Source organism: Paroedura picta, chromosome 12, assembly GCF_049243985.1.
Source record: "Paroedura picta isolate Pp20150507F chromosome 12, Ppicta_v3.0, whole genome shotgun sequence".
NCBI lineage: Eukaryota > Metazoa > Chordata > Lepidosauria > Squamata > Gekkonidae > Paroedura > Paroedura picta.
In genome coordinates, this window is record NC_135380.1 from 6,234,783 (window position 1) to 6,516,721 (window position 281,939).

General features: G+C 50.0%; 7 protein-coding genes and 1 long non-coding RNA gene across 17 annotated transcripts; 4 read left to right on the forward strand and 4 right to left on the reverse strand.

Moving 5' to 3' along the window:
* The first annotated feature begins 11,378 nt into the window (after nt 1-11,378).
* B3GAT1 (beta-1,3-glucuronyltransferase 1) lies at nt 11,379-59,236 on the forward strand. 5 transcript variants are annotated; one of them, XM_077306842.1, is made up of 7 exons: nt 11,379-11,986; nt 43,116-43,242; nt 43,376-43,522; nt 45,222-45,730; nt 49,845-50,141; nt 53,045-53,160; nt 54,080-59,236. In XM_077306842.1, the coding sequence occupies exons 2-6, from the start codon at nt 43,239-43,241 to the stop codon at nt 53,129-53,131; spliced, it is 1,044 nt and encodes a 347-aa protein (XP_077162957.1). In that variant the 5' UTR covers nt 11,379-11,986; nt 43,116-43,238; the 3' UTR covers nt 53,132-53,160; nt 54,080-59,236. The 5 variants fall into 5 exon arrangements, with proteins under 5 accessions (XP_077162957.1, XP_077162956.1, XP_077162958.1 ...); XM_077306839.1 differs by lacking the exon at nt 11,379-11,986 and adding an exon at nt 21,118-23,337 and having other exon boundaries at nt 43,116-43,259; XM_077306841.1 differs by having other exon boundaries at nt 43,116-43,522.
* Nucleotides 59,237-59,313: 77 nt separating this feature from the next.
* Nucleotides 59,314-110,118, reverse strand: LOC143822124 (beta-galactosidase-1-like protein 2). Of its 2 annotated transcripts, XM_077306837.1 has the most exons (20): nt 109,933-110,114; nt 101,917-101,973; nt 97,859-98,056; nt 97,427-97,495; nt 96,586-96,681; nt 93,595-93,703; nt 91,563-91,655; nt 84,526-84,607; nt 78,355-78,419; nt 77,965-78,049; nt 77,071-77,208; nt 74,487-74,567; nt 73,277-73,383; nt 72,797-72,943; nt 71,467-71,538; nt 70,380-70,458; nt 66,655-66,742; nt 63,553-63,667; nt 62,345-62,461; nt 59,314-61,752 (listed from the first exon to the last, which is right to left on the reverse strand). In XM_077306837.1, exons 1-20 carry the CDS (start codon nt 110,076-110,078, stop codon nt 61,666-61,668), a joined length of 2,031 nt encoding a protein of 676 aa, XP_077162952.1. In that variant the 5' UTR covers nt 110,079-110,114; the 3' UTR covers nt 59,314-61,665. The 2 variants fall into 2 exon arrangements, with proteins under 2 accessions (XP_077162952.1, XP_077162953.1); XM_077306838.1 differs by lacking the exon at nt 101,917-101,973 and having other exon boundaries at nt 59,317-61,752; nt 109,933-110,118.
* Nucleotides 110,119-113,223: 3,105 nt separating this feature from the next.
* Nucleotides 113,224-121,041, reverse strand: ACAD8 (acyl-CoA dehydrogenase family member 8). 2 transcript variants are annotated; one of them, XM_077305962.1, is made up of 11 exons: nt 120,893-121,041; nt 120,509-120,609; nt 119,747-119,916; nt 119,514-119,623; nt 118,615-118,691; nt 117,532-117,669; nt 116,724-116,859; nt 116,532-116,629; nt 115,874-116,026; nt 114,611-114,713; nt 113,224-113,979 (listed from the first exon to the last, which is right to left on the reverse strand). In XM_077305962.1, the coding sequence occupies exons 1-11, from the start codon at nt 120,990-120,992 to the stop codon at nt 113,927-113,929; spliced, it is 1,239 nt and encodes a 412-aa protein (XP_077162077.1). In that variant the 5' UTR covers nt 120,993-121,041; the 3' UTR covers nt 113,224-113,926. The 2 variants fall into 2 exon arrangements, with proteins under 2 accessions (XP_077162077.1, XP_077162078.1); XM_077305963.1 differs by having other exon boundaries at nt 120,949-121,014.
* A 211-nt stretch (nt 121,042-121,252) lies between these two features.
* THYN1 (thymocyte nuclear protein 1) lies at nt 121,253-128,227 on the forward strand. Of its 3 annotated transcripts, none has more exons than XM_077306156.1 (8): nt 121,253-121,428; nt 121,654-121,781; nt 123,276-123,481; nt 125,332-125,400; nt 125,895-125,987; nt 127,012-127,107; nt 127,355-127,505; nt 128,013-128,227. In XM_077306156.1, the coding sequence occupies exons 2-8, from the start codon at nt 121,733-121,735 to the stop codon at nt 128,057-128,059; spliced, it is 711 nt and encodes a 236-aa protein (XP_077162271.1). In that variant the 5' UTR covers nt 121,253-121,428; nt 121,654-121,732; the 3' UTR covers nt 128,060-128,227. The 3 variants fall into 3 exon arrangements, with proteins under 3 accessions (XP_077162271.1, XP_077162272.1, XP_077162273.1); XM_077306157.1 differs by having other exon boundaries at nt 121,261-121,428; nt 121,691-121,781; XM_077306158.1 differs by lacking the exon at nt 121,253-121,428 and adding an exon at nt 121,541-121,559 and having other exon boundaries at nt 121,691-121,781.
* A 3,169-nt stretch (nt 128,228-131,396) lies between these two features.
* Nucleotides 131,397-146,060, reverse strand: VPS26B (VPS26 retromer complex component B). Its single transcript, XM_077306594.1, has 6 exons — nt 145,102-146,060; nt 139,529-139,685; nt 138,584-138,748; nt 136,003-136,178; nt 134,956-135,098; nt 131,397-134,403 (listed from the first exon to the last, which is right to left on the reverse strand). The coding sequence occupies exons 1-6, from the start codon at nt 145,322-145,324 to the stop codon at nt 134,257-134,259; spliced, it is 1,011 nt and encodes a 336-aa protein (XP_077162709.1). The 5' UTR covers nt 145,325-146,060; the 3' UTR covers nt 131,397-134,256.
* A 155-nt stretch (nt 146,061-146,215) lies between these two features.
* Nucleotides 146,216-190,147, forward strand: NCAPD3 (non-SMC condensin II complex subunit D3). 2 transcript variants are annotated; one of them, XM_077306590.1, is made up of 35 exons: nt 146,216-146,354; nt 148,370-148,524; nt 149,650-149,812; nt 150,592-150,767; nt 151,548-151,718; nt 151,917-151,978; nt 153,140-153,227; nt 156,627-156,760; nt 158,293-158,365; nt 159,520-159,645; nt 159,750-160,002; nt 160,350-160,412; nt 161,200-161,280; nt 162,497-162,570; nt 165,009-165,143; nt 165,674-165,885; nt 168,089-168,280; nt 169,684-169,781; nt 169,915-170,030; nt 170,623-170,730; nt 171,025-171,139; nt 172,019-172,135; nt 172,857-173,095; nt 174,242-174,321; nt 179,023-179,160; nt 179,778-179,911; nt 180,404-180,603; nt 181,382-181,492; nt 182,102-182,278; nt 182,577-182,734; nt 183,741-183,871; nt 183,973-184,047; nt 186,240-186,314; nt 186,434-186,491; nt 187,402-190,147. In XM_077306590.1, the coding sequence occupies exons 1-35, from the start codon at nt 146,297-146,299 to the stop codon at nt 187,511-187,513; spliced, it is 4,458 nt and encodes a 1,485-aa protein (XP_077162705.1). In that variant the 5' UTR covers nt 146,216-146,296; the 3' UTR covers nt 187,514-190,147. The 2 variants fall into 2 exon arrangements, with proteins under 2 accessions (XP_077162705.1, XP_077162706.1); XM_077306591.1 differs by having other exon boundaries at nt 182,580-182,734.
* A 1,735-nt stretch (nt 190,148-191,882) lies between these two features.
* On the reverse strand, nt 191,883-225,454 carry JAM3 (junctional adhesion molecule 3). Its single transcript, XM_077306592.1, has 9 exons — nt 225,166-225,454; nt 202,616-202,681; nt 201,553-201,666; nt 200,034-200,186; nt 198,594-198,796; nt 197,291-197,390; nt 197,059-197,188; nt 195,496-195,550; nt 191,883-194,527 (listed from the first exon to the last, which is right to left on the reverse strand). The coding sequence occupies exons 1-9, from the start codon at nt 225,437-225,439 to the stop codon at nt 194,492-194,494; spliced, it is 1,131 nt and encodes a 376-aa protein (XP_077162707.1). The 5' UTR covers nt 225,440-225,454; the 3' UTR covers nt 191,883-194,491.
* Nucleotides 225,455-260,005: 34,551 nt separating this feature from the next.
* Nucleotides 260,006-264,063, forward strand: LOC143821682 (uncharacterized). Its single transcript, XR_013225866.1, has 3 exons — nt 260,006-260,057; nt 262,217-262,403; nt 263,853-264,063. It is a non-coding gene; the product is annotated as an uncharacterized LOC143821682 (long non-coding RNA).
* The last annotated feature ends 17,876 nt before the right edge of the window (nt 264,064-281,939 follow it).

Below are 281,939 nucleotides of genomic sequence, written 5' to 3' on the forward strand. Positions count from 1 at the left end.
TCATAATGCTGAGGCAGGCAGTGGCGAACCCCCTCTGACCATCTCTTGCCTTGAACACCCTGCAGGGTTGCCATAAACCTGCTGTGTCTCAACCGCACTTCCCACCACCAGTTCCCACCACTGTGTGGCCTGGCAAGGTGGAATCATTTGCATTTCTGGGTTATCAAAAGCTCATTGTTCGCACCTGATACCGCTCTGTGGATCTGCCGTAGAAGAGCTAGAGAGCATTTTAGTGGTGGGATAATTCGCACACAAAAGCCTAGGGCGCTTTCACATACCCTTTCAGCTTGGCGTAGGGGTTAAGAGCAGCGGCTTCTAATCTGGCGAGCCTGGTTCGATTCCCTGCTCCTCCACATGCAGCCAGCTGGGTGACCTTGGACTAGTCGCAGTCCTGATAGTACTGTTCTCACAGAGCAGTTCTCTCCAAGCTCTCTCAGCCCCCCCTAAAGGAAAGCTGATTGTAAGCTGCTTTGAGACTCCTTTGGGGAGTGAAAAGCAGGGAATAAACACCAACCTTCTTCTTCTAGACATTGTGCTTTCAATGCACTTTGTAATGGGATTTTACTGTGTGGAATGGTAACAGCCACTTGGAAAATATGTATTCGCCACCTGTCTTCCTTACAGAGCTCAAGGGGGCTTACTACATTAATAAAATGTCTAAAAGAGATGACATGGGAAAAAAAACCCCATGGATCTAGGGTATAAAATGCACAATTTAGGACCTCTTTAATCCAATGCAGTCCTCAATAAAAACCATCTTCACCGTACAGCTTCCACAAGCACGCCTCTGTAGTACAAAAACCTAGAGCAGAGTTATAGCAGGAAAAAGGGGAGGGAGGACCTATTTTTGCTGGTTACTGCAAGCGGTTGACTGCACTGCAGTGATGTCATAGAATATTAACAAACATTCTCTTGTTGGGATATAGTAAGAAACAATGACAGGTTGTTCAACTGCGCTGCTTCTGCGGTGGAAGCGGCACGTTATTGAGAGGAAATGCGCTTTGGGAAGAGGAGGGGGGAAAGAAGAGAAAAGAAATCTGAGAAAGACATCAGAGAGTCAGTGAGATTGAAGGAAGCAGAAGAAGAGGCAGCAAGCTGAACATCAGGAAGGGAACAGGCCTGGTGTCATGGAGTTGAAAAACACTCCGGGGTTACAAAGAAAGCAGGTTTTGGAGGGGGGGGGTCACATTGGGCCAAAATGTAGGAGGCCGACAGGGAGAACATTTGCTTGTTTGCTTGCAGCCCACACTTTCTCCCCAACTAGTTACAACATTTTCCCCTTCTTCATTTTATGACAACAGCCCTGTGAGGTAGGTTGGGCTACAAGGATGTGACACACACAGGCATGAGAGATGGTGAGATGGGAAGGTCGAGAAGCAGGGGTGAAGGGGAATCCAGACTAAGAGACACAGAGACATGAAAGGCTGATTGATGCTGAATCAGATATCCAGCTCAGTCTTGTCTGTTCAGCTGTCCAGGATCTGAGGTCTTTGGCATCACCTGCTGCCTGCTCCTTTACCTGGGGATACCTGTGGGCATGCCAAGCAGGTGCCCTGACACTGAGTCATAGGCATTCTACTGAGAAGGCATTTGCAGGTGGAAGCTACATTTTAGGAAGATAGATTTATCAATGCAAACCTCTTCAAGTGGCAAGATGTGTATGCAACTGTTGGTTGGTAAACGTCCCTATCACTTACATATCTGCTAAGTCACTCTTTCCTCATCTTTCTTCTTGCTTCCCATCTTGACAAATGGGAAGTGAGATCCCAGAAGAGTGGCTAGATCTGAATGTGACACAGCCTTCAGAAGAGTTCTGGAACCTATAATACAAAGCACTGTTTTGGATTGTTGTGAACTGCCCTGCTGTGAACTGCTTACATAAGAACGCACTCTTAGTTTCAGGGTAATGCACTGAAAACCAAAACTATTGTATTGGGAGCGTAGCCATGGGGGAGGGAAGGGCGAAAGTAATCCCTTCTAGTGCAAAGACTTTTCAGTAGGTGCTCAAGACCATTCCGAACAGCTCTCCAAGATCCCAGCGAAACCTGTCCCTGGGGCAATAATAGCTTTTTTTGCAGCATCATACAATATAGCAACTCAGCTCCTGGGGAAACGCCGTATCCCCAGAACAGAAATACTTCTTTGTGAAATGACATCTGGATCCCATGCAAAGAAACGGCACATCTGGTGCACTGTAACCTGGGGGGAGGAGGGGGGATACCTCGGTGCATTGTGTGTGCACATATAGGCATGCATGCAAGCGTGCTCTGCGGTTATTAACAGACTGCTTCATCTTCCAAGAGATTCTAAATCACTGCCTTCCGTCCTTTTATAGTAGCTTCAGAGAGCCATAAAAATTAATATTTACAAATTGTGTATTAAAGAACCTCTGGAACTAGGGCACAATGTAAATGTTATGCTTATCAGCTTCGCTGCGAGAATGTCTTGTTCTTCTTGCGCATCATTCTTCCTTGCAGCTTGGGGAGGGATAGAATGGACAGTCCAGGAAGGTACTTGCTCCCTCCCTCCCTCCCTCCCTCCCTCTCTCCCTCCCTCCCTCTCTCTCTCTCTCTCTCTCTCTCTCTCTCTCTCTCTCTCTCATTCTTTCGATGGTGAATTTGTTGCGCTTATGCAGAGATATGGATGTGCGGGTATACAGATAACTGTTTGAGCTATCGCCCATCAGTTCCCCAAATCACTGGGAGACTATTCAGCAGGGGCCATCACAGTCTCTAAAATTAAGCAGACTGACTCCTCTGTGGATTTCAAAAGCGGCAAAACTGGGACCCCACCAGTGGGTAGTAAAATCTGACTGTCAATTGCCAGAAAGAAACAACCCTTCAAAACTGGCCTGATGAGGACTCAATGTGGACAGGTGGGATGTTGAGGATTACTGAAAATCAGGAGAACGGTACAAAACAGGGAGGAAGGGTGAGCTGGGGCTTCCAAAATGTTCCTCTTGCCTGTGTTTGGGTCCCCATCTCTTTTACGTCTGTTTGTCGCTGTCGGTTTCCCCACTGGAAAGGTTCCGATATGAACCTGCCCAACCACAGTCATTTTCAGAGGCCCGAATTTGGGTGCCCTTCACCATCGGAGGCAAGAAGGGCAGCAACCCAGGAAAGGGGCTTCTCCATCATGACATTGAAATGTTGGAACTCCTGTCTCAGGAATATTTGTCTGCCTCCCTGTGTTGTTGCCTTTTGCCAGCTGGGGAAGACTGATTTTTGTTGTTTGCCGTACCCCCCAGTAACCCCCATATTGGCCCTCTTGTGTGACTGCGTATGCTTAGTCCACTTGGTGTAGTAGTTAAGAGTGGCGGCCTCTAATCTGGAGAAACAGGTTCGATTCCCCACTTCTCCTCCACAGTCAGACAGCTGGGTCACCTTGGGTCAGTCACAGTTCTCTCAGAGCTCTCTCAGCCTCACCTCCCTCACAGGGTGTCTGTTGTGGGGAAGGGAAGGTGATTGTAAGCCATTTTGAGACTCCTTTGGGTGGTAAAAAGTGGGATACAAATAAACAGCTTCTCTTCCTATGGGTCTTTTCCTGTGTTTATCTGTTCTATTTGATGGTAGTTTTTTAAAATATATATTTAGATTCGAGTCCAGGAGACCCTTAGAGACCAAGAAGATTTTGGGAGTAGAAGCTTTCAAGATCCGAAGCTCCCTTTGTCAGATCCGGTGATGGGAACTTTGACCTGCAAAAACGTACACCCTCAAAACCTTCCTGGGTCTCTCAGGTGCTCCGGGGCTCTGATCTAACTTTTCACTGCAGCTCAACAAAAACGACCTTCTGAAATGGTATCGATTTGCATTTTAAACATTATTTTCATGTCTTCAATGTTTAATGCTGGGAATGCTTTAATGGTTTTAATGTCCACAGCCTTGGGGACTCTGAATTGGGTGGGAAGGAGCATGCAAGTGTTTTAAATGCATAAATATGTAAATTCCAAAGCAAAGGAAGGCCTGGCCATTAGCTTAATTGGACAAGGACTTACAGAAGAATGGGCACACTTCCTGCTTTTGGCATGACTCCAATACCGCTGGTGCAAAGTTTCTCTTAAGACATTGGCTCGCAATCCTATGGGCAGATTTTTTTGGAAAGTGAAAACTTGCATATACTCACTCCACGTCTTGTGAATGCTAGAAGAACAGGAGGAAGAAGACAGATGGGGGTTTTGTACTTCACTTTTTACTATCTGAAGCAGCCTCAAAGCAACTTACAATCGCCTACACCTCCTCTCCCCACAGCAGGCAGCCTGTGAGGTGGGTGGGGCTGAGTGAGCTCTGAGAGAACTAGAACTGGCCCAAGGTTAAAGTAAATGGTGCAAGGACACTTCACTGACAGAAGCAGACCAGGATGGGCTCCAGGACAACGAAAGCTGGAAAAGCCAGATGGGTTAAATGCCATCCTCCAATGTGCAGTTACTTCCTGACCAAGTGTGGGGTTTATGGTTAAGAGAGGCGGACTTGAATCTGGAGAACCAGGGTTGATGCCCCATTTTTCCTCCACAATCGGCAAGCTAGGTGACGTTGGGCCAGTCACAATTCTCTTAGGGCTCTTCTCACAGAGTAGTTCTCTTAGAGCTCTCTCAGTCCCACCTATCTCACGGGGTGTCTGTCGTGAGGAGAGGAAGGTGTTTGTAAGACGCTTTGGGACTCATTCGGGTAGTGAAAAGTGGGATATAAAAACAAAGCTCTTCTGCTGTCACCTGTGGTGGTGGGGCAGGGAAGGCTGCCCCTTTTTCCAGAGCAAAGGTTGCCAACTCTGGGTTACAAAAGAACCTTCTGGCAATGCCATCTTGGGATTCTAAGGCAAGAAACTAACAGAGGTTGTTTTCCATTGGCTGCCTCTGCCTAGTAATCTATCTATCTATCTATCTATCTATCTATCTATCTATCTATCTATCTATCTATCTATCTATCTATCTATCTATCTATCTATCTATCTATCTATCTATCTATCTATCTATCTATCTATCTATCTATCTATCATCGTATTTATATGCTGCCCCTCCCCAAAGGCTCAGGGCGGTTTACAAGAAACAAGAAACAATATAGGTAATTCCATTTGTAGTAATAACGAGGTGATAACAACAATAACATTAAAGAATGGTGGAAGCATCAGTTCAACTCATCCTGAGGCCCAGTGGGTTGGGCAGATTTGTAGTGGCTTGGGGGCCAATGGGAAGCAGTGGTTCAGGTCGGCCTCAACCAAACGCCTGGTGGAAGAGCTCCCTTTTGCTGGCCCTGTGGAACTGTTTGAGTTCTGTCAGGGCCCTGATCTCCTCTGGGAGCTCGTTCCACCAGGTGTGGGCCAGGATGGAAAAAGCTCTTCACTTCCAAGCTCTGAGATTGGGCTAGGTGGGGTTTTCAAGGCTCTGAGCCCTGAGTTCTGCTTGTTACAGACTGGAAGCAAGAATCACATCCCTCCTCCTAGGGTGAGCGTGCTGTTGCTTCTGGGGCTAGGTCAGAGGAATATCTGCAAGCAGGCACTCTAGCGAGTCATGGAGAGCTGGCAGGAGTGATTCAGTAACCCCTGAGTTCTCTGACCACAGCTACGGCTGTTCTCTGATCATTACTTTGGCGAAAGGCCAAGGGAGAGATGGTTTAACAGCCAGCATTGCCTGGCCGGCACTGAATCGCAGGTCTTTCTGAAGCATCCTCGGCTGGATTTTAATTCTGCAGAAAGCATTCCTCAAAAAAGCAAGCAGAGAGCCTCGACTTAGCTCCATGGCCTTTATTCTGCATTGAGGTTCATGCAATCGGCAGAATTAAGCGGCAAAGCTTTCCCTAGCATGGACCACTTCTGACGGCAGGATGGAGACTCATAGTATGTGTAAAGGCAGGGCAGGTGGGATGTCCTGGGTCCATGAACCCCTGCTTGGGATACCCTGGTGTAGTGAAATAATCCATCGCTAGCACCAGTCTCTGAACAATTGTACAGGGACTGAAATCCAAAGACTATAGTGTGTGTGGGGGGGGTGGGGTGGGGGGGCTCCTCCATCTTCAGCACAACAGGGACAACACTGTTCCCAAGACATAATGGTTGGGTGTGACTTCCTAGCACGTCAGGCCAATTTCACTCGCTACAAAACTCCCGTTTGTTTGATAAACAGCATCTTCCTCCCTAATAGAAACCACCAGGCTGGCTTTTGCAAACATCTACGTTTTACAACGAAACAGGACATTTCGGCCAGCTGTAAAACCAGCCTTTAAGATAGCAGAGGGCCCTCACCACAGGTAAAGGTAAAGACACCTTGAGCTGGAGCCTAAATGAAGCCAAAGTAGGCCCCTGATCAGTGAGTCTGGGGAGGCTATGCCGAAATCGGGGTGCCACCACGGAAAAGGCCCTGTTTCCAGGATGTGAGGACGTCCATTGGCAGGGGTGGGCAGGTTCATAGGAGGGCAGGGGGCGCTTTCGGTACCCTCCGTCACTAAATCATTTCAAGTGCTAAAGGTAAGAAGAAGCTTCTTGCATTGTGCTGGGAGGCAAAACATAATTTTTTTCTGCTTCCCTTCTCTGGCTTCACAGCATGTGGTGCTGTTGAAATGTCAACTCGATGCGCCGTGAATAGAAAGTGCCTGATCAAGGGGAAACAATGCCCAGTGGTCTCTTTCCCGTCTGGACCGGTCGAAAGCCAGAAAGCGGGGGACGCTTTGCAACTGAGCGGGAGACTCATTTCCGCTCCGGCCCAACCTTTCTCCCCCGGGGATTCAGCCTTTCGGCTCCACCTCTGCGGACGGACGAGGCTATCGCTTAGAAGCCAAAAGATGCCTCGGTTGCTCTCTGCGCTGGGCTCTAGCCAGCTTGTGAGGGGAGATCCTCCGGAGAGCACCAGATGGCAGGCTGCGTGTGCTGGGGAAGTGGAGAGGGCAGGGAGAGGAACGGCAGCAGCCCCAAGCGTTCCTGGGAGAGGCCGGCCGAGGAGGAGTGTCGTGCAGCTCACGGCAAACTGGCTAGTTAGCCCAAGAGGAGAAAAGGGTGATTGTCTTAGGTCAGGCTGGGAAATGGCCTGTTTTGAAGGAAGAGCCCTGACCTGGATAGCCCTGTCAGATGGCAGAACCTACAAACGAACAAAAACCAGGGTATACAGTAAATGGGAAATATCAGGGGGGAAACAGGCTATGTAAGAATCGCTCTGAAACTGCAGTCATTTATGCCTCCAAAAGTGCTTTGAGACTCCTTCAGGGAGTGAAAAGTGGGGTATGAAAACCAGCTCTTCTTCTTATGTTCTAGTTCCCCTTTCATCTCTGCTGAATTCCTCCAGCTCTGTCATCTCCCCCAGCTAGATTAGAATTTGGCCAGTTCTGGCCTCGATTTGTATATTTCGAACACAGGACATCAGCATCACCTTCTCTCTCTTCATGCACCTTTTGACTGCCCTCTTCAACACTGACTCCTCAACGAAACACCATTTTCACAAGCCATTTCAGACTCTGCGTAGCCGGATACTCCACATACACACAGAGGCACAAAATAAATATTCTCTGCATATAGAAAAGTAGCAGATCAAGGAGAATCATCTTGACCAACAACTAGACTGCTTTAGATTTTGGCTGGGAAGCACCTTAAGGGCTTGGATCCAAAGAATAGGTGGACTCTAATCTGGAGAACCAGGTTTGAACTACCCGCTCCTCCACATGCAACCAGCTGGATGACCTTGGGCTCATTACAGTTCTCTTACAGCTGTTCTCACAGGGCAGTTCTCTCAGAGCTCACTCAGCCCCACCTTCCTCACTGAGCATCTGTTGTGGAGAGGAAGGGAAAGGTGTTTATAAGCCATATTGGGACTCTTTCAGGTAGTGAAAAGCGGAGTATAAAAATCCAGCTATTCTTCTTCTCTATATGGGAAACAAAACAGGCCATGCTTCAATCAAGCCGCCCCCCATTATGAAGCAGCCCATCCCCACCAGATTTTAACTATTTACTCTCTGTGTAAACCTTCAAACAAAACTCATCAGAACATACCAACTGCACAAATTCTTCACTTCGTGTTCCTCTTCTCCTTCCTTCCTGGCTCCTTGCATCACCTTCTCCAAAATTTAGATTGGAAACTCCCTGGGGCAGAGACTTGTCTTTTTCCATAGGTACATAGATAATGTGCCACATTCATTAATACCCCCCTATGAAGTCTAATGCTTAATAATAATTGTCGGTTGTTGTGCTCCCTTGAGCGGGAGTTCTTAAAAGGAAGATAATGAGGCCATACCGGGTTGCTTTAAACAAATTATTAGGGCATTTCTATGCTGCTTGGCTCCCCAAGGGAATCCAAAGCAGTTTGCGTGAGAGTAAAGTACCACCCGCTCACAGCCAACTGAATGGCATCCCCAGCAAGGGGATTTGAGGGCAAGCGAGAAGCAGAGGTGGTTGGCCATTGCCTTCTTTTGTAGAGTCTTCCTTGGTGGGCTCTCGTCCAAGGTTTGCCCTGACCTGGATAGTCCAGGTAAGGCCGACCCTATTGGATCACGGAAGCTTAGCAAGGCCAGCCCTGACTAGTATCTGGATGGGAGACCTCCAGGGGGTTGGCTGGTAGTTCCTCTTCGCTCAGAGCCAGAAATGGCAGGCATAGGGTAGAAGAGTTCTGCCCAGCCACCATTTTGAACCCCCCCCATGTCGTGGTACCTCGCTCCCTATGGTACCACAGTACTGTGATCCATCCATCCATCCATCCATCCATCCATCCATCCATCCATCCATCCATTCATTCATTCATTCATTCATTCATTCATTCATTCATTTCCTCTATTTTTATACTGCACCCTCTCCGCACAGCTGTCTTAGGGCGGTTTACACCAGGGGTAGTCAACCTGTGGTCCTCCAGATGTCCATGGACTACATTTCCCATGAGCCCCTGCCAGTGTTTGCTGGCAGGGGATCATGGGAATTGTAGTCCATGGACATCTGGAGGACCACAGGTTGACTACCCCTGGTTTAAACTATATATGATAATCCTAGAACAATTAATAGCAGTTAAAAACCACTAAAACGAACCAAGACCCTGCCTGCCATCTGAACAGCTCTGGTCCCTTCAAAGTCTGGGTGGGAGAGAGTTATGGAGGAGGGTCCTTGGCGGTATCCTAACTTAGTGGCCTCAACCAAACACCTGGCAGAAGAGCTTCATTTTGCAGGCCCTTCCGAATGGGGACAGTTCCTGTAAGGCCTGCAGCTCTTCTGTGAGCTCGGTCCACCAGGCCGGGGCCTGGTTGAGGCCCAACCATAGAAGTTCAATAAACACAAAACAAACTAGTAAAATAAATGCATTGTGGGTGGACCTTGATGCAAGGGGCTGGTCCACACCAGTTGTGAGTCACAAACCAAGGGCCAAGGGCCCTTTGCTATGCCTGTGACCCCCCACCCTAGCTAAGCACCTACAAGCATAGGGGAGCACGACTCAAGCCAGGTGGCCTTCACCCTACAGACACCTGCCGGAAATGCCTCTGACATTCTGCACCATCCCAGAATCTCTGCGGAGTTTGAGTGTCGGACTGAATATCAGCTTAGGAAGGGAATCTCCTCCCTCGGCCCCCTAACCTTCCCTCTCTTCTGCTTAGCTCAATGACCCACAGCAGTCCCTCCCAGCCCAAAAGCTCGGCTCCGTCCTAGAGATATAATTGGACGCTATTAATTTTTCATGCGCTCTGAGCGCCACGAAGCCCTGATGAGGAGCTGAGGGGGCAGAATGTTCTGAGGAGACTGTGAATATTTTTGGGCCGGTCGTTCCCCGGCTGTGAATAAATCCAGGTCTGCACCCAGGGACTCTGGGCTTCATTTGTCCTTTTCGGCAGGGGACTGGTTCTCACCCTGTGGGCGGAGGGGCTGTGTCTCAGTCCGCAAGCCCAGGCAAAAGAGATCTGACCGGGTCAATGGAAGATCAGTTCTTCAACAGCTATTAGAATAATAGAATCATAGAATAGAGTTGGAAGGGACCTCTTGGGTCATCTAGTCCAACCCCCTGCACTGTGCAGGACATTCACATCCCAATCACTCATCCACTGTAACCTGCCACCCCCTTGAGTTTTCACAGAATCAGCCTCTCCATCAGATGGCTCTCCAGCCTCTGTTTAAACAGTTCCAAAGATGGAGAACCCACCACCTCCTGAGGAAGCCTGTTCCACTGAGAAACCGATGGAATTTCTTGTTGTAATTCATTTCATCCCATTGGTTCTGGTCCGTCCCTGTGGGGCAATTAGCTGTCCGGGCTAAGATGAGCTTCCATTTTCAGAAACAGCACACCCCTGCGTGTGACATAACAAGAGAGTAAAAACAACTCTCTGCTTGTGGGCCTTCCAGGGAATTTGTCTAGTCATTGTGGGAAGCTGGAATAGACAGATTTTTGGTCTGTCCCAGTGGGGCTCCTCTTAAAATCCCAGGGCCAGCTCCTGGTATCTCTAGTTAAGGGGATTTACATAGGAGGAGCTGAGAAAGTCCTTCCTCTACTTGATATCTTGGAGCGTCACATAAATTTGGGGACCTGTTTCCTATCCAGAGATGGGTCTGCCTTGGGAGGAAACACAGTCAGTTGTATCTACTCGGCAATGAAGACCCTGGGTGAAGGCCCCCTCCCCACCCCCCCACCCCCAAACCATAACCAAAGACCCTCCTCGCTTGTGAAACAGTTGACAGAAGTGGAAGAGAGACTGCAAGAGAATTCCCCAGCAGGCCCTCTGTCCGCATCAGGATTGGAACTCAGTTCTCCGAGGACCAACCCCAACCGCCAGGCCCTCCGGAAGGTCTCGCCTAAGCCATGCCCCGGCTGGAGAGCTCCAAAGGCTCTGTCCATGGTCCTGCAGCAGCCCAGACTCCCTTCCCTTCCCTCCTGTCCCAGGCCCGGTTCAATCCGAAAGCTACCCTCCAGCTCCACCTTCTGGTCTCTCGAATCTCATCAGGCAGGGAAAACGGGGAGAACGGCGGCGTCGAGGGAGAACTGGGGCACGACGAGGGGTCACGTCTTGCTTTCGAGGAGGAGACCGAGTCGGGAGTGGGGAAGGGGCTCCTGCTTGGGCCGGGGAAGGCGGGGGAGCCGAGTGGGGGCAAAGAGAACAAATTACCCCCATTCCACGAGGGTGGGTCGCACAGGGGACCCAAAGCACAGCTGGAGCGACGCTGCTGGGCGCTTCCCAACACCCGGTGCTGACTCCTAGCCCCACATTCAGCCCATAGCCCCCTCCGCCCCCCCCCCACGCTTAAACACCGCGACCCCCTAGAATACAGCCCCCTCCCCTCGCCAAAACCCCACCCTTGCATCTTCCATCATACCCGTCCTTATTTCTTCCTGTCTCATCCGCACCGAGGTCTGGGAAGGGCATCAGTCCGCGCCCCCCCCCCCGCGCCCCCCCTGCCCCCAGCCGGTCGCTGAGCCTCAAGTCCGCCAGAGAGCCTGATGCACATCTCCCGGGCAGCTTGGGCGGCCGGCTGGCCTTTCCTTCCCAGGGCCCCCTGCTTAAGTGGCACCCATGGGGACAAGCCATTAACCGAGGTCCTCCTCTCCCTTTGGGGAGGGGGAGCAGCGGCGCGGGGAGAGGCAGAAACTCGCCTGCCACAGCTGCCTCCTCCCTCCTCCTCCTCCTCCTCTCCCCCTCCCCCTGCCTTTCCCCCCTCCCCATTTCCCTTTCTCTCTCTCTCTCTCTCTCTCTCTCTCTCTCTCTCTCTCTCTCTCTTCCGAGGCTGCCTTGCTGGGCAGAGGCCAGGCGGAGGTCTTTTGGGAAGGCAGAGGAGGAAGAGGCTGAGGGATGTCTTGCGTGCTTCTTTTCCCTTTTTCACGGGGAGGAAGGAAGAGGAAAAGAGCCTCGGCTGGCTGTCTTTAATGTTGCTGGGGAGGGCTTGGATTCTTCTTCTTCTTCTTCTTTTTCTAAGCGCAAAGGGAAAGGAGGTTTGGGAAGAGCCGCCTGCCGAGCGGGTCTTTGAATCGTGCCTCTGTTTTCCGAGGATTAGAGGATGAATAGAGGCTGTGATGGAGAGAGCGGGGGACCCGAGCCGCCCAAATAAGGTACCTTCTTCTCTTGTTTCCTCCCTGGGTTGCTTTTGCTGAGCTGGACAAGAGAGCTTTTCTGTCTGGGGAAGGGAGGGGGGAAATGGACAGACTTTTCAACACAGGAGGTGAAGGGTCTTCCCCCGGGGAAGAGGACATCTTTTGGAGTGGGGCTGAAGGGGCTAATGCAGGATTTGATGGAGGGGGGGGGTCTAGAAGAACCTTGGAGCATCTGCCGATAGGAATCTTCCCTCCGCTGGCATCCTGGTTTTCCTTGGCCGGCGTGCCACCCAATTTCCCCCAAGCCCCCCCCCCAAATGCCATGCCTCATTGGTAATGCTCTGCTGGAGATGTGCAACAGAGAAATCGCCGCAGCTTCCCGCCCCCCTCCCGCCCCCCGCAGCCAAACACACATCTGCGGACCAATAAATATATGCAAGTGAACCTTGACAGCCAAGGGGACAAGAAACCCGGAGTTGGAAAGCTCTTTCCTTTGGTTCGCCTCCTTTCCAAAGAAGATGTCTTTATGCTTGCCAACTTCTGGGCAGACTTCATGTTTGTATAGTGGGGGGGGGGGGGTGAGTGGGAAAGAGGAAATGTCTGTGCACGATGGGAGGAAAGGGAGAGAAAGAGACGGAAAGCTTTTCTGGCACACAATGCCTCCTTTGTGTGTTGGGAGCACCTTTCTCTGGGACTCCTCTCCTACCAGGATTCCGATTGGAGGGAAAGGTCTCTTGGAAACTTAAGAGCAAAACATGGGGGTCCTAAAGGGCTGGACCAGGTTGTGGGGGGCGCACCGCCTTGCCCTGCATTGATTCTCTTCCCCACAGCCGACATGTCTATCGGTGTCACTGTGTGTGACAAGCCGCCTTGTCCAAGCAAATTAGCAAGGATTTGGATGTCTTCTGAACCAATGGGATCAGTCAAGTTGCCATGTGCGTGTGTGTTGTGAAGACTGAGGCCCCGGCCTATGGAGAAAGGCTTCCTTCTTGTACCATGACCCGGCAACCACTGAACATGTGGCCCTTGAGTGCCCACCACTTGCATGCAGCAACATTGCTTTCTCGTTCCATGGCCCGGGGAAAGCCGTTGGTGCAAAGGACCTGTTTGCTTAGATATGTTCGCTTGTGTCTCTTTTACCATTGACGGATGTCCTGACGGTAGAGACAGGAGAAGGGACTGCAACTTTGTTGGACTTTTCCTCGGAGGCTTAGAGAGGACGCTGTTGGGTAGGTGCAATAAGATCCGGAGATGCGGGCTGCATGCGTGGTCCCTCGTATGGAAAGGCTTCAGTGAGGGTGAGAGGCGAATCTGGAATTGGGCTCTGGAATCTGAGATGTTCTTAGCACAAAGATACACTGCTTGGCAGGAGGTGTTGCTGCATTGCTTTCAATGACAGGAAACCCCAAACGGGTACATCTTTCTGACTTTTACTGGGCCCGCTTGCTTTGGTGCAGAGGAATATGCAAGCTTTCGAGTCACACAGGGTTCTTGATCAAGCACAGCCTGTCTTACAGCAAGGTGGTTTTGGTGAACGCTATTACCTAGGCGGGCTAGAATTGAATGCAAGGTTTTGTGATTAAGGGCCCACAGCTCAGCGAAAGAGTATCAGCTGGGCATGCTCCCAGGTTCAATTCCTGCCGCCTCCAATTAAAAAGGATTGGGCAGAAGGGCTTGTAAAACAGGGGTAGTCAACCTGTGGCAAGGGCCTATGGGAAATGTAGTCCATGAACATCTGGAGGACCACAGGTTGACTACCCCTGTTGTAAAAGACCTCTGCCTGAGACCCTGGAGAGCTGCTGCCAGCCCGAATAGACAATACCGACCCTGATGAACCAAAGGTCTGATTTAATTTAAGGCAGGTTTGTGTGTTCTTGCATTTTAGGGGAGGGTGGCATGGTTCAGTGGTAGAGCATCCACTTGGCATGCAGAAGGTCCCAGGTTCAATCCCTGGCATCTCTAGTTTAAAAGATCAGGGAGCAGATGATGGGGAAGACGTGAGCCCAAGAACCTCGAGAGCCACTGACAGTCTGAGCAGATGATTCCGAGCCGGATGGACTCATGATTAGTAGAACGCAGGAATTCAGTAGAATGCAGCTCCATATGTTTGCATTTTCAGTTATCAGAAGAACTACATGCAAACCCAGGGGCAGTCAAACTGCGGCCCGCCAGATGTCCATGGACTACAATTCCCATGAGCCCCTGCCAGCGAATGCTGGCAGGGGCTCATGGGAATTGTAGTCCATGGGCATCTTGAGGGCCACAGTTGGACTACCCCTGTGCAAACCCCTGGTCTCCCTGGAATTGGGAGTTTTGCCCTTTCACAGCTTCGGTGTGTCTGAAAGCCAAAAGTTGCCTTTCAAATGCATGCGTACATGTTGTATCTAGAGCATCTACCCCAGGTGTTCTCAACCAGGGTTTCACGAAACCCTGGGGTATCTTGACAGCCCTGGAAGGGTTTCCTGAATGAGTGGGAGTTTATCAAGTGATAGGACCATATATCGTCAGGTTGACCCACCCACCCCCTCTCATAAGGGCCAATGATGGGACTGGAGAGTGGGAAGGGGAGGGACCCCGGGTGGGCCTCTGTACACAGCTCTGCTTCCCAACCACATTCTGCACCATTGCATCTCTTCTGGGGTTTTGAGAAGCTTGAAGAATGTTCCTCAATGGTTAAAGAAGTTGAGAAAGGCTGGTCTACCTCCAAGCTCAAAGCGGCTTGTAAGTGGCATCCCAGTAGGTGTCTTGGCTTCATTGAACAAATGTCCACTGCTGTAACTATTCCAACAGTGTGTGTGTGTGTGTGTGAGAGTGTGTGATGTCCCTTTTCCTGTGCAATACTTCTTAGGGGGTGGGGGAGTTGTGTCTGTTGAGAAAAAAAGAGCAGGAGACAGAGAGAAAGATGGTGTTAAGTAAGGATGTCTTTCTCTCTCCTACGGCTGAATTATGGCTTCTCCTAAAAATAGGAAGTCCCTAATGAAATGCTGTCAGACTCCCCAGCAGAGCCCAGTAAGCTGATGAGCTGAGAGGCAGCTGGGTGGTTAGGAGCAGCATCTGGAGAACCGGGTTCAATTCCGCACTCCTCTTCCACATGCAGACAGTTGGGTGACCTTGGGTCAGTCACAGTTCTCTCAGAGCTCTCTCAGCCCCACCTGCTTCATAGGGTGTCTGTTGTGGGGAGAGGCAGGGAAGATGACTGGAAGCTGCTTTGAGACACATGAGGCCTGCTGGGTGACCTGGGGCCAGTCACAGTTCTCTCAGTGCTCTCCCAGTCCCACCTACCTCACAGGGTGTCTGTTGTGGAGAGAGGCAAGGAATTTGATTGTCAGCCGCTCTGAGACACCTGAGGCCTACTGGGTCACCTTGGATAAGTCACAGTTCCCTCAGGGCTCTCTGAGACCCACCTACCACACAGGGTGTCTGTTGCAGGGAGAGGAACAAGAAGTGACTGGAAGCTGCTTTGAGACTCCTTTGGGTAGTGAAAAGGGGGGAGGGAGGGTTATAAGGACCAACTCTTCTTATTCTTCTAAAACAGAATAATAGTAAAATTTTACAGCCCGCCCTTTCCCTAGGGCTCAAGGCAGGTAACAGCATTTTTAAAAAACCAATAGAACCAGAATGGATCCCTTAAAATAATTCTAACCACTTCTGTTCTTCTAGCGGGAGCACTGATATAGATCAGATATTCTGGCTCAGATATAATTTGGCCAGTGTTTTGAACAGGGAGGCCAGGATTCCAGCACCGTTTTGAGGCCTCTGCCGTAGGCCTGGCTGAACAGTTCTGTCTTGCAGGCCCTGCGGAGAGGGCCAAGCCAAGGTCCTGCAGGGCCCTGATCTCGCTGAAAAGTCCTGGGCCTGGTTAAGGGGCCAGGGATCTTGAGCAGGTTTTGGTCTCTGGCGTTTAAGTTCTTTGGCGGAACAGATGGGAAGAAATATGAGGGTCCCATCCCATTTAGGGTTTTAAATGTACGAACCGTCACCTTGAGTTTGATCCTGTTTTCAATCTGGAACCAGTGCAGCTGGGAGAGCATGAGTCGAATACAAGCTCTCCACTGGCTCCCTTTGCAGCAGGGGCTATTTTGCAAACCTGGGAACGCTGTGCTGGGGAGACCAGAAAATCCTGTGCGAGGAAGAATAATTGTTTTTTTATACCCCACTTTTCACTACCCCAGAGTTCCAAAGCAGCTTACAAACCCCTTTCCTTTCCTCTCCCCACAACAGATACCCTGTGAGGTAGGTGGGGCTGAGAGAGCTCTAAGGGAACTGCTCTGTGAGAACAAGCTCAAACAGGACAGTGAATGGCCCCCTGGAAGAGTATATGGCATGTAGAATATCCCAGGTTCAGTCCTCAGTATCTCTAGCTAAAAAGGACCAGGTGACTGGTGAAGTGAAAGACCCTGGCCTGAGACCCGGGAGAGCTGCCAGTCAGAGCAGAGAATACTGACCTTGGTGGTCAGGTCTGACTCAGTAGACTGACTCAGTAGAAAGCAGCTTCGCATATTCAATGGTGCAAAGGTATTTTTCAGAAGGGAAAACTGCTTTGATTCAGGGATGTTCTTACCCACATACTAGTTTTCCTTATTAAACCCAGCCCGTATAGAATGCAAATCCTTTAACGTCACCCGTCAAACAAAACATGGATGTAGGTCTAACCAGCAAAAAAGATTTTCAGAACTGGAGCCCACTCACCAGATTCTATGTGCTGCTTCTGAGTGATGCTCCAAACCAATGTATTGGTTTTATTGAATTTTGTATTGTGTAAAACCACCCTGAGATGGTATTACGCAGAGGAGTAGTATATAAATCTCCAAATTGATTTATTTATTTGTATTTATATACCACCCTCCCTCTCCGAAGGTGGTCTCATTCTACCTTAGTTCTGCTTTGAGACTCAGAAGTCCATTTGCAGGTGGGTGAAAGTCTAGGGACCCTGCGATATAGTTGCCAACCTCCAGGCCTGGTGAACTCCTTTGAGCTTGGGGTAGTGGTTAAGAGGGGCTGATCTGGATTATTGGATTTGATTCTCCACTCCTCCTCTACATGCAGTCACCTGGGTGACCTTGGGATAGCCTCAGTTCTCCAGAGCTCTCTTAGGCCCACCTACCTCACCGGGTGCCTGTTGTGGAGAGAGGAAGGGTAGGCAATTGTAAACTCCTTTGAGACACATGAGGCCTGCTATGTGAGCTTGGCCCAGTCCCTGTTCTCATTGCTCTCTCAGGCCCACCTACCTCACAGGGTGTCTGTTGTGATGAAGGAAAGGTGCTTGTAAGCCACTTTGAGACACATGAAGAAGAAGAAGAAGAAGAAGAAGAAGAAGAAGAAGAAGAAGAAGAGTTGGTTCTTATATGCCGCTTTTCCCTACCCGAAGGAGGCTCAAAGCGGCTTCCAATCGCCTTCCCTTTCCTCTCCTGTTGGGTCACCCTGGGCCAGTCACAGTTCTCTCAGAGGGCAAAGAACTGTGGGTGATTGTAAGCCATTTTGCGACTCCTTCAGGTAGTAAAAAGCAGAAGACAAAAAAAATCTCTTCTCCTCCTGCAATGATCAGACTGATCTCCAGACTGCAGGGATCTGTTCCCCCAGAGAAAAGGGCTCTTTAGGAGGGTGGTCACTATGGCATGATACCCAGCTGAAGTCCTTCCCTTCACAAACACCATCCTCCCCACCCTGCACTTCCAAATCTCCAGGACCGTTCCTCGCCTGGAGTTGGCAACCCTGCCCTGGGGGCTGGTTTCAGTACACCCTTGAGGGAACAGATGCTCGCTGCCAGAACTGCCGGAAAGCGGCTAAAATGCTGAGTTTAATCTAGCATTTCAAGGCTTTCAGAAGAGCAATGGGCATTTTAACTGGTGGGAGTCGGAAGTGATTGCGGATCCGGCCGTGCGGAATGCAAGGGCATGATCCTGCAAGCCTGGCTTACTCCACTTCCTCCCACTCACTCTATCCTTTCTCTCCAGCTTTTCCTCCTCAACCCCCACCCTTACCTAGCAAGCCGCTATATGCCAATTCGTGCCCCCTCCCGAGGTTCACACAATGGCCTGTGAACTGCGAGGGTGGGCGGTGGGGAGTGTATTAGCAATTATGCGTTAGGACAGTTCATTGTGAGAACAGGCAAAGGCTCCCTTTGGCACGACCCGACCAATGAAAACGCGCCAAAAAGGGAGTGTGTGTAATTACACGCTTAGAGATCAGCAGGCATTGGTTTGCTGGGAAGGCGGGGTTATTTTTTTTTTTTCAACCCCGCTGAATTTGGGGAGGGGGGGAAGCTTGATGTCAAACGGGTGAGCTTTAAGGAATAGTGTCTACCTTCCCCCACCCATCCATTCTTAAATTCCTCTGTAATGCCATGGAAGAAACACTGAGAAGAGAGGAAGAAGGACTTGGGAGGCACCATGGCTCTGCCAGAATTAAAGGGTCGTGGCTCAGAGCAGCTGTTGTCCTGCGGAAGATCCCCAGTTCAAGCCCAGGCATCTCCAGTTAAAAGGGCCAGGCAGGAAGTGATGGGAAAAACCTCCATTCTGGAGAGCCGCTGCCAATATGAATAGATGATCCTGAACTTGAAGACGGAGATTCTGATTCAGTAGAAAGTAGCTTCACATATCCATGTGTTCCTGGTATCTCCATTCATAAAAGTCTAGAAGAAGAGATGGGTTTATCCCGTTTGTCACTGCCCTGAGGAGTCTCAAAGCGACTTACAATCGCCTTCCCTTCCTCTCTCCACAACAGGCACCCCAGGAGGGAGGTGAGGCCAAGAGAACTCTGACAGAACTGCTCAGTGAGAACAGAACTGTGACGAACCCAAGGTCACCCAGTTGGCTGCATATGGAGGAGCGGGGAATCAACCCTGGCTCGCCATATTAGAAACTACTGCTTTTAACCACGTAACAAACTGCAGAAGAATAATTTTGTTGGAGAGGATTAGCTTTCTGTTGCTGGCAGAGGCCGTCTGCCTCCAGCCCCTGGTATTCGGAGGTATACTGCCTCTGCACTTGGATGCTCCTTTTATTTGTTTATTATGTTTTATTCCTGCCTTGCCTTCCAAGAGTTCAACGTGGCACCCATGTTCCACTCTGACATTTATCCTCACAACAATCCAGCAAGGTGATGGAGTAGGCAAGATCTCTAGTGTGCATGATGTAGCGGCATGAGAAGAATGTCCTGCAGGGGGCATCAGAAGAGAGGTGAATTTAGCATAGATTAGGAACCTCCTGCTATTTTTCAAATATTCTCTTCCGGCGCCTGATTGGCTCAACAGGAGACATTAACCTTTCGTGCACACGTTAATCTTTCATGCACATCAGACTGTCCTTAGTTACCCTTTTCCTTGACATCCTAGGTTTCTGCTTGCAGGGTGCTTCCATAATGTGCGCCCCACAGCCTGCAGTACAGCAGCCCAGTGAGAGCCGAGCTGGTTTTTTCAGCCTGTTACGTGGCTCTGCTTTGGGGAGATGCAGCATCTCTGTTTGATGCCTTTGTTCTCCTGCGGCTTCTCACATCTTGTGCCATGAAGCATGCTCCTCTCCCTCTCTTTGTGCGCGGTGTCTTCTCCTCGCCCCAGTCTCCCCTGTGCAAGGCACTGCGGTTAGCACTACAAATGAGCTCGCAGGGCTTGGCGACTGAGCAGGGCGCCTTTGCTCCCGTCTGCGAGATGAGCCTCTTTTGTCTTCCTCCTTGACGGATCGGGAAGAATAAGTATTAAGCACACACACACCCCCCCAAAATACATCACCCCAAAGCTGGGTGCCAGAAGCATGTCACATGTGCAGATCCAAGCACTTGGGAGACTAGGATTTGATTTTTAAAGGGTCTGGCTTTTTAAAGAAACAACAACAACAAATATTTGTAGCATAATGGAGAGGATTCAAAAGGGGAGTTGTGACAGATGTTTGCTCAAAACTGGCGAGGATCCCAAATCTTCCCCCAGCGTTGGAGTCCAACAGCACAATTTGTACTTGTGGCTAAAATCAGCTGCCCATCCTGGAAAAACAGAGGAGGGGGATCAGGGGTGTTCAGGTTATCAAGAGAAGGAAGGAACCCCTGCAGAGTCCTGGATCTGTTACGGAAGAGAAAAGAACCTTACTTCCACCTTTAGCCTTCAAGAGCCAGCTTGGTATCATGCTTAGGAGCAGCTACTTTTGATTCCCCACTCCTCCACATGCAGCCAGCTGGGTGACCTTGAGCTAATCACAGTCCTGTTAGAGCTGTTCTCACAGAGCAGTTCTGTCATAGCTCTCTCAGCCCCACCCACCACTCAGAGTGTCTGCTGTGGGGAGAGGAAAGGGAAGGCGAATGTAAGCCGCTGTGAGACTCCTTCGGGCAGAGAAGAGCAGGGTATAAAAACCAACTCTTCTTCTCCAACACCCACAGTCAATGCAAATGAGGAGCTGTGCAAAAGCTACCGCTCCCCAATTTGGAACAGATTGAGATATTTAGAAGGGGGGGCCTAGCTGGCCCACCAATGCTGCCCCAAACAAGATGAACCTCTGGGTTGCAGAAGGAGTTGCAGTCCAGGGGTGTTTTTGCTGCAGGCTGCTGAATTATCTGCTAAGACCTCTCACTCTCTCTCTCTCTCTCTCTCTCTGCCTGCATATTACCAGATGTGTGTGCCTCCCCCTCCAGCAGTTCAAATATATAAACAGGGATCCGCTAGTCCCTGGAGAGGTATGAAGATGCCTCTTCCATTGTGTATGTTTCCAGTTTTGCATGTTGCTGATTCTCATGGATATCAGTTCCTGATCCTCAAGAACCTAAGAACAGCCCTGCTGGATCAGACCAGTGCTCCATCCTGTTCACATAGTAGCCAAGAAATTATTCCTGAATCCCATTCTTTTCATTGCACTGTTCCCTGTTACACCACCAGGAGACTTTTAGAGAGTTTCTAAAATATTAGTGGTTGCTATGATGTTTTTGTGCTTTGAGTTTCTCAGGATCTATTGCCATGTTCTCTGAACTTCCAACTTCTAGGTGTTTTTTTTTTTTAAGGAACATCTCTAGCTCTTTTTCTTGTGATAAGTGAAACTGCAAGAAGCACATTTCTCTTTATTACTTTACAAGGAAAAGGGCTACAGACCGACCTTTTTTAAAAAAAGAAACACTGAAAGGAAAATGATAACTCTTTTTTCATAGAATCCTAGAGTTGGAGAGGAACCCCCAAGGCCATCTAGTCCAATCCAATGCAGAATACAGGGAATTCACAACTACCTGCCCATCCACGGTGACTCCAATTCCATGCCCAGATGATGCCCCCCCCCAAAAAATAACAGAATAACTGGCCTGAGAGAAATGTGTCTGTGTGGTCATTGGCATTTCCATGGACATATAAGAAAGGGCCACAAGAGCCAAGCATGGACACAGTCCCTCCTGCCCACACACTCACAATCTACCTAAGTTCACAGAATAAGCCTCTCCATCAGATGGCTCTCTAGCTTCTGCTTAAAAACTTCCAGAAGAGGACAACCCACTTCCTGAGGAAGCCTTTTCCACTGAGAAACCATTCTAGCTTTCAGGAACGACTTCCGGATGTTTAGCAAAAGTTCTTTTGAATTAATTTCATCCTATTGGTTCTGGTCCAAGCCTCTGGTAGCAACACACTTTTATTTGTGACTGATTTCATCATCTATGGCTGCATCTCTGATCTCCTGGCTTTTTTTGGTTGGGGGGCTTAAAGGTAAGCACCTAGCCCCTTTCCTTGTGGAGTTATGAGTGGGATGGTCCACTCAACACAGTCCTGGTGAACTGAAGCTATACAATCAAAAGAATTGCACCATTCACTTAGAAGCAGCTTGGTGCAGTGGATCGTATAGCGTTATACCCCACCGAAGTCCCTCCCCTCACCAACCATGCCCTCAAGGTTTTCCCCCAACCAGAATTGGCAGCCATTTTCTGCTCTGTGTTTTGGGGACTAGTAATCCCCGATCTCCAGCCACCACCTGGAGGTTGGCAACTCTTCAGACCTATGAAACCCACCATCATCTTCTTTGCCCCATGGGGCTAGATGGCCAACTGGGGGGAAAATCTTTCTTGGGCTTTTCTGTCAAGCTAGAAATTTCTCTCTCCTCCTCGCAGTTCTTTAGCAATACAGGCAGCTATTTCCAGAAGCCATTAATAAAGTGTCTTACAAGCGGCCAGATTAATTTAATAATTCATTTAGTATGTCTGCAAAAGAGTTAGCAATTCCGACAGGCTGTCTTTGCTGGCCTGGCCCACAACCTTGCAGAGTTCAGTCTTCCTTCATTTCCTCCATCAGGTACAATGACTGGGTTTTAGGAGACACCTTTTGGCTGCAGTTACCCACCCAATGATCCATGAAATACACACAAGGAAACATGAGACTCTCGCTTGTAATTGCATGCGTGGCAACGCGCATCTTGCATGTATAGGTTACTCTTGTAATCCAAGGCTAGTCTGTGCCAATCAGCCCAAACAGACAGGGAATCTGCTCTTGAAACTAAGACACAACTGAATGAGGGCATGAAGTTCCACCCTCAGGAAGTTCTACCTTATGTGGGGGGGTTAAGAAAGAGTGGGGGGGAGCGGTTGGCATCACCTTCCTCTGCATAGAAGCCCCTGTCTCCTCTGATGGTCCCCCATCCAAGTATTAGTTTAGGATCACAGAACCATAGAGTTGGAAGGTTGCTAGACAGGTCACCTAGAAAGGTGATGGTACGGCTTTACTCGGCTCTGGTTTGGCTTCCATTGGAGTCCTGTGTTCAGTTTTGGGCACCGCAATTGAAGAGGGATGTAGACTAACTGGAGCATGGAATTGTAGTCCATGGACATCTGGAGGGCCGCAGTTTGACTACCCCTGCGGAGATGCTGGAGGGTGAACCTGGGACCTTCTGCAGGCCAAGCAGAGGCTGTTTCACCAGCCACATGCAAAAATGAGATTCCCTCTACCTGCTGCCTGAAGCTTTCCCATCATGTGATTGGGATGTTTTTGCCTCCTTGCCCTCCACTATAAATGCATTCAGCTCAACGCACGTAGAAGATTCAGCCCATGTGTCTAAACTAACCCTCGTTTCCCATACGGAATCCTCCAAGGTGGATGTACAAATGGTTGCTGGGGCCATCCATGCTTGGTGGCAGAGGGATCTGAGATGTGCTTGTGGATTTGTCCCCTTATAGCTAATTGGAACGTGTGTCCGATGACTCCAGACTGTGACCCGAGCAGGAAAGGGACCTATTTAACCATCCTGTGGTTGTTTTCCCTCTGCCAAATATGCTGCGTAGAATCTGGGCACTGAGAAGGATGGAAGCTTCATGCATGTTTAATAGGTCTGGCCTTTGGAACGTCTTTAAATGGAATTCACTGCTCCGGATTATTAATTGGGGGGATGTTCTCAATTATAGGCCAGGCACCCTTGCAGAGAAACGTGAGTCTGCAGAGAAATCTGTTTCTCTTATCAAATGCCTTCCTGCGCGCTCGCTCTCTCTCTCTTTCTCAGGAGCTTGACCCTCTCCTCTTGGGAAATAACAGCTGGCAGCTAACCCTTTGGGGAGGGTCCTTGGCTCCGGGACAGACCATCTGTTTGCTGCATGGAAGGTCCCCGGTTTTAAAAGGATCAGGTCATAGGTGATGGGAAAGATCTCCACCTGGGATCCCGGAGAGTCACTGTAAGCCAAGTAGACAATACTGACCTTGACAGGCCAATGGTCTGATTTGTTTGAAGGCAGCCTCATGTCCTATGCATGCATTAATCTTCTGTTTTCTGGACTGGAGGAACTGGGGGAGGGGGAGTCCCGCCCTTTCCGTATCTTTCTCTGCAGGGTCCTACATGGAGCTAGGGTTGCCAGCTCTGGGTCAGAAACACCTGGAGATTTTGAGGGTGGAGCTGAAAGTGGGTGGGATTTGGGGCAGGGAGGGACCTTAGAGGAGTATAAGGCTATAGTGTCCATTCTCCACAGCAGGCATTTTATCCAGGAGGACTGATCTCTTTGGCCTGGAGATGAGCTGAAATTCCAAAGGATCCCCAGGTATCCGTAGCTGTAGTTGAGCTGAGCACATCTCTCTTATCTGTTCTAGAGCCAAGCAGAGGGAAAGGTGCTCCAAGGACCAGTGGAACAAAGTATTTGAAAAATACCAGGAAGTTCCTATTCTAACTATGCTAAATACACATCTCCTCTATTGCCCCCTGTAGGATAGTCTTCATATGCTCTTGAATCATGCACACTACGGATTGTGCATATTCGAACAGCTCCTGGTTGGGAGAGTTCTGGAGATTTGGAGCAGGGCCCAGGGAGGACACGGACTTCTATAGGGTACAATGCCATTGAATCTACCCTCCAAGGCATCCATTTCCACTAGGGGAATTGGTCTCAGTAGTCTGGAGATGAGCTATAATTCCAGGGGACCCCCCAGGCCCCACTTGGAGGCTGGTGTCCCTACAACAACCTTGTGAGGTAGGGTCAGCCTCAAAAAGAGTCCCTGGCTCAAAGTCACCCATAAGTGGGAATCAGAACTGGAATCTCCTAGTGCCTAGTCCAGGCCTGTAACCATCACATCACACAGGTGTAGAAGAACTGCTACATAGGATTGTACCGGCAGTACAGAGCCACTGATTTGGCTGGGCTGTTGTAGAAACCGCTGTCCCCTTCTGCCTTTGCCATTTCCTGCCCTTCTTTTGCATTAATTTCATCCCATTGACGGACCAGAACCCATGGGATTAAATTAATGCAAAAGAAATTCCGTCTAAACATCCGGAAGAAGTTCCTGACAGTGAGAGCGGTTCCTCAGTGGAACAGGCTTCCTCGGGAGGTGGTGGGTTCTCCATCTTTGGAGATTTTTAAACAGAGGCTGGAGAGCCATCTGACGGAGAGGCTGATTCTGTGAAGGTTCAAGGGGGAGGCAGGTGACAGGGGATGAGTGAGAGGGTTGGGAGTGTCCTTAATAGTGCAGGGGGTTGGACTAGATGACCCAGGAGGTCCCTTCCAACTCTATGATTCTATGATTCTACCTCCAGCTGGGAGCTTGGTTGCCGGCCCTCCAGATTTGCCTTGAGTTTCCCCCTTGGCAAAGTCCCACAGCAGTTCTACCCGCTTGGCAACATGCTGACGGCCCGCTCATTCAGCAGCCTGGCAAATGTCTCGGGCATGCTGGATGGGAACTAGGGCAGCCCTTCCCCCCACGCCCCCATTTAAAAAATCTACTTTCTTACTTGGACGTTGGTTGATTGTTCGGCTGATGACATCTGCCTGGATTTGCATACATAATAGGACTTTAGCCAGAAGCACTTCCTTTGTCTTTAGACCATGCGCACGGTAGGTGCCATGGCAACCCCATGAATCAATGGCTTCTAAAGCGTCCTCTCCTTTGCAGCCTCGCTCGGGCCTTGCAAGCCGAGAGCCCTGGTGGCTTCCGGGATTGCGTCCTCCCATCTCAGGTTGGGTCATCCTCTTTTCAACTTCTCCTGACCTGATTGCCTTTTCTGGTGGGTGACTCTTGTCTTCCCAGGATGTGACCCAATGCCATTGCCTGAGCACGGATGCTTGCTGGGTTTCCAGCACCGGAGTGCCGAAGATGCTGAGGTTTGCTGAGCGAGCTGGCTTAAAGAAGCACTTGGCGGCCTCTGGCTTGAGAAACCCAAAGTGACATCTTGGAGGGCCTGGGTTCAATCGCCCAGGGCTGGCCTAGAAATACCAGCCCGGTGCCCCAGCCGCCCGGCTCTAGCCTCAAGACTTCTTCCTTTGCCTTCTCCCCTTTCCCCCACCCTGTTTTGCTTTTCCTTTTTGGCCTGGAAACATCCAGAGCTGAAAAACAGCCTGATTGAAGTGTCACTTATGCAAAAGGCAGGTGACCCCATTGGAACCGGGGCTAAAAATACAAGAGATGACTCAGCTCGTGTGGAGGAAGACGGAGTGTGGCTGCTTGAGGAACTGGAGGGCCAGCAGAGCCCTTAAGGAGAAGACGCCAGAGAGCAGCGGAGGGCAAGGAACAGCAACAGAAAGCGCAAGACACCAAGGGCCGGCAGGGGAGAAGGGCCAAGATTATGCTCAATACAATGGAGAGGACGTACAGCAGGGGTGGGCAAACTGTGGCCCTCCAGATGTCCATGGACTACAATTCCCATGAGCCCCTGCCAGCATTCGCTGGCAGGGGCTCATGGCAATTGTAGTCCATGGACATCTGGAGGGCTACAGTTTGGCCACCCCTGAAGTCCAGTCGGCTGCAAGAGACCGCTGAACTATGGGGATTTTCAAGATCTGTAGCTGGACATCTGCAATTGTTCCGACATACAAACAGGGGAGAAAGTCGAAGCGGCTGATTGTACCCTTTCTCAATCAGGGTTTTCCCGACCGGGTAGGAGTGGATTAATTTGTCAAGCATTTATTCGGTGATAACGGAACATATCTGCATCTGGTTCCTTAGCAGGCTGCTCCTCTCTCTTCTTTTCCTTCCTGTTGTTGGATGAAGGAGAGAAGCTGTGAGTGGAAGAGCCCAGGAGAGAGGCCGGAGTTTGTGGCGCATGCGAAACAGCAGGCTGGGGTTTGCTGTGGTTGTTATTCATTGATTAGGGAGAGGTTTGCAGGGGTTATTAACTCTCATCTCTCACCCAAACGCAGCCATAAAACCAGCCAGGAGGATCAAAAACGAAGTGAAGGAAATTCTGGGAAGTGACCAAGAGGGAGGGAAAAGAACCAGGGATTCTGTTTCTCATGAGCGGGACGGAGGTAGCGTACACCTCAGCACAGTTCCCTCCTTCTAAGTCAACCTTTTTTCAACCCCTTGACTGTGCTTTTGCCTCATCCGGTCAAAACAATTCTCTTGACTTGTGGTTTAACTTGGGGGCAGGGGCTGAAATCAGATTTGGAATTGGTGCATGTGAAATTTTGCCATGCATTACAGGGCTGTCTGTTCATTTTACATGTTTGTGTGTGTGTCCCGCCCATAAGAGCCAGCATGTGTAGTGGTTAGGAGTGCGGATTTCTAATCTGCCGAGCCGGGTTTGAATCTGCATTCCCCCACATGCAGCCAGCTGGGTGACCTTGGCCTCCCTACAGCATTGATAGAGCTGTTCTGAGCAAGCAGGAATATCAGGGCTCTCTCAACCTCACCCACCTCACAGGGTGTCTGTTGTGGGGAGAGGAAAGGGAAGGCGACTGTAAGCTGCTTTGAGACTCCTTCGGTTAGAGAAAAGTGGAATATAAGAACCAACTCTTCTTCTTCTGTTTTGCCCAAAACAGAACATCACCTGGCATGCCTGAGTAATGGAGGCACTTCACGTTTATTTTCGGCTTCTTCATTCCCTGGTAGGAACACCCCCACTTCCCACTGGCTGTCCCAACAGAACAGAGGACCCTATTTGTAGGCTCTGCCTCCACAGAGTCCGCCCTCTCAAGCAGCCATTGTCTTCAGGGAATCAGGAGCTCGGTGGTAATTCCGGAAGATCTGCAGCCCCACCTGGAGGCTGGCCACTCCATTGTCAGGCCTGCAGACTTGCCTGCTTCTTTCCAGCAGTGTCCCGGTGCAACGTGGCCAGCCGTGCCCCATCCTGTCCTTTCTCCAAGGGTGGACCATAGTGTGGACCAAGGGAAGAGCTTCTTCCTTTCCTATTGGAGACGCCTTCCCGGATTCCCGCAACTGGCCGAGCCAGGGCTTTGGGTGTCGCCAACAAGCTCGTTTTTCTCCTGCAGACGGGAACGGTATATTTTGTGGAGCCATTCCTTGCTGTGCCATCGCCTCAGCCTCTGCACGCCCCATGCCAGCCGACACAGCGCCCGAGGTGGCCGCAGATTTTTTGCAACATTCCCGACTCCCCCGGCTCGTCTTCCCCCCGCCAATTTGTCTCTTAATAACGCTGCCAACTTTATTTTTCGTCCCGGCTCCCTGCCGTGCTCTCGGCACGCACTGGGCCCTGGCCTCCCCAGCTCCGTCCTGCAACGGCTCTCTAATGGGAAGAGACACCGTCTGCTGCAGTTAATAACGGATGGTACAGGCGGCATCATCTCCGGCTCCATGGCTCTTCACAAAGCATTGGGCAAGTCAGGCCCGCTCCAGATGCGGATCTAGGGACGGCTGGAACCCTGCAGAGAAATTGCTCCACTCTGGTCGGAGCTAGGTTTGGGTTTTCCTTCACAGGCTTCATGTTTCTCCTAAGTGGGACCTTCCTACCTGTTCTCACCATGTTGCATTAGGGGGACTTTGGTAGCATTGAGAGACCAAATAAATAGCAATAGGAGGTGGGGTGGGGGTCCCACACCAGGGTTGCTTACCTCCTGGCATTACAACTGATCCCCAGATTAAGCCTTTGGGTGAAACCAGGGTGGGGGACATCGCAGCCCCCCCTATCATCATGCCTGGGGTCTGGGGCCCTGAGGGAGGGGCGGTCATGGGGGTTTTATGTTTCTCCTCACCTGAGTAGGTTATGCTTTTATGAATTGGGGTTTTTATTTTTTCTTGTATTCCGCTGCGAGTCGACTCTGACAGCAGTGGGTAAAAAATCAAAATAATAAAGATGATGATGATGAAGAAGAAGATGATGATGCATGTTTCTTCATTTATCTATTTAAAACATTTAATTCTGGCAAAAATGAAAATTGCGTCTTTACAGCCCTGGATAAGAATCTCAGATGTGGTGATAGGTTTCCAGACGGTTATCAGGAGACAAAAGAAGGGGGACTATGATGTTGCGAGTTGTCCAATTGTCAGAAAGATTTGTGGATTGCTATTAAGCGCCGCTCTTCATGCTCGCCTGCTGCAGAAAATGGTTAGGAGAGCGAGGAGTGTCATGGCTCCCTCAATGCTCCGATGCACATGAGCAAGAAGCCCTGCGCTCCTGCTGGGAGGGGTCTGTCTTCCGTGCCACTTAGCCCCCTGCCCTCTCCGGGCTGTGCCCCCTGCTTCTCCTTGCCGAGAGAACAGCCTGTCTCTCGCCTGTGCCAGAATGGCAGTGACAGCTGTAATAATAGCGATATAATTTGCCGGGTTGATTTGAGATCTGCCATAATTACTGCATGATTACACTATTCTTACAGCAGCCCGTATATTTTTTCCAAAAAAAAAACCCCACCCTCTACAGTCATTTGCAGCTCTCCACATGGGCTCATCTAGCCAGCGTCCGCTTGAGATGACCGGTGCGGGTTCATCTGCTCCAGTGCTGTCAGTCAATCGGCTGCTGTGCCGGTCGGTCTGTGCGTCTGACTCACGCAGGGGATTTTGCTTTACCCCACGCAATTCACAATCCTTACAAACAGGACAAATGCCCGCCTTTCTTGACTAGAACTCTGCAATGGTCAACCGAGCAGCTTTGTCCCCTGTGATCTCAGTTTCTTATAGGTCCAAAATCTCTCTAGTTTCTTTCTGTCTTTGTCACACAGAGGCATCCTTTTGGGGGGGACGTGTATCTACAAAGGTACTTTGGGAATGTGGCAGTGTTGCTGCACATCCTGTGTGTGCGTGGTTATGCAAAAGCGGGTGAATTGCGCACGGTGCTCAGCATCCCAAAACACAAGGATCTCTTTCTGAGCATTACAAGGCAGTTTTGAACGGTTGGCCTACAGTGTCCCAGCCTGTGTTTCTATCGATATTCGGTGATTCTGTGGCAGGTGACAGTGGATGAGCGAGAGGGTTGTGAGTGTCCTGCATAGGGCATGGGGTTGGACTAGATGACCCAGGAGGTCCCTTCCAACTCTAGGATTCTATGATTCTAAATTCCGTCTAAACCTCCGGAAGAAGTTCCTAACAGTCAGAGTGGTTCCTCAGTGGAACAGGCTTCCTCGGGAGGTGGTGGGTTCTCCATCCTTGGAGATTTTTAAGCAGAGGCTGGAGAGCCATCTGACGGAGAGGCTGATTCTGTGAAGGTTCAAGGGGGTGGCAGGTGACGGTGGATGAGCGATGGGGTTGTGTAGGGGGTATAGTGTAGGGGGTTGGACTAGATGACCCAGGTCCCTTCCAACTCTATTATTCTATGATTCTATGATTCTGTGAAGGTTCAAGGGGGTGGCAGGTGACAGTGGATGAGCAAGAGGGTTGTGAGTGTCCTGCATAGTGCAGGGGGTTGGACTAGATGACCCAGGAGGTCCCTTCGAAGACTATTATTCTATGATTCTATGATCCTGTGATCCTGTCCCCCCCCCCCATAGCTTTAGTGGCAGCACCTGCTAACCATCTGTGTGTTCACTCAGGAGGTCCATCTGGATATTCATGATTTAAAACCTCTGTTCATTTGTATAGCTATTATAACAAATCAAAATAGGAAAACTAATGGACAATAATAGGAAAGCCTTGGGTTTGGCTTTTATGCCGGTGCCTGGCTGCCTGGCTTGGAGTTCACCACGGTCAGAGGAAGAGGTGGGTGCAAATCAGGTGTGCAGGAGAACTCACGGTAGACAGGCCTCCTGGAATTGGCCCCCATTAATGCTTCTAAGGCCAGCAGGGGCAATCTGGAAGGGGTGGATTTCCAGTGCTGGTGCAACATGCCATGTCATGTCCTGCACAAAACCGGAAGTGATGCCGCTGCCCTACGTGTTGCCTTGTACTTTATGGTTCTGCATGCCACGCGTAAGAGTTCTGGGCAAATCCTAGAAACTTGATATAAGACAATGGCATCACTTTGGGTGATGTGGTGCACTGTGCCTGCTCGGCTGTCCCCTCTCCCAGGATCTCACAGTAAGCCCTGGAGACTTCACAGCAGCTGGCCAATTGCCCCTGGCAGCCCAAGCCAGCAGCACAATATTCTAGGTGCCTGGGGGAGACTGACCAGCTGCCACTGGGGAGCAATGTGCCTTTTGAAACAGCTAGTGTGTTTTTCGCCTGAATGTGAGAGGGGAACCCAGAGGGAAGTTTTGTTTGGGGGGTTTCTCAGCACCCCTGCTTTGGGGCAAATTATTAGGCATCTGAAACCCAACTTTAGCCCTGGTTTGGAAGATACCTGGAGACTTTGGGGCCGGAGCTGGGAGTGGGCAGGATTTGGGGCAAGGAGGGACCTCAGCTATGGGACCTTCAATGGGGAGGGACCTCAGCTATGGGATCCACCCTCCAAAATATCCCTTTTCTCCAGAGGAACTGGTCTCTGCAGGCTGGAGATGAGCTATAATTCCAGGTTGGCATCCTGACATTTAACCAAAACTGACCTGTCTGCTAGGCAGATTGAAGTAACCAGTGGGAAGCTCCAAAAGTTCTTCAGTTTGGAAAATACACTGAGACTTTGGGGGTAGAGCCAGGAATGGGTTGGATGTGGGGCGGCGAGAGACCTCCGTTTTGTATAATGCTTTGGAAGGTAGACCCCATAAGCGGCCATGAATTCTTTAGACCGGTGATGAGTGATAATTCCAGGGGACCCCCAGGTCCCATCTGGGGACTGGCATCCCTAGAAGAAGGCCGTGTTATTTTCCCACCAACCGCACTGCCTGACGAGGGACGCACAGTTCCAAGCACACACCACAATAGCCTGCTGTGCCAAGTGTGTAGCCCAGGGGGTTGCGGTAATGGACTTGAGGATCTCGTGCTGTGATTGATTGCAGTGAAAGCAGAGCAGCGATTGCCCAGCTGTTTCCTTCCTGCCTTCCCCTTTCCTTCTGTGGCAGGGAAGAATCGATCTCCATCCCTCGTGGCCCCATTAGTGACTTCTGCAAGAGTTCACCCCTCATGGGCCTTCTCTCCACTTCTTCCCTGGCAATTAAGCAAGGCCAGCAAGGAGTCCCTGGGAGGGAGAGGGAGAGGGAGGGAGAGGGAGAGGCTGGGACAAGGCCCCTGATCCAGCCAGGAATGCCTCCTCGATCGAAACAGTTTCTTTCCTCTGGGATGTGACAGCCTCCGTGGTGGTCCTTCTCTCCTGTTTGGAGGACGCAGAACCCTGGAAAACTTGCCTTCCAGGTGCAAACAGGCAGGGCAGGATGCTGGTCAGTCGATACCAAACTGCTGTCATGGCTGAGCACTGCAGTGGTGATCCGGTAGTGAAGCGCCTCAGCCAACCTTATTGTGCAGGAGCAGCCAGGGGCATGAGTTATTGCCAGCTGCAGTAGCCAACTTCTGCAGACGTTTGGATGTATTGAGTTGCTGTGCTCGGCAATCAGTGGGACGGAAATGACGTAAAGGCGAGATAAACCAGAGTATAAATGAAAGGTTTGATGGAGGAGAAGAATACTTTTCTAACTTTTGTAGTTACGACTGAGACGGGATCTGATAGCCATCTTCAAGTACTTAAAAGGCTGCCAGATAGAGGATGGAGCAGAGTTGTTCTCTCTTGCCCCAGAAGGACGGATCAGAACCAATGGGATGAAATTAATACAAAAGGAATTCCATCTGAACATCCGGAAGAAGTTCCTGACAGTCAGAGCAGTTCCTCAGTAGAACAGGCTTCCTCGGGAGGTGGTGGGTTCTCCATCTTTGGAGATTTTTAAACAGAGGCTGGAGAGCCATCTGACGGAGAGGCTGATTCTGTGAAGGCTTAAGGGGTGGCAGGTGACAGTGGATGAGCGAGAGGGTTGTGAGTGTCCTGCATAGGGCATGGGGTTGGACTAGATGACCCAGGAGGTCCCTTCCAACTCTATGATTCTTTGATTCTATGAAAGGATTCTTTGGCCATGGCACAGTGAAGTTCTCTTCAAAATTTTCCACCACCTCAGTTTGATTAAGAACCCCTCATTCAGGACCCAAATATTTCGCCATCACATGGCAGTTTCATATGTTTGCCTTGCCCTGTAGTGACCTGGGATTGGGACTCATTATTCTGGAAGGCGTATTATTCTGGACAGCAGGCAGAAATCCATCAGGTGCCGTTCCTTTGCTCACAGCAGTGAGGAAATGCTTTACCCGTTGGTCAGACGTGCCACTTTGGAAGGTACCGCTTCCCTCCTAAAAACTGCCAGCCTTTCAGCTTTCAATCCAATGAAATCCATGCTGCTTGTTTCCCCAGAAGCGCTACAAAACATAAAATATCCAGCGCTCTTTCAGCTTGACACTGTTTGCAAATTTGCAGAGACATAAAATTTGCTGCCAATTTATTATCGTGCCGGCAAAGTTCCTGGTGGGAAGTTTTCGGTTTGAGAATGAGCCATCATTCGTTATGCAGGCACACAATTGAGAGTCCTGGCTTCTCGGTGTCGCCTGACACCTGACTATCAATATTAACAGTTGTGGGTTTTGAACTCCTCCAGTAAGCATGGTGCATTGCAGGTGAGGGAGTGCTCAGCAATGGCCATTTAGGGGAAAGTTTCACATCACCAGCCAAAGCGGACCAGAGATGGGGGAATCAGCGCCTGAGTGATGTCGGACAATTTGAATTTGGCTGAATTTGGGGGGGAGGGGGAACCCTCGTTCCAATCATGGTGGGCTTGCTAGCTCTGAGTTGGGAAATTCTTGGAGATATTGAGTTTGGGCAGGGTGGGCTTGCAGAGGGGATGGGGCTCAGTAGAGTTTGCCTTCCAAACAGCTATTTTTCTCCAGGGAAACTGATCTCTCTGGTCTAGAATTTAGTTGTAATTCCAGGAGATCTCCAGATCTAGATCTCAGTGGGTTCTACCACAAGGCTAACCTCAGAGCTAGTAGCAACTTCCCATCCTGCCCACCCACTCCTCCTCCCTTCCCCGTGCCTTTGATGCCAGTTGATTTTTATACCTCATTTTTCACTACCCAAAGGAATCTCAAAGCAGCTTACAAACACCATTCTCTTTTTCTCCCCACAACAGACACCCTGCAGGGTAGGTGAGGCTGAGAGAGCTCTAAGAGAACTGCTCTGTGAGAACAGCTCTAACACGACTGTGACTAGCCCAAGGTCGCCCAGCTGGCTGAATTTGGAGGAGTGGGGAATCAAGGCCAGTTCTCCAGATTAGAGTCCACAGCTCTTTAACTACTAAACCACACTGGCTGTCTTGAGATTCTGGGAGGTTCTCTAGGACAGGGGTAGTCAACCTGTGGTCCTCCAGATGTTCGTGGACTGCAATTCCCATAAGCCCCTGCCAGCAAATGCTGGCAGGGGCTCATGGGACTTGTAGTCCATGAACATCTGGAGGACCACAGGTTGACTATCCCTGCTCTAGGACATCCGTGGCTTGCTAAGCTATATCTGCAGAGAGCTGCGAAGGGGAGAGGGGTAAAGAGAATTAGTTGATCCCTATCCCAAACAGGGCCGGCTTTGGTGATGCTGGGGGTGATTGTCCTCAGGCCGAAGGGCCTGGCTTCAACGTGACGCATCACTTCAGTGATCCCGGAAGTGAAGACCTGGTGTTTCATCTCAGAGCTGACATTTAAAAAATCACAGTATTCAGTAGCATCAAGGGAGAACAGCTCAGTCTGCCTGAACCCCCTGTTTCTAAACTGAAAGACATGATTCTCCAACAAAAAGGCTTCAAAGGGAGACTCCAGTGGGAAGGTGGCTGAACTGGGATTCATTAAGAGGCTTCACGCTAATTTTCCCCTGGCTGGAACACAGACTTGGGATTTCTGGCTCAGTATTTTAGCCGGACCTGGGACTCTCCGCCTACTGCAGATGTTAATTAGGTTAGTATAACCAGTGAATAGTCTCCGGGCTTTTCTGGATTAGCACAGGATATTGCATAATTCATTTCACTAGGCACTTCTTACATTTCTGGATCCTGTTTTTTTTTTTTTTTTCTTATCCTCCTACATAAAATGCATTTGTAGCGAGCCTCTCCTCTTTGTACCTGAAGAAGGGAGACCTGTTCCTTGAAAAACGTATGCTGGAATAAGATGTTTTTTAATGCTTCAACTCGTGGCTAAACTCCTATTGATTTCTTCCTCTGCAGCAAACTAGATTATTTCCTCTCAAAGGTGATCTTTATAGAAGGGAGCTGTCTCACACAGCGAAAGCAACACGCAAAAGGAAGCCCCAATTGAGGCTCCTTGACCTCCCTCACGTGGGCTGTTGGGGTTGCCAAGGCAAGAGATGTTCACAGGGGGTTTGCCTTGGCTCCCTCTGCACAGCAACCCTGTTTTTTCTTGGTGGTCTCCCATCCAAGCACTAATCCTGGGCCGGTCCTACTTCGCTTCCGAGATGTGATGAGAACTGGCATGCCTGATCCATTTGGGTTAGGGCTGGCAGCTCTGGCTTAAGAAATACCTGAAGATTTTGGGGGTGGATTCTGGGGCAGGTGGGGTTTGGGCAGGGGACTGATTTCATCAGGATAGAGTGTCAGAGCCAGCTTGGTGTAGAGGTTGAGAACAGTGGTTTCTGATCTGGTGAGCCGGGTTCAATTCCCCGCTCCTGCATATTCAGCCTGCTGGGTGATCTTGGGCCAGACACAGTCCTGCTAGAGCTGTTCTCACAGAGCAGTTCTATCAGAGCTCTCTCAGCTTCACCTACCTCCCAGGGTACCTGTTGTGGGGGAGAGGAAGGGAAGGTGATTGTAAGCTGCTTTGGCAAGAGGGATATAAAAACCAACTCTTCTTCTTCTTCTTCTTCTTCTTCTTCTTCTTCTTCTTCTTCTTCTTCTTCTTCTTCTTCTTCTTGTCTTTTTATAAATGGAGATACCAGGAACACACAAATATGTGACGCTTCGGGGGAGGATGGAAAGACGATTGTAAGCTGCTTTGAGACACCTTCAGGCAGTGAAAAGTGGGGTATAAAACCCAACACTTTTTCTTCTTCTAAGAAGGTAGTCCCATTTAGGGTTGCCAACTCTGGTTCAGGAAATTCCTAGAGATTCGGGGGGGGGGGAATCTGTGAAGAAAGGGGTTTGGGTAGAGAAGAGACCTCACTGTAGAATCCACCCTCCCCAAAAGCCCTTTTCTCCAGGGCCCTGATCCCTGTTATCTGGATTTCTGTTGTAAGAGTAGATCTCCAGGTCCCTGCAGGAGACTGGCAACAGCACTGCTACGGTATGTACTTATTTATTTTGAAACCATGCAAGCTGACAGCTTATGGCAGAACACCCTGCACCACTGCGCAACCTTATGCTGCACTCTGCTCGATTCCACTGCGCATCTTGCCCATGGCTGATGCCAGAAAGGCTGAGCTCGTTGGAGCCTGGGAATCAGGAGCCATCCCATTCTGAAAGGTCACTGCCCGTTATTCAGAAGGCAGAGCTTTGCCAGCGTGGCTGGCACTGAGGCCGGCTGAAATGTTTTTAGAATGCCACGTTGATGAGTGAGCCCATCTGCTCTGCCTCCCCCGAGGGATGCTCCTAAAATAGCCCGTGTCCAATTCCTCTGCAGATTTTGAAGCTCAGATTTGGCGGGTGGTGTTCGTGAAGCACAACTGGAGTACGGGACGCTATTATGTCTGCGGCAGTAATGCGCTGTCTTCTTGGTACTTCGGGGGGGGGGGAGAAAGGGTAACAGTGGGAGGGTTTCTGGAATTCTGGCCCCGCTGGTGGACCTCTTGGTGGCATCTGAGTTTGGGACATTGGGTGACACAGAGTGATGGACTGGATGGGCCATTGGCCTGCTCCAACATGGCTTCAGTTATGTTCTTCTGTCTGGGGCAGTGATGCTCTGTATTCTTGGTGCTATGGGGGGGGCAACAGAGGCAGGATTTCCAGTGTTCTAGACCTGCTGGTGAACCTCCTGATGGTACTTGGGTTTTGGCCACTGTGTGATACAGATTGTGGGATTGGTTGGCCAATTGGCTTGATCCAACATGGTTTCTCTTATGTTCTTATGTCTAGGTCAGCGATGCTCTGTACTCTTGTCACTTGGGGGGGGGGGACAACAGCTTCTGACCCCACTGGTAGACCTCCTGATGATACCTGAGTTTCGGCCACTGTGTGATGCAGGGCGTTGGACTGGATGGGCCATTGGCCTGATGCAACGTGACTTCCCTTGTTTGTTTGTTTCTTTGTTTGTTCATTCGTTCCAATTTCTAACCCGCCACTCCCAGCAATGCTGGCTCGTGGTGGCATAAAACATTCTAAAACGCAATAGACAATATAAAACAAACTTTAAAACCAGTAAATTAACAACAGTGCTGTGTTCTGGTGCTCTGCCTTTTTGTTTATGAATGCTGTGTTTACAAAACTGGCTTTTACTGTATCAAATGTTGGTCCGTCGAGGTCAGCATTGCTTACGCAAACTGGCAACAGGTCTCCAGGGTCTCAGGTTTGCGCTTTGATATCAACCCTACAAGGCTATCACCTGCTCCCTTTCAACTGGAGATCCCAGGGATCGAACCAGGGACCATCTGCAAGCCAAGCAGAGGGTCTATCACTGAAAGACCACGGTGTGTGTGCTACCGTTTTCTGTTCCGTCTGTTTAAATCCATATTCCCCCATTGTTGATGTGAGTGTGGCTAAAACAGAGAGGGGAAAGCAGGCCATTGGACAGACTGTATTCCGGCATTCTTCCTGCACTTGGATAAAGCCACCCAAAAAAGGCAGGCTTTGGTGCTCTTGTACAGTTGCGCAAACATCATTTCTGCGTGGTATGTTATGCGTGCAAAAGAGCATATGCGTGCATCATTAAAATGGCACAAAGGGAATGCCAACCTACACACCATCAAAGCAAGCTTGCTCTTTTTTTTTTTAACCACGCTTTTATTTAAGAATCAGTAGTGTAGAGGAGCCATAAAGATCCCCGTGAACCAAATGAAGCGAAAACTAGTGCAAATGACACACAATCCAACACCAGATTCAAGTCTAGGGTTTGTTGCAGTAACAGTTTTTGAAGGTGAAGTGGTTAGGACTTCGATGGAAAGTCCCAGGTTACCTTCAATACCCTTCGGCAGGGGGGTCCAAACTGTGGCTCTCCAGATAGCCATGGACTACAATTCCCATGAGCCCCATGCTAGCATGGGCTCATGGGAATCACAGTCCATGGACATCTGGAAAGCCACAGTTTGGCCACCGCTGCCCTACCGGCGCCCCATAAGTCAGCTGCAATGTGACAATACTTCCTGCCACTACCATCACCAACAGGCTGCTGGGCTAGATGGGCCGCTGGTCTGATCTGGCAGTGCTCTTCTTCTGCTCAGGTGCTTCAAAGCCCAGGTTGGCCTTGCAAATCCACAACCCCATCTTCAGGCATTCTCGGTTTGAGTCACTAGGGCCTATTCTGCACACAATAGATAATGCACTTTCAATGCACTTTCAAAGTAGGTTTTCCTGTTCCGCACAGGAAAATCCAGCTGCCAAAGCACATTGAAAGTGTGCTACGTGTGCAGAATGGACCAAGCTGGAGAGAGCAGAAGTCCAGCAGATGGGCGTCAGCTCTCGGATAATGATAGCCGCTTCTTGTCGCACTAGCGTGCCTCCCTTTTCTTAAGCAGAACAAAACAGAAATTAGGCCGAGTTATTAATAAATGTTGGAAAAAACAGTCCAAGAGAGGGCATTGGAGGGGACTGACTGGAACTGGTCAGTCCCCATAATTCAAGACACAAGCTGGCCAGGCGGACCTCCAGGGAAACCAAGTCCATGGGGCAGCATTGCTTGCAGGACGAGGCTCCGGGAGCACCTGAGGTTATGCACGGACAGAGGCGGGTCTTTCCTGAGCCTCCAGCCTATCGGGATCCATCATCGACCTGGGGGCGGCAAGAGGCAAGGCGGAGTAGGAGGTTGTGGAACGGAGCACCAGATCTTTGCCTGGGAACAGAATGCAGAGCCATCTGGGAGATTGAATTAGGGAAAGGAGCCCTGGGGGGAGAAGGGGAGGCAGCTTCTGTCGGGTTGCTTGCACCAACTCCTTGCTATTCTGCTGAAACCTCCTTGGGAGATTTTTACATCCCTGTTTCAACAAATAGGGCTGCCAACCTCCCAGTGGTGGCCAGAGAGCTCCTGGGATGAGAAGGGAACTGCAGGCCAACAGAGATCAGTTCTCCCGGAGAAAATGGCTGCTTGGGAAGGTGGCATCCTGCCCTACCCAAGTCTTCCCTCCCCTCCAGAACCCAGGATTCTATGGACTGGTCCACCCCAGTCTCCACCCCCCTCCACAATCTCCAGGAATTTCCCAACCCAGTTGGCAACCCTGTGTGTGTGAGTTCCTGTAACTTCCTTCCTTGCCCTAACAGAGGACATCTGCAGGCGTGCTTCCTCCCCTCTGCTGCTCATTAGTGGCAGGACCCGTCTCTCCTTGGCTGGCCTTGCACAAGACAAATTTCACGGCAAAAGGGTCAGGGAGAAAACAAAAACGCTTCCTGGCTTGTTCTTCACAGCAGAGGACGCTAGCAATAGGCCTGTCGGCGTGATGGACCGGGAGCCCACGGACTGCGTATTGCAAGCCTTGGTTGAAGGTGAGCAGTGAGTCTGCCCTGGGATGCATCATTCCACTTTGCAGGATTCGGCAGTTGGATCTAGAAGACTGAAGCAGGCGGGTGGGGATTTCCACGGCTCCCAGCTCCCAGCAGTTCTGCTCCTGGCATTGAAGGGGTCCTTGGGAACAGTGTGGGTGCAAAAGAGAGGTTGGCAGCGTGGAGGGAGGAACGGGAGGAAATTACCCTCACCTCTTGCGCCAGTGACGTTTGTTCCATTGGTGTTCTCTTGGGCTTGTCACAGTCCTGTTCTCACAGAGCAGTTCTCTCAGTGCTCTCTCAGCTTCACCTACCCAACAGGATGCCTGTTGTGGGGAGAGAGAGGGAAGGTGATTGAGAACTGTTTTGGGCTTCCTTTGGGTTGTGAAAATTGGGGTATAAAAAGCAGGCCTTCTTCCTTTTCTAGTTTGGAGAGGAGCTGTAATTCCAGGGGATCTCCTGGGCCCACCTGGAGGCTGGCATCCCTAGGCTCTGGCAAGCAGTTCGTGCTGGGCTCTGTTATCCGGCTGAACTGGAAAAAAAGGGTGGGTGCCCCCCGGAAAGCTGGGAAGGGGGCTCAGATATTTGCCCCGGCGGAGACGTCGCTTCTGACGTCAAGGTTTGGCCAGGGTGGCTTCTGAAAGACAGGGAAGGGCTGCGGGGGCCATGATTGCCAGAAAGAAAGGTAGCAATAAAGCCTCATGCTCATTAATTACTCTGTAAGCCATTACTGCTTAAAAACCCCATAACTTTAATGGAGGCTATTATAAAGTATAGCAGCAAAATTGTGAAACTAATTACTGTGCGGTTATTATAGAGAAAGGAAGGAGCTGGCTGGCTTTTAAAGAGGAATTGAACCTAAGCGTACACTCCTGGCTTTTCTGCATGGATTAATTCCCCACCCCAAGTCTCAAGTCCAAGAGCACCTAAAAGACCTGCAAGATCTCCAGGGTATAATCAATGCTCTCTTGGGCTCTCAGAAGCTTGCACCAGGGGCTCCCAAGCCTTTTGAGCCCGCAGGCTCCTCTAGGATTCGGATACAGCATATTTCCAAATATCAAAGCAGCTGTCACCGCTCACGGTTGCCTAACGGGGGAAGCGCTGTCTGTTTCTTTCAGTCATTATTTGACTGCCAGAGCCGACGGCCGCTTTGATATTTGGAAATTCAGCAAAGCTTAAAATAAACGACATCCGAGAATCTTCTAGAAAATGAGAACAGTGGAATCTATGTCAAAAATTCATTTGTGAGCCACTGATGAAAATGTTGGTTTGAGAACGGCTTGTGTATCCAGGCTCCGTTCTGGCTCATCTTGAATGAAAGAAGGAAAAGTCCTTTCCCCGTGCTGGTTTCTTTCGAAGTTTAGCTGCACACAACTGGTGGGTCATTTGGTTCTTGGCAACCACCTGAAGGTTGGTCACCCTGGGTTTTGCCATTCGCTCCTCCAGGAGGCCCTGCTCAGGTGAGAGAAGCTGTCAGGGCAGGACATGGGAGAGGTGGCCCTGCAGATACACTAAACTCCAAGGCCGCTAAAGGGTTTTGTATGTGAAAGCCAATATCTCCTAGAATGATCACTGAACTCCACACTTCAGGGAGTGGGTCCCCTAGAAATGACAGCCAAAGAAGGTTGACCAGGTGGCATCATATCCCTGCTGAGCTCCCTTCACTTCCCAAATTCTGCCCTTCCTGGGCTCCATCCCCTAAATCTTCAGGAATTTCCCAAGAGGGGGTTCACATTTTCCTGCAAGCCTGGGGTTCTCCCAGGTCTGTTGAAGCACATCCCCCTCTAGGGTGGGAGGTCTCTTGTTAGCGTGGGAGATCTGGCTCCAGGACTGAGGATTGAGGTTTTTGAAGAGAGGTGTGCAAAGGAACAAGTAAGCAGCATCAGGGAGGGGAGTGGTTATCAGGCAGAAGAGCCTCTAGGAAGCAACCAGAAAGGCTCTCGTTCACTGGAGCCCTGTTAGCAAAGTATGTTTAATTCCAGGACAAAGATTCCTGCATCATTTACCAGCCTGAGAACACCAGGTGCCTGGCCGCTGGGCTTCATTTTGCTTGGAAAGTCCTGCGCTGTGCTCTTCTTGCATGAAATTAAACTCCAACTTCTGTATAATGTTGCCCACCCATCTCTAGGGATGCCAGCCTCCAGGTGGGACCTGGGCATCCCCTGGAATGACAGCTCATTTCCACACAACAGGGATCAGTTCCCCTGGAGAAATTGGCCAGCCGTTTAGAGGGCAGACTGAAGACTCTCCCTGCAGGCTCCACCCCTAAATCTCCAGGTTTCCCCCAACCTGGAGCTGGCAACCGGAACCCTGCTGCCTGCTTTGTATTCTTGGATTGGTCCTCTGGTTTCCCTTTCCCAGAGCCTGAACAGCTTCGTGGCAACCGCCCACCCCACGTCATCCCAGCTCAATGATGTACGCGTCTTGCCAAGATAACACCTAGATAAAATACGGCCTATTTAAATCCCACAGGGGTCACTGTTGGCATCAGACCTAAGCCTCTGTGGCAGCCTAAGAGATTCCGGGCTTTGATGCTTCAGGGAGAAGAATGGGGACAGGCAGAAGGAGAGAGACTGGAGCAGGAAGCTGAAGGACGTAGGCTCCGGTGCCCACGGAATAGCTTGCCTGCAGCACAAAGGTGGAAGGAATGTCAGGCTGTTTTGGGGGTTTTTTAAAGGGTATCACGAGCCTTACCCAGAATCCTCAGAGGGTGGTAGAAAAACACAACCATTTTAATTTTAGCTCTCTCTCTAATGTTGCGGTTAGTCTTCATCGGGTTCAGAAAGAGGGAGGTCCAAAATCTCTGCCGCTTAAAATTTCCTCCTTTGGGCTAGTTGTCAGAATTGTGAGAGTTTAATGCCAGGGTGGGGGGAATCGTGTGGGAGCCGTCTTTATTTTCTATTTCCTGTTTTTGCTTTCCTCTGTTCTCTCTATTAAAATGCATTTTAGATATGAAAAAGGCAGTGTGTCTCTCTGTCATTCTGGTGCGCGCTGTCTCTTGTGTTTTCCATCCAGTCGTAAAATGCACTCTGCACACGGTTAGAGGCAACATGCCGAAATTAATGCAAAAGAATTTTCGGTTCATCAGATGCACAATCGTGTGTGAATGAAGCCAGGCAGGTTTCATGAATGAGAGGCCGTAGTTACTCAGTGTAGAAGGCCCTTCACGCATGCTCAGAGTTACTGCAACCCCCACCTTCCCAAACCAGTCATTGGGTGGGGTAGGAACTCCAAGGCAAAATTTAGCTGGGACTTGTCTAACGTTGGTGGTAGTGGTGCAACTGACTTATGGCAATCCCTGGTGGACTTTTCAAGACAAGAGATCTTTGGAGGTGTTCATCATTGCCTCCTAGACATTCTTGAGCCAGCTTGGCATAGAGTTTAAGAGTGGCGGCCTCTAATCTGGTGAGCCGGGTTTGATTCCCTGCTCCTCCACATGCAGCCAGATGGATGGCCCTAGGCTAGTCACAATCCTGCTAGAGCTGTTCTCATAGCAGTTCTGTCAGAGCTCTCTCGGCCCCACCTCCCTCACAGGGTGTCTGTTGTGAGGAGAGGAAGGCGAGTGTAAGCTGCTTTGAGACTCCTTCAGGTAATGAAAAGAAGGGCATAAAAACCAACTCTTCTTGGTGGTCTCCAATTTTTTTTTCTCCAAATACCAACCGAGGCTGACGCAGCTTAGCTTCCAGGGTCAGATGAGATTGGACTAGCCTGGGTCATCCAGGACAGGGCAACCCCCCCCCCCTCCCCTGCAAAGAAACATTGCTTTATTTGATCCTGCTTTGAGCAGGGGGTCAGACTAGATGGCCTGCATGACCCCTTCCAACTCTGATTCTAGCATGATTCTATTCTATTTAATGACTCCCCATTTGTCTCCCCTGTGGGAACCCCAATCGGCTCACAACGCCCTCCAACTCCATGCCATCCTCACATGGGCACAACTGTGAATTCCGTCTCCAACGGCACACGCACCGCCGTGAACTCTGGGCCTGCCCCTTTGCACTTCTGTCTGCCTATCCTGTTCTGCTTTGCCTTCCAGGCTGCCTTCCCGACGGGACCCTGAAACCCACACCCGTGGCTCCTGCAACGCCTGGGGAAGCGCCACCCGCCGGCAGCCTGCCTCCTCGCCGCCTCCGGCTGCCCCTCCGACCCTGCTTGTGCAATGGGTGGGTTGTGAGCTCTGGTAAGACCTCGGAGGCTTCCGCCGCTGTCTTCTCTGCCGCCCCGGTTCCTTTCTTGCCCACTGATTTCTGTTCTCCATGTGCTCTGCTGTTCTCTCTCCGGGCTTCTCGCTGTCAGGTAATGAGGAGCTGTGGGCCCAGTCAGTCTTGGAGATGCCGAAGAGACGCGACATCCTGGCTATCGTCCTGATAGTTCTTCCCTGGACGCTGCTCATCACCGTCTGGCACCAGAGCACTATAGCTCCGCTGCTCACAGTGCACAAGGGTGAGGAGAACGCCATTGGCCAGCCCGGACTGTGCCCGCCTCTTCCTTCCACCAACCCCACCGCACCATGGCTCCTTCCCATCGCTTCCGTGGTCATCCTTCCCTTCCATTTTCACCGTTGGCCTTCCAAAGCCCCGGGGGAAGAGAACGTCCCGGAGTCATAAGGATACATTTTAGGGTCGCCAGTCTCCAGGTGGGGGGGAAACGGAGACCTGTCAGTCTCCAAAGCCAGAAAAGCGAAAATAAGGAGCGACGTGGATGGCTGAATATATAACAAATATGTAGGTGCAGATTGACACTTGTTTTCAGCCACTTTCCTCAGGCGCTCGCCCCAAATTTCCATTAAATATCTTGTCAATTCTCGTTTGAGTTTTTAACTTCAGTCGTTCCTAAATACTTCAAAATATCCATCAGACCATAGGTTCTATTTTATAACGGAGGCACCTCTGTAGCCAGGTGAGCATCTCATGTAAATCCAATCTAGCTCCTTAAATTTTCATCACTCTGCAATAAAGAAGGCATATTTGCTATATATTCAGCCATCCACGTCGGTTCTGATTTTCGGTTTGTTAACCTCCGAAAAAAAACCTCCTAGGACAGGGGTAGTCAACCTGTGGCCCTCCAAATGTTCATGGACTACAATTCCCATGAGCCCCTGCCAGCAAATGCTGGCAGGGGCTCATGGGAATTGTAGTCCATGAACATTTGGAGGGCCACAGGTTGACTACCCCTGTCCTAGGAGAAGGAAAAGGGTGAAATTATCTTCAGAGCTTCCATTTCACTGAACAAGCAAATTCTATCAATTTATTTTTGGTTTGTTTATTTGCATTTGTATACCTCCTCCCCTTGCGGCTCAGGGCAGTTTACAGAGAACATGAATTGTGCAACAGAGTGCAATAAAAGTTTGATAATTATCACCAAAGATGATGGGTCAAGGGTCCCCACTGTATTCACCATGAGCACCATTATGCCAACCCCCCACCTTTCTCTGTGCCCAGTTTTTAGAAAGTGGGAGGGGCATGGTAGGGCTTTTGCCCAGCAAGGCTTTTGATTGGCTACTGGAGATTTGATAGGCTGTGCATGTTTTAAAAAGAAAACATTGGTTTGTCAGCCGTTGCCACCACAGCACAAGAATCTTCCCTTTGAGAATGAGGATCAAGCAGGGCCAGACCTTTTGTGTCTGAATTTCAGGGTCAAAAAAGCTGGGTATCCCTGAAATAGGCTTTGGGAGGAAATCATCTGTTACTCCTTCATCAACAACCACTAAATACGGATCGGGGCCTCACTGCCTTGGGCGTTCCAGCAACAGGGGAGTTCTGATCTTCCTGAGAGTCCAAATCTGCTCTGGGCAGTTATTAATGATTATTATTAAGAATTCACAATGATTGCGAATCAGCCAAAGTGTGTAAGGTTTCTTTCATCAGAGTCTTGGAGGCAGACTCAAGAATTTCGGTTTTCTCAGTAGCGGATTCTGTATGCAGCCTGACCGAGAGGAATTCTGACGTGGTGTGTGCTCTTCCTATCATTTCCTGCTTCCCCCTTCTGCTCTGGAGCTTGTTCTCTTTTCCCGCACCCGACCCAGTCCGAAGAGAGACCCTCACCTTCGTGGTTGGCCCTCAGCTGATCCCTGGGAAGCTTTTGTGCTGACTGACCTTTTGTCCCTTCTTTCTCCTCTCTCCCCTCCTGCATCGCCCTACAGACGATGGTGGGGATTCTCGTCACGATTTCTCCCAAGGCTCCGACTCCAAGGAGTACTGCCTCTCCGACCGGGATATCGTGGAGGTGGTTAGGACAGAGTACGTCTACACACGCCCGCCTCCCTGGTCGGACGCCCTGCCCACCATCCATGTCGTCACCCCCACCTACAGCCGTCCCGTACAGAAGGCGGAGTTGACGCGCCTCGCCAACACCTTTTTGCATGTCCCTAACTTGCACTGGATCTTGGTGGAGGACTCCCAGCGGCGGACCCCTCTCGTCACCCGCCTCTTGAGGGACACGGGGCTCAACTACACGCACCTCAACGTGGAGACGCCTCGCAACTACAAGCTGCGGGGGGACATGAGGGACCCGCGCATCCCCCGCGGGACAATGCAAAGGAACCTGGCCCTGCGGTGGCTGAGAGAGACTTTTAACAGAAACAACAGCCAGCCTGGGATTGTTTATTTTGCAGATGACGATAACACCTACAGCCTGGAGCTCTTTGAGGAGGTAAGGGCTCACGGGTCTGGCTTGCTGCTCCTGATCTTCCAAAGATGTTTTGTATCTGGGGAAGGACTTAGTCGCTATGACCTGTTCTCTCGCTCTTCGGAGCAATCGGTCGGCCGCTAGGTGCAACAGGACGCTGGACTAGATGGACTCTTGGTCTAGTCCAGGGGTAGTCAAACTGCAGCCCTCCAGATGTCCATGGACTACAATTCCAATAAGCCCCTGCCAGCATTCGCTGGCAGGGGCTCATGGGAATTGTAGTCCATGGACATCTGGAGGGCCGCAGTTTGACTACCCCTGGTCTAATCCAAGGGTGGCCAAACTGTGTCTCTCCAGATATCCACGGACTACAATTCCATGCTGGTAGGGGCTCATGGTCATTGTAGTCCGCAGATCTGGAGAGCCACGGTTCAACCGCCCCTGATCGATTCGGTTAGGATTCTCCTTATGTTCTGTTTTGGTAGGCAAAATCTACTTCTAAAGCGCATTGAAAGTGCATTATCTATTGTGTGCGGACTGGGCCTTGGTAACTAACACAGATGTCGTCTTTGATGCCCACGGGCCAAAATAAATGGGAGATTTGCAGGCATGCTAACATTTCTTGCCTATTCAGAGGCATCAATCGGTTTCGGATTGAGAACCAGGAGGTTAAAGGGATCCGAATTGAAAGGCCGAGTACTGTTGTATCTCAATATATAACAAGCGTGTTATCAAATATAGGCAAGTACATGTATTTATTACAAAATAATTAAAAGCTTAGGCTCAAATAATAGCCTCAAATCAGAATAAAATCATACAATTATATTTGATTACACACTTATTATATGTTGAGATACAGCAGTACTGGGCCATTAAATTTGGATTTCTTTAACCTTCCGGTTTTAATTTTTGGGTTACGTTTCCACCCCCCTCTTTCTTTGTCTCTTGTTCATCCATTAGTTACTCTTTCTTCACCTGACCTACTCTGCAGGGTTGTTGTGAGGATGAAAGTGAGGTGGGGAGGATGGACGCTTCTTGGAGAAAGACGTGGGCTAAAAGGGGATAATTTTTAGGGCTTTTTTGAAAACCCATCAGGAAATAACCCACACCATAGATTTTGCAGGCACATAGCTTGGTGCATGTTACAATGCAGCTGAGCAAAGGAGAAAAAATATATAAAATAACCAGGAACAGTCTTTGCGATTCTGGAGCACTGGCAGACATCCAAGATCAAATGCTCCCACCCCCTACACACACACAAACACACACACACAAACACAGGGACCCTGTATGAGTTCCTCCTGCCAGGGCCAAGCAAGGGTCAGCCCTTGGTCCCTGTGAGGCTGGTACAAGCAGATACCAGAAGCTGGTTGGCTGAAGCTTGCATGGAATGGGGAGTTTATTTGTTTACTGTTGTCCAACTTTCACACACTATTTGCCGTTTGCTATGTACGGGTGTGCAGAAGTCGTACAATGAAGAAAGTGGACAGGAAAATTCATTTGAAATGTGGCATTGGTTATAGAAGAGCTTTATGAATCCTGCGGGCCAAGCACAAGACAAATCAGTGGGTTCTAGATTTAATCTAGAGAGCCAGCGTGGCATTGTGGTTAAAGACAGCGGCTTCTAATCTGGCGGTCCGGGTTTCATTTCCCCATTACTGCGCTTCCTCTCCACTGATACAGATTTTGTTTGAATTTAAAAGAATTAAAATTAATTAGCTTAGCTTCTGAGTTGCTCAGGCTCGCCTGGCCTACCCAGGTCAAGGCCCTGTGGAAATCACGGTTGTTAGTCAGGTTTCAGTCCCGGATGCAACTAAAATTTGTGTCCTCTAAATAGAGATGTGGGCTGTCATGGCTGGCTTCTGCTGGTTAGGGCAGGGGTAGTCAACCTGTGGTCCTCCAGATGTTCATGGACTACAATTCCCATGAGCCCCTGCCAGCACATGCTGGCAGGGGCTCATGGGAAATGTAGTCCATAGACATCTGGAGGGCCACAGGTTGACTCCCCCTGGGTTAGGGGACAATTGCAGATTTTCCATTTGCGATGCCTCCCCCTTCCTCCATCCCAGCAAGGATGGTTGGTGGTAGCCATGGAAAGAGCTACAGATATTGCTTACGATTAGAATTCTGGAAGTAGGAGAGACCGCCGTGACTTATAGGCCTGTGGAAATTTATGGGCATTTAATGTGGCTCTTAAATTAGCATTAAGGGTAGGATTTGGAAAAAAAAAAAATTTTCTGGGAGACGTCTTCCCTCCCCGCTGATGTTTGCTCTTTTGCACACTGCTGCAGTTACAGGGTATCAACAATGATTCATTTTCATGCGTGGGAGGTTTTTTTGTGGGGGGTGGGGGGGGGGGTGAAGACTGGCAGAACACAAAATGACATTCTCCTTTCCCGGAGGATTTATAAATGAAGTAATTTCAGACTACATTGTATTGTTAATTAATTTAAATGCAGGCAAATTAAAGAGTGCCTATTGCTTAAGTATTTGGTCCCAGCTAAATAAAGTTTGCAAAACCCGGCTAATAGACTTCGGGGAGGGGGAGAGATCAATCAGATGAGGTGTAAGCCAGCTAGAAGGCAAACCTAGAGGGGGTCCCCCCCCCCCATTCTTGTTGTGTTTTCCTGCTGTCAGGTTGCACCCAAATCATGATAACCCCATAGATCCTTTTCTCTAGGGGAACTGATCTCTGTTGCCTGGGGATGAGCTATAAAACTGGAGAATCCCCAGGCCTTACCTGGAGGCTGGCATCCCTACATGCTGCTATTAAATGCATTCAGCTGCTCTTAGACAGAGCCAGATCATTGGCCCACCAATTTCAGACTTCTCTCCTCTGATTGGCAGCTGCCAATAAATAGAGAAAGTAGTTGTGAGTTTCCTGCACTCCGCAGGGGGTCGGGCTAGGTGCCCCTGGAGGTCCCTCTATATTTCTATGGACAGCAGACTTAACAGTACTTCCAAAACTAGTTGACTGGGATACTTTAACTGGAGAGTTCCAGGGATTGGCTATACCTTCAGTGAAAGGTTATCATCCCAGAATCACCAGTGGTCTCCAGACCAAAGAGGTCAATTCCCCTGGAACTATTTTGGCAGGTGGACTTTACAGCACTCTGCTCTGCTGAAGTCCCTCCCCTCCCCAAACCCTGCCCTTCCCAGGCTCCGTCCCCAGACCTCCCGGAAATTCCCCACCAGGCACCCCTGCTCTTTGCCTCTGACCGTGACAGCAGGGCTTATGGCAGCTGCAACTGAACAACTTGCAGGCCGGAATCAGCCCTGATGGCTTTGTTACTAAGATTATTCCCCCCCGGCTGTAATTTTATGCAGATCTTGGATGGGGATTCAGCTGCCTCCCCCAGCCCTGATGGCTAATGACAGCCTGCTCGCATTGAGGTACGAAATGAGTCAATTACCCAGAGCCTTGTTACAATACATGTTTAGACTTGCCTCGGCCCTGCTCTTCTTGGCTCCGCACTCCCCGCCACCTACGCAGGGAAGGAGGACCTGAAAGGGGCCTTCTCCATATCAAAACAAGGAGCTCCCCCTTAGCAAACTGGAACCTGCATGTGCAAAGAATAGAGTGTGCCGTAGGGTTTTGTATGTCGGCCACGTCGGGCTGCCTTAGAGGACTGGGGTGATGCAGTGCTGCCCCTCTTTCAGTGTCATCTCCGGACCACCCCTAAAGTCTCCAGCCCAGGGGTCACTGGGTGCATACGTCTCACTTCAAGATTATAATAAACAAAGCCTAAATCATCCTAAATTCCTGGCGCCCATTTGTGCCAAGCTAATCAGACATTAATCTGTCAAGGACACCAAGTCACAGTGACCTGGAATCTTAATGAAAACATGATTTCTTAACATAACTGGAGGCTACTTCTTTCTTCCATCCACCATCCCCCCCGTGTTCTATTGTAGGGAAAAGGTGATATATATCAAACGGCATTTCTCAATACAGAAACAGAGATCAGGACAAAGCCAGTTTCCAGTAACTGTATGATCCATTAGAAGGTTGCCATCATTTCCTTAAACACCACGCTGTCAAAGAGGTGGCCTGGGAATATCCTGAATAAATAAATATTATTGATGGGCATTCGCATTCATGCGCGCACAATGGTCCCTCTCTTCTCCTGTCCTCTAGATGCGGAGCACCAGGAAAGTGTCGGTGTGGCCGGTGGCCTTTGTGGGGGGTTTGCGCTACGAGTCGCCCAAAGTCAACGCCGCTGGGAAGGTGTACGGCTGGAAGACCGTCTTCGACCCTCATCGGCCCTTTGCCATCGACATGGCGGGCTTCGCCGTGAATCTCAGGCTCATCCTCCAGCGACCTCAGGCCTACTTCAAGCTGCGAGGGGTGAAGGGCGGCTACCAGGAGAGCAGCCTTCTCCGGGAGCTGGTGACCCTGAACGACCTTGAGCCGAAAGCTGCCAATTGCACTAAGGTACCGGTATCCTTGACGTCCACTCGGCGAGACCTCAGGGAGGCTGCTGATGGGGGAATGATTGGGAGGTCCTTCATTCATAAATCTGGATGTGGCAAGGGCTGCCAGACTGGGGTTGAGAAATGCCTTTTGGGGGTGGAAGTGGGGAGAGGGTGGGATCTAGGGAAGGGACCTGAGTAGGGTTCAATGCCACAGAGTCCACCATCCGAAGCAACCCGTTTCTCCACGGGAACTGATTTCTATAGCCTGGAAGGGAGCTGTCAACGTGGGAAGGCGCCAAGACACACCTGAAGGTTGGCAACCCTGAAATAAAATTTCAAAAAATAAAAATAAAAATAAATAAATATAAGGAGGAGGAGGAGGAGGAGGAGGACGAGGACGAGGAGGACGAGGACGAGGACGAGGACGAGGACGAGGACGAGGACGAGGAGGAGGAGAGGAGGAGGAGAAGGAGAAGGAGAAGAAGCTGCAGTCATAATCTTATAGATCCCCTTCCCTGGTTGTGTCAGGGCAGGTGACAAACCATCAAACATTCAAGTACAATTTCAATAAATTAAAAATGAATGAAATAAATCCATGGCCATTGGACTCTGCTTGGGCCCCACAGATTCTTAAACTAGTTCTCGTGCTAGGGGCCCCGCGAATCCGTAAGCCGCTCCTGGGGACGACATCGCCCAGGGATTGAAAACTGAGACACAGCCGCTTTAAGAGCACCGTCCTGCCCAAAGGGCTGACTTTCTTCCTGGCCTAAACGGAGCAGATCTTTGTTTTCAGCCAAGCTCGTCTCAGGCAAAACCCCACGAGCGGCCGGGAGTCGGAAATGGGATCGATGAAACATGCAGTTCATTGCCATGGCAACGAGGCGAGAGCCCTGTCAAGGTGAGGAAGTGTTGAAGGGAGATGGCAGAGCGAGCGTCGCTCCGGAGGGACATGCCGTCTGCGGCGGCCAGGGGAGATGCTCAAGAGCAGGGCAGGAAAGGATGTTCGGCAGAGATGCGCACCATCCTGGCACGAGCAGGTTAAGGGCTGAGCTGCCCAGCTTGCGGACTTGACCCAGTTTGGGCAGAAATCAAAGAAGCCGCTGCTGTCAGCAGACCTGCAAGGGCCGTTGGAGGCCGTCCGGATCGGCAGCTGGCAGTCCAGGTGCTTCGTCTGGCCCCAAAGGACTTTCGGCTGTTTTGGCTGCCTGTTTTGCTCTGAAAAAATGGAGGGGAGATTGCCAAACACCTGGCAGGCCTCCGTTCGTAGCAGGTGAGCTACACGTTCTCTCAACTGGAGCTAGGGGTGACAACCTCTCGGTGGAGGCTGGAGAGATCTCTCAGAATGACACCTGATCTCCAGATAACAGGGATCAGTCACCCTGGAGAAAACAGCTGCTTCGAAGCATGGATGCTACAGCAGTGTACCCGTATGAGGTCTCTCCCTCCTCAAACTCTAACTTTTCCACACTTCGCTACCAGATCTCTAGGGATTTCCATGCTAAGAGCTGGTAGTCCTACAAAGAAAGGATCCCTGAGCCTTGGCCACAGACCTGGCTTCCAAACCAAAGGGCTGTCGACATCCTACCCGAAGGCAGTCTGCATCTGTTTATTTATTGAAAATCTCATTTATATGCTGCCCTTCCCTGAATGCTCAGGGCAGCTTACAACAGTTCCTAATAAAAGGAGGTTTTAAACATTTCACATTAACAGCAGTTATACTTTAAAATCTGGGAGCTTATGAATCCCTTTCCTTTTCTCAGTACCAATGGCGGGGGGAGATGGGGAGTAAAGTTTAACATTTAGAATCATAGAATGAGGGGTTCCGAATGAGGGGTCCTTAATCACAGTGAGGTGGTGGAAGATTCTGAAGACAACTTGACTGTGCCATGGCCAAAGAATCCTTTCACAGAATCATAGAGTTGGAAGGGGCCTCTTGGGTCATCTAGTCCAACCCCCTGCATATGCAGGACACTCCCAACCCTATCGCTCATCCACTATCACCTGCCACCCCCTTGAGCCTTCACAGAATCAGCCTCTCCGTCAGATGGCTACCCAGCCTCTGTTTAAAAATTCCCAAAGATGGAGAACCCACCACCTCCCGAGGAAGCCTGTTCCACTGAGAAACCTCTCTGACTATCAGGAACTTCTTCCGGATGTTTAGATGGAATTTCTTTTGAATTAATTTTATCTCATTCGTTCTGGTCTGTCCCTCTGGGGCAAGAGAGAACAATTCTGCTCCATTCTCCATATGGCACCCTTCTAAATACTTACTGTTACCTTTGGTGTCATGTAGGTAGAGTTTTCAGCGGCAGTTGTAGGGATGCCAGCTCTCGATGGAATTCTAGAGGTCTCAAACTGTAGTCCGGCGGAACTGCTCTGTCTTACAGGCCCTGCGGAATGGTATTTGGTCCCGCAGGGCCCTGATCTCATTTGGGAGAGCACCAGGAAGGCGCCAGGGCTGAGAAGGCTGTGGCTCCGGTTGAGGCCAATTTAACTTCTCTGAGTCCGGGGATTTCAAGCAGGTTTTGCATGCTCGGTCCTAAGCTTCTCCAGGGGACATAAGCGTGCCTCTCAAAGGCCGTCCCCCGTTACTGCCAGCAAAGACGGTGGAAAGATCGACAAGCCAAAGAAGGGTGGTGAATATTGTCGGGACGAGAGGTCATTAGGCAAGAGTGTGGTGAAAATTTGGGTTAATGCCCCAAGACACAGCGCCATAAAATGGGTCATTTATGCTCATGTTCCATTTCCCATCTCATTGGCTCTGGAGGGAGGGGGAGCCCCATGAGGTCTTTGACTAGCCTTCTTCAAGACTCGGAGATGGGTCATTAGCCTCCAGGGAATAGGTCTAGTCTTGCAATTGTTTTAATAAGAGAAGATTTTATGCAGACTTTTCTCTTCTCCCCCCCCCCTCCCCTAATTCAGATTCTCGTCTGGCACACGAGGACGGAGAAACCAGTACTGGTCAACGAGGGAAAGAAAGGTTTCACAGACCCCAATGTGGAAATCTGACATCCGGCAGCAAAGAGAGAGGTTAACAGGTATGACTCAGCCAGATTTTAAAATGAGGAGACAGAAAGCAGACTTGGCACATGCAAAAGACCAAGCAGACACCCAGATGCCTCCCTTGGGGTAAATAGGATTGTTTTAGGCTTCCAGTTTCCTTGGTTTCAAAAGCAGAAGACTTATTTTTGAAAGGGGCTTTTTAAAAAAGAGAGAGAGAGAAACACTTCTGTTAAGCTGAAAATAACCATAGTAGCAGTGTCGAGTGCCGTGTTTTGAAACCGAGCAGTGATATTGCCACCTGAGTGTCTCCAGATAGGTCCAGCTAAAATGTATTTCACACCTATGTAAAAGCTATTTGGGAGGTAAAGGGCCTTCTCCGTCTGGAGAAAGAAGGCTCTCACGCGAAATCCTGCCATAGCTGGGCCTGTTATGAAACCAGTTAAAGTTCCTCCCTTGCAAAACTAAAATAGAAAAAAACTGCTTGGACATACGTAGCCCTTTAGAGCAGGGGTAGTCAACCTGTGGTCCTCCAGATGTCCATGGACTACAATTCCCATGAGCCCCTGCCAGCGTTTGCTGGCAGGGGCTCATGGGAATTGTAGTCCATGGACATCTGGAGGACCACAGGTTGACTACCCCTGCTTTAGAGAGATAATGCATTGGAAGCCTGGGTTGGAACTAGTTCTGTCAGCCTCCAAGTTGGGCCAGGAGTTCTCCCAGAATTACAACTGACTTCCAGAGTACAGAGATCCGTTCTCCTGGAGCAAATGACTGCTGTAATGCTATGGCATTATTCTGCAGCGTGGTCCCTCCCCATTCCAAAGCCCACCCTTCCCAAATTCTGACCCCAAATCTCCTGGAATTTCCCAACCCAGAGAAGGTAAACCAAGCTAGAACCCAAAGAGCATAAACCCAGCCAATGCACCACACCAAAGTTGCCATTTTAATTTGCAGCATATTCCCTTCTGCGGAGTCCCAAGCCAGGTGCGTGGTCTCCAGGATTGGTCCAGATACTTTTGAACAGATCAAGAGCAACTGAGTTGACTAAGCAAACCAATCCAAACTCCTCAGACTCTTCTGAACTTCCACGCACACTCCGAACAAAGCCGGAAAACACCACAACCGACCTGCTGGAGACAACAAACCAGGGACACACAAAACAAAAAGCACAGAAGCCGTGGAGATGGCGTCACTTTTGGTTCGAGGTGAGGAGCCTCATGGGATGCAGTGAGTAGAAAGTGCACGGGTTGCACAACGGAAGGAAGCATGCCTGAAAAGCCCCCTTTGGAAGCCAAGTTTCAGACCAAAGGGATTCCGCAGAACATTGACAAGGACAATGGTTTCCATTTTGGTCCCCAACAATATCCTTCCGTCTCTCAAGGGACACACATTACTTGGGCATGACCAGCAAGAGCTGCTCTTTGGTTGCAGAGAAGAAGCTGGGTTCAGTAGTGGTACCGTTGCACTTAAATTATATTTGTTTCGCTGCAAAAAAAAAGAAAAAAAGAAAGGTAATTGGGCAGCCTAGCGAGGTCAGAGGGCAGGTAGAAAAGGACTGGCAGTTGCAAATTAGCAAATAACCACCTTTGTCCCTTTTTCTGCAGTCTGTACCTCTTTCATCAGCTCCAGAGAGATAAGGAAGGAGGCTGTGCCCTCCTGTGCCATGCAAAATATTTCCAGCACTCACGCAAGAATGTTTCTTGTTCCTCCCTTCGGTTTAAACCCTAGCTTTGATGGGCAAGATGGGCCTTTCCCAAGCTGCACGTGTTGCTTCAGAGAATGGGGATTTCCAGTGTGTGCCTACCTCAGCAAGGTTTGCAGGACTCTGAACTACTGCTCTTCCCCCCCCCCCCCAACATCTCCAAAAGGGATCTTTCTGGGAACTTGGCTGAAAAGAGAGTTTTGGCTCTGCCCCAATACTCTGGGATAAGGAAAAGCAAACCGGGAATGTGCTGGGGTTTCCTTGATTCATCCGTTTCCCTGCTGAGATGTTGTTGGGCAAGGGTGGGCAAACTGTGGGTCTCTAGATGTCCATGGACTACAATTACCATGAGCCCCTGCCAGTAGCATGCATGGTAATTCTAGTGCACTGGCAGGGGCTCATGGTGACTGTAGGCCTTGGACATCTGGTGAGGCACAGACTGGCCACCCCTGCAGCGGGGCGTAAAACATTGGTGTTGAATGCATGGCCTTTGGTCCCAGATGGTATTGCAACTTTCCCAGGACTGCTAAGCAATTGTTTGGGTTTTGCAGGCAGAGGCTGAAACCAGAGACACGGTTAGTGAATAATGAAACCAACTGTCTTCAGAGTCCTACTGAAAAGCAATCTGCCATAGGCAACAGGTTCCCTCAGGAATGTCCTTAAGCAGAGCTCGCCAAGCATTCTGAGCACCTTTGGAATTCTTGCCCCAAATGGCTGCCCCAGGAGGCGGAGCCAGCCACAAAATGGCTGCTGCAGCTAACCTTCAACCACACGGGGAAGAAAATTCTGCACAGCCAATCAAAAATCCAACGGCCAATCAGAAGCCTTGCTGGACAAAAGCTCCATCAGAACCTTTCAAAAAACACTTGGTGGGTGTCAGGAAAGGTGTCAGGAATATCTAGTCTTATGGAATGCTGCTGCAGTATATGGTTGGGGGGGGGGGGAGGAATGGTCACCCCCTGGTGCAGAGGCCTTTTAAAGCAAATGGCAATCAACACACAAGCAGGACTGCGTCTGTACCTTTTCAGACTGCAGGGGAGTGCCGGCCTTATGAATATTTTCCCTTACGCAGTCTCTCCATATGTAGTGGACTAGCACCTTATGGAGAAGTCTATGCCGAACCCTTCTCTACATTGTGCTTGCTATATTACATGGAAGAATGGGGGATTTTTTTTCGGGGGGGCATTCAACAATGTGAGAGTTAACTGCATGCCTTTAGAAGAGCAGCTGCAGAATTCTTCCAAGGCAAGATTTCTGCACGTGAAGAAGAGTTGGTTCTTGTATGCCGCTTTTCTCTACCAGAAGGAGTCTTGCAAAGGCAGCTTACAGTCGCCTTCCCTTTCCTCTCCCCACAACAGACCCCCTGTGAGGGAGATGAGGCTGAGAGAGCCCTGATATCACTGCTCGGTCAGAACAGCTTTATCAGAGCTGTGGTGAGCCCAAGGTCACCCAGCTGCCTGCATGTGGGGGAGTGCAGAATCGAACCTGGCTCACCAGATTAGATGTCCGTGCTCCTAACCACTACACCAAGCTGGCTCTTGCACCTAGCTAGCCTCCCCTTCTCCCCCTGCACACAGTTTTTAAAACTCTCTCCGGGAGAAGGAATGGTCACAGGCACATGAGCACTTCATGGCAACCCTGTCACGGTCCCTGCCATACCTTGGAGGAAGGCTGCGATAAGTCACTTGGGTGGAAAAAGACTGGGATTTTCCAGCACAGAGTTTACATGCTCTTGCTCAGAGAACATTGCCCCCGCATTCCAGACACGTCACAGCCTGGGCCGAAGCCTGGCAGAGATGGCCCTTGCTTTGCTCGTCCCCCCGGCAAGAAGATGAAGAAGAGGTGCTGGTTTTTATATACCCCACTTTTACTATCTGATGGAGTTCCAAAGTGGCTTACAAACACCTTTCCCTTCCTCTTGCCACAAGACACCCCATGACAGGGGTAGTCAAACTGCGGCCCTCCAGATGTCCATGGACTACAATTCCCAGGAGCCCCCTGCCAGCGAATGCTGGCAGGGGGCTCCTGGGAACTGTAAGTCCATGGACATCTGGAGGGCCGCAGTTTGACCACCCCTGCCCCATGATGTAGGTGGAGCTGAGAGAGCTCTTGCAAGAACTGCTCCAGAGGAATAGCTCTAAGAGATCTGTGACCGGCCCATGTTCTCCCTGCTGGCTGCACGTGGAGGAAAAGCGGGGAATCAAACCCAGCTCTCCAGATTAGAGGCCACTGCTCTTAACCGTGACACCACGCTGGCCCTCAAGGAGAGCCGAACAGAAAGACTGTCATCTGATTCAAGAGGGACTGACTTGGTCCCGGCGTCAGAACCTTGCCTTTGACCCGCTGCCCTTGCTCACCCAGTTCAGCTCTGCAGGTGTCCAAGAAAACGGTCCAGGACGCACCTGCTTTGCTTTCATCTCATATCTCTGCCTGCTGGAGGCGATGAATGACCAGGGCCAATTATGAGACAAGCTGGTGGGAAAGAGAGAAAGAGAACCAGGAGACCCCCAGACTCTCGCAGAGGAGACTCCGGTGCTAGAAGAGAGTGGGCTGACTTCTTGGTTAGCAGCCTTGTCGATTCCAGCTTCCCCGCAGCGATTTCCTTTGCAAACAGTACCTGCGCACGAATTTTAGCCCAGGGCCAAGCTCAGGAGGGCTGCGTCAACAAAGGGGAGTCTCTTTGCCACAGCAAAACCAATGGTGAGCTCCAGAGGCAATCAAGTAACCGCAAAGTCCTATGCAGAGTTAGTCCAATCTCCGCCAATTGACATGGTTCAGCTTAAAGAGGAGTAAACACATTTGGGACTGACTGAGGGCCGTGCTAACCCCATGGGACCAGATTAAAGCGGGGGTAAGAAATCTAATCCCCCCCCAGGAGTTTCAATGCTGGCCTGCACAAACAAGCAAGCAAGCCACGAGAGAAAAACAGCTGCTGGGAAGTTCTGATTCAGGCCATGTGTTGGGGCAAGGCCAAACCCTCCCCCTTTCCCCCAGCTCCAAATATTTTATTATTTGCATAGCATCGTCCATATTCATGGGGCATCACCAAATAAAAAGCGAAGCGAGAAGTCACACGAACGAACACTGAATCAGACCCTTGATCCGTCACTCGGTATCGTCTACTCAGGCTGGCAGCTGCTCTCCGGGGTCTCCGGCAGAGGTCTTCCATGTCACCCGCTGCCGGATCTTTTAGCAGGATATGCCAGGGATTGAACCTGGGACCTTCTGCAGGCCAAGGGGACGCTCTACCACTGGGCCACGGCCCCTGCCCCAAGGACCATATGTCTCTAAATACCTGCACAAAAAAAGATCTCGTGGTGGCTGGGATAGAACCCTTCTCTCTCCAATCCACCAGGAAGGGGGTGGGGTGGGGGAGAGCAGGGAATGACACTGCAGTTATTCGGAAAAGGATTCCTGGTAGGGGGGAAGCGTTCAGCAACAGCCTTGAGTTTATGATCTGTTGGCACCTGAGAGCTGCCCAAAGATGCTCTTTTCCCAGATTTTGGAGAAATACACCTAATGGTTTGCTGCCCTCTTCTGTGCAGGCACTTCCAGTTCAATCCCGCCAAGCAACCAGCAGCCGCTAAAGTTTTAAAAGTCTCACTTGCCTATAGAGCAGCAGCGGCCAGGCTGTGGCTCTCCAAGTGTCCCAGGACTACAATTCCCATTAGCCCCTGCCAGCATGTGCAGTCCTGGGAGACTTGGAGAGCCACAGTTTGGCCACCCCTGTTGGTGGGTCCTTTGGGGACCAGTTTAAGGTCTGATTTGCAGATTTTTCATGCAGTGTTTTTTCAGAGAGAGCTGGTGTCAATCTCTTGGGAAAATCAAAGACCAAAGACAGATTGACCCATCTCTCGACCCCCGCCCCCCCAGCCCCAAAAAGAGGAATTGGTTTTTATGCCCCACTTTTCACGACCAGGAGGCGTCTCAAAGCAGCTTACAATCGCCTTCCCTTTCTCTCCTCACAAGAGACACCCAAGTGAGGCAGGTGAGGCTGAGAGAGCTCTGAGAGAAACTGTGCTGTGAAAACAGCTCTAAAAGGACTGTGACTAGCCCAAGGTCACCCAGCTGGCTGCATGGGGAGGAGGGGGAGGAGTAGGGAATCAAACCTGGCTCCCCAGATTAGAAGCCGCAGCTGTCAACCATTCAAATCGGCACCGTAGGTCCTAGTTGGACTTTCAACAATCGGATGGACACCAATGATCCTGTGGCTCTCTTCTAACACACGAAGAAAGGGAGCCTAAAGCACAATTGCACCTGCCAGCTGTAGGAAAGCAACATAAATCCTGTACAGGAAAGGAAAATGCACTAATTTTTTTAACCCTTAACTTCTGTAGCTATGATGATGTGTAAGACAGCGTGGAAGCGAATCACTCTTTGGACTAACCACAGAGCTCTCTCCGTCTCCTGATATATTTAAAATAAATTGCCATCATAATAAGACCGTTTTGGGGGGTGGATGTTTTTTTTAATTATGACGCATTCGTCGAACTATCCATCGGGGAGACGTCCCCCCCCCCTCCTGTCCCCAAGAAACCCTGTTGTGATAAGGCCTTTTCTTCCCAACTCTGAAAAAAAACAACAACATATTCCCACTTGGGGGGGCAACGACATTAAAACTGAAGCATGAACTACAACAACATGTCAACACTGGACATCGGGAACCTCTTTAGGCACGTGGTCGGTCTTGGGCTCCAGAGCGGGAGGCTGCGATGTCCAAACACACGCCCTTCTCCCCCCGCCCTCCAATCCAGCTCTTAGCAGGGAACAGCAGAATTTTGAATAACAGAAAGACTCAAGTTCCTACGATGAGAAGGCTTCTTCCCCGCGGCCGCCCTCTTCCAGTTGCATGTCTGTTTTATCAGTGACAACAATCACCCGGGCCAGATCGCAGCCAATCAAGACCCAATCAAAAGGCTGCACCCTGAGATTCCTCCCCCACCTCCATTTCCCCCCCCCCCAAAAAAATTGTTTTTGCAAAACATGCTGATGAAAGGGGGCCTCGGGCACCCACCTGGTCTCTGCTCCCAAACACAGCGGGGCTCCAAGCCTCTGGGGGGGGGGGTGCGGCGGGCAGAAGTTACCCACTCCAGGGTGGGAGGACGGGGTGTATTCCCAGCTGCACTCTCTGTTCTCCGTTTTAATTCAACTGTATTTAATTTGTTAAATAAAATTAAATATGGTTTTTAACTAACGGTTGTGCGTCTACTCGTCCCCGGAGCCTCAGCATGGAAGGTTTGTTTGGCCAGCGTCCCTCCCTGCAGGGGGGGCTGCTGGAAGGTCAGGTGCTGAATTCCACAGAGGGGGTGGGCAGGTACTTGGGAGGAAGGGGGGAAACCCGTGAAATATGTTCAAGTTAAAAGCTTCCTATGGGAAGACTTGTGGGCGGGGAAGGGAGGAAGAGAAGAAACTCTTGTTTTAGCAAGAAGGGAACACGATAGTCTCCAAAGAGGGACTGAATTGTACTTCTGAAGTACTGGAGCCTTTGAGAATCGGCACTGTTTGCATTGAGACTAAACGTCAGGGGGAAAAGGGATGCTTGCTGTCAGAGGGTATTAAAGGGGGAGAAACAGAAGCCTCTGTGTGAATGTTGTGTGTGAGAGAGAACACACTGTCCCTTTTCCCTTATTCTGTTTCTTTCCTCTTCTAAAATGCCAACTTAAAAAGCATTAAAAAAATTAGCAACCTTAATGTCAAAAATTACATAGGATTCTGTCCTCCTTTTCCATAAGCGCCATTTCAGGCTAGGAATTCAGAGGGAGGGGGTGGAATGTGCCCTAAAAGAGCTCTCCCCTCTGTCACGGTGACTTATGACAGCTTCGATGCAGGCCCCCCCCCCCCGACACAGGATCCGTATCAAGCATTCCAGAATAGGTGAAAATACTGCCCCCACCTCCCCAAGGAACGCCAAATCGATAGCTTGCAAAAGCTGAAGTGAGGATTTTCTGGACAGGATCATGAAATGCCATAGGGATAAATCAGATTTTGAATGGTCCCCTACATTACAAAGTGGGAATGATGGGGGAAACCCTGCCCAAGATGTATTTAAGAGGGAAAGGTCCTCCCGGACAGACTGGGAACATGCTCGCCCCTGTAGGTTAAGAACATGCAAGAAATTGTTTTTTTTCCCCACAAGGAAAGCATTTAAAACTAGGGAAATGCTCCCCCTCCTTCGTGCCCCCGCATTTATATACAGAACATTAAACTGGCTCCTCGGGGGCTCTCTGAACAGTAAAAACCCCGCAGTGCAACTTGTTAGGATTAATGCAAAAACATGGAAGTTACATTTCAACCCACAGCCGGTACGCTTAACCAAACCAGGCACCTAAGAATGGAAGAAGAGATTTCCTTTCCTTCACAGTAAAAGTTGGCTCCGTTGCCCAGAAAGCACAGGACACCCCCGTGGGTTCACTGCACAAGATGGTTTTTTTCCCTCCTTCTTCCAGCTGCAAACAACTCGGTGTCCAGTGTCTGTCCAATTGGCTCGAGGCGAGCTTCTTAAAACCAGCGGATCTCTGGCCGCTCTTGCTGATTCGTTCCCTTACCAGATCCTCAGCGCCACTGAGACAGCTGACTTAAGCGAGCTGGCAGAAATGGTGAGCTCCGACAGAAAGGCTTTGGGCTTCTTTACCACTTGGAGTATTCGGAGTCAGCTGTCCAGATTCACTGGCATGGGGCATGTATTGCATGTCCATCTGGTTTGGGACGGCCAGACCCTACCAGCGTCCAGATCCTGTGACTCCAAATTCCTTTCCAAAGCATCTCTCTGCAAACAACATCGAACAGGAACCGAACGAGGGCTGGGGAGAAGGGCAGAACGGACCCGGAGGCCCCCTGCTCAGTCCACATAATGAGTCCTCCCTAAAAAAGGCAAATCCATGGACTGGACTATCCGACCTGCAAGACGTTCTTCAAAAATCACGATCTGGAGAAGAAGTGGGATGGAAAGGAAAATGGTAAGGTTAAAAAAAAAAAAAAAACAGAGACACAAAATGACAGGATGCAGTTTTTTTTTAAAGTGAACTAGCTTTCCAAATCCAAGGCCAAGCTACAAAGGCAGGTCACAAAAAGCATCAATCAGGTGGGGCATACAGGCCAAAGGTCAATCTAACAACTATGTATATTTTAGCCAGGCATCTAAAATCTAATCAGGCCTGGTGGGCCTTGAGGGGGAGGGCATTTCAAAGAAGGGGAACCCCCACCGAAAACGCCCTGTCTCTAGTTCCCATTCCCTTGTCCTCTGTGAGTGGAAGCACAGAAAAAGCAAGACTTGCGGTGAAAACATTAGCAGGCCAGGGATGGGGGGCCTTAGAACATCTGCTTTGGACGCAGAAGATCCCAGGTTCAATCCTTGGCATCTCCAGTGAGAGGGATCAAGTTGTAAATGATGCCACCGACCTCTGCCCAGAACCTTGGAGAAAAGTTCACGTAGACAAAACTGACCTTGCCAGATCTAAGGCCTGATAAGTTATATGGCCGCATCATGCGTCCAAGTGGTCAGGTATCGGCTAACTGACCTCATTGTCTCCTTGATGCAGCCACGTCTTTGGGAGGTAGAGTGTTTCTTGAGGGCCGACTTTCCAGTAGCGACCGAGGTTCTGCCCATTAACGAACACAACACCCTTTTCCCAACCCTGGAAAATTAACAAGGGGTAAACAATAAGTAGCCCCACTGCTACACCTCAGCACTCCAATATGGCTACCCTTTTAGTGTGGCTGACTGCTAGCCATCCTTGCCCTAACAATCCGAGGAGATGATGAAGAGTGAAGTTGCCACGTCTGTATCTCGATTACTCAAGCATGTCCCCCCCCCCTTTGGGTATCTACATCTGCAGATTGGGGCCACGGTGATGCTGAACAGAAAACCTGGGGGATCACGGTGGGGTTGCAGAAAAATGTGACATCTTAAAACAAAATACATGCATGGGTAAGCAAAAGGGAGGGGTGTTAGGTTGGCAAATAAGGGGAGAGGGAGAAAGAGGAGGATGAAGGAGAAGGGGAGAAAGAGAGGTGAGGAAGACTGACCAGATTGGAGGGGAAAAGAAAAGAGGAAAAATCTGTTACAGAAGGGAGGAAGCAAAGGGAGGGGGGAAGGGAGGCAACCTCCCTGCAAGATCCTTGAGGGTTCCACCCCCATTTGTACTTCTCCAATCTTGACCAGGCTCAATGAATTTGCCAAGTGCAACAAGAAGTTGTGCTGCTGTAGTGCCCGCTGACCAGGGATGCCCTTTTCCATGCCTGCTCTGCATGCCAGAAAAAAATATTCAGCACTGCTAGCTGCGTGCCCTGAGCAGGCAGCGGGCTTGAAATGCACATCAATAGATTTTCACCCACACCCCCTCAAAAACAACACACGGTTAGGGAAAAAAAAGAAAAGGGTTGCACAGCCTGTTGCAAATTATGAGAAGCATGCATGTAACTATAACAGCAAATACGAGCCGCTGCGTGATTTCACTGCCTGGTCTTTTATTTAAAAAGGATGGGTAATTAAGTCAACTTCAGGGCTCAAGAGTCAATTTAGATCCATATCACGTGGGTTACACTCTGGCAGGTATATTTCTGGACCGAGCAACAGCAGCATGGAGGAAAACAGCCACAGGCTAAAGGGAGCCAGTTTTTGTGCAGTAAGGTTTCCTTTTGGCTAAGGAGCTTGTAAGGGAAGAAAGGCTGTTCCTTCAGAAGGCCGGGATCACCTCGGATCTCTCCAAAATAACCAAACGCTCACCTCGAGCTTCAAGAAAGTGTCCTGAGGCATGTATTGCACTTTTAGGGTTCCTCGGAAGAAAGCAGGGCCCTCCACGCTGTCAGGGACTGAACCCCAAGAGGTGGTCTCTCGGAGGCTGCGTGAGGGAAAGAAACAGCTGAGAGAACAGGAGCGGCAGCTCACTCAGGGAATCTCCCAATCAATTTCACACAATACTCACACCTGCCCTTGGCCTCCACCCACCTATTTGGGTTACTCCAGTGCAGTCCTTGTGGCCACCAGTTAACTTGAACAGCATTTAGCTACAACTATCGGTAAAGATGCAGAAAATAAAACAACTATGCAGAAAATAAAACGGCCTCTGGGCAGTTTGTGCTTCCTTCAATAATCCCCCAGTCTGTGAAGAAGGGTATGGAGCAGGGGTAGTCAAACTGCGGCCCTCCAGATGTCCGTGGACTACAATTCCCAGGAGCCCCTGCCAGCATTTGCTGGCAGGGGTTCCTGGGAATTGTAGTCCACGGACATCTGGAGGGCCACAGTTTGACTACCCCTGGTATGGAGTATGGGAAGGGAGGGCAGGCCACACCCAGTCCCTTTAAAGTTTAAACACTACCTTCCAGCCTGCCAGGTGGCTGTCGTGATCAGCTGTAACATGCACAGGGGAGGGGAGGTCCCTTTAAAGGCCCCTTCTCCTGCTTCAGCGGCACGCCGAACGTTCCAAATCCACCTGGCGGGCAGGGTTCATTCTGGAGGCTTTGGAACCTTCAACACGTCGTCAGAAGTACTCGTGCTTAAATATACTGTCTAGACCAGAGGTAGTCAACCTGTGGTCCTCCAGATGTCCATGGACTACAATCCCCATGAGCCCCTGCCAGCATTCGCTGGCAGGGGCTCAGGGGAATTGTAGTCCATGGACATCTGGAGGACCACAGGTTATCACACCCCTGGCTCATCTCATTCCCCAACTGCTACCCCCATATCCTCAGGACGCCATCCAGGAAGAGTAACGCTCCTTAGAACCTCAGTGGTAGCCCACCTCTGCCATCCAGGTGACGGGGCCCACAGCCCTTAGAGGAGACGCTCCAACGAGCATGGCTGAATCTGAGAAGGCAGCGCAAGACGGCCACATCCCTTCAGAGGGCCGGGAAGCGTCACTTCACATTTAATCTAATCAGTCTCGGTTCTCTGGGGCTGTGTACAGTTCCTTAGTCAAAGGCTGCGCACACGCCCAGAGGCAACTGATGCGGAACTGACTCGGGGGCCCGAATCCAGTGAAGGGCTTCCTTCTTCATACACCGAGGATGTGCCGGGGAAACACTGCCGGGGGAAGGATCGCTGGCTCAGCGGAATGGCGGCTCCCTGGTGCGCTGGTAACGCAAACAAGGTTTAAATTGCAAATGCGTCACTGGGCGAAGCTTTGAAGACTGGAGAAGAACACAGCTGGGCCTTAGGCGCCAAAGCCAAGGCCTTTGCATGCCCCACGAAATCCTAGGAGGAACTCCAAACTGCTTTTAAGATGAGCTGTTTTCTAGGATTAATCGACTCCCTCTGCATAAAGGCCGGTATTATCCTATCGTTAACATCTTACTTAGGCAGTCCAAATGGGTAAGAAAGCCACCATGTTTGGGGCAAGCTAGCTTAGCAGAATTAGTGAAGAGTCGCCGTCTTTTCCTTGATGAAATTTTAATTCTACGTAATTACATTTTCACCCTGTGCTTCCTGTGCTTTGCAGCTCTCTAAAACCGCCGTGTTTTTTCATACCCCCCTACAAAAACGGCCTGCCCAGGAAGCAGTCATTCGCTGCACCAGGAGAATCGGTCCATTAAAGCTTACACTGGAAGACAATTTTCATTTTTCTACAACGTTCCCCTTGACTTCTGTTGCCCTGACCTGGCTGGCCCAAGGTTAGCCCGATCTTGTCAGATCTTGGAAGCTAAGCAGGGTTGAACCCAGTTAGTAATTCAATGGGAGACAACCAAGAAAGCTCACAGTCATAACGCAAAGGCGGGCAATGTCAAACAACCTCCAGTTGTCTCTTGCCCTGAAAACTCTACAGGGCGGGTGTAAGTTGGCTGTGACTATGTGGAGGTCCGGGGGGAACCCTTTCCTACGCTCACCCGTTACGGACAAACCTCGGGAAATGTACGGGGCTTTCCATTGGCCTGTGTTGCTTTTAAGGTTTGCCAGCAATAGGTTGGGAAATACTTGGGAGTTTTGCAGGGTGGAGCTTGAGGATGTGGCTTTCAGAGGGGAGGGGACTTCATCAATGGCTTATAAAGCCCTAGAGCAGGGGTAGTCAAACTGCGGCCCTTCAGATGTCCATGGACTACAATTCCCAGGAGCCCCCTGCCAGCGTTCGCTGGCAGGGGGCTCCTGGGAATTGTAGTCCATGGACATCTGGAGGGCCGCAGTTTGACTACCCCTGCCCTAGAGTCTGCTTTCCAAACTGGCTGTTTTTTCCAGGTGCGCTGATCTCTGTCATCCAGAGATCATTTGTAATATCCCAGGACAGCTCCAGGTGGTTGGGAACCCTAGTTGTCCTTTTGTGCATGAAGACAGAGTTGGTTTTCATACCCCTCTTCCACTACCAAAGCAGCTCACAAATACCTTTCCCTTCCTCTCCTGTGAGGTTGGTGGGGCTGAGGGAGCTCTGTGAGAGCTGCTCAGTGAGAGCAACTCTAAGAGAACTGGGACTAGCGCAAGATCACCCAGTTAGCTGCATGTGAAGGAGTGGGAAATCACACCCGGCTCTCCGGAGTCCGCTGCTCTTAACCCTGATGCCACGCTGGCTCTCGGGCTTCCCAGCATCGGATTCACAAACCCGTGGCCAAGCATGAGCGGGGGGAAATAAAACCAGGAGAGGAGACCTGAACTGCAGGCCAAGCGGACAGGGGCTGCGGCAGTGCTCTGCTGAGCTTTCTTGCCGCTCTCCAGTGGAGTTTTGTCAGCCTGATCCTTTGCCAGATGCCGGGCTTTCCGGCAGGTGGGCGCGCTAACTAGGACTTGCACTTCTGCCAAACCTGCTGGCTACAAATGAGGAGAAGTAAAGGAACAAGCAAGCAGTGGAGGAGGGGAAGAGAAAAGTGTGGACGCATACAGCTATCTGCCCCGCCCCCCGCAAACCTTTCCATGAAGCCAGGTTTCATCTCCAGGCTGTAAATCTTGAAATTCCTCAAGGAGGTCTGGTTGAGAAGGATGTCGCCAATTAAGCCTGAAAGAGAAAGGAGGGTAAACGCTGGCACGGAGATGCGGCACGGCTGATGGATTGCAGTTGGCAGCGGAGGGAACAGCCGGAAGATGAAACCGACCCCTCCTCCGCGGCGACAATGGGGCCCACGTGCCGCGCTGGGCTTGCGGATCGAAAGGGCGATCCCTTTGGCCCTGAACGCACGAAGCTGCTTTATACCAAACGGGGCCCTCGGTCCATGGAGGGCAGCATTGCCAGCTCAAGCAGGCAGCAGCCCTGCAGGGATCTCAGGCAGAGATCTTTCATGTCATCTGACCTTTTCAGCTGGAGACACCGGGGACTGCGCCTGGGATCTGCTGCATGCCGTGCAGACACTCTAACGACCCGCCACGGCCCCTCCAATTGTAGCACACAGACCTCTCACCTGCTTTTCCTCTTCCCCTCTCCCCAAGGTAGACTATCGCCTGTGCCCTATGTCAGATTTTCATTCACTGACTGATTCACAGGGCTGGGCTTTTCAGAAAGCAGCAGGTGAACTGGTTGCTAAAAGAAAACAGAACCATGGCCAGTCGGCCGTAGAGGTACTTCAGGCACCACGCAGCCCGTGGGGGAGTTTTGATTTTTCTCTTCTTGGAGCAGCAAGCTGAGCGGCTGCAGCCCAAATGGCTCTGGAGGAGCTGCTGGCTTCTCAAATGGCCAACTGCTGGAGAAGCAGCCGGAGTCAAAATACACCCCTTTGGCCAAGGCCTTTTCCAAACTCTGGGCCAGGAATCTCCGAGCCCCCTCGTGGTCTGAAAAAGGGGAGAGCTGGGTGTGACAGTTCCGGGAAACAGGGAAAGGGACATGCAAAATAACAACAGAGGCTGTGGCAGAGAAGAAAACAGGACCAAGATTTCCTCGTTTTCTGTTGATGTGCAATGAATGTGGGCAGATAGTGAGTGGGTCATGCTGATGGCCGTTTTGGGGCCAGGAAGGAGTTTTCCTGCAGGTCAGAGCAGCCCTGGAAGCCTGGAGAGCTTTTTGCCTTCTTCTCGGCATTGGATTTCCCCGCTCATCAGCTACTCACGCTCCAAACAAACTCACATCATCTCACACCAGGGTTGCCATGTCCCCCTTGGCTACCGGTGGAGGATGGGGTGAAAGGGCTGCCAAATAAAGGCTGGGAAACTCCTGGAAGTTTGGGGGTTTGGGGAGGACAGGGTCATCAATGAGGTCCAGTGCCCTAAACTCCACCCTCCAAATCATCCATTTTCTCCAGGGGAACTGATCTCAGTTGTCTGGAGAGGAGCAGTCATTCCGGGCATCCCCAGGCCCCACCTGGAGGGTGGGATCCCGATCTCACGCACACATGCACAAAGCCAGGAAAGCCAGGCAAAAAGGCCTCTTGCCGAAAGACGAGTCAAGCAAAGAACATTGCAGCCAGACACTCAGGAGCGGATTGCGGCGGTTAAGCACTACAACGCAAGCGGTACCCAAATCCCCGTGCGAGCATCTCCGTGCGGCTGGCCCGTCTCCAGGTGCCCATCCCGTCCGATTCCAGAGCCAACGGCAAAAGCTGCGGCGGCGACCGATGGTTAGGCAGCGAAAGCAAAGCCGTGAAAAGCGAATCTGTTATGCTCGCTAGAAACACACTGTCAAAATACGAACGGCGCTCTGGAAGCGGGCTGCATTCGTTATCCGAAAAGCAGAGCCGTTATTTGGATTGGACTTCTCCTTTACAAAGATGTATGAGGAGCCACGGGCTTCAGAAGCACTGCATGGCGTTCTGTTTTGCATAAAAGGAAAGCCCGGGTTCACGCCGCAGGTGATTCGGTAGGCCAGACCCCTGACATATGGGTTACAGCAGTGGTAGTCAACCTGTGGTCCTCCAGATGTTCATGGACTATAATTCCCACGAGCCCCTGCCAGCATTTGCTGGCAGGGGATCATGGGAATTGTAGTCCATGAACATCTGGAGGAACACAGGTTGACTACCCCTGGGTGACAGGATTGCCACCTCTGGGTTGAGAAATGCCTGGGGACTGGGGAGCATGGAACTTCATCAGAGGGGAGGGGAAGGACTTCAGTAGAGTATAATGCCAGAGTCCACCTTCCGAGGTGGCCATTTTCTCCAGGTGAACTGATCTCTGTTGTAATCCCAGGCGACCTCCAGCTACCACCTGGACGCTGACAGTTCTAATGGGTTCAGATCCCTGCTCTACAAAACTCTTCTCCGCTATTTTAATTTCCCATCAACAACGCTCCCCTCCTGAGCCTGGCTCAAGGGCAAACCCCACAAAGACTCTAAAAGCACTTCAGAGAACTGACAAGCTGAAGGAGCTGTTTTGCTATAGCGGCATTGACAAACGCATGCAAATAAATTAAAAAGCTACATTCAAAACGGATACATCTTTTAAAAAATGCAAGCAAAGAAACCCTGCTGGCCAAGCTGAGGCTTGAATTACAGAGGCTAAAGTTCTTATCACTTACTAATCTGAAATAAAAAGATCTAGTTTGGATGACAGGGCCCCAGGAAGTAAAATTGGCCTAAGCCAAGGCCAGGGCCTTTTCGGTCCTGGCCCCAAACGGGTGGGATACTCTGCCAAATGACAGTAGGGCCCTCCAGGATCTTAAACACTTCCGCAGGGCCTGCAAGACAGAGGGCCAAGGCCGAGAAACAACTTTGACGCTTGCTGGCCTGCCTGTCTACAACACACCCAACTAAAAGATTGTCTATTCCTGGAAACTGGTTTAGCTATTTTATATTTATTCATTTTTTAAATTTTAAAACCTAATATTTAATGTTTCATTTTTAAGTATATCTTTTTCTGTTGACCGAAGCCTCTGGGGGAGAATGGGGAATGAATGAATGAATGAATGAATGAATGAATGAATGAATGAATGCTGCCATGCAAGGCAATGGGGAAGAGGGGACCAGGACAGAGGGGGCTATTGTCAATAGTTTGTACTAGTGTGTGTTGGGGGGGGGGGTGTGAATTCCATCATAACCGATCGTGTCCAAATAAGAGTCAAGATGCAAACTGGCTCATTTTGCACAACAGTGCGCTGGTTGCAGGATTCAGATTTCTTGGCATGGAATACGGAAGTGGAATTTTTCACAGCCAGGCATATAAACGGCCCCTCTGTTTTGGATGGATATGACCAGCAATGAAGCAAAGACAAGTGGGCTGCCGATGGCTGAAGTTTATTCAGTTTTACAATATGCCAGGACGAGATCTGGTATGCCCCGTTTTCGAAAAATCTTCTTCAATGGCTATCCTAACAGGAGGGTTATTGAGTGGGCTGCAACCATGATTCCCTCTAGCACGTAATTGAAAACAGAAGACCTTTTAAGCAATGTGATATTATAAGAGGCAAGAAAGATACCAACTGATCGTGACCTTTGTTTATTACACATATGATAGCCACTGAAGAAGACTTGTGATTTACTGAAAACGAGTTGATACCGGATCTCTTTCTGCCATATTGTAAAACTGAACAAACTTCAGTTTTACAATTAGCCAGCCTGTCTTCACTTCATTTCTGCCGGGATCTTTGGCTGGCTGGTTCTCTCGAATTTGGATGAATACGAGGCAGAACAAGATGGGAAACCTGCATGCTGAGAAGAGCTAAAAAAACAAGGTATTTTAAGGAAAGGGTGGAAGGAAACAAGAGAGCCCACCTTTGCGCTGGCTGTTCAGATTCAATCCGTAATTGACTCGCCCGCAGTTCTCTACAAGGATCCGGAGCAGCCGGTATCCCTGCAAAGACAGTTAGGCCACAGCTGGATCCAGAAGCCGTGGGTAGCGAGACGTGTTCAGCGCACATCGCCTCTGGAGCTTAATCCCTGCCCTCCGTGCCCTCATGCCTGAGTCGGGCCCTTCCTCCTGTGCATTGCACACCTGGTACCCGACGAACACGCCACAGGCATAAGATGACAGCAAGGTTAGTCCGGCTTCCTTTTCACTCTGGCTCACTACAACAGCGTCCAAGTTCCAAATTGCCTCCCCCCAAAATCCCAGCCACAGGCCTGGAATAGAAGCAAGCGGAAGGAGGGACCGGCTCAGGACACTGTACTCTGCTGAGGACACAGGGACCTGTTCAAGAGTTTTGAAGGGATTTTGAAGGGATTCCGTGGAAGTACACCTATTTCTCTCCCACAGCCACCTCTTAAATTCGTCAGATCTGTATCAGATGTCTGCCCACGGCCCTGAACGGCATGGAATGTTCACAGGGGGCTTTTGGATATGTGGTTTTAAAAGGCTGCACGAAGCATGACTTGAGAGCCAAGACTGACAGGCTGACGGCCGCCTACACCTCACAGCTAGGCTCGCTCTGTGGCCCAGCAACCTGCCGAGGGCTTTGTTTTGATATCTCCGGATTCTTCGTCTTAGCTCCGGAAGGTTACTGAACGTGCTTTGCAGAGGCTCAAGGCCCCATAGAAGAGCCCAGGAGTCAGGACTGCAGACACCGTGAGGCTTGAAATGCTGGGTTTGCAAGGCTGATATCAATCTGACCTATCGATTATTGAGCTTTCAAATGGCAGGGGGTGAATTTAACTGTGGGTGGGAAATCTCAGCTGGTTTGCTGCTGCTGTTTTGGGGGGGGGCACCATTGTTGGAAGGCTTTGACACACCAGGTTATCTGCCTGGCGCTGACCCCGGCCCATCACACCATGAATCAAGATTCAAGGGCAGCGCAAACGTTTCGGACAATCTAACGGCCGGCGCTTCTGTATGCCACTCAGGCTGAGCTCTCTGACTGCTTACCTGTCCATTAGGAATAGGCAGGTCTTGCACGGTGTAATCCAGGTAGCCCATATACAGTGAATTAAGGAACACCTGCAGGACAGAAACCAGACGGAGGCTCATTTGCCAATCACAAAAAGCCAGAGGATTACAGGAGGATTTTGCAGGGGGGGGGGGGAGGAGGGAAGGAACAACAGCGCTGCCCCGAGGGAATTGGGGATTTCTGAGGTCTCTTCCCAGTTGGGACGGTAAGCTTATTACTATAATCGTTTAAACGGTACTCAAACAAAAACACGCAAACGTGTACAATTTAGAAATCCAGATTATCTGGTATCAGTGGCTGTACTGCGATGGCCAAAAAGCCATCTTTTTTGGGGGGAAGAACGTTCCTTCCAAAATGTTCTGCTGGAGTTAAGAGCAGTCTGCAGACTGTCACTAAAAGTTTAAGGACCTCGGAATATAGGAGTTCTCAATGGTGCAAGGTGAGGTTGGCAGAAGGGCTGCCTTATCCTCACACGAGGCTGCCCATTCCTTCACCTCTTTGGAAATGGTGGGGAGACTCCTCTGCGGTGGCCCCCCCAGATGAAAAACCCTGCAAGGGAAGCTGAATTTAATTGTTTTTTAGATGTCCATGGAACCTGAAACCTTCTTTTAACGGTGTTTTGTATAATATTTGGTCAATTTGATATTGCACAGACTGGCTTTGTTTTAAGGGTTCTAGGTTGCCTTGGAAGGCTTCCTTAAAGATAATTTTTTAAAAAATAAATTGTAGGCCTGTGCATTTCTGCCCACCACTGAGACCTAAAATCATAGCTGATTATTTAGCTCATAAAGCAGCCAAGGGCCAACAAACAGGGCGGAGGCCAAGGCATTCCCCTGATGCCGCCTCCAGGCACTGGATTACAGAGGTGTTCCTGCCTCCGCACCGGAGTGTCTCTTTAGTCACTCATAGTTGCAAACAGACCTCTCCGCTCAGGAATCTGCCTAACCCTTTTAAGAAACCCATCTACATTCATGGCCATCACCTGATCCTCTAGCAATCAATTCCACAGTTACCCGCGGAAGGAAGAAGCATTTCCTCTTGTCCGCCCGGAATCTATTTGCCCATCGACTTCAATGAATGCCTCCGAGAAACAATTTCGGGAGAGGGAGAAAAAGTTCTCTCTGCCCCCTTCCAGTTCTATGGGGACTCATATGGAGCTCCATGACTCACGGAAGGGTCCAAAACCACAGGCCTTTCCTTTCCAAAGAGAGTTCTCTGGCCTTGCAGTTAATCGGCTAAGGAGACAGCATTTTGCTTCCTGCCCCCCTCCCCAAGAAGCTATTAACAGAATTGGCCTGCATGGTTCACCTGTGCTCTATCCCGAACGTGGTTCTGGGAATACAGCCGTCCTCCACCTGGGGCGACCGTCTCGTACAGGATATACCCATAGGCCTGCCCGTTGCCGTCGTTCACCTCAAGTTTCTCCATGCTGACAGGATGCTCCAACTTTATGGGCTGCAACGCAGAAATGTACAACATGTATGGCCGAGGCCAAGATCGCGCCACTTTGGCAGAACACAAGAATGTGCATGAAACCTTCATGGGCCTACATGGGGAAGAAAGCAGAGGAGTCTGACTCTTCCATCTCCCATCAGTAATCAGAACTGGGGATCGGGCTCTGCTATTAAGTATTTAAAGTGTAAAAAGTGTGCTTTTTGATCAAAGGACCCCACATGAGAGGGACGGACTCCATGAAGGAAGCCACAGGCGGAAGTTGGAAACAATTTGACACGCACATGTGAAAAAGCCAGGGGTGGGGATTACCACCCAGAGGTATGCAGTACTTACCTCTACCAGAGATGGCAGCACTTCCCACAGAGAGACATACTGCTGCATCAGTATTGCTCCGTATGACGCCTTGGTTGAAACCATAGGAGGGACCGGCAGAGGCTCCCCTTTAAAATAAAATAATGTGCTAATTCCAAGGAGAAAAACAGGTGAGTGACCTCTCGGAGTCCACCTACAATTCTCCCTCGCCTTTGAAACGCACGTCTCTGACACCAGCCAATGGCCAAGGCCATGCCAACTCTTATTTCGAAGCTGCTAGGCACCCCTGTGTTTCCTTTGGCGACTCCTCCCCCAGATGTCCTCGTTTTCCTCCTCCCTCTGCCCACCCTGCCCTCACCTCACCTTCACTGGCCCTTGCAGCCCTCCAACCTGACTGGCTGCCCCGAACAGTGGAGCTGGCCAGCCAATCCTAATCTCTCTGTGTGATTTGCTGTTGTCGAGGTTTTAATGGGCTTCACTGCTGCATTTATTTGCACTGTATTTGTCGTTGTTGCATTGCTAAGTGCTGTAAAAAGCCACCCTGCGTCCCTTGTGGGGAGAGGGTACAGGGGATAACATAAATACATAAAGGGGAAAGATGACACCCCCTAATGGGAAGTGCTTTCCAACACCAATTCCTTCTCCCCCTCCCCAAAAAAAACAAATAAGACCCCTCAACTCTGCCCTATCAGTGTTTATTTGGGGGACCACCGTTTATTTGGGGGACCACTGCTGACCAAAATATGGAAGAAATAGGCCAGCAGTGGTAAGGGGGTGGGGGTGGGGTGGGGAGAGAGCGGCATGGTTATTTGCTAGCGAGAGCCCCAGAAGAGAGAGAATACTGCAAGCGGCTCGTCTCTTTCTGATTTGCATTTGTTTTAAGCCTGTTGGCATGGAACGCTCCTCCCGGCAGACAGACACCTCCGTTATTAGCTAGCAAACAGCCCCCTCCCCTCCCCCCTTGTGAAGTCAGCCGAAAGGCCATTTCCATAACAAGACAATCTACCTCCCCGGTCCCCTCTTTGCGCTTCAGAAAATGCTCCCAGCTAATCGAGGGATGTAGCAACACAGGGGAGCAGCGGGAGTTTGGTGCGCACCGGCGAGCCAATTTGCAAGCTTTGCTCATGTGGCACTCGCTGGCGCTTAAAGGAGGCAGCGAGGCCTCGCTGGAGCGTGCGTGTTTGTGGATATGTATATATATAGATATATATAGGTTTTGAGATGCCTTTACCCACAATCTTGGAGAAAAGCTGTCGCAGTTTAAAGAACTTGGACGTGTAGTCTCCGGCCTCGGTCAGCACGGCATCGTAGTCTGGAAGAGAAGGGCATCAGCGGTCAAGAGGAAATGCCAAGGAGAAAATGCCGGGTGGAATTTCATGTTTTTCCTACAGCGGAAAAGAGGCCTGGGCTGGTGGAACGCTCTCGCGAGTGAGATTGGAGCTGTTCCGCCAGGCCTACGGTGGAGGCCTAAAGCACCATGGAATTATCCTGGACCCCCTGCCAGGGCCACAAAGCATATACTGCCTTGGGCTGGTAGGACTTTCTACCTCCCTTCTCCCTTCTTTCCAAGGTATTCAACAGAATTAGGCCATTCAAGATTTAATTGTTTTAGACTTTTAACTACACTTATTGTAGAAATGTACTGTATTTCTAGATATTATTTGTGTTAAGTTTTATTCTGACGAATTCTGCCATGAGTCTAAAGCGAAAGGGCAGAAAATGAGTCCAATTATAAAGAATGATCCATTATACTTTCTTTATTGACGTTGACTATGGTTGCAGGCTTTTAACTGGTGGTTTGTTCGAGAGCTTTGGATGACATCGGGAGGGGGGGGGTTGTTGTCGGAATATGCCAGCTTTGCAGTGGGCGTGATTGAGCAGAATATAATGAGTGTTCTGTAGGGGGCAGTGGAGGGGATGCGTATTTAGCATAGTTAGCTCAGGAGCTTTGTGGTATTTTTCCGATTATTGCCCCTTTGGGCATACTTCCTCCCTGCTTGCCTATGGAACTGACTGAAGGAACAGTTAGTCAGGACTCTCTCCTTCTCCATGTTGTTCCTCTTCACAGTAAAACTATTTCGCTCTTTTAAGCAGCTCAGTGCTCCAACCCTTTGCATATTTAAACTCTGCCAACATGGTTCAGATTTTGTCAAGCTGTGCCTCAAGAACCTCAGCAGCTGACAGTGTGGAACAGAAAGATATAAATAAATAAAACACAAGACGATTTGTATTTGCAAACACCAAAATGCAAGCAATTACCTGTCAAAAAAATGTGATTTATTATACAATAAGCTGAGAGGAATTCTGGCCCCCCAACTCCCCCCATCTCCAGATGTATGCGTGCTCTCCCCTGCTATTCTTACAGGAGCTTGTACAAGGTGTTCATGCAGAGAGCACAAAAACCCACCCACCCCTTCCTATTTGCCAAGACTTCCAGCAACTGTGCCTTTCTAAGACTCACGCTGCGGTGTGCCTGTCTGAGCAAACAAACCAGGAAGCTGTACCTGGAAGCATGAAAAATGAAAGAAGGAAGGGTGGTGAGGTGCAATTATTACTTAATTGGCAATTCCCTTGAAAGGTTGCAATTGCCATCCTTGGGGGAATCCATGGCACGTATATACAGATAGACATGTCAGTAAAAATTCAAATCATTTTTGGAAAGGGGAAAAAAAGCACGGGCTACGACTGAGCGGAAAATCTCAATTCACTCCAGAGCTTTCCCTCCCAGGGATCCGGGCGTTCCAACGGCTGGATTAAAATGTGCAACCCATGCCAGCATTTTGTCGATTCCCCTGGTGAGGTTGATGGAAATGTGTCCCGGAGCTGGAACGGGAGCTATAAGCTGTGTAGTCTTACCCCCTGCTCAACCCTGGAATGCCTAAGCTAGAGTGTCGCCAATGCAAGGCCGGCTAGCCTCCACTTAAAGCCCTTCGCCAAGGGAATGCCCCTCTTGGGCATTTTCAAGTGGGCAGCTGTGTCACTTAGCAGTCGAAAAACAAGATTTGAGGCCAACAAGATTTCCAGGATATAAGCTTGGATCTCCGTTTCCAAACTGCTGGTCACAGTTCAACAAGGTTCTACCGTGGTCATAGTTTGCCGAGGGCAGCCATTCTCAACTATGTCTTTGGGCCTTGGCCCTTTTAGGAGCTCTTATCAGGTTCCAGGGCCTCCTGCAGGAAGCTGGTCTCTTGCGCAATGAGGTAGGCTAAGGAAGGCCTGAGCTAAGAGTGAGTTAATGGGACTCAATATACCCTGTCGGTATACATAAGACAGGGGATGTCAAGTGTCATTAACTCACTCTTAGCTTAGGCCTTTCTTAGCCTAGCTCATTGTGCAAGAAGCCAGGAAAATCTTTGTTAAACATACATATATACACATACACATATACATACATACATACATACATACGTGTGTGTGTGTGTGTGTGTGTGTGTGTGTGTGTGTGAGAGAGACAGGTTTCCAGAACACTTGCCCAAGAGAAGCATGCATGTTTTTTTCCCCTTGAATGCATTGTTTCAAGGACACAGAATTAATAGATTACATGATTTCTTTTCATTTACTTTCCCATGACCTCCCCTCTAAAGGCATGGAACACAGAGCAGGGCTTCAGAGGCAGATCTTAACGGGTGGGCCAGCTATCCAGGAGGAAAAGGTCGCATGGAACACCTGCATGAGCCACAACACTGTGGCCAGCCAGCGACCCCCCCTGCTTTCCTGTTGTCCTCAGTCGGCTGAGACACGCTCTCATCTTGCCTGCAAGTCAAACCCTAGCCCGCCCCCCCCCCCCCCCTTCAAGCCAGCTGACGTAGCCTTACCATAGCTGGTGACGTCTGCCTTGTATTCTTCGAAGTGTAGAGCACCGTTCATAAAGCCAAAGTTGGTCCCCCCGTGGAACATGTAGAGGTTGATGGAGGCTCCTGTTTTGAGGATCTTCTCAACGGTGCTCACCATCTCTGTGCAGGGGAGGGAAGCCCAAAGAGGGGGTTAGAGAGCCTCGCAGCCAGCCTCTGCCGTGATGTTTCATTAGAGGACAAAACCACTCAGGCGTGTGTAGATTTCCATTTGCAACGACGACGTCCTTTTCTGCACTCGGCGATAACTCTTGTTTGACGGACATGCGCTTAAAGACAAAATACTTAGTGCAGACAATCCATGCATCCTCCTCCAAGGGGTGATCCTGCCCTCCCGATTCAGACGTAAGAGCCGTATCTGAGTGGGAATTGTAAGCAAGGCAGAAGATGGATTTCTCGGTCCAAGGGAGGGGGAGGAAGAGAAGGAGATGTTGTTTTTAAGCCCCGCTTTCCACTACCCAAAGCAGCTTTCCCTCCGCACAGCAGTCGCCCCGTGAGGGAGGTGGGGCTGAGAGAGCTCTAACAGAACTGCTCTGCAAGAAGAGCCCTAAAAGAACTGAAAGTGGCCCAAGGTCAACCAGCTGGCTGAATGTGAAGAAGTGGGGGAAATCCAGGTTAGACTCCGTCGTGCTTTAAGGATGACACCACCCAAGGAAAGCATAATTTTAAATATACATTCTTCTTTCTCTTTTTAACCAACATGTTCCGCCTTAAAATAAGGCAGAGCTTGGGAGACTCCATCCCCCAAGGTGGGAAAAGGCCTGGGGCAGAGGAGGTGGGAGGGAAGTGCAGGCCACACCGGCCACAGCAAAGGCAGGAAAGGTCTCTAAGGAGGAGCACGGCAGAAGAAGGCCTCACCGTCAGCGTCAAAGATGTTATGAGGGCCGCCCCAGCTATCAAACCATCCAGTCCAGTATTCCATCACCATTGTCGGCTTCTTGTGCTGCAGAAAGGCAAGGTGGAAGAATTCAGGGGGTAAAATCGCAGGGCGCATTGCAGCTGAGCCTCCAAAATGACGCTCTATGATTCTAAGAGGAAGCCCCACGAGGATGAGAGAGACAGAGACTCAGCCAACGTCCTGAGGATTTCTCAAAAAGGGCGAGGTTCCGCACTACAACCTCCCAGCTCTACATCCACCATGGGGCAGGTGCTAGAATGCTGGGCTGGGAGCTGCTAAACCTACATGAGAACCCATGATGTCACGGATGGCTTTAGAACAAGGTTGGCTTTTGAACGTCTCCGCCTTACCTGTACCGTATTGAGGTAGACCAAGAGACCCGGTTCCAGCTTCTGCAAGTTTACAGTGGCAAGGGCTGTTGGAGAAAAGGAAACGGGTCAAGCCGTTTATTTCACAGAGTGCAGCACATTTCCTTAATCGAGGACGTTGTTTGCATGCAGGAAAGTCCCAGGTTCAAGTGTCACCATCTCCAGTTAAAGGAGATACACAGAGAGTGATTCAAATGTGGTATTCGCTGCCAGAGGATACTGTGATCACTGAGGGGATTGAGACAGGTTCATAGCAACTGACCAAGGGGAACCTCCACATTCAGAGGCAGTCAACCTCTGAATGCCAGTGCCAGGAGGCAACATCAGCGAAGGTCTTGGCTTCTATGCCCTGTTGCTGGACCTTTGGGGTAACTGGGGGGCTACTGTGTGAGACAGGATGGTGGATCACTGCTCTGATCTAGCAGGGCTGTTCTTATGAATTCATCTATTTAGTGGAGGGCACTTCTGCCACTCAGAGGAGGTCATCCTGTGCTATGGACAACGAAGAGGTGACTTAGTATAAGAAGAAGAGTTGGTTTTATACCCTGCTTTTCTCTACTTGAAAGAGGCTTATAATCACCTTCCCTTTCTCTCCCAACAAGAGGCTCTGAAAGAACTGCTCTAACAGGACTGTAACTGTCCAAAGCTTATACCTATTCTATGTAAATGTTCTAAAATGCTTTATGTAAACCGCCCAGCGCTGTAGGAGAGGGCGGTATAAAAATCTAAATAAAACAAACAAACAAACAAACAAACAAACAAATACCCAAGGAATCTTGTGGCTTGAATCTTGCTCCTTCCCCACTTGAACCAATTCCCCTGGAGGATCAGGCTAATCTGGGCCTTGTGTTAGATTCGACTCTAAACCTCTCTCCTGTCCCACAGCCTTTGGCACAAAACTACAGTACCCAGGGTTCCCTGGGAGAGAAAACCTTAAATCCAATTAGCTCCTGCAGTGCACCTCTGTCCTCACCAACTATTACAAAAACGCTGGAGGTCACATTTAAAACACTTGGTGTTACAAGCTCTGCTTTCAAGGGGACTCACCAGAAGGATTAATTAGCACTTCTAACAGGGGGAGGGATGTGGAGGTAAAAAGGATGCGCGCCAATATAGCCCAGAAGCCGATGAAGTTACCGCAGGAGACCACCGTGTTACAGCCGCAGGGCTGTCGGCCCGTGCTGGTGGCCCACGAAAAACATGAAATCTGCTGGAAGCTTGGAATAAACCGTCTGCAGCTTGGCAACGAAAACCCACACTCCCCCTAATTACGAAACCACAGCAACTGGTCCATTAACAACTGGCAGCCAGTTTTTGCCAGTTTGGTGTAGTGGTTAGGAGTGCGGACTTCTAATCTGGCATGCCGGTTTCGATTCTGCTCTCCCCAACATGCAGCCAGCTGGGTGACCTTGGGTTCAACACAGCACTGATAAAACTGATCCGACCAAGCAGGAATATCAGGTCTCTCTCAGCTTCACCCACCCCACAGGGTGTCTGCTGTGGGGAGAGGAAAGGGAAGGCGAATGTAAGCCGCTTTGAGCCTCCTTCGGGTAGAGAAAAGAGGCATATAAAACCACCTCTTCTTCAATGAGCAGAACAACGATCAATGCTGACAGGGGCTCACGGGAACTGTAGTCCATGAGCATCTGGATGACCACAGGTTGACTTCCGCTGTGCTAGAGCATAGGTCTGCAACTTTTGTCAGCCTGAGGCCGCCTGGGGCATTCCGATATGGGCAGTGGGCATAATCACACAATGGCTTCCCCAGAATGTTCAGGAGCAAGGTTAGATGTTACTCGAATAAAGCCTTTTTTTGATCTTTTCACCATGGTGGAGCCCTTGAAATATTTTCAGGTTTCGAGGAACCCTGGAAGTGACAGCATGTCCCTTCTGAGAAGTGGTCCTGGAAGGAACCGGCTAATCGTTTCCAGTTTCCATGGTGGAGAAAGAGACGAGGCCTGCACAGCAACAAGGGAAGTGGGCTCCAGTGAGGTCAGAGGCCTTCTGAGACTCCTGTAACTTCCATGGAGTTTTTGCATAACTCCTGGGATCCTCAGAACCCTGGTTGGGAATCCCCGCTCTGACAGCACCCCATTGTCATTCCAGGCAGAAGCTTTGTGGAACAGGATGCCTTTTCACCTGCATAACCGAGCAGAAGTCCTGCTGGACAAAAGCCCTACCTGTGGCCCAGGGGCAGAGCACGCACTCTGCAAAAAGAAGTACAGGAGATCTTGGGAGTCTCTACTAGCTGGAGTGGATGGGATGTAAGATCGTGAGATGGCCTTGTCAGATTGCTGGAGCTAAGCAAGGCCAGCCCTGGTTAATCCTTGGATGGATGGGAGACTGCCAAGGAAGGCAAGGGTCGTGGGTGCAGAGGCAGGAAATGGAAAGCACCTCTGAAAAAAGCTTCCTGCCTTGAAAGCCCCGTGAGGGGTCGCCATAGGTCAACTGTGACTTTATGGCACTTTCTGCCCCCAAAGGCCTGCCTTGGTAGAGCTGCTTAACGCATAACACCAGCCCCACAATAGGAGATTTTTAAATGGAAAAGTCCAGGCCAAAAGCCACTCAGGCTAGAACCAGCAACCCACAGATCTGTCCTGTGGAGGGGAGGGGCCCCACTGATCTGTGCTCTGCCTCCCGCACGGTCATGTGCAAGGCCTTGCACGCTCTCGCCTTCTAGCTCGGAGATAGCAACGTGAAGACCTTTGTTTTTTGCTTGGGTGACTCTAGCTTCTACTCCGCTTCCTGGTTTTCGGCTCATTTGCCGATTGGGGAAAATCGATTTCAACAAGGACTCTGCTCTACTCTGCTGGCAGAAAAGTCAACAACTTTCCCAATCGACCTGCAGGCCCACACGGAGGACGGCGCTCCTCTCTGCAAGTCCCACAGAGGATCACCGGCCACCAGAGCAGCAAAGCCTCTATGTGGAAGCCAGCTCCACTTCTTCGTCCCCGCAGTTTGCAGCAGGTCTCCCTCCCTCCCTCCCCTGCATCCCACACCCACCGGTGCTCCTGCCTCCTCCGAGCGTGCCTGTTATTCCCCCGGCTCCCGGCGTGTTCCCCGCAGCCACCTTGCCTCTGCCGCTGCGTCACTCAGAGAGCTCTCGTTATTCTGCACCCCTGATTACTTGACATGTTGACTCTAATGAGCAGACTGTTGTGACATCCCAGACTTGAGTTGGTATCGAGGCGTGCACGTCAAGGCGAGCCCGCCGGAGGAGACAACTCCAAACAAGAAAGGATGAGCGCTTTGCGGGCGGTAAACATCGCAGGAGGCCGAACATGGATCAGTGGGTCCCCCGTTCCCCCTCTCCCCCGCCGCCACCCTCCTCGGTCTCCCACTGGCAAGGAAAGAGTGGCCCCATGTGGACGAGGCAGGGAAATGCTGCTGCAGAAACAGAAAAAAAGGAAGCAGACTGGTCTGTATAGACATCTGCTGAACTGCAAGAGGGCCCCAAATGCACGCCAGGGGCCCTACAGAGACATCTGGATTTGGTTGCAATGGGAAGCCATCGGGGTTCCTTGAGATATACAAATCTCGCTTACAAGGAAGTTCCCCAATAAATAAGTGGGAATCCAGGGCCTGCAAATGCTACACTGATGCAGACCATCAAGTCTCTGTGGCTTAAAAAGCACAGGAAGGATGTCTGAATGCTGAAATCAATTTATGTCCATTGGTGGCTACAAACGTTGAACACTTTGTTAAGATCGGCAGTCCCCAAACAGGAAAGAAGAAGAGCTGGGGCTTTTTTTAAACCCTGCCTCTCACTCCCCAAGGGAGTCCCAAAGTTCCTCTCTTATCCCGAGAGAACTCTAAGAGAACTGCCCTGCAAAAACAGCTCTAAGAGAACTGTGACAAGCCCAAGGTCATCCAGCTGGGTGGAGGAAGAGTAGTGGATCAGTAGTTCTCCAGATAAGTCTGCCACTTTTAACCACACCACCACGCTGTGCTCTCATCCTGGACATCTTGTATCCTCTACCACAGGGGTAGTCAAACTGCGGCCCTCCAGATGTCTATGGACTACAATTCCCAGGAGCCCCCTGCCAGCGTTCGCTGGCAGGAGGCTCCTGGGAATTGTAGTCCATGGACATCTGGAGGGCCGCAGTTTGACTACCCCTGCTCTACCACTATGATGGCTACATGTTCTTTCCCCCCCCCCCCCCCCAAGTCTGTCCCATTAATTGTGAAACGGGGAGGGTGGGACGCGAGAGCTGGGAAGTGCTATTTCACAACTGCATGTTGAGCTGGAATGAGAAGGGGTCTACTAGGCTAGGTCTGTTCCGGAGGGCCAGAATTCTGAAGGTTGCTGGAGGTTTTTCCTCCCATGAGCAGCTGAAGCTGCCCTCACCCAATTTGAAATGAGCAAGGAAACAGTTTCTGGGGATGCAGCTTCAGGTGAACCCTGGCATCCCTGAGCACACCAGAAATCAAGGATCAAGGCAAGGGGATTCAGACTCTGGACTCAGCAAGATAATGCCAGTGCAAGCTCTGGGAAGGTTATCCGCTGCCGCTTCGGCCTGTCCGAGCGCTTGCCTTAATTTGCAGGCTCTTCCAAACTCGTCCAATTCCCAGCTTGTAATTTCGGCTTGCACGGCTTTAATTAAACCGTCAGGTATTAAAGCTCCAATTTAATAAGAAAAGGGTGCAGCGAGTTGTTTAAGAAAACTTAAGTGGCTTGCACCGGAGGAAAATTGTTTTTGATTTAAAAATACCAAAAGCAATTTCAGCCCATTAGGCTTAATCCAGAGAGGTTTGAAGTGTTTCGGCTTTCCTGCTAAAAATCAGCCACCGTTGCAGATATGACTTGCATTCTGGTTAAGATGTTATTAATCACACCTTTTTTTCTGAAAGTTATGCAGACTTGGCTAAAAGAGGAGAGAGATGACCCTTTTGCGGGGACAGGGTAGGGGAGCTGCGTAGATTCCGGTCAGACTAAAGAGCCAGGTTCGAATTCCCCCTCGTGCCAAGGATGCTTGAGCTTAGGCCATCCTGATCTACCTCACAGGGTTGTTGTGAGAATAAGAGGGAAGAGAGGAGAACGATGCATACCACTTTGGCTCCCATAGGGCAGAAAGGCAAGGCATAAGTGGATTGAATAAATCTATCCAAGTAGAATGGCAGGCTGCACATTTCCTGATAATGAGTGTGCTTGGATGGACACGAATTCCACCCAGGCACATAAACCCATTTCCTGGAATCAAAAAAATAACAAAAGCACGCATGCATTGCATGGACACGGGAAACTGCCTTGTATTTCTTTATTTACATTTCTATAACCACTCCTCCCAAATGTTAGTTTACAACGTAAGTCATTAAAACTTACATCATCATCATCATCATAAAATAATAAATCAATACCATTAAAACTATAAGATAACTAGAATTCCCAATTCAGCACAGCCTACTTGCTGAGATTAGATCCCTGGGTTCTTATTTGTTTCCAGGAAGGAGCTCTTCTGGAGTCATATGGAAGGAGGCCAATAAGATGTTATACCATAGAGCAGGGGTGGGCAAACTGCGGCCCTCCAGATGTCCATGGACTACAATTCCCATTAGCCCCTGCCAGCATTCGCTGGCAGGGGCTCATGGGGATTGTAGTCCATGGACATCTGGAGGGCCGCAGTTTGACTACCCCTGCCACAGAGCATTCATTGGCCCCAACCAAACGTGACCTGGATGGGCCAAGGGTCTGGACTGGTAAAACGCAGCGTCTTGTGTTTCTGTTTTTCCGGCTAAAGAAGGCAGGGATTAAACCCGGCAATTTCTGCACGCTGCACAGATGCTCCTCGACCGAGCCACTGCTCACCCCTCTGCATGTCCAGCAATTGAAGAACATATGATCTAAAGAGAACTTCAGGCGGATTGCCAGCGACAAAACGGGGTCAGATGGCACCACAGGGCTCACAGCCTACCAACCGAGGGTGGGGAAAACACAGACTCCGTCTGAATTATGCAGGCTGAAACCTCAGACTTGTACACTGCCACAAAGAGGGCTACCTATCCCTCCCTCCTCCCCCAAAAAGTCTGGCCCATTAATTGTAGATGCGAGAAAAAGATGCTCTTACCAAAAATGTGATCGACATCATGTTTATTGCCCCCATTTCTTCACCCGCCTTATCCTACCCTGAGCCGATACACTGCAGTGCCACATACCTCCTTCCACTAAGCCAGCTGTCAGCCCGTCTTTGTTGTCTGAAGTCATCAGCATCTCCACAATCCCCCGGCTTATCAGGGCCTGTCGGAAGAAAGAATCACCGCACTGAGACGGCACTTTCGGAGGGTAGCCATATTGGCCTGAAGTAGAAGAGCAGGATTCGGATGCAGAAGCACCTTAGAGGTTAACCACATTTTTTGGGGGGGAGGGGGGGCTGAGCTTCCAAAAGTTAAAGCTCCCTTTGGCAGATACACGAGAGCCAGGGAGCCGACTTGAACAGGCCTTGGAGGAGGCAGCAAATACATTTACTAAGCAGGGTGTGAGTGTGTGTATGCATGAGCGTCTGTGTTAGAACAGCCATATTTCGGCTTGCAGATCCTAGTCTGCCCTGCTCACTACCCGCATCCAAAATTAGCACAGCACAGATTGAGCAAGAGTTCCAAAAAAAGGGATAAAAATGCAATCCTCCTGTCCCTCTTGACTATGCGATGTTAAATACAGGACAGGCACCAGTTGCTTAAGAACTTTTAATACGATGTATTTTTCACCATGTTCTACGCTACCCTGAGATGACAGGCTCGTGAGGGGCGGCTTATAAGTTCAAATAAATAAACAAACATACAGCTTTCTATCATGTTCTCATTGCCTCAAAGCCTCCTGCAACGCCTTCCGACAAGCACATGGTGAATGCCTGTCTGCCTGCCTCCAACCTCAGGTCAGAGATCTTGCTGCTCTGATGGAATACAAGCAAATGAGACCTCCGGGTCAGGCTGGGCCAAAGAGCCACTTTCTGACAATGTCCAGGAACCTCCTGCCTGTAGTCTGTCTAGCATTGCAGACCTCTGAAACTCTATCTCCCAACTTGGAGAAACGAGGGAGCTAACCCATGTGTGGGTTCTTAGTAAACTCCATTTGCATTTGAAGGAAGGTGAGCAACTGGGCTAAAGTCCCCCTCCCTGCCTGGCTCTGCCACAGAAGAGGGGGGGCGGAAATAGTTAGCACTCTCAGTGTGAAGCTTCCAAGCCCCAAAGGCATCTCTTCATGGGGGAAATGGACAGACATAAGCAAAAACACTAAAGGAAATTGTGAATAGCAGAGATACAGGTGATAAAGACACTTCAAGGGACTGCAGGGAAAGTGTTGCTCAGTGGGTGGGATCCGGTCAAGCAGTCATGACTCCAGTTAATGCGACTGCAAGTTTTAAGCGTATGCGCCTATAAAAACATGACGACTTAGAAGAGGCATTCCTTCTGCGTAAGAGGCATTCCCTCCTGTGTAAGTGAGAAGCCAGAATGCCTCTTACGCAGAAGGAATGCCTCTTCTAAGTCGGCATGCTCTGTCTGCTGTTTTTATAGGTGCATATGCTTCTGGGACAGCGACTGCTGTCACACATTATTAATTGATTTTTTAAAAAAACCTGTAAAATCCTTTTTATTTCATAGTCACAGGTATCTTATTCCCTTCTTTTTTCCCATCTCTTTTCCAGGCCTTTAGGTAGCCGTAAATAAACCACGACTTTAAACTGTTGACAACTCTAATTATAGTAAGACATTACTGACTATTGTGCTGCTCTCTCTATATATATACATGCAACAACTACACCCCAGGTTACCATTACAGGGGAGATGTTATTACGTGGCATCCTGTAAACCGTTTCACTTTGCTAACGCCATCATTCCCCCTTCGTTCCAACACTGCTTCAAGCCTCCCACTGCTCTGGTTCATAATTGCCGTCTACGGAGGGTGAAGAACGTCACACCGCCGCTGGACGGAAACAGCCTGACTCGTAGCGCAAGCAGGTTATGTGAATAATTGGACACCACGTCGGCCCTCCTGGTAAGACGGGGAAAAGTTTCCACAAGCTGCGTTTTTGGTGCATTGCACCATTCCCAGAAAAGAAATGACTGAGGGGTGGACCATTGAGCAAACACCCAGACGGTCTCCTCTCACAAGAATATCGCTCTCGTGGGAGTCACTGCCGGGCCTGGCTGATCCTATTAACAATATCCTGAGTTGCATAACAGCATGGCAGGATCGAGTGGCATGTTGAAAACACCGGTGTCGCACAATGTGGAAGATGCAATTAAGAAGAGGGCCAGAGTGGCACAGCGGATGGGGCAGCAGCATAGGCCCGGGTTCAAATCCCCAGATCTAACGTGGAAGGTCACTCGGCGACCTTGGGCCTGTCATAAACTCCCAGCCTGGCTGGCCTCACAGGGTTGTTGTGAGAGAATGGGAGAGCAGAGAACAATGTCCTAAGCCACTTTAGAGTTATACCCCACTTTAGAGAGAAGTGGGGTATAATTAAATAAGTGCAAATAAATGTGCAAGAGCTGAACGCTTGAATGTCACAGTTTGGAACAAAAATGGGACGGGGCTGCCTCTTACAATAACAAATGACTCCCCGAGGCTTCTACACATGGACTGAGTCAAGTGGAAGAAGGTTTCCCCAATATCTGTAGCCGCAAAATCATAAAGGTTGCTATTAGGCGATCACAGGAAAAGAATCAAAGCCTTTTTAAAAGGCGTGGGAGAGGGTGAGGGGAGAGAAACAGCATTGTGTTCACTTTGTTTTGGGCTGCAAGAATCACAGGCAGAGATGTCTCCATGGCTGGCAGAACCAAATTGAAGCAGAACTAGAAGCAGGTGCGCGTGTGCTCAGATTGGCACATTGCAAAGCTGATTTGAATACTGGTTCGCGTATCTCGCGCAAGGGGGATGTCAGTTGGACAAGCAGGGATGTCTAGAAACTCAGAACATTGGCAGGAGATTATGGGGAAAACACCCTGTGTGGACATGGCCTACAAGCAGATCGGTGTGGACTCTCTTCCAAGAAAGCCAGCCTAGTGCTTGTTACCCGCCCTGAGCATTATGGAAGGGCGAGTTAAAAATAAAATTCATCACGATCATGATTAACAGCGGCGGCCTCTCATCTGGAGAACTGGGGTGGATTCCCCACTCCTCTTCCGCATGCAGACAGCTGGGGGATCTTGGACCACTCCCAGTTCTCTCAGAGCTCTCTCAGTCCCACTCTACCTCACGGGGCGTCTGTTATTGGGAGAGGCAGGGAAGGCAGTTGTAGGCTGCATTGAGCCTCCTTCGGGTAGTAAGAAAAGGGGTACAAAACCCCTAACTCTTCTTCTTCCTTGCAAAGATCTTTTCTGTCCCTTTCGGACAAGCCAGGTTTATTTATTTACTTCATTTTACACCCCACCCCTTCTCCCCACTGGGGACCCAAAGCAGCTTTCGTTTTCCCTCTGCCCTCCATGTTAGCCTCTCAACAACAACCCTGAGTGGTTGGCTGGGCTAAGAATGTACAACTGACCCCTGCTCACCCAGTTAAACTCCTGTTGCTGTAGCAGCAGGGTGACCCCCACCCACCTCTCGCTACCTGTGGTGCATTCCCCAGCAAAAACAGATTCCCCTGAACTTCTGAGTTCACTAGCTTAAACCTCCCAGCTAACTGAAGCAGGAGGTGTATCAATATCATGCGTTTGCTTTGCCAATTCTATCGAAATTTGATTTATGCCGAATTGTTATTGTGCGTTATCATTCACTGTTGTTTCTCGATATATTTGTGAGATAGCCTAGGGGGTGGGATGTGTCCGGCTGTCCAAGTTGGAATAGGGCCAATCAGGGTGCAGCCAGCTTTGCCCTGATTGGCCCTGCCCCTGCAGCTCCTGCCCTCCGTTCCTGGACTCTAGCCTCTTTGTTCCAATGTCAGGATAGATTTGTCCTCTACTAGCGGAGGAGACGCTCTTCTCGGGCAGAAGCAATCTCCCCCGACATGAGAGGCTTCCATCAGGGGAAGATGCCTTCGCGGGAGAAAAGCACTTCCGCAAGCAGAACAGACCCGGGGGACCCAACCCGTTGATACCCTTTCAGTGCCAGGCTTTTAAAATCGACAGAGCCCTGTAATGAGCACGTTATTCCCTTCTCCCTTTTAAGTTACTTCTGTGGTTTTTAATTGATTTTCATCGGGCTTTATTCATCTCCAATTTGTTTCATTACCCTGCGTGGTCGCGGCATCTTTCATTCGCTCTCCTGCTGCACTTTGCTTTGTCAACAAGTTTGCCTGCTTCCTTGTAGGCTGCTCGGAAAGCCTTCGGAGAACAGAAGCAGCCTACTGCTCTCCCTCCTCCCCTAATCAAATCAATATTTAATCTATTTTGCAGGTTTGTTCTGCCTTTCCTTCAAGGAGTCCCCCAAGAGCGACACCCTTCATGCCCTGGAAGAGGAGGGGGGATTCAAGCCCGGTTCCGCAGATTAGAGGCTACCTCTCTTAACGACCACACCACACTGCCTCTCAGAGGTGGTTTATCATTCTGCTTAGAATGATAGAGCTGGAAGGAACCTCCAGGGTCATCTAGTCCAACCCGCTGCAGAATGCAGGAAATTCACAACTACCTGCCTACCCACAGTGAGCCCAATTTTCTGACCCCCCATCAAAACCAGAATCCCTGGCCAGTCTGGCCTGGAAAAAATTCACTTCCTGATCCCCAAGTGGTGATTGGCATTTCCCTGGGGAATGCAAGAAAGGGCCAAAAGAACCAAGTCCCTTCTGCCCACCCGCTCACCATCGGCCTAAGTTCCCAGAATTGTAGCTTAGCTTCTGAGATCTGACAAGACTGAGCCAGCCTGGGACAGGGCACACTGCATGGTAACTTGATGTGAAATTGGATCTATCGATGTGAAATGGTTATCACTGCAATAGTTATATCCTGTAGTTTTCCCCCCTCTGGGTCCTGACCTGGATAGCTCAGCCTAATCTCATCAAATGTCAGAAGTGAAGCAGGGTCGGCCCTGGTGAGGATTTGGTAAGGGAGGTCGCCAAGGAAGCCCCAGGTTGTGATGCGAGGGCAGGCCATGGCAACCCATCTCCGGACGTCTCTTGCCTTGAATGCCCTTTGTGGTTGCCGTAAGTCAGCTGTGACTTAAGGGCAAAAAAGAAAATTAAAAAAAAGGGAGTGGAAAGGTGTGCTTAGAGGAATCATCTTCCTCCCACCTTCCTCAGGGCGCCAACCTTATTATCCAAGCCTCAGAGCCTCTGGCTACACGAACGGCATGACGCTAGGTAAACACCTCTCCCCCGGGGACGGCAGAAATCGCTTCCCGAGAAAGGGCTGAGTAGCAAACAACGGCTGGTCTCTAATGAGGCTCCTGGTAATTAAAATCTTGCCAGCGGTGGCGGCATCGCCTTTGAACCGTCCAAGAGGGCATGGCTCGGAGCGGCTTTGCCAAGGCTAAAAATGGCCTTATTTGGGTGTCTGTCGGCTCCCGCTGCCCGGCTCAGAGGCCTGGGCCAAGAGATCTCTGCCGGCAGCAGAGCGGAGCATTAGTAAAATTAGCCAGCCCGGCGCTGAGCTTCAGATTACAGTGGGTTTACGGGACAGCTGGGCCTGTGAAAATAATCGGCCGCGGGGAAAGCCCTGGTGCTGCTGACCAGCCGGCCAAGGCCCTTGGGCTGCTTTTGTTCTACTCAGCTTGGCCATGGCCATCAGGCATAGTGCTTGCTGTTAAACGGGCCTTCTCAGTTCTTTTTCAGCCCAGCCCCCCTTTAAAAGTTGCGCTTCTAAGGGATCACCTCCTCCCTGGAGAAATATTTTATGGCCAGAGAAAACTGCCTTTTAATGCTGTGCTTTAATTGCACATTTGCATCTACAGTGCTGCAGGATAGTTGTGTTATATATATATAACACATACATGCATACATTTATGAAATATGGACACTTCCTCAACAGGATCTTGTTTGAGGCAGCTTACTTTTTAAAAAAAAGTAGTACAAGTTAAAGGGATCTTTCTGAGCTTCTGGAACAGTCGGTCAGAAGCTGAAACTTTCAGAAGAAAAGAGCAGAATGCTAATTCACGGACTGCAAAAAGAAAGGCGTCCGAGCTGGGCTTAGCTTGCAAGTGGCAACCTGGAAACGTTCTGTCCTCTTTGCCTGTTCAAAGCAATTCTATCTGCTGCTCTCCTCTATCTGCTGCTCTCCTCTGCTGGCATGGGCTCATGGGAATTGTAGTCCATGGACATCTGGAGGACCACAGCTTGATTACCCCTGCTCTAGAGCTCTCAGGGAGGCCACTGAATGATACATTCTAATCCCATGACATCATTTGTAAAGAAGAGCATTATGAAAAATGCATGGTTAAACGTATGTGCTAAAGGAAAACAATAAAAGCAATAAAACAGAAAATACGCCGCGGGGCTTCCCAGTTCTACTCAGAAACACCAACTGCAGCTCCATAAACAGGGCTGACAACCTCCAGGTGGGGCCTGGAGATCTCCTAGAATTACAATGGATCTTCAAATGACCAGTTTCTTTGGAAGGCAGATTTTGTGGCATTATGCCCTGGTAGGGTCCCCCCTCTCCCTAAATCCCAGAAATGTCCAAGCTGGAGTTGGCAACCCTGCCTCAAAACGACATTCCCATTCACAAACGCGGCAGATTTGGACTGGTTTGAAGGTCATATTTTTAGTCCCCCTTCCTTCAAGAAGTCTGCATTCTCTCACATACGCAAAGCCAAGAAGAAGAGCTAGTAAGAACAATAAACACTAGTAAAAATAATAAATGACATGGGAGGGGGGAACAAACTCCAGCGATATGCGGAGACCCTGACCTACTCTGCAGGGTTGCTGTCAGGACTACTGAAGCACTATCCAAATATTACTGCTAAAAAAATGCCATCTCTGCACATTTTCTTAATTACTAAAACCAATTTTTTCCCCAAGGCAAAATCCTGGTGCCTAAAAAGAGATGCTGAGGTGAAAAGATGGTGGGTCACTTTGCAAAACTTTGCTAGACATCACTTTCCATGGAAGGTACATCACTTGCCCGACATCACTTCCCAATAAGGGAGAAGAAACAGATTGCACTGGATTGCATGGAACCAGAGGCAGCTATGCTGAGGCTTTACCAAAGCTCCTGAACTCTGATACTGGATGTCAGAGGGGCAAAGAGAAGGGGGAAAGATGCAAGGAGATTCTGGAAGGGGGGCAGGGAGGGAGGTTGAGAAGGCGGCTGAGGGCCAACATTACCATCTTTATGTACAGCATGTAGTTCGGGTCCTGGGCGTAGGAGCCGTATTCGTTCTCCACCTGCACGGCGATGATTGGACCACCTTTCTTGTACTAGAGGGGGGAGAAGGCAACTTCAGTGAAACATCAGCATCAGGAAGATCTGAGCCCAGCACGAGGAGAGGCTATGGCTTGGTGACGGAGCGTCTGCCTGCCATGTGGAAGGTCCCTGATTCAATCCCAAGTGTCTCCAGCCAAAAGGACCCAGCAGTAGAAGACGAAGAAGAGATTTTTATATCCCACTTACCACTACCCGAAAGAGTCCCAAGAGGGCTTAAAAGCACCTTTCCCTTCGTCTCCCCACAACAGACACGACTGAGAGCTCTAAGAGAACTGCACTGAGAGAAGAGCTCTAAGAGAACTGTCATGAGTCCAAGGTCACCCAGAGGACTGCGTGTGGGGGAGCGGGGAATCAAACCTGGCTCTGCAGACTAGAGGCCGCTGCTCTAACTACTACACAATGCTGGCTCTCATAACTGGATAATCAAGAATTATGAATCCTGTTTATTTCCAGTCCTTGGTAAGCCAGAGCAAAAATTCTCAATCATGCCTGCTGAACAGGATTCCGGAACAAACAAAGCCTGTTTCATTGCTTTATTCCGCACCATTAACAAAACATCAGGACAGAAGCTCTCAGGGGCTTGGGTCTCAATCCTTAACTAAGTGACTACAGGAGGTATTCTTTTTGGAGCTACCAATCTTCCATGGACAGTACCTTAAGGATTGAAACCCAAGCCAATGTGAGGCAGGTTCCACTGACAGCTAACCAGGTCAAGGTTCCAAATCTACCTGCTTGGTATAGTGGTTAAGAGCAGCGGCTTTTAATCTGGAAAGCTGGGTTTGATTCCCTGATCCTCCAGCCAGCTGGGTGACCTTGGTCTTGTCACAGCTCTGATAGAGCTGTTCTCACAGAGCAGTTCTGTCAGAGCTTTCTCAGTCCCACCCACCTCACAGGGCGTCTGGGGAGAGGAAGGGAAGGCAATCGTAAGCTGCTTTGAGACTCCTTTGAGTAGTGAAAAGCAGGGTACAAGAAACAGCTGTTCTTCATAAAAGGTAAAATGGGCTTTTGAGCCACAACTGGCTCAAAACTGGCACAAGTGAAACTGCTGGGGATCCGACCTGGAGCCTTCTGCGTGCAAAGCCAGTGCATACCCCCGCTGAGTCAGGATCCCTCCTAATCTGGGCAATGAATGCGACCGCATTTCAAATTTGTTTGCACAAAAGACTCTAGCCGCCCATGGTTGCACAAAGGACTCCAGCTGCCCATGGTTGAAAAGAGTGGAAAACTCACGTGCTGCAAGAGGCACATTCCAGCATCGTCCCAAATCCCTGAACAAAACAAGGAAAGCTTTCCCCTACTGACATGGAAAGTGAACTGCCCCAACTACAAGGCCACCCTGGCCGGGGGACGCTTAAATGGCAGGGCCACGGAAGGCCAAAACGAGTGGCGTTGAGCCGAAACAGAGTGGCCGCTTGCAGCAACAGGAGGAAGAAGAGAGCTGCCCATAGAAGCCTTTAAAAAATATATATATTGTTCATTTGTTTAATGTATTCCTCTCCCCCTCTCCCCATAGAGAGGCTGACAATATTTAAAATACAGTAAAAAGAGCCGACAGCCACTTTTTACAGAAATAAACCTGCAGCAGTATGCCGAGGGCAGGCTGAGGAGCGGGATCCCACTGCCAATCATGAGGTGGATCACTATGACAGCCGATCCCCAGGGTGAGGCCAAGCAGGATTCCTCCACCGCCACCCCCTCGCAAGCAGGTGGCCAAAAGAGGAAGGAGGGATCCTAACTTCCCAGCAAAAGATGTTCTTCACCCCCTAGGGAAGCACTGCTCCTTCGAGAAAAATTCCCTGGCCCTCAAGAAATGACATGGAGCACTGTGGCAGGGAGGACCCCGGAATCTCACAAACATTTCCACGCAGCTCTCACAACGGATGCAGCAACCAGAGTTGACAGTGAGGACCCCCCCCCCCTCCGCCTACGTACCTGAAGAGGGACCACCTTGCGCATCAGGCGATCGAAATATGCATCCACGGCTTCCGTGAAGCCCTTGTAGTTTGTCCTCAGTTGCATGTCGGGGTCTTGGAGGAGCCAGCTAAAGAGGGGAAAGGCTTTGTGAAGAGGACAACAAGCAGAACTTGGAATTAAATCGTCCTTGCTGGGCAGGCCAGCCAGTCCTGCAAAGATCTCCTCTGGAACCAAGCCCAAAGGCTTTTCTTCCTCCCCAGGATCTTTCGAAGAAGAGTTCGTTTTTACACCCTGCTCTTCTCTACCTGAAGGAGTCCCCAAGTGTGTGTGTACATGAAAGCTCACACCTTGGATAAAGCTTTGTTGATCAAAGGTGCCACTGGACTCTACATTTGCTCTCCTCGCAAATGAGATCAGGATAGGCACAATCTACCTTGCTATAATGCAAACCTATAGGATCTAGTATTGCCCTCTGGAGCAGCAGGAAACACTTCCGGGGGACAGCCCATCCGGGCACTGACGAGGGCAATCACATCCTCCAGGCTAAATATATCCAGATTGGTTGGTGGGCCCCACAACTTTAGAATCCTAGAGTTCGGTGGGGCCATAGAGGCCATCTAGTCCCACCCCCTGCTCAGTGCAGGATCAGCCCAAAGCATCCAGGATAAGTCTCTGTCCAGCTGCTGCTTGAAGACTGTGAGCCCCCCACCTCTTGAGGCAGCCCATTCCACTCTGACTGTGAATTTTTTCCCCCTGATAGCTTATGAAGGCCTTGGCCTCGATGCCCTTTTGTTAGCTGCCCAAAGGAACTGATGGGCCACTGTGGGAGACAGGATGCTTGACCAGATGGACCCCTGGTCCAGTCCAGCAGGGCTCTTCTGAGGTTCTTCTGTAACAGACAAAGTTGGAGCTGAGCCCTGCAGCAGCAAAACTTCTGGCGTAAAATAGCAAGTGGCAACAAATAAGCGCGAGCTGGAGGCGTGCCAGATCCCCCTTGGGATATGGTAACCAAGAGGGATTTTAAGCACCTTCGGACACCCCAGGTGCTTTCTGAGCCTCCTCCTGGAGGCCATGCTGATGCCAGGCACCAAGGAAGGGGGCGGGGGCATTCCCTGCCTATCACTATCAGCATCGGGTCTCAGTGGAGGTAATGAAATGAACCCAGGTGCAAAGAGATGCCAGAAAACAACCCACTGGCATTAGAAGAAGAACAAGAGTTGGTTTTTATGCCCCACTTTTCACTGTCTGAAGGAGTCTCAAAGCAGCTTACAATCTCCTTTCCCCTCCTCTCCCCTGTGAGTGGGTGGGGCTGAGAGAGCTCTGAAAGAACTGCTGTAAGAACAGCACTCTCAGGACTGTGACGAGCCCAAGGTCATCCAGGTGGCTGCACGTGGATGAGTGAGAATTCCAACCTGGTTTGCCAGATTTGAAGCCGCCGATCCTAATCAATACACTAAGCTAGCTCCCTTAGCAGCTAGTGTCTTTATATAGGGAGGGGAAATGAAAGAAGAGCTGTTTTTTTGTATCCCACTTTTTTTGGTAACAGATCACCTTCCCTGCCTCTTCCCACAAGAGAACGTCGTGCTAGGATTTGGGAGACTCCGGTTTGAATCCCGACTCTGCCTTAGAAGCTTAGCTGGGTGACCAAGGGCTGGTTGCACACTCTGGGTCTAACCTACCTCACAGGGTTGTTGTTGAGAGGCTAACATGCAGGAGAAAGGAAAAACTGCAGGCTGCCAGGTCTGAAGGAGCACGCCTTCCCACGATATTAAGTCACATAATAAACACTGTTCCAGCCTCGGGTTCCTATCTTTTGCAACCCCTGGCATTTCAAATATTCTTGCAAAATCTCAACACAGGGAGTTGAAGCAAAGCATGCAAACTGAAGGGCGGGGAGAGAACGCATCTATTTGCATTCTTTGCTTTGAGTGTCCAAGATATAAGGCTCTTAGTACTCTGATGTGGCTATTTGGTTCTGATGCAAAATGCAGACGGGCAAGTGTGTTCGTGTTGCTCCCACTTGGGTGCCTAGAACCATTTTCTGCAGTATGCTATCAGCTGCTTTTGTGTAGGAGGCTGGAGGGGGGGGGGGACCCACATTCTTCCGAATAAGCAAAATCCAAATAGCCAAGTCCACAAACAAGCGGCCCTTGTGTTCCCAGCTGTCACAGAAATACCCTGACATCGGACTCCTTGTTGCGTTCGCTCTGCCCGAGCTCATCTATCGCTGCTCCTCCCTGGCTTTCACTAACTCCAAACGCCATGCCTCTTACTTAGCTACTTCACATGTTGGAAACGGCTTTCTCTGTCCCTTGGGCCACCTGCCTCTGATGTTCCTAAGCTGTCTGCCAGGGTGGGAGAGCAAAAGGTCTCACACTTTATAAGGGAGGTGCCACAGAGAGAACTTCAAAAGAATGCAAATCTTCAAAAATCCCCGTTTTCAAAGCCCTTTGGCTGTTACTGCTTTCTCTGATGAATCCTTGGAGCAGCAGTTTGGCTGAGAGAAGCAAGGATTCTCTGAAAGAGCTGCTTTGCTGGAGGGAATCGGAACTAGATCTCCCAGGATGGTCGGGTTGCCAGCTCCAGGTTCAGAAATACCTGGAGGTTTGCGGGTAGATGCTTTAGGATGCATTGGGTTGATCCTGCGTTGAGCAGGGGGTTGGACTAGACGGCCTGTATGGCCCCTTCCAACTTTATGATCCTGTGATTCTAGAGCAGGGGTAGTCAAACTGCGGCCCTCCAGATGTCCATGGACTACAATTCCCACAAGCCCCTGCCAGCATTTGGGGAACGGTCTTTAAAGGGACAGGAGACCTCAACAGGGTATAACGCCAACCAGGTCGGGGCGGTGGTAAGCTAGAAGTTTTCTCATCTCTCTAAAAAGCTGTCAGGGAACAGAACCACTTGAATCACAATGACGCCATCCTTTGAAACATGGGATGCCCATCCTAGGAAGGCATCCTCCCATCCAAATGGGCGGACCAGCCATCAGCATCCCAAGGCTCTCACCTGGGCAGACCGCCGAGGTCCCACTCGGAGCAGATGTAAGGTCCCGGACGCAGAATCACCCACAGCCCGACGTCCGCAGCTGTTCTAATGAAAGCCCTGGATGGAGATGGAAAAGGTGTTAGGTTGTCCCAAGGTATGGTATATTTTGGCCTGTGCAGAGGGCCAGAGCAGGATGGAAAACCTGGACAGTGGGGAAGAAGACAGCCACATTGCAATTTATTAGCGAGCCACAGCTGAAGAGTTAGCTGGTTGCTTCAAACAATACCGAGGAATTCATCCCTCCTAACTTCTTCAGCTCTTGGCCATTTCTACTCTCCCTCCCTTTTCTGTTCAACCCCTTGCCCTTCTTTCTGTACCAACCGCAAGTCACTGGCACCCTACCATACCCTCTCCGTTCCGTAATCCCTCACCCATTACTTAGGTCCTTTTTCCTTGACCCCTTAGATTTCCTGAGCTCCTCTGTGACAGCCTATTGCTGCCTAGGATCCAATATTTCTACCATGTATCACTGCATGTTCAAATCTAGATCTTTCCCAGAGAAGGGAAAGTTAAATGGGATACGTGCTTGGAGAGTGTAACAGCATCATCTCATCCTTCATCTGAACTCAACAGAAATTACACAAGCGACCCCAGGGAATTTCTTTCTCAGTCAATGGATTTTTTTGAACTTACTTTGGAGTCCATGAAACCCTTCTGATATTTTCCAAGCGGAACAAAATAAAATATCTGTTCCTTTTTCCAGTGAGCCTGCTCATCACAATAAGAGGAATGTTCAGGCTACCAATCCAAGAACTATTTTGTTTTTTTAAGTGATGGGACGCTTGATTCCCTAAATACTTACTGCAGGTCCAGGTTTCCGGTGAAGTCAAACTTCCCTCTTGTTGCTTCGTGTAGATTCCACGGAACGTACCTGAAGAACACAGAATCCGTTGGTCGTACAGCTGAGTGGTGGAGCCAGGGTTGAAAGAACAAAGCAAGGAATTGGCCACCTGTCCTTGCCTCTGGACCACGGCGTGCTCTGAAGCAGAGATGAACCACCAGTACCCCAGGGACCCTGTCTTCCCCACACCAAGCTATTTTACCAGCTGCAAAAAACCTGCCTGCCATTTCACCCAGAAGGAAAAGAAGGGACCATATTTTCAAGCCATAACACAGGTCTTGGCACCTTTATGTGTCATGTCCCTTATGAATCTGGGATGTCACATATGCAGAATACATACAATAGAAGTTTGGCATTCCTGTCATGCAGTGTGCAAAGATGCGCGGCCCTTACGTGGTGAGCGTGTTCAAGCCGCAGGCTTTCATCTTGAGCAGGCGGTCTCTCCAGTATTCTCGCGGGACCCGGAAATAATGCACCGACCCTCCAAAGATGCGAAAGGGCAGCCCCTCTAGCAGGAACTGCGAGTCTTCGGCCTGCAAGCCCAGCACCCGGCCCCACACCCGCATAGGGACCAGGTCGCTCCAATTAAACCTAGAACAGGAAGGGAAAAAACTCAGCAGAGCATGGCCTTGGGCAAGCCAGAGAATTCTCAAAGCAACGGACGCGGAATCGACTTGGCATCCTGGACTCTACTAAGCCGCATTACGGAGAGGAAGGGAAGGCGGGTGTTCTGGTCTTCCAGCCGTCGCTCAGGATGACTTTTGCATTGCTGAGATCTCGAGGGGGAAAGACGCAGGCCAGCCCTGCAGAGCCTGAGATTCGCCAAGCTGAAAAGAACCCACTGGAAGACCAAGAGAGATTCCTGCTTGGGAGACAGCCTGCTTCTAAACATGAGTTAGGCAGGGTGGATGCAGTTGTCCAAATGGCTTTGCCCTCGCCCAGCGTTCTGCTTCAGCTGGACTTCTCTGGAGTCACATTTAAAATCAGGTCCGAGATTGCCAAAACAGGAAGGGTGAGATTTAAGAGCCACGATTTCAGAAGAGCCAGCTTGGTTTCACTGGGGACCCTTCTAGCTTGCATATTTCTAGGGCAGGAGAGGCTACAAAAAAGACGCCCAGAGCCAGTGGCACATAACAAGGGCAAGGTTTGCAGGACCGAGAAACCGGCTGAGGTTTCCTTAAACCGGGCAGAGAATTCCTTTCATGCCATCTCTTTTTTTTTGCTTCCCCACACTGAAATGCATGCCACTGTGCTCAGCAGCTGCCCAGTCCCTGGACCATCTGCTCCATTGCTTGCCCTCAAAGCCCTTCTTTTCCCTCTTCCAAAGCTCTCGTCTCAGGGAGCCTTTCCTTCTCAGCTCTCCACCCGCTCGTTTAGCCTTTCTCCCTGGCGATGGTTTGCTTTCCAAACATTTTCCAAATTGCAGATGTCATCCTTTGACCATTTAACCAACCCCCCCCCCAAAGTTTCCAGGCTGGAAACCCCATAAGCAGTCTCGGAAAATATCCTGAAAGGTGCTCTCCACCCCCATGGAACTCGAGGATAATTTCCAACCGAGGAAATGTCTTCAAGCCTGCGAATGGGGACTCAGTTTCCAGCTACAACTTTCTCCATGCTCCGTACGTGCGGAGATGTTCGGCATCCCCAGCCGGTGCTTTCAAGTCAGAGGAGAAGAAAGAGCAAGAGAAGTGCCAATCTTTCCAGTTCTTTAGCACCAAACAACTCTCACAGGTCTTTGTTTGTTTGTTTGCAAAGAACAAAACAGCTACAGGTGGCCGATAAGGAACTGAAGCTCCTGGAACAGGGCTACGTATACGGATAGCCATGCCAGGGTCCAAAGAGCTGGACGCCAGCTCGCCTCAGCACACCGTGTCTTTTGATTCCCCTCAAAGCTCTTTGGGTCTTTGCTTCGACATGTCCTCAAGACAAAGAGCTAAGGAAACGGTGGGTCGTCCTAAGGACAAACACGAAGGAAGTCTGTGGCAGAGGCACGGATTGTGTTTCAGGCTACCTGGAACCAAACTGCCATCTGGCTGGACCAAAGTGATGCAAAAGAATACACACTCAAAAGCGGGATATCTTGACGCTCCCTCCACAAACACACACACACACACACACACACCCCTCCACCGGCTTCCTCAAGGAACAAGTCAGGAATAAGAAGGCTGAGCAACAAAAATGAATTAAAATTAAAATATATAATAAAATAAAACATTTATTACTAAGGGCACGCGAGGAAGATCAAAAGCAATGTTAAAACATAGTAACAGTGCAATATTGTCCATGCAGTCTCAATGGTTGCACATGGTATGAGCAAAGACCAAACACATTTCAACCCAGAGGGGCTTTATCAGTGGTCAAATAAATGTAGGCACATATATATAATGATACACTACGACAATTGTAGTAGAGCCAGGCATGCTTCCTAGCACCCACTTTATTCCTGGGTACAACAGGTTTGGCATCTAGTATTACAGTGAGACCTGGTTGGTGGCATAAGAATTTTTGTGGGTTTTTGTGTCCTTTTAATGGGGGGGTTAATGGGTTTTTATCGGACATCTGTAACCCGCCACAAGCCGACACCGGAAGTGGTGGGGAATAAATTTATTATTATTATTATTATTAATATTAATATGGGAAGCTCCCAACCGTATATAAGAATGATGCCAGATGTGGGGCTCACAATGGAAAAAAATCAAAATCATTAAGAACCCCCACTCTGCCCAAGGCCAAGGTTCACTTTTGACAATTTTGTCACCCAGCAGCTCTTATTGTAATACTGTGTCATTATACACGTGCGTACATTTAATGTGACCACCGATGAAGACCCTCTGGGTTAAAACATGTTTGATCTATGGCCATGCCATGTTGCCTTTAATAATAAATATTTGAATTTATGTTTTTTGTTGCTCAACCTTCACGGTTCCTGACTCCTTGTCTCTGGTTGGATTTCGGTTCCCTGTTTTGTTTTTCACCTCCTCGAGGAACAAGTCCCGCTTTCTTAAGCGGCCCCGTCAGGTGTGCTTTGCAGAAAATGGAAACATGAAATCCAGACATTCCTGCCAAGAAATAAAACCAAAAGAAACCCGTTTCTGCACGTGGAGGAGAGCTGGGGAGGAAAGGCAAGCTGTGCGACAGCTCAGAAGAAAAGGGGACGTGAAGGGAGGGAAGTGGATCCCTGGTTGAAAGAGAGGGACCCACCGGACGTGGGTCCTTTTCAGCCCTGAGGGAACAAGGTATGTTGCGAGCTGCTAGGCTGAGAACAAGGGAGACGCCCTCTTTCTAAGCAAAAAAGCTGATGGGATGGGGAATACTTCAGGGGGAGGTGGAAGCACGGTGCCGAAACGAGGCTTGCAGAGGGTAAAAATAAATGCATATATAAATATATATATAAATATTGGGTCCTGAGTTATAACACAACATCACAGAAACTAAACTGAACGCTGCGGGATAACTTGGAAGCAGGGCTGCCGAGAGGAAGGCGGGGACTAGGGGGTCACCCTGGGGAACCAGGCCAGGGGCCACTGGGGTGTGGCTGTAGACACCTGGGAGGCCCTTCATTGACAAGGAAGGAAGAGGCAAGTGTGACCCTGGGCCCCTTCAAAACTGGACGATAAACTACTGGGAGGGGGAGCACAGACATTGCTCTGACCCCCCTGGATGTTAATGAGACCAGGTTAGCAATCTAACCCTGCTGACAAGGTCAGGTGCTGTGAAAGCCACTATGGTGTAGAGCAGGGGTCCCCAACGGGGTGCCCATGGGCATAGTGGTGCCCACCTTTGGGCAGGGCAGGTGGAGCTTTTGTCCCGCAGAGCTTCTGACTGGCTGTCGGTGCCACCGCAGCACCAGGATCTTCACCATATGACAAAAAATAAGCTGTGTGTGTCTACAAAAACATTTTTAAACACTATGTTTGTAATAAAAGGCATCCTGTTCAATAGAGGTTCTATCTAAAATGCTGGAGAGCTGCTATTGCAGATACGTGTGGCCTCACTCCCTGATACTTTGTGGCTGGCTCCACCTCTCGCAGCAGACATTTTGTGGTTAGCTCCACCTCCTGCAGCAGCCATTTTTGTGGCCGCGCCAGAATTCCACAGTTCTGCATCAGAATTCCAAGGGTGTCCACAGGCTCAGATAGGCTGAGAAATCTGGATGTAGAGTGTCAGAACAGGATCTAGCTTTAGATCTTCAGTGGGAGCCCTTGGGTCTGTCCCTTTGTTTATGCCTGACCTGGCCCATAATGTCACTGAGGTTGAGGGGGTGATAAAAGAGGAGGAGAGAACTGTATAAACCACCCAGAGCTCCATAGCATGATAAAAATGCAATAACTGGACAGATGGAATCATGTGATGCTTGGATGGGGAAGACCCATGGGGAATCTTTGTCCAGGGCCCGTGGGAGCTCTTGGCAGCCCCGCTGGGAAGGGCTAGCTTAAAAGCACTGAGAGTACCTCTGTACCACCACATCCCCACAGGCCTTGGAAAGAACCGGCAGGCAGGGATAATACCTGGAAAAGGAAGTTCAGATTAAACATAGAATAGTCACGCAACACACTGAGATTTGCAGCAGTTCACTTTCTGAAAGGCAAAAGATGACTGACACCCCCGTCAGTTCCCAAAATCCTGGGCACAGCTAGCTTCAGCCCTCCAACCCGCCCACCCACCCTAAAATACTGGTCAGGTTCAGAACAGAGCATACACCAGAGTGGTTCACTCAGAAAAATCCAAAATTCTCAAGGAGAAATCGCCCAGCCTTTGCATGTGATGAAGAGACCACCGAAAGTGACCCTCAACCTGTTATCCATACTGAAATGACACCCAAAGGAGAAATGCAAAACCGTATTGAATGTTATCACATGCAGTTGCTTGGAAGAGTTTAAAGCATTTGCAGGACTGGTTTAACTTCCTAGTCCTTTCCCACCCCAAATCGAAACAAAAGCTTAAGTACAAGTAACTGTCTATGCATAATATATTTTTCTTATTAACTTTAATTCTCCTGTTACGGATTCTCTCTCTTTTGTCTATCAAAGTTTAGATAGCACGTTCCTTGGGGCAGGGACCTGCCTGATAAACAGAGGCCAGCAAACCGATTGTCCAAGCTTATGTGCAACTGGCCTCTGTCTGAAATTTAATCACGGTTGTGGCACAAATACCTTTCCAGATTTTCATCGGCAAGGTGAGGGGGGGGATAATAAACTCCACAAGGTGAACCAGATTGCTTTAAAAAATGCCTAGGGTTAAATAAAATGGCCAGGGTTACACTAAAACCCGCTACCCAGAGGAGGAAACCAATAAACAGACTCAAAAGTCCCAGGAGGAGAACTGAAGATACGTTTTCAAAACAGGCAGCTTCAAAGACAGGTGAGATCCAGGAAGCAGAATGACTGAAGGAGAAAATCCTTCAAAGAGTTTTCACGGATATGCGTCTGTGCATAAATCCTACGAGCACCAAGATCAAGAAGAGCTAGTGGGAACTTAATGGCAAGAACTGATTTACGGCTCAGGCAGTTGTCTATCCTTAACTGTTACGTTTTATGTATGGGAAAGGAAGGGTTCTACCGTAATGTTTATTTAAGGCTTTTCAATAATTTCCAGCCTAGATTTGGTGCCAGTCTCCCTAGATTTGGTGCCACCCTCCCATCACTTGAGAGGCCCTCAATGGCAGCAGCCTTCTGTATTACACTGTTTCTCTGCTTAGAAGAAAAGGGGTCACTTCTGGTTCTCATATCTCAGCATTCAGGAATTCAGCACAAAACACACACATACCCTCCTGGCAAACATGCCCACAGCTGCCCTCTGTAGCTGGTTAACTGTATGAGCCCTTTTCTTCACAAAAGCAAGTGGCACCATGTACTAACTTTAATAGGTCATCCTCAGGCTGGCAACCCTGTGCTCTCTTAGTTGGCAGTGAGCTGCATCAGAGTTGGCTTCCGAGTAAGCACCCCTATGATCAAGTGACAGATATTTATATCGTGCAAAAAAGCTCAGGCATACTCCCAAGCAAGGCCTAATAAACTATCCCTGTGCTGCAGAGGGGTGGAGCAAGAATGCTTGTCTAACGCCCGTGTGATCAGTTTGCAGCCAAGGTGAGATTTTGGATTCCTTAAAATTATTTGGTATTATAAAAATTGCAGTTTGGCTCAGGGTAGCTGCAAACCAAAGCCAACAAACTGCAACAAAAATGCCCTGAACACGGACTGGTCAGTTCTGCTTCTCCCCACTTGGAATCAAACAGACAGGTTAAATGGCTCACAGCTACTTTAACCTAACAGCTGATTGACCAGGGTTTTAGGTTAAATGGCTGGCAGCCATTTCAGCCTAACAGCAGGGCAGGTGCACCCATCCACTGTTATGCTGAAATGGCTGAGAGTCATTTCACTGGCTCATAGACATTTAAACCTAATGACTGATAGGTAGACCCAGCTGGCTGAGGTGTTAGGATTAAAGAGCCCAAACAGTCAAACTGGACACATCCAGCAAACCAAACTGGACAAAAATCAAGCAAATGTTTGGGCAAGATATGGACCCAACCAGGTTTACGCTGAATTTTAGCTCGTAAATCCATTTGTGTCCATCCCTAATTATTTATTTAAAGCAGTGTAACCCACAGTCAAGCACTCCTTCGGGGGTTTCTGACAATTAAAAGAAAACATGCCATTACAATAAAACCCATATGAGAAATAGCCACATAAAAGTCACCCATAAAACAGCCTTGGCGTAAAATTACCAGCTATTAAATTAGAGCCACAAAGCCAGGAGGAGAAAAAGGGGCCGCGCTACATTGATGGCCTCCAGGTCAGGAGCTGGGAACTCCTTGACTCACGAACATACAGCTGAATATTCTTCTCTTATTAGCAGTCCATAATATCTGGGTTTAGTTTATTGTCTCCCCCTCTCTTTTCTTTGTCTTGTCAAGGAAGTCCAGAGTTCCTATGAAGAGGCAGACAATGGAAACCCCTGCTGATCTATGACCTTGAAATCCCAATGAGGGGTCCCCGGATGTCGGTTGTGGCTGGATGGCCCTTAATTATTGCTCTTTTAACAATTCCAGGGCAAACTGTTAAACAGAATCAGAGGGGCTGAAAAAAAAAATCGCATATATTCAATGACTGCATAAGCAATTAGTAACCAGCCCAATTAGAGAAACCTGCTTCCCCCTTCCTCTGCAGTGGTTGCTCTGCCCCTTCCAGCCCCCCCCCCCCCAAGGGGCATGACAGCACAGATCAATTTTTACTTAAGCCCTGGTAAATCTGGAGCCAATATACATTAAGTTAAAACGCATCATAAAACACATTTCCCCAGTGACTTCAGGGCTCTTGTTTACAGCTCGGTATTAAAAGGGGAAAGCAGATAAGGACGGCCATCTGCGGCATCTTGCCTCCGAGGAGGATAAATCCAGAAACAAGATAGCACAACACGCAAGGAATATGACAAGCGACAGAAGCAGACTGGAAGACAAGAGGAGGGGGAAAGAAGTTGTTTGTTATTGAATACTGTTATAGCACACTGTTGGTCGTCATCGTTGTTGTTTAGTACTGTTGTTATATTACACTGCTGGATACAAATTCACTGTTAAACAAGTTCTACATTGAATGTTCGTTGTACTGTACTGCATACGAGAGTTATAATGTAAACCGCCCTGAGCCGAAAGGGAGAGCGGGACATAAATATAATAAATAAATAAATACATAAGGTTAGGATGGAGTGGATTCCGGGGAAAATGAGATCTGGGCTGATGCTCCAGTCTAGCGAGGGCGATTCACGTGTGTGAACCGGTTTGTGTATGTGTGTTGTGAGCAGTGTTGTGAGCAGAATTAGGGGGATTTCAACCTTCCTCAGCGCTGCCTTCCTGAGCTCTGCATGGCTATTCTTCTACACAAGTCCAACAACTCTGGGAACGACTTTCCAGCAGACAGAAGGGGGGTGCAGGAATGGAAACAAAGACAGGAAAGTGCCACACATCTTCCATGGCATGCTGCTGGACGGAAGCCGATAAATATATTTAGATTCCCAAAGCCACGAGGGTCTGCTAAACAGCAGCAGGTGAGAGAGACAGGACAAAACGTCGATATTTTTTTTTTTAAAGACATCACTGCAAAGATATCCAAAATAGGAGACCCAGTACGCCGTGTGCTTCAAAATGAGCTATGCTAAATTACACATGAACTCTTCAGCATCACTGGTGCTACCTGGAAAATTACAAAAACCTTGCTTTTCTCCTCCTTGGCCGTCAGCAGGGCAAGACTCTGCAAGCAAAAAGAATCCCTCGTCTAACTGAAGGAACAGGCTGATCACTCAGGTTTATTTTGTCGGGAACCTTATTAGCAACCCTATTGATCCAAGGAAAGCCCACGGGGCTTGCATAGGTCCTGGCTTTCCAAAGATGAAAGCAGATGAAAATTCTTGGTGGCATGAAGCACACACACCCTCCACCCTGCCGCTGAGAATTCTTTTCTGAGCCCTGCTGTGTGCTGGACGCATTCGGAGTCCTGCTCCGATTTATTTCATTCATAATGGCATTTCTGTTACTTATAATCTGCCTTTGTCACTGGAACGCCAGACGGCTTACACAGAGAGAGTCAACAGACTCAGCAGGATGGGACATTCACGGGACGATGCAATAGGGTTACTGTCATGATCCAAGGCTGGTCTCTTGAAGGAGATGACAATGGAGATATTCTTCATAGAAAATAGTTCAAAGTTGCTTATTGTGTCCAAGAGGGGACATCTCGAAGCATCATGATAGTTAAGAACGACTGGCTTGACCCGTCTTAAGGATACATATAGGGAACCCCCTTCTTTCCACTAACACACCTTCTTCCTGCCATAAGCTATTCCCACAGGAGAAGGGCTTTTATCTTCAGAGGACAGCTAGAACAAAGCAAAATGTATATTTTTACGCCTAGTGGCCAAAAGGCAGCCAGAACTACTGGCAAGAGCCATAAATGCAAAACAGAGATAGCATTGTGAAGACCACTTTCTACTGCCTGGGAACAGAGTATGGTGTGTGAGAGAGGAGTGAATGTGTGTGCACATGCACACACACACGTGTACATTTGTGCTAAGAGCCAGGAGAGGAAAGGGAAACAAGAGTAGAGCCCAGTGGCCCCTGGGACTCTGGTTCACTGTTCTTCAAAACCATGTCATGTAGTGCAGGGCTACATGACACTGTAGACTGCAGATATCTGGATCCCACCAGAAGTCTAAAAACAGAACTGAAGCAAAGATTAAGTATTATCGCGACATATCAAATGACACAAAATTACAAAATCACCCTACTTACAGCAAACGACACACAGTCGTATAAGGCCCCAATCCTTAAGCAGTTATCCAAGTAATGTTGTGAACCATATTGTACAGTGCAACCCTATTGGCTGTGTAGGAAATCCCCCTTGAATAATGTGAAATAAAGAGGATGTTTTCTTTTGGAGGAAAGTCCCCATGAATTATCCTATATTAATCAGCCATTTAAAATGGACCTTAATCGGTTGAAACAGCAGGCTATGTTGTTCCGTGTTGCATGAGCAAAGTGCGCCCCGGAGTCAAGAGAAATACTTGAAGTCAAGATAAATCTTTGAATTGGAGAGACAGAAGCCACTTTCAGAGACCTAAGGCACAAAATTCAACATGCTATAATTCTGGCATCTCAAAACACGAAGGATTTGGAGGGGTTTTTTTCTAGGGGGAAAATATCCTTTCAAATTTTTTAAAAATTCTCAAATCGCATCAAAATTCTAGAAGGATAGCTTTGTTAACCCATCCCAGGAAAGAGCCACAATATTTAGTGCGTGCTGCACAGAAGACCAGGAAACTTGTACTGTGGCTTTAAGTGTTCATTGCGAGGCTAAACCCGTTTTGTTAGATGTTAGATACATGATGCAGTCATCTAAATAGCTAGTTGTGTAAAAGGCACCCAGGTGTACACTCTTCCCCCCCCCCCCCCAAATAGAGAGCAAAAGAAGAAGAAACTCTTCTTACAAGTTAGGCTGAAATCCAAGCAGCATAAGGAGAGGTGGTCCCATTTAGGGTTGCCAATTATTCAGAAAACCTATCACTGCAATCGCATACGCACAAACCCCAGTGCAAAATTTCTCAACGTTTCTTACAGAAAAACATTTTCACAGGTTCTTCGCTAGAAAGTAATGCACTGTTCTACAGGAAGGGTTGTGGTTCAATAGAAAAAACATCTGTGCTGAATGCAGAAGGCTCCAGGTTCAATCCCCGCGGAAAGGACCAGGTTGGAGGTGAATGACCTCCGCTTGATTCCGTAAAGAGCTGCTGCCAATCTGAGCAGGCAATACTGACCTTGAGGGCCTGATTCAGTATCAGGCAGCTTCATATGTTCCGCAATCCTGGTCAAAAATTGGCAACCTAAATCTTTTTAATTTGCAAAGCATAAATGAACACAAGAGCCAATAAAATGGACACTTGACCCACTCAGAAGGAATGGGACAGACTTAAGGTTGCCAGCAATCCCACACATTGAGCCTCTATTAAAAAGGACAGGGCTTCTTTTTTCCAGGCAGATGGCAACCCTAGCCATTCTCTGAGGACTAGGGAGGAAAAGACACAGTTGTCTTTGGTGAATAGGGACAACGGGGTACAGGTGGCAACTGAAGAAGGACATGCACATAAAAAATTATGCCCAGAATTAAACTTGGTTGGTCTTAAGAGGTGCCACCGGACTCAAACTCTGAACTTTGAAACCATTAGATTCGTGTTCTGGAGCACCTTCGAGACCACCAAGAGTTCTGTCACAGAAGCCATGCTATCAACAGCTGGTTGGTGTCCAGCAAGGGGCAGCTACCCAGCTTAAGAAGAGCACCACCAGCTGGTTTCTGTTAAAGGAACAGGAGCAAGGCCAAAAGACTGGGAAGGGGGTCAGTTGGCAACCCTACCTATTGCAGTTAGATTCAAGCCGAGGAGCACCTGAAAGACCAACAAGTTTTTCAGGGTAAAACCTTTTAATAGTCAAAGCTCCCTCCATCCATGTGATACCCTGAAACTCAAGGTGCTACTAGACTCAAATCTAACTGTTTCACTGTAGGCGGATAGCTGCCCTGGTCTGAAGCAACAGAACAACTTGAAGCCCAAGAAAATTTAATTCTGGATATAAGCTTTCGTGTGCATGCACCTTACCTTACAATAATTCTCTTTAAAAAAAACCCCACCTTTATTGACCAGTTCCCTGCAGAAGGAAAGAGGCTTCTGCAAGCAGTCTTGGCAAACGTTAAAAATTAAAGCCCCCCCCCCTTCTGTCTTGAGCTTTTAGTACCAGCTTGGATCAGCAGCTTTCCCCTTTTAAATATTTATACCCCTTGCCTTCCTTATTTGCTAGCCTGCTTGCTAATGAGTCGCATTTACAGGTGACTCACGCTGCAGCTGCAAAGAAAAGTTCTGCTGGCTGACCAGGCCTGCTCTAGGCAATTGACAAGCCTTCCACTGAAACATTGGCAAGGGGAGGTCCAGAAGAAGAGAAAAGGGGGCTTGAGTAGGGATGCCAGCCTCCTGGTGGGACCTGGAGACCCCCCAGAATTGACCCCCCAGAATTATAGGACATCTCTAGATGGCAGAGATCACTTCATTGACTAAATGGATGCTTTAGAGCAGGGGTAGTCAACCTCTGGTCCTCCAGATGTCCATGGACTACAATTCCCATGATCCCCTGCCAGCATTTGCTGGCAGGGGCTCATGGAAATTGTAGTCCATGGACATCTGGAGGACCACAGATTGACTACCCCTGCTTTAGAGGGTGGACTCTATCTCATTAGACCCCACTAAGATCCCCATTCTCCCCAGGCTTCATCCCCAAATCTCGAGAAGTTTCCCGAATTGGAACTGGCAACTCTACAGCCCTATCCCCTGTGGATGGCCAGGAGGGACCTGCCAACCTTAGGCTCTAGGACAGGGGTGGCCAAAAGGTGGCTCTCCAGATGTCTATGGGCTACAATTACCATGAGTCCTGGGAATGTCCATGAACATCTGGAGGGCCCCTGTTTGGCCATCCCAGCCTTGGGAGGTGTGGGGGTATTTTCCCTAAAAAGGTGGCCCTGGAGAGGGAAACTTTAGACCACAACGCACGCAAAACTCCAAAAATAGGTCTATGGAGATGTGAATATTAAGTAGCCTAAGTGAGGAATGAATGGTGGTGGTGGGGCTGTATCACTAGTCCAGGCATGGCTGCGAGGCAGCTCTCCAAATGTGCATGGACTACAATTACCATGAACCCCTGTAGGGAAAGAGTCATGGTAATTGTAGTCCATGACCATCTGGCGAGCCCAGGCTTTAAAGGGGGCGTGGCTAAACTGTAGGTCAGATTCTATAGGGAAGCCCATTGGTGGACAGAACAGCGCGCCTTGGCCACCCAGGACGTGGGCGTGGCCATCCCTCGGGGGGGCGTGCCTCAAGGGATTAATTTGCATATTCCGCCGCGGCCCCGCCCCCTTCTCTTCAGGTTTTTCTCTCACCTGCGCACCACGACGGCCCCCAGCAGCAGCAGGAAGACGCCCCCCAAGAGTCGCCTCCGCCGGCGACCCCCGCAGGCCCACATGGCAGGGAAGCCGTCCGGCCGAGCCCCGGCTCCGTTACCAGGGACTCCGACTTTCACCACCATTGGCAGCACCGTTACTAAGACGGGCTCCTCCCATTGGAGGAGGGCGGGCCCTTCGCTCGCACCCGATTGGTCGCTATCGAGGGATCAAAAGGAGGGGCGGGAGATTCGGGCTGCTTCGAGCGGATTGGGCAGCGGCGTGCCAAAGGGGGCGGGACTTTTCCCTTGGTTGGGTGGCGGCCGCGTCGATCACTACCTTTCTTTGCCAGGCCAACGATCGGCCGGAGATGCTGAGCAGCTTCAAGCGCAGAACTGCGGAGACACCGGGGGGATGGGGGGGAGCGCTCTCTGCACGTGCTCAGAGGCAGGGCTGAATTGGAATGGATCGATTAACGAAGTTATTGCTGAATTTCGTTTTGACTCCCGAAGGGAATCAAATTAAGGAGAGCCCTGCAGTGCTGGAGGGGAACTGCGGTCTGTTGCAGCACAAAGTGGATTTAGGAGGGCCTTGTGGAAAACAGCGGAATTCACCATTTCAAAATCCAACCCACATTAGACAGTGTAGTGCAGTGGTTAAGTGTCAGATTAGTCCCGGGGTAGCGAAACTGGCTCTCCCGATGTCCACAGACTACAGTTTGCATGAGACCCCTGGTAGGATGCTGGTAGGGGCTCATGGGAATTGTAGTCCATGGACATCTGGAGAACCACAGGATCTGAGAGACCCAGGTTCAAATCTTCACCCTGCCACCCTGGGTCTCCTTGGGCCAGTCACACCCTCAGGCTAGCCTACCTCACAGGGTTGTTGTGAAGACACAATGGAGAGTAGAACAAGGTGGGGTACTGTTAAAATGTGTGAAGAGATTTCTTGCATACTCCTGTGTGTGTTTACTTAGGAATAAGCCCTGCCAAGCTTAATGAAAGCATGTGTGAAATATCATATTTTCCTCCCATTGAGACGGGGGAATTCATCCCTGGGCAAGTCCTGTGACTCACAAAACTCATTTGTAACAAGCACACCCCTGGGTAAAGATCTATTTACAGTCCTTATCAGTTTGTATTATCTGAGGTTAAATTCCAGTTCTCCACCCTAAAAAAAACAAACAAACCCACAATTCACTATTTGAACATACAAAGAGTCTTTTAAAGACTAGGATACAAATGAAACCAGGAGCTTTTCTTTGAGGACTACTGAATAAAGAACTTTGGGGGGTGAGGAATCATGGAACCTTGGCATTGTATATGATTATGGCAGCAATGCTGTTATATGTTCAACAACGGAAAAGTTTGATATTACCCACAGTGGAAGCCAGGTTGATAAACATGGTTGAATTGGCAGAGATGGCCCAACTCTTTCAATAGAGAAAAGGCAACAGCTGTATTTGTTAATTGAAAACCTCTTTGCAACACAAATGAAAGAGTGCTTGTTTATAAAAAAAAGGGGTTTAATTTTTTGTTGATATAAACACAGGTTTATATTTAATTATATTAGTCATAGATAAAATTGGAAGCCTTTTATTTATTTCTTCTATCCTGTCTTTCGTTATGTTGTTCTTTCTGTTTTCTGATTGTTTTTCTTGCTTTGTTATGCTTTTAAAATTTTAATAAAAAAATTAGTCACTGTCTGCACACAGCTCCTGGTTGTTGTGCAAACACTGCGATCCACTGACTTCGACATTGTTATAGTCTCTCTTGCTCTACAGGAACGGCCATTCATCATGGGGGTACTTATGCTTTCCTAACCCCGGTTGACCCCAAGACAACAGGCCGGAATTGTCACTTATCAATTGTGGTCGGATATGTTTAATCATTGTTCTAAATATGATGTCATTTCAAGTTGGTTCATAGCTCTTTTCATAAATGCAAATGCCACAAGGCCAGATCGCACTGTCATAGATGTGAACTCTTTGATATTGCCGCTTGGATTGAATAGGTTACGCTTGGGATAGTGATTAATTCAGGTGGTCTTCCTAAATCAGAAGCGACTTAACAACACTTAGAAGACATGGTTTTTATATCCCTCTTTGCACAATCCGAAGGACTCTCAGCTTACAATTGCCTTCCCTTCCGCTCCCCTTAACAGACACCCTGGGAGGTAGGTGGGGCTGAGAGCTCTAAGAAAACTGTTCTCACAGCTGTATGAGAACTGTGACTAGCCCAAGGTCACTCAACTGGCTGCACGCTGAGGCGGAGTGAGGAATCAAGCCCATCTCCATCGTTTGTAACCACTACGTACCACCTAGAATTAATGTGCTTAGGAACTCCACCCCAGATTTGGGGGGTTGGGGGGAATTTTATACATTTTATTATTTTTCTATGATGTATGCCCCACCTTTCTCATCAATCAATGCCACCAAGGCAGCTAGTAATTAAACACCATTAGAAAAACAGATCAGCAAACCGTTTTAGACCAAAACCAAGTTCCACCTGTAAACAGGGGGAAAAGCCATTAAAACAGAAGGTGGGAAAGAGACCATTGAGGGGACACTGGTTAAACCAGAAAAAGGCTCCGCCCACTGGCAGTGGACAGCAACAAAAGGGAGATAAATCCCATATTTTTAACTCCGCTGTCCTCTAAAAAACAATGGCGGCCTCTATGCTTACCTCCTGCCCTATTTTAATCTCACAACAGCCCTGTGATGTAGGTTAAGGAGAACAGAATCACAGAATGCAGAAGCAGAAAAAATGACATAAATCCACTCAATTTGCCAATGCTGTCCAGCTCTCAGAACACTATTTAATTTGAAGCACGGATGAAAAACAGCCTCCTGTATAGCTCTATGTAAATATTGAACCGTCACACCTGCATGACCTCACTATGGCTTCAAACACATTCAAAGACACAAAAAGAAGTATGAGAGGCCAGAGATCACAGCAACCCTGCCCAAAGATTACACATGCCTGTACAAATCGCCTGGATTCAGAATAAGAGAGGCAGAAGACGAGGAGAGCTCCCCTTCCCACCCCATGCCTCATTTTGGATCCCTGCAGTCTGTACCCTACAGCAGGGGTAGTCAACCTGTGGTCCTCCAGATGTCTGTGGACTACAATTCCCATGAGCCCCTGCCAGCATTTGCTGGCAGGGGCTCATGGGAATTGTAGTCCACGGACATCTGGAGGACCACAGGTTGACTACCTCTGCCCTACAGCACTCTCTCCAGCGGGAACAATTGCTGGCGAACGAGAAATGAATGCTTAATAGAACAAGCAATAGGACCAGAAAATCAGCTTTTATTGATTCCAACATTGAAAAACAAAATTGATTGCCTTTGGATTCCTTTCTTTGTTGGATTCTTCGAAAAGGGCCACGGCTGCAGGCCCGGAGTGTTTCTTGTCGTTTGGCCTGATCGATGGGCAACAAAGAGCTCAAGCACGCCGTTGGATGGGAGAAAGATCAGTGGTTTCACTGAGGAAAGAGTGTGGAAAGATTATTGACGGCCCAGAAATGAAATCCATCTCTTTTTCTGGGCGCTTGACCTAAATCACAAGCCCTGTCCAGTTAAAGAGGCAGCTCTCCAAAAGGCATCTGTGGTTCCATGCACAATTCAGCGGGGGAGAAGTGCCATCTCTGGGAAATGGGAATTTAACAGGATTCCATCCTGCACAAAAGGATTCCTCCTGGTGCCCATGCCCATGAAGTAGGCCATACCCCACCTAGAGTGGGAGAGCTGGCTGGGCAGCTGAGCTGAGCAAGGATACAGGCTGGGAGGTCTCTTTCCAAAGAATATCCGCAGATGGCTCAGAGTTGGGGCTTTGAGAACAAAAGGTGCCATTGAATCTTGGAGGCGTTTGTCTCCCGCCCTCCCCGCAGTTGCTGCTGCATGGCACCGCCTGGTACAGAAACTGTGGACTTCGAGCAACGGACAGCTCCGTAGTTGTTGGAGTGGACAGAATGAAGAGACCAGCTCTCAGCTCTACGCCTGCAACAGACTTCGGGCCACAATCATCCGCATCACCTCGTTGGTCCCTAGAAGAAGGCGGAGAGAGATCACGGCTGTTAGCAAAGTAGCTCAACTGCACATCTCCGGCTTACGCTCTGCAGGGAATCCAGACTGAAATTTGCCGCTCAAAGGATCTCAGCTTTTTCTTTTTTAAAATAGGAGGCCAGTAAGTTTCTAGTCCTCGTGAAGGCCAATGTGCGAAGTGCAGGCAGTGCACGTCTCAGGTGCTGAAATACATATGCTAACTAATCGCACAATGTTACAAGCAAGGAGTGGCAGATTTAGGAATATGACAGGGATACCAGCCTCTGGGCAGGGCCTGAAGATCTTCTGTAATTACAGTCAATCTCCAGACTACAGAGATTAACTTCCTGGAGGAAAAGACGTTATTGTTAGTGCAGCATTCCATGGCATTATATACCCTGTGAAGGTCCTGGCCTCCCCAATATCCCTCCTCCCAAATCTCCTGCAGTTTCCCAACCTGGAGATGGAAATCATAACAGCAAAGCATTTGTGCGTTGGGTTCACCTTTTGCTCCAGTTTGTACTTAAGCCACATGGCCTGGGTTCTTAGCACAGGGCAGGAATAGCAGGAGGCCATGCTGAAGCAAGTGAAGGCCAGAGGGGGCAGGGCAGCCACCCCCCAGCCCCAAATTACCTTCCAATATCTGGTGCACCCGGATATCTCGCACAAACTGCTGCACAGCGTAGTCCTTCAGGTACCCGTAGCCCCCGTGCATCTGCAAGGCTTGGTTGCAGATCTAGGAAGGAGAGAAAAGCAAGGGTCAGGCACCAGGGCAGGGACAATTTCTCAGGGAATCTACGGCCGAGCAGAGCCGGAACAAGAAATCTGCCTGTCAGAAAAATCAGACCGTTGTCCAGGCTGAGAATGAAACCTCCAAAGTTCAATATCGACATTGCTTCTAGGGGATGGGGGGCGTTGTGTTTGTGTGTGGGTTTAATGTGTTAGGTTACACAGAAAGAATTTCGGTCCATGCCAGCTGTCTTGGTACGGTAGTATAAAAGCACATGGCCAAGTGCCTGAAAAAGCTGGGAAATTTAATGCTTTCCTATCTAGAATGAGAAACGCCTGTATAATTGATGTTTTATAATAGCTTTGTCATTTGTATTTCAGAACTTAATCTGTATTAGTTGTATTTCTCTCTCTCTGTATATATATATGAGAGAGATGATTATTTATTTTTGATGAAAATGCAAGATTGCCATCTAGTGGCCAAGTGGATCAGCTAAGAGCAAAATCTTCCAAGATCTCTTGATCAGAAGAAACTGCCTTATACAGAATCAGATCCTGGGTTCATCAAGGTCAGTATTGTCTACTCCAGCCTTTCTTGACTTTTTTACTGTTGAGAACCCACTGAAACATTCTTCAGGCTTCAAGAAACCCCAGAAGTGGTTCGATCGTGCAGAATATGGTTGGGAAGCAGAGCTGTGGACACGCCCACCTGGGGCCCCTCCCCTTCCCACCCCATGCAGACCCATCATTGGCCACTTGGGGAGGGTTGGGTGGGTTGATGACCATATGTGGTCCATATCACCCAATAAAATGTTTTAACAAATCTAAAAATATATATTAAGAATTAATTAACTCCCACCCATTCAGAAAAGCCTTCTAGGGCTGTCAAGAAACCCCATGGCAGGGATCATGGGAATTGTAGTCTATGGACATCTGGAGAGCCACAGCCCGGCCGCCCCTGAACATCTGCCTCCTTTTTAAAGTTTTTACTTTGCTGGTTGTGAACTCGCCATTTTCCCAGCTGAACTCATCTGTCATGAGGTCTCCTGCCACTGAGGGATCCCTGGCCGTCTTCCAAGAAAACCCACTTCTTTTTCTGGGAAACAGGCTGTTAAAGGACAGCTGTCAAATCTGTGGTTCAGTGGAAAGGTCAGCAGCTGGGCCTACCGCAAAGCACTCATCGGTGGCAAAGAGCTTGGCCATGGAGCACAGAGCCACAGCGTCCTCCCGGTTCTCCTGCAGGGACCGAGCCGCGTTCCGCACCATCAGCCGTGCCGCTACCAGGCGTGTTGCCATCTCAGCCAGCTGGAACTGGAGGTACTGTCCCCCACATAAGATAAGACAGAAAGAAGGTGTAATGGTTGGGCAAGAAAGAAAAGAACTGCTTTTTTCCCCCTGTTGTTATTACTGTCACTTTCCCTGGTCTTTATTGCAGCTGCTCTGCACTATATCCAAGGCCCACCCCTTCTGAGATGGGGTAGGAGAGGACCTTCTCCGTTGTGGTGCAGAAGCTCTGAAACTCTTTCCCAAGAGGGACTCATCTTACCTCGATATAGGCTTGCCAGCTCTGGGTGGGGAAACCCCTGGAGAATTTGGGTGTGGAGCTAGAAGTGGATGGGATTTGGGGGGTGGGGAGTGATCTTAGTGGAGTGTAACGCTATGCTCACCCTCCAAAGCAGCCCTTTTCTCCAGGGGAACTGATCTCTTTAGTCGGGAGATGAGCTATCATTTCAGGCCCGGGTCTCACTTGGAGGGTGGCAACTCTAATTCTGTTACCAACAGGAAGGTTCTGTTGCCAGGGTGAATATATACATTAAGAAGTCACCTGACTGCTCGCCAGCAGTTCCCCAAATTGCTTGCGGACGTTGAGGTGGTCCCGAGCCAAAAGGATGCAGGCGTGGGCAGCGCCCAGTGAACAAGAAGCTGGAGGAGGAGACCGGAGCAGAAGTGGTTACACCCAGGAATTCCACCTCCTCCCCACACCCCAATAGCCCATTCTGTCTTCCCCCACTCTTACCAATGTTAACCCTCCCTCCGTTCAGCCCCTTCATGGCAATGTTGAAGCCCTGCCCTTCCTCTCCCAGACGGTTGGCCACCGGGACGGCACAGTCCTCAAATATTACAGCCCGGGTTGGCTGGGCGTTCCAGCCCACCTGCAGGAAAAGAGGGAGCTCATGGTTCTCAGAAAGAGACGCTACACCTTTTATCAGCAGGGCAATAGGAGACCTTTCATTTTTTTGTACATGCTCATTTTATAGAGTGGCCAGGGTGGGTGGCTCTTTATAGAGAAAAAGAAAGCAGGCCCCTGCTCCAAAGAGCTTCCAAAACTGAGGTTTGCTATAACAAAAGTAGAGGCAAATAGGAGTAGAATTGTTGTTCATTCCAGTTATGTGTGCTTAGACTTAATTTCAGTGGAAATAGGTGATTGTGCTCAAGGTTTTGTGTGAAAGGTGGGCTTTCCGGAGGATATGGAAGAACAGATTTATTTATTTATCATGCAGTCAGTGTAGAGTAGCCAGGAGATCCTAGAATTGTCTGGCAGCCAGGCAAGGGACATTCAGGGGAGGCTTGTCATTTCCTGCCTCCACATCATGACCCCTACTGTTCCTTGGAGGTATCCTACTCAAATACTTGCTAGGGTCAACCCTGCTTAGCTTCTGAGATTTGCTGGGCTTGGCCTTCCCTGGCCTATCCAGGTCAGGGGAAGAACAGAGAGAGAGTCAAGTAGGCTTCTGGCACAAGGGTGGCCCACAAGAGCTTGAGAGACCAGCTGCACCACAAGCTAGGGAGAACACGAGAGGCCAGCTGTGCCCCAGTTCTCTTACCTTCCTCTCCTTCTTCCCGAAACTCAGCCCCGGGATGCCTTTCTCCAGCACCAAGCAGGAGATGCCCTTGGCTCCTGGCCCTCCCGTACGGCACATGACCACGTACACGTCTGTATCACCGCCGCCACTGATGAAAGCCTAGCAAGAGAAATGTGAGAATGCGGTCCGTCAGGAATCCCCCATCCTCGACCCACAGCCAGCCTGGGACAGAAGGTTTGTGAACTCAAGACCCTTAGAATCAGAAGGCAAGGGAGCAAGAAGCACGACAGGCCAAACAGAGAAATGAAAAGATGGCGAGAAACTGGGGAAGGGAGTGGGGAGAGAAGGGGAGCACCTGAAAAAGCAATTTAAAACTCTTAAGGACATTAGCAAGCCATGGATCCATCTGGTCCAAACTCCGGCAACCATCGGCAGCAAGTCAGAACCTTTGAGAACCCCACAAGCAGGGCACAATAGCAACGGCCCGCTCTTGTCTGCAGTCCCCAGCATCTAGTAAATACGGGATATACTGCCTTTTAACATGGAGGTTCCATTTGGTTCTTATGACTAACAGCCACTGACAGGCCTCTCTCCATTAATTTGTCTGTTCCTGTTTTTAAAGTGGTGGCTAAATCATTACCGTAAAGGGATGGAGAGGAGTGGCTTAAAGATTGTGTTGCTTGCCAGAAGGCTGCTGGTTCAAATCCACTCTTGGTCAAACCCCATCATCTCTCCCCTATAGTGCGTCTGGTGCTATCTTCCATACAGGGATAACACAGGCCTCCCTCACAGGGCTGTTTTAAGGATTCTAACAGGACAACGCCTATTGACACCAACCATCCAGATTGGTCAGTTACTATTTGTCTCCGAGACAATAGTCCTTGAAGTTCTGGATTATCTTTTAAGTATATTTATTAGAGGCACAGACATTTCAGTTTGCGGGCGAGGTTGGCAGAATGCTCCAACAGGAGAACGTTCATCAAGGAATGGATCGTGAACGAGCGAGTGGCCATTTCCACAGACATGCCGGGGCAGAGAAGCAAGCTGGGAGCTTCTCCCACGCTCAGAAGCTGCAGAAGGTTTCAAGACGACGGAAGCTGGTACCTTGGAGCCATTCAGGACATAAGTGTCGCCTTTCCTCTTGGCGGAAGTTAGCAAAGAAGCAGCATCGCTCCCACTTCCTGGTTGGGAAGAGGAAGAAAAAGTCTGTCCGCGTGAAAAACAATCTTCGTTCCTGCAGTTCCTGCCTTCTGCCTATCCATCCCAAGCCTGGACAGACTGCTCGGCTGTCAATCATAACTTCTCATCTACCATTGAGCTGGTTGCTCTATTTCAGCCTAACCTAACAAAGTCTGAGGCCAGAGCACCTTTAAGACCAACCAAGTTTTATTCACGGTATAAACTTTTGTGCACATGCATACTTCCTCAGATGCCTCTACATTAATGGCAGGGTCTCAGTATTCTACAATTAAGAATGCATCTTGACACATTTATTGCCTTCACTATGTCCCCCCACCCCCCCAGAATTTAACCCAATCCTTCATTGGGAATCCCTGCCCTAGACCTAGAGGGGGAACCAGGTCAGTCTGTCTGTAGCAGTAGAAAAGAATAAGAGTCCAGCTGCACCTTAAAGACTAACAACATGTGTGGCGAGGTTTGAGCTTTTATGACTCCCTGCTCACTTCTTTAGATGCAGCCCTATCAGGACCTAACCTGGATGCTCCTGATCATACCAGATCTCAGAAGCGAAGCTGGGCTGGCTCTGGTTAGTATTTGGTTGGGAGACCACCAAGGACATCCAAGGTCACTACACAAATGCAGATAAAGTCAAATCCCCCCTGTTCCTCTCTTGCCTTGAAAATCTCACAAGGTCTCCATTTTAGTTGGCTGCCACTTGATAGTATTTTACACATGCACTCTCCTGTCGTGATTGATAACCCTTTAGTTCTCAGGATATGGAAATCTGCAGAGCCCCCCTCCCCCCCTCCCCCCACCGGTCCCACCTGGCTCTGTCAGGCAGTAAGAGGCAAGCGTCTCCATGCTGCAAAGTGAGGGGCAGAACCTGTGCCTCTGCTCTTCGTTCCCAAAGGTGTCAATCATCCAGGCGCACATGCTGCAACAGCAAAACAGACAAGAGGATCAGGGAGGCAACCAGTGGCAAAACACCTCTGTTTGTCTCTTGCCTTGAAAACCCTACAGGGGCCTGTTTCCCAACCGGCCCGCTCTCCAGACTTACTTGTGGATGCTGATGTAGGCCGTGGTGCTGACGCAGCCGGTCGACAGGGCCTCAAAGATGATGGAGGTGTCCAGCCGGGACAGTCCCGAGCCCCCCACCTCTGGCCGCACATAGATGCCACCAAACCCCAACTGGGACGCTTTCCTCAGGGTTTCCACTGGGAAGATTTCCTGTTCAAGTAGATAAAGGTGAACTGCAGACATGTTCATACGAAATTTGGCATTAATGGGTCACCCAAGCCTAAGGTCACCCAGCTGGCTGCCGTAGAGGACAAGATGGGAATCATACCTGGCTTTCCAGATTAGAGGCTGCTGCTCTTAACCACAACACTAAGCAGGCTCAATTATAGCTGCAAGAGCCTCATGGCACAAGTCTTCCTGGACACTTCAGTCCAGCATCCTATTTCCCAGAAATGTCATAGGGGAGGTGAGAGCATATGTCCTCTGCCTGCATCCTTCCCAATAACTAGCTAATGGCTTTCTTGATAAATCAACTGAACTCATTATGTTTTGCAGGCCTACTCTGGTTACAGCCTTGTAAAGGGATTGTTACTGTAGCTCAAAAAGGGATATTACAGCATTGACAGCTTTGTTTCAGAACTCTATATCCCTAGCCCTGTTACCATGATTATTGGTTGACCCATCCTGCCGATTGTGCTGGCTTGCACTGTGCAATCAGCCCCAACTCTCCCAGGGAAAGGCGGGACATAGGTATAAATAGCATCAATAAATGGGTGTTGTGTGACCTGAGATGCAACCTCACCTTTTCATCCCATTCGGCCATGTGGGGGGCCAACTCCTTGGCAGCAAAATCAAAGGCAACTCTCTGGAATTCTTTCTGTTCCTCTGTCAAACCCACCGAAGCTGGGAAGCAAAAAAAAAAAAAAGAGATTTTTTTTTTTTACCCCAAGGTAGGTTACATTTTTCTGCCAGGCAGAAATTCAACAGGAAGTGCCTTTCCCCGGTGTTGTATTTCCATGCACGACTCAAAGACACCACCTGGTGGTTTTCTGCCTGGAGCACCGCTTTGCAAGGCAAGGGAACCCTGCAAGGGGGTGTGGGAACCAGGGAGATTCGGGTGCCTGCCATAAATCCCACAATCCCATGCCCACGGTTGGGCTCTCCAACCCTTCTCCCCGATCCTTACGATCGATGCAGGAGACAATCCCCCGGCGCCCCCAGCCTGGTTGGCATCCAAGGCACCTTCGCAGCTGCAGCTGCAGCCGATAGCAGCCTCTCAAAGCCATTGCAAGCGCTACCCACGCTCCACGAAGACGTCACGCCTCCCGCGTTGCTCGCCGGGATTTGTAGTTCTAGGCTCGGGCGTCAACGCTCTTTTTTATAGACTATCCTCTGCAACGAGACTACTCTTCCCAGATGGGATTGCGAGGAGCCGCAAGGGCCTTTGGGAGTTGTCGTGCCTGTCTCTTCGCCAGCCAGTCTGGGCAGGCTCGCTGATTGGTTGGAAGCCGGGGGCCGGTCTTAAAGGGATGGTCTCTCTTTGCATAATTATTATTTGTCCGCCGATTTAGACGGGGCCGCGTGCAAAATTCATCGAGGAAGCGAGTCTTCCCCGGGGATTTGGAATCCTGTTTGCAAAGCGGGAGGGAACGGAAAGAGCCGGGCAAAGGCGGCCGCGAGAGGGAAGGAAACCATTGCAAAGAGCGCCAGCTGGTCAGCAAGGTACTTACTGGAGCGCTTGTGCTGCTCCGGACATGCATTCATTGTGCATTTAATACTGGAGCAAACGGAGAGAACATTTGCATGAAATATCCCGCACAAATTTTGAGTAACTCCCGCTGGTGTTGCAAAATGTGAGTCCAGTGGCACCTCTAAGACCAACAATGAAAAGCGGGGTATAAAATCCAAATTCTCTCTCTCTCTCTCTCTCTCTCTCTCTCTCTCCAGCCCGGCAAAACTACAGCAGTCCTGTTTTGCTTCCCAGGAGGCTGTACACAATTTCCTCCCTTGTCCTCCTTCCAAGACAATGGGGATGCCGCCGAGAGGCAAGAGAAGAGCCAGAGGGCCCTTGAAAGGTTAGTTTTGGACTGTTCAGTTTTGTGTTCTGTGGATGTGCACGGGTAGTCATGCTGTGGTCCTCCAGATGTTCATGGACTACAATTCCCATGAGCCCCTGCCGCTGGCAGGGGCTCATGGGAATTGTAGTCCACGAACATTTGGAGGACCACAGCTTGACTACTCCAGCTTAGAATGGATCTGCCTGTTCCTGTTTTGAATACATGCCTTGCTGCGTTAAAGTCCTGCTAAAGATTTGAGTTGTTTTCATCAGCAACTGAATGTCACGCCTGTTCACCTTGTTTTGGGCTGCGCAGTTCCCAGGCCTCGAATTGCAGGCTCTCATTTCTGTCTATATCGGCTACCAACACACATCATGAGAGTCAGCATGGTATAGTGGCCTCCCATCTGAAGAGACAGATTTGATTCCCCCACGTCTCCACATTCAGCCAGCTGGCTGACTTTGGGCTAGTGACAGTTCTCTTAGAGCTCTCTCAGCCCTACCTACCTCATAGGTTATCTGTTGTGGGGAGAGGAAGGGAAAAGTGTTTGTCAGCTGCTCTGTGACTCCTTTGGGCAGTGAGAAGCAGGGGATAAAACACCAGCATGTCATCAGCATCTTCTTCGTTGCCGTTGTCTTCTCTCTGTTAAATCAACCCCTGCGTACAATTTCCCCACAATTTCTTCATTTCTCAGCTCTTCCACAGGACCCCGCTACTTCACTCATGACACAATTCCTTCCTGACCGTCACCGTTGGGTAGGGTAGTCAACCTCCAAGAGGAACCTGGAGACCTTCCAGAATTACAACCAATTCTGGGAGTTAGCACAGTTCCGCAGGGCCTGTAAAACAGAGCTCTTCTTCCAGTCTTCTGGTTGGGGCCAGGGAGCTGATAACCCCTACTGTGCCCCCCAAAACTAAGGTGACCAGATTGTCCCACTTTTGGAAGGACATCTGGGGGCACCTAGCAAATTGTACTTATGTTGAAATTTAAAAAAATATATATTACAATACTATTTTTGCGTTCTATGAAAAATTTTGTTGCTCCATATAGACCAAATTTTAATCAAGAACACCCCCCCCCCTCCCCGGTCAATGGTGTCCTGCTTTACCAATGTTAAAATCTGGTCACCTTACCCAAAACCTGCTTCTATCAGAAATGCCCACTAGCTATACCTTGAGGCAATCTGCAGTCCAGCCAATCGGTTAACTTATGCTTAAATGTTGAAACAGTTTAAATGTTCAATAATATTGATGTAATTTACAGAGTCTAATTTTGGAGCGTATTGTATTTTGTAATATATCAGAGCCCAGAGCATGTATATCTGCCCTGAGCAGCGAGGGAGGGGATGTAAAAATGTACCCTGCTGCTGATGGCCCTCCCCTCCCCCAGTTTAACTCCCAAATCTGGCTTTCTAAAATTTAGTTTAAAGACCTCGCCTCAAACTCAGTTTTTGATATGTCAGTTCTCTGAGATAATCTCTCCTCTTTTCTGTTTGCCTGAAACTACCAAAGAACCTGCCTTGAAAGTGGCCAAATCTGAGCTCCCAAAGGAGGGAGAGGTACCAGCAGTAGGCAAAAAGTCTGGAAAGAGAAACCCTACAAGAAAATCCTCTGCAGAAAAAGCCAGCGCTAAGCAGGAGGGGAACAAGAAAACCTACACCCATTGGCTGATGAAATCTGAACCAGAGAGCAGGCTGGAGAAGGGAATTGATGTAAAGGTAAGCTGGAAATCTTTTCTTTGCATTAGAATTAGGCTGCCTCTCTCTGGCCGCATCATTTAAAACCTGTATATAAAGCACATAAAATTATATTATAGTTTAGAATAAAAATTCCTAATTGCCTGCTCTGCCGCTACATCCCGAGAAGCTGGAGTCAAGATGGGTCAGAGAACATTTATTTTCCCAGGTTCAGTTGGAGGGGGTGGGGTGGGGGCCGATTCTGATGTCACAGGGGGCTAATGTTGGCCTTCACCCTACGCCTGGTGGAAAAGCCCCGTTTGACAGGCCCTTCAGAACTCAGTTTGTTACTTAAAATGCCGTCTGAACTCAAAGCAGAAGGCAATTCCCAGCTGAGTGTTATCTGCCTTTAGGTTCTCCCTTTTCCCATAACTCTTTGTTTTGAACATCGCCATCCTGGACTGCCAATTAATTAACACCTTTCTACGGTATACATTTAGTGATATGGCCACGAGCCATAATAACTGGCAGACCTTTTTCTTTCTTCACAAATGAAGGAAATGCAAATATGTTCTCGTTAGGCAAACAGGGTGCTCCAACATATGTCCATTGCTATTATCTGAATTAACTGGCATCCGATTAAAGCCAAACGGCATTATAACAATCCGGGCCAATTTGTACATTGTCGTCTGTTGCTCCAGGGTTTCACTTTCGCTTGAGAAGAAACAGTTTGATTTTATACCCCGCTTTTCACTGCCCAAAAGGAGTCTCAAAGCAGCTCACAATCACCTTCCTTTCCTCTCCCCACAACAGCCGCCCTGTGAGGTCAGGGAGCCTGAGAGAGCCCTGAGAGAACTGCGATTAGCCCAAGGCCACCAAGCAAGCTTCATGTGTCTCAAAGCAGCTCCCAATCGCTTCCCTTCCTCTCCCCACAACAGCCACCCTATGAGGTAGCTGAGGCTGAAAGAGCTCTGAGAGAACTGTGAAGCAGCTCTAAAAGGACTGTGACTAGCCGATGGTCACCCAGATGGCTGCATTTGGAAGAAAAGTGAGGAATCAAACCCGGCTCTCCAGATTAGAGGCCGCTGCTTTTAACCAGTACACCAAGCTGGGCAGCAAACCTAATTCTCCCATCAGCATTCTGCCTTCACAACAACCCTGTGAGGCAGGTTGAATTGAGAGTGTGACTGGTCCAAGGCCTCCCAGTGAGCCTCGTGGCAGAGCATGGATTCAAATGTGGGTCTCCCAGGTCCTAATCAAACACTTGAGTTAGATATTTGCTCTGATTTGGAACTTTGTGTGCTATGTCCTGTGACCATGGTTTTTGTTGTGTTTTGTTGAATTTACTGATTCATGATGGGTAATCCGCCTCGAGTCCCTAACAGAAAAGCAGTGTAGAACGGCTTTAAATAAAATAAATAGAAACGAATTCTGCAAAGCCGCTGTGTGGCTGGAGGAGGGACAACTCACACCCCTCACTTAGAAACACTGTTTGGTTAAGCTCTAAGCCAGGGATCTCCAACCTGAGGCCTGCAGGGCTGCATGCGGCCCCTGACCTCTCTGCGGCTTTCCAACCTGCTTGTCTGCTGCTATCACCCTCAGTAGGGTAATACCTTTGTTACATTTTGGTTTAAGATGTGGCCCTCTTTAGGCACTGGGCATGCTAATGCGGCCCCCAGGGGACCCCTGCTCTGAGCCATTCCAGAAGAATTTAAGCAAGAGGCCTCTTCAATGTGTGAGTACAGAAGTGACAAGTAGATTAGCACAGAAGTGGAGCAGAAATATTGGTAATTAGAGAGCACGGCAGACTATTGGAGAAAGAATAAAATCCTAAATTAAAAAACAGCACTAAGCATGAAAGAGTGACGCGTATTTTCCATTTGCTTCTCCAGTTTGGCATTGAAGATTTAAAAGCGCAAACGAACCAGACGGCATGCTGGGATGGAGTCCGGAATTACCAGGTAAATCATGAAGATTTCCATGTCTTAAGACCAATAAAGCAACCAGATCGCAAGAGGTGCTGTTAAATCTTTTCTGTGGCCTTCACCCACTCTGTGGAAAAAAAGAAATTGGGGCTGGGGGGAAGGCAACCAAACCGCAAATGTAAAACCTTACCTGTTGTGGATGTATTTGAAATTGGATCCTAAATCCTTTCCACCTTTTCCCATCCAGGTTGATGAGGTTTGCGTAAGGAAGCGATCCTATGTAGGTCTACTCTGAGCCAAGTCTCAAATCTCTTCTATAGGGCCTACTCCCTGGAGAGTGCTTTTAGGTTTGCACCCTGTGCAACTTAATTTCTTGTATGAACTCTTCCTACCTCTGTTATTTCTGCAACAGACCTTCATGTGTTCTTCTCCTTGGCTGCCTAGCCTGTACCATCCAGGCCAGGTTGCACATGACCGTAACTAGCCAGCTTGAAGAGATCTGTGAACCTGCTTGTGCATTCCTCTGGCAGGCACGGAATTTCTTGAGAGAGATGAAAGTCGGCCAGACGGCCTTTTTCTATCACAGTAACTGCAAAGAGCCCGGGATTGCTGGCATCATGAAGGTGAGCCCGGTTTTCTGTGCACTGTTCCTTACAAAACTTTGCTTTTCACTGAGATAGACGCAAGTGGGTTGCCATGTTGGTCTGGAGTAGCAGAACAAAGTTTGAGTCCCATGTCATGGGTTAGTACACCCCATAGTGAAGATGTTTGCCAGATACAAGGGCTTGTCAGAAATAACAAGCTAAGTATATAGGGTCATCCATTGATTGGGTTCAACTCTGGGGGTGGAAATAGTGCAGGAAATAAAAATGTCACAATTAATGGACAGAGACACTCACATTTGTGGAACCTGAGAGTAATTAAATGAGAATCTGTCATGGTAAATAGCTTCATTAGGAGGTTTACTAACCTGTTTATAGGGGGATGTTCATTCGGGGGCGTACTAACCTCTCTGCCTAGATATGTGGTCTTGTAACTCCCTTTTCATTGTCTGACAAAGTGTGTTGGGCACACAGAAGCTTGCATCTTGAATAAAACGTTGTTCTTAAAGTTGCCATGGGACTCCATCTTTGTTTTAATCACTGGGAGATCCAGAAGTGAATCTTCTTTGGGTAACCTGAAAATTTTTCGTAGCTACGTACAACTGTAGCACTCCATCAGACTACAGTAATCCAGAATTCTCATAGGGATGGATGTGGCCTTTGAAGAGGGAGGGGCTGTTGCAGTGTGGCAGAGCATCTGTTTGCCGTGCACGAAGCCCCAGGGCTGAACCCCAGAATCTCCATCTGAAAGCCTTAGAAACATGGTGATGGGAAAGATCTCTCCCTGAGACTTGCAGGACCTTTACCTGTCTGAGTGGACCCTACTGACCTTCATGGACCAGCAGACCTTGATGGATCTTCAGCAGGAGGCATCTATTTCACGTCCAGTTTGATGCTGGCCCAGGTATAATTGGGGCCACAGGAGTTCAGCAGCTCGGTGGCCAGATTGGCAAGGATCGTGGAATTGCCCTGAGTTAAAGGAGGACCTACTTTCTCGCTGACCTTCCATTCATGCCTTTCTCCTTGCTTTCCTCCCAAAGCTTAGGTGGTGAAGGAGGCCTACCCAGACCACACCCAGTTTGAGAAGGAGGATCCCCATTATGATGCTTCCAGTTCCAAGGAAAACCCCAAATGGTGGATGGTGAGACTATGGAATAATGTTTCAGTCGGAAATTGACAGCATGTGGCCCTGATTTCCCCAAGTGAATGATGTGTTCTTTCCTGGTACTAGGACCAGTCAATTCCATTGGTCAAGTTTATGGGAAGAAAATATTATTTGTCTCCACTTTCTCACATCATGGACACTTCTCTAAATCTCGGTCACGTTGCTCTAAAGCAGTTTCCCTAATTCAGCCGTCGGATCTGACTTTTGTCCCTTGCGCCTAAAGGTGGACGTCCAGTTTGTGCGAATGACCAAGCGCTTCCTCCCCCTGGCAGAAATGAAGCTTCTCCACCAGGCACACAAAACCTCTGGCGGCCCCCTGAAGGACATGGCCCTCTTCACCCGCCAGAGGCTCTCGATACAGCCTCTAACCACGGGTAAGATGGAGGAATGAGCTGTTCTCTCCAGCTCTTGGGGGACAGAAGAGAAGCCATGTTGGATCAGGCCAACCAGGGGTAGTCAACCTGTGGTCCTCCAGATGTCCATGGACTACAATTCCCATGATTCCCTGCCAGCAAATGCATTTGGAGGACCACAGGTTGACTACCCCTGAGGCCAATGACCCGCCTAGTCCAACACCGTGTGTCACACAGTGACCAAACCCCAGGCTCCGTCAGAAGATCCACCCACGGGGCCAGAATTCCAGAAGCCCTCCCACTGTGGCCCCCCAAGCACCAAGAACACAGAGCATCATTGCCCCAGATACAATGCTCCATCTATAGCTTGTGGCTATTACCCACAAGCAGGGCATAAAAAACATTTCTTCTCAAGGAAGGAATAATATTGGGATCTGTTTCGGGGGGGGGGGGGTTATTATCCCCAAACTGATAATGCCAGTATGAAGCAGGAGAACTTATGCCTGTTTCTTTGCTTTTCTCTTACAGAGGAATTTGAGTGTGTCTTGGGCCTGGAAGAAGAAAAGCCACAGTGAGAACGGACATGGGTGCTGAATCGCTACAGGTTGTTGATTTGCTCCTGCAAAAATGGGGTGGCTTTACCCAGACAGGTCAGGACTGCGTGGAATCGCACCGAAGTCGTGTTAAACTTTGAGGTTAAGGTGGTGTTTTGTGTTTAAATAAAGGTTGCTGGTTTTGTAGTATCCCTTTGAGGTTTTAATGCCTGTGGGTTAATGCCTAGCAAGGGGAGGGGAGGGGAGGGGGGCAGAAAACAGGAGACAAGGTGAGGCAGAGAGATCAGAGTAGAGCTTCTCAGGGGCAGAGGCAGCAGGGCAGAGAGTGGGAAACCTGCTGGAAGATAACACAGGACAGAAGTAACCTTTCCACTTACACGGATCGCCTCTCCCATCAGGAGGGGAAGCTGTATGGTCCTAATGCCCAACAGCTGCAAAACCAACTGTTGCAATAAGACAGCCTTAATTTTATTCTTTGGGGGCCATGAGATTGAACTTGCAGCAGCCCTGTAGGGCAGGGGTAGTCAACCTGTGGTCCTCCAGATGTATATGGACTACAGTTCCCATGAGCCCCTGCCAGCAAATGCCAGGACCAGCTGTGATGTGGACAGGCATGAATAAGCACTAAGCCACCCCCGGGCAGGATATCCCAGTGATTGGTGCTATACTCGTTAGTTAGCGGCTTAATTTCCAGGGCTTTTTGCTTCACTTTAAAAAGGTGCAGATACAGCATTCCCGCCCACTGAGTTTCGACATGTTTTAATTATGCCCAGGCTTTAAGCCAAGGATGCCTCTGAGCATGCCCAAAGTACTTTTCTTCTAACCCGTCACTATGTATGTTTCAGCACAGATGGGAAATCAAGGGGTGGGCTTTCTGATAGTCCTGATCCCCCTCCCCATCTCCCTTTGAAAAGAAAACAGCATATAAGCAAAATGAGGTAACTGTGACACTGGTTCTTTGAGAGCCAAGAATGGCTTTTTGCTTTTGCTTTTTTTTATTGGAGACCAAAAAAAAAAGGGGGGGGGGAACTCCCATCATCATTTAAAAATACTACCATTTAAAAGACAATGAATTAAGAAACATGTAAACAATGCAAAGACCTAATTTACAAGTCGCGCTGCTTAATTTAGTACCTGTGGCCTCCCCCACCCTGGAATTTTCTGGGAGATTGGCATGTCATGTTTGGGCATTCCTGCTGACAACACAAATCAGCTGGGCTCTTCCTCGGTGCCGTCTTATACCTGGAGCTGTAACCAGATGCGGAATGGGCAGTTTTATGCGCTCTCGAGGAGGCAATTAAATAGACATCTGGAAATGGACAGCTGACAAACTGACACTTAAAATGCCGAACCAGAAACAAAGGGGACCGGGTCATGGGAAATTATGCAAATTGGGGGTTATGCTGCATAATGTGCGAGAGTTTGGAAATAATTTATTCCGCTTCATAAAGGAAGGAAAGGAACTCTATATACAGAGAACGGAAGCCTGGCCTCCGATTCAGCCACCTCTCTGGCTTTTCTGATACCAAGTAACGCTGGCATACTTTCAAATGCACCTTTACAAACAATGCTAGTCATTTGGTCTTCTTCGGAATAAAACAAACACAAAACACCTGGGCAAACTTCGTTCCTCACCCCTTGCCACATCCTGTACGTTGTCGGCATGCATTTGAAGCTACGGCATGCACCTTGCTCCGTTGCAATCCGGCTGGATCAACAGGCACACAACACACACGCCCACCCCCGGGTTTTGTTTTCTCCTGGAAACCTTTCAACCCCCCCTCCCCTTTTTCACATGGTGGACCCTCAAAACCAACCCCAGAACAATGCCTCTGGAGAGAGCCAACATTTCAGAACCACAAGCCTATATACAATCAAATGATACAAATATTTTAAAAAAACTAAAAGGTTAGTACACACCTTAAGAATGCCTTTGGAGTGGCCAGCGAGATGTCATGTACAACCGGAAAACATTGGCTTTTTAAAGTCCCGCTTTGCATCTTCTGTGCAAACCAGGAAGTCCAGTTGGCCTCCTGGAGAACTACCTGCTTCTCCTGGTGCAGGCAATGCTACGGAATCAGTTTGTGGTCAGAGGACGCTTGAGGAGACCAGGCATGGTGTGCCCAGTGGAATGGCGACAAACGGCTGAACAACCCCAGGCTTGGAAGCCATCGCTGACTTGGGAAGATGCTTTGGATCTGAAGGAACTGCAGAAGAGAACGTGAGGATAGCTGTCAAGAAATCCACACAGGTTGTTCTTCCCCTTGATGACAATCCAACTGTGTCTTGCTACAGGCTGAAGGCTCTTTCCTCCTGGCAGTGCTGACCTCCCGCCTGCAAAGACCAAGCAAAGGTGGGCAAACCTTTCCCAGTTAAGGTGTGAATGGGAAAAGAATCATCCACCGGGCTAGGAAAAGCTGTCGGGATGCCCTAGATCGCAGGGGACACCCAGTTAGGTGCGAGAGTCAATGCTAAGGCCTTGCCAATGATAAAACGAGCACGACACTCATTTTGGCAAAACAGATGTTTTTTTGGATACCTACTATATGGAAGAGTGAAAATGTCCTTGTTACAGATGTCAGAGTGCCCTCTCAAAGGTTAAACAGCATTTGAGCATAAGCACAGAAAATGGGGGTGCAAATGTCCCCTCCACAGGGAGACGCCGGCCAAATCATCCTGAAAATGCAATCCTTAGTCCAGCAAACGGGCATAAAAGTGGTTCACCTGCTGCCTTGGACTGTCCTCATGATAAAGTGAAGATACCGAGCAATAATGCTACTTGCCTTGGTGCCCCAATTGGTATGCATCCAAGCAAAACTTTGGAAGAGGTTGTGGCTCAGTGGCAGAGCATAAGCTGTGTGTGCAGGGGATCCCAGGTTCGAAGATGAAGGTGTATATGCCCACAAGTTTCTCCTTGCTCTCAAGATTGTTAAAACTGTATGTATTGTGGTAGCTTTTGGGGGAGGCTGGTCCTCAAGGTTCTAGTCCTCATTGTTCCAGGAAGGGGGGAAAGTTTAATATTCCTAGAAGTGTCAAAGTCAAAAGGCTAGTTCAAAAAAAGAAGTTAGCTAGAGGATTTAAAGTAATTTAGAACAAGTGGTTTCTTCAGCAAGAAGAGAGGCTTGATTGACAAATTTCAGAATGTTTGGAACAGAGTAATTTATACCCCACTGCTAACAGATGTTTCAAAATGAAGGTGGCAGGGAAGGAGAGGACCACAGTTGTCCTGACATCCGGTTCAATGGTTAAAAATGGACAAGAGACACACCCACGTGTAGGGAACAAAACACCCGTCATTCTGTTCATGGAATTATGCAAACAACTTCAAAGTTTTCACTAATTTTCTTTTTTGGAGAGAGAGAGAGAGGTCAAACTTTTGCTCGGGGAGAGGCGGGTCATCCAGGTCAAGTAAGCTTTTAGGGGCCTGGAAGCAGAGCCACCGAACTCCCAACCCCAGTCCCAAGGAGAAAACAGGCTGAAGAACTAGATCAGCATTCCCCAGAATTCTGACAAACCAGGTCCAAGTTGCTGATTTTTCTCCTCAATGAAAACAGAAGGCACCTTTCAAGATCGCTCTTTCCTGCCTACAATCAAAGGCTTAAACTTGCTGCAGTTGGAGCCACCTCCTCCAGTTCTGCTCCTGTATGAGTACCTGTTCTCTGAGGCCAGGTGATTCTGCTGCTCCTCTCTGCAGACCCCAGAGAATCAACCATCCTGGAGCAGCAGTTGCATTTTGCTCTGCTCTTCCTCCGAGATGCTTCCCCTTGCCACTGCATCTTCGCATCGCTGTGAGCAGGCATGGGCTAGGATTGGCGCAACAAGCAGAGGTACTGGGTGGCCCTCCGTGACCTTTCCTTGTACGGGAAATAGCTAATCGATCCTTGGCTGGGAGGAAGGTTAAGCTGAGAGTCTGCGTGACCGGCCGGTGGTACGCTTCACTGAGTGGGAATCTGAACCCCCAAACCCTCCAGGCCTGGTCCAACAATCTGTTACACAGCACTGGCTGGGAACGGCAGAGCCCTGGAACATGCAGAGATGCAACAGACAGCTCCTCTCGAAAGGGAGAGTTGAGTGGGGGGTTCACAGAAAACTCACTTCATGTTGCTCAGTGCACCTTGGGGTGGGATGGGTTAGGCTCGTAGCCCTTTGTTCTGTATTGGATCTGCTGCTTCTCAATAAAAGAAAAACTCCAAAGAGCTTGAGGACAGGAAATAGGGGAGGCAGGACCTGAAAGAAAACAGCACAGACCTAATAAAATCTGGCCATAATTAACGCCTGAATGGCTTTTCCTTGCTCATCAACGCCTCTGCTTTTAAGGGAAATGTCTGTGTTGCCGTCCTATTCGTTCACTTTACCTGAATTTCCGCCAATGGGAAGGGACTGGTCTCCCAGTTTTCCTGCAGACATATTAGAATGGTCAAATGTAACCATTTCGTCCTCAAACCTGAAAGACTCAGCCCCCCGCAGTGCAGAGGCAAGAAAACAACACGAGTGCCACAAGAAATACATTTAAAAGGTCAAATCATGAGAAATTGTTGTGAACATTAACACGCACAACTACAGAAGAAGCTGTCTCCTGCATCTCTGCATGATTCATGACCACTGGGGTAGTGGGTAATTGTATCAAACGTGACAGATATGGTTGGTCAACACTAATTTGGGGGCTCCTCAGAATGTCGTGTCCCTGGAGGAGAGCAGAACAAGAAAAGCAGCACAGAGTGTATGAGTGCAATAAATAAAAAGAAATACTGTGTGCCAGTTAGTGCAAATAACAGCGAATTAGTCTCAGTTTCTTCACTGAGTTTAATTGATTGCAGAATTTGCCTGAAGAACTGAAAACGTTCATCAGTTCGGTATCAAGTTAAATCAGGAGTAGTCAAACTGTATTCGCTGGCAGGGGCTCCTGGGAATTGTAGTCCATGGACATCTGGAGGGCTGCAGTTTGACTACCTCTGATTTAAATCATTCAGCTTAATAAAGTACGATCAGTAACGAAGATGAAAACATCTACTATATTATTCCAAGAAGTTTCATGTTGCAATCAAACATTCAAACTGGTTACAGAGAACCTGCATTTCTTCTTTTGTAGCTGCCTCTATGCATTCTGACAGCTACATTCAGTGCAGTGTGTCTGAGAGAGCGCATGGAGACAGTCACAAGAGGAGAAACGCAGGTTTCCTGGTTCTTGTTATTTGTACTAATTGCCACGCGGTATTTTTTGCAACTGTTCCTGGAAGAGCCTGCTCGTTGCACCTCTGCCTCAGTCACTGTTCTGTGCTATTCTTGTAATTAAAAAAGAAAGAAAGAAAAACCTTAGGGGAATGCAAAGAGGAAGCAAGCCTTCAATTTTAAATCAAGTTTTCTGAGGTCATTCGCCAGAATTTGGGGGAAACTGCACTGGCCATTTTCTCACACACATTTAGGGAAGGCCAGATGTGCCTTTTGAGGTCTTGGGGCTCTACTTACATGCATGTGTGAATGGTGGAAAGAGAGAGACAGGCGTTATTTAAAAACAGCTCAAATCCTCCATCCATACTGAGGCCTTAACATCTGGAATGCGAAAGGAACCCAGCTTTAGCATCAAGTGTGAAAATACACAGTGCAGTGGTCCCCCAACATGGTGCCCTTTTCTGGTGCTGGCCAAGAGAAGTGCGTGGAGCCCGGCAGGTCTTCTGCCTAGCTGACTACTGGAGAATGGAACAGCTGCATGGATACTTTTCAATGTTGCTTTGGCAGCAGCTCCCGCCCAGGCAGAAGGATCTACACTGTGTTAATGACGTGAAGCTGCGGTAGCCATTTTGTGGATGGCTCCGCCTCCTGTGGCAGCCATTGGCTGCTCCGCCCACCCTGCTGTATCAGAATTCCCAATGTGCCCACAGGCTCTAAAAGGTTGGGCACCTCTGACCTAGCGCATTCCTCTCACCCTTATAAAAACACTGGACACAGCATGCCGGAGCAATACTGAACACGGAGGGAAGACGGCCTTGTGAGTGTCACCTGCGCTGACCCCCTCGCTGTCCTGCAAGTTGCTAGTCCTCAGGGAGGGCCGGGAAGGAATGAGAAAAAAACCAAAACAAAAAAGGAAACACACAAAACCCAACAGATAATTTGTGTTCTCCAGTCTCTGCTGAAAGATTCGTTCGGTATTCTCCTTTCTTCGCAACGTCTCCAGGCGAAGGCCGTGGAGGTTCTGCGGAACGCAACGGCCTGCGGGCGTCTCACTGCCGTCCGTTGTTCTCTGCCGGCTGGCTGGGCGTCCTGCTCTCCGTCTGGGAGGATGTACCTTCGAACCGCTGTGAGGCGATTGCCGCCTGATGGGACATGCTTTTGCGCACGATGTCTCCTTTGCGCCACAACACGACCTCCTGCCCAAAGAGAAGCAGCAGTGTTATCAAGTCCGTGCAACTGAAGCCTAAAAACATGGCGCAGAAATACAAAAGGGGCGGCTTTCCTTCTGGGAATTCCTTCTGGTTAACGCCTGTCTGTCTTTCCTTCTGCAGTGAAAACTGAGCACTCAATTTGAGGCAATAACCTTTCTTAGTCTTTCTTTTATCGTGGAGGGATTTGCCTTATGTGGATTCCAGATACAGATTTGGAAATGTTCCATTTCCAAAGCAAAGGGCACCCATGGAATTGTATAAATTAGGCCAAACACCCACCCCACCCCACCCCCCGAAGCAAAAATAAAGCATCTAGACAAGTGGACATACCAGAATTTTGGATCACCCACAAAACTGATCTCAATTTTTCAATAGGCAACTGACACTGCTTTCAAGCAAGAATCTGCTAAGTTTCCCCGGCCTTAAGGAGATCAAACTGGCCTCAGGGTTAGAGTGAGCTGATAGGGATCCCAGATCTTCTGCTGTAATGAGAGCCCTTCCCAAAGGCAGCCCCTGGCCCCGAAGGCCAGCTCGCACCTGTTGTTTGAAATAACGCCGCTCTTCTTCATCGATCAGCACCAAGTTGAGGTAATAGCGCACGGAGAATTTCTTGTTGATGTCTCTCATGGTCGGCGTCAGTTCGTAGCCCGCGAGGAAGAGCCTGATAGGGATGGACTCTCCTGCCGGAGAAAGGAAGCCGGAAAGCAGAGCAGAGGTTTTGAACGCAGCAGGTGTGCCAAAGGGGCCCGTCTGTTCTATTGAGTTTGTACCTGGCGGGAAAACTGGTGTGGTGGTGGAAATAGGGTTGCTTGGCAACACTTTGGGGGTGGAGCTGGGAGTGGGCGGAGTTTGGGGTGGGGAGGGGCCTCAGTGGAATATCATGCTACGGGGTCCACCCTCCAAAACAGCCGTTTTCTATGGGGGACTCATCTCCGGCACCTGGAGAGGAGCTGTAATTCCAGGAGATTTCCAGCTCCCTCCTGGGGAATCGCATCCCTCGGTGTAAATCAAAGGGATTTGGACTGGAGCAGGGAGGAAAAGTTTAAAGCCCTACTGGGTAACCAGCTGACTTTATTTACTTAAATCATACCCCTCCTATAGGGACCTGAAGCGGCTTACATCACTCTCCTCTCCTCCGCTATATCCTCATAACACCCCCCCTGTAAAGTATGTTGGGTGGAGAGAGTGGGACTGGACCCACGTCACCCCAAAAATGTCTCTGGCAAAGCAGGGATTTGAACCTGGTCTCCCGGATCCTTGCCTGACCCTCTAACCCAGGGGTAGTCAAACTGCGGCCCTCCAGATGTCCATGGACTACAATTCCCAGAATTCTGGGAATTGTAGTCCATGGACATCTGGAGGGCCGCAGTTTGACTACCCCTGCTCTAACCACTACACCACAGAGGGCCTCAAACTGACTTTGAAGCCAGTTTCAGGTATCTAATGAAGGTAGCTTTGACTCTTGGCAGCTCAGCAGCAGAACTCACATGTGGCACGCTTAAAGTGTTCCAGATTAAACCACATGACCAGGCAGGAAGCAGATGCACACGAGTTCTTAGTGGCTTCAGCCGGGTTTGTCCTCACCTCTCACGGGAGCCCCATCCATGATCTCGTACTTCGCTATAGTGTCGTTCTCGTGGTACACGTTGGGCCCGGTCCCCGTGGTCTCCCTCTTGATGATGTCAATCTCCATGTGTTTGATCTTGATCCTCACGAGCAGGAAGTAGATCTTCCCAACAATCACGTCTTTTAAATGATACCTGGGAGGGACAAGAAGGATCGGTGGAGAACTAATAGGCAAGACTGACAAAGAGGAATTCTCTGCCTGTTCCATGAAAAAATATGGGGTTGTCCCTGCTCTACACAAGTGGCTGAGAAGACAGTTTGGTGTAGTGGTTAGGAGTGCGGACTTCTAATCTGGCATGCCGGGTTCGATTCTGCACTCCCCCACATGCAGCCAGCTGGGTGACCTTGGGCTCGCCACGGCACTGATAAAATTGTTCTGACCGAGCAGGAATATCAGGGCTCTCTCAGCCTCACCCGCCTCACAGGGTGTCTGTGGTGGGGAGAGGGAAGGGAAGGCGACTGTAAGCCTCTTTGAGACTCCTTTAGGTAGAGAAAAGCAGCATCTAAGAACCAACTCTTTTTCTTCTAAAGAAAACAAGGATCACAAACCCTTTTTTTTCCTGCAGCAGAGATCTTACGTGTCTGAAAGATCAGTATAGCAGCAGCCGTGAGCACAGAACCTCTGTAGCACACTGGCTGGATCTGCACTCAGGTTTTCCCAGATCCCTAGCTGCTCCTGCCCAAATATTTCATTTGCTGTATAAAACCTACATAAAGCTGTAGAAATCCTGTAGAAAACCAGCTGTTCTACTGCAGACTGACACGGCTGCCTTCTGAAACTATTGGTCACAAATCATCTGATATCACTGAGAGCAAGTTTGAGCGGTGACCTCTAATCATAAAATCATAGAATCATACAGGCCATCTAGTCCAACCCCCTGCTCAATGCAGGATCAGCCCTAAGCATCCTAAAGCATCCAAGAAAAGTGTGTATCCAACCTTTGCTTGAAGACTGCCAGTGAGGGGGAGCTCACCACCTCCTTAGGCAGCCTATTCCACTGCTGAACTACTCTGTGAAATTTTCCCCCCTGATATCTAGCCTATATCGTTGTACTTGTAGTTTAAACCCATTACTGCATGTCCTTCCCTCTGCAGCCAACGGGAACAGCATCCTGCCCTCCTCCGTGACAACCTTTCAGATACTTAAAGAGGGCTATCATGTCCCCTCTCAACCTCCTTTTCTCCAGGTTAATCTGGAGCCATTTCGATTCCCCACTCCTCCACCAGTTCACCAGCATCAAGCCCAGTTCTCCAGATTAAATTCAGTTGCTCTTAACCACTATACCACACTGGCTCTACTCCTTACCTACCATAAGAGATTAGCTATACTCCTTAGGGCTTTCTGAAATAGATTTTATTCTGCTGGTAACTTTTAGGGTTCTGCAAACTATGGGTGGCATCTTCAGCAATCAGCGAGGCATACAATATCAACCTGTTGCAGCTGCCGGTACAATTTTAACTTTTCTATTTCCGAAGCCGTTTTGCGCATAAGGAGAGGCAAGGGTGAAATTTGTAAACAGCGTACATTCTGCCCACGTGTCCCTGTAGATTCCCCTGGAACGAAAATGCAGTTTTCACCCCCACTTCATTCTGTTGCTAACAGCAAGGAATTTATTGATGCAGGTGCGGTCTCCTCCCAAGCACGGTTAAAATAAAGAATGCTATTTTTAAAGCAGAGGGAAAAATGCAAGCGTTCGTCAACGTCACGCACGCTCCCAATCTGGAACATGGTGATAGTGACGGCTGGTATCTTTTACAAGGCTGCCATAAGGATGACTAAAATAATATTTATGAATCACCAGGCCTTGAAATGTACTTTGTAGTAAGTTTTACTAATATAATTACTCTTGAGCCCATTCACCGGATGTGGAAACTATGAAAGGAATATTTCCCCGAATAATTCCAAAACACTGAAAATAAACCAAACTGAAACAATCCACTTGAAGGTTTTGTCCTTCTTGTGAGGCTAGAAGCTAGGGTGAGGTTTTAGCTCAGTGGTAGAACATGCAGAAGGTCCCAGGTTCAATCCCAAGCAACGCCAGACTTCTATCTGAGACCTTGGAGAGCTGCTGTCACTCCAAGTAGAAGAAGAAGAGTTGGTTTTTATGTCGCTTTTCTCTATCCGAAGGAGGCTCAAAGTGGCTTACAGTTGCCTTCCCTTTCCTCTCCCCACAACAGACACTCTGTGAGGGAGTTGAGGCTGAGAGAGCCCTGATATTCCTGCTCAGTCAGAACAGCTCTATCAGTGCCGTGGCGAGCCCAAGGTCACCACATGGCTGCATGTGGGGGAGTGCAGAATCGAACCAGTAGTGACCTTGAGTGACCAAATGGTCTGATCCAGTATTTGTAACCCCCTGGCTTGGATCTACTAAGACCTTCCACCCACTCAAGAGAAGACCTCCTCCTCGGAAGACAATAGATCCAATCCACAGCCTTATGCCCACGTGAGCATCCGTCTCTTGGATGCTTTCTATGGGGTACACATCAACACACACACACATCCCGACACGGACGCAACCTCCCGTGGCCAGCTCCTTACTTGGACTTGTTGTACTCGAACTCAATATGCAGGCAGTCCTCAATCCCCACCTCCATCTTGATGGAAGAGTTGAGCTCAGGGTAGGTGCTCAGTGTGTGCACCACAATGTCCATCTCCTTCACCACGTCATTCAGCCGGCGGCTGATGGTAGCCCGAAGGAAGTACCTGCAAAGGAGGAAGGAACTGTAGCACCCACTTTTGGTATCCACTTTGGAATTTCTCCGGCAGTGAGAAACAGATTGTGTTTTAGTAAGTGAATCCTGACATCAGGGGGCAGGGGAGAATTCCTTGCAAGGTTTGGACACCCACTTCTAAACAGGCCCTCTGATATTCTTCAGGCCAGTGTGACTGCGGAAGTAATCCTAAACAGTGTCACTCAGGAGTCTGTCCAATGTTATTCAACGGGCCTTACTCCTGGGAAAGCCTCTGTGGGAGTACAGCCTGTGCCTGTATGAGAGATGGCACTAGAAAGCTAGAGCGGAAGGGGAAGTAATATACCATGTTGAAAATATCTGCAAACTTTTCCTGGGAAGAACACCTTAAAAATGCCACCTCCTTGTCAAACCTATACATTCTAGATCCCCATATTAGTGGGACTTCATTTAAAAAAAAAACTAATAGCATGCAAAAAACAGAGTCAGAATGCTGTAGAGCCAACAGTTGCTGGATTGGGACACCCAGGTTCGAATCCTCGTTCGTGTCATGGGAGTGACTGAAACAGAAGTTTGAGAAGAATCTCTTAATTCCCTCCCTCTCCAAAAAACACACACACCTGCACATATTTGGACCTATCCCCCTCTCTCAGCCTAACCTAGCTCACAGGGCTGTTGTGAGGAGGAGAGAAGAAGGATGGAAGCTGTTTTGGGTCTCCACTGGGGACAAAGGCAGGGTATGAACGTACCAAATCAATAAATAACTCCCTCGACAAGAACCCCCCCCCCTCACCTTAGCTTCACGTTCTGCCCAGTATAGGACTCGTACGGTTTCTCCACATGCGTGAATTCAAAGTCAAACGTCTGCGACTGGGTGAATTCCCCAGGGCGGGCCAAGTCCTTCACCAGGGAGACAAATTCGTGGTGGTTCCCTCGGTCATAATACAGCTCTGGAAGCGAGAAGAAAAAGCCGCCCAGTTAATCACACGCCATCGTAACTGTTCCGGCGTTCGTCCCTCAAGGGGATTCCGGGGATTGTTGCTAGCAATCCCATTTCCCTCCGCAAAACACATTTCTTGAGACCCCAATGACAACACGGGAAGAATGCGCTAAAGGGAGAAAGACCTTTGTCTAGAAGCATGCAGCCCGCTTTTTGGATTCGGATCCCGAAAGAGAAACGGGAAAGCAGTTTGCTATATTCCATCGGGAGAAGCGGCCAGCGGAGAAACCTGAGAAGAATTTCTTGGTTCTCTTCCCCCACCCCTCCCCTGCATGTATAGCTTTATTTGGAAAGGAGCCACAGATGTGGCTGTACAGTTCATTCAGAATCTTCTCACGGACAGGTCATCAAGGAAGAAAATCTATAAAGTCTGCATAGAATAAGAGGAGAGCATTAGCACAGTTCTTCCCTGAATGAAAGCACTGCTTGTACATTCTCGCTATGTTTATGGATGCTTTACAACACTCTGGTAATGAATGATGCCGTACATGTGCGTGCGCTCAATTCACAACCGGCTAATGGAGACCCCAGCAAGGAGCTTTCAAGTCAAGTGAGAAGAAGAGGTGGTTGGTCATGCCTTCTTCTGCAGAGTCTTCCTTGGTGGTCCCTAGCTTTCTAGAACTGACAAGACTAGGCTATACCGTAATGTTCAGCATCCCTAGAGTGCTATAGCCATGACCACATTTTTTGAAACCCTCAAAATGGCGCAGAAGGAATGCAGGGGAAATGCTGGTCTGCAAGAGGATTACAACTGGAAACCAGCCGTTATGCGGGGACAGCCTTTTCAGAGCAGGAAAATACACATCTCCCAGGCAGTGTACTAGTGGGGCTTCAAAAAAGACTTCAGCAAAGCAGGTTTGGAAAAGCAGGGGACGGGACAGAGTGCATGACACTCTGTGGAAACTTTTTCAAAAGTATTCTAGTTTGAAAAGCCATGAATTGGATCGCCCTGTCCGGACAGATCTCAGGAGCTAAGCAAGGTAAAACCCAGCAAGGATTTGGATGGGAGATCACCACGGAAGTCCAGGGTGGGTCGAAAGAGGCAGGGAATGCCAAACTACCTCGGAAGACCCAGAAGTCAGTTGTGACTTGCCAGCCAAAAAAAAAAAAAAAGGAAAGCCAAGGGAGAGAAAAACCTCTGGAGGAAGCAGTCGAGAGAACCTCTGTACGAATGGCAGCTTTTTAATTTCCTGACAGTATCCCTTTCTTGCAAGAGCAAACAAGTCTCCGTTTGCATTCGGCTTTAGCAAAGGAAAGAAAGGGCAAGAATCCCTCTCGATGTTCCAGTCTTTGTTGAAGTCAAGAGAGAAGCAAGAGAATGGCATAAATGGGGACATGCTGGCTGGGATACTGATCTAGAATTGGGGAGACCCAGGTCCGAATCGCCATGTGCCCTGAAACCTCCTGGGCAGCCTTGGGTCTTTCCTGCACTTCCAGCATACGCTACCCTGCAGGATTGTTGTGATAATAAAATGGAAGCAAAATACCCCCATAGATGCCACCCTGACCTACAGGAAGGAATAAAAACAGAAACTGTTTTCCACCAATAACTGTAAGGGTCTATCACCAATCTTGTTTAATCCTTTGTAGCTAATTTTTTGTTATTCTCCAATGGGATGGGGTTTTATCATGTTTTTATTTTTTTTGGGGGGGTTATATTGTACCCCGCCACAAGTCTTCAGAAAGTGGCGGGTTAGAAATCTACAAAATAAATTAATACCGTATATACTCACATATAAGATGACCCGGATATAAGCCAGAGCACCTAATTTTACCACAAAATCTGGGCAAATTTATTGACTTACATATAAGCCGATGGTGGGAAATGCTCATCACAGGCTCTCCCATCCAGCATTGCCAAGGCAAAAGGGAAAAAAGATCAGAGTCCCTCAGTCAAACCATTGATGTCCTACAAGCTGCCAGAGCAAGCTCAGCTTGCAGTACACATTTGCAAAATGCAATGCTACGATTGGCTGGCTGGAGCAGGCTTTTATTTCAATTACTGTAAATGCCTGCGTATAAGCCGAGGAGGGCTTTTTCAGTGCTGAAAAACTAGGCTTATATGCGAGTATATAGGATAAAAGTACTAACCAGGGCCAAGCCTACTTAACCCCCCCCCCCCCAAGATCAGGCCAGGCTATCCAAGTCTGCATGAAAACCAGTAGCCATGAAAAGTATACAAGGTTCCAGCTAAACCAGAGAAATTATTATAACTAGCGACTGTCAGTATGGGATTTCATGTAAATGTCACACAGTTGGAGAAGTTTCAATATAATTAATAGGCACTAGCCACGTTCCAATTTTCAGCTCTCCGGAACATCACATACCATGCCCCAAGAATAGATAATAGATTCAGAACACTTGCTGGGAATAACACTGTTTATGAGCCGGCATCCTGAAGGTGCCACAACTAGGAAGGGGCACCCAGTGGTTAATTCACACAGCCAAATGAGTGCGGGAGCTCGGCAAGGCAGCCCTGTGATGGTCTCACCATGAGCCCAGACAACAACATCTGTCGACTCTCATCCTTCTGCCACGCAGATGATTTTCTGGGGTTTTGTGGGAAACCCGGGGATTGAGCCAAAAGCCTTGGCAATCTATGGAAAGCCCCACTCAACCTTCTCCACATGCGAACGGAAGGCTCCTTAGTTTTTCTACTGATTTGCAGATTATTTTTCTTGCACGCGGTGTCACCACCATGCATTTTAATGCACACGCATTTCTTGTCGTGCATGGATGGTTGCGCACATTTAAAAAAAAAAAGAAATCCGGTCTGCAGCATAGGTAAGGCGCTGGAGGATGCTCCCGATCCCCAAAATGTGCAGCACACTTGGAGCATTTTTTTAAATTAATGTTACATAGAAGACTTTTTTTGGGGAGGGAAGAGAAGTACAAGACCCCAAATTTAAAGGAGCATGGCAAAAGTCAACCCCAGAGGGGAGAAAGAAAGTCAAGATAGCAAAAACCAGAGGAGAAGAAAGGCCTTAAGATATGATATCAGGTCACATCTCCAGCTGTGACTCATGGTATCCTTTGGAGGGGGCACAGGTTTTGTGGCAGACAAAGGTCCTGTACAGCAGGGGTAGTCAACCTGTGGTCCTCCAGATGTTCATGGACTACAATTCCCATGAGCCCCTGCCAGCAAATGCCCCTGCTGTACAGTTCTTCAGGGAATCAATCAAGGGACCCTGGGAACCACCACAGGAGACTGGGGCCGGCTAGCTCCATCCCATAAAGGTTGCAAGACCAGCACATTTCACATTTCAAACTCTCAAGGAACCATTTCCTATCAACGGGGGAAGAGCTTGGCTCAGTGGCAGAGACGAAGACCCCAGGGTCAATCCCAAACCCCTTCCCTTAAAAACAACTCAACAGTATTTGATGTGAAAGGCCTCTGCCTGAGACCTTGGAGAACTGCTGCCCAAAGGAGAAGATCTGGACAGACCAATGTCTGATTCAGCAGAAGGCAGATCTGTGCATCTGCCAAGAACCCCTCAATTATTGCAGAAAGTTCTAGAAAACATTTCAAGCTGAACTGTGTAAGCCAAATTGATTAGGTCTAGGTCCGCTTATACCAGGGGTGGCCAAACTGTGGTTTCCCCAAAGTCCCCGGCCTACAATTCCCATGAGGCCTTGCCAACATGTAGTCTACTTTGCCCACCCCTGGTGTATATTCTCTCGAGCTCACCCAGCACCTGGTTGAGAAAGCTCCAGAATGGAGAATAAAGCACCTTCCAGGTAAACTTACCTGCAGCTATGGGATATACCTGCAACCCTTGGGATATACTCTTCCCAAGAAAGCTAGCAGTCCTGCTAACCACTAAGCCACAACAGGGATTCAGTCACGGAATGCCAGGATGATAAATATAAATAAATAATCAAAAGCCACACAAGGATTACTGGCTCTAAGAAGCCAAAGAGGAACTCCGCTTTTAAAGGCAGCACAACGCAAAGTCTCAGAAACCGGGAATGAACCATAGGGATGGGAGGGCATCTCTCACCTGCTTTGCCAGCCAGTTTCCCAGGAAACCTCTAACCAACATCAATGATGGACATCAAACTATATACACTGTATATATCGTTTCCCCTGGAAAGGGGAACATCGGCTAATATGTCCCTCTTAATTCCCCACCGGTGACTATTTAGCATAGAGCGCTATGAAGACAGCCTGTTCAATACACAGTGGAAAAGATCACATCCACCCTTGGAGTACCCCAATGAGGTATCCCTGTTGACAGCACATCTCCTCTCACTAAGAAATTATGGAACTGGACTTCGCCTTAAGGGCAGCCTTTTACAACCTCTTGGTCATGGAGGAACCCTTGAAATGTTTTTTCAGGCCTCAAGGAACCCCAGAAGTGGCGCCATGCCCCTCAGAGAGCTGGGCCCAGAAGAAAGATGCGGGAGCCAGCCAATCGATCAATCATTTATCATTTCCATTCTGGAGAAAGCAGCAGGGGAAGTGGGCTCCGGTGACGTCTGGCAATGTCAGCCACCACCTGAACTTCTGGGAAAGGTCGTGTATCCCCTGGGGAGCTCTCATGTAACCCCAAGGATCCCCAGAACCCTGTTTGGGGATCCCTGGCTTGGGGATATATTTGTCCTGCTGGGCAGCCCAGGAAAGCTCCTCAGAAGCTAAGAAGGTTGCCATTAGCAGTCCTTAGATGGGAGAACACCTTAGATGGAAGTCCAGGGTTGCCACACAGAGATATGTAACATCAAGCCACAACTGTTCCTGCATTGCTTTAGAAACCCTATAGGATGGCCATAATCTGGCTGTGACTTGATCGATCGATCTTCACCACCTCTCCCAACCAGCAGGCTCAGGGCCGCTCAGAAGGTATTTCGACACACAGCACCATAAAGCCACACATCATAAAACCATATCGTGTTCCGCTTATCTATTTTCATGTTCCGCTTCTTATCATCCACTAATTTCCGCATTGTATCTTCACATTCAGTGTGGCGGCAGGAATAAACCAGAGGATGGGGGAGGCCCATTGTTTCTATAGGCTGTGCTGGCTGGCTGATTGTTCGGGCCGCAACCAAATGCGTTGCGGAAGAACACTGGTTTGCAGGCCCTGTAGAACTTTGGTAGTTCCGCCAGGCCCAGGTCTCAATTGGCAGCTCTTCTGCCACCCTTTCCACCACCTGTTGCTTCGAAGGTTCAGCTTGTGGACTATTTGGTTTTCAAGCAGCCAGCTAGACAGCTCTGGGGAGCGCAGGAGGTGGCCACATCTCCCCCCTCTCCTGTAGGTCCCATGCACATGGTATACTGCAACTGTACATGGCAGTTCCGCTAACCACAGCTGCCAAAAGCTGCATGGAGAGCCCCCTCCCCCAAGATCTCTTGCTTTTTCCCTTACCGATCTGTCCAATGAACTCCACCTTGATGCCCTGGTGTTCCAGCCGCTTGTTGGGGTGCTTGAGGGTGAGGATGACCCGCCCGGACACGGTCTCACCATCGTAGAAGAGGAAATATTTCTCCTTCTTGCCCTCCTCCGTCTTATGCTCGGCCCGGCGCCTGCTCTCCGCATCGCTCAGCACCAGTTCCAACTCTGCACTCTGTCCAAACCCAAAGAAGCTCATCCTGGCGGTAGGGGCGGGGGGCAGCACCCCAGGGATGGGCAGCGCCACAGGAGGCAATGGGGGCTGGCCGCGGAGGAGACCCGGCCAATGCAGCAGTGCCCAGAATCCTCTCTCCTTTGGTTGGGGCTGGTCAACCAGCGGAGGAGACCCCTGGAAAGGGGGCGCCTTCAACACAGGCAGGTCTGGGGGGGCAGTGGGGTGGGGCGCTCACTGCTCAAGGAGGCCGGGCTGCTGAAGAGGGCGGCCCCGGCGTCCGGCAACCTGCAGAGCCGACACCGCTTCAGATGGGGCAGCGCGCGACCTTTGGGGTGGCGTCTGGTTCAGGCCAGGGGGGCGGGTGCACCAAGAGGGGGTCCCGGGAGCCGGACGTTGCCCGCCTAGGGGCGCGAGGGGCCTGCAGATACGGGGGGCGGGGGCGTGCCGTGGGCCGTGCAAGGGGGGGTTTGCGGAGAGGCGCACCGCCAGGGCCCCCTCCGGGGCTCTCGGAGCAGGAGGCGCAGCGACGGGGGCGTTGCGCGTCCGGCAAAGGCTGCAGCGGGCAGGCCCAGGCTCCGGGAGCTCCGTGCAATTGCACCGGCCGCGCTCGGCCCCAGGGGCGCCTTGCCCGGGGACGCCCAGCAGCCTCCGCAGCGGTGCCCGGCGCGCCCGCGCCCCCCTCCTCCCCGCCCGCCGCGCCTTCGCTGGCTGCGGAGCTCGCGCCGCCGACCCGGAGCACAAGCCGGCCACCGCGCATGCGCCGCGCCCGGGCCCGCCGCGGGAGGGGGACGGAGCGAGCCGCGCACTCCCGACTGCGCACGCGCCTCGGCCGCCTCTCCGGGTTTGCGGCGCAGCGCGCAGAGAAGCCGGGGGAGGCCCCGCGGCGCGCATGCGTGCGGTGAGGACTCCGCCTCCGGTGGCGTCAGGGATTGGCTGGCGGGTAAAAAGCGCCGCGATTGGCCGGTTCGAAGGCGCCGGCGGCGGCTGGCTGAGGCGATGGCGGAGGAGCTGCTGCGCGCCGTGGAGCGGTGGGCGATCCGCGACGTCAGCTCCGGTGAGGCCGGCTTCGGAAGGTCTCCTCATGGGAAGGGGGCCGCGGGGCCGAGCCGGGTCTGGGGGCCCGGGAGGCAGCCAGGACGCCCGGTCCTTCTGCGGAGGGCAGGTTGCCAAGCTCCCGGTGGGGCCTGGAGATCTCCCGGAATTGCAATTGGGTCCCGGCGAAGTAGACCAGTTCCCCTGGATGAAATGGCAGCTTTGGAGGGCGAATTCTATGGCATTGTACCCCATTGGGGCCCCTCTCCAAACTGGAGATGCCAATCCCCAGGTGGGACCTGGGGATCCCCCGGTTTCATTGCTCATCTCCAGGCAACCGAGATCTGTTCCCTGGGAGAAAAGGGTTGCTTTGCAGGGCGGGCTGCGTAGTATTATTTTGCATTGAGGCCCCGCCCACTGAGGCCCCGCCCATTAGGTATTAGGGAAATACCTAATGTCTTCAGGTCTTTCCCAGCCCAGAGAGAGCAGCCTTAACAGCCTAGCATCATACTCCACTGAGGCCTCTCCACCCCCGAGGTTTCTGGTATTCTGCAGAGCTGGCTGCCCTTTCCCTAAGCTTAAGGCTCCATTCTCAAAAGTCCAGGAATTTCCCAACCCAGAGTTGGGAGCTGTAGTGGTGAGAAAGGGTGCCTAGTCCTTACAGGGTGGGCTGAATGCGTCTCTCAGTTCTCTCAGAGCTCTCTCAGCTTCACCTAGCTCACAGGATGTCTGTTGTGGGGAAAGGAAGGAAAAGGTGTAAGCCACTTTGGGACTCCTTTGGGTAGTGAAAAGTTGGGTATATAAAACAGCTTCTCTTCATTTCCCTATGAAGCTCCACTTACTAAGGGTGGAAATAATCTCTGATCTCACCAGACGCTGTTGCTGCTGTTTCAGCTCGCTTCGGTGTCTGATTCATCCTGTGAAACTGAAAAGGGTGCGGTGGAATGGGGGGGAGGGAGGGTTCATATTTTGTAAAATGCCCTTTGAAGGACCCATCCTAGTTCCTTTGAAGCAATGCAGAAAAGAGGCTGATGCACCCTGAAATTAACTCGCTTTAGAATTACAGGTTGAAAGATCACCCCCAGTCCTAGAAAGCTGGATGTGTTCTGTACACCCCTCCCCTTAACCCAGATGACTCAGCTGTGCTTTAAAGAAGTGGGGGAAGCTGAGCTTTCAGCTTCCATCATTGTATTCCCATGGCTTACTGTGTGGTGCAGGTTTGAGGATTGCTAGTCCCTTTTGCCATTTATATGTCTGTCTCAATTTTGTCATAAAATAAAATGCCTTTTGAACTTCTGAGTCAGCCTCATGAGAAGTGAGGCTCTGTCCTGAACCAACAGCACGTAATTTGGATTCCTGTTCTGGTGTGCTTTCTATTTTCACAAACACTACAAGCTGTTTTATGCTAGTTTACAAGTCGTGGCTTCCCTGAACAAATCCTTGGACCATGCTAGAAGCGTATGCCCGCTCCCTACCCCCCCACAGGAGAAAATATGCAGCTAATGGGGGTGCATTCCAAACTTCACAAGAAATGGGGGTGGGATTTGGGATTTTAGATTCTGCCTGTTTGAAAGTACTTACAATGGCTAGTTTTGTTGTTTTATAATATTCACCCAGGAGATACAATCCCAGATTTCTCCTCCAGGACACTAGAAAAGTGACATGCAGCCAATAGGAATCGAGGGCCCCATATAGTGTAATTCCAGACAAGGTTATTTCCAGTTCTGCTTCAAGGTTCCTTCAACACCCCACCCCAACACACACAACACTTTCCTTGCTGCCAGTCTTAGAAATAATTGGAGAGTGCAATGCTACATCTCAAAAGGACTTGACATTTCACTCCTGCACTTCAAACAAACGAACCTAGGTACTCCTATTTTCATGAAAAATTAAAAAGCAGAGAAAATAGAATCTCATTGCATGCAATCCTAAGGGCATTTTCCTGGCACAACCAGTTGAAGCAGACCTGCTTAGGACTGAACCCTGTACAGTAATGTTCACGGAAGAGCCTAGACTGCATACATTCTCTCTTTTCAGCCTGGGTCAACACAGTCTGGGAACTAGATTTCACTGAGACGGAACCTTTGGATTCTCGGCAAGAGAGTTGGATCACAGAGGATGGTTTAGAGGCCTTCTCCCAGCTCTACAAGGCTCTCTATCCATTTGCTGCAGATGAGCAGGGAACCACTGAAGTAAGAGTCAAATGGGTCTTGGAAGCCAAAAATTGCTGGGTTGGTTCCCTTGGGGAGCAGTAATCTAGATTGCAGATATTAAGACAGTGCTACTAGCGAAGAGTTGGCAAGTGCCACACAGCCTGATTTGGCACAGAGGAGCAACAATTTTTGACAAGCTTAATCACAGTAGTGTTCCCATGGATGTAACCCTCAACACTTAAAAAAAAATGAAACCTTGTTGTCTCTTACTGGCCATTGTGGCTAACCTGGACTTAAAGTGCAATTTGAAGCAAAGTTACACTAAGTCCGTCATAGTTAATATGTTTGTTCCAGTGAAATTTCATGGAAGGAAGTGGCAGAATCAAGCGGCATCTTAGAGATCGATAAACGTTTTGAGATACAGGCTTTCAAGAGTCAAAGCTTCCTTCCTCAGAGTGATGGAGTTATCCGACAAAGGGAGCTTTGACTCTTGAAGCTGAGCCCCTGAAAATCCTGTTGGTCTCTGAGGTGCTAGCTACAGGACTTGAATCTAGTTGTTCTACTGCAGATGAGCATGGTCCCAAATCAGAGGTGGCCAAACTGTAGCTCTCCAAGTGTCCATGGGCTACACTGAAAGCAGCTTACATGGTGTAATACAATTAGATCCAAGTCCAGTAGCACTGGATTGGTATCAAACAGTGCAGTCAAAACAGCATGAGATGTCTAATGAACAACGTGATAGGACTGTGCATGATTTGCCTTCCAGTAGCAGCTGACTAATGGCAAGCCCCGTGCAGTTTTCAAGGCAAGAGACAATAAGGGGTGGTTGGCCATTGCCTGCCTCTGCATGCAACCCTGGACTTAGCCTCTCTTCCGAGTACTAACCAGGACCAACCCTCTGTACCTTTTGAGAACTGACAGTATCAGGGTAAGCTTGGGCCATCCAGGTCTGAGCATGATAGAAGCAGGATTTCACAAATTAGAAACTGTCCAGAAAAACATCAGATGGGATGTTTGGCTATAAGAACAAAGGGTTTGGCTATAAGGACAAAGTTATTATTCTATATCAAACAGTGTAGGAAGTGGACTTATGGAAGGATAAGTGTCCATATGATAAGCAGGTGTTCTGTTTCTCCCTGTTTGATTTTGTCTGCTTTATTTCAGAGCCTCTGGGCCCTGTTTGTCGAGAACAGTATTTCCCACAATGCCCTCGTCGCTGTGCTGTATCACTTTGTCCAAGAGGCTCAGAATAAAAAGGCTGACGTTCCACAGCGGCTCAATGGGCTTCATGCTGCTGGGCTGTACTTCCTCTTAGTTGAAATTCCAGGTAAGTGCCTGGCCTGCCTTATGCCTTGGCATGGTGGCTTCTTGGCGTAGGGATCCCACTAGTGCTCAGCGTTGTTCTCTTAAGCAGGGGTAGTCAACCTGTGCTCCTCCAGATGTCCATGGGCTACAATTCCCATGAGCGCCTGCCAGCAAATGCTGGCAGGGGCTCATGGGAATTGCAGTCCATGAACATCTGGAGGACTACAGGTTGACTACCCCTGCTCTTAAGGACTCATCATCATTAGAAATGGCAGCATCAGTGGGGTGTTTTTCTAATATAGTGTTTCTCAGTAGGGATTTTGTGAAACTGAGGTTTCGCAATGGCCGCAGAAAGGTTCCGCCAATTGGGTGGGAGTTAATTATTTTTTAATCTATTTTTTTCAATGTATTGGGTGATAAGACCATATATAGTCATGTCAGCCCGCTCATAAAGTGTCCAGTGATGGGCTGGAGGTGGGGTGGGCAGTGGAGCGGCTCCGGCCATAAAAGTCCTTGCTGGCCATGGCTCATTGCACACGGTAGCGGCTGGAGTCCAGAGAGGTAAGTATTCTCATTTTAACTTAACTGCCGAGGGAAGGGGGTATTGTAGGCCTGCCTCAGCTCTGCTTCTGGCGTGGGGGGGATGGAGGTGACGGAGTGGCCTAGGTCTGCTCTGGCCCTGTTTCTAGCATGGGGGGCGGGGGCGAGCTTAACTCTGTGTTACTGTCCAATACTGTGAGGTCTGGTCTTTAGAGAAGTCGGGGAAGGAAGGCCCTGATCTGTTTTTTTTCTCTCCGGCAGGCAGCATTGCCAATCAGCTCTTCCATCCGGTGATGTTCGAAAAGTGCCTTCAGACCTTGCAAAAGTGCTGGCCTCCAGGCCTGGGCTTGCCCCGGAAAAGAAAAAAGAGCCAAACATCAAGTCAGCAGCATGGAAAAAATAAGAGGGGACGGGTGGCAAAGAAGACAAATACCCAGGTAAGGAAACCATTAGGTGTGTCGTGTTCGGAGCACCGCATGCTGCAGTCCGATGTGTTGATGCCCACATGCAGCCCATCGACTCCCCATAGGCCACAGAAGGCATTAAAAATGATTTGCGGTGTCTTTAAGCTGTTTTTGAAAGGCTGCAAAGCGACATCCATGATGTACAACAATGAAGCTATCAGTAAACAATGCAGAAACAGGGCAGGAGCAGGCCTAAGCCACTTGTCACCTTAATGGAAAATGCAAATTATGTGTCTGGACCATCTGTGCAAGCCCTGGCCTGGGTAGCTCAGGCAAGCCTGATCCCGTCAAATCTCAATAGCTGAGCAGAGCTGACCGTGGCTAGGATTTAGATGGGTAAACTCCAAGGGTTTGGATGGGGTTCCTCCAAGGAACACCAGGAGTCACCATGACACGGAGACAGGCAATGGCAATCCACCTCTGAACATCTTTTGCCTGACTGCCAGAAAATCCTAGGATTTCCTGGCTACGCTACACACATGCCAGGCAATAAATAATACACAAATAAATTAAAAGGCTGCTCTTGCAAACAAAAAGGGATTTCTTACACCCCCTTTGGAATGGGGGCAAATGCATCTCATGATGGAGGGGCATTCCTGAACTCTGGGGCAGCTGCAGAGAAGGCCCTTTATGCATGGTGGCTGATCCAGCCTCCCCAAAGGAACTTACACTGCTTAGGAGCTGGAACTGTCCCTGCCAGTTTGATGGCATTTTTTTTAGTACCTTTAAAAAACTAGTTTCCTGCCACCTCAGATGGATGATATCTTTGAAGAGGAAGAGGACCAAGAAGAGGAGCTCTTTTTCTCTGCATCGGACCTCCTGCAAATCCGGGATGCTCTCTTCCTGCTCCTGAAAAACTTCTTGAGACTTCTCTCCAAGTTTTCCTTGAAAGAGAAACCACAGTGTGTTCAGACATGCATCCAGGTAGGTCATCCAGTTGGGAGCAACATGGTGTTGTGTAGATGTGGCAGTGAGCGGAGTGTGGGGCAGCAGTGATATTGTTTGCTTTTAATGCAAACTTGTATACTTAAGTGCTTTGGTAAGGATAGCTCTAGGAATCACTGAAAACTGATTTTACAGTAGAGTTTCGTCTTTTCTAACTCCAGTTTGTTTTTCTCGTAGATCTTTATAGATTTCCTGAGCTTTGAGCCTTGCCCACGCAGCCTCGAGCCTCCAGAGAGCATGTGAGTTATCGCTCCTTAATTGGGATGTCATTTGCAGAGTGTGCAAAGCTGTTCGGGTGCTGTGGGCAGGGGAAGATTCTGTAGCTGTGTGCATCATGTGCCATCAAGTCACCTCTGATTTGTGGCAACCCTGTGACTTAATGACATCCAGAACAATCTGTCTTGAACTGTGCACTCTCTGGGGTCTGGTCCATAGGAGGAAACTTACCTTGTCAAGGTAGTCACCACACAGCAGGTCAGTAATTGGAATCTTCATTTTATTTCCTTATTTAATTCGTTTGTACCTCGCCTTTATTTCCCATTGGGGACCCAAAGTGGCTTACATCGTTCTCCTGTCCTCGGTTTTATCCTCACAACAACCCTGCGAGGTTGGTTAGAGTGAGAGACCATGTCTGGCCCAGGGTCACCTAGTGTGGTGTTAGTGGTTAGACTCTAATAGAGAAAATCTGTTTGATTTCTCTCTCCTCTTCCCTCCACATGAGGCCAGTTGGTTGACCCTGGGCCAGTCACAGTTCTCTCCAAATTCTCTCAGCCCCACCTTCCTCACAAGGTACCTGTTGTGGGGAGAGGAAGGGAAGGCGATTTGAGACTCCTTACGATAGAGACAAGCAGGATATCAAAACCTGTTCTTTAGTCAGCTTCAAGAGCACAAGTGGGGATTCAAACCTGGGATTCACTGATACAAGTCCAGTACCTTTAACCAGGATACCGGCTTGGCTCTAACAAATTCTGTTGTTTGCAACGCGAAAGGCATACACACACACTTATAACTGCAACCTACACCTGCAACCTAATAGAATTAAGTAAGCTCTCTTCCATACAGTCCCTGAGCGGAAAATGTAAACCACTTTGCAAAGACTCCCTTAAAAGAATAGTCACATGTACATCAGCTCGGGTCTTGCACTGAAGGGCTGTGGCTTCCTTTATTGAACCAATCCACCTCATGTCACGTCTTCCTCTATTCCTGCTGCCTTCAACTTTTCCTAGCATTATTGTCGTTTCCAGTGAGTCTTGGAGCTAACCAAGTGAAGTCAGTTTGTCTGCATGGACTTCAGCCACGTGTGGGGCTTGGGTACTTTTAACTGTGAATTGTTTGCCTAGGGCTGAGTTGGCACCTTGAAAGAGATCCAGCAGAGAACCTTAACTCTGTTTTTGGTACAGGACTCCTGATCAAGCCAAGTACATCCCGGAGCTTGCCCATCTTGGGTTGCGTTTCCTGTGTTCTGCGCTTCACGGCCTACAAGAGAAGGTAACTAGGATGACTTGACATAGGTGTTTGTCATTGATGAAAGTTCTTCATGTGATTTGGGCCAGTGAGGTAGAAGAAGAAGAGTTGGTTTTTATACCCCGTTTTTCACTGCCCCAAGTAGTGTCAAAGCAGCTTACAATCACCTTCCCTTTCCTCTCCCCACGGAAGATACCCTGTGAGGGGGGTGGGGCTGAAAGGGCGTCTGACCAGATTGCTCAGTCAGAACCGCACTATCAGTACTGTGACTAGTCTCCCAGCTGGCTGCCTGTGGGGGAGTGGAGAATCAAACCCAGCTCGCCAGATTAAAAGCTACCACTGTTAACCACAACACCACACTGGTGTTTGTAAATTCGATTGCTGTTTGATTGCTCTCCTCAAGTACTGTCAGCGAGCCCACAGAACACTGAAATAGGTGTAGAAAAGAGCAAAAGTCCAACAGGACCTTAAAGACTGACACCATTTGTGGTAGGACATGGGCTATCGTGAGTCTCTGCAAACTTCTAGACAGACTAAACCAGGGGTAGTCAAACTGCGGCCCTCCAGATGTCCATGGACTACAATTCCCAGGAGCCCCTGCCAGCATTCGCTGGCAGGGGGCTCCTGGGAATTGTAGTCCATGGACATCTGGAGGGCCGCAGTTTGACTACCCCTGGATTAAACCAATATAGGTCCTCTTGCTTTGTCTTTTTGCCAGCTGGTTCCCCACTCAACCCCAGTTGCCAGTCTTTCCTTACATTCTCTTCCCACGTGTCTCCCTTGAGCTTTGAGTAGGCAGGGACAGAGGAGTGGGTGGATGGGTGGGGTTGGCAGTGGAGGGGGGGGGAATCTAGCTCTCCCCCAATCTCCCACTAGCTGGGTGAGATGCTCTACCTTCCTATGTGTTTCTTGAGTGCTTGCAGGCTCCCTTCCTCTCTTGAAAACAAAATATACCTCCATCTGTACCTAAACGCAAGCCTTTCCCATCTCGAATCTTGAACCGGACGTGCATTTCCTCCTGTCACCTGCTAGAGGGAGCTTTAATACTGTTGCTCACAGTGGCTGTGTGACATTTCAAGGGGAAGGGAGGGGGGTATTTTTGCACCATTTTCACTGGGGCTAAGACAAACGTCAGACAATGTTTCCCCAATTCTTGAAGTCATCGAAGAGGAGACTCTTCTTGTTTTATTCTGAATACAGTCTCTGTTCCCTGTCCCTCCCCCTTCAGGTTTTCAATTTTGGAACAGCCCTTGCTTCTCTCTTCCTTCACACCTTGTCAACTGATAGGTGTAGGAGGCAGGGGATGGCAGCCCAAATGTATCATGCCAAAAATAAAGCATGCTCCTTGTATTGAAATCAAAACCTCAATTCGATCCTGATGAGATTTTTCTGTGTCCCGGTGTGCACATTGAGAGAGGGGAGGGGGTGGCACTGATGGGAAATAGAAATTAATACCCAGGCTGGTCAGAAAAGGCCAGTTCAGAGTGAAGGTTACGAAGCACCTCAGAATTTAATTCATTTTGATAAAGAATAGGGTTGGAAGGGGCCAGAGAGGCTATCCAGTTCAGCCTCCTGCTCAATGCAGGATAAAGCCTCAAGCATCCATGAGAAGTATATCTGTCCAGTCGCCAGTGAATCATAGAGTTGGAAGGGACCTCCTGGGTCATTTAGTCCAACCCCCTGCACTGTGCAGGACACTCACAACCCTACCACTGTCACCTGCCACCCCCTTGAACCTTCACAGAATCAGCCTTTCTGTCAGATGGCTATCCAGCCTCTGTTTAAAAATTTACGACTGGCGGTCAAGATGGAATTCCTAGATAAAGTTGTGGTCCTTCATAACTCCCGCCCATCTGAGAAAGATGCACAAAGAGAACGAATAACAAAAACAAGAGCTGCTTTCTCATGACCCGGGAATTTATGTTCTCTCCTGGGCAGTCTGTCTTCCTGGCCCCAGAGGAAGAACTGTAGCTATTCTCTCTGTCTCACATCTGCAAGGATTGTCTAGCAAGGTGTTTGGTAGTAACCCTTTTTCTTACTCTGACCAGAGCCATTTACACCTGTTAACATAGAAGTCTTTGATGCAGTGTTTGATTACACATCCCAAACAGCACCTTTCCTTTCTGAGCCATGAGCTTGCAGCTACAGAGAGTGCAGACACGCCGGCTGGATTATTGGGGTCACTTTTTGGCAGTGTTTCTACACAGAGCCAAGCAGAGTAGATCACTCCCACTAGCTGATGAACTAACAAAGCAGGATGAATCTTGAGTACCCATGGGTAATACCCAACGCTCTTTATTAAGATGATGGTAGTAGAAGAGGATATCAGGAGGATTGCTGCAATGAAAAGTCCTCCTGTAAATGTTGGAATGATACTCCAGATATTTGATAAATTCCTTGCATGGGATTAAAATAGGGCGGAGAAGGGAGGCAGAGGACAAGTGTTGGCCATACAGCATCAGCATCGTCCCGAGACTCAGCAGAGGATTTCTCCTAGCTGTTGCTTTCTCCCCGGCCCAACTCCCAGTCATGCTATTGGGAGTGATACTGTCAAAACAGGACAATAAAATCAGAGTCCAGGAGCACCTTTAAGACCAACAAAGATTTAATCAAGGTGTGAGCTTTCGAGTGCAAACACCTGTCATATTAGGGAAACGGCAGCCATATTGGATCCTGCCAAACCCGCATCTTAAATACCAGGCACCTAACTGGTTTGGCGATATCTAACTGCAACCCCCTACGAGCCACCCCCAGTTCCCACAGAGTCTGCTGAGCGATAAAATCCGCATACAGATTCCAACTCACCAGCTTCCCGCAGGGATTTTTTTGAAACCCTTCTGCTGAAATACCACAACCTTTAAATCTGTTTCCACCTACACTCACACAAGCATCTGCCACAACACATCTGTCTTTGTCTCCTGTCACTTTTTGTTCTACTGGCTGCAGCAGAGAGTCACGGCCACCCCTCCAGAATTCGGCACACTCCCATTTGCGCGCTTCTTGACGTCAGACGAGGATCTTTGAGATGGAAGCATGTCTCAGAGTCCGTCACCAGTTTCCATTGACTTTGGTAGCCATTTAAACCCTGCCTCTTTGGGCCAAAGTCCCTTTCATGTTCCTAAGAGTGTCAGAACAAGGGTGTCGCTGGCAGCAGAAGCAATCTGAGCCCGTTTAATCGGTTATCGCTGAATCCATCATTAAAACATCGTTGAATATAAAACAGGGCACTCTTGGAGTTGTTGCTTGGGCACAGTTCTTGTGGAGATAGAAGCCTTCCCCGAAGGAGGAGGAGGGAGACGAAGAGGTACCTCTGTCGCCGCCTCCAATGGGAGTGACAATCCGGAAGGACAGAGATTGCCCACCGACACAGGGAGCCCCTCTCGACATCTATCTTTCAGCGTTGTCTTTTTCCCCCCCTTCCAGACACTGCGCTGGGTGTTCTGTCGGCTTCTGCACGTCGTCCTCATGCTGCCGGGGAGAGGAGGATCCGGCGCGGTGTCTGCTGCCGTTCCGCCTCATGCCATGGGTGCCAGCAACCAGGCAGTCAAGTTCATCAGGTGAAGCCCCAGGCGGTGGTCAGCGAAGGCTTTCTGTCTGTGCATGTGGCCCTCCATGAGCTGCTGCTTCTCTGAGCTCCTGCTGCAAACCATGCAATGGGGAGCTGGCACCGTTGGAGTGGTTAAGGGGCTCAGATGAAGCTTGACAGGCTGGCCTTGGACTGGTCAGCCTCTCTCAACTTATTGTACCTCACAGGGTTATTTTGGGAAACAAACCAGGGGCGGGGGGAGGACAGGTGAATTAAAAATGGACGGGTGGCTTCACTCACAGTGAAACCACTTTGTGTTCCACATCTATGCCAAAGCCAGCATGGTATAGTGGTTAAAGAATAAAGGGCAGTGGAGAACCAGGTTTGCTTCCCCACTCCTCCTCCACCTGCAGCCAGCAGGGTTACCTTGGGCTAGTCAGAGTTCTCTTAGAGCAAGTCTCACGGAGAAATTCTTTTAGCGCTCTCTCAGGCCCATGTACACCACGATTTCCTTTGTGGTTCAGTTTTGCGCCCTGTTCCGTGAAATGTGACCTGAATTTTTTGTGCAATAAGAACAGTAGACATTTTAGGGTACATGCAGGTGAAGAGTGAAGCCAGAAGTACACCGGAAGAATCAAAGGTCTGCTTTACTGCACAAATTACCAAATTCCCACACGTGGGGAAGTGGAGGTCATAACTAGGGTTGTGCGATTCGGCCGCCGAAGTGGCCTTTCCGTCCGGGCGCAGCCAGCGCCGCGCCGCGGGGGGGGGAGGGCGGTGCCGGCAGCGGCGTGACAGCGGGCGCAACCACGCAGGCGTGGAACTCTGCCCCTGCGTGGTTGCGCCCGCTGTCACGCCGCTGCCGGCACCGCCCCCCCCCCCCCGCGGCGCGGCGCTGGCTGCGCCCGGACGGAACGGCCGCTTTGGCGGCCGAATCGCACAACCCTAGTCATAACCTTCCAATGTGGTCCAACAGCTTGAGCAGCCTGGTGGATGTCATTTGCTCTGTTGACATTCATGTTAGTAGTCTGTGCCACATTAAAGGCAAGAGAGATAAATATCAGTTTTCTAACTTACAGAACTTTCCTGGTTTCCTGGAAGAAATTTGACTTGGGTACAGGTGTTTGGTATCTCTCAGCCGTACTTCCCCCTGCCATGTTTGTACAGCTGCTAAAAGACAATATTGTATTCACGGTTGCACAAGAGCGCCTTTCCCATTAGCGTCTGCGCACTGGGAAGAGACGGGTTTTAATTTGTGCTCCATAAGAGATAACTTCCAAAAGTTCCTTTCAAGTTTGTGTCCTTGACTTCTTTCTGCCCAACTAACGTGTATCTCATTAAAATCAAGAGTTCAGTAGCACCTTTAAGACCAGCCAAGACTTATTCAAGGTGTGAGCTTTCGAGTGCAAGCACTCTTCCTCAGAAAGCACTCGAAAGCTCACGCCTTGAATAAATCTTTGTTGGTCTTAAAGGTGCCACGGGACTCCAATTTTATTATGCTGCTTCAGACCAACATGGCTACCCATTTGAATCTTGCGTATCTCATGTTTGTTTTCAATTCAGCTCTCTAACCAAAGAACTTGCAGAAGTTGCTTTTCCTGTACTACGAATCTTGCTGCAGCACATTTGCATCAAGGTGGGTTCGATTACGGGTTTCTCTGTGGCACCACAAAAGCTTCTCCCTTCTGCAAAAGGAAGGCTTGTTTTCTTCAAGTGGCTGCGACATTCTAGCAGGAAGAGGCAGAGCATCCAAAATCATGTTCCAGCTATACCTTGTGGCTAAATACCCACTAATGAATCTCTGCACCTTATGGCTTTCCAGTCCCCACTTGAAGCTGTCAAGGCTTGTAGCCGTCACCATTTCCTGCAGCAGTGAGTTCCACGTGTTAGTTACTCTTTGGGTGAAGAAGGACTTTTTCTCGGTTCTAAGCCTACTGCTCATTAATTTTACTGAGTGCTCGACTAATTAGAACACGCTTTTAAAAACTAGCAATTAAAAGCAGGGCAGTGAACACAGAGTGACCCCCTGCTCTATGCACTGGGCGTGGAGCAGGAGTCAGTGGGGGAGTGGTGGTGGGGAAGCTGTAGGGGGAAGCTGTAGTGACTCTTCTTCCTTATGCATGGGGTTGGACTAGATGACCCCTGAGGTGCCCTCACAGCTCTCTGTTTCTAATCGCAGTTTAAGTACTACACCAGTAGTACTTCTTCTTCCATGAAGAAAGTCAAATAAAACAGGTGTCTTCACTGATTCCCAGAAGATAAATATTGAGAGGGACAAAATTTCATAATTTATCTAGATGCGGACCAATCCTGGCTTAACTTGGCCCAGGGGTCACCAGTTGTGGCTCAGTGGAAGAGCCTTTGCTTAGCATGCAGGAGGTCCAGGTTCAATCCCTGGCATCTCCCCTTAAAAGGATCAGGTGATGAGAAAGACCTTCGCCTGAGATCTGGGAGAGCTGCTGCCAGCCTAAGTACACAATGCTGACCTTGACCAGACCAGGGGTCTGACTGAGTAGGAAGCAGCTCGATGCATATCTAGTCCCTCATTTCACATTCAAAGCTGTTTTGTACGGAGTCCGTCCCTGCGTCCATCCTTCCCAGTTAGCAAAGTGCCTGGGCAGGGAGCAACGACCCAGGACCTTAGACAGACTGTTGTCTTGCCCAACATCTGCTTCCTGAAATGCCTGGGGCTGAATCTAGAACCTTCTTTCTCCAGTCCTTTAGCACAGCAGCAATGACCCACCAGCCTTCGTTTAGGCTCAACACTACCCCTTATCCTTTTCCTTCCAGGTCCCCGATAAGTCCGAATATCGCACGCACGCAGCGCTGGTTCTGTCACAATTGCTGCATCAGCTCCCTTGCGCGGAGCATGCCGATTTCATCGCGTGGCTCTACAGATATTCGTGCAATAGCAAGGTGAGGTTTGAACGTGTGGCCCCCCTGGGGTCTCGGTCGCTGCTTCCATGGGCCGAGTGTCCCAGGAGCTGGCCGCCCGGACCTCTTGCCCTCCCTTCCGACAGATCTCCTATCGGGTGTTCGCCCTCGACGTTGCCTTGGCCCTGCTGGACTTTCCAGAGAGGGAACACAACAGCTCCATGCCGGAGGATCAGCAGATGCTCCTGAAGCACAAGTTCCTGGTGCAGGTGATGGTCTTCGGCCGGTGCTCAGACAAAGCCCCGACGGTGCGCAGCAAGGCCCTTTCGAGTTTCGCGCAGTGCCTGGAGACGAAGACCACGTCCAGCGTTGAGAACATCCAGGAGCTGTTGCAAGGCAGTAAGTGTGGTGAGAGGAGGGGGTCTCCTGGTTAAATTTGGACCTGGGAGACCAATGTGGCTGCAAATCTCACTGAGGAACTGAAGGTGGTTGTGCCAAAGGGGGAAATGACTGACCCCATTTTCACAGCTCTGAGCTCCTTGGTGTGTGGTTCGGAGGGGGTGTGTTGAGTGTTGTACGAATATAACCAGGATGCTCTGGTACAATCACAACCCCAGAAGGGGGTGTCGTGGGGAGGCGTCTCCCTTGATCGCAGAGGGGGTTGGACTGCCCTGACAGAAGACTGCAGGGACCTTTTCTAGGCTATCAGATTTAAAGCAATCCTCTTTCTCTTGCTGTCTCCAAAGCTGTTGGTTCGACAGCCCTGACCACACATGGACCTGCAGGGGCTTCCTTGTCCAACGCGGAAGGTAAGAACGGCAGCCTGATAACCACAGTGCCTCCGTGATGCCGTGTCTGATTTAATATCCTGGGGAGACCGCATGCAGTTCTACATGATCCATTAGTTTCTCCACTCGGGAGCTGTTTCAGTCTCGCCTTTGTTACATGAACATACCTTCACAAAGACACTAATTGCCGTTTGCACCATAGGTCTCTTCTGCAGACAGCATCCAGCCCAAGATCCACTGGGGGGGGAGGGGGAGAGGCTGGACTGTTTGAGGCCGCCCTTTGGGGTAAGGGGAATGGGGAGAGGTGCTAAGACTGTTGTAGTTCTTTCCGCCATCATTCTCTTTTAAAGCCCACGTCATTTCCCAGCTCTAGCTCTTCACTTCTGCTTGTCTTCCTTGAAGGGCAGAGCGGACCACCTCCCCATGGCTTCAGTGCTGAGACGTCACACTTTCTTCAGCCTGGAGTGTCTCCCACATCCCACCCTGGTGCGGCGGCTAACCTCAGCAAAGAGCTGTAGCATCCCCATCCTCGCCAGCCTCTAAGATTCTTCCTGAATGGCTTAAAGCAGGGGTAGACAGATGTCTGTGGACCACAATTCCCATGAGTCCCTCCCAGCAAATGCTGGCAGAGGCTCATGGGAATTGTAGTCCATGGACATCTGGAGGGCCGCAGTTTGACTATACCCCTGCCTTAAGGGGGCAGGGGAGAAGAACCTCTCTGTTAATATTATCAACAAATAAACCCGCTGCACGCTTTCGTTTCCTGTTCTGCATCTGACTCTGGGCATGTTTTTTTTTTAAATTAAAGGACTCTCCCGTCCTCAGAAGACCTTCCCAACTTTCAAGACTATCGAAGTTAGCAACGAGCGTGATTCCAGCGATTTCGACGGTACACTGCAGCTCTCCTTGGGCTCTTTGATGTTCTTTGCCAGCCCTTTTCATTTCAGCCTGAGATGTACGCGTGCACGCGGCAGCTGTCTGCAAAGCTCCCTCGAGAAAGCCTCTCCTATTTAATTTTTTAATTTTTAATTTTATTTTTTATTTATTTTATTTTATTTTTTATATTTTATTTATTTTATTTTTAATTTAATTTATCTATTTAATTAATTTATTTATATTTTAGTTTTATTTTATTTTATTTTATTTTTTATTTTTATTTTTTTGTATTTTATTTTTATTTTATTCATATTTATATACCGCCCTCCCTGAAGGCTCAGAGTGGTTTACATGAATATACATGAAACTATACATGAAACCATACATATGATAACATTATAATATTATTAATAGATAAACCAGGTGACAGTATAACATAACAGTATATCATAACATAAACAGTGGTAACTCGAACAGGTCCAGGAGTCTAAGTGGGTTTCTGGGGGGAGGGGGGGGCAGATGTTGGTTGGTTGGTTGGTTGGCCTGGCCTCAGCCAAAAGCCTGGTGGAAGAGCTCCCTTTTGCAAGCCCTGCGGGACTATTTTAGTACCTGCAAGGAAGCCTAGGGTTAGGCCCACCTGCTTCCAAAGCTCTGGAGGGCCTGCGAAACGGCACTTTTCCGCCAGGCATTTGGTTGAGGCCAAGGATCACCATTAGCATCCAATTGCCCCCCCTCCCCCCCGGCCTGACCCCCAACACCCTCCATTTCTGGTTCATAGCAGTAATCTTAATTTCCAGGCACGTAGGGAATAATTGGAACGGTGATTACCAAAAGGTTTTAATGTATCTTAAATTTTAAATGTGTACTGGTTTTTAATCATTGTTGTGAGCCACTCCAAGACCACCTGGAGACTGGAGTGGGGTGGGGTGAGGTGAGGTGAGGTGGGAGCTATAAATCAAAATTCAAAATATAAATAAATAAAATAAGAAAAAAGAGCATCTTAAACTCACAGAATATAGCCATACGCAGTAAGTGAAAGGGAGGGGGGAGGGAGCTTTCTTGTATAACCCTTTAAAAAGTGGTTGCCTTGTCAGGGTCACCTTTCAGGTAAATGTAGGTACATGAAATAATTTGTACATATCAAACTTGCAAAATGACTGCTGCCTCGGATACTTTTGCTCCTGGATTCCTCATTCTGTTCAAATCTCTTTTGCCCTCCCCCTTTGCAGGAAAGGAGGTCATGGCTCTGCTGAGACTGAGAGCTGGGGATGAGAAGACCAATGTTAGGAAATCTGCCCTCCAGGTATGTCCCTATTCTGCTCAGGTGCCCAGACCCCTAATAATCATAGCTGCAGTTTTCAGAAACACGTAATCTGTCTTAAAGATATTCCACATGCTCTCCATATGCCATTTGTTGAACCCCAATAAATATCTTCTCTCCCAGTTGCAAAGAGTTGTCATAGATTTTTTTTTTCAGAACGTTGTCTTGTCTAGCATAGCACGGTTGGTGGCACCTGGTAACAGCACTCAGCAGTCTTTGTCAGCCATGCGCCCTGATTCCTTTTGTTTAGCCCCCTTTATTAGGGACTGGTTCGTTTGCATTGTTGTGGGATAGGGATCCAAATCATCACCACATCAGGCCAGAGAATTCTTCCAAGTTATCACTTTAATGGCTGCAGGCATTAAAATGTGACACCGGGGCTCTTTTTCCAAATCCAGTGTGTTGACCCTCCCTGGGCACAGATTTTTATACAGTCAGCATAAAGGTAAAGGTATCCCCTGTGCAAGCACTGGGTCATGTCTGACCCTTGGGGTGACGCCCTCCAGCGTTTTCATGGCAGACTCAATACGGGATGGTTTTCCAGTGCCTTCCCCGGTCATTACCGTTTACCTCCCAGCAAGCTGGGTACTCATTTTACCGACCTCGGAAGGATGGAAGGCTGAGTCAACCTTGAGCCGGCTGCTGAGATTGAACTCCCAGCCTCATGGACAGAACTTCAGAGACAGCATGTCTGCTGCCTTACCACTCTGCGCCACAAGAGGCTCTTACAGTCAGCATAACACCCCAAATTAGATCATTGACTAATCAGCCACTCTTGTACAATCATTATAGGGCACAATTGGGAATCTTTGCCTGTCACTGTGTCTGTGTGGTCAGATTTTTGTGTTTTGTGGCCTGGCCCTTTAGGGAGGGAGGCAGCGGAGCTGTTGTTCCACTAAAGGAGGTGGGTCCTCAGCACCTCTAACCTCTATGCTTTTCAGGGGCGGGGCCCTCTTTGTATCCCCCCCCCCAAAAAAAAATTGGCAATATGCTTACAACGTGCGCTCAGCTCTTGGGATAGGCTGGGGTATAAATCTAACTGAGCCCAATTGCTCCAGATTGGTATTGATAATGGCTGAGGGAGAATTCCTGTCCCCGGAAGCTACGCTCAATGATAAAACGGCTGCCAAACGGAAGCTTAATGCGGGCCAGCGCTTGGTCTCCCGCAGAGAGATGGATGGCAGCGTAATGGAATGTGTAAGCATGAATGAATTACTCTTTAACATTTAAGCCCTCATGTTTCGAATGCTTCCAGCAGCATAAAGAACGGGTGCGGCAGGGTAATGAATGAGCACACATTTGAATGCAAAGCTGCGTGTCGTTGGCTGACTGGGCTCAAAGGTTGTTACGTTTCCATAGCTGCACATTAAAGCTCGATGGACTCCTTGGGAGAGAAGGCTGTCCGTCCGGGGAATGTCCGGGGCCCACCAATATGTTAGTCTTCCAACTGGGAGTTCACCGTGCCCTGCCTTAGCAGGAGATCCTGAACCCCTCCTTTGCTTCCCCCTCCGACCCGGCAATGGTCGTTTGCAGCTAAATTGGGTCTCGTTGAATCAGAGCTTAGTAGCGATCCTGACATTCTGAGCTGATGCATATTGGAGATGGGGGTGGAGTGCTGCTTAAGGGGATGATATGCCAAAGCTGCCCTTTTCAGGGTACCAAGCAGATGCCAAGAAGAGATGAGTCATTTAAAGGAACGTGGCTTGGCACTTTTGCGCATTACCTTCTCCCTGGGGGGGTGTTGCCACAAGCATCCTTCCGGTAGCTGGTTACCCTCACCCAGTCTGTAATGCTTAACCTATGGAGTGTTAATGGCATGTTTGGTGAATTTGATGGTATCTACCAGATGTGAGGAGGAGTCACTTGATATGGGACCGATTCTTCTAGACTTTGTTCAATTGCATATCTTGCACGTGAAAGTTTAATTCCAAGATTTAGTTTTTCAGTTGATGCTCTCTGATTTCTAGTGGAGGACAGGGGCTCTGGGTCAGTCTTCTGCCAGAAAGCAGATATGTTTTTTTTTGTTACTGTGTTGATCACTGTGTTAGAATCATAGAGTTGGAAGGGACCTCCAGGGTCATGTAATGCAGGGGTAGTCAACCTGTAGTCCTCCAGATGTTCGTGGACTACAAATCCCATGAGCCCTTGCCAGCAAATGCAACCCCTGCAAAATGCAGGAAATTCACAGCTATCAGCCCAACCATAGCGACCCCAGTTCCATGCCCAGAATGATGCCTCCCGTCCCCAGAATCTGTGGTCTGGAAGAAATTTGCCTCCTGACTCCAAAGTGGCAATCGGCATTTCCCTGAGCATGCACAAAAGGGCCACAAGAACCGAAGACTGACACAATCTCTTCTGCCCACCCTCTCACCACATGCCTAAGTTTAAAGTGTTTGCCCCACACCTTGTCTCTTCTCTAGGTGCTCATGAGCATCTTGAAGCACAATGTGGTTCCCTGCACCCCGGAAGACTTGGCCACGCTCCAGGATCGGTGTCGAGATCCAGCCGTCTCCGTAAGGAAGCAAGCTCTGCAGTCCATTACGGAGCTCTTAATGGTGAGCAGGGAAGATGGATTCAGTTTCTTTATTGTAACACAGAGTCGGGGTGGGGGGTGTGAAACTGTGCGTCCCGGTGATCCTAATTCTGTGCTAAGGAAAGCTTAATTCAGCTGCCCTATATAAATAATGTAAATAGAGCATATTTGCATAATTTAATCAGTGTGTTTTGGTTGGTGGGTTTGGGGTTTTTTTGGTGGTTTTGCATAATTGAATTGTGGGGAGAGGAAAGGGAAGGCAATTTGTAGTTGCTTTGAGACTTCTTTGGGTAGAGAAAAGCAGCATATAAGCCCAGTTCTTCTCTCTCTACTCCAACAATGTTAGAGAACCTTTGCCATATCCCAGCAGCGTTTATGAGCCAAAATTAATCCTTCATTAGCCCCACAACACTTGTGATTGTTGTAGTTTTTCCTTAGGCAACAACTTCAGCCAGTTTTTGGGATTCTCGGTAGCTGGCTAGCCAGGCCTCCACATCTGCAAGGCCCCAAGGTCTCAGAGCTGAACTCTAATCGGGCTTCCTTTCATTTCAGGCTCACCCTGACGACGTTCTGGTCCAGAAGACCTGGCTGACGGGCGTCATCCCCGTGGTGATGGACTGCGAGAGCTCCGTGCAGGAGAAAGCCTTGGCCTGCCTCGACCAGCTCTTGCTGCAGCCCATCAAGCAGAGCAGGCACCAGGAGGCCGGGCAGAGCCTGGCCTGGGATCTCCTGACTCTGCTCACCAAAGAGAGTCAAGAACTGAGGTGCGGCCACTGGTGTGTGACTGAGGGCTTGCCCACAGCCCTGCTTCCCAACCGTTTTCTACACGATCTCGCTACTTCTGGGCTTTCTCAAGGCCTGCAGAATGTTTCAGGGGTTTCTCGATGGTAGAGAAAGTTGAGAAAGGCTGATCTCTCTCTCATACGCCTGACTAGGGTCAGAAGTCAGTTTTCGGAGTACTTTAGCTTTTGTGCTGAAACGCTCGCAAGTGTTGTAGGGGTGTGCTGACTTCTCAGAAGCCAGAGGCAGGAGGATCCTCATTGAGGTTTCTGTCAGTTAGGGAGAAGGTTTTTGGTGCAGGGGGTGGCCCCGTGCCCCCCCCCCCAAGCCATAACTGATGGGGCAAAGTGACATCAAGTCGCGGTCAATTTATGATGACACTTTGTGGTGATTTCGAGGCAGAAAGAACAACAGAGGTGGTTTGCCGTCATTTATCTCTACCTAGTAGCCCTGGGCTTCCTTCGTGGCCAGTCTCCCATCCAAATTAGTACCAGCACTGACCCTGCTTAGCTTCGGAGATGGGGCAAGCCCAGGTTGTCCAGGTCAGGACCCCGCCATGATTAGCATGAGCTTCATTAAGTTATGGACATTAAGAAGCCATTGCTTGAATAAGCACAGAGCTCTCCCTGTACGTGTGGCTGCAGCTCTGGATTGTGGGCAAAGCTACTGTGGCCCCTTGGATGGCAACTTAGCTGGGCCACATTTCACCGGAAAAAGGCCTGGAGGAGACCAGTGACATAGACTTGGCCCCCAGCTTGGTTTGTGCCAGAGCTAGCAAAGGGGGGGAAAGGAGAAAGGAGGCCTTGGCACCAGCTCCACCTAATATTATGAACACCGGTGCCCTTGGCTGACTTCAAGAAACCAGGGATTTGAAAGGGCCTAGGTTGCCCTTGATGATGGCCTGGTCCGAGTGTCCCGGGGAAAGCTCAAGAGATGCTTAGAAGGAAGATGATTTGGGACATCGGGCCACGCTGGGAGATGGGAGACGAGACTCATGGGGAAGCCAGCTTGAATTTTGGGGCTACCGTTTGCCTATCCTTAATCTGGTGCTTTAAAACTAGAGAGAAAAGCAGCTTGTCAAACGTTCGTTAGGAGCACATCAGTGGAGGGAAGCACCCCTCAAATGCAACATTCGTCTTCTATCCGGCTCCCAATATGCTCTTTGACTGTGATTAAGAATATTTCCAGAGCTTGTAGGAAGCAGCGAAAGGAGTGAAGTCATACTCCCCCCCCCCCCCCCATATATTGACAAGGACATGAATGCCAATTAAAAATACCGTATGTTTCTTAGTCAACAGCATGTGGCACTTTCCGAAATAGGAATGCTGATGCATTGGTCGTGCTGTGTCCTGATTCGCGATGCTGGTGCGAGTCCTACTTCAGGCCACTTCTGGGTTGCATGCTGGATCCAAGACGTGTCTTGCAATCCCCACGTCACCCCACCCCCTGACTGTGAGACAGGAGAGGCACCTTTGTGAATCAAAGTGGGTGGATACTTCAGCTTAGAGAATCAGGCCCCATGGTAACCTAAAGCCATGCAGGCAGCCGAAATCGGAAAAAGGGGGTCTCCAGATTTTAGAGTCCCTCTTAAATCAGCTTTATTCACTGGATTCTTAAGCATGCCTCTTCAGAGTTTTCTGGTCATCTCAGCTCCATATCTGCAGAACCAGGAACTGCGTTAATGCTGAATGGTTTGGAAATGTAACCATCTCCGAACGTCCCTTGCCTTGGCTGCCAGTCTTCAGATCTCCTGACTGCACCGTGCATGCCATAAAGAAATAAATGAATTCTGCTGCTAGGGGCTCTTAAGCAGTTCAAGGGCTGAGTATCATTAATCTTTGTTTCAGGAAAGCTTCAGACAGGTAGCCGCATCCCTCTGCAGTAGCCAGACAAAACTCTGGCCCAGTAGCCCCTTAAAGACTGACATAATGGTGCAAGGTGAAAGCATCTGGGTCAGAGCGCTCCTCATCAAATGCCGATGGGGAATGTTGTTGGGTCTTAGGTGCTCCTGGAGTGGAATTTAATTTTTCAGGCATGTCCGGCAGCATTCCAAGAGGCTTACGCTTGCAATAAATGGTGAAGCGGCTTTGAGACCCCCCCCCCCATTTACTCCAAATGGGTCCCCCCCCCCCATTGGCCTGAGTCTGGTCCTCACGGGATGTTTTCTTTCCCTTCCCTCTCTCGCAGTCGCTACTTAAGCAAAGCTTTCCACACGTGGTCCAAGCAAGGCCGCTTCTCCTCCACGTTTGTGAGCGGGGTCATGTCTCACGTGGGCACAGAGCGCTCTTCGCCCGCCTGGATGCTGCTGGCCAAGGTGGCCGGCTCCGCTCCCAAGCTGGACTACTCCAAAGTCATCGACACCTGGGATGAGATGAGCAGGCAAGTCGGATTTGGGGGAAGAACTCGGAGAAGATCAGGGGCAAGGAAGACCTCCTGCCCTTGCCTGGGGCAGCGACTGAGACAAGCTAGGCCGGTTAAGTGGCTCACTCCACAGGCGGGGCGCTGCCTCCGTTCAAAGTTGCTTTGTGGTGAATCAGGCTTGGCGTAACTGATCCATAATCGTCCTCTTTGGCTAGGGTTCCATGAAACCCTGGGGCTTCTTGATGGCCCTGGAAAGGTTGATTTTTAAGATATATTTTTAAAATTTACTAAACATTTATCAGTTGATATGGTTATGGCAACCTGCCCCCCCCCAATGGTCAATGCTAGGATCAGGAGGGGAGGACCACAGGTGCGTGTGGACACAGCTAGGCTTCCCATCCATATTCTGCATGATCTCACCTCTTCTTGAAGCCTGAAGAATCTTTCAGGTTTTTCTCAGAGGTAAAGAATAGAAGTGACTCCTGGGCAAAGGTCTTTCTTCTCTCTACTGCCCAAGATGGCCAGGCCTCTGTGCATGCAAAGTGTGCCGGGCTGCTGGATTAACACCCTCATCCTGCACCGCAACAACCTACAAGAGGAACTAGCTGCATTAACAATGCCTGGTGCACAGAGCGTGTCATGCAATGGCAGCCCCCTTGCAAAGAGAGCTGGTTCCTAGAGGTGGCAAATGCCCACCTGTACAGAGATTGTTCCAGAGTACAGAATCTGTACAATTAACAGGAACTGACCTGGGGGGCAGAACTCACAAAGCTGGGACATGAATAGGGCAGAATCTCTGCCTGATTAGGCTCCCTTCCCTAGCTTGGGCAGCCAGGCAGGCATTCCCCCTCTGGTATTTCTCAGAAAGTACAAGGGCTTGCCATTTTGATTTCCATCTTTCACCAAAAGCTGAAATTCTCCACCTGGTTCTTGGCCAGGCTCTTAGGGGCCTGCTTAAGGCACCAGGTATACATGCTGAAAGCAGGAGCGGTGTAGTGGTTTGTGCAGGGAAGGCCATGGCATGGTTGGAATGCATCAGCTGAGCATTCCGAAGGCCCCAGGTTCAATCCCCGGCATCTCCAGTTTGAAGGAGAAGGTAGTAGGCGATGTGAAAGACCAGAAGAGCCACTACCCATCTCAGTAGACAGTTCTCACTTTGATGAACCCATGGATTTGATTCAGCATAACCCAGCTTTATGTGAGTGTCAAATTAGGATCCAGTAAACCCAGGTTCAAATCCCCATATTAGGCCAGTCACATCCTCTCGGCCATATAAGCCACTCTGGAGCAAGCAAGAATATAAATGATGTAAATAAATGCAGAAGGGAGGCATCCAGATGTGTGTCGTCCGGGGGAGAGGGCTGTTTCTCTTGTCTAGTCCAGCACATCTGCAATTTCGCTTTCCCCTCTGATCTCCCCAGACAACACGACGCTGATCTAGACACCACAGTGCATGTGCTGTGTGTGATTGGCAGCATTGCCAAGCATCTGTCCAAGAGCATCCAGGAAAGGTTGATAGGTGAGTGTCTCTTGGGGGGGGGGGGAAACAAGTCAGGAGTGACCTTGCTCATTCTCCGAACCGTGACTTGATCCCTAAAGAATCTTATTAGTCCTGGCACTGACTCACGCTCAACTTTTGGCCTCCTTTTCAGGTGACATCAAATCCTGGTTGGGTGATTTCCAGTGCCCCCTGGAAGCCATCAGCTCAGCTTTCGAGACTCTGCAGAAACTTTGCCACGCCTCTTCAGATGCCCTGGAAGGAGCACAGGTGAGGCTGGGGACTTCGAAGGAGAGTTGGCTGTATAACCCCCTTTTCTGTATCTGAAGGAGTCTCAAAGTGGCTTACAGTTGCCTTCCTTCCTCTCCTCATAACATACACCTGTGAGGTAGGTGAGGGTAAGAGAGCCCTGATATTCCTCCTCAGTCAAAATAGACCTATCAGTGCTGTGGCAACCCAAGGTCACCAGGCTGGCTGCATGTGGAGGAGCGGGGAATCAAACCTGGTTTGCCTGATTAGAAGTCCGCACCCCTAACCACTACACCAAGCTGGCTCTCTGATTGCAGAGGTAGGCTTTTGCCTCACTGGTCCTCCGACATTGAAACGTAGAACCTTTGGCCAACTGCATTCTATAGAGCTGAAATGGAAGACTGGTTGGATTTGTAAAGTCAGATTGTTTAGAAAGACTATACAAGATGCCCTGAGCCACTGAAGAAAAATGGTCAATTTTGAAAATGAGGGTGCATCCAGATGTTGTTCTAGCTCTGACTCAGTAAAGAAGATTGTGTTTTAAAGCAGCAGCTGTAACGACTGCGTTTCCTTAGCAAACACGAACGCCGCTGTTCTCTCCCAATTGAAACAGGCATTGCTAAATGAGATCTGTGGGGGTCTCGTGTCTGTGTGCGAGAACTACATCTCGAGCGTTGTCCTAACAGAGGGTGGAGCAGAGCAGCTGCAAGAAGACGTCTTGGTAAGTAAAACCTATGGGGGTGGCCAAGCTGTGGCCCTCCAGATATCCATGGACTTCAGTTCTCATGAGCCCCTGCAGGCATGCAGAGGCTCATGGGAACTGTAGTCCATGGACATCCAGAGAACCACCGTTTGGCCACCCCTGAATAGCATTCTGCCAGGTGAGTCTTCTGTTTTTACCTTCCTTTAGATCAGCTGGTGTCTTCCACAGACTGTGCAGTACTGATATTGTTTTGTTGATTGATATTGTCGCGTTTCCCTTTTTTTTTGACTGTGGTGTCCCCTCCTCTGGCAGGTGAGGCATCTCTTCACCCTGGGCGAGGCGGCTCAGCTGTGCCCGGCTAAGGTGGAGAAGCGTATCTTCTTGCTGATACAGTCCATCTTGGCAAGTCCTCTGGCTGCGGAACAACGTAAGGCTGGAGTCCCCCAACCCTTTTTGAGCCGACAGGCACCTTTGCAATTTGGAGAGGAGGTGGTGAGCACCCATCCCCTAATGGCTGCCACAGGGGGCGGAGTCAGACCCAGCATGGCTGCCAGGGGAGGCGGATCCAGATGGGATAACCTCATCTTAGTATTGCAATAGAATTGTAGAAAGGGGGAAGGGAGAAAGAGGGAGGGGATTAAAGATGATGGATTTGAATGAGGAATAAACCCAAATAAATCAGAATCACAGAGAGCCGGAAGAGATCCCAAAGGGCCATCCAGTCCAGCCCCTCACCTTCTTGGGAACTTAGAAATTGCACACTCCTGACCCTGACAGGGGCTCATCCCATCTCCTCCTGAAAACTTCCAGTGAACGAAACCCTCCTCGGCTGCATAGTCCATCTACAAACAGCCCTCCCTGTCAGAAAATACTTCCTAATATTTGAGTAGAGCCTCTTTTCCCGGCTCCTAGTCCTTGTCCCTAAAGCTTCAGCAAACAAGTTGGCCCCGTCTTCAACGTGCCTGCCTTTTCCGTCGTTCAACACAGCTCTCCTCTCCCCCCCTGGCCCTCCTCTTCTCCAAGCGACACCTAGCCATCTCAACCACCCCACGTACGGCATGGATCCCAACCCCTCAGCCACCCCAGTCGCCCCTTTCTGAACACGCTCCAGCTTGTCTATATCCTTCCTGAACTGGGGCAGCCAGAACCTGTGCGAACTTTCTGAAGAGCTTAGTGGGAGCCAGGGAAAATGCAGGCAGGAGCCATGGAGCCCAGGGACACCGCCCTGGAGAACCCTGACGTAAGGACTTCCCTCCCCTTGCAAAATGTAATCGGTACTTCCTTGGCTTTCGATTTCCTATTCTAGTGTCAAGTCCTGCAGGTGATGACGACGACGACGATCGCCCGGCAACTCAGCCGTTGTCCCAGTTCAGAGGCTCCGTGATGCCTCCTGTGGTTCGGGCACACGCCTTCATCACCCTAGGTAGGTGGCAGCATGGCTTGGGCACACGCTGTCCTCTTGGCCCCCTTCCTGGGAATCAAACCCTGTTCTCCAGATTAAAGTCTGCCGCTCTTCCCCACTACGCCACGCTGGCTCTACGCTCTATTACCACCTTCTGCCCTACTCAGGAAGCCCGGGGGAGACTGAGATGCCGAAAAAGCCCACGTGATGTATCCTTGGTGGCTACAGTGACTTGCAGAACCTCCGCGTGGTTAGAGCTGCCACCCATGCTGTGATTAAGTAGCTGGCGTGCTACGCTTGTTCATAGGATCCCACCCTTGAAAGGTGGAAGGAAGCCGGCCATCTAAAGCCCCATTTGTCAGTAGTGACCATCCTGTGCATCTTTGCTCATGCGCATGCATTTGGCTGTCGAGGAGGGTGTTGGGGAAAGCAAAACCTGGGACCTTCTGCATGCCAAGCAGATGTTCTGCCGCTGAGCCCCTTGTCCCTAGTGGATGTGGGAGTCAGCCCAGTCAACAAATTGTCCAAGTCAAGTCTGTCTTGACTTCTTAGTCTCACAATGGCTGTCCTGGGTCTCAGGTCAAGGTCTTTCTCCCCCTCGACTACCTGTACTGTTAACTGGAGAGCCCAGAGATCGAACCAGGATCATCTGCAAGGAACCAGGATAATCTGCAAGGATCCCTGGGCTCTCCTCTGAGCCCCAGGCCCTCCTGCTCACTGTCCCTCTCCGGTTCTGTGGCAGGAAAGCTTTGCCTGCAGCACGAGGACCTGGCGAAGCAATGCATCGCAGCCCTGGCTCGGGAACTGGAGGTGTCCACGGACATGGCCATCCGCAACAATGTCGTCATCGTGATCTGCGACCTCTGCATCCGCTACACCACCAGGGTGGACAAGTACATCCCCAACGTCTCCGCCTGCCTAAAGGACCCGGAGCCTTTCATCCGGAAACAGACGCTCATCCTCCTGACCAACCTGCTCCAGGTGAGCGCGGCAGCCGTTGTGCTTCTTTGATAGCCACGTCCCCAATCATCTGCTCAGGTAGCTCTCGCAGTGTTGCGGCTGAGAGGGATAAGCACAACCGTCAGCACTATAGAAGTAAAGTTCATGAGAAATCCCAGGTTTCATGTTTCAAAGCAGGTTTCTAGCCCCCATGGCTGAGAAAATAGGCTGGCTGGTGTTTTACTAAGCCATTGATTGAGAGACATCTTGGCAAGTCCTCTGGCTGTGGAACTATGTAAGGCAGGGGTAGTCAAACTGCGGCCCTCCAGATGTCCATGGACTACAATTCCCAGGAGCCCCCTGCCAGCAAATGCTGGCAAGGGCTCCTGGGAATTGTAGTCCATGGACATCTGGAGGGCCGCAGTTTGACTACCCCTGATGTAAGGCTTCTGCTCAGGGCTCTGTGTTCTGCCTTCCAGAACTAGCCAAACTGGAATATTATTTGCAGGAGAGCTAACATGGTAGAACTACCCAATGCAAATTCAAAGAGGCACCCAAGTGTTCAGTGTCCCTTATCTTTCAGCTGGAGAAGGTTTATTCTGTTGTGGTGCAGAATGTGGATGGCCGAGGGATGGAATTCTAATTTAGTGCCAAGTGCATACAGTGCCCTGAATCGAGGGAAAGGACAAGATATGGATTAATAATCCGTATTGCATCATTTAGAGATGTAAAATTTCTGGAAAACTGGAAATTCATTTTGAGAGGGGAATAGAAATTTTTAGGGGTAACGGCATGTATGTGCAATTATTGATTCTGAACCTACACCACTACTTTGAGAATCTAAAATGCATTAAGTATAAAGGTATCCCCTGTGCAAGCGGCGAGTCATGCCTGACCCTTGGGGTGACGCCCTCTAGCGTTTTCATGGCAGACTCAATACGGGGTGGTTTGCCAGTGCCTTCCCCAGTCATTACCGTTTACCCCCCAGCAAGCTGGGTACTCATTTTACCGACCTCGGAAGGATGGAAGGCTGAGTCAACCTTGAGCCGGCTGCTGAGATCGAACTCCCAGCCTCATGGGCAGAGCTTCAGATAGCATGTTGGCTGCATTACCACTCTGCGCCACAAGAGGCTCTGTGTTAAGTATAGTTAACCCGAATTCTGCCATGTATTCTCTCATTTATGTTAGGAGGAATTTGTCAAGTGGAAAGGCTCTCTGTTCTTCAGATTCGTCAGTGTTGTGGTGGACCCAAACCCGGATATTGCCAGGTAAAGGACCCTTAGTCCAAAAGAGAAATTAATCAGAGCTGAGTTCTTTGTCCATCTTCTGGGTATTGAGGGAGTAGATAGGAATCTAGGACTTGATTACCCTCAAAATCAGATTTTTGGAATAGGAGGGGAATTATTTTGCACCAGCATCTCCAGTTGTGTCAAAGGGAGCACATGAATCACACCTTGTTGACAACTCCAGCTCTCTCTGTTTTGCAAGCCAAGTTTCTAGGCCTCTGTGTCTTAAAAGTCTTAGAGTGCACAATTACTGAAACAAAGTGTGAGTCCAGTGGTACCTTTAAGACCAACCAAGCTTTATTCTGGGTACATGCTTCCGTGTGCACGCACACTTCTTCAGATATGAGAGGCGGTGTGGTATCGTGGTTAAGAGTGGCAGCCTCTAATTTAGAGAACCAGGTTTGATTCTCCATTCCTCATCTGCATGCAGCCAGCTGGGTGACCTTGAGCTAGTCACAGTTCTCTTGGAGCTGTTCTCACAGAGGAGTTCTCTGAGAGCTTTCTCAGCCCCACCTACCTCACAGGGGAATTGTTGTGGGGAGAGGAAGAGAAAGGTGTTTGTAAGCCACTCCGGGATTCTTTCAGACCATGAAAAGCAGGGTATACTTTTAACCCCCCCCCCTCCTTGGTGTAGTGGTTGAGAGTGGCAGCCTCTTATCTGGAGTGCTAGATTTGCTTCCCGCTCCTCCTCCACATGCAGCCAGCTGGGTGGCCGTGGACTAGTCACAGAGCAGTTCTCTCAGAGCATTTTCTCTTAGAGCTCTCTCAGCCTCACCTCCTGCACAGGGCATCCATTTTGGGGAAAGGTATTTGTAAGCCGCTTTGAGACTTTTGGGGGGTTGTGAAAAGCAGGGTATGAAAACCAACTCTCCTTCTTAAACTGCTCTCACACTTTGTTCTGCTGCTTCAGACCACACGGCAACACCTGGATCCGTATTCAGAATGTCTGTTTGCTTTAGTGCAGAGCTTTGATGCTAAAGGTTTTTTAGTCCGCAAAGCCTTAGGACCTGTGATGTCTGCAACGCAAGATCCACTTGCCCAAGCCCTTTACTCCTTCCATCTAATTGCTTTTGGAGCGACTCATTCAGGAAATACAGCATAAGAATTTAAAATCTAGGGAGGAAGTGGGAGCTGATGAGAACCCCAATATCCCTCTCATCATTCCCCCCCCCCCGTAAAGACCATGAATATTGGTTGAAGTTGAAGCCTTCAGCACTTGGAGCTCATCCCATGGGAGATTGGCTTTGAAACAGGGGGCAACGTGGGAATCGTTTCCTGAGAGGCAGGCCTGAAATGACCGGGATCATCTCTGGCACGTGGCCTTTCTCACAGAGCCTTAAAGTTGGTCTTGCTCATCTTTTCCAGCAGGTGGCAATGTCACCACACCCTTTGGGGGATTATTGGCTCCGCAGAACGCTTGCTGGAAAACTGCATGTCCTGTATATTTAAAAAAAGCGAAACCCAGTAGTTCTCTGCTTCATTTATGTCATTCCTCCAAGAAACTCAGGGCAGCATGTGTGTGTGGGGGGGGGGGGGGTGAGGGGCACACTCATGCATTTAAGCAGCCATTCTCAGGTCTTGCAAACTGAGGCTTCCCTTCTCCAATCGGTCCATCTCATGTTGAGTCTTCCTCTTTCCTTGCTGCCTCCCTCTTTCCTTAGCATTATCGCCCTTTCCGGTGACTCTCGCCTTCTCAGAACTTGTCCAGGAGCACGATAGCCTCAGTGCAGTCTTAGCTTCTAGGAGAGCGTTCAGGCCTTGGGAGATCTCAGGGCAGTGCTTCTTTGGCAAACAATGAAAAGCAACACCTCAGCCAATTCTGAATCCCATGTATCCATCGGTGCCAAAATGACGCCTGAAACATGGGCATTTCTGTTTGGATGCTTGCAGCAAGATCCCACAAATTGATGGTAAGGTCCCCAAATGGGAATGGAGATATTCCAGAAGCCTGCCAGGTGCACTTGCAGCTGCCACAGACTATGCCAGCAGCCTGAGCTGCAATGCTCTCAGCAGCTCTGTAAAGGGCGCCTGTCAATCCACACTGCCTTCAACTAATTCACGCTGCCTCCGCCCTTTGAGTCTGGACCCCACTCTGTGTTCGCTTCCTTCCTGATTTCCTGCTGCTTGCCTTAATTTGGGCAATGTCTGCAAGATTAATTTTTTCACAGTCAGAGTAGTTCAGCAGTGGAATAGGCTGCCTAAGGAGGTGGTGAGCGCCCCCTCACTGGCAGTCTTCAAGCAAAGGCTGGATACACACTTTTCTTGGATGCTTTAGGATGCTTAGGGCTGATCCTGCCTTGAGCAGGGGGTTGGACTAGATGGCCTGTGTGGCCCCTTCCAACTCTATGATTCTGTGATTAGTTTAAGGCAAAGGTCAACTCAGAAGCATTCTCCCCCCTCCCCCATTCCTTTCTTCCACCGCACTGAAGGCATGTTCTATGGCGGCAAAGGGCTTGGCGTGCTTTCTTTTAAAATTTTGGACCTTGAGGCCCACGGTGCAACCAGGTAGCACACAGAAGCAGCAATTGTACGACTTACTCACTGGGGCTTCGGAAACTGAGCGGTAAACATTTAATTGCTCTGTGAATCAGCAGCCGCTTTAGAGCTAGGCTGGGTTTATTCTCAGAAGCTCTTTTCCTTTTCTTAAGAAGAAACAAGCATTATTGGTGGAAAAATGCCATTGAGTATCCCATAGATAATCTTCTCCGCAAACAGAGAACAGGTCCTGGAAGGGCACAATTGCCAGTCACCTCGCTTGATCCCAGTCCACACTCCTAACCTTTACACGAAAACTGGCTCTTTTGGTCCAAGGCAGCTTTTGGTCTGCTGTGGCACGCTGTCCAGAGGCAGACAATTGCTGTCTGATGCCAGCCTCTAGCGCTCAAAGATGCATTTCCTCTGGGCACAAGGTCCCTATTTCCTCAGCCTGCCTAATAGCCATCAGTCCAGTATTTTGCTCGACCCACCTAAGCTAATCGGCTGCTCGACATTCGGTGTGAAAATATTTTATTACTTTCGCTTGCCTTGACCTGGAGGGCCCAGGCTAGCCCAATCTCATCAGATCCCGGAAGCTGAACAGGGGTCAGCCCAGCACTTAGATGGGAGACCACCAGGGAGGTCCAGGGTCCTTACCCAGAGGCAGGCCATGGCAAACCAAGGGCCAGTGTGCTGTGCTGGTTAAGAGTGTCAGACCCAGGCTTGTGGAAATCCACACCTGACGTGACGGTAAAGTGGAGGAGAGGAGAACAGTAAAAGCCACACTGACTCTCCTCAGCCTCTATGCCCTGTTGCTGGACTGCCAGAGAAACTGGCTGGCCATTGAGGGAGACAGAGATGCTGGACTTCTGCTGTCCTTAGGAAGGCCTTCTCCACCTACACCCTGTTGTTGGCCCTCCAGGGGAACTGGCTGGCCACTATGTGAGACAGGATGCTGAGACTTTTTACTGCCATGCTTCTCATTCAACGCGGCCCACTTCCCCACCTTCTCCCCCAGCGTAGCAGCCCGCTCTGTTCATTGTAGGGATATGGCAACGACCGCTTTCTCCACCGCCGTCGAGCGGCATCGTATCTGAGAGCTGCCCCTGCTGCGATGGAGGTCTCAATAAAGGCCCACACGGAGGGGGTCCCTGCAGCTTTTTTTTTATTAGCGGTGTGCTTAATCGCTGCGGGATCCCAGTTCAGACGCGGGCAGAGCCGACCCGCACTCCTTAATGCAATCTCGTTAGCACGAGCGACTGCTGGTTAATTATTGCAAGCACTGTAATTACTGTCGGTGTTTACTGTTCAATTGTTTTATTTCTCTCCTTAATTATGTTGAATTATAATTAGAAGCAAAATTGCAGGGTGGGCCCTGCAAGGAGTCCCGGATAAGGAACTGGCATGCAAAGACGGTCCACGTGCTGCTTCAGCCTTGGCTGTTCGACGAGGCTTGGAGAGGGGCCGTCACACCAAGAAGAAGAAGAGTTGGTTCTTATATGCCGCTTTTCTCTACCCGAAGGAGGCTCAAAGCAGCTTACAGTCACCTTCCCCTTCCTCTCCCCCCAACAGACACCCTGTGAGGTGGGTGAGGCTGAGAGAGCCCTGATATCACTGCTCGGTCAGAACAGTTTTATCCGTGCCGTGGCGAGCCCAAGGTCACCCAGCTGGATGCATGGGGGAGCGCAGAATCGAACCTGGCATGCCAGATTAGAAGTCCGCACTCCTAACCACTACACCAAACTGCCTCTCTTGATCCAAGGCAGCTCTTGGTCCGCTCTGTGCTAATTTCCACATGTGGAGCAGCACTCCACTGGTCAGGGCCTTAGTACGGCAGGCTGCCACTGAGAAAGCATGCCTGTTTGTCGGTTTGGCACCTAGTTCTCAAGGGTCTGGAAAGGGTTAAGCATCAGAGTGGTGTGAAGTGTACTGATAAAGTAGCTCTTGCTCTGGAAGTGTTGTGTTCCATCACACTTATCGGGTAATGGAAGGATATTGTGCCATTGTTGTGCTAGTCCCCACCTGGAGGTTGGCAACCTAGCTGCTTATGCTTGGGAGAAAGGGTTTAAGTGTGTTTTGCCGATCTTTGAGTCACTGCCGAAGGCCACGTTCCTAACCCCATCAGCCTATATTCAACTCAAAACGTGCCCCTGAGATCTGGAGCAGGCATTTGGAAACGTCTTTCCTTTCTCTGCTTCCCTCCCGCAGCCTCGCAGAGTTCTGCTTGGTGCATCTCCTGCTCAAGAGGAATCCCACCATGTTCTCCCAGCACTTCATCGAATGCATCTTCCACTTCAACAGCTACGAGAGGCACGAGAAGTACAACCGGTTCTCCCAGAGCGAGCGGTCAGTGATCACGCCCCTTTTAATGTTCGCGGCTGTCACTCCCTCTCCCCCCCCCACCCCAGTGACCAGCATTGGGTTGGGGGAGGAGGGTGGCCTCTCTTGGGGTTTTCACAAATCCATAAGCTCTCCCTGCCGGTCGTGCGAGGAGCATATAGCAAGGGCTTCCACTTCTCTTCCCCTTCAAGATGTGAAAAATATATCAGGGGTCTTCAACAAAGTGACCACTGACACTGCTTCTGGCATTCGCCAAGAATTTTTAGAAAGTGGGCAGGGCCAGGTGGTGCTTTTGCCCAGCAAGGCTTCTGATTGGCCACTGGAGATGTTGATTGGCAGAAGGATTTTCACTGTGCAACTGAAGGTACACCCCTGCTGCCATTCTGTGGCTGTGCCCATCAGAATTCCAAAGGTTCCCACTTGGTACCAAAACATTGGAAACCCCCCGAATGTCCCAGAAGCAGACAGCCTCTGAACCAAGCAAGGGTCTCTCTGAGTCCTTCTCCTGGATGGCAAAAGTGCCTTGGCCCTCCCTCCTACCCCAATTAGCTCCTGAACAGGTGAGGGAGGCTTAGTAAACCTCTGTCACCACCTGTAGTGACAATAACGACCGTTTGTTCCAGGGAGAAAAAGCTCTTTTCCCTGAAGGGCCAAGCTAACCGAGGGAAGCGGATGCAGATCTACAAATTCCTCCTGGACCACTTTACGGATGAGCAGCGGTTCAACATCACCTCTAAGATCAGCCACAACCTTTTGGGTATGGCAGTGGCTTTTGATTCATTTGACTTAGATTTCTGTACCGCCATCTGTCAAAAGGCTTGTGGTGGTATAGAAACTGTGGTTCACCAGATGTCTCTGGTCAAACCAGTGATCCATCTAGTCCAGGGTTGACCAAAACTGGCTCTCCAGACGTCCATGGACTTCCCCTGATCTAGTCCAACATCCCATTGCAAGCCCCTAGTCCATGGGCATCTGGGGAGCCATGGTTTGGCCACCCCTGTTCTAGATGGTCCACTGTTTTGACCCACTAGAGCAGGAGTAGTCAACCTGTGGTCCTCCAGATGTCCATGGACTACAATTCCCATGGAAATTGTAGTCCATGGACATCTGGAGGACCACAGGTTGACTACCCCTGCACTAGAGTTCTCCCTGTGTTCTTAAGAGACCTTCTGTTTGCACAGAAGACTCTTTGCCCCTGCCCAGAAGCTGGAGGCATAACCGCTGCCTCTTTCTCTGCCGCCGCTTCCAGCGTGCTTTGTGGACGGGGTCCTCCCGCTCGACCAGGAAGCCAGCGAGCTGCTCTCCGACACCTTCGAGATCCTGAGCTGCAAAGAGATCAAGCTGTCGGCCATGAGATCCAGGCCGGAGGAGGACCTCCTGCCGGAGGAGGACGAGATGGCCATGGCCGATGCCGTCATGCAGGTGGCCCAGAAGAAGCTCATCTCGCAAGTGAGTGCCACCGCTCCTATGGGAGCCTGCCCAGCACAAACATGTATTCCAACCTTGTTGATCTACATATTCATTTAATGTATACACCGCCCCTCGCTATGATGTCTCAGGGTGCTGCCAGCAGCAAATGTCTGTAACGGCTTGGGCAACCAGAAGCTATGAACTGTTTCCAGGTTTCTGTGCAGTTCCTCCCACAAGTGCCTCATAGGGGGATTCCCAACCCAGGTGTCCATGGACCTCCAGGATTGCACAGGAACTCCAGAGGAGATCTGCAGCTTTCCCCTCCAGCCTTAATTAACTCTGCCACGAGCTAGGGTACTGGCCACTTCTATTGCTCCCCTCTCCTGGGAGGAGGCGAGCTTGCATGCCTATTCCTGCCTTAAGCTGCTTCCTGTCTCCCCCCCCCCCCCCCCAGTTCTCCTCAAGCTTGCCCGTTAACGCAGGTGGTGATGTCTCTTCCAGTGATGTGTCACTCCTGGGCTGTGCGGCAGGGAGGCGTGGCCAGCCAACATCACTTCCGGGGCTCCTCGAAGTCCGAAAAATTATTCAGGGGTTCCTCCGTGGTCAAAAGGCTGGCCTCGTGTGCAACCCTAAACATAGCTTGCAGATTTTTCAACTGCAGTATGCAAAAAGGCTCGCAAACACAAGTACTTGACGTTGCTCAGACATGATCATTGCAGTCTTATTAGGACGGGATACCATTCTTTGCATTTCTTCCTGTACCTTCAGGGGAGCCGCCCCATTTACCTGAAGGCGGGTCTCCTGATTCACCCCACAGGTCCAAAAGAAGAACTTTATTGAGCACGTCATCCCGATCATCACTTCGCTGAAGTCCTCGCTGGAGCAGAGCAGGCTTCCGGCTCTGAGGGACCTTATGAACTATCTCCGGGTAAATGCTAATGTTGGCACCATTCATTCATTCATTCATTCATTCATTCATTCATTGCCCTCCTCTCCTCAATACGTAGTACCAGCTGTGAGGGCAAATTTTGCAGTTTTATTGAGGGTGGGATTGTTGCAGTTTTATGCATGCTTCCCCCCCCCCCTCCTCAACGAGGTCACGCTACCTTTTGGACTTCTGAGTCACTGTGCCCACAAGGTACCCTGACCCTGATGGACCGAGGGACTGATTCAAAAGAAGGCAAAAAGAGGCCTGGAGCTCAGAGGTAGGGCAGGTGCTTAGCATGCAGAAGGTTCCAGGTTCAATCACCTGCATTTCCAGCGAAATAATTGGGTAGTAGGTAATGGGAAAGACCTCTGTTTGAAGCCCTGGAGAGCCGCTGCCAGTCTGAGTAGGAAATACTGACCTTAATGGCCCGAGGATCCGGTTCAGTCAAAGGCACCTCCATGAGTCACAAGTGATCAAGGAGCCAAAGCCTGTCATGTGCCAAGTTCTTTCAGCCTCCCGCTCGGGCAGGACAGATGTGGCTGCCAAGAGCAGAGGCACAAAACCCAGCCGAGGGGCCTCCCACGACCCCCCTCAATTTGTGTCCTCCAGGAGATGATGCAGGACTACCGGAATGAGATCAGAGAGTTCTTTGCGGTGGACAAGCAGCTGGCGGCCGAGCTGGAGTACGACATGAAGAAGTACGAAGAGCAGCTGCAGATGGAGCGGGAGCAGAGCGCGGGGCTGCTAGGGGAGCCGGAACCACTCCCTATGCAGGTGGCAGCACAGGTAGCAGCACCCACCACGGCAAGGAGGTACCCACAAGGCCGTCCACCACAGCTGCGGGCCTCTAGGCGGTTCCCAGCAGGCGGATCCCCCTGCAAATCTAGTGGTATCATTAGAAGAAGGCCTCCTCCTGATAATGTGGACCTTTCTGAAGGTTGGCCGATGGGTTGCCGGGCAGGGAGGCCAGCATCTATGGTGTTATATCCTGGCCTCAGCCCTGGGTCTGGCAGAGCAGCAGAGTGGCTCTTCTCTCCCTCGAATGCCGAGCCCTTGAGAACGCCCCGTTTCTCCTGTCCAATAGCAGAACCCCAGCTCTGAGAGGGCAGCGCTTCCCGGGGACAGACACGAGGCAGGTTCTCCAACCGCCCGAAGAGACTCCGCACCGCTGAGAGCCGCTCCGCCACCTTCAGCCATTGGGTTTCTCACGCCCCCGGCCAGAATCCTGAAGCCCAAACCCAGGTATGGAGCACGGAGGAATATGAAGGTGGAGATCCTTGTTTGAATCAGAAGAAGAGTTGGCCTTTTATATCCCACTTTTCATCACCGTGTTGTTGTTGTTAGGTGCGAAGTCGTGTCCGACCCATCGCAGCCCCATGGACAATGATCCTCCAGGCCTTCCTGTCCTCTCCCATTCCCCGGAGTCCATTTAAGTTTGCACCGACTGCTTCAGTGACTCCATCCAGCCACCTCATTCTCTGTCGTCCCCTTCTTCTTTTGCCCTCAATCGCTCCCAGCATTAGGCTCTTCTCCAGGGAGTCCTTCCTTCTCATGAGGTGGCCAAAGTATTTGAGTTTCATCTTCAGGATCTGTCCTTCTAAAGAGCAGTCAGGGCTGATCTCCTCTAGGATTGACCGGGTTGTTCGCCTTGCAGTCCAAGGGACTCGCAAGAGTCTTCTCCAGCACCAGAGTTTAAAAGCCTTAATTCTTTGACGCTCGGCCTTCCTTATGGTCCAACTTTCGCAGCCATACATTGCAAAAAGTTTCACCCCCCTAAGGAGTCACAAAGCGGGTTATAATCGTCTTCCCTTCTTCTCCCCACCTCAGACAACCTGTGAGGTAGATGGGGCTGAGAGAGCTCTAAGAGAACTCTGGAAACAGCTCTAAAAGAACTGAGTGGCCCGAAGTCATCCAGCTGGCTGCATGTGGAAGAGCAGGGAATCAAACCCCATTCTCCTGATTAGAGGCCACCAGTCTTAGCCTCCACACCAAGCTGGCTCCCTCATATCTGGACCTGACCAGCCCCCAGTTTGCTGCTTTAATCACTAGACTGTTATATTGTCATTATCCATTTGACATAGCTATTGAGTTCTTGCTCCCTACGTTTCACATGGACCGCCCTGAGCCTCAGGGAAGGGCAGTATATAAATGTAATAATAAATTAAATAAATAAGTGGGACTGTCCCTTGTGCTCGGCCCTCGCTGGCCAAGTTAAGGCCTAGCAACATTTCTGCCGCTCTCTTCCTAGGAGGATGTCCCTGAACACCTTCGCCATCCTCAACTCGGCTAAAAAGGCCATGGAGGCAGCTAGCAAGCAGCGCAGCAGGAGCCTCAGCGGCCGGCCTCTCTCTCCAGGGAGTCAGCAGAACAGTAAGCAAGGTGAGGCGTATTCACTAGCAGGCGGTCTTTTGCCTGGCCCTGGCCCTGGCTGCACTGCTGGCCACATCTTGCACCTTTTACACTTTTCTCATTTCTTCTAGTGACTCTTGGCAGCCTGTCCCAGACGTCCTCTGAAGGTCCCGTTCTACACGGCCGAGCCATCAGTACTCCAGAGAGTAAGTTTCCCAGACTGGTAAGCTGTAGGTCCACCCGAGCTGGGATGGGCAAGTGGTGGGAAAGAGTGGCTAGGGTTGACTTTGAGGATCATCTCCTGCTTGGAAGGGGGCGAGGCTGTAGCTCAGTGGTCGAGCATCTGCTTGGCAGGCAGAGGGTCCCAGGTTCAATTCCCAGCATCTCCAAGTAAAAGGACCAGGTAGTGGAGATTCTTCTGTGTGTTCAACAAGCTGCTAGCTGTATAAAACCTGCAGATTGGCATGAGGAGAAGAACCAGATCCATATCTCCCCACTGCGCCAAAACCAGGTAAAGCAATACCCCCTTACGGCAAAGCGGTTGTTATTCCCCAGCTTGCTCCTTCCAAAACATCATGGCTGAAGGGATGCACTCATCCCCACCAATCCAGCAAACCTCCGTGGCAGCCCTCTCCCCAGAAGCATTCTCTCCATCCCAGAAGACAAAAGCTTCACCTCACCCTGCGTCCCAGAAGCAGCCATGTTCACTGTCTTATGTCCCATGCTCATCCATCAACCTGCACATTTCAGTTCTGATTAGGGCCCAGGACTCAGAGTCCCTTATTTTGCTACAGTGGCCATTGCTCAGTGAACAACTCAAGCTGCATGCGCTCTCCAGGTCCGGGATTCATTCCCCATTACCTCCAATTAAGAAAGGATCCCGGAGGACAAGCATCCGTGCCTGAAACCGTGGAGGCCACTGCTGCTTTGAGCAGAAAGCACTCGGCTGGCACATCAGCAGCCGACTCGTCAAAGCAGCTCCCGTTAGACTTGCAAACAACCCTGCTCAATGCACTGACTCCAGGTTTTTTCTAGCCCTCCCTCCTGCTTGGGTCTGTCAGTTGTTTGTGACACACGAACAGCCTGAGAGAAACCTTCCCGAGAACCAGATCTCTTATTTAGCAATGCTTCTGGTCACCCGGAGGCGACCGCGACTCGCCACGGGTGACCAGGCTGATGGCCGTTTTTCGAATCTGCGCTTGTGGAGGAGCGACAGCCAAGCCGGCTGCGGATGCCCTAACCTTGCGTGCCACCCTGTAAAACGGCATCCTTTTCCCTGCCTCGGTCCGGTCGATGCCCTCGATATTAATACCATCTGTCGTCTTAACTGCTGTGCTGAAAGTCTCAGGATGCCGTGGCTGAGAAAATCTTGCCTGCCTTTCGGCCTGGGGGGATCGTGCGGGTGCTCCACTCAAATGACATCTGCGGGAGGGAGGGGGGACGCTAATCCCACTCTGGGGCCGGGGTTTAAAATCCTTGCTCGCTTCCTTTGCTCCGTGCCTCATCATTGCTGCCTGGCCCGGATTGTCCGGAGCTGTCACACAAGGATGGGGGGGGGGGGGGAGACGACCGTTTCTTTTTCTCCTCCGTCACCAGCCCTGAGCGCAGTTCAGCACTGATAACCGCTGCCGTCAGGGCCATCGGCGTGCCGTGCCTCCGCGGATAAGTCCCGGCCTCCCTCACCGTCTCAGCTTCCGATTTCCAAAGCACAAACGCTGCAGAGCAAGCGGGAGAGGATAAACTCCCTGACAGCCGCTCGGGACCGTCAAGGGACGCAGCCTCAGCGCTTCTGACATTCAGAGCCTCACGGGGCCGCCACCGCCACACGCGTTGCGTTAGTAGAGGAGCACTTAAGCAACGTCGTGTGCAGCCCTGCTGGGTCAGACCGGGACCTGTCTAATCAAATGTCCTGCTTCAGAAGAAGAAGAGGCGTTTTTTTATAGCCTGCTTTTCACTACCCGAAAGAGTCCCAAAGCGGCATCCCATGGCCTTCCCTTCCTCTCCCCATAAAAGTAGGTGGAGCTAAGAGAGCTCTAAGGGAACTGCTTTGGAAGAACAGCTCTAGGAGAAGGGTGACTGGCCCAACTGGGGAATCAAACCCAGTTCCCCAGATTAGAGCCCACTGCTCTGAACGACACCACCACGCTGGCACAGTGGCCGACCGGAAGCAGGGTGTAGAAGCCCAAGAAGCTGCCTCCTGTGGTATTTTCCACATGCAAGCACTCAGAGGTACTCTGCCCAAGGTCACCCATCTGGCTGCATGTGGGGGAGTGGGGAATCTAACCCAGTTCTCCAGATTAGAGTCCACCGCTCTTAACCAGGACACCTTTATTTCCCTTCAAATTTGCCACCCGTAAGCCAGCTAACGCAAGGATGTGTTTGTGTGTGTGCTTTCCAGAGTCCATTAACAACGTGACTTTTGGCGCTGGGGTCAGCTACATCAGTCCCACCGACACGCCCGCTTCCGCTCAAGGTCTGTCGTTTTTGGTCCTAACGTTACAAGTCGCCTTTCCTTGCGGGGGAGGAGGGTATTCAGTCTTAAATGGGGAAGGTTTGAGCCTGGGCTGACCTCCACCACGGTTCTGCTTGCAGAAAAACAAGCCCCGGACCAGCCAAAAGAGATTGTTTGTTTGGCAGCTCCCGATGAGCCGTAAGTAGAACTGATCTTGGAAGGGTGGGAAAGCTTCTTGCGCCTGTCCACTGCCAGCAGGATGCATCCAATGCACATCGCAGGTTGTGAGGTGCAGGGAGCGCATTTTTCAGAGCCGCAGGTTTCCGAATCGAGCAGTATCCACCCTCGGTGCCAGACAGCCTGGCCTTTACTTTGCCGCATGCCAAAGGGCCCTTAAGTGGCCTTAAGAAGGGAGGGAGTGGTGACTTCTGCTAGCTTCTTCCTTCTCACAGCAGACCCCTTCCCCAGGTTTGCTCCTTGGGGTACGGTGGCCCCCAGCAACCACTTCAGAACACGAGAGAAGACCTGTTGGGACAGGCCCGTGGCCCATCCAGTCCAACACTCTATTTCACACAGTAGCCACAACCCAGGTGCCGTCGGAAGGGCCATAAGAACATAAGAGAAGCTCTGCTGGATCAGGCCAATGGCCCCATCCAGCCATGAAAGCACCGTTTCTGTGGGCCTGTCCTTCCTCCTCTTGTCCCTCCTCACTTCCTTCTGCCCCAGACCCACATGCCTCCTTCTGTACGTACAATTATTTTAAAATATATAGAATCAAAGAAAGAGTTGGAAGGGACCTCCAGGGTCATCTAGCGCAACCCCCTGCACATTGCAGGAAACTCACAGCTGTAAAAAAAAAAACCCAGTTCCCTCCCACCCACTCTAGAAACCCTGCCGTGGGGTTTTCAAGGCCAGAGATGTCCGAGGGTGGTCGTCCCTTGCCTTGCCTCTGCATAGCGACCCTGGTGGGCTTCCTTGCTGACCTCCCGTCCAAACCTTGGCCAACCTGCTGCAGAGATTTGATGAGGTCGAGCTCGCCTGGACTCTCCAGCCCTTTGAGCCGCCGCCAGCTGTCACTAACGCTTGGTGTCTTTGCATGACCCTGTAGTTCATCACAGCCTCCGCCGTGGAAGATAAAATCTCCCGGGAAGAGGAGCGGCACTCTTCGCACAGGGCTGAGGAAGTTCAGCTCCAAGACCCCCCTGAAGCCAGCCAACTGACGGTGCAGCGTCTGCAGGAGGCGAAACCTTGTACAGCAGCAGAATCATGGTGTTCAGGAAGTGTGTCCCTTTCCCTCCCACCCCCCCCCCCCCACGCCCTCTCGGAATCTCCGCAAATAACCGCTTTGATCTGTGTAAATACTTTTTTCTAGCTTTGATATAGCGATCTCGCTTGGTTTCTAACTTGCACGGGAAAGATCTCTGTTTCGGAACTGTTTCTGATGCAGCTGGGCCAGCGGGCACGAGGTCTGGCCGTGTCACACACACTTCCGCTGGTCTCAGGCCGGAGCTGCTTTCAGGCCTAAGGGCTCAGCCCGTTCACAGAGGAAACTGGTTTCAGGCCAACAGGGCAGTTCTGTTAGTTGTGCCTGGCGCTGAACAAAGGTCAATCGTGTGTAGAATCTTCCCGTGCCTAGCTCAAAGCCTGCGCTCGCTTAATTTTCATCCTTGGCACACACCCACCCACCTGTGCCCGGTCAGGTACCAGAGAGAGAGATAGAGAACTTTCCATGAGCTGTGTGCACACCAGAGCCTCAGGTGTAACTCCCCAAACCGTGATCTGGTGCTTCTAAGGTACCATTTCCAGCCGCCGCCACCCCTTGTGCCACCTGAAAAATCTCCTCCCCAAAGTTAGGAGAACCTCTTTCCCCAAAAGGAAGAGTTAGCCAGTGCAGGCAGGAGGTTTTCAAATGGCTAGGGAAGGTGATAGGCGTGGCCGCAGAATTGTTAGGCTCCAAGCTTGTGTTTCTCCTCTCAAAAGCCATGTGATTGCTCTGCCTTCCCATGTACTATTCATGAAGCTGAGGCCCCCATCCTTTCCTTGAACGGGAAGCAATTATGGACCAGAGAACCCAAGGCGAGGAAGGCGCGGCCCAACCTTCATGCCTGTTTCTCTACACCGACCTCTGTGGTTCTTGCCTGCCTAGCTTATTTCCTGGTGCTGGGCCAGGTTCTTAACTCCAGCTGCCCCGAGCATATGCACAATAAATAAAAGAACACACCCCACGGACAGCCTCGCTTGTTTTCACTCCAAACTTCCCTTCTTTTTGAAAGTCTCTCCTTTCAGCCCGCTTTGCTCCCTCTCTTGCCAAAGACGTTCGTCTCCACCGTAAAGATAAACAGCCAAAGATTCGGCGGTAGTTTTACTTGGCAAAGAGGCACCACTGAAACTCGGAGGATCTTTGGGTGGGTCCAGGAGTGGCTCAGGGGCTGACCCGATTTTCAGAGTGCAAACCGCCGAGAGTCAGCATTCTGTCCATCAGGTACGGAATCTTGTTTCCAATTAAGCTTCAGGGCCAAAATAGGAAGCCACATGGCTCAGCGTCAGAAGGCTCCCAGGGAGCCTCTTGGAATCCTGAGATGCCTGGGAGGGTCGACTGCGGGACTTTCTGAGAATGCAGGAAATGCTTTTCTGGATTAGATCAAAGGGCAAGCCATGTTCGTCTTATATTTGTACTAGCAGAAAAGCCCGTTGTATCCCTGAGTACAACAGGCGCTAGGCCACCACCACCCCTGCCCCAGGCAGGCCAGCCATGGACTGGAGAGGCCTTGGTGGGCCTTTTTGGGGAGGGGGAGGGGGGAGGCACTGGCAGGCAGTCTGCTTCCCCTGCTGCCCCAGCAGCTCCGGCAAGGGAAGGCCTCGGCTCCTGCGCCCTGCTTGGCCCAAACTGCTTGGTTAAGGCGTGAGACAGGATGCTAGTCCAGATGGAGACCCCTATTCTGTTTGTTCGGTTTTTTTAATTGAAAGCAAAGATTCTAAAGTGGAATTCCGCAGTCCATCCCCCGTTCTGCCCCTGTTCATCCCTCTCACTGAAGCAGCATGTCCGGCGATAAAACTTGTCCCTGGATGCCAGATTTGAACTGGGCAGTCCCTGACCGGAATGTCACAGGTGCTTTGGACACGCGTGTCTGAGCCTCAGAGCTCCAGTCTTACTCAGTGGAAAGCCAAATGCACGTCCTTTGCCAGAGGGCAGTGGGGATTACAAGATGGTGTACAGGAGTTGTTTTGAATGCTGAAGTGCTACCTGCACAGAATGTGTAATTACTGCAATTCAAAAATGTATCTCCACCAATGGCCTTATTTGAAATATCCCTCCTGGCAAGCAAAGAGCAGCATTTTTACTGCACAGAAAGGCACCACGGGAGATGATCTTGGGTCAACTACGTTGCACTAAGCCAGTGAGAACGCAAAGGGCTGCTTCAAATGGATTTTCAACTACCAGGAGAGAGCCCTTTAAATCCGCCCAGGAGACGCTGCTCATGAAACAAGCCCAGTTCCACAGTTGGGCTTCATCCCACCACTTGCAGCCCAGTTGAGCTTTGGGCCAGGATCCAGAAGAACTTCATGTGTCGCCCAGAACTGCACACGAGCTCGCCCAACCCCGACAAGGACAACACCAATTGTCTTTTTTTTTAATATTTATGTAAAACATTCTTGGCAAAGTGAAATGCAATACATTAGTACAAACCGGTCCAATGTTTACAGTGAGTTCTGTGAAGTTATTGCCGGGGCAGACTCTGGCCTGAGTTGGAGACGCAGTTAGTGCATCGTTGAGTCTGGAAGGAAAGCCCTGTTCCATGGGGGGAGCTTCCAGGAGAAAGGCCAGCAGCGTCCTGCATAAAGGGTGGGGTAGGCACACGTCCACACAACCACCTGCATTGCCATGGCTGCCCTCTAAGGCAGGGGTAGTCAACCTGTGGTCCTCCAGATGTCCGTTGACTACAATTCCCACAAGCCCCTACCAGCATTTGCTGGCAGGGGCTTGTGGGAATTGTAGTCCATGGACATCTGGAGGACCACAGGTTGACTACCCCTGCTCTAAGGAACCCAACTGGTATAATCCAGAAGGCACTTCCTATCTTTGTCGCATCTCATTTAGCGATGAGAAATGCACCACGGCATGCAGAATTGAGTAGTCCAATGACAGATGGAAGGTGGAGGGATATTTTCTTTAATGCCACCTAAAAAAAAAAAAACTCTGCATGAGATCAGTTAGGGCATCACCTTGGCTGATACTGTTCACTGATGTGTCCACTGACTAGCTGCAGGGGACTCTGGATGGGGAGCTAAAGTGGGGTTGTGGGACACATAGACAAAGCTGCATGCTCCATTAATCGACTGCCTTGCTCTGCACAATGTCGGCCGGCCGCAATACCACAGCATGAGAAAAAAAAGCATGATAGAATGTGCCACTGTGATTGCATTTTTAATGCTGTCTTATTGCTTACCCTCCTTGCATGTAATAAGCTAGCAATTCAGGGAGAAGCAGAGCTTGCTTTCACACAGTGGGGCCATGTGCGACGGCAATCAGAAATGCCCGGCCATCCACGCAGCAGGGTCCTAAATGAGCTAAGGCAGACTCTACAGCAGTCTCCTAAAGAAGTGCATTGCCAACTCACGTTTTGTGGTCCTGTTATTCCCGAGTTTAAGACTACTCGTAACATCGCAAAACGCTGAGCCTCAAGCCAGGGCCTCCCTGTCCTTCAGTTCTAGTTCTGAGCGCCTGCTTCCAGCAGTCCTCAAGGCAGCACAGAAAGGAAGACCGTGAGCAAGACAAGGCAGAGGGGGAATCCAGTCTTGAGCCACTGGAGCTGACGGGAGAAGTCCTTTGGCAGTGGGCAAAAAGGTCTGCTTTGGTCGAATGCCTCTCAGAGGTAGCCAGAGAATAAAGGAAACCGGGAGGGTGGCAGGAATTGCCTCCTCCCTGGACGAGAGGTCAGGCAAGGGGGCTCTTGGGCCTTCCTTCCAGCTAGCAACAAGATGCACCAACACCATCTCCAAACCCCCGGTCGGGGTGGGGAGGCAAAAAGAGAAAACACACGGTACACTGGCTACTGCAAGGCAGATTAATACTGAACACAGACAGAGTCCAAAATCAAGAACGCAACCGGAAATGCTGTATGCATTCCAAAGTTAAGACCGTCAAGAAGTGTCGCCGGGGAACAGCGTAACGGAAAAGGGTGTTATGTCTTAAAACCCCTTCAGTTCTTTCCCTGTCCAGCACGGACCTGAATTGCTCTTGTAAACACACGGTCATGTTTCCAACTGGCCAATAGCTGCCTCCAACCAGGATGGTGCTGTTTTTAGGGAATCCACTCCTGCATCTTTCACTTGCTGCACCCTTCTGGGCCACAGTGGGAGTTTCTCAGGGCTGGAACTGGAAGACTTTCAGCGGAAGTGACCAGAAAGGCCAAGGAGTTAAAGGGCTTGGTCTGCTCCTGCAAGTGCGGAGAATCACTGAAACCCTGTAAAACTCTGTAAAATAAAAACCCTCTGGCCACGATCCAAAAGTCTCCTTTAGGCCTAGGATCCAAGAGCCACTTGAGGAGCACCAAGGAGGTTGTGCACAATATGCAAATTTTAAAAATGTGAAAAATTTATTGGTTAAAAATAATTGTAGTCCCCTTTTGGCTCAGGGCCAGAGCACAAACTGGTTTTCCGAGAGCAGCTGTGTTGGTTTGCAGGAGCACAGACTACTGGCACCTTCAAGAAAACCAAGATTTTTTTCAGGCATGAGCTCCCGGCATGGGAGGGCTGCCCCTAAGCATTTGTCCTCCGCTCTCTAGCCAGTCACAATGCACAACAAACTCCTGCATTGCATCCCAGTCCTTGTCCCTTCTTTGCCACATCTCTCCCACTTTCTGACTGGGATATAAAGACCCAGGGATCGTCATTCCTGCTTGGATCCAATGAAGAACTCAAAAGCTCATGATCCTGAATATCTTGTTGGTCTCTTAAGGCAGGGGTAGTCAACCTGTGGTCCTCCAGATGTCCATCGACTACAGCTGGCAGGGGCTCATGGGAATTGTAGTCCATGAACATCTGGAGGACCACAGGTTGACTACCCCTATTTAAGGTGCTCCTGGGTTTGAGCTGACCTGTAGCACAAACTGCGTTTGAAGAGATGCAGGAAGGACTGGGCATGAGAAACTTTTACCTTATGGCAGGGGCAGTCTCCAGATGTTCATGGACTACAAAGTGTTGCTGGCAGGGGCTTATGGGAATTGTAGTCCATGGACACCTGGAGAACCACAGGTTGACTGCCCCTGCCTTATGGCACACACTACGAACTGCGCAGCTCTTTGGATCCTGGCCTGCCTCCTTTTACCGTAAGAGGGGGAGGCTTTTTCCAGCATCTCTTTCTTTGGTGAGAGAAAACAGGGAGAATAAGAGACTCCTGTGCTTGTTTGGGGGGGGGGGGTCTGTCTGTGCACCGCTTGCAACAATACTGATAAGGTTTGAAGCTTCGTAGGAACTCCTGCCTGGCATTTAAAAAAAAAAGATCATAATAATCAACCTCACACGCATAAGTCACACCTTTTAAAAAAGAAAAAAAAGAGCTAGATTATGACTCAACAACACCATTTGGCCTACCAACCCATTTACATAAATAGAAATGTTAACCACTTTTTAAGTAATCAAAATATATCTTTGCAAAAAATTTTTAGAACGTGGAATTCTACAAAAGGAGCAGGGACAATAGAAAAACCTTTGCCGTTTTCATTTTCGTCTCAGTGTCGCGTTGGAATTTTACGCCCCGGTCCACTAGCAGGTTCATCTTTCCTGGGGAGGACGGGGTGGGGGGGGGGGGTGCGATGTGAGCAGAAGAGAACGGAGGGTGCGGACAGAGAAAAGCGAGGTGGGAGAGCAACTGCCTTCAGGAGGCTGGTGAGGGAAGAATACCCTGGCGGGGTGTGGATCAGGAAGTTCACAGTGGGGGGAACGGCCTCACTTGGTCCCACTCGGGAGGAGTCTATGAACAGACCCCTAATTGGAGAGTTCCTGAAGCCAACGGGGGACGGGGGGGAGCACGGCGGCTGTCGAGGAGGAGCCAAAGAGGGATGCCCTCCAATTCCACCGCCCTCAGATTCTCGTGTGTTTCGGGAGTAAGAAGCACTTGCTGGAAACATTTTGGATGGATAGTGAGCCTGGCTGAGCGCTGGGTGAGGATAGATGACCACCCGTTCCCTTCTCGCAAAACTCGGACACTGGGCTCCTGCAAGAGATGTCTCAGGGTCAGGCCACTGTGGGACTCGGGCCCATTCCCCAGGGGTGCCTAGGGTTTCTGCGTACCAGCCCCCAAGCCACCCAGCTACAGGAAGCATTCAGAGGGAAGGTGCTGGGATTGGTTTGTGGCTTATGCCTGCGGATAACAACACAGCATCCTTTCCACTGCGTTACGTCTGCCTAGAACCATCAACCTAGAATAGGCTCTCCAGTCTAACTGGCTTTGGGTGCCTGGCAACGTCCTTGTCGGGCGTTTTGGAGAAGCGTCCCAAGTGGCAAGCAAGCTTCTGGGTATCCCCCCCCCCCTCTATATATATACTGGCATCATTGTGCTTTTAATACGGTTACGGAGGGCGGGGAGACAGAGGATCCCAGCAAATCATGCTGGTGTTAAGGGGAGCTTTCGTCATGAAATCCCAAGTCAGGACTGGCAGTGGGGTTGCACGCCTTGTCCGTCCAACCTTCCCTCCTACGGCTATTGTGACCCTTATGAAGAAGCAAAGGCAGAGACCAATTTTAAGAGCGTTGCCCCTCGTGGAGCTTAGAGACCCTGGCACCTTTGTAACCCTGTGTCAGACAGAAGGCAGCCCCCCCCCCCCCGCAACTTCCCGGGGGAGCCTGGAGGGCGTGGATCCAGGTAGAGACGTGGCCGCTCTGACGCAATTTGTTCCTCCGGCTGAAGGTTCAAGCCCATCCGGCGGGCCGGGGCGACGTGTTGGGTGACCTTCCAGGAAGAAAGAGATCGATTTTGGTTGTGTCAAAAAATCACCGCTTGGCTTTGGCAGGACAAAAATAATAATGAAAAGAAGTTAAACCGAGTCCAGGCGCGCGTACGGTCCGGCCTCGCTCTGCTGAACGGCCCCGGCCGCGCAAACGTTTGTCCTCTGCTCTTGCGGGAAGAGTTCCAGACGGAGGTATTTGATTTCCACGCTCCATTCGGGCCGGCGGATGACGTCCGGCTTCTCGGCGGTTCATATGACGAACGAGGACTTGTGTCGGAAGTCGCCCTGCGGCGGAAGGGCAGAAACGGGCGTAAGGGGACCTTTTATGGGTTTAAGGGCAGGTTCTCGAACTGGGGGTGGAAAGTGCTGATGAGGCCAAGCGACCCTCTCTCAACTTCTTTACCATTGGGAAACCCCTTAAACGTTCTTCAGGTTTCGCAGGACACCCCCCCCCCTCCTCAGGGCACTCCGCTCTGCGGGTATGAATCTGCAGGGCATCCCAGGCCCCCGGGACATTCGCCTGGCCTCGACCAGGGCCAGGGCCTTTTCGGTCCTGGCCCCAGCCTGGTGGAACGAGCTCCCGGAAGAGCTAAGGGCCCGGCCAGAGTTATCAGCTTTCCGCAGGGCCTGCAAGACGGAGCTCTTCCGCCAGGCGTATGGTTGAGGCCGGGTTGAGGTCCCGGAGTTATCATCAGTGGATCGCCTAGAATTAGAACAAGACCCTCGCTCCTAAGGAAAGAGCTCTGACTGTGGGCAAGGGAGGAGGGACAGGGAATCAACTCCATAGAACAGCCAGCTTTTAATGTACTGGGGATTCTGTGGGTTGGGTAGTTTTATTCTTCTTTTATTTTATTCTGTTATTGTAAACCGCCGTGAGTCTTTGAGAGTGGCGGTAAATAAGTCAAACTATGAATGAATGAATGGATGGATGGATGGATGGATGGATGGATGGATGGATGAATTAATGAATTAATGAAAAGTGGCACCACCTTGTAGAAGACAGTAGGAAGCATAGCTGTGGACACCCCCACCCGAGGCCCCTCCCCTTCCCATCCCCTCCAGGCCCATCGCTGGCCATTCTGGGAGGGGGTGGGCAGGTCAACATGATCATAAATGGCCACCTGGGCCAGGTTGCCACTATCAGATAATATGGGCAAATATGTATCCCTGACTCCCCCCCCCCCCCGATCTTATTTGTCACATTCATTTTTCCAGCATATACACTGACCTCCAGCCTCAAGGGGCCTTCTTACCTCTTCATCTGTGTGGATGTAGTTCACCCCATCAGGCTTGGCCGGCGTCTTATAGCTGAAACAAGGGAAGACAGAATTTACTGAGGGGAAGGAGAGGAATCTCTTGGTTATGCCACCCGAGCGTGTCAGTCCTCAAGACCTAATGTTGTTTGTATTTAAGAAGGAGAAGAGCTAGTGTTTTATACCCTGCTTTTCACGGCCCGAGGGAGTCCCAAAGCAGTTTACAAGCACCTTCCGGTGGGGCTGAGGCAACGCTAAGAGAACTGTTCTGTGAGAGCAACCTTAAGAGAACTGTGGCCCAAGGTCAACCCACTGGCTGCATGTGGAGGAATGTGAGGTCAAACCCAGTTCTCCAGATTAGAGTCTGCCGCTCTTAACCACTACACCACGCTGATGTCGCCGGAGTCCTGTTTAGTTAGACCACTGATTCCCAATTTTCCTTGCTGCTCTGGGGATTCCCACTTCAGGCATTCTGATGGTTCCTTCAGCTTGGACTCTGACGCTCTTAGCACACAGCAGTGGTATAGTCCTCGTGGCAGAGTAGGCTGTACCACTTGAGACCGCAATTAAAAGATACCATTTTTCAATGCTCCTCTACCTCAACAAGAAGCTAGGTGCAGACAGCAAGCTAGTGGTAACAGCTGGACTGCACGCAGGCTGAGTTTGTCCTCCATTAATTGCAGGTACTAAAAAGCTCTTGGCCCTTTGCTCTGCAGCCTGAGAGCTATTGTGGTGTCTTGGTTAAGAGCAGCAGCTTCTAATCCAGCTCCGCCTCCACATGCAGCCGGCTGGGTGACTTTGGGCTAGTCACAGCCCTGATAAGTTCTGTTCTCCCTGTAACTCAAAGCAGATTATAGAATAATGAAAGAAAGAAAAAATGAAATCGTACAATATAAGACTTACGGTGAGAAACGCACAAGGGCCGGGCATACAAAAGGGTCCAAAGACAATGCAATCACCAGTGAGGACAGCAACCTGCCTAAGGCACAGCTCTGTCGGGGCCAAGGCAGAATGTGGAGCTGACAAGGTGTAAGGCAATGCAAGAACAGCCTTACTGTGCCGACAGTAAGTGCTGAGACCAAAAGGAATCGCTCCAGTGGACGGCCGACCTGTTCTCATAGAGAATGGGGCTCTCCAATGGGGACTTATCTTTCTCCAGCCGCTGCCCTGGTATCTTTCCTTTTCCTGGGGGGGGGGGTCATTTCCTGGCGTGGCTAATTTTAACGGCGGGCTTTGGCTTCATCTGCGAGAACCATCAGAACAGGATGAGAACCAGGGTGTGAAAAGGCACTCTCGTCGCGGAGAAATTCAGACGGCGGCGCGCAAAAAGCCCCATGAAGACGGACAGTCTGGGCTACAGCGTCTCTGACATGCTACAAGACCTCAAATGCAAAAGGGAGCGTGGATCTCCTGCCTCGTTGTGTACATGTCCCCCTTTTTGCCATCAAGTCTCAGGGGATGTGCGGTGACCCCATATACCCTGAGAATCTTGGCTCATTGATTTGGATACAGACAGACTAGTCCCACCTCCCTGATTTCCCAGGCGGCCAACTTGGAGCCTACCTGTTTCCATTCTGCTTGTTGTTGACGAAGAGCCCTTTCCTGTAGGCACAGCAGATTCCCACAGTGATCAGAGACAGGACCGTAAGGACCACCAAGATGCCCCCAACGATCCCTGCGATGTTCAGGTCATCTAGAGGGGGAAATCAACAGGATCAGGGCTCATTTCCTGGGGAAAGCACGGCAGTAGAAAACGTCTCCCGACCCCCCACCCCCGTCCAGCCCAGCCACTTACAGACTTCCATCTGCTGTTCTTCACACTTGGCAGACCCCACATTATTGGTCGCTATGCAGTAGTAACGGCCCGTGTCTCCCTTGTGTACCTCTGTGAAGACCTGCAGGAACAACAGCCACACTGAGGGTTTGTCTCTCTCTTAAGTTTTAAGTTTTTTTACATGCAGCAGGTCAAGAGAGCTCTCCAGGGCCCATCCTGCTTCAGAGCGCAGGCTGGCCAGAGCATATGCTTGACAATCAAGACAAAGACTCCTTGCATGCAGAAAGCTAGCATATCAGGAAAGAAAGGCTTGAACGTAGCCGCCATGCTGCTTTTCTGAAGGCAAAGAGTTTTCAAACCTGCTGCTTCACTAGGTTGGATGCGGCACAGTCCCTAGAGCAGGGGTAGTCAAACTGCGGCCCTCCAGATGTCCATGGACTACAATTCCCACGAGCCCTTGCCAGCATTCACTGGCAGGGGCTCCTGGGAATTGTAGTCCATGGACATCTGGAGGGCCGCAGTTTGATTACCCCTGCCCTAGAGGGTTGTTATCGTGCAGCTTTTCCAAGTATGTAAATGGTTGCCCTTCCTACCAAGGGAGAACTTAAAAAAAATAACAATCTGATTGGATGGGCATAGAGCAGTCCAGAGAAGCATGTTCCTCCAGTGAGCTGGGAAGACAGTTCAGGTACCCTCCCTGGTGACTCATGCTGGCACCTATGAATTCCTATAAATAGCGGAGCCTCAAGTCCGGAGGAGGCGGGAGACCAGCCACCTGGAAAAGTCTCTCTCTGAAAGGTTGGCAGAGACGACAGCCAGGGTCACATGCAAAGAGCTGGCCTTCCCCCGGGGCTGCTTCAGGCCAGGCGTGTTCGATGGGGACAAGGTCCAAGGTGGGCTTCCTGTCCCTTCCTCGCCCTGTGCAATAACAAGGAAAGGACCTTTGGCTGAAATGCCTCAGAGATTCGGAATTGTTGGTTTGCTTCACTAAATTCGCTTAACGGAACCGGAGGCCGCTTAATGGAGCCATTCCAGGCAGAGTCCGGCTGGAGGAGCTCCACGCAGAGCTGCGATGGGAGGCAGCTTCAAATGTTTCATAAGCAGCGGTTGCCAAGCTCCAGGAGTGGCCAGGAGACAACGGATCCCTTCCCCGAGAGCAGGGGTAGTCAACCTGTGGTCCTCCAGATGTCCATGGACTACAATTCCCAGGAGCCCCTGCCAGCAACGCTCTTTGTTGCTCCTTGTGGGCAGGAGAGACGGAGGCCGGCTCACCCCCCAAACCGCTCCCCCCATCCCCTCTCTCCCTCCCCTAAGCAGGACTTACCAGAGTGCCTGTTTTTGAGTTCACAGTGAAAGAAGAGTTCTGGAACTTGGGGTTGGACTTGGAGTCGGACGGCAAAGAGTCAGCATTGCGGTACCAGCTGTACGTCGGCTCCGGGAAGCCTTCCTTCTCCTGGCAGTGGAGGGTGGCAGATTTACCCACGGGCACCGACGGGGGCACTCGGCACTTTGGGGCAACGGGTTTCACTGCAGGGGGGGGGGAGCATGTCAGTCAGACTGCTTCTCTCTTTATCCCCAAATATCCCCCACCTGGGCATTTCGGTATCCCTTACAGCAGGCGTAGTCAACCTGTGGTCCTCCAGATGTTCATGGACTACAATTCCCATGAGCCCCTGCCAGCGTTCGCTGGCAGGGGCTCATGGGAATTGCAGTCCATGAACACCTGGAGGACCACAGGTTGACTACCCCTTACAGCAGCAGAAATGGCTCTCCAGATGCCCATGGACTACAATTCCCATGAGCATGCTGGCGGGGTCTCATGGGAAGGGTGGTAAATGGACTACCATTCCCATGAGCCCCTGACTGCGCCACACTCCTGGGAATTGGAGTCCAAGGACATCTGGAGAGCCACCGTCTGGCCACCCCCTGCCTCACAACGTGCATCCCTGGGGGAAAGAGTGCATGCCTCGTTGCCTCCATAAAAATCAAGCTGCAGGCGGGTGCAACCTCCATTCTCCTTGAGCTTGTGCGTGAAAGGGATGGTAAGGTTAGCCCTTCCGCCTCCAGCCCGTTTCACCCTTCAAAATCAGACTCCCTGCTTTGTTATTAGGATTGTAAAAGGGGGACGATACGTGTTTTTGAAGGACATGTCTTTCCCCTCCGTTAAATTGCGGAGCAGGGAAGCCCGGATTATAAAAGCCAAATAAAAATGGAAGGGTTAAACCCCTTGAGATGACCTCAAGGCTAATTGAGGCACTGCAGGACAGAACGAGATGCTTGGTCTGCGTTTTGCCCAGGTGAGCACTCAAGAGCCCAATAGGGTGCCACAAGCAGCTGATCTGGACGTGGGGGGAGGTACCCCAATTAAATAGAAGAGAACGTTCTTTGTATGCAGAAGGCTCCTGGCATCTCTTAGGGAGGTTTTGGGTTGGTTTGTGAAGAAAGGATTTCAAGCGTTACGGCTGGTTAATATGGATATTTAAAAAAATAAATAATAATCAATATTAAATAGTTAAACCCAGGTCATTCTAGCCACCTCCTTCCCCAAGTGAAAAAAGACGGGGAGGAATAGTAAACTTAATTCAGGTTGAGTTTAGGTGGCCGGGTTACAGAGAAGGAGGCCAGCAAACTATAGAGTTGTTTCTAGGCCTCAGAACTATCTGAGGTTTTCGTGGTTCATCCAGTTCCCCTGAACTGAATGACACTATTGAAGCTAGCTTGGCAGGGCAGTATTTGTGCATTTTAAGGGGGTCTGTGAACGTACCATGAACAGTCAGGTTGATGTTGATCTCTGCTCCGATATTAAGATCGTCGGGGGCCACCACCTCACACCGGTAAATGCCTTTATCGTCACGGGTCACATTATGGATGACCAGAGAGGTCCTGCCCTGGAGCTGTGCCCGCGTCCCCCAGTCTCCTAAGGGAAGGCAGAAGGGTTACGTGTGTTGGCACAGTTTCAATATGCAAGAGAGCGAAACACCAGGCTGCTTAAAGAACAAAAGTTTTATTATAAAGAGAAACAAACTTTGTATGGAACGGGGGGGGGGGGAGGGAGAGAGTCCTGTCTGACGGTCTACTTGTTGTTCTGTATTCATTCAGTCTGCTCTGGAGGCAAGCAGGGAGGAAGTGAGCTCAAAGGAGCAGGAAGTCCCCAATTGAGCCAATCAGGACAGAGCATCGGAGAGTATTTGAAAAATATCAGGATGTTCCTAATCTAACTATGCTAACTACACATCCGCTCCGATGCCCCCTGTAGGGTATTCTTCATATGCTTTTGAATCATGCACATTACAGATCTTGCCTATTCCATCCATGTTGAAGGTTAGATCTGAGTGTGCCCAGCCCACTGGAAAACCTGCTTGGCCCTTCTAGGTTTCATCGGCTACAACACCCAAGAAGAAACACAAAAACTGAGAGCTACCCAGTTGTTGGTGCCCACTGAGAAGCACATGGCAAATCTGTTTGTCTGCTTGCTTTGAATCCAGGCATTGGACTCCTTGCAACAGAACCTCGGCTTCCTTGTTTTGCTGGTCAGTAGTTTCTGGCATGCTGTCGATTGGGCTAACCAGGGCCATCCAGACCATGGAAAAGCAATCTTGGAAGGTAAGCAGGTTCGGACCTGGTTGGTGCTTGGATGGGACTGACCGCCAAGGTAGACTAGGGTGGCTGTGCAGAGGCCAGCAACGGCAAACCTCCTCTGCTCAAAGGTGCCTTGTTGGGGGTCAATAGGGATGGCCAAACTGTGCGTCTCCAGATGTTTGCAAACTACGATTCCCATGAGCAAGCATCTGGCCACCCCTGCGATAGACCCTGACCCTCCTTGAGAACCCTGCAGTCTCCAAAATTCACCTGCCCCATGACTCTTCCCACCTCCAACACATTTGCTTTAGAATTTGACTATTTAATGATTTTTAACTATTTATTTATTTGCTGAGTTTCTCTCTTGCCTTTCTCCCCAATGGGGGCTCTCCTCTTATCTGTTTTATCTTCATAACCTTGCGACACAGGTTATGCTGTGCCTGGTCTGAGGGCACCCTGCAACTTTCCATGGAATGAGTGGGAATTTGAACCCGCGTCTCAAAGATCTTAGTCGGACACCATAGCCACTACACCACGCTGGCTCAAAAACATCTCTACATTTTGGAGGTTTTAGACTAATAGCTCCTTTGCTGAGGTGCGGCCTGTCAACCCTCCAACGGCAAGAAAATTAAACCCCGTCCCGCTTATTCCTCTCGATCTCACGTTAAGCCATGGAAAGAAAGTTTTTAAAAACAGTTCCCTACCTTGCATCTTGTTATCGTAATAGACATAGGTGGTGTCCTTGCCGACGATCTTCTTCCACTCGATCCTGGGGTTGAGGGTCTTGGTGGAGGAAATGATGCAGGAGAGGTCGGCCCCTGGAGTGGGAACGAACAAAAAAACTGATGCTGCAGACCGAGGAGGAGAGGCCTGGGGCTAATTTGGCATTCGGGGAGGGAGGGGGGAGGGCCTGCCCGCCTGTCCGTCTCCCAAATGGGCAGAAGCGCTACAGAAGCCGCTGGAAGGGAGAGGATGGATTGTAGCCAGCACAAATAGCAAGAACGTGTCGGATGCCGGCCCGTTGCCTGGTCAACTACAACTTCTAGGGCCTATTCTGCACACAATAGATAATGCACTTTCAATGTACTTTAGAAGTAGATTTTCCTGATCCGCACAGGAAAATCCAGCTGCCAAAGCACATTGGAAGTGCATTATCCTATATGTGCGGAATGGGCCTAGGTTAGGAAATTCCCAGAGATTCGGGGATAGAGCTTGGAGAAGGGAGGGTACTCAGTGGGGTGTAATGCTATAGCCTCAGCCCTTCGAGGCAGTCATTTTCTCCAGGCGAAAGGATCGCGGTAGCCTTGAGATCAGTTGTCATTCCAGGAGGTCCCCAGGCCCACCCTGGAAGTCGGCCACCCTAACATGACATTTCCTTGCAAGCCCAGTTTGTGTGCATTATGGAGACCAAACTGGCTGAACCAATCGTGGTAAACTTCTCCCTCTCCTCTGTTTCATGGCGGGGTCAGGGAAGGGTGGCCTGCTCCAAGTTGGAAATATATGGAGATACCTCGCTTTTCACTACCCGAAGGAGCCCCAAAGCAGCTTACAAACATTTTGCCCTTCCTCTCCGCACATCCTGTGGGGTCGGTGGGGCTGGAGGACAGCCCCAAACATAGTTGCAGTTCCAAAGAAACAGTTTCCCTCCCTGATAAAACTCAAGAGACCAGGAAACAGCTCAATAGTCCTTGCTGGATCGCGCCCTTAAAACTGTGCAGGTCGAGTCTGAGTAGGATCTCCCTCCCCACAAACCTGCCCATCACTTACGCTGAAATTCCTGCACAACGGGGTGCGTGTTGACGGATGTCAGCTCCACGGCCAAGATTCTGTGGCCTGTGAAAATAAGCCAGGGGTCCAGGTTAGATACTGCCAAGTCCCTGCTGGTCTGGAAGCAACGCTCAGAAGCCCACCGGGGTCAGCTTCCTCCCTGCCCCTTAAGGTTCGGTGGGTTTCGCAAAAACATATCATGATTTAACCCTTGCTAGGCCACCGGGTCAGAGCGACTCCTCAGAAGGGAATGCTGGTTCTCAATTGTGCTTAATAGAAACCAGATGAGAGGCGCAGTGGTAGATCTGCTAACTGTGGGTGGGGGAACAGCTGGAGATTTGGGGGCGGGGAGCCTGGGGAGGGCGGGGCTTGTGGAGGGGAGGGGCTTCAGCAAAATATGATGGTGTGGAGTCGACCCTGCAAAGCTGCCATTTTCTCTGTAGTCTGCGTAATACTCCAGCCCCCACCTGGCAGTTGGCAATAAAAGCAGCAGACGTACAAGGCAAATCAATTTTAGCTTCAAACGTTAACCGGAGCTGAACTAAGCAGCCGTTTCCCATTAGGTCTGAAGAAACTGAAATCGAAACTGCTCCGGATCCAATTTTGCTCTTCCCCTGCAGGCCCCCTTTTGACCCCTTCATGGAGTGGCCAACCTCTGGGTGATACAGAAGAGCAAAATCTGCTGTGCAAAGACAACACAATGAGAACTATATGAAGTAAAGCTTGGTCCAGTGCTTTGAAAACACAAACGAGTCATAGAAATACGGCACAAATATTAAGCTGTAGGAACGCCGGTGGAAATTCCAAATCCCAGTGAGGGACCAGTAAATCCTACATGTGGCTCATGAATGCGTCCTTGGTGGACTCCGACAAAAACTTAAAACTTGACTGCACACGTGCTTAGAGGCCTCTAGATATTACTATTACTATTACTATTACTATTACTATTACTATTACTATTACTATTACTATTACTATTACTATTACTATTACTATTACTATTATTTGAATTTATCTCCTACCGATTACAAGATAAAAATAAAAACCTCACTAAAATTACAACAATTACAGAAATACTGAGTCCAATAAGAAACGTGGCAGCAAACCAACCTCCCACCTACCCCTGCTGGGGACTAGGGGAGAACTGCTGGCCACCACTGTTAAAATGTGATGGAATACCTTCCTTTGGGGGGCCCACAGATTTTCTCTCCGCACTGGCCTCAACCACAAAACTGGTGGAAGAGCTCCATCTTACAGGCCCTGCGAAAAGCTGAACGCTCCCAATGTATTTCTTCCCTTCCTCTCTCTGTGACGGACACCCTGTGAGGCAGGTGAGGCTGAGGGAGCTCTAGGAGAACTGTGGCTGTCCCAAGCTGACTGCACGTGGAAGAGGAGTGTGGAATGAAACTCAGTTTACAGTCTACCGGTCTTAACCACTACACCATGCTGTTGTTTATTATCATTACCATTACCATGATTATTGGCTTGCTTTCTTCCACGTTCGGAGGGGAAGCCATCTTGCTAATCCCAGCAAAACCCCAAGGAGTTAAACAGGCAGCTCTTGGAAATGAAGCTACGGAGGAGCCAGTGGAAGAAAATCCCTCTGAACTGCTCCTGACATCTGTATTAAGATGCTGCCCTGGAGGCCACCCAGAGGTGGAGGCCATCTGGCTACGGCCTTTCAGCCGGGGCTTAAATCCCAAGCAATCTCTCGCTATTGGGACGGTCATGATTAAAAGACATGCGTATATTCAAGGCTTTCAAGAATCCCAGAGCGTTTGCAGCCCCTGGGTGGTGAGCCCCTTAGGGCAGGGGTAGTCAAACTGCGGCCACTCCAGATGTCCATGGACTACAATTCCCATGAGCCCCTGCCAGCTGGCAGGGGCTCATGGGAATTGTAGTCCATGGACATCTGGAGTGGCCGCAGTTTGACTACCTCTGCCTTAGGGGGTGGAGATCGTTTTTATCCAATATTATAATATGGAGTTGCCACTTCCAGGTTGGGAAATACCTGGAGATTTTGGGGTGGAGAGGGACTTCAGAGAGGTTTAGGAGGGGGAGGGGCCTCCAAGCAGCCCCCTCGTTTTGTGGCCTGCTGCGTATCACCTCTCCCTTACAGCGGTTTAGGGTTAAATCACACATCGGACTCTTCGAGAACTCCAGAATCCTGCATAATATTGCCTGGAAAATACTCACATTTATCTCAAAAACGAGTCTTAGCTTGGTATAGTGGTTGAGGGCAGCGGTCTCTAATCTGGCGAGCCGGGTTTGATTTCCCGCCCCTCCACCTGCAGCCAGCTGAGTGACCTTGGGCTAGTCACAGTCCTGTTAGCGCTGTTCTTGCAGAGCAGTTCTCTTAGAGCTCTCTCAGCCCCACCCAGCTCAGTGACTTTGGGCCAGGCCCAGTCTTCTCAGAGCTCTCTCAGCCCCACCTACCGGGCATGGTGGTCTGTGATGGGGAGAGCAAGGGAAGGCTCTGAGACTCCTTTGGCGAGTAAAAAGCAGGGTATAAAAAAACATCTCTCCTTCTTCTCCTTCTCCTCCTTCTCTACTTGCTTTATGTATTTTTTTAGCGGCTAAAGCAATGCTGAAAGAACCCTGCCCCACAATTCAACCATCGTGGGTGATCAATGGAATCCCAAATCACCAAATCACCAAATCACCAAAACAAACAGGCCTAAAATATTGGGAGCCAGACTTGGCTTCTCTTGAATCCTCCGCCCGCCCCACAGACTTGAAAGGGATTCCAGCATCGCTTAATCCTGGGCATCTTGGGCATAGGTTGGGAAGATACCCTCCGCTGGACAGAGTGATCATATCTCCCGCGCACCTTGAACACAGCCCATTGCTCGTCTGGCTGCTGCCTCACATCCCACCCGCAAGGAGCGCCTTTCGGACCCTGAGAGGCAGACTAGCCAGGCATCCAAACCATATCAAGCTGGACGGCTGTGCGCATCAGTGTCATTGTGAAAACCTGTTCCAACACGGGCCCGGTAGCATTTTAAGTGTTCCGCCGCAAGGGCGCAACTGGCCGACCGCTCTTAAATCCGCCTCACTGCCAAAGAGCTGTCTTTCGGCCGCAACGTATTGTTGTGGATGTCGACGACCCCAATCTGCCTCTTTGGGGGCTGTGGACCCCTCCTGAGCTCTGCCAAAAAAAAAAAACTTGGTCCAAGGCAGCTGACATTTGCTGATCAGGCCAAGAGTCCACCCGGGCCTTGGCCAGCCAGACCAGCCCAGGCTCCCATGCAAGGCACAAAAACAACAGCCCTGGCAATCATTTCGTTTTTCCGCCTGCCTCTCCGTTGTCAATGGGAACCGTCCCATCAGCACATTTTGCATTGTCCGCCGTTCAGATTAAAACAAAAGAAGCTCCCGATGCGGCCAGCGGCTTTCAGTTGGGCTGGAAAGCTGGAGGGATCGGGCAGATGGCAGAGATAAGAGGGTCAGGTCCGGAAGCTCTGACACGGTTGGGAGACAATAGGCTTTCCCCAGGTTTTCATGACACACCGACAACTTTGGGCCCTCCGAAAGTTCCGGAGAGAGGGAGGCAGGGGCTGATCACACCCCTTAGAAAAGACAAGAGGAGAGCCAGCTGGGGCAGCTCTGGGCAGGGGGGAGAACAGCCCAGATAGCCCGTTCAGCGGGCATTGTTTGGAAAGAAGAAATATTTGGGGAAAGCTCGGATTTATCTTTTAAAATCCCAAGTCTCACAGGCTAGGCACATTGGAACAACGGTTCTCCAGAATCTCTCCTGTTGTTTCCCCCAGTTGGTATATAAAGATACACTGCCTCTGAACGCAGTCAGGGGTAGTCCAACTGCGGCCCTCCAGATGTCCATGGACTATAATTCCCATGAGCCCCTGCTCAACGGGATATAATACCATCTACCCCAGCCTATGTCCATCTTTTGGCTGTGGAGGAAGCCCCAGGTCTTGCTGGGCTCTTTAGTGCCTGGAAAATATTAGTAATTGCACTCAGCAACCATAAAGCCAACAGAAGAATCCAAGAAACCCACAAGAAATGCCAAAAAGGGCTTGCAAACTATCAGACCACAAACCAACAGCTGGAACAACTGGGGGGGACTGAGGGTGCCCCCCCACCCATTCCAAATTCCTCTATACTTAGTAGAGACTGTGAAAGGGATTTGGGTTCCCTGCCAGAAATCCTACAAGTCCCCTGGCAGGAAACGAGTTAAAGAGCTTTCATTTGTGCAGACGCAAAACGAAGCATTTCGGAGAGAACAACAGTAACAAAATAAATTCTTCTAATCCTCAAGCTCGTTTCTCCCTTCACTCCATCCGGCTATTTTTAGCCAAGTATTTTTTCTGAACGTGCCAAGATGTCTCTTCGGTATCGTGGCTTCTTTTCCCGTAGAGACTCTACCTCGTGCCCCAGAAGGCTGGAAATCCTCCGTGGCTGCATGCAGAAGCCCCAATGGCACCAACCTGACGGGTGCATAGTCAAAAATGCCAGCTGATCACCCCATGCTTGGGGACTTAGGGCATTTGGACAACCCCCCAGTCCCTGCCTGAGCATCTCCATGTTCGGCAGCTGTTTTCTGAAAAACAGGGGCTGTGTCGAACAGAAGAAAAGCCAACAGGGCTGCCAACCACCAGGTCGGCCCCGGAGATCTCCTGGAATTAAAACTCAACCGCAGAGATAAGTTTCCTAGAGAAGCCATTGGCTGTGGAGGGAGCACTTGATGACATCACATACAACCTCCCCTTCTCCTCTCCCCAAACCTCAGCGTCCCATCTCTAGAAATTTCCCAACCCGGGAATGGCAACCCGATTCGCACACCCACACCAACCCCCTGCTCACACGCACACAACATGCAATGCCCGCTGTGAGCAGCAACAGATGCGTTGGCAGAGGCCTCCCCGTTTTATGCTCCTCAGCTGCCAAATCTGCACACGAGCCAAGTCCGCACTGCCGTTTGCACAGGGAGCAATTGTGATCTGACCTTCCACAGCTCTCGCGGACGCAAAAGGCTCCAAGCTGCGGCCATCTCCTAAAAACTGGGCAGACACTAGTAGTGACTGAGGCCTCTCCCCTCCTGTTTCCACTGAGCATGGCCCAGGTACGAGACCTTTCCAGGCCCAATGTGTCATTTCCGCCTCGGGGATCTTTGTGTCAGACACAGAGGAGGCTCCTGTCTTAAGTCAAGAGATTAACAATGGAGCCCTCTGTCTGGCGCTGGAACGTCACTTCCGCTACCCAGGGGTCAAAAGCATTTCATGTTATGAGCCGCAGAATGGAAAAGACTGCCACGGGTACTACCGCGGCAAAAAGGCAATCCGTTTGTAGTGTTGTGTGTGGGGAAATTGTAAACAGACCCGTGGGTCCACGCGCAATCCACGCAAAGAGCTGAAATCCATGTAACTCCTCTTGTAACGGTTAACCCCACACATGTAGAATGCCATGTGATCATTTGAGCTCATCAGAACTCTTCCCAAAAAATGTTACTAATGTTTTGCAAAATAAAGAGAGAGAAAAGCAGATTTCTCAGGTCAAGATCTCATAGACCTGGGGCGGCCTTCACTGAAACCCAGCCATCTAGTTCCTGATTATAGGGGCAGCCCAGTCTAGAAGAAGAAGAAGAAGAGTTGGTTCTTACAGTCGCCTTCCCATTCCTCTCCCCACAACAGACACCCTGTGGGGTGGGTGAGGCTGAGAGAGCCCTAATATTCCTGCTCGGTCAGAGCAACTTGATCAGTGCTGTGTTGAGCCCAAGGTCACCCAGCTGGCTGCATGTGGGGGAGCGCAGAATCGAACCTGGTATGCCAGATTAAAAGTCCGCACTCCTAACCACTACACCAAACTGGCTCTCTAACAAGCACAGCAGCAGAAATCTAATCGGGCTGAGCTAGTTCACAGTGACTGCTTTTATCGGCCTGTCCCTGGGCAGGATGCTGGACACACTTTGGGAGAAAGGGAGCCAGCGGATTCAGGCCCAGGCGAGGAGCCTTAGGACGTCCGGGGATAAGGGTCATGTCTGGAAACAAGAGATCCCGGCCAACCTTGAACTTGCCCAACTATCAGCCACAAAGCAAACATCCTTTCGCAACGGACGGATTAGATTACGACGGCACGATCTGTGTCGGACAAGGGCCGGAAAAGACAACCGATGCAAAAACTCTGTCAGCAGAGCTGGCCGTGGAAACCGCACACCACCAGTCCAATAACACCGGCTGCTGATTGCATTTGTGTGTGTGTGTGTGTGTGTGTGTGTGTGTGTGTGTCATTCAGCTTTGGATCACGGCACTTCAAGGGCCTCGTTTGTCTGTGGGAGCCTGCCCTTGTTTGAAGCGCAGCAGACAAGGAAAGGAAGTTTCCAAGCTGGCGATGGCAAAAACTTTATTAAAACAATATACTATTAACAAAGGTCCATCATGGACTACAATTCCCATGAGCCCCTGCCAGCAACCGCTGGCAGGGGCTCATGGGAATTGTAGTCCATGGACATCTGGAGGACCACAGGTTGACTAGCCCTGCTCTAGGGAATCCTATAAGTCAGGGGTAGTCAACCTGTGGCCCTCCAGATGTCCATGGACTACAATTCCCATGAGCCCCTGCCAGCAGTTGCTGGCAGGGGCTCATGGGAATTGTAGTCCATGATGGACCTTGGTGGACCATCATGGACTACAATTCCCATCATGGACTACAATTGTAGTCCATCATGGACTACAATTCCCATGAGCCCCTGCCAGCAACCGCTGGCAGGGACTCATGGGAATTGTAGTCCATGGACATCTGGAGGACCACAGGTTGACTACCCCTGCTATAAGTGACCCCAAGATATATGTCTTAAAATATAAGTTCACCGATGAAGTAAACCCGAAAACGAGGCTGTTGTACCAAGGAACTCGTTCTGTTTATAGCAGCTTATATTGTTGGAATAAAGTTCTTGCCATCACCAGCTTGAAAACTACCTTTCCTTGTCTAGTCATCTTCGGCTGACGGGCCGTCTCTGCTTCTTGGGATCCCCTTCTGGGACCCTACAGTGAATGAAACGAGGTGGGCAAGTTATAGGGGCTTTTCCAGCTCTTCTTCCGGAGAAAATAGTCACTTCAGAGGGCGGGCTCTGTGCCATTGTGCCCCCACTGAAGCCTTTCCCTCCCCTTCCCAAACACTACCCTCCTCCAGACTCCCCCCCCCCTCCAATCTCCATGTATTTCCTAACCCACAGCTGGCAACCCAAGGGGTAGGGTTCCCGGATCCAGGCTGGCAAAGTCCTTGAGATTTCGGGGACGGTGCATAGGGAGGGCAGACCTCCATGGGGAACTGATCCCTGTAATCTGGAGATGAGCCGTCATTCTGGGGGGGGGGGGGTACTGCAGTTCCCCCCTGGAGGTTGGCATGCCCAAGCATACGGACCTGGGAGCTTGAGTGAATAATTGACAAGTCCATCTGGTCAGGACACCACAAGCGCAGGTGCCCGACGCCCTTGGGACCTGAACTTGCTGCGTTCCCGAGTTCTCCTGTACTCAGAGTACTTGGAAATCTGGAAGGAACAATCTCATTACGGGGAACTAAAGCAGCCTGACCTGGCCTTAGGTCACTCAGTCACGGAACCATCTGAGACCCTGACCTCACATCACTGGCCGGCTCAGCAAGTCAAGCAGAGATTCCCGATTAACGCCCACTCGTCTGCTCAGGCCGACGCCAGCAGGGACACCTTCCCCATACCCATCATCAACTGGTCATTTAAACCAGATTCAGAGTGAGGTTGATCTCAGAGTGGGGTTAGCCCTTCCAGGGACATCTAGTCCATCCCCCGCCAAGGCAGGAACTACAAACGGGAATATCCTGGACAAGTTGGTGCCCGATTGATACTTAAAAACTGTCCCAGGAGGGTGGCAATTCCGTTGTTGAACGCACAACACCTTCAGGAAGGTCTTCCTCAAATGCGTTCCCCGTTCTTTTGTCCTTTTGTAGGAAAAGTCATGCTTAGCAGTTCTGTGTCCAACCAGGGAAGCAATTCATGCTCCCGATCTCCAGTATCATGACAACAACCCTGCAAGGCAGGCCAGTATTATCGTCTTTATATGGTGAGGGAGGGCTAGGGACTAAGAGAACAGTGGCTCACATTAGGCTGCCTAGAGCAGGGGTAGTCAAACTGCGGCCCTCCAGATGTCCATGGACTCCAATTCCCAGGAGCCCCTGCCAGCATTCGCTGGCAGGGGCTCCTGGGAATTGTAGTCCATGGACATCTGGAGGGCCGCAGTTTGACTACCCCTGGCCTAGAGGGTTTGTAATTCAGGTGCGGCTGCCAATTTATTTACTGGCCCTGTTCCTCTGCCTTTAACAGCAGCCCAGCAGACGTGAAGGTTTTTCAGCTGTGCTTCTTAAACTTCTAAGCAGCGGCCGAATGAACTTGGAAAATCTTTTTTTGCTAGACCTTCACCTCCAGGTCTGACTGTGGCACAAAAAAGAAACTGGAAACAAGAATGTTGAGGAAACTTTAAGGCAAACAAATGTTATATTCACGCCACAGATTATTGAGTTTATTTACTTAATTTATACCCTGCTTACTTCTGCAATGAGGACCAAGGTGGCTTACTTTGCAGAGTGGACTGTATGACATTAAACCCCACAGAGGAACCCTCCTTTCTCTAATCCCAACCTCTAATCTGGAGAACCAGGTTCGATTCCCCGCTCCTTCATGTGCCGCCAGCAGAGTCACCTTGGGCTAGTCACAGCCCTGTTAGAGCTGCTCTCACAGAGCAGTTCTGTCAGAGCTCTCTCAGTCCCACTTACCACACCAGGTGCCTGTTGTGGAAAGGAGGCAAGGTGGCTGTAAGCCGCTTTGGGACACGAGGCTAGCTGTGTAACCTTGAGCCAGTCCCGGTTCCCTCAGAGCTCTCTCAGCCTCACCTACCCCACAGGGTGTCTGCTGTGGGGAGAGGAAGGGTAAGCGATTGTGAGCTGTTTTGAGATTCCAAAAGAGGGGTGCAAAAAATAGGTTGTCTTCTTTTTACCCCTACCCCTTCTGTATGGAAGGGCCTCGTAAGTCCCTCACATCCCCCTGCTGCTCTCCATAAGACCCCACATCCCTCACAAGCTGCCAGGAGGAATCCAGAAACCCTAGTTTAGTTGATTTTGCTTCTAGAATCCACATATGTCCTTTTGGTGGTCCATGGTACCTAGGGTTGCCAGCTTCCCCCTGTCCATTGCCAGGAAAGGGGGGGATAGGGTAGCTAGCTGCCCATTTGGAAAAGGAGAGAAGGGGGGGCTAGGAAGCCGAAAAACATCAATGGGGCACAATGCTATCGAATCTGCCCTCCAAAGCATCTGTTTTCTCCAGGGGAGCCACTTGCTCTCTGTAGTCTGAGATGAGCTGTAATTCCAGGGGATCCCCAGGACCCAACTGGTGGCCAGCATCTTAAATGTGCAATACTCTCCGCCAAGAGCACAGGTCAAAGGAACCAGGAGATGGGCTGGTGACTGAGGAGCCCACCCACCCTTCTGCTTTGCTTATCTGAATTCGGTAGCAAATTCCTAGAGGAAAGAGGGAGGGGAAACTAGGAAAAGAGAAACCGTCCTACAGATAGCAAATCAGAGCTCAGCAGAAAGCGGTACACCGTGTTCTGGGCGGCAGGCAACAGAAGCTGCGTGCGTGTCTTAAATCCCCCCCAGCTCAAACAAGGGGGGGAAGGACTTGGAAGGGCTTATCCTCCACCTCCTCCGGTCCCACCCCATCCCAAGTGGGAGAGAAGCTTATTAAATCATGCAGGAAATTGGGGTGAGGACAGCTGGCCTCTTCTCTGAAGAATCTTTGCGGGGGCGGGAGGGGGGGCAAGCAACTCGGCTCACATGCACACTATGGGAGCAAGCTGCCCCAAATGCCGGCTGGCCGGCCCCCGGGGCAAGCGGCTCCCGGTTCTCTCGATAGCCAAATCGCAGAACCCTCTGGGCACCGTATCCTCAATTCTCCCAGGCTGCAGGAGGAAAACAGCCCATTGTCAACACCAGGCACTGAGAAGATAAACAGAGTCCATCTGGGAGGGTGTGTCTCCCGCCCAGTGGCTTAAACGGCTTTAGGAGCAGCTCCCCAGGGGCCTGAAGATGAGGGAAGGGAGGGATGCTGCAATAGAAGATTCTGCATCTTTCACTAGGCACGAAGAAAGGAGACATCAGCAGGACAGCTGGGAGCTGACAGCCTCCCAATCGGGCCAGTTGGTCTTCTGGAATTACAGTTCTGGGGTTCCTTCCCCGGTGGTGGGGAAATGGCTCCCAGAGGTTATTGCGTGGCGATCCCTGGGGACACGGTTGCGAAGAAGCCGAGAATGCCGGCAGAGAAGCCACGCGAAGATTCAAAGAGGTCAAACACGTCTTTTCGTCCAGGCTGTTTGCAGAAATCCAGAAAAGGAGCAAAAATGCCAGAATGGGAACCAGTTACAATCACGTTCATGGGGGTGGGCTGGGGGGGAGAATACCAGCCTAAAATGAGTTTGCCGCCTGCAGGTGGGGCCTGGGGATCTCCCAGAATTATAACTTCTCTTCAGACCAGAGATCAAGTTCCTGGGAGAAATGGTGAAATTGGGGGGATGGATTCGGAAGCCCATCTCAATGAAGTCCCTCCCCTCCCTGGGCTCCATCCTCCCCCCCCCCCCGATCTCCAGGAATTCCCCAGCAGGGAGCTGGCAACCGTAACTGCAGCGTTCAGGAAGCCCAAAGAGGAAAGGAGCACACTTGTTTCATTTTTTCCCCACCCATTGACAGTCAAGTGTTTTTCCTAGCTATGCATCAGAATTGCAATAGGTGTAGCTTTTCCCACCTCGCAGGGAGAAAATTTAATGTATGTGCTTTAGAATGGAAACATTTGCTGTCTGTAAGATTGCCAGCTTTTTGGGAGGGGGGCTGTGCTCCTGGGCCATTAACAGCAGCCCCAAATGCAGGATTAAGGAGCAGAACTTTTTTTCTGCCGCTAGCCTTCCCTGCCTGATGTTTCTACCTCTTGGAGAGAGGGCCCTGCCATTCCTTCGGTGGTTAACATGCGTGGCTTAATGGGGACTTGTGTTCTTAAGCCCCCCGCAGGCTCACCGCCTCGTTGTTGCCTGGAATCGACAACCCAGTGATGAAATCTTTCCTAGGGCTAATCTCGCTCCGAAATCTATAAACAGTCTTGTTCACTTTAAACTACCTTGTTTGCCCGGAGGATTTCCTTTCTGGTTGCATGCCGGCTTTTGTTTAAAAAAGAGAGGGAAGACAAATATAATTAGACTGATGCTGCCACAGCTGGGTCATTACTCCACACCTCTGATCTGGGGCAACCCATAAGGCCAAGGTCGTAGGGGAAGGGCCTGTGGCTCGGTGGAAAAGACTCTGCGTTCCAAAGGGCAGGTCCCAAATTCAACCCACAGAATCTCCAGGGAAGGACCAGGCTCTAGCTTATGGGAAAGACCTCTGCCTGAGGCTCTCAGTACACAAAGGAGGGGGGAAAAAACTTGTTCACATATTGAAATATTGCACCTCTGGATTGGAGAGGGGCTGTGTCTCAGTGGGAAAACATCTGCTTGGCACACAGGAGGTCCCAAGTTCAATCCCCAGATTCCCCAACCAAAAAGATCAGGTAGGAGATCATATGAAAGACCTCAGCCTGAGACCCTGGAGATTTGGGGGGGATGGAGCCTAGAGATGGAGTGATTTGAAGAGGGGAAGGAGTTCGGCAGGAGTTCACCCTCCAAAGCAGCCTTTTTCTCCAACGGAACATCTTTAGTCTAGAGGTCATTGCATTGCTAGATCTCCAGATCCCACCTGGAACTTGGCAACCCTACCCAAGTGATCTAATTATTGCAGATGCTTAAATTAGTCCAGGGCTGTCCACAAACCCTAGCTGGCTAGAGAGCCAGCAAAAGGGATCTAACCCACTTGGAAATCACCCCAAATGTAGATTTTCCTATGGAACAAGGTCAAATATAACAATTTTGCCGATCTAGCAACTGTGCAGCCAGATTAAATCAAGGCTATAAACAGGCATTTGGGGATGTTTTTGTTCATCTGAATTCTTAGCCAGTCTAGCATATGAGACACTTGGCAATTCCGTTGGCTGTTTTGCTGTGAACATTGATCAAAAGGGTTGCCAACCTCCAGGCGGGGACTGGAGATCTCCTGGGATTACAAATGCTCTCCAGATGACAGAGATGAGTTGCCCTGAAGAAGACAGCTGCTTTGGAGGGTGGATCCTATGACTACAGTCCTTGCCAAATTCCCTCCCTCCCGACCATCCACCTCCCAAATCTCCAGGGATTTCCAAACCTGGAGTTGACAACTCTACGTATTGATCGATAAATCTAAATCATGCTCTAATAGAGGCCCAACTTTCATCCCTTGGTGAAATATTCATCAGATAAGTTATTTCTCCTAATTAAAGTTTCAGGTTACACGGCGGCTTCTTATTTCTCCAGCATCAAGAAATCAGATCTTTGAGAAAACCACGCACGGTCAGACGGATTGCAAATTAAGCTGTAGAGATTTGGTAAAAGAACAGAGAGAAAGTGTGTGTGTGGGGGGGAAACCTACCCCCTAATGATATCGGCCCGCTGCTTTCAACATGAAAAGCGCCCGATTGCAAAGACTTCTAAAAATAGGACATCATTATTCATTAACATCTATTTATAGTCAATGATTATAATGATTTTTTGCCGTGTGGTTTGTTACAAAAAGGAGGCATAAGGGGAAAAAAACCACATTGAAGTTAGAGATGGTGAATCCGCAATCTTGCACCCCTTCCTGCTCCCATTTCGCTGGGGAGGGGCGGGGGCTCAGTGGAAGAGCCTCCGCTTTGCGGGCAGAAGGTCCCAGGTTCGATCCTCAGCCGTTCCAGTTTAAAAGCAGCAGAGGTGAAAGATCCTTTGCCAGAGATCTGGGAGAGCTGCTGCCAGTCGACAATGGACCAAGGGTCTGACTCAGTATCACCCAAGTTCATGTGTGTTTCATAGGTATTGCAACTGAAGAACAAATACACAGAATTCAGAATGGGTGGCCAAACTGCGGCTCTCCAGATGTCCATGGACTACAATTCCCATGAGCCCCTGCCGGCAGGGGATCGTGGGAATTGTAGTCCATGGACATCTGGAGAGCCGCAGTTTGGCCACCCCTGGGTTAGAGTGTCGGAGCATGTTCTGGAGGACCCAGATTCTAATCCCCCCTCTGCCACTGAAGCTTCCTGGTGGCCTTGGGCCGGTCTCATCCTCAGCTGGCTTACCTCTTAGGGTTGGTAGGAGGACAAAACGGAGAGGGAAGCAATGTAAGCTGCTTTTGGTCCCCACTGAGGAGAAAGGCAGGGTAAAGATGAAGAAAGATAAACCACACTAGCCAAGGCTCTAGCCAAATTCAGCACTGGGGGGGGGATGGTTAGCAGAACAGATCTGTAGGGTCCAACCCATATTCCTACCCCATTAAGCCCCCATTTTGACTGTCTGTACAGATTTCGTTTAAAAATTGTTCTTGTGTTCTTCAAGAAGGCTGTTCGGACACACATTTAGTCTGGGCAGGCTGGAAGACGAGGAATTAGTTTTTGTACCCCACTTTTCACTACCTGGAGGCGTCTCAAAGCAGGTTACAATTGCCTTTCCTTAATCTCTCCTCAACAGGCTTCCAGTGAGGCAAATGGGGCTGAGAGAGCTCTGAGAGAACCAGGGCTGGCCCAAGGTCACCGAGCAGGCCTCCTGTGTCTCAAAGGGGGTTGCAATCGCCTCCCCTTCCTCTCCCTCCAACAGGCACCTTGTGAGGCAGGTGGGGCTGAGAGAGCTCTGAACCCAAGGTCACCCAGCTGGCTTCATGCGTAGGAGGGAGGAATCAAACTGGGTTCTCCAGATTAGAGTCTGTCGCTCTTAATTACTACAAGATACAAAAAAAAAAAACTAACTAGTTAGGACTTAAAAATTTGAATGTCTGCGCAAATTGGACAACAGGTTACAAAAATATATGTATTGTGCGCAGCTCTTTAAAAATTCTTTAAGGTTAAAAACACACACAAAGCCCATAGGCCGTTATTGAAAACTTCTCATACGCACTGTACAATCTCAAGTCTTAGAACTTCTTAGACCTGATTCGTTTCGATCCTGCAATAATGGCTCCAAACTACATGTAGAATCATACCAGCTAGATGGGGGGGGGGGTGTCACAGATTAATTCATTAGTGGAATCAGCGGTGGGGCGCTCCCCCTCCATGGTGGTCTTCAGGCAGTAGCTGGACAGGTACTTATCATGAAGGCTTGAGGCTGATCCTGCATTGAGCAGGGGGTTAGACTAGATGGCCTCTATGGCCCCTTCCAACTCTATGGTTCTATACTCTAGGTTCTCTGTGGTGGTTTGTACCCTGTAGAACAGCCTGCCTGAGGAATGCCCCCTTCCTTCTAACATTCCACACAATGGCAAACCAGAAATGTTCAGGAGGTAATTCGTATTGTGGCAGCAGAACTATGCTAAGATGGACGCCTTCCTATAGGAACACTGCAATTATTGTGGGTATCAGAGATTCTTGTAGCTCTCCTCTGGCTCTTACTGCATTGCCTGACACCTTGTCATTCCCAGATTCTGCATTGCTTACACGATACCTTTTCTTTATGCAATTGGCTGTTCCCATTGTTCGAGCACATTGCCTTTGAATTGTTTGTAACCTTTGTCAGATTGCCCCATTTGCTGATGCTGCCTTACTTTCCCCCCTCTCTTTCGTTATTCTGCAGTGAGAAATGTGTGCTATAAATAAACCAGCTAAATAAATAAGCTCTGCCAGTCGTAAACATTCAACAGTACAATTGTATGAAAAAATTATACCCTTCTAAGTTAATTGAAGGGGGCAACTCTTCTTAGGAGCGTTGCATTTCTCCCGTGTTCTCGTTAAGCTGGTTCCAGTATTGTATTTTTGCATCTGACTGAGATATAAAGACCCAGAGAACTCCATATCCCAAGAATGGAACTTTGACTATAGATCAGCTTAGGGCTGATCCTGCGTTGAGCAGGGGGTTGGACTTTATGGCCTGTATGGCCCCTTCCAACTCTATGATTCTATGATTCTATGATAAGTTCATACCCTGAAAATCTTGGTGCAGCTGAACTAGAGTCTGGTTGTTCTGCTTAGGACGGCACTGTTAAAAATCTCATTCTGAGAGAAGCATTCCTTTCAGTTTCTTGAAGGTGGGGGACACTTCTTGTGGGTTCTGGCTCGTAAAAGCTTATGATACAATCAATCAATGAAGTCTTGGTTGTTTCTTCTGAAATGCCACTGCATCTCATCTAGAAAAAAAGGGATTTTGTTCTCTGTGGTTATTGCTTTTATTCATGTGTATATTTGGGAGGATTTAATTAAGATTTGTTTCCATCAGCTGAGAAAATGGACAATGTATCCTACAGAGAATAGGTTTTAGGCTGCATTGTAAGCAAGGCAGCTCTCTTGATGCTGTGCACATCTGTGGTTCTTTGGTACTAAACAGGCTTGGTAGGTTTCTGAAACAGCATATAATCTTGCAGAAACTGTTTGGTCCAGATGAAAGTAAGGGAAAACTTTCCAGGCTCTTGGGTCGGGGGGGAGGCAGCCTCCATGGCATTATTGTCGGCAGAGTTTAAATATGCAAAGGATGAATATAGCACTGGTCACTTAACGATAGCTTTACTGAGAATTGAAACAACTTAGTAAAGAAAGAGGAGTGCAAGAGTCCTATCAGTTTAACTGACTAACTGTATTCTTCCTCTGGCAACAACAGTGCTTAAAGCATGCTTAAAGGAGCAGGAAATCTCCAATGCAGCCAATCAGGACACTGAAGGAGAGTATTTGAAAAATACCAGGAAGTTCCTAATCTGAATGTGCTAGCTACATAGCTCCCCGACGCCCCCCGCAGGATATTCTTCATATTGTCTTGAATCATGCACACAACTGATCATGCATATTCTAACAACTATACCCTCCTGAGGTCTTTCCCTTCCCCAAACTCTGCCTTCCCCAGAGTCCATCTTGAAATCTCCAGGAATTTTCAAAGGCAAAGTTGGTGACCCAGCCAAGGGAAAAGCCACTTCGATTGGAGGAAGTCTTCACACTTGAACCAAATTTAAGGTGGAGCATAAATGTTTGCATTAACGCATTCATGTCCTTTGCACAGGGATGGGATCCACTCCTCTATTTTAGCCAGTCGATGGCCCCAGTTAATCTTATTGATTTGCAGATCCCTCCGCTGAGAAGTCTGGACAAACCTTGTGCAAAAGGGCAAAAGGAGACTGTCCATGACTTTTTTAAAGTGCCGGGGACGTGAATCATTCCTCCCACCCAACATGGCCTTAAACCAGGGGTAGTCAAACTGCGGCCCTCCAGATGTCCATGGACTACAGTTCCCAGGGGCTTCTGGGAATTGTAGTCCATGGACATCTGGAGGGTCGCAGTTTGACTACCCCTGCCGTAAACAAAGGACCCGCTGGACAAGAAAAAACAAAACAGGGATATACCTCCTGTCCCTTCCTCTTGGAAGAAGAGACAGAACTGAGAATGCCACCGACTTAATTAGTGTTGTTTGTTTTGCTTCCTCTTGCTTTTATGGGCCTACAGTTTCCAAGCAGGTCTCTTGCTGGTATTCAACACATAGTCTAAGAGGAAGAAGCAGATTTCATTTACGCTGAAGCGTGTCACAACCAATGCAAGCGTTTTGCATTGCAGAAACAAGCCGAAGGAACAGTGCGGAGAGAGAGTTCCGAATCAGCATTTAGCATCCTGTGGGAACCTCGCAGGCCGTCTTTGCCTCCCCACCCCCAACCCCCAGTCCGCTTTGGCTCCAGAAAAAGTTCAGAGACATTCCTCGGATCCACGGGGTTGGGTGCAATCAGCTGTGAAACATCAGTTCTAAATTTACAACGGCGTCTCCTTCTGCCTCAACACACAGGCACAACACGCAAACAAAGAATGCCAAAGAAACAGATACAACTTGCTAAGGAGCGGGAGCGAACGGAAAGTTTACTCTGCAGGTTTCCAGCCATGCTCCAAATCACCCTGGGAAACTCAAGAGGGTAGCCGTGTTGGATTCAGTCAAAGGTTCCCCTGGTCAACAGATGGAAAATGGAGCGCAACTTGCCCCACACAACGTGATGCAAGAGACAGCGTGGTCTAGGGGTTAGAACGCCGGACTAAGAGCTGGGAGACACAGGTTCGAATCCCCTGCTCTGTTATGAAAGCTCACCGAGGGACTCTCTCTTGGCCTCACTCACTTCACAGGGTTGTGGTGGGGATGAAATGGGAGAGGAGGGCGCTGTAAGACAGGGGTAGTCAACCTGTGGTCCTCCAGATGTCCATGGACTACAATTCCCATAGGGAAAAATAAGTATCTATTGGATTCACTGATAATGAAAGATGGGTTATTAGCTAGATCCTGTTGGTGTTCTATGTCAGTTAATCTCTGCTTAACAATTTCTTTGGCCTGATCATATCCCGTCATCAGTAGGAACTCAGGAGAGAACCCCAAGAGTGTAATTTTAGCTCTGATGTTTTGTTGCCATTCAGATATAGGATGATGGATGGTCTGGCCACTGTGTACTGCTATGGGTAAAGAAGTGAAACGTTACATGGGCAAACACCATTCTAAGTATTAAAGACAGCAAGCTCTCCAAATATGAGGATCAAAACAGCACTACAATTTATGGAGCCACAAATGTGAACTTTTGGAAAGCCATTCATGGTTCAGATCTCATACACACTGAAAGAACACTGGGGAGGAATGAACATTATGTTTGGATTCATAATATGCAACATTCTTCCTGCATGATGGGAAAATACTGGTCAGAAAAGGCAAGAATCCAAGTTCAACAACAGGTCAATTCACTGGAACACATGTGCAGGGGCACACCCCTCTGTAAACCCACATGTTTTTCAACAACACAACTGTTGTGAGAAACAACTTGCTAAAATCATGCTCTCTGCCAACGGCTTTAAAGCAGATGTGTGAGAGGAGGCAGAAGGAGGAGTTTTAGGAGGGTACAGTTAAGCTACTTGATGGGAAACGCCAAACCTGACCTAAGCATGTTACTGAAATTGTGGTTCAAAGGACACCCTTCCAGTCCCACAGAAGTCACGTGACTTATCCTTTAACTCACAAGAGTGGTGTCGATCCTAGCTCAGCGTTTGTGGATGCTGATATCCAGGGGAGAATTGCATTTGGTCCCACAAAGTCCCACAAACTCCTGGTATTACCACTGATTTCCAGCCCACAGAGAACAAACCCCCTGGAGAAAAGCTCCTCCACCAGGCATTTGGTTGAGGTCGACCTGAACCACCGCTTCCCAAGGGCCCTCCCCCCAAACCTCCCTCCTATGGCATCCACCATAATTTCCGCACAACCCACTGGGCTATCAGTATGCGTTAATGTAATGTTTTCCATATTTTTCTACTGTTCCACATTGCTTGTTGTTACCATTATTGTTAATCTAAGCGATCTGTATTGTTTCTGTTTTATGTGAACCGCACTGAACCTTCGGGGAGGGCGGTAGAATGAATGAATGAATGAATGAATGAATGAATGAATGAATGAATGAATGGTTCCTCCCCTCTCCAATCTCCATCCTCCCCAATAACACATTCAGATTTCCAGGAATTTCCCAGCCGGGAGTTGGCAACCTAAACTGCATTCTTCACATTCAGCTACCCACCCTCTGATTTAGGAGGCTAAACTCTGGGAGGCTCACAAAAATCTGCCTCAGGTCTGGACAGCTGGCTGGGAGCATTTGCTTGCTCCCAAAGACAGCTGGATGTTGTATCTTGAGAAAAAAACAGAGTGGGGATGAGTGTCAAGATATATTCTTACGACGACAACACAAAAAGCCCATTGTGGACACCAACCTATTTGTGACTCAGAGAATTCCATGACCCTTCGCTATCTTAGCACAACTCCTTCATGAGTTTATCCCAGTACAAGTTTTCTTGGGGAGGGGGGGGAGTGTACACAATTTTAAAAATGTGGAGCAAGGGGAGGGATTGCTAAATTTGGGCACAGGAGGAGGCTAGGTAGAAGTTGCTGTTCATCTCCAAAACTAACAGGAAGGCCTTAAGCAGGTTGGTTGGTTTCAGCCTAGCCCAGCTCCTTGGGGTGCCAACTTCAAGGTGGGGCCTGAAGATTTGTTTTGTTTGTTTATTATTGCATTTGTATATCGCTGCTCCCAGCAAACTGGCTCATGGCGGTTCACAGAACAGAAATACAAACAATATCTGATCAAACAAACCCCTAATAACATACAGGATGGTATACAACATATCCTAAAAAATCTTTTCCCTTACTTCGGGCATTGGTCTCAGCACAGATGGAATATAACTGACTGATCTCAGGGAATTACAACTGACCTCCAGAAATGGCTGCTTGAAAGGTGGATTCTATATAATCATATCCCATTAAGATCCCAAACCCTATGCTTCACCCCAAAAATATAAAGGAAAGCAAAGTCAGAATTCCAACGCTATTTCAGGTATGGAAAAAAAATTCTATTTCTGCGTAGCAAAGAGCATGTGAGATTGTCTGAAGTGGTGATTATGCACACATGTATTTTGCTTTACATCACAGAGCATCTCCCCCCACTTTTCCAGGGGATGAAATCCAGAATGTGGGGCTTGCCAGGAGCGTGGTATAGAAATCGAAATAATAAAAAAATAAATTTGTTGGAGTGCACCCAAGGCATTCTCCACGTGTAAAGCAGGCCAAACGCCCCTCCAGGTTCTGCCTGCCCCTGCAGTCTTAATGTAACGGGAGCAAGAAATTCACACTCACACGCATGCATATACACCCCCAAAGAGTGGCTGCCATTATCTCCTTCTCCCCTTGCTCCCCCCACCCGCCCCCAGGCCTTTATTAATAGCCAGACAAATCCCACCCCATTCGTGAATGGAATTAACAAATGTTTTTGCAATTAAGGCTGAAAACATTTGCGTGGGGCTCCGGGAACAAAGGGCGCTTGTGCAGCCAAGAGAATAAGATCCAGTATCAACTCTGCCTCCCCGGCCAAGCCCCACATTCCTGATTCCTTCATCTTCTGGAAAAGTGGGGGAGGGGCTCTGAATTACGGGGAGATGGGAAGGGGCAGCTCAAGTGCCTTATTCCATGAGCAGAAAGTACTTTCCCAAAGGTGCTGGAGAAAAGAAACATATCAGCAAGGAAGGAAGGCAGTGATTATGATGATGACAGATAGACAGAAAGACATAACAGATTCACGTATATCTCATAATTCAACTGTATGTGCATCTCCCTGTCTCCTAAATTACATGCAGATGGGGCAGAAGGTGGCTTTTCCCAATGCCAATTTTAAAGAGATATTAACCTTCCTGTACTGGTGCTTTATCATTTATTTTTCTTCTAACTGTGCAGAAGAAAAATCTCCCCCCAATCCTACAACAAGGGTGTGTGTTCCCAAGTTCCAGAAAGAGAAACTGCAACTTTTTAGAGAGACCTTCCCTTTGCCCCTCTTGGGGGGGGAGGCTTTTAAGGAAAATTATAGAATCTAAAAGACTAACAGAACATTATTGTGCAGGCTTTCATGGCAAAGCCCCCCCCCTTTCTCTCTCATGCAGGGTAGTGCTGGGAGGGGAGCTGTGTTGGTCTGCAGAAGAGCTGGTTTTGAGTCCAGTAGCCCGCTTTTAAAGGCCAGGATATTCTGAGGATCAAAAGCTCCCTTGTCAGGCTAAGGGGCTCCTGCCCTTGAATCTCTGTTGTTGTGCTGATGCTTCCACATCCTAATTCTAAAAAGTAGAAACTTTGAGCTGGAGCAGCATGAGTTCTGCTTGCTGAAATACTTTTAAACGGGGAGTGAGAAAGTCCAGAGGGATCGCCCATGGGGCGGTCAGAACACCTTGTGATGGAGGCAAGAGAGAGTAACACAAGACAGATGGAGTGTAAAATACAACAAAAAAGTACATGGAGGGTAAAGTACAGCAGATGGACAACATTTCCTTCTGTATAAACGTTCCAAGTCACAGCTCACTTCTTCAGACACCAGATCTCCTCAGATACCGTATTAACTCTAAAGAAAGAAGACTCTGAATGTAAGATGCCCTGTCTTAAAATGTTATAAATCTTTAAAATAATAATAATTCAAAGTAGTAGTCTTGAGTTAGAAAAGAGCAAAAGTCCAGCAGCAATGAATCATTGAAGGCTTTCACCTCCAGAATCAACTGTTTCTTGTCAGTTTTTTTGGCTGATAGTTTTAGTCCCTGACATTGTGCCAGTAATTGTAGCTGGCATTTTCAGAGGTAGGATGTGGCAAGATGGGAATGTCTCCATTCCCCCTCACTGGCCACCACATGGGTTTTTAGGGTGCTTCCAGCCTCTTGCTCTTTTTTACTGCTGCAAACAGTACCCCATCTGGATCTATTCTTATTGGACCTAACTGCAACTTGTATGTTGAACAGAAGACGACTCCCTCTTTTTTATGACAAACCTGGGAAGAAACCTGGCCTTGCATTGGAATATGGAAGGGAATCAAACTGTAGATCCTAGTTAAAGGAAAGATTACAAAGGGGCAGTTAAAGGGCAGGGAGGAGGGGAGGTCGAGACAGAGAAACTGAGTGAGGGTCTTTTAAGCGTCAACTGCTTTGTGTGACAACCGGATTAGCAGTCACAACAAGCATGGTAATGTAGTCAAGTCAGGAAGATGAAGTCAGAAGTTTTAAATGAAAACAAACAGATGCTAATGGCAACGTTACAGTCTGATAGAACATATTAAGAACCGTCAACTAATATTTCTAAAAAATGGGTCCAAGAGAACTGCTAAGGGCTTGTAGGGAGGAAGAAAGGCCAATCTGTTTAAGCCAGGCTGACCTGCCGCGTGTAATTTTTGGATGAGTTCTAGAATTTGATGCCTTGGGCTCCAGTCCCCCAGAGCTTCTGCTAGAATAAAAAAATCCCTGTTGGCGCCACGAACCCCCCCCCCCCTCGGTTTTAGCTTCAGCAGTAGAACTTGGTCCCTCTCCTGGAATCTATACCAGACAGTTTGTCTGAATCATGCAGGATGACCCTTCTGTGTTTTTTTCTCCATCCCCAAAAAAACACAATCCACATCACCGCCCCACCCCCCACCCTACACACACACACACACCGCCAGATTCTGTGTGTCCCCACATGCAAGGGGAGGGAGAACTCCCCTGGTAATAGGATGGGCTGTGCTCCTTTACACCTTTGCTGGCCCTCCCTCCAAAGAGGCTAGAATGCCCCCCCCCCTAATAAAATTCCTCCAACTCCAGCAATTCAGGACAATAGCCTCTTTGTCCCAGGGATTCCCAGCCTCCTATTGGGAAGCCCTACAAAAGGCACCCCACCACACACACGCACCCACCCACTCCCGGCCCCATAACCTTCCAACTTGTGGCTTCTGAAAGCATGGGTAGCAGAGGGGGGGGGTGGCTGGAGAAGGGGGTGTCTGCCCCCGAAACAAGGCAAGAAGAACAGCTCCCCCCGCCTCCAAACCGCCTTCTCCCCCTCCCTCCGCCCCCCACGGCCCCCCTCTTCACCAGGCACCGACCACTCCTCGCCCCTCCCCTTCGGGGTGTCCCCTGCCCCCCCCCCCTCCCGGCGGCCGGGACTCACGGAGCAGAGGCAGGAGGGCGAGCAGCAGCGGCAGCAGCAGCGGCAGCCGCCGCCTGAGCGCCATGATGGAGCTGCAACTGAGCCGTGGGGCTGGCCGGGCCGGAGCTTGCGCATTCCCCATCTGGCCGGCTCCCAAGGCTGGGCGGGCGGAGAGCGAAGCGGGGCGGGAGGGAGGGAGCGAGGCAGGGATGCCGCCGGAGCAGCGCTCGGCTGCCCGGGCAACGGTCGCCTGGAGACGGGAGATGCTGGGGCTCCGTTGCCCCGGCAACCGCATCCACCGCCGCGCGGCCTCTCGGAAAGGGAGGCTGCTCTTGGCGGTTCGGTGGGCGGATTGGTCCAGAGCAGCCCCGGGGGGGAAACCGGCTGTTTGGGGGCAGCAGAGAAGGAAAGGTAATCCTTATCCAGGTGGCAGAGGATGCTGAAGCGGGGGATGGGGGGGGGGGCGCAGGTAGGTAGCACGAAAGCGCAGGCAGGAGTTTGGGAGAATTACAGAGTCATCCTAAGCAGAGTTGCACCTTTCTAAAGGCATTGACCTAGATAGCCCAGTAAGATCGGAGTCTAATTGCACCTTTAAGACCAACAAAGATTTATTCGAGGCGTGACCTTTCACATGCATGCACGCTTCCTCAGCTTGCATGCACACATAAGCACAATCTTGAATAAATCTTTGTTGGTCTTAAAGGTGCTATTGAATTCAGTTTTTTTGAATTCAGTGGGTGCTACTTCAGACCAACAAGACTACCCACTTGAATTTAGATAGCCCAGGTTAGCTCCAGAAGCTAGGGAGGTTTGGTCCTGGTTAGATGGGAGACCACTGAGGGACTTCAGAGTAGCTGTGTAGTGGTGGGCCAGGGCAAACCCTCTCTGAATTGCTCTTGTCTTGTACCCCCCCCCCCCCCGCCCTTCATAAGTCTGCTGTGACTTGATGGCACTTTCTGCCACTAATTCATTGAAATTAATGGCCTTAGAAGGGTGTGATTCTGGTTAGGGTACCAAAAAGTGACATCCGTAGTAGAATGACTCCTTTGTATTCCTTTGTGTTTCTTTAAATTTCTGATACACATTTAAATCATTGTAGATACACACTGGAGGGCTAGGGATTATGTAGAACTAAGACTGCCAACTGGGTTTGGGAAACACCTGGAGATTTTGATAGTGGGGTTTAGAAAGGTTTATGCTTCAATTCAGTCCTGAGATATTGAAAAACAACATAATTAAAAGTGCTTTCGAGCATGTGCAAAATGCCATTTCCTTGAACCACTGAGCTTAAAAAAAATATCCCCAGTACTTGCAGATCAAAGTTTAAAGATATCCAGGTCAAGTGAATGAAATTACTTCCACGCAGGTTTGCATTCTGCATACACAGAATACAGGGATGCACATTCAGGTGATTGGGAATCTTGGGCATCAGGGATGACGTTTTCTTTGAGAAAGAATCCCAATTGAAAGAGCTGATTGGATGTTCTTCTGAATGTAGTAACCTTGTGGAATTCACTGCTGAGTGGTTTAGCGATGATATGGCTGCTGATTTAGATGTTTTGATGACAGATTTGTGAAGGGTAAGTTCATCAGAGGTTAATAGAACCGCCATGTTCAGGGGCAGTAGACCTCTACGTACTAGCGCAGGAGTGGGGAAGAATAATTGCCCTTCATGTTTGAAGAAGGATTTGTGCCCAGTGTATGAAAAAAGAAGGTTGTGGTGTCATTGAACCCCTGGTGTGAGCTAGCACAGTTCCTCTTATATTTATAGCCCACAAATAGTTTGCTGCTGAAGGAGGAAGGATGCTGAGCAATGGAATACCCAAAAATGCTTATTAAATTTTTAAACACTCAGATTTCTAATCTTGCCACCATCAGCATGTATTCTATTTTGATGCACGCTAAATGTGAGAAGAACACATTTGGAACAAATGCACCAAGTTATCTCTGGATTTCAGCTCCCCAGTTTATGGATCTCTCTCCAAGACACTGTAAAGCCGTGAACGAATGCTACAGATGCTTCTGTGTGGGCTCTGTAGATGCCTTCACCCTGCGTTCGAAAGACAATCCAGGGAATTCTGATGGAAGCGCCCGCATCCTTAAATGGAGAGGCTGAGACAATCTAGGAAGAGATCTTGGCCTTTGATGCCTCATCAAAGCGAGGACTTGGGGAACAGAGCCCAGAAGACCAAAACTAGTCTGGATTATTTCAAGGGGGAATCCTGCCGCTCGGGTCTTTATGGCCGTAATTTTAAGATTACAGGCTGCTGCAATGCTAAATTCCCCCATAAGAACTGTCGCTCTGAGCTGAGAGCTTGCCATGCAAAACCTTTGAAGTCTCCACAGCCAGGACTTCAGTAGCAGACCAAGGACCTGCTATCAGCAAGCCTGGTTTTTGTCCTGGCATGGAAACAAAAGCAAAAACAGACGCCGGACTGTGAACCACCTCTCGATAGGGAAAAAGTCCATTTTTATAGAGAATAATAGGAAAAGTAGATGCCCCATGATTTAGATGTTTACACAAAAGAGCTAGGTCATTGGATTGAAATAGGGCCGGGGTTCCCAATGTTAGCAGGGTAAATAAGTCATGGATATGCACATGCTGTATTTTAGGATAAAGGAGATAAAAGGATTTATTTATGGAACGACATATTGTGCAGTGGAGAGACAGGGTTGGGTGTCTGCCTACATGGCTACCTAAGAAAGCTTCGGAGAAGAAGCAGGATATTGTAGTAATCTAGGGACAGACAAGAAAGCACACTTAATAGGAGAGAAAGGTCCTGACCTATCTAACAGTCTTCTTGCTGCCCCTTCAGGGTCTTCTTCTCTTCTTCTCTTTGTACACCAGACATTGTCTATTCCAACCCCCAAAACAGTGTCCACCGATACCTTCCCGGAAGCATGCTCACTTAAGTAGAAATGGCATAATGGGAAGGATAGACATCTACTGCCAGAGTTGGTATGAAGAGACAGACAATGGCAAACCACCATTCTCTTGCCTAGAAAATAGTTGGTGGTCACTTTACCCATACACAGTCTCCAGATCCCTCCTTGGAAGATCTTGGAAACTAAGCAGGAAGTCCAGGGTTACTACGCAGAGGCAGGCCATGGCTAACCACCTCTACCTCTTCCTTAGAAAACCCTACCTGGTTGGCCACCATGGGACCTCTGTGACTCAAAGGCACTGTACCCACACAGTCTGCAGAGCTCTCCTCCTTCATGCAGAGGGACTGCTGCATTTGCTGCTCGGCCTTTTTAATCTGCCATCCCTGCTCTGGAGCCCTTTGAAATGCCAAACGAGGCCGGCAAGCTCATTCGCGATAAACAGTCTGCATGGATTCCATGCTTTAAATTACAACACCCATAGCACATCCATTCCTGGGCTTGCCAACCTCCAGATGGTGGCTGGAGATCTCCTGGGATTATAATCAATCTCCGGGCAATGGAGAACAATTCACCTGGAGAAAATGGCTGCTTTGGAAGAGTCCACCTTCCTACTGAGGTCCCCCTGCCCTTCCCCAAACCCTGTCCTTCTAGTCTCCACCCACAAAATCTCCAGGTATCTCCCAACTCGCAGCTGGTAACCCTACCCATTTAATTGAACGGCAGTTGGGTGAATTCCTTAACATTTATACTCTGAAATATTTGTTGGTCCCGAAGGTTCTACCGGACTTGAATTTAGTTAAATCTGGGACACCTTAAGCCCTGACTGATGTCAATTAACTTAGGGGAAAATAGATTCCCAATTACCCCCAGTGAACAATCTCTGCTCTCTCCTTGATTGCATTTGAATTTAGGCTAATTACATCTCCCTTTCTGAATTCTGCAGCCTTTGACTCTGCCGTTCATCATGGTTTTCAGAGCCTCCCGTATAAACATCTACCTAGAAAGATCCCACTATGTGCATCTGATAAACTGAGCTCTAACCCACTGAAAGCCCTTAATGTGCCAACAAATCCTGTTTATAAATGTATGCAAGGAATTGGATTGCAGTCCTTGGCCCTGTTACTGTGTACATTAATTGCTCTTCCTGCTTGAGCTTTCTGTATTGGCTTCTTCTCTTGGAACCCATTTTCTCCCTTGTTCAGGGCATCTCATGTTTTAAACTGCGTGGTGTTTTGCTTGTCTGCATTGTCTTCTAACTTTGCCATTCGAATCCTGCTGCACCCTTACCTGTGTGGCCCAGGCTGTCCCAATCTTGCCAGATCTCAGAAGCTATGCAAGGTCAGACCTGGTTTGTACCACCAACAAAGCCCAGGGCTGCTATGCAGAGGTTTGGCAATGGGAAATTACCTCTAAATGTCTCTTGCCTTGAACACCCTACCCTAGGGGGTCTCCGTAAGGCAGTTGCAGGCACTTCCTGTCACCACCATTAGAGGGAGCCCCAGCAAAAGCTTGCCTGGGAGTCCCTACCTTGGCCACTGACCAGTTTGGGCTTACTACTGTAACTTGAGGGTTTATGGTAACTGAGCATGCATGGCATGTCTTCAGCACTGAATAACCCCTGCCTCTCGTTAATAAATCTGGCATTCCTGCATTCACATAGGATTGTGCATCAGTTTACACTTTATCTGTTCCACTTAATATTTCTGGTAAGGGCTTGGAGGAGGAGCTGGTCTCATGGCTTAAGTGCCGCTCAGCGCTTAACACCCACTCAGGGTGGCTGTCCCGCCCCTGAGTGCCTCCTCCTCCAACCGGCTTTCCTGTCTGTCCAGCGACCAGCCAATCGCCTTCTATCTCCCACCCCTGACCATCCCTCTTCCTTCCACTTCCCTCCAAGGCTCAGAGGCTGCATGAGAACTGCTCCTGCTAGTGAATTCCCTTCCTGGGGGGGGGGGGGGGGGCCTCCAGCCTGCAGCCGTTCCAGGGCCTGGGGGGAGGGAGAGGCCTTCTGCTGAGTTCTTCCACTCCACCACCACCCCGATCTAGCGCCCGTTTTATTCCTGAATATAAATAAATAGCTTTGCAGCAATAGATGATTAAGGCTACCCCTCTGGAATAAAAAGAAATGAGAATTTGGAATCCACAACAACACCGGCCACCCTTAATAGCTTACATTTTTCCACCCATTCCAGACAGGGTGAATAGCTTGTTATTTATTTTTAACTTTAACCTATGACATGCATGCAATAATTCCCCCCCCCCAAAAAAGGATAGATGGGTTTTATTTTTAATTTAGGTACGATTGGGGTGTTCAGAGGGCCAAGGGGGCTACAAGCGACTAAGGGGTAGGCCTCGTGTCAACAACCGGCTGTGGCAAAGAAGACCAATTTAGAGCCCCCGGGAGTTTTTAAGCCGCAGCAACTGCAGCCGTCGCCAAGTTGTGGTCATAAAGCAGTGAGGCCATTGTAGACCGACCGGGGCAGGTCAGAGGGCAAAGTCTGGTGGTTTATTTATCCCCCGAGAATGTGCTGTAAAATGACACCACACCAACCATAAGGGGAAGTGAACGGGCTGCTCCCATCCAGCAGAAGATGCACGGAAGAGGAGGACTTAGGGGGGAAATAGAAGATGTATGGAGGAGGAGGACTTAAGGGGACAATAGAAGACGTACAGAAGAGGAGGACTTAAGGGGACAATAGAAGATGTACAGAAGAGGAGGACTTAAGGGGACAATAGAAGATGTACGAAAGAGGAGGACTTGGGGGACAATAGAAGATGTACAGAAGAGGAGGACTTAGGGGGACAATAGAAGATGTACAGAAGAGGAGGACTTAGGGGGACAATAGAAGATGTACAGAAGAGGACTTAAGGAGACAATAGAAGATGTACAGAAGAGGAGGACTTAAGGAGACAATAGAAGATGTACAGAAGAGGAGGACTTAAGGGGACAATAGAAGATGTACAGAAGAGGAGGACTTAAGGAGACAATAGAAGATGTACAGAAGAGGAGGACTTAGGGGGACAATAGAAGATGTACAGAAGAGGAGGACTTAAGGAGACAATAGAAGATGTACAGAAGAGGAGGACTTAAGGGGACAATAGAAGATGTACAGAAGAGGAGGACTTAAGGAGACAATAGAAGATGTACAGAAGAGGAGGACTTAGGGGGACAATAGAAGATGTACAGAAGAGGAGGACTTAGGGGGACAATAGAAGATGTACAGAAGAGGAGGACTTAAGGAGACAATAGAAGATGTACAGAAGAGGAGGACTTAAGGGGACAATAAAAGATGTACGAAAGAGGAGGACTTAAGGGGAAAATAATCTGCTTTCCACTCTAATGGTTGGGTCCTGTCTACCCCTTGACCACATCCAGGCCTTCAGCTATACAATTGTTCTGAGGCCACTGACTCCTTTTGGATGAGTCAGTAGGAGGCTCTGATAACGGACTGAGGCCAAGGGCCCATCCTAACAGTCTCCAGATGTCTATGGTCTACAATAGCAATCGCTAGCAGGGGCTCGTGGGAATTGTAGTCCATGGACATCTGGAGGGCCGCAGTTTGACTACCCCTGGATTACATGCTGGTTTGTAAGAAAATGATCACCGGACTAATTTGGGAGGTTTAAAAATGGCAGCCTTTTGAGCGGGGGGGGGGGTATTTTAGGAGCATGCCGACAGAGCAGAATGAAAGCTGTCGTTCCTTAAATAACCTCTCCCAGAGTACCTTAAAGGGCTTTGCCTGTCAGAGCTAGCAGCCCATCCGTCCCCTCCCTGCTCATGGCCGGCTGGCCTCCCCGTCACTTTCTCCTCCCTTCCTTCCCAAGGAGCTGTTTTTGCTGGCACTCAAGAGTTCCAGAAAAGCGGTTTTGTTTTTCACCATTTCCCCACCAATGGACGTTTGAGTCCTCCAAGCTGTCTGCTGCAATCGTCTCTCTGTCTGCAGGTCAGCCAAAGGCCCTCAGTCACTGCCCAGTCTCTGGCTTGGGGTCTGGGATGGATCTTCGTTTTGAAGCTTCCAGGCACACAATGGCAGCGAATGGTCTAAGCCTTCAGAGGCACTAACCCCCTGAGCCCCAAAGCCAGGAGGCAACAGCAGGGGAAGGCCTCAGCCTGTATACCCTGCTGCTGGACTTCCAGAGGAACTGGTTGGCCGCTCTGTGAGACAGGGTGCTGGACTAGATGGGACCACTGTTCTGATCTAGCAGGGCTCTTCTGATGTTCTCATGAAGGCCTCAGCCTCTCTGCCCTGTTGCTGGACCTCTGGAGGAATTGATTGGCCACTGTGTAGGATGGGATGCTGGACTAGATGGACCCCTGGTCTGATCCAGCAGGGCTCTTCTGATGTCCTTTGGAAGGTTCTATGTCCTGTTGTCCATTCAGAGGACCTACTAGTTGGCCAGTGTGTGAGGCAGCAGCAAGAACCACTACCTTTGTCTATACAAACAAAAGTTTCTACCCTGAATAAAACTTTGTTGGCTTGAAAGGTGTCCCTGGACTCAAAGTTTCCCCCCATTGTTGTTCAATCATTAGTAACACAAACATATGTGACATAGGACAAGTTTGGGGGGGTTAAAAATCCAACTCCTGGCCGATTTTACTATTACTCCCTAACTTATATGTTTTGAGACAGTTTGGTGAAAGGTACCCCTCACGTAATATGCTGAAATATTATCTCAGCTCTCAGATGATTCAGGATTCAAGGCAATAATCTGCCACTCTGCATGCCCCAGGCTAGAAGGCGTCCTTGCAATGGGGCACCCTGCTTGGAGGAAGGAGCCAGCCGGAGAAACAGGAGGCCTGTTCCAACGCAAAGTCCACCCGACCCTCTGCGCCTCACTTTCAAAGGCTTGGCAAGGTGGCTCTCCTGAGCCCTGGAGGCAGAGCTCAGAACAACAGAGAATCAGAAAATAAAAAACCAGAGGGGGTTATTTTGCTTGGCAAACCTGCTTGCTGCACAGTGTACTGGCCAGACCACAAGACGAAAGCTCCCTGCTGTTTAATGTATCGCAATAACTTCTCCTCGCCTCTGTGGATGAGAGCTGTGGGTCAAATGGCACCATAAGGGGTAGTTTCTGCGCTTGAGAGCCGTTCCCCCACCCCACCCCTGTAGGACAAGACCATTTGCAAGAGATCTGATGAATGCAAACAAGGGACTCCAGGAAATTTGAGGGTTCAGCTGAATTCCTCATGTGGGGTTTTGCAAAAACCATCTTGGTGTAGTGTTTAGGGGCGTGGACTTCTAATCTGGTGAGCTGGGTTTGATTCCCCCCCCACTCCCCCACATACAGCCAGCTTTGTGACCTTGGGCTCGCCACAGCACTGATAGAGCTGTTCTGACCAAGCAGTAATCTCAGGGCTCTCTGAGCCTCACCTACCTGGGTTCAAATCCCTTCTCTGTCAGGAAGCGGATGGGGTGACTTTGAGCCTAGGGATGCCACTCTCCAAGTGGGGGCTGGGGATCTCCTGGAATTACAGCTCATCTGCCTCGGAGGCAGGAAAGGAGCAGGGCCGCTGCATCTTTGACGTGGCAGCCCTGCTTCTTCCCCACCGACGAAGCCTGTTCCCGCGGCTGACTGACGTGAGCGGGAGCAAAGATCCGAAGACGGGCCAAGCGGCCATTGGCCACTTGGCCCCTGAGTGACACTCGGAAGGGCCAATCAGGAGCCGCTTCACGGCTCCTAATTGGCCCCTCTGAGTTTTTATCATGGACTCGGCCCGCCCCTTTCTCCTCCCAATTTGCCCTTACTGTTTTATTTATACCACAGGAGCGGTTACAGATGATTCTATGATTCTTCATATTATCCTCCCAACTACCCTGCAGTGTTGGTTAGGCTTTGATCTGAGAGAAAAAAAAGATTAGAATTCAATGAATATGCTTGCCACTGCTGAGACGCTGGGTTTATTTATTTTTAAGACAGGAGACTTCTGCATTTACATCCTTTCTTCCTTCTTTCCAGGAGATTCCAGCCTCTTCACTATAATTCAGCCTCGTCAATCTCTGCTAGCCCCATGGCTCCCCCTGGTGGCCAGGCTGGACATGTGTCGCTCAGACCTCCAGTTCAACAGGAAAGCTTTTTCTCTCTATCTGGGTCGACCAAATCCTAAGAATTATCATATGACTGTATTTGGATGTGTAACACAGGTTACTCAAATAACAGATTTAATCTTTGCTATATATTCCCACTGTCATGTAGGGAATTCTTAGTCTGAGGAAGAGTACTTGCACTCAAAAGCTCACACCATGAATAAATCTTTGTTGGTCTTAAAGGTGCTACTGGACTCTGGTTTTACTGAAACCCTTACTAGCACAGGACAATGTCTGAGTCCAGAGTGCCTTTTAGACCAACACAGGTTCATTCTATATTTCACCTTTCATGTGCATGCACACCTCACCAGGTGCATGGAAGCTTCTACCCAGAATTAAACTTGGTCAGTCTTAAAGGGGCTGACGGGCTTCAGATCAACATGGTGACCCACCCAAACCTGACTGACTTCCTCCATCTCCACTTGTGAAGCCCCTGCCCCCCCAAAAAGGACGCCATACGAAAGATAGTTCTTTTTTAAAAAAAATTAGCTTGCAATAGGCATCATGAAGATTCTGTTTCTAATCTGGCTGATCATCATTGTTAATTGCTATTAATTTTGGCAAAGGAAAAAAGGGTTCATGGACAGGGTTTCCAACTCTGGGTAGAGACATTCCTAGAGATTTGGGGTTCAAGCTTGTTGAGGAAGGTCAGCGGGAATGCGACGCCATGCGGCCCACCCTCCAAAGCAGGGGAACGGATCTCTGCTATCAGGAGATCAATTGTAACTTTGTGACCTTGAGGGACCAAGTCTCTGATTCAATATCAGGCATCTTCAGGGGTCTTTCATCTACTTACCAGGAAAAGCACCCCTGTTGGATTCCCCCTATCCTTGCAGGCCCGTTTGGTGACTGCCCACAGCCTGCTCCTCGCAGGGGAATCAAGGCGTCTGCCCCCACAGCTGGTTGGTGAGCATGAGTCAGAGTGTTGCACCACCTGAGTCATCTGTGATAGTCTCTGGGATGCCCAGACGTCAAGGGCAGCCAAGAGGGCGGCTGTTCATCGAAGAACAGCAACTGAAAGGATGCTGAGTCACCACACCTGACCTGAACTGCAGCCGGGGGCCATAAGCACAAGAGGAGCCCCGCAGTTGAGGACGTGGCCTAACAAGGCACCTGATCGGCAGCCATTCCGGGGCCCATTCCGCACACGTTGGATATTGCACTTTCCCTGAGACCCCGGAGAGCTGCTGCCAGGCTGAGAAGACAATACTCACCTTGATGGACTTTGATGGATTCATAGAACCAGAGTGTTGGAAGGGACCGCAGAGGCCATCTAGTCCAACCCCCTGCTCAAGGCAGCTCTGCGGGTATTTCAGGTATGCCCCAGAATCCTATGTACTGTTGCAAGGGATGGAGAAATGCCCCCCCCAATCCTACAGTTTAACCCAGGGGTAGTCAAACTGCAGCCCTCCAGAAGTCCATGGACTACAATTCCCAGAAGCCCCTGCCAGCATTCGCTGGCAGGGGCTTCTGGGAATTGTAGTCCATGGACATCTGGAGGGCCGCAGTTTGACTACCCCTGGTTTAACCCAGCAATTCAGCCATAGGGTGCGTTACACTGCAAGGTTGCCAACCTTCAGCTGAGGCCAGATCTCCAAACATGATAGTTAGTCTTCTGACTTCAGAGATCAGTTATCCTGCAGTGAAAGAAGAAGAGCTATTTTTTGGTAGCCTGTTTTTTGTTACCCAAAAGCGTCTCCAAGCGGCTTACAATCTCCTTCCTTTCCTCTCCCAATAACAGACACCCTGTGAGGTGGGAGGGGCTGAGAGAGCTCTGAGGGAACTGTGACTGGCCCAAGGTGACCCAACCGGCCACATGTATTTCAAAGGGGCTTACAATCACTTGCCCTTCCTCTCCTCACAACAGACATCCTGTGAGGCAGAGAGAGCTCAGAGAGAACTGTGACTGACTCAAGGTCACCCAGCTAGGGGCTAAAAAAACAACACTTCTTCTTTTTTCTACCAGGCTCAATTTAAGATATTGTCCAGCACATACAAAGCCCTCTATGGCCTCGGACCTTCATATCTGCAACACTACTTCCCCCTCTATGCTCCACCACAAGAGCTTATCTCATCTGAGCAGGTTGCCAGCTCAATGACCTTGGGATATTCTCTCACTCTCTCTCTCTCTCTCCAACTAACCTACTTCCCAAAACATCACCTTGGAGGGAAGGTGGGCCCTTTTTAAGATGATCGCTTCCCTCAGCAGTTATCTGAAATTGAGATTTTTATGTTCCCTTCTGTTTAGCTGCTGCGGATCTGTAGCGAATGCACGAAGGTAGGTTCACAACCAATTGCTCGGCGAAGAAATTCCTGATCGCGCCACCAGGGGGCAAAGCCTCCCTCTCCTCCCGCCTGGAACCTTAATTAAGCATCTCTTTGATATAATTTGAATGCATTTAAGAAGAGTCTTCGGAGCTTTGAAGAAACGCGTTCCCCGGAGTTGGAGCCGGGGCCTGCAGGATCGGGGAGAGTTGTGGCTGGCCAAGACGCCCACAAATTGCTCTCTGGGGCAGAGAATGCTCATGGCAAGGAAAGGACAATTCGCAGAAATTCCTAAACCAGCTTGGCTTCACCAGCATGCGATGCATTTCACATTGCACGCAGTCCTGCCAAATTTCCTGTGTCTTCGGAGCCACTCCCCACAGGGGAGCCACTCCCCACAGGGGTAGTCAAACTGCGACCCTCCAGATGTCCATGGACTACAATTCCCATGAGCCCCTGCCAGCATTTGCTGGCAGGGGCTTGTGGGAATTGTAGTCCATGGACATCTGGAGGGCCGCAGTTTGACTACCTCTGCCCCAGACAGTTAAGATCAAGCAGCTTAAACCAGCTTAGGATCCCTAGCCCCACAGGTATAAAAACTGGCTTCAACCAGGGTCAGGGCCCCGACCTGGTGGAATGTTCTGCCTGAGGAGATCAGGGACCTCACGCAATTCCAGAGGCCCTGCAGAACTGAGCTGTCCCACCATGTGTATGGTTGGGGCCAGACCACGATCTCATGAGATGTTGGCCTCCCCAGAACATCCACCCACAGAGACCCCTCCAAACGCTGATAGGGATACAACATTGGGAGGCGGGTTGTAATGAAGGATTGCTGTTTTATTGTTTATATATTTATTTTATGGTATATATACTGCCCTGGGCTCAAGCTGTGTTCAGAGAGCCAGTGTCCTTGGAGAAGTGCTACAAGTCAGAGCAGAGAAAAGCGGACCATCTAGGCCAGTGGTCCCCAACCTTTCCGAGGCTGGGGACCGGCAGGGCATCGGGCCGCGCCCCCGCGGACCGCGCCCGCGGATCGGGCCGCGCCCACGCCGCGCCCGTGGGCCGCGCCCACGCCGCGCCCGCGGATCGGGCCGCACCCGAGCCGCGCCCGCGAGCCGCGCCCGGGCCGCGCCCACGGATCGGGCCGCGCCCGCGGATCGGGCCGAGCGGGCATGGCCCGCACAGGCGCGGCCCGGCCCTGATTCCCTCTCCCCGCCTCCCGCAGTAAGAAGCTTCCCGGGCCGCAAGCTTGCGGCCTGGGAAGTTTTTTACTGCGGGGGCGGGGCGGGGAGAGGGAGCTGCGGCCCGGTGCCATGGCCTTTGCGGCCCGGCACCGGGCCGCAGCCCGCAGGTTGGGGACCACTGATCTAGGCCATCTGGGTCTCCATCTCTGGACAGGGATATTTCTGGAACTCGGGGGTACAGAGCCCAAAGAGGGCACGGTTTGGGGAGGAGGGAGCTTAGCGTGGTATAATGCATTCCCCCGCCCCAGCTGCCATTTTTTCCTAGGCGACCGATCACCGCATGGCGGTGAGTTATAATTCCAGCCCATCTCCAGACCCCACCTAGAAGGTGGGCCTGGGGTCGGTCCAGGCGATACAGCCCCTTTAACTGTTCTTCCGCAGTGGGACATGAGGCATTGCATTTCTCCTTCCCGCATCTGAACGGCCACCTTGACAGACTCCCTGGGCTGCAGCGGCCCACCTCCAGCCGACTCTTGAAGTGACAAGTTCATTCAGCCAAATTACAGCATCTCTTTCATCCCCCGTCGGCTTCCGTTCCCTGTCGCTCTCTGCCAGGCCTGCAAGAATGGCTGCCTGGGGTGCAGAGCGGGTGTCCCTGTCCCCCCCCCCCCCCGTGGCTCCATCACTTATCCCTTGCTAAGAAAAATGGCTGCTCTTTGGCCTCCTTCAAAGTAACGGATGATGCTTCTTGGTGAGCCTTTAAGGGGGATGAGGTGGATGCGGCCCCCTGAAGGCTGATTCTTAGGAGCCGCCAAGGTGGGAAGAAAGATGGCTTGCTTGCTGCGGTCACCCAGATGGGATGACGAATGCGACAATTAGAACACCTGATTCTTTGTAGTAGGGGACTGCAAGGTGCTACCTGCATTCACCATGGCACCTGCTTCCTGGGCCACGTAAATGAAGATGCCGAGGATTTAAACTGGGACCTTCTGCATGCCAAGCAGAAGAACATAAGAGTAGCCATGTTGGATCAGGCCCATGGCCCATCCAGTCCGGCGCTTTGTGTCACACAGTGGCCAAAACCCAGGGGCCATCTGGAGGTCCACCAGCAGGGCCCGAACTCCAGAAGCCCACCCAATGTTACCCCCCCCCAGCACCAAGAATACAAAGCATCACCGTCCCAGACATAGGAACTAAAAGGAAGCCATATTAGATCACGCCAATGGACCACAAGTCCAAAATTCTGCGTCACACAGTAGCCAAAACTCAGGTCTAAGCTAAGGTGACCAGATTTTAACATTGGTAAAGTGGGACACCATTGACCAGGGATGGGGGTTCTTGATTTAAAATTTGGTCTATATGGAGCAACAAAATTTTTCATAGAATGCAAAAATAGTATTGTAATATATATATATATATATATATATATATATATATATATATATATATATATATATATATATATATATATATATATATATATATATATATATTACAATAATATTTTTGCATTCTATGAAAAAATATATATATATTACTTGCAACATGGGTACAATTTGCCAGGTGCCCCCAGATGTCCCTCTGGTCACCTTAGTCTAAGCCTATTGCTCACCTACTGCTCCTCCCCACACAAGGCCTTTAGTGCCTCTCGAAAAGCTGAAACTCAACCCTTGTGAACCTTTCCAGTGAGCAGGGCAGCATTGATGCTTGCTGCAGGTGTGACCAAAATACAGGATCCTTGCCAGCGAGTTGAAAGGGCATCTTCCTGGCACTGGAGAGGTGTCTCACGGAGGAAGCTGTGCTGGCCACAAGCCTGACTGCACTCCACAGCTGATAACCGATAAGCTGCACTCCTTCCTCGATCCCGTTCCTTAAATGGGGGGGAGCAACCCATGCTTGCACCAATCCCCCGGTAACCAAAAGGGGCTGTCTGTCTACGGCAGCCGCCTACAGAAATTGCTCTTCCTTGGCTGCAAAGATGCCAGGCCCCTTGGAAGGTGTGCTAATTAGTGCCTGCATTATTCATCACGTAGAGTATCAGCTGTTTGCATCTGAAAGGCCTTGACATCTGATTCCACACCGCCAGCACCATCCGCACAGCCTTCTCATCTTATGGATGGCATGGTGTTAGAGGGGTGCAAAGTTGCACCGTAATATTGCCATGTCTCACGCCCCCCCCCCAGCCACTGGTAGGGTTGCGTGGAGCTGGCAGGGGCTCATGGTAATTGTAGTCCATGGACATCTGGAGAGCCACTGTTTAGCAAACCCTGGGCTAGACCTGCATGCTGCCAGCGGCTTGTAGCAACTGTAGTCCATGGACATCTGGAGAGCCAGTTTGGCCATTCCAGGGCTAGAACATTCTCCCCTTCTCCATCTTATCTTCACAACAGCCCTGTGAGGCAGATTAGTTACTCCTCTGCTTTTTATCTCATACACACAGATCATCAGTCGACGTTTTTCACGAACCGATAGTGTCTGAGTTCACAAGTTGGCAACTTTTGCTCTCCCCCCAATTTCTCTCTTTTATACAGTTCACAAACAACCATGAGCCACAACCTCTTTTGTATCTGGCCCCCTGAAATGAAACCTGGCAGGCCAACACCTACCCTGACCCCTGGGGGGAATGTACTGCCCACCTCCAGCGGACAGGCAGCCTGGCTACAATAGACCTAGACAATTTACGTGGACAAAGTGACAAGGTGCTTACGGTTTGCATAGGACACTCCTCTCGCTCTGACGACCTTCTCTGTGGTTCCCAAAGCAATCTGGGAAGCAACAACCTGTGCTATTCCTTTGGATATCCTGGACAATGTCCTTCTTGGGGAAGAATTGGACTTGGTCAGAATTGGGCTGAGCCACTAGGGGGAGCCCTAGTCTACCAGCTGGCCAGATGGGGGGAAGGCTCGATGCCCATCGTGACATTTCTAGATGTGTGCATTTGCAGCTTATGCCATCAAAAACATTTCTAGATATGTGTCATCTTGACCAGGTCAACAGTTCACAAAACATGGCCCAAGCCGTCATCTTTCTCCCTGGCCCCGAGCTTGGCCCTTTAACAGCTGCCTGTCATGCAGAAATCTGTCACTGGGGCCAAAGTGATGTTCATTTGCTCAACAGGCACATGTCAGGCGGCTTCTCCAGGCATAGGATCAGGACCACTAAGAAAAGCTGGCAACCCAACACGTGTCCGATAACCGCCCAGGAACTTCTGCCGGTTCAGAGTGCGAGCATGCCTAGAGGTTAAGTTTCCGGACTGGGAAACCCATTGCAAGACCAAAAACACTCTGCACATGTTTAGGGACAGCCACCAATCATGATTACATTGCAGAAGAAGAAGAGTCCTTTTTTTAATGCTTTACTTTTCTCTTCCTGAAGGAGTCTCCAAGCGGCTTACCATAGCCTTGCCTTCCTCTCTCTACAGCAGGAACCTAGCGAGGTAGGTGGAGCTGAGAGAGTTCTGAGAGAACTGTGACTGCCCCAAGGTCACCCAGAGGGCTTAATGTGGAGGAGTGGGAGATTAAACCCAGTTCTCCGGATTAGCATTTGCTGCTCTGAAGCACTGCACCACGCTAGCATGAAAGCTACTAGAAGCCACTGTGGTGTAATGGTAAAACGATTTGATTAACCATGATACCCCACTAGCTCTCCCTACAACAGGCACCTAATGAGGCAGCTGGAGCAGAGAGAGTTCCTAGAGAACTGTGACTGGATCAAGGTCACCCAGCAGGGCCCATAGGGAGGATCAGAGTTGCCAAGTGCTGGTTTGGAAATACCCGGAGGGTTGCCAACCTAGAGGAAGGAGAAGCATTGTCTCTGGTTCAACTCTTCAGGTGCGGTGGACTTTTTCTGCAGAAAGGAACATGCCCTGGAAATAACTTTAATCGATAGCCATTCGAAGCATTGTTTTGGAAGGAATCATTAACCCGATCATACTTGAAGCATTTCTGTTAAGAAATTTGAGTCAGGATAAACGGCATAATTTGCATTTGTTCTTATTGTTTGACTCTCAAGGGATCTTCTGAAACCTCCTGGCACCAGCTGGAGATCTCCTGGAACTACAGATCTCCGGGCGATGGCTATCAGCTCTCTGGAGAAAATTGGAGGGCTTTGGGGCATTATCTCCCCCCCCCCCCAGGCTCCCTCCCCAAGCTCCCCCCGCCCCCGCACTGTTCTGGGATTTCCAGATCTGGAGCTGGCAACCAGAAATCGGTGCAGGTCTCATCTCGCCTGGCCACTGCAGCACGGCAGCAAGCGCGCCTGAAGGGAAAGCATGCTTCAGGGGGATGCTCTGTGTGTCCTTGACCATTCTCGTGGACAGATAGATTTGATGGCAGATTGGCTGGAAGGCTGGCCATTCACACCCTCCTCCGCCTCCAGCCCCCCTCCCCACTCCCCCCACAGGAGCTGGAGTTGCTGCCAAGTGCTTTCCATATAGATGGGGTTCTGACATTGTTCGCAGCCAGGGCTAATGGATCTCGGAGAGGGCTGGCAGGGAGGAGGTCCTCCTTCCGGCCCTTGCGGCTCTCGGCCTGACGGCAGACCCATCCCACGCCTGTTAGGAAGAAGAGTGGGCAAGAAGAAAAGGCAGTTTTCAAGCTGGCGATGGCAAAAACGTTATTCAAACAAGACGAACTGTTATAAGCAGAACGGGTTCCTAGGTTCAACAGCCTCCTTTTCATTTCTACTTCATCAGTGAACTGTAACAAAATAAGAATATATCATGTCCTTGTGCAGACCTTCTATAACATAAGGAATATATATGTATATTTTATATAACTAAAGTTTTTTCCCCCTACCTTATTAATATAGTGTAGTATTTCTTTAAATTGGTTTTGACAAAGATACTAACAAAGTTAGTCTTCCACACACAATCTATATATGGGAACATATATTTGTTGTTGTTGTTAGGTGCGAAGTCGTGTCCGACCCATCACGACCTCATGGACAATGATCCTCCAGGACTTCCTGTCCTCTACCATTCCTTGAAGTCCATTTAGGTTTGCACCAACTGCTTGTATATTTTATTTAAAAATTTACATCAAAAAGGCAAACTATTAAAAGAACATATACCAAATATCCATACCTTATATTTTAAGACATATTTATTAAGATAATATTTATTATGTTAAGAAGAAGAAGAAGAAGAAGAAGAAGAAGAAGAAGAAGAAGAAGAAGAAGAAGAAGAAGAAGCAGAGCTGGGGGTTTTGTCCCCCATTTTTTTACTTCCTGAAGGAGTCTCAAAGTGGAATGTGTGGTTTTTGGGACAGGGAAGGACCCCAGTGGGTTAGGATGCCATGGAGTCCCCCCTCCAAAGCAGCCGTTTTCTCCAGGGGGACTGATCTCTGTCACCTGGAAATGAGCTGTAAAACCAGAGGATCCCCCAAATCCCACCTGCAGACTTTTAGATATTGTATAGACATTGTGTGTACTTTTAAGACAGAGGTTTGTGCTTCTGATCTGGGTGGCCCAATCGCATCGGGCTTTGGATGCTAAGCTGGGTTGGCCCAAGGAATTCCAGGGTTGTTGCAGAGAGACAGGTGATGGAAGACCCCCTCGACCTTGAAAGCCCTATGAGGTCACCCCGAAGCTGGCTGGAACCTGACTTGTGCAAGACCCTTTCGGAGAAGGCGCAAGAGTCCTATTACCTTTCTCCCGCCTGGCCTGCTGGAAACCTCCAAGCGCAGAGAGGCCTGCCTGCCTGCCAGTCATCTCCCTGGCACATTAAAAGTCCATCCCGCAGCCGCCTCTCACTATCGCCCGAGACTCCTCTTTAGATGCCGGAACGATACCGTTTCTATCCGTTCAGGAACGAGCCGATAATGCCCCTCTCAGAAATCACCTCCATTCTGGCGCGATAAGGCCAGATAGATGGAGATGAGGGAACTTGGCAGGCGCACAGGAAATTTATTAACAGCACCGGGAGAAAAAAAAAGAGAGAGAAAAAAAAATCGCAGCCGCAGGATGGGAAGCGAGATTGAATTAGCACAGCGCCGTGGGTTGGATGCGGTTTCCAGCTGCGAGTTGAGAAGTGCGGAATAACTCTGACACCCGTCTAGGATGCACCGTGCGGGAGCAATCGCTCAGCGGGGGACCCGCGCCAGGAGAGCAGAAGCTTCTGGATTTAATCCCTGGCACCCCCTGGGCAAAGATATCGGGGTGTAGAAAGAGCCTTTTCCACTGAGACTCTGGAGAGCTCCCACCCATAGGAAGGACAATGGACCAATGATCTGAGTTCCCCGCACCAAAGGGAAGACTCGAAATGCAATCTCTTCTTCTCTTGGAGTCCGTGCTACTTGCACAAGCCATGCTGGCTTTCCCCTTACTGACCCTTTCCACTGAGTTACTTCTGCGTCTTGATGCTAAATAGCTCTTCCTGGCTTGGGGTAGGAGTTAAAAGCAGAAGGTTCGAATTTGGAGAGCCGGGTTTTGATTCCTCGCTCCTCCACATGCAGCCAGCTGGGTGACCTTGGGCTAGTCACAGTCCTGTTAGAGCTGTTCTCACAGAGCAGTTCTGTCAGAGCTCTCTCTGACAGCCTCCCGGTGGGACCTGGGGATCGCCTGGAATTTCAGCTCACCTCCGGACCACAGAGACCAGTTCTGGTAGAGAAAATGGAGGCTTTGGAGCGGGGACTCTAAGACATCATACCTCACTGAGGTCCCCATTCTCCCCAGGCTTCATCCCCACATCTCCAGGAGTTTCCCAACCTGGATCTGGCACCCCTATCTCCTCCCCTCCCATCCCCTGCTGGTGACCAGAGGGACCTGGCATCGCTACCCCAAGGTCACAAAGCAAGTCTCCATGACAGAATGGGAGATTCGAACCAGGGCCTCCTCTGGCACTCTAACTGCTCCACCACACTGGCTCTCATGCGTCGGGCCAAAAACTGACCCTAGAAGGTGACAAAAGGGAATTTAATACCTCTTCTGTGCATATCTACACATGCAAAGTCTACTCCCATTTCACCCAAGGGCATAATATTTATTTTGCTCTTTTATGCCACTTTTCTCCCCAACGGGGGAGGGACATTGCAACATTCTCTTCCCCCCTTCTCCATTTTATCCTTGCAACAACAACCCTTCGGTGTAAGTAGGCCGAGAGGGTGAGCGTGGCCCACTGCCAGCCAACTTCCATGGCAAAGTGAGGATCCGAACCTGGGTCTCCTCTCCCAGTCGGCCACTGTTAACGATCACATTTGCCCCTTTCTGCACAAAGAAAGGGGGGCTGTCCCGTGGCAATAGAGCATAGGTACTTGGCACTTGGATCACAGTGCACTCCCCCCCCGCCCAGTTCCCAGAATGCCTCTCTGCACTTGTGTCCTTCTGGTTCGGATGGGGAACCTCTGCCCAGGATTCACAGCGAGAGGGAGAAACAGAGTTATGTGGACATCGCTGAAGCCTTCCCATATTTCTGTGCTGTTTGCAGTGCTATAAATAGGACTCCTTTTTGTTGTGATGGATTCCAAGCTGGTTCTTCATAAACAGTTCCTCTCACTTGCCAAGTTTCTGACTCCAAGTGAAAGATGGGCGGTGCAAGGGGGGAATCGTGCCAGCGAACGGGGGGCCGCAAAGACAGCCCAATTCCCCTGCGCGGAAGAAGGAACGTGCCTAATTGGGGGGGAGGGGGTCGCTTGGGTGTGGCAATAACACCATGCATGGGTTTGGGCCTGGACGGTCTTTGGGGAGTGGGGCCATGTTCACCCAAAGCTGACATGACCTTTTTCCGTGCCCCAATGGCCTTAGAAGCATGGTAGGGGTCTTGGAATCAGCGAGGGGCAGCACAGGCCTGAGAGGTAACACCAGAGCAGGGGGCCCCGACCTTTTTGAGCCTACGGGCAGCTTTGGAATCCTGCTACAGCATGGTGGGCACAGTCCCAACATGGCTGCCACAAAATGGCTGCCGGAGGAGGCGGAGCCAGCCATAAAATGGCTGCCACAGCTTGCCTTCAGCCACGCAGCAACGATCCTCATACTGAGGTGGCAGCAAGGATTTTAGAAATCTCCATAGCCAATCAAATTGCCATCGACCAATCAGTGGGCCCACCCACTTACTGAAAATGCTTGGCAGGCACTGGGAAAAGTGTCGGCAGGTACATTGCAATGGGGCATAGACTGTGCCCATCATCTCCCACAAGGCCACTCCTTGCTGCTAACAAACTATGCATCAAGTGTGTGCCAGTGCCCCCCTCATGAAGGCAGAGCCTAAGGACAGGAGCAGAAGGGGCCTCACCAGGGTCTAACGCCCTCGAGCCCACCCTCCAGGGGAACTCATCTCTGTCATCTGGAGTTGGGCTGCAATCCTGGGAGGTCTCCAGCCGCCACCTGGAGGCTGGCAACCCTACAAAAACAAGCACAAGTCCGCATCAGACTGATTGTTTCGTGTGATTTTTTAAAGGGGGTGTAGGAGAACACGAGATATTCAGGAGCATGAAAGAAGCAGGTAGGGGGAGCCAGCTGGGCGACCTTGGGCCAGTCACAGTCCTGTTAGAGCTGTCCTCACAAAGCAGTTCTGTCAGAGCTCTCTCCGCCCCATCTACCTCACAGGGCATCTGCTGTGGGGAGAGGAAGGGAAGGCAATTGTACACTGTTGTGAGACTCCTCCAGCGCAGTGAAAAGCAGGGCATGAAAACCAACTCTTCTTCTTCACCATCCACGCGGAGCGTTCCGTTAGCTGCCGTGCAGGGCCAGCGACAGGTTGGGCTCGCTTCAACGGCTCATACATTTACGGCCCTCTCCTGCTTGGGAACGGCTGGGGCGCTATCCCTGCCTGGCTTGACCTCTGGCTCGAAAGGCCCCAAAGCTTGGGGGGGGGGAAAGCTGCTTTGTCCTCCTGCAGGCTGCGAGCATCATCGGCATGTTCAAGCAGCTCCTTGCAGGGGGAGGAGAGATGATGTCATCCTTTTCTGCCTCTGCTGATCTCGCCGGTTCAAACGGAGGCTTCTTGAGCTGGCTGCTCTGTGCCATCCAGCCCCGTGCGGCTTCAGGGGACAGACCTGTCACCTCGCCTGTGGGGTGCTTGGCCAGTGCGCAGGCAGGGCCAGGATTCCCTTTGCACACCCCTGACAAGCACAGGCCAAACGCACAGCAAAAACATGAGCCACTTCAAACAGGGCCAGGGGCGAACGGCGGCCAAAGGACGTTCTGCAGGCCAGTCTAGGGTGGCTTGGAAGAGCAGCGTGTGGGATGGCACCGCAACCGGCCTGCAAGCAGGGCGCTGGGCTGAGAGGGTGCGGGCGGGCCTGTGTGCGTCCGCGTGTGCCGGGAAGAAAGGCAGCCTGGCTTCTTCCAATTATGGCCCCAGACAAAGATGCCGCCCGGCTTTCTTCTCCCCGAATCGCTTGCCGGCTTCTCCGGCTGTGGATGAAAAGTGTTCTGGGAACAAAGGGAGAGGATAAAAATATCCCATCACAGGCAATCCGAACCGGAGGTCTCCTTTAACTTTTTTGGGGAGGGTGGGGGAGTGAGTCACCCTTTCTTGTGGCGGGGAGGGGGAGGGGAGTGGGAGAGAGACAAGAGGGCAGTGGTGCTCAGCTGCGGTGCCGTGACTAATGTTGTTCCGGCAAGGGAGTGAGTAGGCCTGAAGGATGGCGCCCGACTCCTCCGGCTCCTCGCCCTCCCCACCCGGAAGGGTGCCGCTCCATCTCTCCTCTCCGCGGCTTCTCTCCTTCTCCCTCGCCTCCTCTGATCTGCCTCATTATATCTCCGAGTCATCTCCGCCCACCTCCACCTCGGCATGGGGCAGCTGTCCTTGCACACTTCAGAAGGCTCCGGCTCCGTAGGGAGCGAGGAGGAGGCGGGGGGGGGGGGGGGTTGGTTGGGAATCACCTGCACTTGCCGCAGGTGACGCAAGGACAAATGCCTTGTGGGGGGGGGGGCTCTTAACACAGGGAAACCTTGGTGGAGGGTCCAGCCATTAAGAGCACAGATGAACTTGCATGCAATTCCACCCAAGCTCTGCTTCCTGCTTTGGTCTTCTTGGCAGAAGGGAGTGAATGGTACAGTTGTTGGGATGTAGGGGGTTCACCCGGGAGCTGTCTAGGGAAACAGGGTGACTGGTGAAGGACCTCAAAAAAACCAGGCTTGGAAACTGGGGTTCCTCATTCATTCATTCATTCATTCATTCATTCATTCATTCATTCATTCATTCATTCATTCATTCATTCATTCATTCCTTTTAGACTCCAGGTAGAGAAAAGTGGCATATAAGAACCTTTCTTTCTTTCTTTCTTTCTTTCTTTCTTTCTTTCTTTCTTTCTTTCTTTCTTTCTTTCTTTCTTTCTTTCTTTCTTTCTTTCTTTCTTTCTTTCTTTCTTTCTTTCTTTCTTTCTTTCTTTCTCTCTCTCTCTCTCTCTCCCCCCCCCCCTCTCTCTCTCTCTCTCTCTCTCTCTCTCTTTTTCTTTCATTTGTATACCACCCTTCTCGGACTTGCCGTCTTGTGGCGGTTCACAACATGCAATAAAACATCTGTTCATAAACCAGTCAATTAAAATCCCAATACTAATAACTCCCCAGTTACAAAAACATAAAAACAAGGACATAAAAACAAGATGGCGGACTAACGTAAAAGCCTATCCCAGCTGCACAAACAGCTGAACCAGTGTGGGCTGGGAAGGCGGAGATGCAAAGCTCGAAATAAAAAGATGGAATAATTCAGGGTGGAGTAACCAATGGATCCAGGCCGATCTAATATCTCAGCCCGGAATCAGGGGACGGGGGATTAGGGTTCAGTCAATCTGGCACCTCCTGCCCATGGGACCTCCACTGACTATGATCTCTGAGGAATGCAAAAATGTGTCTGCAGGTTGCTCAGAGATGCCCTTGCGCCTCCTCGGGGTCCATGCACCCTGCCCACATCTCCCTACCATCACTGGAGTTGCACTGTTTTTCAAGTGGGAAGCGACCTGCTGGATCAGGAGCTGAGGTTTGGGACTTTCTCCTAGATGGGGCTTCAGGGATGTCCAGCCCGGGTACCCGAGAGAAGCCTTGCCCTGCTGGAACATGGGAACTTCCAATGCACCGTGACCTCACCGCAGCACAGCGGCTGTTATTTCTACGCTCCCATGCTGGGGCGAGGGGAGGAAACCTTCCAAGGGTGCTGCTAGCGATCTGAAACCCACATTTGCGCCAGTCCTGCTCTGCCTCGTCGTCTCCCAGAGCAGAAATACCATTATGCACAATATGATCACAGGCCCGGGGATGCCATTAGCCCGGGCGCAACAGCAGTGCCTGTTAATCAAAGCCACGGCGAGAACAACATGGAATTGCCAGGGGCTGGTTTAAATGTTGCCTCCAGGAAATTAACGAGCCGATGACGGAGGGGCATGCCGCGGTCCCTCGCTAGAGAGCCTGCCACTATATTGGCGAGGGGCTCCCAGCCCCAGAAAGAGACCCGAAACCTCCAGAGAAGAGGAGGAGGGGAGAAGTAAAAGAAGAGAGAGGAAATCAAGGTAAACGCTGAAGATTAAAGGAGCTGAGCGGAGTATGATTGGCAGAAGGACTGGTGAGGAGATCATGGTCCATGGACCTTCAGAGGCGTCCGATGAAAACAAAATCAAAGCAAGAGAATGGTGACCTGAGTTTTCATCCTAAACATGCGCATTCCCAAGCAGGTCTTTCAAGCACAGAGCATGGGGTTCGAACGTCCAGCTAGGTCCCCTGGAGACCTGGGTTCAAATGCCGGTTCTGCCTTGAACCTTTCTGCTGCTTACACCAGGGGTAGTCAACCTGTGGTCCTCCAGATGTTCATGGACTGCAATTCCCATGAGCCCCTGCCAGCAAATGCTGGCAGGGGCTCATGGGAATTGTAGTCCATGAACATCTGGAGGACCACAGGTTGACTACCCGTGGCTTACACTACTGACCTTGCAGGGCGGGCAAGAAAGGCGGAGGAGAGGGAAGCGATTTACACCGCCACCAACTTCCCTGATGAATGCAGAGATACTCAAGGGATATTAAAGAAGGTACAGAAGGGCCACCAAGAATCAGGCCAGCTTATAGTGTTGGTCTTCCCCATGGCTAGTAAGATCACCCCTCCCATCCCCTACTGGCTGGTCCGAAGAATCTGGCCACGCTACCTCCCTTTCCTGCCAGAGGCCAGGGGGCATTTGGCAACCCTAGCTAGCGCATTTGCATCTGCGCAATTAGCAGCATTCCTCGGCATGTTGGCCGCCGGCCAGCAGTCACTGTCGAAAGGTGCCTGGAACATTCTGGATTGCCTGCAGTAGATGGGAAGGCTACTTTTCTTCTCCTGATTCCATTTCAGAGGCAGTGGGAACTACAGTTCCCATCAACCCCTTCAGGTAATCCTGTTGGGAACCTGGGAAGTTATGGGAAGGGGGGGAGTAGCTTCTGTTTAAAGAGCTCTGGCCTGTGGTGCATCCTTCATGGCCTCTTCAGGAAAGTAAGCTTTGCGCCTTAGAAAGGAAGGGAGAGAATGGATAGGAGAGGGGAAGAAAATTTGTGTATGTGTGTATGCATACACACAAATGCATTTTGCAGTTCTCCTGTAAAACATGGGCAACAGCCCAGGCTGCCACTGGAGTTGGAGCCAGCTGCAAAATGGCTGCCACAGGAGGTGGAGTTAGTTACAAAATGGCCACCATGGGAGTTGGAGTCTGGTGCAAAATGGCTGCCACAGGAGGTGGAGCCAGCTGCAAAATGGCTGCCACAGGAGGTGGAGTTAGTTACAAAATGGCCACCATGGGATTTGGAGTCTGGTGCAAAATGGCTGCCACAGGAGGTGGAGCCAGCTGCAAAATGGCTGCCACAGGAGGTGGAGTTAGTTACAAAATGGCCACCATGGGAGTTGGAGTCCGGTGCAAAATGGCTGCCACAGGAGGTGGAGTCAGATACAAAATGGCTGCCACAGGAGGTGGAGCTAACCACAGAATAAGGAGTGACATTTAAGGGGATGCCTTTTTTCAGTAAACCTTGTTTTTAAATATTTTCTTATCTACAGGCAAGATCTTTGTGCTGCAGCAGCCGCTGCTGCCTGAAGGTTTTTCTTTTAAAATCTGCCCAGCCACGTAGCTCCCCAGTGGCCAGTAAGAACCCCTGCTGGGCAAAGATGCCGCCTGCCTGGCTCACTTTCTAAAAACACTTGCTGGGCGCCCCGTTGGGGATCCCTGTTGAGCATCTTGGAGTGACCACCAGGGTCTCCTGCGAACACACAAGCAAGCGGCTTCAGGTCGACAATGGGGCTCCCACTCTTCCTAGGAATGCACAGAAGGAGCAGGCGAAGATGCCTTACGATACTTCAGCTGCATTGTCTCTCCCTCTTTCCCCACCCTTGAGGGATTTTGCTCCGAGGCTTCCTGTTCTCATCAAACCGACTGAAAACGGCAGCGCTGAAATAAAACCTCTTATGGGAAAGAGATAAGTGCCCGTCTCCCCATCAGGTTCCTCCAAGAGCTTCCCCCCCCCCAAGAACCGTGGCAGCGGGTTCAAAGCACTTCATGCTGCCATGGTAGCGCTAGGCACTTTGCCGCCCCCGGAAATAATGGCCAGCAAGTGGTACTGCAGGCCGTGTCGAGGGGCCAATGAGATTGCAGGTAGCCCTATAAAAGCTGCTGACTCAGACCTTCTTGCAGATGGCCCACCTGGCTGTTCTGCTGACAGCCCCCACTCTTTGAGATAGCTGCCAATCAAGATAGTGATGATTCTCCCCCGTCCCTCCCTCCAGACAGCGTTTTTGGGGAGAAATGAGCTCTTGCCTTCTTCTGCTCTCCCTTAGCGGTCTCACATCCAAGTACTAACTTGGCAGGGTCGGGACTTGGAAGGGAGACCACCAAGGAAGGCTCTGCAGAGGAAGGTGATGGACACCAAGGAAGGCTCTGCAGAGGAAGGCACTGGCAGACCACCTCTGCTACTCCCTTGCCTTGAAAGCCCCTTGTAAGGGGCACAAAAGTCAGCTGCGACTTGATAGGCCCTTTGCACATGCATGGAATTCCCGCTGCCCCCATGCTAGGGGTGTCCCCGATTCCTCCTGCAAAAAGCTCCTTTCCTTTCCTGCTCCCCTCCCCTCTGGTGACGCAGGCTGGATCATCCAACCGAGCTCCTTTCTTCAGAGCCCTTGCCCGGCATCTGCTGTGCGGCTTTCCGGCACACCAAAGGCCTCCGTGACCTGCCCTCCGGCCCCTCCTACCTGCCAGCAGTCATCCACGAGGATGATCAAATCAATGCTTGCCGAGCCCGTGAGAGATGCAAAGCGCTCTCTGCAGAAGTGCTGAGCCCTGCTTTTGCCTGCGGAGGGCTGCCAGGATGTGTCTCTTTCAGGGCTCCCTGCCCCCTGCGTGATTGACGGCCCAAATTCGGATAAGAGTCACGCAACGGCAGAGGCACACAGCATGTCTGCGAGTGTGGCAGAGCCCAGATACCGGCATGCTTAGCGTGTATATGTTTGGCACGCCTTGAGAGAGCTGGCTCTGGGTCACGGGAAAACGAGAAGCTTGTTCACTTTGCAGCCTGCAGAAACCCCACTTGATCTGCGCGTTGAGGCCGAGGTGGGGAGGTGGCATCTTTGGCTCTGAATGGGAGGACTGGGCTGCAGAGAGAGAGACCAGCCAGCTGATTAAGTGCAGCTTTCTCCCGAAGCATGCTTCTCTTCTGCAGGCACACCCCAAACCTCCAGATTTACTGCCCTCCGGGATCTTTTGAAAAAAAAAATCCAGACTGATTGTTATTCCTAACGTATGCTACGGAGGCATCAATCACACCAGTCCCGCAGCTGCGGCTGGGCAATACCTGGAACGGAGGACACACGTCCCAAGGCCTAAGGGAGTGCCCAGAAGCAATTTGGGAAACGTGACTGAAGAAAGGCACATGTCTCTGCAGGGCTCTCCTGTACAGGCAATGCCCTCAGATGCCCACACATGTGATAGAATCATAGAATCATAGAGTTGGAAGGGACCTCCTGGGTCATCTAGTCCAACCCCCTGCACTATGCAAGACACTCACAACCCAATCGCTCATCCACTGCAACCTGCCACCCCTTTGAGCCTTCACAGAATCAGCCTCTCCGTCAGATGGCTCTCCGGCCTCTGTTTAAAAATCTCCAAAGATGGAGAACCCACCACCTCCCGAGGAAGCCTGTTCCACTGAGGAACCGCTCTAACTGTCAGGAACTTCTTCCGGATGTTGAGACGGAATTTCTTTTGAATTAATTTCATCCCATTCGTTCTGGTCTGTCCCTCTGGGGCAAGAGGGAACAACTCTGCTCCATCCTCTATACGGCAGCCTTTTAAATACTTGGAGAGGGTTATCAGATCCCCTCTCAGTCGTCTCCTCTCCAGGCTAAACAGACCAAGCTTCAGATGCCGGACAAGGTAGCTGTTTGTGAGCCGGAAAGCACTGTTTCGATTCGGCTTCTTTCTTTCCTTCGATTGCGATCGGCGTTGGAGCTTGTTGCTTCCACACACATGAAAATGGTGCACTTCCTGTTGGCAAACCCCCCTGGCAAACGTTAACCAAAGTGGATTGAAACCGCTTTATTTAGCTCATGTGAAAGTGCAGCATCTCAGGCTGCTATGATTGGGCCAAACTCTGCTGCATTAACCAAATATCTCAATAGGCTGACATCACGCTGCCGCCGTTAGAAACTGGATGATAACAGATGGTTCCTTTATCTTTTGGGAGGGGGGAGTGTCTGTGCCTCTAGCTGTCTCTCCTTTGCCACTTCCCCACTGCAGTGAGAAAACCCACATTCCGCACTTGGGAATTAATCATGTTGCCCATGTGGTCTAACTTTTCTGGGGCTGTACAGTGCAAGAGCTGACTTTAAATTCCTGTGTTTTTGTTGCTTTCAGGAGTTTGTCTGCAGGGTGAAGTTTTCAGGGGCAAGCGCCGAGGGAAGGGCTCTCGAAAATCTAGGAGGGAAACACACTGTAGAGATTCTGCTCCGAGAAATGTTGCATCCACAGTCCCAGATGGCAGCAGAAGCTACAGCTTGGGGAATCTCACGCTTGCGATCAAAACTGTTGAGGACTAGCAACCTGTTCCCCTTTTTCCTGTGCAATGGAGAGTTTTCTAGATCTACCAGCAGGTTCTCTTACCTGTGATTTCTAAATGGACCACGAGGCATGATCTTGTGTACATCTTTCTTGTGTTGCCTCTCTTTTATTCTGGCTTCAGTGTTGATACTAGCATCAGGGTGTCAGAAGAAGTAAAAGGAGAAGAAAAAGAAGAGTTGGGTTTTAGATCCTGCTTTTCTCTAGAGGAAAGGTAGAGAAAAGCGGCATATAAGAACCGACTCTTCTTCTTCTTCTTCTTCTTCTTCTTCTTCTTCTTCTTCTTCTTCTTCTTCTTCTTCTTCTTCTTCTTCTTCTTCTTCCCGCAAGAGTTTCAGAGTGGCTTCCAATCACCTACCCTTCCTCTCACTGCCACAGATTCCCTGTGAGGTAGGTGAGGCTGAGAGAGCTCTGAGAGAACTGTGAGCAGCTCAAGGTCACCCAGTTGGCTTCATGTGGAGGAAGAGTGGGGAATCAAACCAGTCTCTCCAGATTAGAGCCTGCTGCTCTTAGCCACTACACCAAGCTGGCTCTCTTTTGGATTGCCAACACTCTGGCCTGGGGGATTCCTGGAGATTTGGGGAGCTATACCTGGGTAGGGTGGTAGTAGTGGAAACTGCTGTCAAATTGCAGACTACTTATATTTGGCGACCTCTCCTGGACTCCGGGGAATGGTAGAGGACAGGAAGGCCTGGAGGATCATTGTCCATGGGGTCGCGATGGGTCGGACACGACTTCGCACATAACAACAACAACCTGGGGTTTTCAAGAAAAGAGACAAAAAGAAGCAGTATGCCATTACCTGTCTCTGCAAGCAACCTTAGACTTTCTTAGAGGTCTCCCACCCAAGTATGAACCAGGGATGACCCTTCTTAGCCTCTGACAAGATTGAGCTAGCTGGGTGACCTTGAGCCCGTCACAGTTCTCCTAGAGCTGTTCTCGCAGAACAGTTCTCTCAGAGCTCTCTCAACCCCACCTTGCCCCACAGGGTGTCTGTTGTGGGGAGAGGAAGAGAAAGCTTGTTTTAAGCTGCTTTGGGAGTCCTTTGGGTAGAGAAAAGCGGGCTGTCAAAAGCCAGATCTTCTTCTTCCAACACTACCGGATCTGCCAAGGGCATGGATCCCTGTAGTCTGGAGACCTGTTGCCATTTTCCAGGAGCTCCAGGCCTCCCATGGAGCTTGGCAACCCTTGTTAACCATCCTAACACAGCTCTGTTTTTAAACCCTATGACTACAGAATAACAAAGTGAGGAATGCATGCACCACCCAGGGGTCAAGAAAACAGGCTGAAATCTCTTCTGACTACAAGCAGAAAACTATCAAACAGCAGCTCCCCTCTCCTGCGTTCCCCGGCCACTAAAACTCTGGTCTCCGGTTCCTTCGGAATTCCATTTCGCCTTTTGTGTCTTTTCTCCAGCCCACCCACTTGCTAAAAATGCTAATGTTATTAGCTTTAATTGATTGGCTGGGGAGTAAGCTGTATTTCTACTGCAACTACTGCTGCATGACGGAAGGGACAGCTCTTGCCTGGAATTTTGGGATGGCTCCTTCTCTGACCGCCTCTCAGCCAATCCCATTAGGTTTGATCTTACTGTGGAACTAAGGAGGGGGCATTCCTGGATTCCGTGGCCGGCAGTAATGCAGCTGCACCAATGGTTTCTCCACACTTTGAAGTAGGGTTGCCAGCCTCCAGGTGGGACCTGGAGTTCTCCTGGGACCAGATCTGGTATCCAGACTGTGCAGACCAGGTCCTTCGGAGAAAACAGAGAGGTGGCTTCTGATCTGGGTTTGAATCCCCGCTCCTCCACATGCAGCCCCCTGAGTTACCTTGGGCTCATCACAGCTCTGTTAGAATGGTTCTCACAGAGCAGTAACATCAGGGCTCTCTCAGCTTCACCTCCCTCACAGGATGTCTGTTGTGAGGAAAGGAAGGGGAGGCGATTGTAAGCCGCTTGGAGAATCCTTTGGGTAGTAAAAAGCAGGGTACAAAAAGCCAGCTTTTCTTCTTGCCCTCACAACAACCCTGTGGGGTAGATTAGACCGAAGGATTGTGACTGGCCTAAGGTCACTGTGGGTGCACAGTTCTTGTGCCCATCCTTGGTTCTGCTCTGGGCCAGTAAAGGGGGCAACTTGAATCAGGACCAGAACATGCAGTGAAAGACGACCTTCCCTCACAAAATTTGTCCTTCACTTGAAATGCTGTGTGTCCCACTGGAGGAAATTATGTATACTGGGAACCCAGTAAACCCACTGAGGTTTCTTTATCAAAGCCCATCTCACCCATTAGCAAAGTCTCTGTTTCACTGACCAGTTAACCACATTTACGCTTTGTTATGGAGTGTCCATGCCCTGCCCCTAGCCCCCAAAGTACAATGTTTGCTGTAAAAAGAGAACAGAGAGAAGCCATCCCTGTCCTCGTGTTTGGCTTCCCATGTCCGAAACCCAACTTGCAGGAGGGCTGCATTTCCTTCTGGGCTTAGCATCAGACGCTAAACATTTGACCTGCACTTAATCCTCTGTTGCACCCAATCACCTCTTTTGTTTCATCAGTGTATGTGGGTTAGCTTAAATTGTATTCTGGGTTTTTATAAATCATTATTATTAATTTCTAAGAACTGCCTCTGCCTAAGATTTTTGGCTCCTTGCTCCTCTTGTGAGACTTCGTAGCCTAGAGTTGCTAATTCCCCCATCAGAAATTCAGGAGAGTGCTCTATTTTATGTAGCAGCTGCACAAGGCTCTTCGCTGTGTGACAGAAGGAAGGCTGTGGCAGCCACTTGTGGGCACTCCTTTTCAGGGGAAGCACAAATTGTTCGTATGGGGTGATGATTAGGGTTGCCAACCTCCATTCGGTTCCTGGAGGTCTCCTGGAATTATAACTGACCTCCAGACAGCGGAGATCCGTTCCCCTGGAGAAAATGGCTACTCTATGGCATTGAACCCTCTTAGCTTCCTCAGCTCTCCCCAACCTTCCTCCTTCCAGATGCCACCCACCAAATCTCCAGGAATTTCCCACCCCAGAGTTGGCAGCCCTGGGGAGCATCCCGCAGGCACGAGCGGGGGGTGCGTGGGTCGGAACGGCAGAGGGTGCCACGGGACAGGAAGAGGACAAAGCGCCCAGGGCAGGGCAAGGGTTGCGTGCCTCTGAAATGTTTCTTTGACGAAGCGCTCGAGGCGTCTCAGTTGCAGCCCATAGACCCAACACCAGCTCCTCTATTTAGAAGCTCCACAAAAGACTTGGCCGAGGCCGCCAGGCCCCCGACACTGCGCCCCATTGTCCGCTTCCCTCTTGGCAGCTCCCTCCCCTGCGGCTGCACACGCTCCCCATTCTTGCCCAGCAGCTGGATCAAACACTGCGCCAGGGAGGGCACTTGTAGGGCAGCAGCTGGCACGGGGAGCCAAATGGCTCCTGGAAGCTGTGCCGTTCATAGAATCATGCAGTTGGAAGGGGCCTCCAGGGTCATCTAGCGCAACCCCCTGCACAATGCAGGACATTCACGACTACCTGCCCACCACGATGACCCCAGTTCCATGCCCAGATGATTGCCCCCCCTCCAACCCCCCCCCTCCAAGCCTGGAAGGCACAGAATCATAGAGTTGGAAGGGACCTCCTGGGTCATCTAGTCCAGGGGTAGTCAACCTGTGGTCCTCCAGATGTGCATGGACTACAATTCCCAGAAAATGCTGGCAGGGGTTCATGGGAATTGTAGTTCATGAACATCTGGAGGACCACAGGTTGACTACCCCTGCAGGACACTCACATTTGCCTCCTGACCCCAAAGTAGTGATGGGCATTTCCCTGGGCAGTCAAGAAAGGGCCAAACGCACCAAGGACCGACATAGGCCCTTCTGCCCAGCTGCTCCCAGTCTGCCTAAGTTCACAGAACCCAAATTGCTGCAGAGGCTCTTTCGGAGAAGAGGCAAGGGGCAACTCAGCCTTTTTGGGACCCAATCCCAGGGCAGCTAGTCAGGGTGGCAGCTGGTAATGGGCAATCGGGAGAGGGAGGTTTCCCCCTCCTGCGTGGGATCGACAGTGGGGTAATTATCGGGATATAGACGTATGAAACTGAGCACACTAATAAATCTTCCAATAAGTATATTTGCAAAAAAGGCAAATTTACATATATTCAACGATTAGAAATCCATGCTCTTAACCAAAGGGGGCTGAGGCTGGATGCCCCCTCCTGCCTCAAACCGCCTCCTTTCTCAGGGATTGAGGTGTGGCCAGCTGACCTCACTTCCGGCCCCAATCCAGGGCTCCCCGAAGCCAGAAAATATTTCAGGGGCTCCTCCACGGTCAAAAGGTTAAAAAAGACTAGGTTAGGGTGAGAGACAGATCCTCCCACTTCCTTGAAGTTTGCTGGGGGACCTTGGGCCGCTCCCCCTCTTTCAGCATGGCCTACCTCATAAGATCGTTGTGAGGTCAAAAAGGAGGAAGGAGACGTGTGCCCCCCCTAAGCTGTTTGGAGGAAATGTGATAGAGGCTGAGTTAAGTGTTTGTTTTCCCTCCAAGACATTTGGCTAGAGTCGTCCTGGCTTGGCCGGAGTCCTCCCAGGCTGACCCAGGAGCTTCTGGGCTGAGCTTTTTGCTTTTACTCTTCCTTCCTTGAGGCTCCCCAGCAGATCTCCCCCCCCTGCCCCATGGCCCTCCGTGGCAGAGCTGCCTTTAAAGCAGCCACAATGCAGCGCTGGTTGGTGTAATTCGAGTCGGACTTTCCCTTGCTGAAGGCTCTGGAAGTTGGCCAAAGGTGGCAAGCTGCCCAGTGATTTTACTCTACGGGTTGGCAAGGGAGGGCAGAAGTCTGCTGGTAAACCATGTAGGAGGAGAGAGGGCACAGATCCACTTTCTGGCATGTCGGAATCTTACCAGGGAGCAAGGCCGTGTTTTGCCTGCCAAGTTTTTTTTTGCTCTGCTCTTTGGATTTGGGGGAAGGGGGGAGGGAATCATTAGCCCAGGCCGGAGCGTCACAAGGACAGCCAAGAAGTATATAGGCGCACCTGGACACACAATGGCCTTGGCACAATTCGAATGGCGCTCTTTTCGGAGGCAGCTGCCAGTGCTGATATCTAAAGTGCTCGATATCTCATTTTAAGGTCTGTGTTGCGCACGCCCCTCGCTCGATTTCCCTGCACGCGGATCAACGCAACACGCAAATCCGTTTTGCTGGAAAGCTTTGCAGCTGAGGCCCCATTAGAGTTCTGTCTGTCACATGGGGCCATTGATGGCCCATTTGCAAGTGTAAGGCATGCTAGGGGTTGGTTGTCCTTGAGGTACGAGCACGTGTGAGCCCCATCTGTGATTATGGCAACGTAGAGCAGGGGTTGTCAACCTGTGGTCCTCCAGATGTCAGTGGACTACAATTCCCATGAGCCCCTGCCAGCGTGCTGGCAGGGGCTCATGGGAATTGTAGTCCATGGACATCTGGAGGACCACAGGTTGACTACCCCTGGCGTAGAGAGCGTGGTGTGAAAGCCGGGAGTGGTTTAAAAGGTTGGGCTGGTGTTTGGGCTACCCGAGTTCGAATTCCCATTTGTGCCAAGGAAGCTCTGGGGGTGAATTTTGGGCCACTCATTCTCTCTCGGCCTAGCCTACCTTGCAGGGTTGTTGTGAGGATTTAATGACGGTGAGGAGAACGGTGTTAGCCGCTTTGGGGAAGGGGAGTGTCAGCCACTTTGAGACTCCTTCAGATAGTGGGAAGCAAGGTATAAAAACCAAGTCTTCTTCTTTTGCTGCTGCTTCCTGTGCACTTCAAGGGCGTCCGTGCATTCTGAGCAGAAATCCAGGTAATTCCTGGCCTCCATTCCCGGGGGAATGGAAACGGCCTGTGCTTGTGTAGCAACAATGGCTGCCTGCCCTGACCCTTGTGGCCGTTTCGCCTCCTGCCTGCAGCAGGTAAGGATGACAGCCCTCTCTCCCCAGAAGGCTTCTGAGCAGGCAAGGGATCGGGGCCAGCCGGACGTCCCTAGGAGGGCATTCGACTCTGGAGAGACAGGCCCCCTTGTTCGCAGAAGGGTGACCTGGCACCTTCCCCCAAAGCCATTAATCCAGGCCATGACAGGGCATGGACCACGAGGATCCGAAAGCTCCATTCTCCTTCCACTGCGGGGGAACAAGAAGCCGGGTGCAACGCAGCACGGCGTGGGTCTGTCTCGGCCTGCCTGCCTGCCTCCCTCCCCTCTTCCCCCGCTCTCTCCATCCCCCCTGCTTAGAATTCTGGGCAAGTCAAGCACAGTGTACAAGATCTACATACTGCGGCACCAGAAAGTTACCCTTCAAACAGAGCGTAGGTTGTGCAGAGCGACTTGGCCAGCTCCCGGGCCAAAAAAGCAGAGAGGGCCACCTGTTCAACGATGCGTTTTGGAGCAGCCAGAGACTCCCTCATCTTCACCCCCCCCCCCCCCCGCTTAATTCTCTATCTGTCCTCAGTCTCAGATCGCAGCAATGGGCTGTTTGAAAGGGACACTTTAGCGCATCGATGCAGAGATGCTGTTAGCAGGTGAACCTCTTCTTTCTTTTTCTTTTTTCTTTTTTTGCAGTGTGCTGGTGGAGGGTGGGGGATTCCTTTGCTTGCTGGTGAAGTGAACCGTTTGGCACGCCTAGTAGTCTAGATCAGGGGTAGTCAAACTGTGGCCCTCCAGATGTCCATGGACTACAATTCCCAGGAGCCCCTGCCAGCATTCGCTGTCAGGGGCTCATGGGAATTGTAGTCCATTGACATCTGGAGGGCCGCAGTTTGACTACCCCTGGTCTAGACTGAGAGCGAGGCCTGCAAATTCCTCTTTAGGGGGTGCCAAAACTCTCCAACCTTCGAGATCTACTGCAGGATCCCTCCTGTCAAGGGCAGGGGGGGAGGGGTTTGAAGAATAGGGAGATTTGAGTGGGGAATTTTTAAATATATAAAAACGGAGTAATTCTTCCATCAGCTTTGTCAAGGAAATGGCCCATGACAGGGGATGGGAAACTAGAGAGGACAGACACCTGCCTAAGGCCACCAAGTATGTTTGCCAATTTCCAGATGGTGCCTGGAGATCTCCCAGTATTACAACTGATCCCCCCCCCCCCCGCGAATGACTGCTATGGAGGATAAACTCTATGGCATTGTACCCATCTGTGATTCCCTCCCTTCTCCAAACGGTGCTCTTCTCTCGTCCCACCCCCCAAAACTTGAGGAATTACCTGACTGGGTGTTGGCAACCCAGTCACCGACTGACTGACATTTTAACCAAGGAGGCTAGTTCATACCTGGTGGCCTGGGTAGAAATGTCCGTTCCCTTCTTGCTCTGCCACGTTGTTGGCTTTTCTGTCCTGCATGCACAGATCTCCCCCTCCTCCTACCTGTTTTCTAATCTGGCAAGCTGGGTTTGATTTCCCACTCCTCCTCCACATGCTGCCAGCTGGGTGACCTTGGACTAGTCACAGTTCTCTTAGAGCTGTTCTGCCAGAGCAGTTCTCTGAGGGCTCTCGCTGCCTCACAGGGTGTCTGTTGTGGGGAGAGGAAGGGAAGGCAAGGGTCAGCTGCTTTGAGGCTCCTTCGGGCAGTGAAAAGCGGGGTAGAAAAGCCAGCTTTTCTCCTTCTTCTTCCATTTTAGCCTCTTAACAACCCTGCAGGGCTGGCTAGGCTGAGCGACCGAGATAGACAATCTCAAGGTCACCCTGGGGGCTCAAGGTCACCCTGGGAGACAGTCTCAAGGTCACCAAATGGGGATTTGTAACCAGGCCTTCCCTGTCCAAGGCTAGCTCTATAACTTCTGTATCCCCCTTCCCCAAATATGTTTCTTAGCATCCCCTGAGCACAATGCAAAGGACACATTCACACCGAAACCCCTAAAAATGTGCCAGATGGTGCAGACTGGCTTCAGTGTAGTGTGTGTGTGTGGGGGGGGGGACTACTGCATTTCTTAAGAATCAGCTCGCCCAGCCCCCTATGCCCCCTCAAGCCGTGAGAAATCCAGTGTGCCCATATGAACAGGCTTTCCGGGATAACCTTCAGCCTTCTTAAGGAATAGGTGTCTTCCCTGCCCTGCATAATGGAAAAGGGTGTTAAAAGCCAGAGCATCTCCCCCCCTACACCCTCTTTGCATGATGCCAAGTGTCAAAGGACTCCCCTCTCCCCCCCTGCCAGCTCCACTCCTGGATCCCAGAGCTCCTGGCAGCCAGGAGGGATGAGGCAGAGCCAGCCAGGCAGGTGGATTCAGGGGAGGGGGCTGTCAGCAGCACAGCCCGCCTCCCCTCCCCTCCCCTCCCCTCCACCGCCTTCTCAGCCCGGCTCAGGGATGACATCACAGCCATGAGGGGCTCCGAATTGGATTGTGTTTAATTAGCAGGGAAACGCTGCATTGCAGGAGTCAAGGACTTTTGAGGGTCTCCGGCTCTCTGAGGTCCCCCCCCCCTTCTCCAGTTGTCTCCTTTTGTTTCGGTCATCGGTTTGCTCATCTACCTCTGCAGTCCGGTCCAGCCCAGATGGTGAAGGGGAGGCTCCCAGCATCTCTAAGCCGGTGGGATGGAGTTAGTTTGGGGTTTTTTTAACTCATTCCCCCCCCCCCCAAAGCATTAGAAGAAGAAAAAGAGGGGGGGGGGTTATACCCTACAGTTCCCTACCCAAAGGAATCCCAAAAATGGCTTACAAACATCTTTCCTTTCCTTTTCCCACAACAGGCATCCTGTGAGGTGGGTGGGGCTGAAGGAGCTCAAGAAGAACTGATCTGTGAGAGCAGCTCTAAGAGAACTGTGACTCGTCACCCAGCTGGCTGCATGCGGAGGAGGAGTGGGGAATCAGACCTGGTTCTCTGGATTAGAGGCTGCCGTTCTTTAACTGCCACACCAGGCTGGTGTCTTCTTTGAGGTCAGAAGAGACTATTCCAAGGGTATAAAAGCATCCATTTCCCTTATTGTGGGTATTTTCTTACAATAAAGGGGTTGAGCTTTTGGGAAGGTTTCAGCTCCACTAACCAAGTGCAGATTTTAGTATTAAAGTTTCACTGAAAGTGGATGGCGGGGCGGGAATAATTTGCTGCATGTCAGGTGCTGGGGTAGAGTTGCCAGCGGTGGGTTGGGAAATACCTGGAAACTTTGGGGGTGGAGCCAGGAGTGGGAGAGATTTGGGGTCAGGTAGGGCCCTCAGTGGATTATAGTGCTAGGAGTCCACCCTCCAAAGTAGCCGTTTTCTCCAGGGGAACTGATTTCTGCCGCCTGGAGATGAGCTATAATTCTAGGGGATCCCCAGGTCCCTCCTGGAGGCTGGCACCCCTAGCTGGGCGTCTAGATGACTGTCTACTGGAAACAAATTTAGCACCATAACCTGATTCTAATGCAGCAGCTCATCCAAGCAGATGACAGCAATTGGGGAGGTTCTACACTGAAGGGGGGGGGATACTCTTATTGCTTCATTTATACCTGGCATTGCCCTGACTCAGATAGCCCAGGTTAGCTTGAGCTTGCCAGATCTAGGCTGGTAAGTGACAGGTGATTGCACACCACCTTTGTACTGCTCTTGTCTTGAAAATCGTATGGGGGTCAGCTAAAGTCAGCTGGGACTTGATAGCAATCACCCCCCATCCCCCCACTGGGGAACTAAAGTTGGCTTAGAATCACAGAGGACATACTGCTGTTCTCATGGCAAAACTCACAGAGAGGCTAGGAATTTGGTAGCCTGGTAGACTGATATGGATATACATGATGCTCAGGAGAAAAGACAAAGGTCCAAATTCTGCACCAACAGTACAGATCCTGCACTGGGAAAAGTTGTTCCCTGCCAACTGTATAAATCAGGGGTAGTCAAACTGCGGCCCTCCAGATGTCCATGGACTACAATTCCCATGAGCCCCTGCCAGCGAATGCTGGCAGGGGCTCATGGGAATTGTAGTCCATGGACATCTGGAGAGCCGCCGTTTGACTACCCCTGGTATAAATCATGCACAATTAATGGATCAATTGATTAAATACACACGTGCACATTGCATTTCCTCTGGGGCTGAAGTGGCTAACAACAGAATTTAGAAGCATAATTTAGATTTCAACACACTTGCCTGTGTTTGCAAACAGTGCCTGGTTGGGAGGGGGGAAAAATGGCTATGCAGAATATGGAAAACACCTGTGTTCTCCCCAAAGCTTCACCTGGTACATGTTGCGCATTAAGCCAGTGTTTAAAGACATAACTCCGTGGGTGCTGAAAAGTCACCTAGCGGGCCTCCTGTGGAAGAGGAGTGGGGAATCAAACTCTGCTGTCGAGATTAGAGTCCGTCACTTTTAACCACTGTATCCTCCATAAATGTGCCTAAATCCCCTTTTCTAGTCATCCAAGAGAGTGGCCATCAACGTGTCCTGTTGCAGTGAGTTCCAGAAGTTAATTGTGTGTAACGGGCCGAAGGTACCATGTCCTGGCTGGATGCGTCTCCTCGACTTTTTGCTGTATGTCCGGAATTGCCAACATGGAATGAACTTGTGGCCAAGCCACCAGGAGACCACAATGCAAAGCTAATATCCAGAGTTGTGGGTTATAGAACATGAAATGGAACCACAAAACCCCGTCCGCCGTCCGTCCGTCCGTCCGCCCGCCCGTCCGTCCGTCCGTCCGTCCGTCCGTCCTGCCATCCATCCATCCATCCATCCATCCATCCATCCATCCATCCATCCATCCATCCATCCATCCATCCATCCATCCATCCATCCATCCATCCATCCATCTATCTATCTATCTATCTATCTATCTATCTATCTATCTATCTATCTATCTATCTATCTATCTACCGCCCTCCCCAGAGGCTACAAAGGTTGAATGTCTGTACTGTTGTTAAAATTATATTACTTTTATTGTGTACAATTAAAAAAAAAACTTTAGGAATTAAAAACATATATCCAGCCTATAGGCAGACCAGTCTGCCATGCACTGTGAACCACTAGAACAATGCCTTTTGGCCCTTTTAGGGCCTTCTTCAAAGGTCTGGTTTTAACACACGCCAGTTCTTAACCCACATAAAATATATGTACATCAGCCAATAAAAGTCCCAAAGTAAGAGCTGTAAAGTATCAGAGTCACTCAATCAAAGAAGATGTCTCGTTTTCAGTCATCAGCTCTCTTCCAAAGGCTGCCCAAAATTTTCAACGGCGTGTTCCCTTATTAGGGCATGCGTGGCCAAGAGTTCGATCTATTTCCGATAGCCACCTGCAGCCGTGAAAGTTGGACGATGAAAAAATCGGACCAGAGGAGAATCGATTTGTTTGAACTGTGCTGTTGCAGAAGGCTTCTGCGGATTCCGTGGACTGCAAAAGTCACAAACAAGGAAATACAGCAGCGCATAAAGGATGATAGGTCACCGGTCGGCAAAATCCCACAACTCCGGCTCACTTACTCATACGATCCAACTCAAAGGAAGCCAGGCCGACAAAGAACACAGCGGTTCGATACGATCAAAGGGGAAACCGGCCAGAATAGCATACAACTAAGAAGGGGGGCAAGATCGAAAACTGTGGTGACGGTTGAGCCATAGGATCGCCAAGAGTCAGACTCGACTGATTGGCTCACAGCGTCCTCATAGGGCATGCACGCCGTCTTCACAGGTGGTGTGAGATACCACAGACGTCCAGGGTCTCAGGGTAGTCAAACTGCGGCCCTCCAGATGTCCATGGACTACAATTCCCAGGAGCCCCTGCCAGCATTCGCTGGCAGGGGCTCCTGGGAATTGTAGTCCATGGACATCTGGAGGGCCGCAGTTTGACTACCCCTACGCTAAAGCAGGACAGCATAATGTACGAATCTTGAGGCCTGACCTCGAGTGTTTCTCTCAAAAGAATGAAGGAATGCAAACTCGAGCCAATTGTGGAAAACCGCTGCCCGGCCACCTGCAGTTTGCTTGGAAGCTCCCAAATTCTGCGGGTGCAGCGGAAAGTCAGCGTTGGGCCAGATTTGCAGATCCTCCTAATGGACAGGAGTCTGCAGGGACTCTGAAAAGAGGAGACAGCACCAGACAGGCCGGTAGAGACGGAGAGGGAAAGCTCCCATGCGCTTGGCTGTCTGCTCGGGAACATATGTGCGCCTGTCTGCTCCGTGCCTGCTGCTTATCTGATTCCTCACAGTTAACTTATGCTGCCATTCCTGCCCATCTGTCTTTTCCGCTAGTCCCTTCCATCGCTCACCTTCTTTCGCGTCGGGATTGTCCTTCATTTGGAGCCGTCAAACCGGCAGAAATTCCCGACCTGGATTCTGCAGCTTGGGGGCCTGGCTGCTAAAGGGGGCCAGACTCACGTCTCCGTTGTAGTGGTTAAGAGAGGCCGCCTCTCATCTGGAGAACCGGGTTTGATTCGCCACTCTTTCTCCGCATGCAGCCAGCTGGGTGACCTTGGGCTAGTCCCAGTTCTCTCCAGAGCTCTCTCGGCCTCACCAGCCTTACAGGGTCTCTGCTGTGGGAGAGGAAGGGAAGGCGAACGTAAGCTGCTTTGAGATGCCTTTGGGTAGTGAAAAGCGGCATATAAGAACCAACTCTTCTCCTGAAGGTGCTGATAAAGTGTGAGGACATTTTTTTCCGTCCTGGTCATTGGTAACCTTATGGGTTGGGGGTACATTTTACTGAGGGCTAACCTTGTATGGTCTTCTTATCTAGCTTCACAAATTAAAAAAGAACATTTTCTTCCATGGTTGTCTTTACATTTTTTTTATTTATAATTACATTTATATGCTTCTGCCCATGAACCTGGTCTACAGATTGGGGTGCTGGATTGGCCTTGAGCCTTTACTGAAGGGACGGGGCCCTTTTCTCCAGGCAAGCTGGCAACCATGGCCTCTGGGGGCCCGTGCTCCATCACCTATCAGGCCCTGAGGAATGATTCTGCTCCACCCACAGCTGAAGAGGACCAATGAGGGGCCAAGAAGTCTTCACTTCTCATCTGGGTTCTGCCAAGCCCTGAAGGCAGCTTTTAAATTCTCTGATGCAGTGCAAAAAGGATTGTTTTGGGTTGCCAACTTGCCAGGAAATTACAGCATGGGATACTCCTTTGCTTTAAGAACAGCTTGAGCTGCACAACCCAGCAGGTGAAGATGGCTAGCAGCAGAGAGAAGAAATTGACATTTAGATTAGGTTGCCACCCTCCAGGTGGTGGCTGTATCTCCAGGCGACAGAGAACAGCTCACCGGGAGAAAGTGGCCAATTTGGAAGAAGGACACTACAGTTGCCAGCACCCAGCTAAGAAATATTAGGAGATTTTGGAGGTGGAGGCTAGGGAGACAGGGGCTTGGAGGGATATAATGCCACAAAATTCACTTTCCAAAGCAGCCAGTTTCTCTATGAGATCTCTGTTGCCCAGAAATTAGTTGTAATCCCAGGAGATCTCCTTCTACCACCTGTAGGTTACTGAGAGTCCAGATTCAGGTGCGACAATCCAAGGTACAATATATGATCAGAAACAGGGACTGCACCCTAATCCATGATCCAGACACGAAGTCCCAGGAAAAGCAAAGACTGAAGGACACAAAGGCACAGAAGCACTTTGAAAATTTAATGATGTCGAAATATCAGCCAGTCAACATATGGCTCTGTGGCTGGACAGGCAACCCAGATAATGCTTCGAATCTCTTTTGCCATTCGTCACAGTAGAGTCCAAGAGACACCTTGCTGATTCCGGTATTTTTGAGCCTGGCTCAAGACCGACATGACTGCATGCTTACACGTCCCACCTGGAGGCTGGCACCCCTAGGATTGTCCTCAGGTCCCACCCCCAAATTGCCAGGGATTTCCCAGACGGGAGCTGGCCACCCTATTGTCACCCATCAGCTGTCTGCCTCCCACAAGGGCCAGGAGGGAAGGCTCAGGTGAGCCATGTTTGCCTTTTGCAGACCGCCATGCTCCTCCGGACCTCTGTGTCACTCATCACCAGAATGGCTTTGTGGAGGGGCTTTAATGGCCTCCCCTGTCAGCGGCAGATGCCGGTTTAGTGGCCTCTCAGTTGCTGGTAACATTTACACAGTGAGAGATTTATGGCTGACTCCGATGCCCCAGCTGGGAAGGCAGAGCGGCAGGCGAACCTTTCCTGCTAATTTGGATCACTCGGCTGGCGCTGGGGATCCTTGCACCGTTTAAGTGGGAGGGGGCGATCCCGACCTCCCCTGCCCACCCTTTGTTACCTCACACAGGCTCCAGGCTGCGCTGCAAGCCGTGCGCATTAGATACGCACAGTTTGCTCGCCGGTACGATTTCCGCAAGGCCTGCCTGGTGACCTTTGGCTGGCCGTCACTGTCTTGCCTGGTTTTTCGTATTTGCCATCCCGTTGCAGCCGACTTCTGCAGGGCTGTTTGAACAGGCTTCTAGGATCCTGGGCCAAGTTGAGCAACCACTCACAGGGATCAAATTATCAATCAAATTAAACTTCTACTTATCAGTACCTCCGACAAAATCAGTGTTTAAACATTAAAGGACACGCTGTACAGCCAAATTAACCCACCCAAATGTATGGATGATGTAACGTGAGCCTTGAACTTGAAAAAGAAACATTTCAAGATATATACAGTACTCAGTTGGTGAATCAGATAGGCGGAGGAGATTGCACAGTATGGTAGAGTGCCACCTTGGTGTAGTGGTTAGGAGTGCCGACTTCTAATCTGGTGAGCCAGGTCTGATTCCCCGCTCCTCCCCCACGTGCAACCAGCTGGGTGACCTTGGGCTCCCCACAGCACTGATAAAGCTGTTCTGACTGAGCAGGAATATTAGGGCTTTCTCAACCTCATCTCCCTCACAGGGTGTCTGTTGTGGGGAGAGGAAGGGAAGGTGAATGTAAGCTGCTTTGAGACTCCTTTGGGTTGAGAAAAGCAGCATAAAAGAACCAACCCTTCTTCTTCTTCAGTAATATCGGGGCTCTCTCAGCCTCCCCTCCCTCCCAGCGTGTCTGTTGTGGGGAGAGGAAAGGGAAGGCGACTGTAAGCCGCTTTCAGACTTCTTCAGATAAAAAAAAGAACCAACCTCCTTCTTCCTGTCCAGGCCTACAATTTTCACATCTTATGTTAAAGGCTTGTCCTGTCCATTCACATATCACGAACTATCGATATATACACCGATTGACATGGAGCTCCTATGCTCACAGCCCCCCACCCCCAGGCCACTGACAAATGTGCCCACGCATTAGGACAGTCCTGGACTTATGGTGACCCCGCAGAAGTTATTTGCAATTGCGTACCCCTGGATAGTGATGCTGGCCTGCCTCGCTGGTCTCCCATTCGAATTCTGATCCAGAGCTGCCTCTGCTTAGCTTCTGAGATCTGGCCTCCCTCTGCTGCAAAGAAAAGCTTGCTGGCAGAATCTCACTCAGACAGGGTGCCTTGTTTCTAAACCTGCAGCCTAATTGGGGACGACACACTGGTACATAACAGAGGGAGTGTGTAACACAATCGCTTGGGTCCCTCAATGGCCGTTTTGCCACTGACTTGTAAACGAGCCAGCGTAAGCATCTCTTTCCTCCGAATCCCTGCTGCAGGAGCACAGCCAGGCTCCCTTTCCCCCTGCTAAATAAATCATGCTGGAAATGACCTGCCAGCCTGACAGAGGATTTCTATTCCCTGCTTGGCTCCTGACCAGTCAGTGCTGCAGAGCCAGCTGAGAGGTGCGGCACAACCCCCCCCCGTGTCGGGCTGTTGCTTGTAAAACATTTGCATTTATTTATTTATCTCATGCTTTCCTCCCCAGCTGGGACACAAAGGGGCCTGGGACATCGTTTTCTCTTCTCCATTTTTTTACACCAGCAACCCTGCAAGGTGGGTCAGGCAGAGAGTGCGTGAGATTCCAGTGAACTTCCATGGTGGAAGGAATCTAAAAGCGCATTAAAACCACCCACGGAGTATCAATGGCTACTAGCCCTGGTGGCTGATGGGAACCTCCACATTCACAGGCTCTATGCTCCATTTCCAGCCACCGGGCAGTTTTGTTAAAATGAGAAGATTTACCTCTCTGGACTCCAGTTTCTGCCATGTGCGATGAGCCTTGGCCAGCAAGGATTTATAAGGCAGGAGACCTCCCCCGCTCACCCCCCCCCAGGCCCATCAATGGCAGCGGTGGTCATACAAATCCAATTATAAATAAAAATAAAATGAATAAAAATTTTAAAAATTGGGAGGGTTGGACAGGTTGACATGACCATATGACTTCACTGGAAGTCTTCAAGCAAAGGTTGGATACACACTTTTCTTGGATGCTTTAGGATGCTTAGGGCTAATCCTGCGTTGAGCAGGGGGTTGGACTAGATGGCCTGTATGGCCCCTTCCAACTCTATGATTCTATGATTCTATATATGGTCATAAAGGTAAAGGTAAAGGTAAAGGTATCTCCTGTGCAAGCACCAGGTCATGTCTGACCCTTGGGGTGATGCCCTCTAGCGTTTTCATGGCAGACTTAATACGGGGTGGTTTGCCAGTGCCTTCCCCAGTCATTACCGTTTACCCCCCAGCAAGCTGGGTCCTCATTTTACCAACCTCGGAAGGATGGAAGGCTGAGTCGACCTTGAGCCGGCTGCTGGGATCGAACTCCCAGCCTCATGGGCAGAGCTTCCAGACTGCATGTCTGCTGCCTTACCACCCTGCACCACAAGAGGCTCTTTTATATGGTCATATCACCTGATTTTTTAAAAATTAAAATTATATATTAAAAAATGAATGAATTCCCATTTATTTGGCAAAACCTTTACAGGGCCCTGACTAAACCCCAGGGTTTCCTGGTTGAGAAAGCCTGTGCTACATGATGCCAGCTCTCTCAACTCGGTTTGCAGGAAGCAAGATGCTTGGTGGGGAATGTTGGCCGTTCAATGGCTTCCAAACGTATCTAATATAAACATTATCTTTGGCCTTAAGGAGGATTACATGGGGATACAGGGGATATATCAGATTCCCTTAATAGGATAACAATTTCTTTTCCTTTTGGGCAGTACAATGTATGCCGTTCTGCAGCGTGAGTGTGGAGCCCCATGGAAAGTTGAAGGAAAGCAGAGCAATTTATTTATTTCTTTTTAAAAAATTAAAATAATTAAAGATCACCTTTTTATCTGTCAGACCTTCAAAGCAGCTTAGACGAATAACGAGAACAGTATTACAGCAGCTAACTATTAATTAAAACATCATTAGATGACAACCCTCCAGGAGAAAAAGAAATGACGCAAAAGCTACAGCGGCACAGAGAGGCAGCCTGAGGAGGGGAGAAGCAAGAGGGACCCCCTTTCCCCCAAATCACTTGTGTCCAGGCAAAGGAAAGATCCCTGGAATAAGACAGCTGGCAGTGAATGAGCATCTCTTAAATGTAGGGCTGGCAGGATCCCCGCATGCCAAGGTCTGAGGCCTGTGGGGCAGAGTTGAATGATGCCACATTGAATTGCAATACCAAAAGTAGTCAGGGGCAGCGTGTTTTCACTCTTTGGTGGCTCTGAAGAATTCAAAAGGTGGGAAATGAGCTATATAAAAGTCTTGGTTAGTTCCAGGCTACTGCTTCCAATTTCCAGTTTTCCTGTGGTGACAACAAGAAGCCTTCAAAGAAGACTTTAGGATGCTTTGGGCTGATCCTGCGTTGAGCAGGAGGTTGATGGCCTGTATGGCCCCTTCCAATTCTATAATTCTGTGATTCTGTGAAAACCCCAAGAATGCATGGCAGGGGCTCATGGTAATTGTAGTCCATGGACATCTGGAGAGCCCCAGTTTGGCCACCCCAGCCCTAGGAGAAAGGCTCATGGGAATTGTAGTCCATTGGCCCAATCTGGATAGCCCAGGCAAGCAAATCCCATCAGATCTCAGAAGCTAATCAGGGTCAGCCCAGTCTGTTGCTTGGAAGGGAGACCTCCAAAGAACCACAAGGCCATGCTGTGGGGGCGGGCAATGGCAGACCACCTCCGTGTGCCTCTGGCTTGGCAGCCAGACTATCTTAGGATCTCCTGGCTACATCACACATGCGCCATACGATAAAAAAAAAATTAATTCTGTGACCTTGCCCTTCACTCACCCTTGTACTCAAGATCTACCAAGAAGTACCTGTAGCTCGCTGGCCAGAATCCTGCCCCCCACCTCCTTCCATGTTTATCTGTCTCCCCTGCAACAGCTGTGAAAAATCAGGGGCTGCACCAGAGACCGCCCTTGTGGTGCCTGCTGGCCATCCTTCAGAGCCACCTGCAAGGAGATTCCGAATTAGGCAAGGTGCGTGTGCACTTGGGGGAGGGGGAGAAAAATCCTTCTCAGCCTCTTCTCATCTACCAACCCCACTTCTCTGTTGTGTTAACACTGACCCCCCCTCCCAGTTCCGTAAATTTCCCCCCAGCTTGTTGTGTTTATATGTGAAATGTTTCAAAGCCCTGGAGCTAGCTCTGCTCCCTCCATCCCTCCCCCCCCCAACCCCTTTTTCTCTTGACTTTAGAAATGTTTTGTCTCTGCCATGCAACATTTGCATTCGGGGGTTTATCAGAACCTTGGTAGCCCTGCACGGGAGGGAGAGGAAGCATCCCCTGTCTCCCTTTGCCTTTCTAGCAACAAGCCCTAAAATTCGGGTTCTTTCAGATATCCTTGCATCTCTAGCTCCGAACCTCCTGAAGGCCAGGGCTCAAGAAGCTGCTGCTGGTTCAGAGAGCTCTTTGTGGCACCCGCCCTCTTCTTCTTCTTCTTCGGGAGATTTTATTTATAGTCTCCCCTCTCTTGCGCTTCCTCCCCGGCACAGCTGAGCAGCTGAACTCTTCCTAGCCTGGAAAGGGCTTCTTTGTCGGCGGCTCAGCCACACATGATCTTTGTGAAAGGGAAAAGCGCTTTTGTTTCGGGGTCTGAAACAGGAAAACGAGAGGGAGAGCCGTCTCAGGAGCGTTCAAAGCCTCCCTTCTCTGCATTATCCATCATTCTCAGGAGGACCTGCCAGTGTCAGGGAAGTGAAGATACGGGTGATATTTAAACTCTGGTCCACGTGGGAAGGAATGGTGCAGGAGCCATTTATCCGGGCCACTGCGTACTCTTGGCTAGGATGTTGATCAGAGTGTTGTGCCAAGGTGACCCAAACCGTGCCAGGAAAAAGTGGATTCTATGGCTGGCGGGTGCGCATATATATAGCAAAAATGAAGACGTTGTGCATACTGTTATTTTGTTTAATTAATTCTTCTGCCTTCACTGTTTCCCATACTTTATGCTCTTATTATGAGTCATGGAGAAGGCAGACAGGCTCTGTCGTAGGATCCTAAAGGTCGATCCAATGAAGTGGTCTTTTTAAAATATTTGAACACATGAAGCTGCCCTTGATAGGGTCAGCCTCTTGGTCCGTCATGCTGAGAATCGTCTGCTCAGACTGCCAGCAGCTAGCTGGGATCTTAAGCAAGAGTCTCTACAATCTCCTACTACCAAATTCTTTCAACTGGAGATGCTGGGGATCCAAGCTGGGTCCTCATGCATGTGAAACAGATGCTGTGAGTCACAGTCCCTCCCTAACACCCTCGCTTTCTAACAGCGCGGTACCCATGGCACAGAACAAATAGCACCAAACTACTCTGATGAGCAACAATTTATAGCTTTACATATGACCAAACCCCCTTAAAATAGTCGCAGGTGATATACACGAACATCTTTAGGAATCTTAAAATAGCTGCAAAATCAGCTGCTTCGTCCATAAACAACCGTGTTCAGAAAGAAGCGGCGTGAACGCCATAGGCTGGGACATGAAAGAATTTCCAAACCAAGCCAGGTTGTATCTACTGAGGACTAAAAAAGAAAAATGGATTCCATCCCAGAGTACATCAAAAATTTCTTTGGAGGAAAGAGACGTCTAAACTTGGCACCAAACACTCATGGGAATGGGGCAAAGCGGGGAGAACCTTCTGTAATAATATCAACAACAACTTTATTTTTCTAACCCATCCTTCCAAGAAGGCTCAGGGCAGGCAACATCAATCATAAATACATATACATTTAAAGTCATAATTTAATTAAAACATGCCGACTAACCCACCCGCCACTCGTTAATAAATATTGCATATTGGAAGTTAAAGTCTGTATCTTATTGTTCTTAGGAGGGCATCCTTGATGGGAAGATGCATCTTTCCCTTATGTTCCGGTGGATTTTACGTTCTTCAGAGTTCTTCTAAGGAGGCCGGCCGATAGATGTAAAGATGTTCTCTTCCTGGCCTCAGCCCTAGGCCTGGCGGAGCAGCTCTGTTGCAGGCCCTGAGGATCTGATCAAAGCCCAAGCAGGGCCCTGATCTCAGCTGGCAGAACATCCCACTAGGCTGGGGCCAAGACCAAAAAGGCCCTGGCCCTGGTTGAGGCCAGTCTCACCTCTCTGGGGCCACAGCAGAGAGCTCAATCTCTCTTGGGGACCCACTGGAAGGTGGAGGAACTTGGAGCAGAATCTCTGAAGATAACTTAAATTTGCTCCCCCCCCCCCACATACACACACTTCAGTATATGTCTTGCAATCGTAAGGCCTTTGAGTCCCGTTTGTAATTTTTCTGTTGTCCGTAACTGAATGTGGGACTTGATGGATCTCTTAGAAGGGACATCCCCTGAGAGGCCATCCAGGCCAAACCTGGCACATGGATAATCGCCACGAAGGCGTTCCATTGGAGATGGCTCTTGAGCCAACCGTGTCTGCACGGATCAAAGAGAGTCTGACTGCACGGTGAAAAAGAGGATTTTTCAAAAGTGTGATATCGTCTAAATATAGATCGGAGGTAAAAGCTCTTCAGAAAAGCAGAAGGCGGGGGGAGCCATTCTGCTTATTAGCGAGCCTCAAGCGCAACCTGAGTGCTGAAATTCAGTCCAACACCATCGAAATGGAAAAGGTCAAGAAGTTTGATTATCCCGGTGCTTTATTATGACCCGACAGGAGGCGTAACGAGGGTGCGGAGAGAAGAGGTGCTGTCACAGTTAGGCTGGCTCTGGCCAAGAGGGTCCTTCCGAGAAGTAACAATCTACAAGGTGTCAATGAGAACTGAGCAGGTAGGAGACAGATGCATTCCAAACTGCCAAAGGGAGGCAAGGTGTGGAAGAGGAGCAAGGCAGTAGGAACAGGTGGGACGTGGGCTTGGAGATGAAGCCTGTCCCCCGAAGCCACTCTGCATGGCCCACGCTGCACAAGGGAGGGATGTAGCCAGCAGGTCTCTCCAAGGGAGCTCCCTACCTGCTGTGCGGTTGAAGTTCGGAAGGCCACAAATTTTGCCAGCAACATCTTCACCGGTTGAACGAAATCTGTTTGCATGGGAGAACGTGCACAAGAAGTGGAGACTCTCACTCAAAACACACAGCATGTACCATCAGATAACCGTACGTTACATTAACAGCCATCAAGAATAACCCCAGAAATCCTTAATCCATACACTGCACAAAAAGCTCTCTTTAGATTCATTCTTTGCAGGTGATCTTCTCTTGCCTGGTGGAAATTTTCCACGGAGTCACAACTACTGACTGCTGAAACAAATGCTCCAAAAGATAAGGGTCCTCTTACAAACAAACTCCCGGGTTTGTTTATTGTTTGGAATATCTTCTTCCAGGGTCAATTAGGACTCACAAATACATTCTGTCATTTTCATAATGATCCGGTGAACAACCAGCCTGCAACCAGCAGAAAGGAAGTATGGAGGGTGAAATGCACTATAGGACCCCCAGTCTCACTCCCGCCCTCCCATTCCATTAGCAGCCCAGCGAAGGAGGGAAAAAACCCTGTCATTTTAAATGGCATGAAATGTCTCTCTGAGTACCTCTTAAGCCACCTGCTGCCTGCATGCCACCTGACCACGTAGCACCTGTCATAAGAGGTGCTGGGGAGGACGAGGAGGAGTCCTGAATGCCATTTAAAATAACTGGGGGGGGGAGAGGGGAGAGGATCAACCTCCCTTGCTGTGGCCTCCGCTGGCCGGCCATTTATTTATTTATTTTGTGGCTTTAAATAATGTGCCAATGCATATTCATAGTTCTGAATATCCATTTCTATGTGTGAGTTCTAGTAAAAAAAAAAGGGATAGAATAACAGAGGACCGATTGGTTGCCCCGTTGATTGACAGGCCGAGGAGCGGCGAGTTCAATAGCGTGTCGCTCTCTCGTTTGCTTTTTCCCGCAGCACGTGAGAAAGTGAAAACATGAGAAAACACAAGAAGACACAGCAGGAAGTCTTTCAAATGTGGAGGGGAGGAATAGCATGATTTATTATCACGCTGTTGCAAGTAGCAGGCGTCTCGCCATTTTGGACACTGTGCGGAAATACCCCCAGTTTTTCCTATCTCTTGGCTAAGACCAAGATGCTTCTTGCTCACAGTGCTATTGGTGCCAGTGGCACATCATGTCATAGATTCGCTATAGATTCGCTCGCAACTCATATTCAGATGTTCCCTGGCTCTATAAACAGGAGTTTCATTTAACTACCATAGCTAATGGCCACGGATAGGCCAGTCTTCCTCCAATTTGTCTGATCCCCTTGTCAGGACCAATAATCCAGTGCCCACCACACCTTGATGGACACTAATAAACTCCGTGAGTTAATTTATGCATGGAGAGAAGAAGTACTTTCGTTGGGCTTGTTCCGAAACTCCTGTCAATCAGTTTAATTGAGTGAAATTGGCCCCAAGTTCCAGTGTTAAGGAAGGGGAAGGAAAATTCTATCCTTTCTTCCACACAGTTCTTAATTGAAAAAAATAAACTTTTCTGTAAGAAATGTTCTGCTGAATCAGACCCATGGTCCATCCTGGTCAATGATTACCTTTAAAGACCTTTTACAGCTCAGCATCTTAGCCTTCTCTGGAGTTTAAGAGTGTTGGCAGTTTGAGCATGCAGAGAGAGTGAAGCACCAGCCTGCTTATCAAACAAAACAAATTTTAATCAGAAGAAAAACAACAACTATATATCGAAAGAGAAAGATGGAGACCCAACTGTCTATCTACGTGTTCTCTGCAGTCATTCCATGGTTCAACAACTGTTCTGGAGGCAAGCAGGGAGGAAGTGTGCTCAAAAATCAGGAAGTCTCCCCTTGAGACAATCAGGAAAGTGGAGGAGATAAGGTGAAAATTATCAGGAAGTTCCTATCCTAGCTATGCTAAAAAAAAACATCTCCTTCAGTGTCCCCTGCAGGACGCAAGGCAAACCCAGCTTAGCTTCTGAGATCTGACAGGATCAGAGTAGCATGGGCCATCCAGCCTGAAGGCCCCTCACCAGCTAGACTGACAGTGGTTCTCAACTGGGGGTTGAACAACCCTTTCACAGGGGTCAAGGCAGGGCAAGCAGCTTGGGGGGGGGGGTGCCATCCACACAACAGCCTTGCGGGGTAGATAGTGATAGAGCGTTCATCTGTCTGGAGCAGTGGAAAAGAGCATCATGATGGGACAGAACTGAACTGAGAAACCCCAGGAAAAAAACTATATACATTCATGAGCCATGGATCTTCACGCCATTGGTCAGTTTCGGTTTAATTTCTGTGAAAGAACCCTTGCATAATTTTACGGTTGAGGGTCACCACAACATGAGGAACTGTATTCAAGTGATGTATAGGAGACTAAAATAATATATTTTTAAATTATTGTTCTGTAAAGAGAAGTTTAGTGTACCAGATTGTTTTGTAAAAAAAGAAAACTTATTCCTGTTCTTGATTGTATTTTAGAATATTACCAAGGCTGATAGGTTCTATTCTCAAGGCCAGAGACAATAGTTTATATCAAGCGATTGTTTATGTTACCAGAGGATCGAGAAAAAAAAAGGGAAATTGCCTTTTGTAACCTTTACCTGGTGACTTAGCATAATGGCAATGGGGGGGGGGGGTCCCATGGGATATGCAAGGGGGTGGAGACCCCAGGTCATTGGCTTGACCTAAAAAGCATCATCTTTCCCTGCCTTCAATGAAACAGTATAAAATCTCATGCAATCCTTTGTTCGACACACAGGCTTTTTAAAAACAACCCCCTGTGTCATTTTGTTCTGCTGCAGCTGAATAAAATTATTAAAAGATTTTCCGTAGTCACTCTGTTTGAGTGCTGCACACTAGCAAACGATTCCAGAATGCCCAAACCAGGCCCTGGGCTATCAAAAGGGTCGTGGCCTTAGGAAGGTTGAGAACCAATGAGCTAGGGGTAGTCAAACTGCGGCCCTCCAGATGTCCATGGACTACAATTCCCAGGAGCCCCTGCCAGCAAATGCTGGCAGGGGCTTCTGGGAATTGTAGTCCATGGACATCTGGAGGGCCGCAGTTTGACTACCCCTGCTGATTGCGTACTGCGGCGTCCGAAGCTGGCTGTTTCGGGTGCAAAGAGCCGCTTCGGACGCTGAAGAGCCCAACCCTACTTGGTAGTATTTCAGATCATGGTTACAACCTCTGCCCGGAAACCCTGAACCAAGGGACTGTGTACCTGCTTCTCCAAGAAGGTCTGCTTCCTTGTGAAACCCTACCCCTCCCGCTCCTTCTGGGCTCAGCGGCCCGAAAGGAAAGCCTTCCTGGTAAAGGGAGACGAGAAAAGCCAAGATCCATAATGCTCTCCCTCATCTCAGTTACTCCACTGCGTTGATGTCATTTTTTCTCATTTTATCGACAGACTCCCGGATTGGACTCACCAGTCTTTTAACTCGTTTCAGTAAGCTTTCGGTGGGGGCATCGGGGTGTGAAAAATCGGTCATCACCCCCAATTACGGTAACACTTTAAATGGTGGTTTTTCAGCGGCCGTGACACAATTGGAGGGCCGTTGTTTCTTCACAGAGCAGGCAGACACTTTCTCTCACCTGCCTCAGGCTTCCATTCCTCCCCCCCCCCCCGAAGGTGGTTGAAGTGTGGGGAGATACATACCTTCGGAGCACTTTAAAAGAGAGAGACAGAGACGGAGACGGAGACGGAGACGGAGACGGAGACGGAGACGGAGACGGAGACGGAGACGGAGACGGAGACGGAGACGGAGACAGAGATGACTCCCTACCTCCACCGCCTGAAACTGGACAAGTCTACCGCATTCTGTACAATTAGGGATGCCAATCCCCAGGTGGGACCTGGGGAACCCCCAGTTTTACAGCTCATCTTCAGACTAAAGAGATCAGTCCCCCTGGAGGAAAGGGCTGCTCTGGAGGGTGGACTCCGTACCATCATATTTCACTGAGGTCCCTCTCTGCCCCAAATCACCTCCTGCTCTTGGCTCCACGCACAGCTGGCAACCCTAAGTGTAACGTGTGAGTTGGTCCTGACGCTAATGGCCCTATAGGAACGGTGGATCCCACATTGCAACCCCCTCCCCCACCCATTTATAACCCTCTCCCAGAACCAGAAGATTTTCTTTGAAATCATAGCTTGGGTTCCCAATTGCAGAGTGCCCTGGCATCAAGGTGACGCAGGTGGGATCCTGCCGGTGCTGCCCCTGTCGGGGTGACAGTCCCTTGCAGCTTCAGAGGAAAGGGCTTCCTGGGAATGGCCGCTGCGCCCACCAGCGTGAAATGGCTCAGATGCGGCGCATTGCGACTCAGGCCGTTTCCCTGGCTTCTTTTCAAGCATGCTAATGATTTTCATTAAGCGCCATCAGAGAAACGACTCTGTGCCTGTGCAGGATCTGAGACGAATCAACGGTGCCCTGACCCAGGGCGCTTGGCCAACTCTAGACCTCCTGGCCCATTTCTTTACCCGCTCAGAGCCAGTGTTGTCCTGGAGACCTTTCCCAGCCACCAGAGAGTCACAAAGCAGACCAAGGTGCATGATTTGCAGCCAGCAAGAGATTGGGGCACCACGTTCCAGCCTCTTTGGAAGCTGTAGTGCCGGCAGGATCGTTTGGAGGCAGGATAGTTCAAAGGGACACTTAGGGGCCATATAGCCGTCCTTTTGGGTCAGCTTTCTGAAGGATAGAGAGAGAGAGAGAGAGAGATGAATACAAGTTAGCACCTTGGATTCCACTAGGACTGCCACCTCCAGGGCTGGGAAAATCCCGGGTCCTTTGTGGGCGGAGCCTGAAGAGGGCGGGGTTTGGGGAGCGGAGGGCGTTCCATGGGGCCTAATGCCCTACCGTCTGGCTTCTACGACTCCACTGAGGAAAGCGGTCTTTTGAAAGCTTTGGCGAAGGCGACAAATGAGTCGGAAATAAGAAACAAAGACACGAATAATCTTTTTATTATGGGTTTACTGCTCTTCACTACCAGGAGCCTGGCACCCTTATTTGGTAGGGATGCGAAGCCCACCCTTTGGAGCCCCTGTTTTCTCGAGGTGACTGAAATTGTCCAGTCCGTTGTATTTCCAGAAGGACCGCAGGCCCAACCGGGCTGCCCAGAGTCTGTTCTCTGGGATCCTTCAGCAAGCAGGGTCAATTCCTTCCCAGCGTCTGACTGGAAAAATCATTTCTTCAGCCGGGGGAAGACGAAGAACAAAAATAACAACATTCGCTCCCGGTGTGTAATGGATCCGTGTCTTTAATGAGCTTCCACGATGTGTGAGGCTGCCATCTGCCGTGTGGGCGAGAGAGCACGAGACGAGCGCTCCCCCCTCCGCGCCGCTGACTTCACGAGGCATCTGTGCCGCTTTGCTGGTGCCAAGGAACGAAAAGGTGCAAGGAGCGTGAGGCGAGGCCCTCCTTCTCCCGAGATGCCTCATCCCGCCCGCTTCCGTGATTCACCCTCCGGCCCTGGCGGAAGCGTGACAGGCGAGGTGGGGCAGAAGGCGAGGCATTCCGCGTTTCCTTCCGCCCTCCCCTCAGCCACCGTGATTTGGCTCTGGAGTGGGTTGTGCGAAGAGCGTTCAGTGGCAGAGGTCCCGCCCTTCCGCCGAGCGAGGCGGCCATCTCAGGCTGCCTATCTGAGGCATCACGAGCCAAATCTCCACGGCCTACTGTGTTTTGGAGATATGGGAGGCGTAGGCCATGTTCTCCTTAACATTACCCCCCACCCATTCCTCAGGATGGCGTCTTCCCTTCAGTTTTTGTAAGGTCCACCCGCTTACGTCTTTGGTTCGATCACGGATTGTATCAACAAACAAAGGGATCAATTCTGTTAAGGGATATTATGCAAACTCACCCAGCAGCACCCATGGAGGATTTGGGGGACACACCCTGAGCTTTGGCCAAGGCCTGCTGGCTGCCCCAGCTGTGTTTGCAGTGAGTGGTTTACATTGTCTCCGGGACTTGGGACTTGATTGCCGTTCTTGTGGTTCGGCCCTCTGGGTGGATACGCTAGTTCTGTCCAACCCAAATTCTGGTCCTCCTTTGGAGGAGCTGTCTGCCAACCAGTGATCTTCTCAAAGCGCTGGAGGACTGGAGGCATGCCTGATTTTTGTCGTGTTGCTAAATCTGCATCGACATTGCACTCTAACTGAGCTATGGCAACCGTTAGCAGATGGATTTTCCTGTGTGGCCAAGGACTTTCCCCTTCCCAAAGACTGCTATAGTGCAATGAGAATGCCGTATTTTATGATATGGGGATGCAGTCCTTGCTAGCCCAGAATCACAGAGTTGGGAGGGACCAGACAGCCCTGTTCGCCACCAGAGGAGCTTAAAGGGTCCCTGCCCAATGTTCAACTAGTAGCTGTTCGAAGACTGCTAGTGAAAGGAAACTCACCACCTCCCTAGGAAGCCAGTTCCTAAGATAAAATAGGTGGAGAGGGTGCTATGGGTAAGTGGCAGAGTATCTGCCTGGCATGCAGAAGGTCCCAGGTTCAATCCCTGGCGTCTCCAGCTAAAAGGACTGGGCAGGAGGTGACAGGAAAGACCTCTGCTTGGGACTCTGTACTGAAGAGCATTGGGCTAGTAGCCTTGGGACCATGGGTCAGTCTCATGCTGTCAGCCTAACCTACCTCAGAAGGTTGTTGTGAGGATAAACTGAGGAAAGATGTAAGCGGCTTTGAGGCCCCATTGGAGAGAAAGGCAGGGGTGCAAATGGAATAAATAAAACAAGCAACTGGTGGATGCTTGTCCCTCAACCACCAATTTCCAGGACACTGCAAAATGGTTAAGAAGTTAGTCCTGCCACAAGGCACTTGCTGCATGAATTTCAGCAGCAAGAGAGAAGGAAGGAAGGAAGGAAGGAAGGAAGGAAGGAAGGAAGGAAGGAAGGAAGGAAGGAAGGAAGGAAGGAATGTCCAGAATAGAGGAAGGAAGGAAGGAAGGAAGGAAGGAAGGAAGGAAGGAAGGAAGGAAGGAAGGAATGTCCAGAATAGAGGGAGGAAGGAAGGAAGGAAGGAATGTCCAGAATAGAGAGAGGGAGGAAGGAAGGAAGGAAGGAAGGAAGGAATGTCCAGAATAGAGGGAGGAAGGAAGGAAGGAAGGAAGGAATGTCCAGAATAGAGGGAGGAAGGAAGGAAGGAAGGAAGGAAGGAGATTGGAAGTGGAGTGAGAATAAAGGAAGGAAGGGTTAAAGAGGCCACAGTGCAAGAAAAGAAGTTGTCCCCATCCATTTATCCACACCTCTCTCTTCAATCGAACCAAAACCATCCCGCCCGAAATCACCTCTTGCCAGCGTCC

Excerpts from the sequence above, each read along its gene's own strand:
- VPS26B (XM_077306594.1), bottom strand. The coding sequence starts at position 145,324 with ATGAGCTTCTTTGGGTTTGGACAGAGTGCAGAGTTGGAACTGGTGCTG. Across the intron at positions 138,749-139,528 it reads GGGCAGAACGTGAAGCTAAG|GTACTTCCTTCGGGCTACCA; the intron begins GTGAGGGGGGGG and ends CCTCCTTTGCAG. Across the intron at positions 136,179-138,583 it reads TTCGAGTACAACAAGTCCAA|GTATCATTTAAAAGACGTGA; the intron begins GTAAGGAGCTGG and ends TGTCCCTCCCAG.
- NCAPD3 (XM_077306590.1), top strand. The coding sequence starts at position 146,297 with ATGGCGGAGGAGCTGCTGCGCGCCGTGGAGCGGTGGGCGATCCGCGAC. Across the intron at positions 171,140-172,018 it reads TCCTCTGGCTGCGGAACAAC|TGTCAAGTCCTGCAGGTGAT; the intron begins GTAAGGCTGGAG and ends TTCCTATTCTAG. Across the intron at positions 184,048-186,239 it reads AGCCATCAGTACTCCAGAGA|AGTCCATTAACAACGTGACT; the intron begins GTAAGTTTCCCA and ends TGTGCTTTCCAG.
- THYN1 (XM_077306156.1), top strand. The coding sequence starts at position 121,733 with ATGGGGATGCCGCCGAGAGGCAAGAGAAGAGCCAGAGGGCCCTTGAAA. Across the intron at positions 121,782-123,275 it reads AGCCAGAGGGCCCTTGAAAG|AACCTGCCTTGAAAGTGGCC; the intron begins GTTAGTTTTGGA and ends AAACTACCAAAG. Across the intron at positions 125,401-125,894 it reads ATGGAGTCCGGAATTACCAG|GCACGGAATTTCTTGAGAGA; the intron begins GTAAATCATGAA and ends TTCCTCTGGCAG.
- JAM3 (XM_077306592.1), bottom strand. The coding sequence starts at position 225,439 with ATGCGGTTGCCGGGGCAACGGAGCCCCAGCATCTCCCGTCTCCAGGCG. Across the intron at positions 198,797-200,033 it reads CATCAACCTGACTGTTCATG|TGAAACCCGTTGCCCCAAAG; the intron begins GTACGTTCACAG and ends CCCCCCCTGCAG. Across the intron at positions 197,391-198,593 it reads ACTCAAAAACAGGCACTCTG|GTCTTCACAGAGGTACACAA; the intron begins GTAAGTCCTGCT and ends TTGTTCCTGCAG.
- LOC143822124 (XM_077306837.1), bottom strand. The coding sequence starts at position 110,078 with ATGGTGGTGAAAGTCGGAGTCCCTGGTAACGGAGCCGGGGCTCGGCCG. Across the intron at positions 84,608-91,562 it reads ACATGCTGTACATAAAGATG|GCCCTGATAAGCCGGGGGAT; the intron begins GTAATGTTGGCC and ends TTCTTCCGACAG. Across the intron at positions 78,420-84,525 it reads AGCTGGCTTAGTGGAAGGAG|CCCTTGCCACTGTAAACTTG; the intron begins GTATGTGGCACT and ends TTTCTCCAACAG.
- ACAD8 (XM_077305962.1), bottom strand. The coding sequence starts at position 120,992 with ATGGCTTTGAGAGGCTGCTATCGGCTGCAGCTGCAGCTGCGAAGGTGC. Across the intron at positions 118,692-119,513 it reads TTACTGCCTGACAGAGCCAG|GAAGTGGGAGCGATGCTGCT; the intron begins GTGGGACCGGTG and ends CTTCCCAACCAG. Across the intron at positions 114,714-115,873 it reads CCACCGATGAGTGCTTTGCG|ATCTGCAACCAAGCCTTGCA; the intron begins GTAGGCCCAGCT and ends TCTCCTTCCTAG.
- B3GAT1 (XM_077306839.1), top strand. The coding sequence starts at position 23,184 with ATGCTGCGTAGAATCTGGGCACTGAGAAGGATGGAAGCTTCATGCATG. Across the intron at positions 43,260-43,375 it reads TGGGTGGGTTGTGAGCTCTG|GTAATGAGGAGCTGTGGGCC; the intron begins GTAAGACCTCGG and ends TCTCGCTGTCAG. Across the intron at positions 50,142-53,044 it reads AAGCTGCCAATTGCACTAAG|ATTCTCGTCTGGCACACGAG; the intron begins GTACCGGTATCC and ends CCCCTAATTCAG.